The sequence below is a fragment of the Nycticebus coucang genome, chromosome 7 (assembly GCF_027406575.1).
Source record: "Nycticebus coucang isolate mNycCou1 chromosome 7, mNycCou1.pri, whole genome shotgun sequence".
Classification (NCBI taxonomy): Eukaryota; Metazoa; Chordata; class Mammalia; order Primates; family Lorisidae; genus Nycticebus; species Nycticebus coucang.
In genome coordinates this window covers 62,396,687-62,634,693 of record NC_069786.1, presented here as the reverse complement: position 1 = coordinate 62,634,693, position 238,007 = coordinate 62,396,687, and the positions used below count along the sequence as shown (strand labels likewise).

The following is a 238,007-nucleotide window of genomic DNA, read 5'->3' as shown; positions in this document are numbered from 1 at the left end:
GTTAGATGACACCTCAGAGTGGTCTTGATTTGCATTTCTCTGATGGTTAAAGATGATGAGCACTTTTTCATATGTTTGTTGGTCATCCATCTGTCATCTTCAGAGAAAGTCTCTTGCCCACTTATAAATGTGGTTGTTTGCTCTTGTTGATTGAGTTCTCTGTAGATTCCAGTTAGCCTTTGTCAGATTTGTAATACGCAAAAATCTTCTCCCATTCTGAAGACTGTCTATTTGCTTTGGTTGTGGTACCTTTAGCTGTGAAGAAGCTTTTAAGCTTGATCAAATCCCATTTATTTATTTTTGGTGTTTCTGCAATTGCCAGGGGAGTCTTTTTCGTAAAATCTTTTCCCAGACCAATATTTTCAAGCTTTTTCCTCACACTCTCTTCTAGAATTTTTATTGTTTTGTCTCTTAAATTTAAATCTTTTATCCCATGATAATTGATTTTTGTCAGTGTTAGAGATGTGGGTCCAGTTTCAGTCTTCTACATGTGGCTAACCAGTTCTCCCAGTACCATTTATTAAATAGAAATTCTTTTCCCCAGTGCATGCTTTTGTTAGGCTTATCAAAGTTCAAATGACAAAATGTGACTGGGTCATCTTTAGATTCTCTATTCTATTCCATAGATCTATGTCTCTCTCTTTTTTTTTTTTTTTTGCACCACTACCATGCTATTTGACCACTATAGATTTGTAACCTGAAGTTTGGTAACATGATGCCTCCAGATTTGTTTTTATTTCTAATAATTGTCTTAGTTATTTGAGTTTGAGTTTTTTTCTGGTTGCATATGAAACAAAGTACTATTTTTTCAAGTTCTTCTAAGTATGACATTGATGCTTTGATAGGGATTTAACTAAATGTGTAGATAGCTTTCAGTAGTATGGACATTTTAACAATGTTGATTCTTCCCAGCTGCAATCATGGTAGTATGTTCTCCTATTTGTTAATGTCTTCTGCTATTTCTTTTCTCAGTTTTCTCAGTTTCATAGAGATCTTTCACATTCTTTGTTAGATATATTCACAGGTATTTCATCTTCTTTGGAGCTACTGTAAAAGGTATAGTGTCTTTGATTTTATTCTCAACTCGACTGTCATTGGAATATATGGAGGCTACTGATTTGTGGACATTAATTTTGTATCTGGATGTGCTATATTCCTTGATCACTTCCAAGAGCTTTGTAGTTGAGTCCCTTTTTCAGGTAAAAGCTCGTGTTATTCGCAAAAAGTGAGAGTTTGACCTCCTCTGTCCCCATTTGAAGGCCCTTGATCTCCTTCTTTTGCCTGATAGCAATAGTAAGGACTTCCAGCACTGTGTTGAATAGCGGTGGCAACAGTGGGCATACTTGTCTAGTTCTATATCTGAGTGGAAATGTTACCAGTTTTACTCTAGTCTATCTGATATGGGCTTTGGGTTTGTTGGAGATGCCTCTATCACTTTAAACAATTTCCCACCTAAGCCTATTTTCTTGATTTTTCTTATCAAGGAAGGGTGTTGGATATTGTCAAAAGCCTTTTCTGCATCAATTGAGATAATCACATGGTCTTTGTTTTTATTTTATTTACATGGTAATTATAATTATGGATTTACATGTGTTGAACCAACTTTGCATCACTGAGATAAAAGCCATGATGATGGTGTGTAACTTTTTCAATATGTATTCTGCTTGCTAAGATCTTATTGAATATTTTTGAATTGATATTCATTAATGATATTAGTCTATAGTTTTCTCTCTTTGTTGGGTCCTTTTCTGTTTGGGGGATGATATTTGCTTCATAGAACATGTTAGGAGGATTTCTTACTTCTCTATGTTTCGGAATATATTATACAATATAGGAACTAGTTCTTTGAAAGTTTGGCAAAATTCTGGTGTGAAACCATCTGGTTCAGGGCTTTTCTTTTTTAGAAGATTTTGTGTAGTTGATGTTGTTTCATTTCTTGATATAGATATATTCAAAATTTCTAGCTCTTTCTAGTTTAGTTGAGGAAGGTGGCGTGCTTTCAGGTATTGGTCCATTTCCTCTACATTTTTATATTTCTGGGCATAGAGGTTTTGTAGTAATCATTGAGAATCTTTTGGAACTCTTTAGTATCTGGTGTTATTTCCCTTTTATTGTTTTTGATCGAAGTTATTAGAGATCTTATTTTTTTGCTTCTTTTTAGTCTAACCAAAGGTTTGTCAACTTTATTAATCTCTTCAAAGAACCAATATTTTGTTTTGTTCTACTGAGCTACCGAATGATTATTTTCAATTTCATGTAATTATTTTTCTGGGTTTGGGTTGGATTTTTCTTCATTTTCCAGTTACTTGAGATGGCTCATTAGGTTGTTGATTTGCTCTGTTTCCTTTTCTTGATGAAGGCATCTAATGCTATAAATTTCCCTCTTAGATTGCCTTTGCAGTATCCCACAGATTTTGATAGTTTGTGGCTTCATTATTGTTTTGTTCAAGAAATCAAATGGTTTCCTTCTAAGTTCATCTTTAACTCAGTTGTCACTCAGCTTAAGGTTATTTCGTTTCCAAGACTTTATTTGGGTATGAAGATTTTTATTGCTCTTGAGTTCAATCATGATGGTCTGAGAATATACAAGGAATAATTTCTATTCTTTTGAATTTGTTGAGGTAGACTTATGTTCTAAGTTATGTTTAATTTTGGAGGATGATTCACGGGCAGATGAAAAGAATGTGTATTCTGTTTTGTTAGGAAGAATTGTTCTGTAAATGTCTGTTAAACCCATTTGTTCTAGAGTCATGTTTATATCAATTATTTCTTTGTTTACTTTCCTCTTGGAAGTATTGAAAAGAAACCTTTGGAAGCTTTGTCCAGTACTGCCAAAGGGGTGTTAAAATTTCCAACTATTATAGTGCAGGAAAATATATTGTTCAGATATTTTTGGGTTTGTATTATAAATCAAGGAGCATTCAGGTAGCGTACGTAAATGTTAATTATTCAAATCTTTTCATTTTGTTTGCTTCCCTTGACAAGTAAATATGTAGTGTGCATCCTTATCTTCTATTATTATTGTTGGTTTAAATCCAATTTTATCTGCAAATAAGATTGCAAACCTTGCTTTTTTTTTTTTTTTTTTTCTGATTTCAATTTGCCTGGATATTGTTTTCCATCCCTTCACCCTAAGTCTTGTTTTATCCTTTGAGGTTAGGTGTGTTTTTCAAGACAACAGATTTCAGGCCTGAACTTTTCTGTCCAGTCAGCCAGTCTGTGCCTCTTTAGAGGAGAATTAAAGCCATTCATGTTTATTGAGAGAATTGATAGGCATGGTGAACTTTTGGTCACCTTTTTTTCAGAGGTCCAGAGTTTATTTTATGCCTTTCACCATTGTGGAAGCTAGGCTGGTCAAGAATGGATCTGAGTACTTCCTGTAGAACTGGTCTAGTTATGGCAAATTCCCTCATCAATTAGATGTCAGTAAAATTCTCCATCACAAATGAAACTCAGTTTATCGTGATACACCATGATGGGCTGAAAATTGTTTTGTTTAAGAGGTTTAAAGGACATTGACCATCCTCTTCTGGATTGAAAAATTTCACCTGAAAGATCTGTGGTCATCTTGATATTTTTCCCTTTGTAGGTAAGACTTTTTACACCTTGTTGCAAAATTTTCTTCTTCACATTAACTTTGGCAAAGTTAATTACAACGTGTCTAGGAGATGCTTTGTTTGGATTGAGTTGTGCTAGGGTTTTGAAACTATCTACTATCTGAATTTTTGTGTTTCAAACAATGCTTAGGAAATTCTCCACCATAGTGTCTTGTAATAGAGCATTAATGCCTTTAGAATTATCCTCTTCTCCTTCAGTAATCCCTGTAATTCAGATGTTTGATCTTTTGGAATGATCCCATAAATCTCTCAGGGGATAGTCTATTTTTATTTTCTTTTATTCTGACTCTTTGAATGCTTGAGATAGTTCAAAATTCTTATATTCAGTTTCTGAAATTCTTTTTACTCCCTGTTCAACTCTATTACTCAGTCTCTACCGTGTATTGAAGCTCCATGCATGCCTTTTTTAATTATTTAAGCTCTTCTAGCTCTTCTAAGCTTTTCTCATTATGTCCATATCCTTTGTGATTTTCTCATTTAATTCATTAATTTCTTGAGACAACTTTTGAACTATTTTTTAAAATTTTTATTTCCATCTTCTCCTCAATTCCAATCATCTTATTTGCTATTCATATTCCAAATTCTATTTCTCACATTTTACCAATTTTTCTGTGGATGGTATTTTATGTTGTATCTTCCTTATAATCTCTTGGGGGGAGCAGATCTGCTCTGATTTTTTGTGTTACCAGAGTTGTTCTGCTGGTTCTTCACCATGAGCATTTTCAACTTTTTAAAAAATATATTGATTATGATTTTTTTTTTAGCTCAAATGATAGGTTGTCCCTGAATAGCTATTGAAAGATGATCTAATTGAGGTCCCTGAGGAAACACCTGTACTAACCTATTTGGCGATTAAAACTGGCAGGGTAAGACTGGATCAGGAGGCCCCAGGAACTGGAGCTAACCAATCCTTCTCTAATCAGCTGGAGCTTGTGATTGTGGCTTTTCCCATACAGCCTCACAAAGGTCCTTTGAAGGCTACAACTAGAGACTCTGAGGGCCGGCTTATTGAGATAGCTCAATTTGGCTCTGTCTTGGTGTCAGCCTGCCCTCTACCCAATCCTAAGGAATTATATTTCACTAGAATCTCTGCTGAGCAAAGTTACAAACACCTGCAGCCCTGCCCCCACCGGCCATAGCTAGAGAAAGGGAATCTGCCAACAGACCTGCCGAATCTGCCCCTCACTGCTACAACTCCATCCACTGTTCAAACTGTTCAAACAAAGGCAAACAAGTGATGTCCCTACAGCACTGGGGAGCAGTGGCAAGAGAACAAGAATCCACAGACAGCTCTGGCTATGAGTTCCAGCCTAACTTGCTCAGGCAGCATGAGCAACACCCTCACAAATGAGTTCAGAGGGTCGCCAGGTGGTCCATGAACCAGAATTTGCAGGCAGTTCACCTGAAAGATCTGAGAGGATGGAGGTGTTTGTTTTCCAGTGGTAAAGTGTGTCAAGTGAGGTCACAGCTCTTCCTGCCATGTCAGAATTGCAGCACCATTGTTTCCACAGCAGCTCAGTAGCCCACATAATGCACCAGCTTCTCAATGAACTCACCAAGTTCATTCCACCAGGCAACCAAGATGGAGGAAAGGGTGAGCTATAGGCTCAGGGTTGTGGAAGAATATTTGTTCACTTTTTTTACAAGGGCCTGGTCTCAGAGGTGAAACCTCCTTGACGTAGGAGGGTTGGGACTCTGTGGCTGTCTCCTGTGGGGTGAGATGAGGGGACTTTTGTTCATTGGTCACTTCTGGAAAGCCCACCATGGCCCTCCTGGTTGGAAGAGGGGTCTCTCATCCCCTTAGAAACATGTGCCTCTGACTAGTAATTCCTTACCTCATCCCTGTTTTCTTTCTTCCTCTTTCTCGGTCTTGCACCTTGTTTCGGGGGGATGATGTGCACCTAGCTTTCTTCTCTCTGTGCTTAATTCCCCACCTTTGGCTTCTCAAAGTCCACTTCAGTCCAACTTCTCTCCCTCCAGATAGGAGCCACTGATAATAGCTGCTTCTAGGTGACCATCTTGCCTCTCTCTGACATTTGAAATTATTTTAAAGATAACAGTAACAGCTACCATTTATGGAGCAGACTATTACGTCCAGCATTGTGCTAAGTATTTATTATACATGAAGCAATAATCACTCTCAGTTTGTAGATGAAAATAACTGGTTTGAAGGTTTCATAAGGCACAGAACTTACAGGTGACAAGGCCAGTACTCCAAACCAGGACTAGTTTCAGAGCCTTAATTCTCATTCTCCCCCTGCCCCCATCCTGTACTTTCCTTCTGTCTTTCTCTCTATCTCCCTCCCTCTCCACTCCCCCCACTTGGTGGAAGAAATGTTAAAAGTGGGCAAATTCCCTGAAAGAGGGTACAGAACAAGGGATAAAACTATAGAAGTATTTTTTCAACATTTATTGAATGCCAGGTACCAGTGGTAAATTTAGAGCAGATTAGAGCCTATTTACATGCAAAGATAAGTCTGAAAAGAAAAAGCTCACTGACTACTGGGGGAAAACATAAACATGCAGCTGATTATAGTATATGGTAATTTTTATTTACCATATATTGTTATAAATTGTAAACTTGCATGAATTATACTATGTACACAGGAAAATATAATGTGTTCTCTGCTGGACATTAGAGACAAAGAAAGTAAAGTGGGACCCTGCAGGAAAAGGTGAATTTTATCAGTTACAAAAGTTAACTTTATTCAACACACGGGCAATTTTTAGGAGACTTTCATGGAGAATCCTGGACCAAAAATTCCAGCATATAGTTCTTCAGGCTAGAAGACAAAGAGAGATGAATTAAAGAGAAGATAAAATTTCCACTGCAGAGATTAGCTAGAAAATTTGAGCAGAATTACTCTGGATGCCCTTAATCTCTTCCCAGACATGTTTTACTTCTTCCTTTGGTTTTTGAAATCTTTTGTCCCTTTACCATTCCTTTCTATGAATTCTGGGTCTGCAGTCTCAGCTGTAACAGCCAATAAAGAACTTCAGTAAATGTCTTCACTTCCACAGGTGGGAATTTTCGACTTTATGTTGAGTGACCTAAACCATTCAGGGTCAGATACTTACTCATTGCTACTGGCTAAAAGGATTTTTTTATCACATCCAGTCCTGGGTTATATTAACCATTCAGGTGACACAGCACCGTTATATTCCTGAATTCTCATCTAGGCTACATAAAAGTCAACACCTTCAAATAATCCATAAATTCCTAATCCCATTCATATAAAATTCCATCACTATCTTCCCTTACTTTCTCCCTCCTTTCCATCATTCATAAAAAATCTATTAAGCACCTTCTATGTGGTAGGCAAAACAATTTAGAGATGAAGAAGATTGCCATTATCCTTAAAAGGGCTTTTCTGAGTGTGACAGGTAACATATCATATTGGAACTTTGTTTACTCAATTCTTATAATGAAGACCCTTATTAGGGAGTAATGGAAAGTTGTACTGAACTTCACAGAGAAGCTGGATCTTGAAATACGTTTTCTAGTTAATAAGATCTTGTTGGGGAGAGCATGATGAAGATGAGAGCAAGTTGAAGTAACAGCACAGATGGAAATATGAAAAGCAGAGTCCACAAATCCCACATCTCTCATATTGTATGTTTATGCAAAAAGCATCTAGAAAATGTCAATATGTGATAGAGTTGGATTCCAAGGTGTGTTTACCTTTTCTGAAGAAAAGATAGATGACAACTCAAAAGAGTGTTAAGGTTGGCCATTGCCGGAATCCCACAAAGGGGCAATGGACTCCTGAGTTCCCACTTTTAATTCTACTCTGTCTCATGTCTCTTTCTTTGCCGTCCTTTCTAACTTTATATTTCTTCACTCGCTGCCAGTTCCATAGGACTTAGGGTACTCTGCCCCTGGGGTGGGATCCCAACATTAAACATTTACAAAATCATAAATGATGCCTAATTATTATTTCTTCTTATTGTATGGTAGGATGAAATTCCCATTTGATCACTTGTATCTTTTTCAATTATTTATATAATTGCCAACTCTAACTTATCATTTAAAACTTAAGATCTTTGATTTAAAATAAATCAAGGTGTTTGCACTGGTAACTAACCAAATATACTAATACAGGGCAAAGTATGTTTAGTCCAGCAAATATTGGTCAGCCGTGAAAGACAACATATCTCCTGTCCAGCTGGATCCTTTTGATACTCAAGGAGATTCTCTCACTTCAGATGATCATCTTGATGACACTTGGATGACTGTGTTTGGGTTTCCTCAAGCATCTGCTTCCTATATATATATATATTACAATTTGCACAATATGGGAATATCTTAAAACATGTGATGTCTAACAGAATACTGGATGCATATTTGTTATCAATCTACACTGCAGGCCCAGAAAGCCTTAAGCAAAGATGGGAGGATTTTTGGAGAATCCATCATGATTGGTGTAAAACCCTGTATCAATAAACCTTAACACCACCAATTAAAACGTTAGTCACACCAACACAACCTGGAAGTACTCCTAGGATTTCTACCATGAGACATCTTGCTACAGCATACAAAGCTTCTACTAGTGATATCAGGTTATTTCTGACAGACAAACACCAAAAAAAAAATGAAAGTCTTGTATCCAGAGTAATGGAGTACATGCTTGGCTGGTAGTATAAGTATAGTAAGAGATGAGAACTCAACTACCAAGGAGGTGGTTGTGACACTAAAACAGAGTTTGCAGAATACTGCTGGTTTTGTTCATTTGGTTAGTTATATAACCACCCCTAGCAATATTGGGATTTCTATCTCACACTTCTTTTAGAAAGAAGCCTTTTTCTTTAATGATATAGCCTATCTGTAGCTTGCACTTTAAAAGATGCTTGAGTTACATTTTAAAGAAAACTAAAAATCCTGATAAATAGGATTTTGTGCTTTCTGTTTTAGTGCATGCTTAAGCATAAAAAACTCAGCATTGATTACTATAAATTAAATAATTGAATGTGTAGTGAGGCTTTGTAGTACTCATGAAAAGGTGGGGTGAATTTCATGAAGGGGAACGATAGCTGCTTCTACCAAGACATAAAGATTATAATTAGCATTTGAATTATGGTCTTTTAATTTAGGTAGTATTTAATATTTTAATTATCCTTGTTTGTATATGTCTTGTTGATTGTTATTTTTTAGTATTAGAAAACAAGAGCATTCTTTTTAAAAACCTACTAAAGTTCCTTGATAATAAACTTTTGTCAATTATATGTATTTTTAAAAAAGGGGGGGCTAACGTTGAGATGATTCCACAAGAACACTGAAAGTGAGTTCTCTCACATACCAAAACAAAACAAAACAACAAAACAAAAACAGATTACATGTTGGATTGCCTACATTGGCTATTAAACATTCTTTTTTTTATCATTATTGAGACATAATATGCACACTATAAAATTATCCTTATTATGGGTACAATTGGTTTTAGTATTTATTCGTTCTAAGTATTTTTTTTAATTTCATTTAAGGCTTCATCTTTGACCAATGGATTATTTAGAAGTGTATTGCTTAATTTCTCCATATTTAAGTTAAAACTGTTCAATCAATTGTTTTTAATAAATGCAAGCTTTACATGATAAAACTTGACTTATAATTAGGCAACCTCATGAAGAAGACTCTGAGCATGGTGCAAACGACCAATGGTTTTCAAAAATGTATTCCCCCCTTCTTTTTTGGTAATAGCATTCCTGATTTTTTAACTAGCCACATAACTTTCTGAAATAAATACTACATTTTACAACAATTTTTTTCAGTTAAGTCTGATCATATAACTAAATTCTATCCTTTTTAATTTCTTCCCACTGATTAGACATGATGAAGAGGTGAGTTGTCTGTTATGAACAAATAAGGGCAACAGTGAATGAACCAAAAGCAACAAGCTAGAAAAGCCTGGTTTAGACAATCATGGTGTAGCTGAAAATAATCAGAAAAAAAACATTTGTTCTTAAACTAAAGGCCATCAAGATGAATAAGAACTTTTGTGTGACACAAAGGTATTTCACAAATATCTTTTTAAAGTTTTCAGTTAAAGACCCAAATCCTTAAAAAAAAATCCATACCTTTGTAGCAGTATCACATTCTTTGGGACCAAATGTACCTTTTTTTTTTTTTAACAGCATTAATAGATAGCATACTGTCTAATAAATATCCCAGTATACATGCCTCTTTGGTAACCATGCAAGTATTATAGACAGTAGTTTTTAATTATACATCAGGTTCTGCCCTATGTGAAAGAGCTACTTTGGCTTGCTGAATAAATATTGCTTTATAATTACTGTATCCATCATGCATGATAGTTCTGGTCAAGAAAAGTGTTTGTTGGTGGAGGGAGGGTAATGGGTGGGGCCTCATCTACAGTGCATCTTAGAATGGGTACAGGCGAAACTTACTAAAGGCAAAATACAAATGCCTACATACAGTAACTAAGAAAATGCCATGAAGACCACATTGAACAGTTTGATGAGAATATTTCAGATTGTATATGAAACCAGCACATTGTACCCCTTGATTGCACTAATGTACACAGCTATGATTTAACAATAAAAATAAATAAATTAAAAAAAAAAGAAAAGTGTTTGTTTTCCCAACTGAGCGAAACTTCTTTAGATCAAGGTGAAACATTGATATATTTAGGACAAGCAAGTCTTCACAATAGTAACACCCATCTGATAAAGGGTATGTGCTGCTTATTTTTCTTTCACATCCTGGAAAGTAATGAAGATTGATCTCTAAGATGTCTGCTCTTCTCCTGAACTTTAAATTATTAAATGTATTGCTGTTGTCTCAGAGGGCTTTCTGCAGGGGTGGAGAAAACATTGTATCTTTCCATTGCACGAAGACTCCACTGCAGTGCAACCGGCACAAGGAGCCATGGTCTGATGGGGATCTTTGTTGTCAAAGCACTTGATGCGCACATGACAGGTTTCATGAATAATGTACAGTTATAAACAGGTGGCCCTATCAAGCTCTCCTCACTTAATGCTATTCCCAAGTACTCTCTGAGGGAAGTAATTGGATACCTTTATTAGCAATTGATCTATACCGGAAGAAAGTGTGATTAAAAGTCTTGCAAGGCATCGATTGCATGTGCATTAGCTTGCATTGACTTTCAGTATTTTTTACAGAAAACTCAACGTAAATTGGAGCAATAACCAGAACTGGAACACTAAACAAAAAAGCAAAACATTTTAAAGCATCAAGTGTGGAAATCCAGAATAATTCTTTGACTGCAGAGCATATGAGAAGCAAATGCAGCTTTTGTGAGGCTGCCTTATAGTTAGGTAAGTGCCTGTAAGGCAGTGCCATCACACCACTGACTGAACAGCTTGTGGGAGGTGAATCCACTCTAGTCCATTTTCTTAACACCAGTAATAAGAAGTGCTGTGTCAGGAGGCTCCAGGAGGCTTCTGGAATAGCTACAATACCTATTTTTTGTTTTAGGTGAATCAATGCAGTGGACCTTTTTTTCGCCAATCACAGTCTATGCATTCAACTCACAAGCTAACAGCCTTTATGCAGTCACCATAATTATCCAAGATTATCATTGTGATTGGCAAAATGTAATTGTTGATACTGTTGGGGGGATGGTGACTGGACCCCATGGTCAAATCATATACTACAGATATAAATCTCTTGACTTCTTACATAAATAAACAAGAAATGGAAATGTGGTATACTCTCTTAAGTTAACCAGGGGTCCTCAAACTGCGGCCCACGGGCCACATGTATTTGTTCCCATTTTGTTTTTTACTTCAAAATAAGATATGTTCAGTGTGCATAGGAATTTGTTCATAGTTTTTATTTTTAAACTATAGCCCTCCAACGGTCTGAGAGACAGTGAATTGGCTCCCTGTTCAAAAAGTTTGACCATAAATTATCACATAGTAAACATTTCTAGGCATTTATAAGACAGCATTATAATGTCTACATGTTTCATTTTATACTGTTTTCCTTCGTGAATATAATGTTATCAGTAAATCTTGTGTAATATCAACCATATGTAGTTAGGTTCTCTTTTCTTCTCTAAGATTAGAAGATGGTCCTTTACCTAAGTGTTTTGGAGATTCTATGTTGCGGATTGCCTATAGAAAATTTTATATATGCCATTACTCTGCTAAGGTTATGGTCTACATATACTATTTATTTCTGCTTATCTTTGTTGTTTTAATGCACTAAATGTTTAACAATTTTATTAACATTCTGTTGTTCTAATAATGCATTAAAATTAAATAATGTAGAAGAGAAAACAATGGAATTCTAAGAAGTCACTACCGTGAGGTTCCATCATTGAGAGAACGAGGTTTATTTGAGCTTATTTAAAAATAAAGTCAGTGTTGCCTATTTTCATTTAGGGCAGTTATTTCATTTAACTGTTGTAGGAATTGCTATCTTGCTGTCTTATCATAGACAGCTATGAAACTGGACAAAACGTATAAAACAAATTTTTTTTATTTCCTATTGTTCAATCTAAAATACTACTGAAGGAATCCCAAGACAGTTGAATTTAAGAATTCCCAACCTCTATTAAGGGCTACATTGGACTGATTTAAATACAGCAAGAATCAGAAATATTAAACTAATCTGAATATAATTTAAATGCCTGCCATATTTAAAGGTCACAATAAAATATAGCACTTTATAAAATTCACAATTTTCCATATACAATCAAAATCTTCAGGGTAGGGAAGAAGCAAATAATTTGACTCACCTAGAAGTAAAGAAGAAAAAAACAGATGCAGTTATGGTATAAATTAAGAAATAAGCACACTAAAGTATTATGCTAATTATTAGATAGAGTTTATCTATGAGAAAGACAAAGGAACAGATGAATATAATAAAAAGAGAAACTGAAAAAAAAATTAGACACCCACAAAAAAGTTCTAGCAGTAAAAACATCATCAGAAATGAAAAATAAACTGAATGGCTTTTAGACACTACAGAAGAGATTGATGAAGTTGAAGCTATAGAAATAAAAACTATCCACTTTAACACATCGAGAAAAAAAGCTTTAAAAAATGCCTGTGTGACCTGTGAGCCAATATTTAGCAATCTAACATATTTTCAGAATGAAGATAAATAACTTCTTTAAAAAAGCAAAAGATAACTGAATTTACCCCCAGTAGTGCTGTACTACAGGAAAGGTCAAAGGAATTTCTTCAGGTGAAAGTAAGAGATACCAGATTGAAGCATTGATATAAACAATGGAGTGAAGAACATTTCAAATTTTAAACATGTGGATAAATATAAAAGACATTTTTTCATTTTGAGTATCTTTAAAAAATTGACTGTATAATAAAAAAAATAAGGCCTATTGGTAATAATGTTTGTAATACATATGTAAATATATATGTTTAACAATAGCACAACAAAAAGTTGATAGATGATATGGAAAGAATGATTTACATATGTATACATGAAATGGCATAATATTTAGATTGTGATAAGTTAAAGTCACTTTTTTTGTAAATTCTAGAGTAATAGTTAAAAATATAAAACAAAGGGAAAGTCTATTAAGAAAAGGTATAATAAAAATCCTAAAAATCATAAATGATTTTTTTAATAATAATTAAACAAAAAGGACAGAATTGACAGGTACAAAACAAATGGTAAGATGGTAGATTAAAACTCAATATTAGGCAGTGTGAAAATAGCAATAATTACATTAAGTGTAAGTATAAATGTTATAAACACTTCACTTAAAAAACAAATATGTCAAGTAGAATTTTTAAAATACAAAATCCACTTTAAATATAAAGACACAGATTAACAGCACAAAAATGGGATAAAATAATTCTAAAAGTATATCAATATACTAGCAGAGCTTCAAAATACATAAAGCCAAATTGATAACAATCCACCTGGTTTCATGGACATTATACAGCACTCTACTAATAACAGGAAAATACAAATTTTTTAAGTACAAATGGATTATTAACAGAGACAAAACAAGCTGGGGTGTAAAATAAGTGTGAAATTTGAAAGAATCAAAATTATTCAGATATGTTCTCTGACTCCATCAAAATTAAACTAGATCCAGATAAATAAAAGGTATATGGATAATCCTCTATTTCTTTTTTAAAAAGCTGAAGCCATATCTAAACAACCAATGGATCAAAGAAGAAATCAGAAGGGAAGATGAAGTGAATATATCTTTATTTGCAGTCAGCAACAGTGTCAACATAAAATCCCTTGCACGTTTTCAGGGGAAAAAAACCTATTACACATAATAGACTTTAGTAAGGGACAAGATTAGTAAAGAAAATTAAAGTGTTTCCCTTTAATGAGTTAATTATTGAAAATTAATTTAGAAAACAATACCATGTACAAGAACATTAAGAATATGAAATCTTTAGAGATGCTAACTATAAGATCAGATAATTAGTTCATGAACTCATCCTACAAAGAGTACTACATATCTTACTGCTGAACATCACTCTGGTCACCTTTGAAGTGCATATCAATGGAACAGAAGTGCATGTATATATATATATATATATACACATAATATACTACATATATACATAATATACTATATATATACATAATATACTATATATATATGCATAATCTTGACCTGGTACATATATCAATGGAACAGATTTTTTTATATATACACATGCATAATCTTGACCTGGTACTATACTATCTTGATTTCTGTAGCCTTTTAGTTGCATATATATGATGCATATGTATGTGCATAATCTTGACCTGGTACATATATCAATCTAATACAATTAAGAAGAAAAAAATGCATGACTGTATGATTGATTGATTTTCCACAAATGTGCCAGAGCACTATAATGGAGAAAGAAAAAGCCTAGATGGCAAGTTACTATGCTGAATACTCTAGGTAATTGTAACACAGTATAAGTATTTGTGTATCTAAACATAGAAAAAGTAAAAGAACGCTTTCTTGTTGTTTAAAAATTTATGTACAACCTGAAGTTCCCCTTAATTCCCATCCAGTTCTACCTAACTACTCTAGTCAATGGGGTTTAGCTGTCTATATTTCTTTCACTTGTGTGTGTGTTTAACACAAATAGTGTCACCAAATATTTTACATGCTATTCTGTGCTTTGAAACTTGCTTTTATCATTCAGTAGTAGTAAGTCTGGGGCATCTTTCAATACCAACACGTAAAGATCTACCCCACTCTTTGAAACCTCTGACACATATCACCATAGCATAATCTACCATAGTTTATTTAACAAGCTCTATTGATGGATATTTAGATTGACTCCTTACAGTTTTTAAAATTGAATTATAATTCACAACCCACAAAATAGTATGGTATAAAAGGTAAATACATGGTCCTTTGTATAGAGCATTTATCATAATTGGAACCTGCAGGACTACAAATTGCTCTGGGTGAGTCAATGAGTAATTTTTTCAGTAAAAAAATAGGCTTGATTCATTGTAACTTTTTTATTTTATAAACTTTTAATTTTTTGACTTGTCATCTCTTTTGTAATAACACAACTTGAAATACAAAGGCACTGGATGTATATAGTGGCACAAAATATTTTCTTACTTTTTATCTTTGTTCTATAAACTTTTTTCTATTTTTATTTCTTTTTTTAACTGCTGAATATGTTTGTTAAAAACTAAGACACAAGAACACATGTTAATCGAGGTTACACAGAGTCAGGAACATCAATGTGTCTATCTTTCACCTCTACGTTTTGTCTCACTGAAAGCTCCTAATGTGCCTGAAACCGTCATCCCCTACAATAATGCTTTTGTTTTTCTAAAGCATTTCCTGAATGACCTGCCTGGGGCTGTATTATAGCTAACTTTGTTTTTAAAAGTAGAAGGAGTACACTATAAAATAATAATAGAATAAATAGTATAGTAAGTAAAAATCAGTAAAATGGTCGTTTAGCATCAAGTATTTTGTATTGTACGTGATCATACGTTTCCTACTTGTATAAACGGTCAGCACAGTGGCTTTGTTGATTCCAGCAAACAGGCAAGTAACACACTGTGCTGTAACATTATGACAACTATGACATCATTAGGAAATAGAACTTTTTCAGCTCTAATAATCTTTTTTCTTTTCTTTTCTTTTCTTTTTTTTTTTTTGTTTTTGAGATAGAGTCTCAAGCTGTCACCCTGGGTAGAGTGCTGTGGCATCACAGCTGACAGCAACCTCAAACTCTTGGGCTTAAGCGATCCTCTTGCCTCAGCCTCCCAAGTAGCTGGTACTATAGGTACCCACCACAGTGGCCAGCTATTTTTTGGTTATAGTCGTCAGTTGTTTGCCGGGCCCGGGCTGGATTCGAACCCACCAGCTGTGGTGTATGTGGCTGGCACCTTAGCCCTAGAGCTACAGGTGCCAAGCCAGCTCTAATAATCTCATGGGACTCCAGTAGTAGTGCAGTCTGTTGTTCACCAGAACAGCTTTGTGTGGTGAACCAGTATATGAGTTCACTTGATAAAGTCTCATAGATACCTTAAAGCTTATTAAAGTTTTTTATTCTTTTTTTTTTTCTGTTTTGATCTTCTAGGTGGATAATTTCAACTAATCTGTCTTCAAGTTCACTAAATCTTCTTTCTTCTTCCTTGATCAGGACCACTCTTAATACTCTTGAACCCCTTTAGTGAATTTTCCAGTTCATTTATCGTAATTTTAGCTTTGATATTTCTGTCTTTTTCAAATGCTTCCATCTCTTTGGAAACATTTAATTGTGTTCATGTCATCAAGCTCATTAATATTGTTTGAAGTTTTCTAAATCCTTGCTGTTTTTATTTAGAAACTATTTTTCAAAGAAGCTTGTTAACAGTTTTCTTTATATGAATGCATGACCTCTTCTTTTAATTCTGTTGCTTTTTATACCATCTATATTAATGTCACTTTGTTATGTCACATGTAACAGCTCATATACCCTATGTCTAGGAGGAGTGAGAGTTATAAGAAATACCTGTATAGTTCAATAATGGAACACCTTGGCGGAAAGGACATGGAGAGGGATTCAGCTCTCCTAACAAGCATGAGAGCTCGTGAGATGAAAGCAGTGGTGAATTGGCAGTCTCTACACCTGTGGTGTTGAGAGGCATGAGATCAGCCTTATGTTAGGCCGGAGAAGGCAGTCGGAAGCATGCGCATTCTATCAAGGACTCGCTTATTCGGACTCGGTCTCCTCTCCTGCCTGCTGAATGCCAGCACGGCATCTTTCTGTTGAATATCACCAAGCTCTGCTAAAGACTAAGATCTATCTATTCTAAGAAGACTGCTTTATTCTAAGATTCACTCTCTCTCTCTGTCTCTCTCTCCTGATGAAGTAGATAGCCCTCAGGCACCTCAGAGAAATTGTTCCTGAGCAAGGTAACCTAGAGGTCAGTGTCGGGAACCTAGTTAAGCCGGCCAAGACCTGGCCAGTCCTGGGTCCTGACATTTTTCTCTCAGTAGGTGAAAAGCTTTCCCTTTGCCTCTATTAGTGCTTTTATCATATATTCTGTATTATCTAATGTTAATATTGATTTATTCCTTTTTCATTAGCATTTATTTTCTATTTATTTTCAGTCTTACTCTATTTCTGTTTATGTGAAAAGAATACATAAATGGTACAGTCAGGCATCACTTAATAGCAGAAACACATTCTTAAACATGGATCCTTTTGCAGTGTCACTTGTGAAAACATCACAGAGTGAATTTACACAAATCTGGTGGGACAGCCTCCTACACAAGTAGGATATGTGACGTAGACTATTGCTCCTAGGCTACAAACCCAAATAGCACGTTCAGGTGCTGAATATTGCAGGTGATTCTAACACCTGGCTGTGATGTTGCAAGGAAATAGGAAGTTTTTAACTCCATTACGGACCCATGTCATTGGCAGATGGCATTCACTGAAATGTCTTTATGTGATGCATGACTTAAAATAAGGGCAATTTTTATGGACTGTTTTTGTTCTCAAAAGTTTTAGGGGGGATTTTATTCTTTTTTTTCAGCACTAAAATAGGATTTTTTAAATTAAATCATGCTGTGTACATTCATGCATTTATGGGGTACATTGTGCTGGTTTTATACACAATTTGAAATACAACAAACTGGTTAGCATAGCCTTCACTGCACTCTCTTAATTATTTTGTTAATTTGTTTATTTGTTTTTGCTATCTATTTTTTCTTTTGAGATAAATAAAACACTAATTTGTCATATATGCATATGTGTATGTACATATAATACTTCTAACATTTAAACCTTAACATTAAAAACTATGTGGGATTTACAGAAAACATGAGAAGGTAATATAAAATTCCTGAATATTTCATACCAAATTTCCCCAGTTATTAACGTTCACATTCATATCATACACTATTAACTAAAATCCATAGTTTTTTCCAGATTTATACAAAATTTTTATTTTGCTTTAACATTTCATGCAGGAAAAGTGATATCAACAAACCGGAAGTAAAATGTTTTAAAAAAATTCACACTGAACATTGTAGTACTGGAAGTAGGAAAGCATGTGTAAAAACCATTTGATGCATTATGCTATAGATTTCACTCCTGCTTTCACACTCTACCCAATGGTAATGAACAGCGATAGTTTATATCAGTGGTGGCTATTCACTAAGCCAGGCACTGTGCTAAGCACTTTCCTTGTATTACCTGCTATAACCCTAAGAAAACCCCATTGAATAGGTATCATTTTGAAGATTAATCTTAGTCTAGTATATAGTAGAGATGAAATTCATATCTATGTAATCAGACTCTATACTTAACTCTTCTAAATAAAAATATGTGAGATGTTTCCTTACTTGGTTTTCTAGAATTAGGAAAACTTATATTTGCATGGATATTAATTTGTATTCCATCTTGTTTTAGAATGGAGTTGAGGTGGTTTTCAAAAATATTTAGGTTGTAGATTGTATTTCTGGACCCAATTCTTCACTCTTCCCTGTACTGATGTCCTTTGTTATGTGATCTTATAGTTTCTCTCACTAAAGAGTAAGATAAGTTCATTTCTCTACCTTTAAATCTGAATTTGGTCATGCGACTTGCTTTTCCCAGTAGAAAGTGGCAAAAGGTTGTGCAACTGTCTGAACCTGAGCTATAGGAGATCTTACATGTTTCCACTTCTTTCTTGTGTCTGAAAACATGCCTAGGCCATCACGTTAGATGATGAGAAATCTCCTCAGTAGAACTGAGTTGTCCCAACTACCCCAGCTGAGGCTAGTCCAAATCATTCTTCGTTAGTCATAGCTACCCATTCTCCAGACAGGTGAGTAACCCTAGCCCAGCTCAAGAGAGCCATCTCCAACCCCCAGGAATTACTGATGGTAGTAATAAACACTGATTGTCATATAGCAATGACATTTTTTTTCTGCAGTTTTTGGTCAGGGCTGGGTTTGAACCCGCCACCTCCCGCATATGGGGCCGGCACCCTATTCCTTTAAGCCACAGATGCTGCCCTAGCAATGACGCTTTTGTGACTGTCTTATAAATTATTGTTATTATGGTCATATATAACCACAGAATATAGAATAAGTTTCAATGAGCAACATTTTCAGCCCTCACTCTTTATCAGACAATATTCTAGATGCCAAGTTACAGTGATAATCACAAAAGACAAATTGCCTGCTTTTTGCAGAGATTATAGAGGAACACAAAACTAATTTTTAAGCAATGTACCAGATACTTTCAGATAGCGAAAACTGCATGAAGAAAATAAAGCTAGATGGTGTTATAATCGATGGATTTAAAAATGGAAGATGTAAGCCATGAAGTGCATAGTCAAGGAAAAAAGACATTTTGCTAGGGTATTATTTTTGATTTGAGAAGGTGACATTTGAGCTGGTACTTGAATATGAAGAGAGAGGGAACCATGTTAGGATCTGAAAGCGTATCATTCTGCAAAGCTAAGTAAGTCTCTAGATTGGTATTGTGGATTGAATTGTGTCTTACAAAAGAATTATGTTCAAGTCATAATCCTTAGTACCTATACAGGTGACCTTATTTGGAACAACTCCTTACAAGTGTAATAAAGTTGGGAAAAGGTCATCACAAATTAGGGTGGGCCCTAATCCAATAACTGGTATCCTTATAAGAAGAGGGAAATTTGGATACAGCGATGTAGCCAGGGAGCACCAAGAATTGTTGGCAACTACAAAAAGATAAAGGAAAAGCATGGAGTATCTAGATTCTCTCCCAGTAGCTCCAGAAGGAACCAATCCTGTCAAAACTTTCATGTGAGATCTCTGTCCTCCAGAACTGTAAGAGGATACATTTCTGTCATTTTAAGGCAACCATTTTGTGATATTTGTTATGGCACCTTGAGAAATGAATCCAGTTTGAAACAGGTTTGGTGTGCTCTAAGACCTGAAAGAAGATCTATGCATAAAAAAGTGGAAGAGGTGTGGATGAGCCCCATTATTTAAAGAATTCACCTATGGTTTGATTTTAAATGTAAGGAAAGAAGGAAGTAAAGCTGAACGACAATAAGGAAAGACATAAAAACTGGTGAAGTGAAAGATGTGTTTGTTGGATTTAATCTTTCTACAATGCATGCATAGACCAAAATGTCACCTTGTATCTCATAAATATATACAATTATTATCACTTAATTAGAAACAAATCAGTAAATTGGAAAAAACATAAATAAGAATTAACATAGGCAGCTATCCATGCCATGGAGTCCCTTACACTTGTGAGAATTAACCTTTGCATTTTGCCCTGAATTATTTACCATCTTGAGCAAAGAAAGAAACTGATCAAAATGTGCATAAGACAACAACAAATGAGTTGTCAATCATTGACCAGATAAGGTCTGAGCTGCTTGACATGTCAAACTATTCCCTCCATGATTTCTGCTTATCATTTCAACTTCATTTTCATTCACGCCTTGCCTCATACACAATGGTTACCCAACAATTGTGATTATTTTAACGTGCCATTTTATTTCTCACTCCCATGTCTGCTCATGCTATTTGCTAGAAAATTTTGCCACCATTAGCTCCACAGTAACTGGTCTAATTGTTATTATTTAATATGCCAGTCATTTATTTAACAAATGAGCTTCTTCTCTTTACCAAGCATCATTTACCACTAGAGTATATTAATGAACTAAGAAGATAGCTTCCCTATTTTTCACAGAGCTTTGTTTTAGCTGACTAGACTAAAAAATAATTATGCAATTAACTACAATTGTGTCAAGTGTGATGAAAGGGAAATTCAAAGTGCTATGACAACCTATGCAGAAAGAACTTGACCTAGTCTTCAGAGAGTTGGCTTCAAACAGAAAAAAATGATGAAAAGGGTTAGCTAGACAAAGAATAGGGGCAGCCTTCCCTTCAGAGAAAATCTGCAGGGATTAAGTCCTTTGAAATGAAAAGGAATATTTCATGTTCAAACAACCTAAAGAAAACTGATTCTGTTTTTCTTGCTCCTTTCTTCCCTTTTTCTCTCCCTCCTTCCCTCCCCTTTGATTGTTGATTCTGGCTTCCAGTGAAAAAAGGTGTATAGTATTATGTTAAGCACACAGACTCTGGAGACATAGATGACTTTAAAATTCCAACTTCACCGCTTATTACCTATGTACAAAGTTATTTATTTAAGATAAGCCCCAGTATCTTATCTATTAAACAGGCATGTAAAAAGACCTAAATCAGAGATTGCAATATTATTAACTATTTCTCTATTATTTATGTATTCAACATTGAGCCTTATGTGTTTTATGTGCCAAGCTCAGTGTTAAGGTCTTTATATATAATAGATATGGTCTAATAAGGCAGATGTTCTTGTTTATATGATTAGAGAACTTGGGGCCAGGGTGTGTTAATAACTCTCATGATAATACAATCAACATGCTGCACCTGCCTCTGAAGCCTAGGCTTTGAAATACTGTAAGTATGTTCCAATTGTTTGTAAAGTTGTTTCTTCTTTTAAAAATGGAAGGATGGTCTTTAATACTTACCCTAATCATATTTGTCTAGATTTTTTTAAATTTACAAATTTTGAATGTAAAAGTAAGGAAGAAACAAAATAATATTGCATTGTTTTGCACCTTTTTGCTAGTCATATTTCAAAGGGAGATCACTAGAAAAGGTGCTGAGGAATGAACGTTACATAAATTAGTAAAGATTAAAGATGGCGGCTGAGTAACAGCTTCCCTGCAACTAGGAACAGCGAGTGTGGGGAGACAAGATTCCAGGCATCTCTGGCCGGTGGGATCTGCCTATAATCATCCCTTTGAGGATACAGGGAGCCAGCAAGGGACTTCTGGACCCCAAGAGGAGGACAAAAACAGTGGAAAACTGGCAAGTGGTTGTGTGTGTTTGATTGACCTAATCATGCCGGCAACCGAGGAGAGCAAGATGGTGGCCGAGTAACAGCTTCCTTGCATCTGGGCACCGTGAGTCTGGGGAGATTGGACTCCAGGCATCTCTGGCTGGTGGGATCTGCCTACCATCACCCCTGTGAGGATACAGAGAGTCAGCGAGAGACTTCTGGACCCCAAGAGGAGGACTAAAACAGTGGAAAACCGGCAAGTGGGCACGTGTGTTCAATCGGTCTAAACCCGCCCGCAACTGTAAGTTCAGTAGCAGTGAGACTGCAAACCGAAACGGCCTTACCTGTGAACTGTTTTGGTGTCTTTGGACTTGGCACTCAGTTGAACTGTCTTAGGGAGAGCCTGAGCAGGAATACAGAGAACTTTGTCTAGGGCCCCAGTCTGAGCCGCTGAGCCAGAAGGAGCTAATAGTGTTTGGCTGTGGGCCACAGGGAGCCATTGTGAGCGATCTGCCCCGGCACGCTCCGCCCTCAGGGTCGCAGAGTTAGAATCGGGTGGGAGCGGGTAACCCAGCGACCAAGTAGCCTAAGGGTGGGGTCTGACCTGCCTTGCAGCCCTAACCCTCGGGGGCAGAGTGAGACCAGTTTTGGCACACTGGGTAAGTGGATAGCCACTTCAGCAGTGATTCCAGCAACAAGCACTTTCCTGGGAAAGCTTCTGCTCAGCAAGTTTACAAGTTCAAAGTGCCTTTTAAGTGGGCTGAAGGGAGATTTAGTGTGTCTACCTGCTGGGGTTTGAGAAATCAGCAGCCTCCAGTCGTATCAGAACTGTGATTAACATCTCATACCCCAGAAGACTACATGTTGCCCAGACAATATTCAACAACATATACATACTGCTTTGTTTTTGGTTGTGTTTTGTTTTTTGTTTTTTTTTTGGTTTGGTTGTTTTTTGTTTATTTTGATGTTGTTGATGTTGTTTTGTTTTTTAATTTCAACCATTTACGTACAGATCTTTTTTCTTTCTCAATTTTTCAAGTTTAATTATAATTTCCCATTGCTGCCTTTTTTAATAACTAGAACTTCATTTTTGCTAGTGTTTCTACCACTATTATTTGGTTTTTCACACAATATTATCCTGTAAAGTATTCTGTTTGCTTGTTTTGGTTTGATTTATAGCATTTTTGTCTTTCCTCTCTACTTGGTGGAGGTGGGGTACTGTGTCTGATCAGGTTAGCAAAGAGCAGCTGACCTCAAGGGAACCACCCAACTGGGCATCCCCAGAAGGTGGTTTTTTTTTAAGGTTGTGTCAAAGTACCCTACCGTACACCTATATTGCTCTGTGTCCCTCTTTCTGTGCCTCTCTTATTTTTGTCAATATTCCTTTTACCCACCCCCTCTCCTTTCTCTATTTTTTTTTTTTTATTTTCACTGAGTCCTCCTTTCGTTCATCCCTTTCTTGCTGTTCAACCTTCTCACCCTTCTGGTCCTGTAACAAAAGGACTCATCTAACCCTTAGTCCACAGGCACGAGAACTTAAAGAGCAAGAGGAAGTGAATGGAAAATTAGGGCAAGGAAACAGATAAAAGAAATCACTCATGAGGAAGAATCAGCAGAAAACTCCAGGCAACATGAAGAACCAGTCCAGAACAACCCCGCCAAGGGACCATGAGGTAGCTACTGCAGTGGATTCCACCTATAAAGAAATGTTAGGAATGACAGAAAGGGAATTTAAAATACACATGATGAAAACAATGAAAGAAATAATGGAAACAATGAAGGAAACTGCTAATAAAGTGGAAAATAACCAAAAGGAAATCCAAAAACAGAATCAAATAAGAGATGAACAATATGAAGACTATAAAAAGGATATAGCAGAGTGAAGGAACTGAAACAGTCAATTAGGGAACTTAAAGATGCAATGGAAAGTATCAGCAACAGGTTAGACCATGCAGAAGAAAGAATTTTAGAGGTAGAAGACAAAGTTCTTGAGATAACTCAGATAGTAAAAGAGGCAGAAAAGAAGAGAGAGAAAGCAGAACGTTCACTGTCAGAATTATGGGACTTTATGAAGCGTTCCAACATATGAGTTATAGGAATTCCAGAAGGGGAAGAAGAATGCCCCAGAGGAATGGAAGCCATACTAGAGAATATTATAAAAGAAAATTTCCCAAATATCACCAAAGATTCTGACACACTGCTTTCAGAGGGCTATCGGACCCCAGGTCGCCTCAACTCTAACTGCGCTTCTCCAAGACACATTGTGATGAACCTGTCCAAAGTCAAGACAAAAGAAAAAATTCTGCAAGCTGCCAGGAGTAAGCGCCAGTTGACCTATAGGGGCAAATGCATCAGAGTGACCGCAGACTTCTCTAATGAAACTTTCCAAGCAAGAAGACAATGGTCATCTACCTTTAATCTACTTAAACAGAACAATTTCCAGCCCAGAATTCTGTACCCTGCTAAGCTAAGCTTCAAAATTGACAGAGAAAACAAATCATTTACGGATATACAAACATTGAGGAAATTCACCACAACAAGACCAGCTCTACAGGAAATACTTCAACCTGTTCTGCACATTGACCACCACAACGGATCAGCAGCAAAGTAAGAACTCAGAAATTAAAGGACAGAACCTAACCTCCACACTGATGCAAAAGATAAAACTAAGCAATGGACTCTCACAAAATAAGATGAATAGAATACTACCACACTTATCAATTATCTCAATAAATGTTAATGGCTTGAATTCCCCACTGAAGAGACATAGATTGGCTAACTGGATTAAAAAACAAAGCCATCCATTTGCTGTCTGCAAGAAACACACCTGGCTTCAAAAGACAAATTAAAGCTCCGAGTCAAGGGTTGGAAGACAATTTTTCAGGCAAATGGCATTCAGAAGAAAAGAGGAGTTGCAATCTTATTTTCAGATTCATGTGGATTTAAAGCAACTAAAGTCAAAAAAGACAAAGATGGTCACTTTATATTGGTCAAGGGAAAAATACATCAAGAAGATGTTTCAATTCTAAATATTTATGCACCCAATTTAAATGCTCCCAGATTCTTGAAACAGACATTACTCAGTCTGAGCAATATGATATCTGATAATACCATAATAACAGGGGACTTTAACACTCCTCTGACAGAGCTGGACAGATCCTCTAAACAGAAATTAAACAAAGATATCAGAGATTTAAATGAGACCCTAGAACAACTGTGCTTGATAGACGCATATAGAACACTCCGTCCCAAAGATAAAGAATATACATTCTTCTCATCACCCCATGGAACATTCTCCAAAATTGATCATATCCTGGGACACAAAACAAATATCAACAGAGTCAGAAGAATTGAAATTTTACCTTGTATCTTCTCAGACCATAAGGCAGTAAAGGTGGAACTCAACTCTAACAAAAAAGCTCGACCCCACACAAAGGCATGGAAATTAAACAATCTTCTGTTGAATAACAGATGGATGCAGGAAGAAATAAAACAGGAAATCATCAACTTCCTTGAGAATAACAACAATGAAGAATGAGATAGCAACAATGAGAATACCAAAACCTGTGGGATACTGCAAAAGCAGTTTTGAGAGGGAAATTCATCTCTTTAGATGCCTACATTTGAAAAACAGAAAGAGAGCGCATCAACAATCTCACAAGCCATTTTATGGAATTGGAAAAAGAAGAACAATCTAAGCCTAAAGTCAGTAGAAGAAAAGAAATATCCAAAATCAAATCAGAGATCAATGAAATTGAAAACAAAAGAATCATTCAGAAAATTAATGAAACAAGAAGTTGGTTTTTTGAAAAAATAAATAAAATAGATAAACCATTGCCCAGACTAACGAGAAATAGAAAAGTAAAATCTCTCGTAACCTCAATCAGAAATGATAAAGGGGAAATAACAACTGATCCCACAGAGATACAAGAGATCATCTCTGAATACTACCAGAAACTCTGCCCAGAAATTTGACAATGTGAAGGAAATGGATCAATACTTGGAATCACGCCCTCTCCCTAGACTCAGCCAGGAAGAAATAGAGGTCCTGAACAGACCAATTTCAAGCACTGAGATCAAAGAAACAATAAAAAATCTTCCAACCAAAAAATGCCCTGGTCCAGATGCCTTCACACCAGAATTCTATCAAACCTTTAAGGAAGAGCTTATTCCTGTACTGGAAAAATTATTCCAAAAAATTGAGGAAGAAGGAATCCTCCCCAACACTTTCTATGAAGCAAACATCAACCTGATACCAAAACCAGGAAAAGACCCAACCAAAAAGGAGAATTTCAGACCAATCTCACTCATGAATATAGATGCAAAAATTCTCAACAAAATCCTAGCCAATAGATTACAGCTTATCATCAAAAAAGTCATTCATCATGATCAAGTAGGCTTCATCCCAGGGATCCAAGGCTGGTTTAACATATGCAAGTCCATAAACATTATCCACCATATTAACAGAGGCAAAAATAAAGATCACATGATCCTCTCAATAGATGCAGAAAAAGCATTTGATAAAATCCAGCATCCTTTTCTAATTAGAACACTGAAGAGTATAGGCATAGGTGGCACATTTCTAAAACTGATTGAAGCTATCTATGACAAACCCACAGCCAATATTTTACTGAATGGAGTAAAACTGAAAGCTTTTCCTCTTAGAACTGGAACCAGACAAGGTTGTCCTCTGTCACCTTTACTATTCAACATAGTGCTGGAAGTTCTAGCCAATACAATTAGGCAAGACAAGGAAATAAAGGGAATCCAAATGGGAGCAGAGGGGGTCAAACTCTCCCTTTTTGCTGATGACATGATCCTATACTTAGAGAATCCCAAAGACTCAACCACAAGACTCCTAGAAGTCATCGAAAAATACAGCAATGTTTCAGGATATAAAATTAATGTCCACAAATCAGTTGCCTTTGTATACGCCAATAACAGTGAAGATGAGAAGCTAATTAAGGACACAACTCCCTTCACCATAGTTTCAAGGAAAATGAAATACCTAGGAATATACCTAACAAAGGTGGTGAAGGACTTCTATAAAGAAAATTATGAAATCCTCAAAAAGGAAATAGCAGAGGATATTAACAAATGGAAGAACATACCATGCTCTTGGATGGGAAGAATCAACATTGTTAAAATGTCTATACTTCCCAAAGCAATCTACCTATTCAATGCCATTCCTATGAAAATACCAACATCGTACTTTCAAGATTTGGAAAAATGATTCTGCGTTTTGTATGGAACCAGTAAAAACCCCGTATAGCTAAGGCAGTTCTTAGTAATAAAAATAAAGCTGGGGGAATCAGCATAGCAGACTTTAGTCTGTACTACAAAGCCATAGTGTTCAAGACAGCATGGTACTGGTACAAAAACAGAGACATAGACACGTGGAATCGAATTGAAAACCAAGAAATGAAACTAACATCTTACAACCACCTAATCTTCGATAAACCAAACAAAAGCATACCTTGGGGGAAAGACTCCCTATTCAATAAATGGTGTTGGGAGAACTGGATGTCTACATGTAAAAGACTGAAACTGGACCCACACCTTTCCCCACTCACAAAAATTGATTCAAGATGGATAAAGGACTTAAATTTAAGGCATGAAACAATAAAAATCCTCCAAGAAAGCATAGGAAAAACACTGGAAGAGATTGGCCTGGGGAAAGACTTCATGAAGAAGACTGCCATGGCAATTGCAACAACAACAAAAATAAACAAATGGGACTTCATTAAACTGAAAAGCTTCTGTACAGCTAAGGAGACAATAACCAAAGCAAATAGACAACCTACACAATGGGAAAGGATATTTGCATATTTTCAATCAGACAAAAGCTTGATAACTAGGATCTATAGAGAACTCAAATTAATCCACATGAAAAAAGCCAACAATCCCACATATCAATGGGCAAGAGACATGAATAGAACCTTCTCTAATGATGACAGACAAATGGCTAACAAACATATGAAAAAATGTTCATCATCTCTATATATTAGAGAAATGCAAATCAAAACAACCCTGAGATATCATCTAACCCCAGTGAGAATGGCCCACATCACAAAATCTCAAAACTGCAGATGCTGGCGTGGATGTGGAGAGAAGGGAACACTTTGACACTGCTGGTGGGACTGCAAACTAGTACAACCTTACTGGAAGGAAGTGTGGAGAAACCTCAAAGCACTCAAGCTAGACTTCCCATTTGATCCTGCAATCCCATTACTGGGCATCTACCCAGAAGGAAAAAAATCCTTTTATCATAAGGACACTTGTACTAGACTGTTTATTGCAGCTCAATTTACAATCGCCAAAATGTGGAAACAGCCTAAATGCCCACCAACCCAGGAATGGATTAACAAGCTATGGTATATGTATACCATGGAATACTATTCAGCTATTAAAAAAAACGGGGACTTTACATCCTTCGTATTAACCTGGATGGAAATGGAAGACCTTATTCTTAGTAAAGCATCACAAGAATGGAGAAGCATGAATCCTATGTACTCAATTTTGATATTTGGACAATTAATGATAATTAAGGTTATGGGGGGGAGCAGAAAGAGGGACGGAGGGAGGGGGTGGGGCCTTGGTGTGCGTCACACTTTATGGGGGCAAGACATGATTGCAAGAGGGACTTTACCTATCAATTGCAATCAGTGTAACTGGCTTATTGTACCCTCATTGAATCCCCAACAATAAATAAATAAATAAATAAATAAATAAATAAATAAATAAATAAATAAAATTTAAAAAATAAAAATAATAAATAAATAAATTAGTAAAAAGGGCATCACTATGTTTTTTGTTTTGGAGAACTGCAATATCCTTGCCAACCCAATTTTAATGATATAGATCATTTTCCAAATTTGTATACTATGGAAGCCTTCCAAAAATATGTGGAGTAGATTATTAAAAACTACAATGAGCCAGTGGCCATCTTCTGATGCCCATCCTCTTCCTTTTCTAGTCCCCATAGGGCTAATGCTTATGAAAATATCCATTAATGTGGGTCAGTGACCTAAGAGGTAAAGAAAAGTAGTTGTGTCAGGTGGGTCTTACATGGCATGTTTCTGAAGGTCCGGCTCAGATATATATATTTAAAGTTATCTATAAGTTAGAGGAGCATATGGATTGCTGAATCTTCCAGTAATTTCCCCTTTCCTTCAACATTGTTACTGAAGTATGGCATTTGATGATCGTTTCTCCAACAAGAACATGGAACACAAGTTATCACTACATATTAAGTCCTGGTATTTTGTGCTTTAAGTTGGGGTAGAAAGCTTATGGTAAAGAGTAAATATAAAGAGTAATAGGAACCCCAGACAAGATGTTTGTAATGCTAGTGAATGATTCATACCAGTCAAGGAGGAGTTTTTACCAGTTCTCAACTTCCGACTTCTCTGTGATGAAGACTAATACCTCCGGTCCACAGGTTCACTATAAACAGCCTTCCTGTTGACTTAGGGAGCTTTCCAATCTTCTTCCCACTGTTCCTAACAATTCTAATAATGAGCCAATTCATACCTAAGCCTCTAACACTTTCACTCTCATCCTTTCATTCAAAGTCAGAAATAATGCCAGATGCTTGAGGCTGGAGAATAATAAACTGTGGTATATGTATACCATGGAATACTATTCAGCCATTTAAAAAAGATAGAGACTTTACATCTTTTGTATTAACCTGGATGGAACTAAAACACATTCTTCTTAGCAAAGTACCACAAGAATGGAGAAGCAGGAATCCCATGTACTCAATTCTAATATGAAGCCAGTAGATCAGCTATTCTCAACCTGTGGGTCGTGACCCCCAGGAACTGTATTAAACGGTTGTGGCATTAGGAAGGTTGAGAACCACTGCAGTAGATGATCTAATATGAATTAGGGATTGGGGAGAGAAGAGGGGAGAGGAGGAGGGGGGCTTACAGTGTATGGCACACATCTTGGGGGCTGGACCCAATTGTAAGAGGGATTTTACCTAACAAATGCAAACAGTGTAACCTAATTCTTTGTACCCTCAATGAACCTGAAACAATAAAATAAAGTATGTTTTTTTCTACAATGATATTACATACAGCAATTCACTCCACTTTCCTCAACGTTACTATACAATACAAATTTGCTTCTAGTAGAAAGAAGTCTGAGAAAAAGATTCGTATGAAAGTTCACTGGGGAGTATTCTCCAGAAGTAGCTAAGAGGAAGCAAAGTTTGGCAGAATGTGAACTGCAATGCAGTTGTAAAAATATCCTCAGTGAACTATGGGACGTTCTAACCTGTATCCATGTAAAGGAATACAACCTTAATATCTTACACTAACAAGTTATTGGATGCGGGCTGCCTCTGGGGAGGGGTCACCCCCTTGAGTGAGGCTGCTACTCCAGTCAAGGACAATTCCTAGATAGGGTCACAGATATGAACCACCAGCAGCTCATACTCTCTCAGTAATGGAATGAATTTGTTGTCGTCATTGTTCCTTCAGGGGGCTTAGCCAATGCACACAGCTTCCTCTGTTTGTTACAAACTGTGATACATGGATCCTGGGATACACTGGGTGTTTGTTCTCTTCTCTTTGTGCAGCTATGAACTATGAATCCCTAAAGTGACAAGTGTATGTCATTTTGTAATATGAAAATTACGTATGATGTGATAATGAAAAACAGAATTGTTGTAACCTTTAAATGAGATGAAGATGGAACCAGAGCGGGTTGTGAGCAATGGATGTAATTCTATAGAAAGCCAAAGATGGTCATGAATGAATACTTGAAGTCTACATGACATGCTGGCCTGGATCAAGGAGCCTCCACAGTTGACTCTGAGAAAGAGCAAGCATTTATGCTCAGGACCTGTTTATTGTCAGTTAGAGCATGTCCCTGACTCAATTGCCTTGAAGAAAATGCAAGCACAAGCTAAGGTAGATCGGGAATGCATTCATAACTTCAAAATACTACAAGAACTTTTTAAGGGAATGGCTATTGAAAGAATAGTGAACAAATTAGTAAAAGAAAAGTTTCAGGACAATTTTGAATCCATCCAGTGATTCAAGACAAAGATATGCTTTGATGCAAACTGTGATGGAAACAACTTTGGACCTGTGTCTGTCAGACAAGGTCAAGAAACTGCAGTGGCTCCCTTCTTTGCTGTTCCATCTCTGAATAAATGGAAGAAACCTCTCAGCTTGCTCAGTGCAGCTCCACAGAGGCCCATTTCAACACTGAGAACTATTTCAGATCCTAAGGCTGCCCTGGGGTGGTGTCAAAAAATCTGGTGTGTGTAACATTAATGATGCAGCAGGAGGTCAATGTACTGAAACCTACCCTGAAAGACATGGAAGAAGAGAAAAATTTCTACTTGTTACTGAACCAAACTAGGGTCTTCTCACCCAGTGCAGCAAAGCCAGACACTGAAGCCAAGAGCTGCAGCAGGAGAAAGAGACGTTATTGTTGCATGTCGCCAAGCAAGGAATAATGATTAAGACCCAAATTCTTGGTTGTCTGGTCATTCTTCAGCCAAGAGCACAGCAAGAATGGAGAACATGCTGCCAACCTGACATCTTGCTGCCACTCTGTCTGGGTAAGCTGGGTCACCTTTTCCCATGAACATGTTCTTGCTTTGGATCTTCCCACCTCAGCCAGTGCTCCAGGGGGCACAGGTGTTTGCTTCAACTTTTCCATCCTCTCCATTTCTCAGACTGCACAGTTGAGTTCTCAGCTAAACCCATTTGTGATAAGGAGTTTGGGATGAATCACTTCCACTAGGGGAGAAGCCTTTCATTTGTTTCACTTCAGGGAAGAGAACTCTGCGCTAACTCTTGTGTTTCCAGGCTTCATAGAGTTTTGACAATGTACTTTTCTTTCTGATCTGATGGGACACTGAAGGTCTCTTTCCTTGTTAGGTTAAAAAATGTTTCATCCCCCTGAGCCAATAATGACTTATTGGCATTGAGTCATCTATTGCCAACTTTTATACCTGGTATTAAGGAGGGCAGGACTTACTAAGTGCCTACTTTGTAGGGTCATTTCAGGGCGAGAGGGTTTATACAGTATGGACCTGTGGGTACGTGAACTTCTCTGGGTTACCTTACTGCCTCACTTCTGTGTCTATCCCTACCAGATTTCTCCTACACTGGGCACAGTTAAATACCATTTATATCCCTGGTTTTATAAGGCCTTTCTCCTTTATCTTTAACCTGTTTCTATTGCTCTGTTCCAAGAAGTGCCTTCCTTATTGTGGTTGGCCACTCAATCACTGGTGCTGATACTTTTACAAAAGACCAGGTCATTATACCAACAGATGTTGTTGTGCTGGTGCTTTAAAAAATGAGAGGTTCATAAATTTTAGGGGTTATGCACAGCCCCTCTTCCTATGAATTGGAAAGGAGATGACTGGACTGATTTAGCCAAATAGGGTCATTACCTGGACACTCAACTCTATCAGAACTCCAACAGGTATAGGTTATTCCCTTTCCCTCCTTTGTTCCTTGGTCAGATGGCATAGGGACACCCAACTCTAACAGACTCCAGCTGGAAAAGTCTCTCCCCACCCTTTATTTATCTCTTTATGTTCTAGATGGGCACATGGAGAATTAAAAATCCCTCCTAACACCCCTCTGAGGTGCATTCCCTCAAACTCAGACAAGTTTGATCCAAATAGTCTGAAGAAAAAATGTTTAATCTTCTTCTGTGCAACCACTGGGCCATAGTACAAGGTGGATGGCAGAGGACAGTGGTGGCCACACAGGACTCTATATGATCCCACCATCTTACAATTGGAGCTATTTTTCAAAAGAGAAGGAAAATAGGCTAAAATACCATACATATAAGCTTTCTTTCATTCACAGGAAAATTCTTAGTGGTGCAAGGAGTATGTGGAGCCAAGTAAGAATATGATGTTAAGAGATCTTTCTTAGGTCCCCAGCTGCCCCATACCCAGAGAGGCCTGAAGGAGGCCCTACAAAGAGGTAAGTGGTACTGTCTCTACCTCCACCAGGCGGGAAGGTGGCAGCTCAGATTCTACCCTTTGTAGAAGAAGTGGGGGAGTCTGCACCAACCCTGGCCCATAAGTCCTTTGCTTTAGTAGAGTTAAAAACAAAAGAGGATCAGATCAATAGTGCTTACTCTGACAAGTATACAGAGATACTCCATTATTTCTGTCTAGCCCAAAACTTGACTTGAAAAGATATGCATGTTATTCTAAGTCAGATTTTTTTTTTTTTTTAGAGACAGAGTCTCACTTTACTGCCCTTGGTAGAGTGCCGTGGTGTCACACGCGGCTCACAGCAACCTCCAGCTCTTGGGCTTACGTGATTCTCTTGCCTCAGCCTCCCGAGCAGCTGGGACTACAGGCACCCGTCACAATGCCCGGCTATTTTTTGTTGCAGTTTGGCCGGGGCTGGGTTTGAACCCGCCACCCTCGGTATATGGGGCCGGCGCCCTACTCACTGAGCCACAGGCGCCACCCTCTAAGTCAGATTTTTAAATGATTTTGAAAAATCCAAATGTTAAAGGAGGCACAAAAACTTACCACCAGATTATACCTTTCAAATCCTAAACATCCAGTGGGTGAGACAGAAGTGCCTATGACTAACCCAGGGTGGGATGATAATTCCTCAGAAGAGAAGTGGGAGAGAGAACACTTTCTAGATGTGTCCAAGCTGGCCTCAAGGACACCAGTCAAAAGGCGGCCAATTATTCCAAGATCTCCACTATAACACTGGAGCCCAAGTAAAACCCCAGAACTCTCCTGGATCAGTTCTGAGATACAATAAAGAAACATACCATTCTTGATCTTAACTCCTATGAGGGATAAATATATTAAAAGATAAGTTCTTGACCCACGCAACACCATATATTAGGAAAAACTCCAATGTTTAGGACCCTACCACCTCCCTGAGCAACATGGTGGGTGCTGCCAATTCTGTTTTCTATAATAGAACTTCTGAGCTTGAAGTTCAAGCTCACAGTGGAGAAAGGAAGCCAGGCATGTCCAATTAACAGCAGCACTGGAGCCTACATTCAGACTAATAGTCAAAGTCCTCGCCAAAGGAAAGGATCTCTGATACTGCATCTGCCAAGAAGGACAATGGGCAAAAGATTTCCCCAACGAGGGTAAGCCACCAAGGCCCCTTGTCACCAGTGTCATGAAACAAGTCACCGGACCACACTCTTCTGTGGGATAATCCCAGGGGAGGAGTCGATCCTGAGACAGTATTATAAAACAACAATGAAGGCACCTGCTCTGTCAGCCTCTGGAAGCATAACCCTCCTGGTAGCAGGTCCCAGGGATGCTTACTTGGTGCCATCATTATCCAGTGAAGCTATGGAAAGGAAAAGTGAAACTCTTTTGGCCCCTGCAGATAAGGACCTCAGCACTGAAGGCAAATACTAGTGTACTCCCTTGGAAGATCTCCAGACCATTCAAGTGGACTCCTTCCACTGTGTCCACTTCAGATAAGTAGTACAAACTATATACTTATGAGTGAGACACCTTTTGTCCTGGCAAACAAACCACATATCCCCTAAGCCTCAACCAAACATGCTGAATATGCCTGTCCACTAAGACTCAGGGCTTCACCCAACCAATTGTATAGGAGACATGAGGAAATACTTAACTACTGAACAACATCCCACTGCCTTACATCCTTAGGGCACCTACATTAGCACTCAGATGGTTATAAAAATCCACAAGATCTGGCCTTTCCCTCAGCCTTCCCAAGCCGTACCCTCTGGGGCTATATACACTTACCTTAGTAATGTGGCCTGGGACACCTTTTCCATTTGTATTACTCATATTTACTGACAGAATGAAAACGTGTGAACTCTGCCTCCTTCTCAATGTGAATGTTTTGTCATCCCTCAACCACCCATGAAAAACACCAGTCAGGACCTTGACTTTTGTAAACTCACTTGCCAGGATCCTGACTATGCTTTTCCCAATCCAACATATTATATCTTGACTATATTTCCCTCTATTCTGCAACTCTTTGGACTGCCCTTTCTACCCTTGCAAGCCAGTTTTGCTGCAGATAGCAGGACATTAATTTTTCCTAGTGGACCCGGCTAGCAAAACATCCTGTCTTCCTCTTTGGCACACAACCAAAACAGCATTATACCTCAGCCAGAGGTGGGGCTCTTTAATCCTGGAAAAGATCAGTTCTTCATTTGCTCACTCCTCATTCAATCCCTTACTCAGAGCCAATTTAGCCACCCAAGGAGGTGAACAGCATGGCACCAAATTCCAGGGAGAAGGACCCCATGCCACCAGCAAGTTATCTCCTGTCCTGCTAGCCCAAATCCAATTTACCACGGAATTCCTCTGGAGGAGGGAATATATACTAGGTGTGCACATTCGACTTCTTTCTGAATACTAACACTTCCACTAGACTGTCTCAAGGCATTCCCAACTCAACATGTATAAAATTTTACTCATTATCTTCCACCATTACATCTGTTTCTCCTACAATACCAATCCTTTGTTGTGTGTTGGGGGGTGGAACACATTTCATTTTTGTTAATGAAATCCTCATGGCCATCTATTGTCACCCATGTTAAAATCTTTTGATTTATTGAATATAACTTTATCTACTCTTCTACCAGAATCCAATGAGTATTTATTTTCTCTCAATTCTATTAAAAAAAAACAAACCAAAAACTATCAATTTTGGCCATATTGCTCCATTATCACTGCACTAGTTTCTTTAGGTCTTTATTTTTTTTATAGTGTCATTATTCAAACTATCCTTGCCAGTGTTACCAGAGTAAAATATATTTTTATTTTGTAATGGGAATGAAGCTTCTAAAAATAAAATATGGTGACAATTTATATTTTTACATTTAAAATGTCTCCCTTCTTGATTAAATCCAAGCAATTCAGCATGGCATATTTAAGACCTTTTAACTGTTATGCCCCCATTCTTCTGGGCTTATTTTCCCTCCTTCTCCCAAGAGCTTCCTAAACTTCATCCATATAGAAACTGAAGTGACTTGAAGCTTTGTGAAGGGTCCTGTCCTTGCACACCATATTCTGCCTGCCTGGAATTCTTCCTCTTCCAACCCCATTCATCTGACCAATTCTTGAACAGCCTCCCAGGTCCTAACTCAAGTATCATTTGTTCTGAGAAGTCTTTGCTGGCAGCCAAACAAACAATTACAATAAAATGTGATACATACTTTGATAAGGGGAAGTTCAGGGCATAATGGAAACCTGGAGGAGGGGAATCTAATCCACACTTGGCAGGTCAAGAGGCTGTAGAGGATGTGATATCTACCACCTTCAGGATGACAGAAGTGGGTCAAGCATAGATGCTAGGACATAATGCTCCACCAGAGGCAAGTGCAACAGCAAAGACCTTGATGTTAGAGATCACAATGGATGTGTTAAGGAATTAGACCTTGATCCCGAGGATCATTCATTAAAGAGAGAGAATGATGGAGGCTGACAGAGCAGTATAGACTATTGCTATAGCCCAGAGGAAAGGTGGTACCACTCAAGCGAAAATAAGAATGATAGAAATAAACAAAATTAAGAGGCTTTGACATAAACTTTTCAAAAAAAATTAAAAAGAAAGAAAGAAGGAAAGCACAGAAAAAAGAAATAAGTGCACTCTATACTTCTTTCCTTTCTCTTTTACTTAGATCAAACAAATAGCCCCGACTTTCCTAGAGATCAATGAATCTCCAACACTTACCACCTACCTTTCTGCTTTTCCCAGCATGTCCTAGTATTCCTCTTATAATTGGGGGGGGGGGACAAAATTAATGTAAAGTTGACCTAGAAGCAGAAATGAAAAGTTCTGAACTAGCATTCTTTTTTTTTTTTTTGTAGAGACAGAGTCTCACTTTATGGCCCTCGGTAGAGTGCCGTGGCCTCACACAGCTCACAGCAACCTCCAACTCCTGGGCTCAAGCGATTCTCCTGCCTCAGCCTCCCGAGCAGCTGGGACTACAGGCGCCCGCCACAACGCCCGGCTATTTTTTGGTTGCAGTTCAGCCGGGGCCGGGTTTGAACCCGTCACCCTCGGCATATGGGGCCGGCGCCCCACCGACTGAGCCACAGGTGCTGCCCTGAACTAGCATTCTTTTTACTAATGTCTGCAATTCATTAAACAAGGCAGTGTCTATCCTCAGATGCCTTTACTTACCATTGTTTTTCATGTCCTTTCATCCTTTCCTTCAAGAGCATAAACTAGTGAATGTAGGAAAAGTGATAGGAGAAATCAGAGTAGAATTCAAGTGTGATATCTGTTTATAAGATTCTGAAGGACTATTCAAAGCTTTGCCACATTCAGGAGTAATTTCCTTTTCTAATCTTAAAAGACAACCAAGACCTGGAGAGCTGGTGAGCTGTCAGCACTCTTCTTCTGAGAGTGTGACTCTTCCATGTTCCTATCACCTACCTTCTTCTCTCAAAAATCTTCTGACAGCCCTTTTACTCTACAGGCATCTACTCTGTTGTTCTATATTCCTTGGTTCCCTGTCTAACAACTTCTCCCTAGTATCTCTATCTAACCCTATATTAAACTTCTACCAATCTATGTATTTGCAGTAATGGAAGAATAAAAATATCTTTATAAATCTAAAAAGGTTTACCTGAACCTTTATGTTTAAAAACTAATTTATGCATCATTCAAAATTAATTGTAGTTAAATATTCAGAATAATTTTTTTTCAAATTCCAATATTTATGTCCACTTCTACTCTGTATTTTCTCCTGTCTTAAATTAATATATATCTCCGAGGTACCATATTTTCTTTCTTTGTATTGTTTTGTTTAAAACCAGAAGAGAGTATGTTGTAAGGTTTTTAGATGATTTTGTAAAATATTCTACTGATTTTGAACACCAGATGGCAGTAAATGTGGCATTTGTCAAAAAATGAAGGCAGGAAGAAGAAACTGAATTTGAGCTTTATGTATGCAAAGAAATAGTATATTCAAAGTGTTATCGGGATGTCCTGTGCTAGAATTCATCCTGGGGGACCTCTTATGGAAAAATCATAATCCAATATAAAGATACACACGTAATAATATACACGTATAATCATATCTTTATATTGGATAAAAATAATATAACTTTATATTTAATTCTATGTCTTCTGTTTAATTAAGACTCTTCTGATCATTTCTCTTGTATCAAAAGACAGACTTAGCTATTTTGGCAACACCTTCAAAAAGGGGGCATCATGGAGAAAATCTGAATACATCTTACCCACAAAGAATGATTCTCCTGTAGAATCATTTTATGTAGGTAATAGGTTTTGATAAGAGTATATTTGATTTAACTTTGTTTTAGAAAATTGTACATATTTATAGAAACAAAAAACCCTAAAATGGTAAATAACAAAGGATCTTAACAATAATTTGTACAAATATTTCCATTTACAGAGGAGAAAACTGAAATGCTCAGAAATTAGGAACCATGTCCAGAGATGCGGTAATGATTCACAGGTCAGAAAATGGCCTCTGTACTCTCTCTACTATACGGCAATGCAATTTGATGTCTCTGACATATTTGATGTTAGTCAACAGTTTTATTTATGAATATATGGCCTACTGAGAAGTTTATCTTGTTTTTCTGCATACACCAAATTTTATTTTCAATTTATAAAAATAATGTAGCCTAGCCAGTATTTTCTAAATCCACATATTGTCTGTAGGAGCACAGTATAGCCTCTTCCTCATGGAGGTGGTGCAGCGTGGTGCTTGAGCACACAGGTCATGAGCCAAGGTGTTTAGGCTGACAACTTGGCACTTCCAAGTATGAGCTGTGTGGTCTTAGGCAAATTGTTTAACCTCTCATATTTTAGTTTTCTTACTTGAAAGAAGGAGCATGGATGATGACAAAATTATCTACTTCTAAGAGTTGATTGAATTTGTTAAATAAAGTTTTTTTTATTATTTTTATTTATTTTTGAAAGATCAGGTTACCAGACTTGGTTTTTATTTATTTTTTTCTTTGTTTCTTTTGAGACTGGATCTTACTCTGTCACTCCAGCTAGGGTGTAGTCATCATCATATCTCACTGCAACTTCACACTCCTGGGCTCAAGCACTTCTCATGCCTAAGCATCCTCAGCAGCTAGGACTACAGGGGCATGCCATCACATCTGGTTGATATTTCTATTTTTTGTACAGAAAATACAAAAATAGAAATAGATTTTTCTACTTTTTGTTTGTATTTTTTTCCTCAGGCTACTCTTGAAATCCTGGCCTCAAGCAAACTTCCAGCCTCTGCCTCCCAAAGTGCTAGGATTATAGATGTGAGACCACACCGGGCCTTAACAAAGTTGTTGATATAATGCTTGGTAAATATGAAAACTTCATGGCAGTTAGGCTGTTAAAGCAGGTTATACTTGAAATTTAGGATTTTAGAGACCAATAATTTTCTTTTTTTTTGGCCGGGGCTGGGTTTGAACCCACCACCTCTGGCATATGGGACTGGCGCCCTACTCCTTGAGCCACAGGTGCCGCCCGGGACCAATAATTTTCTATTTTGCACATACATACATATTTCTTTCTTTTTTTTTTTTTTTTGTAGAGACAGAGTCTCACTGTACTGCCCTCGGTAGAGTGCCGTGGCGTCACACGGCTCACAGCAACCTCTAACTCTTGGGCTTACGCGATTCTCTTGCCTCAGCCTCCCAAGCAGCTGGGACTACAGGCGCCCACCACAACGCCTGGCTATTTTTTGTTGCAGTTTGGCCGGGGCTGGGCTTGAACCCGCCACCCTCAGCATATGGGGCTGGCGCCCTACTCACTGAGCCACAGGCGCCACCCACATACATATTTCTTAAACACTATTCTGAGTATTGCTGTTACATACAGGGAATTTTCATTTCTAATATTGTTTTTTATATGTAGATGTTCCATTTTAGCTTTTTAAATATCTTCTATTTCTTTCCTCATCAGGTTCATATTTTCCTTTACTGTTTTGAGGATACGTAGCCTACTTATCTTACAGAATTTAATGTCCTTATTTGTTAATCCCATTATCTGCAGGTTGTAGCTTATATTTTTCTTCTTCTCAAGTCTGGTCATTTTATTTTTTATTGGATGCCAGTCAGTGTGAAATTTCTTTTGTTAGATTCTTTAAAAAGTGCTGGATTTTATCCTGGCTAACATTTGAGCAAATTGAAATCAGTTGGGTTCTTTTAAAGCTTGGTTTTAAGTTTTGTTGCGATAAATCTGGAATAACTTCAGTTAATCCAGACTAAAGTTATTCCTGACTAAGCCAAATATCTCATGTGTGTATGAAGTCTTTCCACTTTGGGGGGAATACAAATTATTTCTAGCCCTGTGTGAGGTCTAGGAATGCTTTAACCCAGTAGCCCCCAATCTTTTTGGCACTAAGGATGAGTTTCATGGAAGAAAAGTTTTCCAGAAATTGTGTGTGTTGGAGGATGGAGAGTACCAGATTCTCATAAAGAGCGTGCAAGGTACAGCCCAGATCCCCTATGTGTGCACTTGAGAGTAGTGTCTGAGCTCCTATGAGAATGTAATGTCACCCCTGATAGGACAGGTGGCGGGGCTTGGGTCTCCATGGGAAGTGGCTCTAAATACAGATGAAGCTTCACTTTCTCTCCCACCACTCAGCTGACCTCCTGCTGTGCGGTCTGGTTCCAAATAGGCCACAGATAAGTTCCAATCCTTGGCCTGCAGATTGCGGACTACAACTTTAACCTGCTGCTGAACCTTCCAGTCACAATGGGCCACATATATGACAGTGGTCCCTTAAACTGTACCTTTTCTATGTTTAGGTACACTGACACTTGCCATTGTGTTACAGTTGCCTATAGTATTTAGCGCAGAAATATGCTGTTCAGGTTTGTAGCCTGGGAGCAATAGACTATACCACATGGCCTCGGTATGCAGGAGGCTTCTTATTTAGGTTTGTGTAAGTTCACTCTGTGATGTTCACACACCCATAAAATTGCCCGAAGATGCCTATCTCACCGCATATCCTTGTGGTTAAGCAAAGCCTAAGTGCAGCTTTTTCTCTGGCTAAAGGCATTTTTGTTTTCGTTTTCACAGAATTGCAGATCAGTGTCCAGCAAGACCTTGAGGTCACTTTTCTGTACATCTCTAGTGTACTCTCTGTTCAGCTCCTTCTCTTTGGTGGTCTGTTCCACAAATGCTGGCTGCCTCAGCCTCTCAAACAGCCTCCTCCACTCAGGGAGGTTGCAGGATCTTCAGGCTCCCCCCATCTGAACTGCAGCCTGGAAACTTCATGGGGTAAACTGGCATGATCACAGGTTCATCTTATTCCCCTTCTCTGTCTTATATATCATATTTCCCAATAAACTAGTGTCTGTATTTTTCTTCTTTCTAATTGAAGATTTCTATAAGATGCGTGTGTCCATTACAGCAGTTTTGATCAAAAAGAACTCTACAGAAAGTCCATGATCAAAAAAAGCATTGTTATGGTGAAAGACCCAGCAGGGAACTCTCTGACCCTATGGGAAAATTCTTCATGAACAATTAAGTAATCAATATACTTAGTCAACATTTACTCTATGTAACACGAAATAAGTATTTCTTTTTCTTCATATGCGTTTACTGGCAAAAAAAATATAGACCATGTGAAATAAGATCAACAAAAACTCTGACTCTGACGCATGAAGAAAACTGGTTCTTTTTTTGATGTTTTTTTTGTGAATAATTTGTCCCTTTTATCGTTACAATCTCTACCTGCTAATCTTCATTGTATATGGCACCACATTTTAATTATAGTTCTATTTCCTTCTAATACTCCTTGAAACTCTACCTTGAAACCTCATTTTTAGCTATGTAGGCTTATTCTTTCATTTTCAAAACAGAATAATTTTTTTCTTAAGTTAGAATATTGCCATGTATCAAATATTAAAAAAGAAACATCTTTTTATAACCCTACTTAATTGGATAAACTCTGTCAAAGCTGCATTGTTTCATGTTATTGTTTTAATATTACTGTTTACTGTTTATTGTTTTAATATTACTATTTACTGTTCCTCCAGAAACTCCAATACTTTTAAAAATTGTAGTGGCAATTGTGGAAAAAGATAGAAGTATGATATACATATTATCATCAAGTGAAATAAAACAATTTTATTCCTGTTATGGTTATGATACATGATATTGGTTAATATGTATGCATAAATAGCTCTATAATTTTTCTACCCAAATTATAGAAAAGCACTTGTGCATATTCTCAGGAACTTATTATTGGCTTGTTCAACCAAATATCTCTCTGCCTGTCATAATTCAAATCTACTCTTTAACCTTCTTAAAGGCACAATCTACTAAGTCCACATGTTTGGTGAACTCTCAGGGTTGTGCAGTGTAATATTAAATAGGAGATTTAGGTAAGTCTTTTTCTGGGTTTAAAAAAAGACAAAAATTCCTACATACCAAAGGAGAGATCCAAACTTAGAAGCCATGGACTAAAAGGAACACCTTATAAAATGTTATGGAGACTAAGAATGGGACCTAAAGTAAATAGGTGGAGAATACATAAATAACGTGAGATGAAAGAAAATGGGGAAAATAATAAAAATATATGTTATCCTTTGCCAGTGAGCTCATATTCAAAATCCTACAAGGGATCTCTCAGACAGACAAAGAAGATTTCATTTTCGATTGCATTCTTTTTACAAGATTTTATTTTGAAGATCCCTAAAAAGACCCCAGGCATAACAAAAATAGAAGGTTCTTGTAAATGGTATACAGAGGGTGCCAAAAAATACACACACATTTTAAGAAAGGAAAAATTGTATTAAAATGTTAATACTCAATATAAACTGATAATGTGTTATCTTTTATGTTGCATTCTGTATCTCTTGTAATTGCAGAGGCCAAATGTGACTTCAGTATAACAATTTGAATACTCTTTTTGTATCTTAAAATGTGACATCCTCTGTATGTATCACAGAGAGATAATCTACACTTATGTGTACATTTACATCCATATCTCTGTACTGTCTTCTTTTTTTTTTTATTGTTGGGGATTCATTGAGGGTACAATAAGCCAGGTTACACTGATTGCAATTGTTAGGTAAAGTCCCTCTTGCAATCATGTCTTGCCCCCATAAAGTGTGACGCACACCAAGGCCCCACCCCCCTCCCTCCATCCCTCTTTCTGCTTCCCCCCCATAACCTTAATTGTCATTAATTGTCCTCATCAAAATTGAGTACATAGGATTCATGCTTCTCCATTCTTGTGATGCTTTACTAAGAATAATTGTCTGTACTGTCTTAATGGTGGAGAAGAGGGACATCAAATCCTGTAACTGCTACATGGGTGGGAAGTAATTTTCTGTCCTTTATTAAAAATTGCTACACATCATCTAGTCCACTATCGTATCCTATCCCAAATGTTTCCTGCATAGTGTTCTTTGTTCCAATGTCATATGGATTGTCCCTGATAGAAAGAAGATCAGATGTTATGATGTGAATAGTAGACTTAAATGTAAAATGCAAAACTGTAAAATTCCTAGAAGTAACATAGAAGAAAACCCAGATGACATTGGGCATGATGATGACATTTTAGATGGAACATCAAAAGTGCAATCATGAAATAAAGCATTGATATGCTGGACTTCCTTAAGATCAAAAACTTGTCTGGAAAATATAATGTCGTGAGAATGAGTAAACAAGCCCCAGCCTGAAAGAAGTACTCCCCAAAGATATATCTGATAAGGGCCTGTTATTCTAAATACACAAAGAACTCCTAAAACTTAACAATAAGAAATGACACAACCCAATTAAGAAATGGGCCAAAGATCTTTACAGACACATCATCACAGGAGATACACGGATTCCAAATAACCAAATGAAAATCTGTTACACATCGTTTGTCATCATGGAAATGCAAATTAAAACACCACCAATGATATCCACAATAGGTGTTAGATACAAGTACACTACACACCTATTAGAATAGCCAAAGTCCAGAGCAATGACAGTGCCAAATGCTGGCAAGGATGTATAGCAACAGGAACTCGCATTCATTGCTGTTGGAATGCAAAACGGTCCTGCGCTTTGGAAGACATACTCTTCTACAGAATCCAGTGGCTGTATTCCTTGGTGTTTACCAAAATGACTTGAAAGCCTTACTAATCTTTGCACATATATTTATAGCATCTTTATTCATAATTACCAAATCTTGGAAGCAACTGAGATGTCCATTAGTAGGTGAATGAATAAACTGTGGCATATCCAGACAATTGAATATTACTCAGCGGTGTAAAGAAATGTGCTATCAAGCCATGAAAAGACATGGAGTAAACTTAAATGCATGCTACTAAGTGAATGAAGGCAATTTGAAAAGGCTGCATACTCTATTATTTCAACTTTAGGACATTCTGAAAAAAGGTTAAATTGTAAGGATGGTACAAAGATCTGTGGTTGTCAGGAGTTAGGAATAGATGGAGAATAGAAGTCTTCAGTCATTATCCATTGGTCTAAACCCATAGAATGTACCACGCCATGAGCACACTCTAATGTGTACCCTGAGTGGTAATGATGGGTGGTAAGGATGCACCAACGCCGTTCATCTATTGGAAAAAAGCATCACTCTTTCAGGGAATGTTGACAACGTGTGCAGCAAGACAGTGTTTGGAAGATCCCTGTTCCTTCCTCACACTTTTTCTTCCTGTGCACCTAAAACTGTTCTAAGAAATAAAATAATGGGATATTGTTTGCATCTAATCAGAAAGACTATCATTCCTGTCACAGTTGAAGTCTTCTTCCTGTATCTCTAACCAATCAGGGAGAGAAGATGACATCCTCGCCAGGATACAGCGCTGAGAATTTTCCTCAGGAGACCTTCAAAGAGAGACCCGCGCTTACAATTCTTCCTGCTTACTTCTCAGCACCGTTTTCATGATAAAATGTGTGGAAGGAAATAGCACTATAGCCACAAATGCCCTTCACCCGTGTTTATTCTGGGAAGTGATGGGCCCCTTTGAAAGGCACTTTGCCCCATTGCCACCCTTTGTTTTCTTCCCCTGGTGGAAATGTCTTGTTTCTCTTTGAGAAAGATAATTCAGTCCTGTTTCCAGGGCTCTTCTTCCCAGCTGCTATAGGAAACACACACACACACACACACGAATTATAAAAAATTTCTTTTCACAGTCGCTCTTACCCAGCTCTGAAGTTCAGAACTCATATGACTGAGGTATCCAGATAATTTATTCCCAAGTCTGGGAAAAACCTCTCCCCCACGTTTCCCTCTCTATTCATTACAGCCTCTTGACTCCTCACAACACCTTCGAAAGAAAATGCATTCTCAAAAAGAAAATAAAAATGGCAGACTAGACTCAGGTCTCGAGCACCACTCTCAGTGGGCAAAGCCCCGGGGCAGAAACCAATTCCCAGTCTGAATCATCAGCGCCCAGGGCCAGGGAGGCGCGGGTCAGACCGGGCTGTCCGTCTCCCCACCACTCCCCGAGACCCAGGCCTTTGGCAATAGTCCCCACCTCCCCTGCTCTGAGGTTGTTCTCCCGCTCTCCACTAAGCCGCATCAAGTGGCTTCTCGGAAACGTTTGCAGATTCTGCTGAGCTGGAAGGGAGGAAGGGAACGACGCGGGCAGGGTGAGGTAAGGCGAGGGCGCTTTTGGCGGCTGGAGCTACATGCACAGAAGCTCGCGCCCCACCCGAAGGGTAGCTGTGGAGGCGAGGCCGTGCGACCCCCTTCTCTGCTTCTCTGGGGTAACTGTGAAGAGGCCACAGCGGCATCGCCACCATCCTGCCCGCAGCTCGGTCCCCGCCCTGCGCTGCCTGCAGGAGTAGAAGGAGGGAGCGAGGGGTGGGGACCCGGGCGCAGAGGGAGGAGGAGTGGAAGAAAAGCGGCGCAGCTGCCCGCGGGGAGGCGGGGCCGGTGCCTCCCTGGGCGCGCCCTGGAAGGAGGGACGCAGTCGCGGTGCCGGCCCTGGACAGCGTTCGGCTGCAGCCGTCTGCCTTCCAATTCCGCGGGCTCGGCCGCCTGCGGCTGGGCTAGCCTGGGTACTAGCGGCTGGTAGCGGCGGGCGTCAGCGGAGCAACAGGAGCCCAAAGAAAAAGAAGCAACAGCAGCGGAGAGAACGCCAACGCAGGGGAATAGAGGCCGGGCGTGAGGGAGAGTCCCTGCAACCCGCGCCCTCCGCTGGGGCCGCTTCGGCAGGTGCACGTGGTGGGCATGATCCTCCGGGAAGCTCGCAGGTAAATACCTTTTCTTTTGCTGCGTCGCTGTGGCGGGAAGGGAAGCCGCCAATCTTTGGCCAGAGCTCCACTCAACCGCCACACCCACCTGTGCCCATTTTCACATCCCTCGGTTTGGGGGAGCGACCCCCTACTAGGCCACCTGGAAAGTAGAGCGGAGAGATGGCAGGCGGGGTGGTCCCCGCTACTGGAGGAGGAGAAACTGTTAAGGCAAATCCTTGGCGAGGCTGCTCCTTTGCGGGTTTTGACCGTGGGTTTACTGCCAGGTAGCGCTACCTCATGGGTAATTGTCTTTTATTCATTTCCGTCGACACTAGCAGAGTTGTTAGATGGGCTTCAGTTTCAGTTCGCGTTCATTGTGCTCAGAAAGCGTGGGCTGTGTTTCTCATCTGCAGGACGCAGCGCGCATCACCGGCGCAGCTGGTGTCACCTGTGGGGAGACCCACGGAAGGGCGCGCAGAAGCGAGTAAGGGACAAAACGGCTTAACGCGGGTTTCTCCATGCAGTCTCCCCCCCCACCACCACTTTATAGTGAAATTCAGATAAGAGTCAGAATTATTTTAACTTTTTATCAACTTCAACTGAAACTATCATTTACTTTTAGAAAAAAAAAACTCCTATATTTTCGTTCTTTATACGAGTATCAAAGACAGAAGACAGAAGCAAGATTACCAAGCAAAAAACTTTAATGCCAATTTTTGTGATTATGTAAACATATTACTCATTATTTTAGTATTTTTCAAAAGTTGTAACGTTTGTAGTAAATTTTATCTCCTTTGAAGTTAAAAGCAATTTTCAGAGTTTAGGAGAGTTTTTTACAAAGCTCATTTCAATAAGATAAAGACCAAAGACCAAGTCAGTGTAAGGTTAAAGCCCAAGTGCCCATGATCCACGAATGGATTCATAAATTGTGGTATATGTACACCAAGGAATATTTTATGGTTTTTGGCCGGGGCTGGGTTTGAACCCTCCACCTCTGGCATATGGGACCGGCGCCCTACTCCCTGAGCCACAGGCACCGCCCCTGCACCCTGGAATATTATGCAGCCTTAAAGAAAGATGGAGACTTTACCTCTTTCATGTTTACATGGATGGAGCTGGAACATATTCTTCTTAGTAAAGTATCCCAAGAATGGAAGAAAAAGTATCCAATGTACTCAGCCCTACTATGAAACTAATTTTTGGCTTTCACATGAAAGCTATAACCCAGTTATAACCTAAAAATATGGGGAAGGGGGAGAGGGAGGGGAGGGAGGGAGGAGGATGGGGAAGGGAGGGTGATTGGTGGGATTACACCTATGGTGCATCTTACAAGGGTACATGTGAAACTTACTAAATGTAGACTATAAATGTCTTAACACAATAACTAAGAAAATGCCAGGAAGGCTGTGTTAACCAGTGTGATGAAAATGTGTCAAACGGTCTATAAAACCAGTGTATGGTGCCCCAGGATCACATACACAGCTATGATTTAATGATAAAAAAAGAACATAATATATATTCAGTTACTGTGTTTGATGTCAGTGTTGTGTTTTACAGAAAAACAATTAATGCTCTTTTCTATTTCTTCTTCCCTATAAACAGGAGAAAGGTTTTCCTTCCTCCCTCCCTCCCTCCCTTCCTTCCTCCTTTCCTTCCTCCCTTCATCCCTCCCTCCCTCTCTTTCTCTCTTTGTAATTTAACATACATTTTCACAACTTTTCCTTTAACATCAACAAAATCTGTTTATAGATAACCTACAAAATAAATCCAATAATTAAAATTTCCATGTTATTAAAAAGTCTTCCAAGTCTTCTCCCACTATTATTTTAAATATTTAAGCTGGAATTTACTTTCTTAGAATTTGTGGTAATTAAGATTTTCAAAAAGTGTTATTGATTACTTGAAAGGTAGTCTTATTTGACCCCTGTGTGTAGAATTATCAAAATTGTTAGACTAGGCTATTCACAACTAAATGTTGGACAAAATATGGTATTTGGTGTAATGGAGGATGTGCCCTCTATTTAGGTAAGTGATCGTAGCTTGGCTGAAGATAAGTTTTTAAATATTTTGTAGGTTTATATGATGGCATTTCTTTTTTTTTTTTTTTTTTATTGTTGGGGATTCATTGAGGGTACAATAAGCCAGGTTACACTGATTGCAATTGTTAGGTAAAGTCCCTCTTGCAATCATGTCTTGCCCCCATAAAGTGTGACACACACCAAGGCCCCACCCACCTCCCTCCTTCCTTCATGGGCACAGTGATGTAGTTTTACAGAGGCTGGGTATATGACATGTCATGATTTCTATGGTTCAGGGCTGAGCTGACAGGGTACACCATGCTTCCACAGAAGAAGGATGAGTCAGGTCTGGCTGTCTTCCAAAAGCATTCTGTGGCTGGTGCCTCCTTATGTCCCTTGGGGCCCACAGATCATCTTGGGAGTCCTCCTGTGGTAATGCTTCTGTGTTTTTGCTACCTGTTGCTGTACTGAATTTTAGCAGCAAAGAAACAGTAGGAAATTTGGAGGAGCAATCGGTGTGGTCCTATTCCCTTTATTTAATAAGACCAAGTCACTTTCTCTGTGGCAAAGAAAAAATAGAATTTTGCATTTTGCATGAATAATAGAAACTAATCTAATATCAAATTTCTGTTCCTATTAGATATGCAAAAGAGTGTGAAGTGCTTGAAAAAATTATATGTTATTTTTGATGACAAGTCATGTCCCTGGACTTAAGGAAATTTAAGTTTATTAATGTAAATGGATCATTCTAGATAATAGAGTGGTAATAATTTAGGGTTTTCCCTAGAACTCTTTCTTAAATTTTTTCCTCCAGTTTTTATTACCTGAATCAATAGGTCCACTTTCCATCAATTATTGAAGTCACCTTTGATTGCTTTTTTTTGCTCATGGCTCCATTTCATCCTTCCTCAGCCCATATTTAGATCTACCAATCTTATCTCCCAAATACATCTCTATTTCATCATAGTTCTGTCTCTTCTACGCTCTTTTCTATATCTATACTGTCACCAAATTAGTTCAGGTTATCATCATAATTTACCCGTAGTCCTGCCACAACCTTTAAAATTGGTTCCATAATTTGTTCCCCTATACAAAGCAATTTACTTCCATACAATGCAATATTACCATCTTTCCCCTTAAAAATATTCATACTCTTTACTTCCATAATTTGTTCCCCTATACAAAGCAATTCACTCTCCATACAATGCAATATTACCATCTTTCCCCTTAAAAATATTCATACTCTTTACTTCCATAATTTGTTCCCCTATACAAAGCAATTCACTCTCCATACAATGCAATATTACCATCTTTCCCCTTAAAAATATGCATTGGCTCACAAGTACATTTTTAAAAAAGGAACACACACATAAACAGTGAAACTGATTAGCAACAACAAATGCCTTCATTAGCATACAGTTCACGCTCTGAGATGTCCCTTGTTTCCATCCTCGCCCAAACCCATCTTCTCATTCCTGTGCTCCTGCAGGTCCTCTGTTAACTGGTACCCATGAAAGGGTATCAGGCTTTAAGGCCTTTTCAAATGTATTTCCTCTCACTCTTTGCATGGCCACTCCTTAAACTTTAAATCTCAGCTCAAAAGTCTCTATGTTTTAAAAATATCATTGTTAATTACCTTGTCCAAAGCACGTTGTCACCTGTTAATCTTGACCTTGATACCTCATTTGTTTCCTTCATAGAGCTTTTTGGCATGCAGGTTATTTTGTGGATTTGCATACTAAATGCTCTAAGAGCACCCAGACCCTGGCCTTACTGTTGACCCAGCTTCCAGAATAGTGCCTGTCTTAAAATGGGAGGGAGTTCATAAATATTTATGTAAATAATAAAGTTTAAAGATACCAATTTTTTCCATAACAGTTATCAACCCTAGGAATTTATGCATTTTTTATTCAATTTATTTTTTATTCATTGAACATCCAATATGTTTCTAACCTTCTGTGCTATGATGTTGAGGAGGTAAAATTAAAATATCATGAGATACATTTCCATTTTTTAGCAGTGTGGATGATAATGTATTCAAAGTTAAGTCATTTGTAATGCATTCTTAGAAAGGTAGTGACCATAACTGGATTATAATATATTTTAGGGAAAAATTAATTTGGATTGCATAAACTAATGTGATTTTAGCGTGGGTGACTCCTAATCTACAATAATCTACAATGATGACCTTATTAGGTTTAAATCTTTATCTTTTACCAAACATTCGAGGGTCTTTCAATAATGAATAAATTTAAAATGTTTTTAAGTAAATTAGACTCCTGAGTGAGCTTAGTAGACGGAAGTGAGGTTAGATGAAGCTAAGTGCCATAGAGAAGTTTTTCACATGGTCTAAGTTGACATTTTGCTTCAGGCACAAGAGGCAAATTATCTCAGGAGGAATAATCACTCACTAAAGAAGGCTCAGAGCATTACTGTGGGCTGATACATTATTATTGAGTGGGGATGAAACTTCGTGTTGGTTAATGATAGTGTCATATGTATAGTAGAATTTTACTACAAAAGCATATACACACATGTACTTCGCATGGCAGTAAGTCCCCCTTTACTTTTCAAGAAGAACTTGTAGATATTAGACAATTCATTTTATTATTACCATTTGGTTGAAAATTTAGCTAACAGTTCAGTAATCAGCTTTGATTAATGAATTTTTTTTTTTTTTTTTTTTTTTGTAGAGACAGAGTCTCACTTTATGGCCCTCGTTAGGGTGCCATGGCATCACACAACTCACAGCAACCTCCATCTCCGGGGCTTAAGCGATTCTCTTGCCTCAGCCTCCCGAGTAGCTGGGACTACAGGCACCCGCCATAACGCCCAGCTATTTTTTGGTTGAGTTCAGCCGGGGCCGGGTTTGAACCCGCCACCCTCGGTATATGGGGCCGGCGCCTTACCAACTGAGCCACAGGCGCCGCCCGATTAATGAAAATTTTTATCTAGCAAATTTGGCCAGATAATTTTTTTTTTTGGTAATTTGGCAATAACATTTCATCTTTAAGGACTAAATTATTTTATTGATTTTCCCAAGGGATTTTCTTAAATTTGCCATTGAGATACTGTGTTGGGGTTGTTGTGATGTACTGGAGTGTATTTGTGTGCATTCAATTTACACAGCAAAAATTAGTTAATTTATTCTTCATGGGGTTATTGTGACATCTTTCTTCAGAACAACATATAGTTAGCTTACCACTTGAAATGGCAAGGTCAAAAAAAAAGATTGTGTGAAATTATTTTTACCTGAAGAATTGTGAGAGAGCATTCAGAGAATGTGGGTAGAATACTTTTGTGGAATATGAGATAACAGTCTTGGTGTCTTGCCATCCTATAAGTGAAATTTCCTCATTAAGGTTTTATTTACTTTTTCCTCTCTGCATAGCTGAAAGGAAATGGCTATAGGCAAAAGGAAAGCCATCAGCTCTTGGCAGCTAAAGCTAGAATGAAGTTTGTAAAAATGAAACTCTTCTGGGTGATGAGAAAAATTGCCAGACCTTGATTCAGAGAGAAGGAAGAAGGGATGCCTGGAACAGTGCCAGTAAACATAACGTGCCACAGGCAAATTTGACTTCACATTACATACAGAACTGGATTATTCTGTATCACATTAGGACTACTGAGAAAACACGGGTTTTTTTTCTTCTTTATTTAAAATAAGTTATTGGTAAGTGAAAAAATATTGTTATTGCTTCTTTAGTACAGGAAACAGAATTCCTCTGAAATTTTTAACATGATATTACAGGAAGCCAGAATGCCCTATCTTATTCTTACAACCTACCACCCCTGCCTTACTTGTAATTTGTTTGCTGTTCATTTCATGATTTCCTTTTGTTGCATCAAGTGTTTGAGAGCCTGATGTTATTGATTATAATTTTTTTAATGTCTCCTTGGATTATTTACAAAGCTTACTGAATCATTTATCAAAATATAATATGACTCTAATTGCACCCATGATTGTTCACTTGGAAATTTAGAAGGAGTGAATATAACATTTACAGTGCGATTAACCTACCATTCTGTTTTCCTTTTCTTTTTTTCTTCTTCTTTTTCTCCTCCTCCTCCTTCTTCTCCTCTCTTATATCTTATCTTCTTCATGTTTGATACATACGCCATTAATGCACATTACACTCCGCTTGCAGTACAAAAGTAATATTGGTACAAATAATTGAAAAATTAGGTCTCTAAAAAAGATTTAATAAGATTAGATGGATGCATTTAAATGTAAGTGCAAAGACATTTCCATAGAGATTTTCAATGAAATCTTCTATGTGTTATATGTCACACTAGGCATCTTATTTTTGTTCTAAAAAATAGGTGTGATTTCATTGGATGTAGTATCTATCAGTGTTTACTAGTTGTTCATAAAGTATATATTTTAGAATCCAATGTAATTATTTTAAAAATATGTCATCTTCTTGAAGTTCTATAGACATACAAAAAAGAAGTAAACATACATATTTAAATTCACATAGACAAGTAAAACAGGGGAAATTAAGGAAATGTATGATAATAAGACGTCATTTAGTATATTGATTTAAAATCCATTAAGTGACTAATATTTTGAGTTCAATAGACAGTTCAAACTTTAGGGCTTAGAATATGGGTAATTTATTAACTATAAGTACATTTTTAATATAATAAATGTATGTTTTATGGATAAATTTATAGTCTCACTTTAAGCGATGATCCAGAATTAACATTCCTTCTAGGTAAATATCGTAGGACTAATCTTTATAAGCAATTTTTTCATGGAATAAAATATTACAAAGCTGAGGTGATGAGTCAGTTTCCTTCTTAACATAATATGCATTCTTATCACCCTTTTCAAACTTGGCTCTTGGTAATTCGTGTAGGGAGAAGGGAAGTAGCCTCCTCAAGGCTCCACTGAGAGCAAGGCTCTTACAGTCCCATGAGATTGTATGACATACTTTCAGGAATGGCTGTGCATAAAATACAAATTATAGCTCTACTACATTCCAGAATGCTTGAACAATATTTTTAAAAAGTATTGAAAACATAGAGAAGCATTTTTTAAATTAGTGTAGTGAAAAAAAAAGTTTTTCTTCTAGATATTTCTCTTATTCAGTATGTGGTCTCAGTCTAATATTAATTTCTCAAATGCCACTTCCCTGTCTATAAATTGATAGTGTCTACTTCTAAGGGTTGCTGTGAAATTTAAGATACAGGTGCATATATTTTTTTCAAAACACCTACATTAATGTTTCATACACAGTAAGTAGGTATTCAATTATGGTAGTTAGACATTTGGTAACCTAGCATATTATATCAAAAATGTATTCTGTTTTTATTTTTAATATAAAATATTTTGTATCTAAGTTGTTTTTGTTAGTTTTACTTTTAATCCTATTCCAATGGATACCAATAATGCAGTTTCCCCTATTTCACCTCCTATTATGCACCTCTAACTGGTCCCATTCCACTTTGATCTTTTTGATCATCTTGTTGGTAAAGTATTCAGTTTTCATCCATTGCCAAATAGTTCACATGAAGTATTTAAAAACTTCTCAGTAGGAAAATATGAGAGGTGTGTTAAAAAATTTGTTAAATATCCAGTTACATATTCCTTATCTTTTTGAACATAATGTATCAGAATTTGCCAGTAACTCAGCTCAGTGAAGGAGGTGACCTGACAGATGGCCTATTAGTAAATCCTACAACAACTAGTATCTTATTTTATAGGAAATTTTTTAGAAGCACATATTCTGAAATTTCTCACTTATGTATGACAGTCAAACTTACTCCAGTAATTCAATAACCAGAAATACAACTCTGGCTTTTTTTTTTTTTTTTTTGCAGTTTCTGGCTGGGGCTGGGTTTGAACCTGACACCTCCGGCATATGGGGCCAGCACCCTACTCTGTTGAGCCACAGGTGCCACCCAAAACTCTGGCTTTTTTTTAGTAAGCAGATACAATGTCTAAGCATGGAGGAAAATATTTGTGAATATGTCCATTCACTATTTCATTGGTGATACAATAATGAAAATCACAATCCTTAAAGCAAATTATCAAATAGGGTAATCACCTACTATGTTATTTCTTGCTTTCTTCACCCGTCTATAATTCTTCGTCATTTACAAATAATATCCGATTGTATTGCATGATATGGGCCAGACAGTATCAGGAAGATAGAAATAAACATAAAACGGTTTATCCTCCCATAAGTGAAAATATGGCTGGAAAATATGGCTAGAAATACATCATGCTAGTATTACAGATAATAACATTAATTTAACCATCTTATATATGGACGTCTAATTTATGGTGAGCAGTATGGTAGGGGATTTTCAAATGTACTCTTTGCATTTTCACCACCGCATTTGAGATGAGAACCCTATGGCTCTGAAGTTACTTAGCCTTTCCAAAGACTCATAATAATTACTTAACTTGAGTAGCATGTCCATTTCTTGGAAAGAAATTTCATATATCCCAAGAATATGCTTGCATATATCCCACAGAGATACAACTGATGGTTATGTTATCAGGTATTCTACAAAACCTTCTTAGGTCCTTAATAGTGCTAAAATAAAATTACATTTGCAATTAAACCTAGCAAACCAAGTAATTCCAATAGTAGAGAACAAAAAAAAAAAAAAAGAGCAAGATTGAAGATAGTCGAAATTTCACCTTGAATACTGATTCCTGAGAAGGAGGGCATTTGTGCTGAACCAAAATTGAGATGAAAGTTTGAAAAGAGTTTCTATACAATTTAAAACATTTTTGAAGTTATTTTAAAGATTAAGTTACTTCCCTTTCCTGGCCTAGGGATATCATTGTACTACTTTAACTTGACTTTGCCATAATTTGAATATTTTCTTTGTTTTATTATGAGAAAATCACAGTAGGGAAAAGGACTTTCCTAAGGTAGGAAAGAGTTGATCAAAGAGGAATGATGTTGTTAAAAGAGGGATATGTGAGCTACGTGTGGTCATGTGTACCTGTAATCCCAGTACTTGAGAGGCTGAGGCAGGAGGCTCACTTTAGCCTAGGAACTTGAGGCTGCAGTGAGTTATGATTGTGCCACAGAATTCTAGCCTGGATGACAGAGAAAGACCCTTTCTCCAAAAAAAAAAAAAAAAAGGTATGCGTATGAAATGTCTAGGGTGAAGTTCATTCTGAGGTGGGGAAGGTACAGGAAATCAAGTTACACAGTAAGACCCTGGGTGTTACGGGGTGGAGAAATAGGCAAGAAAAGTGATTGTTTGCAGGATAAGGAGAGAAAAATACAGTATTCTTCTGATACATTTGTATGTTCTGGAAAATAAAAATTTTAACATTCTTATTTAGAAAGTACAACTATTTATAGTACTACAAAATAATCTAGATAAACATGACCTAAATCATGGTATTGATTGTCACAAAGAATCAATTATTTACACATAAAATAAAAATTTTTTCTTTAACAATAATCGCAGAAGTTGACTCAAAGTTTATAAAACATTTTTGAAAAATTAATCTATTTTACATTATATTTATGATCATTTTTATATGCTAATGATTCTCTTTTAATATCTATTATCCACACAGACACTGTATGTTGTTTGGGATATAAAAACCATGGGAAATTGGACCCCTGAGTTGAATGATATATCTCAGTATTATGGTGATATGGGTTATTAGTTTATCCACTAAACTGATGGGTTTTATCAAAACCACAATGGATGTAATCTAACAGTTGTTAGGATGGCTATTAAAAAAAAAAAGAAAGAAAGACAAAGTAAGTATTGGTGAGAATGTGGAGAAATTGGAATTTGGTACACTGTTGGTTGAAAAATAAGGAAAATAGTATAGAGGTTCCTCAAAAGATTAGCAATAGAACTACCAGAATTAGCACATTATCCAGCAATCATGGTCTCAAAAAGAATATGGTCAGATAATTAAGTTCACGAACTTGCCATCTTGTGCTTACATTGGCAGCACTGTACAAACAACTCAGTAAGGTTTCATAACCTTGGTATATCACTGTTTCATGGTTGTGTTCCTATGGATGTGTGGTGGTGTCTTGCTGAATGGCATTCATTATTGTTCTGTGTTTTGTGTGCCATCGTGAGAATGTCAGAGCTTAGATTAGTGCAACAAACATTAAATTTCTTGTTAAACTTGGCAAAAGTGGAAATGAAATCAGGGACATGTTACTCTAAGCTTATGGAGATAATGCCATGAAGAAAATGGCAGTGTACAAATAGAATAAACATTTTTCTGAAGAGAGAGAAACTGTCATTGATGAAGAGAGGTCAGAAAGGCTAGTAACAAACAAAGTTGACCAAAACCTTACAAAAATTCATCAAATTGTATGTCAAAATCTGGCTGACTGTGAGAAGCATAGCAGATCAAGTAAACTTCAATAGGGAAAGAGGAAAATCTTAACTGAAAATCATGACCAACAACTCACAGCTCTTGCATACAAGGATGCGCCAGTGCATGTGGCACTGTTTGAGGGATTTTTAGCCAATAAACAAATAGGTGGATTGGAACACCCTCCCTGCTACTTGTCCTAGCTCAGGTGACTTTTTTTCTTTAGCAGAACATAAAGGAAATATTGATGGAAAGAAATTTTGGTGACATTCATTAAATGAAGGTTAATATCAGGACAGCTTTGATGGCCATTCCAGAAAAAGAGTTCCAAAATTGCTTTGAGGAATATATTAGGCTCTGGCATTAGTGCATAGGTTCACAAGGGGAGTACTTCAAAGGTGCCTATAGTGATATTCGGCAATGAGGTGTGCAGCAGTTTTTCTGGAATGAGTTCACAAACTTAATTGTCAGACCTTGTATGCACTTCCACGTTCGGTGAAGCATTACTCACAAATAGCCAAGATATGGAAACAAGACAGATGTCCATCAACAGATAAATGAATGAAGAAATGTGGCATGTACATACAGTAGAGTATTATTGGACCTTAAGAAAGAAACGCTATCATTTGTGACAGCCCAGATTGTCCTGAGAGACATTGTGCTAAGTGAAATCAGTCGTAAAAGGACAAATGCTGCATGATTCCAAGTATAGAGAGTCTGAGATCAGTGAACCTTACAGCAGCAAAAAATAGAATGGTGATTAGCAGGAGATGGGGGAGAGAGAACTGCAGAATTGTTCAAGTGGTATGAAGTTACAGGTACACAAGATAAGTAAGTTCTAGATATCTGCTGTACAACATAGTGTTGAGAGCCAATCACACAGTTCTGCGCACTGAAGAATTATTCAGAACGTAGATATCATGTGTCCTTAATAAAGCAAAAGGGACACAGGAAAAATTTTGGAGGTGGTAGATATGTTTATTAGCTTGATTGTGGTGCTGGTATATGCAAATGCACAAATTCAAAGATTTTTCTATGTTAAATATGTACAGTTTTCTTTTAATCGATTATATCTCAAGAAGACTGGAGTAAAAGAGTAAAGACGGTTGTTTGTTCCTAATGGCGCACCTGAATGGCACCTGTGTGTAGTCCTTGCTACATATGCTGAACAGATTTCACAGATTTATTGCACAACTATATGCTAAACTAAGCTATACCTTTATTTAAAAAGCACTCTTTTTCACTGAAATACGCTTTCTAAGAATGTAGGAGGAGTAAGTTACTGAGGACTTAGTAATTTATTCTAGCTTTTTGTCATTACTAGGTACTGATGAAACAGTCATATTTCTTATTTTGTATTTAGAAAGGAATAGCAGTTCTGATTCTTTCTGCCACAGTTTGGGTTCACCAATTACGAATGACAGTATTTAGCATTTTTGCACAAAAGAGCCAAATGTTTTAATACATACTCAAGTTGGCGTATTAAAAAAGTTTCTTAAAAGTAAGGGTTACCTATGGAAAAATTCCTTAAAAGGTGGACTACAGATAAGAAAAAAAAAAGAAGTTAAAGCTATAATTCCCAACTGATTTGTCTTGGGATGGTGATCAATCATTAAGTCATATCTGGTTGGCCTCCAAAATGTGTAGGTCAGGAGTTGGCATCCAAGTGGGTATTCGTGCTATTGAGGTTTGTGGGGAGGAAGGACCTGGCAGAGATCCCAAGGGCAGTGGTAAAGGGCCGCTGAGTGCCTCCAGGTCGGCTCCTAGAACTGTCGGTCTTTGTAAGTTTCCAGGAATTTAAAAGTAATTTCTTCTGTTGTTTCATCTTTTATTTCCTTTCTTCCTTCTTTCAGGAAGTATTTATTGAGTAGCTTCATAGGCAGTATTATAGACACTGGAGATATGGCAGTGTACAAAACATGGAGATTTAATGATAGTTTTGAGAGATTGATAATGAACAAATAAATATTTACCACTTCTCGTTATATTAAAAAATATGCTGTGAAGAAAATTGAAACAGGACAGATAGAATTGAGGGAAGGAGGTACTATTTAATAAGGATGGCCAGAGAAGCTTTTTTGGAGGTGATATCTGAGCTGAGATGTCAAAGAGCAAAGGCAATCAGGGAGCCAGCTAAACAACGAAACAATCATCCCAGTTGCAAAGAATAGCATTTGCAGAAGCCGAGACTTAACTTGATGTGTTTAAGGAGAAACATGAGAAAGCCCGGTGGCCAAAATTCCTAGAGCATGGTTGGAAGTAGTAGATGAGGGCTTGTTCTTAATTTTCTAAAGATTACTAACCTGGTCTAGAGGTCTGTAAGATGTACAGTGATCACTGTGGAACAAACTCTGGAAAGCAATCTGTGTTGTTTTTATCTGGGTTCCTTTCTGGACATGAGTAACCTACAACATATAATCAGAATAAATGTTTGAAAACCACCCATTTCTATGTACAAATAATCTTTGTGTTATTTCGAACTGAGAGTATCTTTAAATGTTTAAATTCTGGAAACTAAAGCAATGGTGAGAATCCAGTAACAATTTGCATATTTTGATTGACTTTTATGTCTATTATATAATTACTTCTCTTGAAATCGTGTACAACATAGATATGAAGGACTACTGCCTGGAAAAATAAATATGAAGGAGGCACACTTGCACCTTGTCAGACCTGGCTCCCTGCTAACTGCGGTGATTTTGGTATCCTACTGATGCTCTCTGCCTTACAGATCTCAGAAAATGCTTCGGATTAAAAAAATTATTTCAGTAAAATACACATAAAATAAAATTTTTAAGTGTACAATTCAGAGGCATTAATTACAGTTTTGTTGTTGCATACTATCACCACTATTCATCTTCAGAAAGTTTGCATCATTCCAAACTAAAACTAGGTACCCCTTAAACAGTACCCCTCTGCTCTTCTCTCCTCCTGTCGCTAATAACCAGTATTATATGAATCTGACTAGTCTAGGCACCTCATATAAGTGGCCTCATACAGCATTTGTCCTTTTGTATCTGGCTTATTTTGTTTAGCATAATATTTTCAAGGTTGATCCATGTTGTAGCATGTATCAGAATTGTGTTCCTTTTTAAGATCATATGATAAAATATTCCATTTTACATGTAAACTACGTTTTGTTCATCTGTTCATCCGCTGATGGGAACTTGGACTGTTTTCTTTTTTTGGCTATTTGGGCAGTGCTGCTGGGAGCGTTGTTATACATGCAGCTGTTTGAGTCCCTGCCTCCAGTTGTTTTGGGTGTACACCCAAAAGTGAAATTGCTAGATCATATGATAATTCCATTTATAATTTTTTGAGGAACAATCACAGTATTCCATGGAAGCTGCACTATTTTGCATTCCCTCCAGCAATGCACAAGGGACCTAATTTCTTTATACCCTCACCAACATTTACTTTTCTTTCTTTCTTTTTTTTTTTTTTTTTGATGATAGCCATTTTAGTGGGTGTGGTGTCTTATGGTCTTGACTTGAATTTCCCTAATAAGTAGTAATGTTGAGCATCTTTCCATATACTTATTGACCATTTATATATGTTCTATGGAGAGATGTCTATTCAAATCCTTTGCCCATTTTTTGACTCCGATTGTTTATTTTTGGTCCAGTTGTAGGAATTCTTTATATATTGTCCATATTAATCCCTCATCATATTTATGATTTGCAACGATTTTCTCCCATTATATACATTGTCTTTTCATTCTGTGATAGTGTACTTTGGTGCCAAGAGTTTTTAATATTGATGAAGTTCAAAATTTGTTGTTTATGCTTTTGGCCAAATCCAATGTCCTGAACCATTTTCTCTGTAATTTCTTCTTAAGAGTTTTATAGTTTTAATTCTTATGTTTAGGTCTGTGATCCACTGGTTAAAAAATTTCTATAGACATTGTATAATAGCTTCTAAAACAGGCTCCATCTTTTCCTCTCTCATCACTCCCAGAGGTCTAGTTTTCAGTCAAAACGTGCCTCACTCTGCACATTCTGTTTCAATAACCCACATTCATTTATTTCTTATATGTTAGGATTAAAACCTTTGAATTGTCGGAAGAATATACTAGCAATTTAGGGAAATTGCTGATAGGAAAAGAATATCAGTATTTATATTCTTATATTCTCTGTTGTGGTTCTTTCATTGTCTTTATCAGTCTCGTTACAGAAAGTATTTGGTTTTGATCCCTTCTTAATTGTCTAGGAAACCTGCTTCCCTGCCTAGCTAGGTAATACATTTAGGGACTCTTTATTTTCTAATGGTGGGGATTAGATATTATGAATAAGTCAAACAAGAATTCTATCTTACTGTAGTTATAATCCACATAGACCTTAGTACAATGCTTTGTACAGAGTGGGTACTCAATAGTCGAGTGAGTAATTAAATGGGTAATTGAGTGAAAAAGAAAAGCTATCTTGTTTCAAGTGCCAAGCAAACCAATGGTTGAGAATCTTTGATTAATTTCAATAAAGCAGGTTTAAAAATCTTCTATTTTTTTCCCTTTTTTCTTGGTAAAGACATTCATTTTTTCGTCATTTTTTAGAACTGTTTTCAGAAGAGTCCGCTGCTGAGAACTGAAGTTCAAAGGTTAGAATTAATAGCATAGATATTTGTTGTTCCATTAGACAGTCCTTGAGGAGGTTAGGTTCCCTTGGTAGTGCCTTTTCCCATTTGGGTAGCTACTAGCAAATGAAAAATGGAGACTATTTAAGGAAACTCAAGTTCACTGAGTAAGGTTCATGTTGTCATGAACTTACGACATTTTAACATTTGGATAAACAGCTCAATCTATAAATTATAACAGTAAAAGGATGTGAAGTCTGTAAATAAAAGCTAGGCATTTTTGTCATTGGATGGGTGTATCCTCTCTTTGCCAAATTACTTGCTTTATCTCAGAATCCATGTCTCTTGGTCAGATGTTTTCTGGAATATGAATTTGAGACAGGGTAGGAATTATTTTCTTCCATTTACTTGGTATTCTGTGGGTACTCTCTAGTCTGGAATTTTCTTCACAACTTTAAGCCTGTTTACATCTATAAGGTTCTGAAGATCCTTCTTCAAAATGGCAATGAGAAAAATATTATACATTTAATTTACACTTAAAAAAATAGCCATACCCTTCAGTTTATGAATTTTTTTCAAACAGCAACAACAAAAACAAAACATTTTAAACAATATTATATAGGTTTTGTCATGTTCCCAGGTTAAAGCTGAGGTTATCTTGCTATCATTATATCCTCCGGGTAAAATGAGGGAGTTGAGAAATATAAAACACAGGAAATTCCTCTGTCTATGATCAGATTGTTTTGCAAAAGCTTTGTTTGTAAGCTTATGCTATTTATTCCATAGTGCTTTTCCATCCCTACATAAATGTCCATTAAATAAACTATTTCTTTAGAACCATAAAACTGGATTTACACTACTCCTTCCTTTGCTGACACATATCCTGAAAGAAGGTCTACACCAAAAATCTCATGAGTCGCTATTACCACATTTTGACAATGTCTATAAATGTTTCAAGGAATCCTTTGGCATACATGCTCCTTAACTCACTTCTTTTAATATTGGGTTTTGAGACTATTGAATCATTTTTAGCCTATCAGGAAAATTTCATCAGCACCTGTCACTACGCTTTAATTTTATCTTCTTGAATACCTACCCTTCTCTTCATTTAGCATTAAGTTCTGGAGCATCTACTAATGAAGACAAACCCTCTGTCCCATCCTAGAGCACCTTCTGCTAAAAAAATAAAAAAAAAGCTTCCTAGACTCAGCATCTACCTTATTGTTAATTGTACTCAGTCCTAAAGAATCATTTCTACTGTCAAATAGTTAATCATTTATGCACTTGCCACATCCATTATTTTCTTACACTTTCAATTATTTTATTTTATTATCTTTACTTTGGCTCCTATCATATTCCAAGGTTTTTGTCTATTAAATCTTCAACACTCTTGGTATGTTCACATTTACCAAGCCTGATGGATTTAATAATTTGCACCACCATAAAAACAATCCACACACTCTGCATACACTATCTGGACTAATGAACCTTAAATTGACAGGGACCAACATGGCCGTGTGACATATTTGTGGTATTGTTTGGAGAAAGCAGTGTAGTCTTGATTTTGCAATGAGTATAGTTTTGTTTTTGTCTTTAACATTTCTGTGAAAAAAGTAATACATTACAAAATTAGTTATGTGATGTTTATTTATAAGAAAATTGATAAAACTCATTAATAATAATGGTTATAATGTGTTGTACACTTTAAGTATACCAGGAAATATGCTAAATGTTTAAAGGACAGTGTATTGCTTTTTCCTTTAAAATGACCTTTTAAAATAACCATTTAGCTTTATTTTGCAATGTAAAAGTCAGGCTTTAGAGAGAGGTCACTCTTAAGCCAGTAAGCAATAAAGATGGGCTTTGAACCTAGGTCTCTTTCAACAACTATGTTATGCTGACTTCTTATTTTATGGTAGATCTATATTTTAAATGAAAGCTATAAACATGTTAGGCAAATGAAATAAAAACAGGTAACGAGTATGCTCCCCTTAAGATTTTAGTAAGGTTTTACTTTTATTGACTAGTTTTGTATTTATTATTTAAAATTTGCAGTATATATAGGGAACAAGATGACAATCTTGCTGTTATCCTAGGCACTGTGGTAGGTACTTTACTTTCTATTATGCATGATTACCTTATAAACAGATTAATGCTTTCTCCATTTCATGTGTTTATACTTAATATCTTTTCAAAGGGAGTGCTCATATTCCCCAAATAGGCTCTTAACTTGGAAATCTTTCTCTTCTTTTTCAATTTGATTAAAACAAAAGACCCAATCTCTTTAGAATTGTGTGGAGGGAAATATTAGGTGGTATACAGGAGAATATTCTATAATGTTATTGTTGCTAAGAGAAAAATTAACAAATTTGAGATAGAACATTTTAAATCAATTCATTAAAATTCTAATAAAGATGCATGTACTAATTTTAATTTATGATTAATATTTAGTGATTGAAGATTGGTTTCCTACATGATACTTCCATTCTTCAGTATACAATTTAAGGACTCCGTGCCTGTGGCTCAAGCAGCTAAGGCGCCAGCCACATACACCTGAGCTGGCGGGTTCGAATTCAGCCCGGGCCCATCAAACAACAATGATGGCTGCAACCAAAAAATAGCCAGGCATTGTGGCGGGCGCCTGTAGTTCCAGGTACTTGGGAAGCGGAGGCAGGAGAATCGCTTGAGCCCAGGAGTTGGAGGTTGCTGTGAGGTGTGATGCCACAGCACTCTACTTAGAGCGACAGCTGGAGGCTCTGACTCAAAAAAAAAAGCAGTATACAATTTAAGGTCCTTGCTAATGCATCATTTTGTTTCTTGGTTTCAGTCAGGCTGCATTCTCCTATCATTGTAGGTTTATTTTTTAAATTTATTGCCATCATCAATTTACCATGGTGTTTTACTTTTATTATTTAGATTACATTTTATATGTTTTATGCTTTATTTCTGGTCTCATAGCAAATGAATGAATATACCAATCATGTAAATATTTGTTGAATAGACCAGTCTTTAAAAGGGTTATCATTAAGTCAGTATGGATTCCTCTATTATAAATTTTCTGTTATGCTATTAAAAAAATCTGATGCCCCAATTCATGTTATGATAGGAACACTTTCCAATGTTCTTACTTTTTTTTTTTTTTCTGTTTTACAGATTTAGAGTTTATTTTCTAGAGAGGTCACATATAGTTTGAAGATTGTACATGTTTCTTAAGAATATCCCATATAAGGAAGGCAGTAGAAAAGAGTATTGGTGATACAGTCTGGCTCATATGCATTTTTCTGCAAATTCTTTTTACTGTCTGTTACAACAATAAACATTATATTACACTACACTTGAATTTTAAAAAAAGATGATTTTGTAGATATTGATGGTGAGCTTATGCTAATTATTTGAAACTCCAGAATGAAACTTCTTTTCATTCTAATCAAGAAGGATGAGGCATATTGGGGGGAAACATGTGTTCTCTGATAATTAAAGATAACCATGTGAGCACCTGGCTAAATGAAGTTTGGATATGGTGAATACACGTTGTTCTTTCTACCCAACCCCCAAGTCTAATGACTTGGATGATCTTGTATTGTCTTGTCCACAGCAAAGACAGATGGATCAGGGAATTCTCCACCAGCTCTGCTTCTCTGAAACCACAAAGTCAGGAAATGTAATCAGAGTGCTCAGCTGAACCAGAGCAAGAGCTTTCCTAATGGGTAACTGTGACTTGAGAAATCACATCCATTAGATAAAGTGATTAAATATACATCAGTCCTTTGGCAAGAGAGCCATGAAGATATTGCAGTAGAACATTGCCACGTGGCCCATCTCTCCTGCTTGCAAAAGAAGCATGTTTTCACCTTTGACATGTATCAGCCCTAAATTCCTTAGCTCGATTGCAGGAAACCATTTTTTCACGATGAATTTTATGCAGTTCATGATATTCTGTGAACTATAAAGTAACTGTGAGGTTGGTAAACACTGTAAAGGAAATGTTTCTGGATTGCTCATCCCCTCACCCCGATGTATGTGTTTTGTTTTGCATTATTGTTCTTTGTATTGTAGGCACTTTATATCTTGAGTAATTTTCTTAAATTCTTTCCCTAGAATCCTTTGGGTACAAAAATTGGATTTTTTAATTTGGATATTTAATGTCTCGAATATCTACTTAGAAAATTTGTATATATTATATATGGCATATATATACATATAAATATATATATGTTGCATGCAAACTACTCTTAGCTTTCCAATAAGTTTTTTTTTGTTAAAATAGTGTGCTTTTTTGTTAAAATAGTGTGCTTTTTTTTAAAAGATTATTATGAGGGTACAAATGATTAGATTACATTGTTTGCATTTATTAGGTAAGGTCCCTGTTGTATCTGTGCCCCTCACCCAAGAAGTGTGCCATATACCCTTACACTGTGCTCATTAGGGGATAGCACACCAATCCCCTTCTACCCCTCTCCTCCCTCCCTCAACTTAAATTGAGTTTTTCTCTTGTGTGGGCATGTATTCGTTTGTCTGCTGGCTCTATAGTAGTTTTAAATACACTGGATATTTGTGTTTTAAAAATACTGTATTTGGTCATAAAGAAATATCACTATTCAAAGTCATTTTCTTTGTATTTATAAGTCTGGAAATTCCTGTTTCTTACTCTTGGTTATAACCACCTTTCAATTAGTAAAGGGTTTCCCTATAGTTACTATACATAGGGAAAATGAGAAATTATAGCTAAATATACCTTTATTTATAAAATATCCATTAGGAAATTAAAAAAAAATTTACAAAATATTTTCTACATGTTGGCTACCTCTTTGTAATATTCTGTAACATTTTGTAAATAAAGGTACATTTAGGTGCTGTTTCCCATTTCCCCTATGTATGGCAATTTTGGCCCAGTAATATGCTGTCTTTCATATAGCAATACACTTGCTGCTAACCCACTGAGATAATGCATGTGCTGGAATGTTCTTTTTAGCTGTGGATAACCTTTTTCTTTTTTCCTGGTGACCCTCAGCAAACAACTGCAGGATGACTGACAGAGACTGTGTTTACAATCGTGGAATCGTAGATGACCGAGTTGAAAGTACCCTTAGAATATGGATCTGTGTCCTTGCTTACAGAAAAATTCTTGAGAACTCAATTTCTTGTGTCTAGGATAATAGAAGTACAGTTTGAAAACAATAGAAAGTTATTTCCTTGTACATACTAATTCCTCTCCCCCAAATGAAAACTTCTCCCCATATTCTTAAATACCTAAAGTCAGCAGAGATGAAAGGATGGCCCAGTGAGCTCTGATTATTACGTTTTGTGTTCCTGAGGCATATATAGACATAGTTAGCTTTGTAAGACCAAGTGATGGGGATATTACAAACAAAGAGAAGTTTTTAGAAACAGAACGCCCAGACAAGAGTGAAAATAAAGTGCCTGGAAGGGTATCTTTACTAGATTTTTTTTTTTTTTTTGGATAATCTCTCTGGTTATATAAAAAGCTCAAATTACCTGTAACTAATAAATTCAGAAAAAATAGAATTTTCATACTACAAGGAATTTTACTGATGTTCTAGTAAAGAGCACTCACATGTAAATGTTCTTGATGCCCAGGGATACATTAATTATAGCACAGCAAATTATAGATAAGTCCATGAACAAAAAGAACACAGGTTTTTGACTGAAAAAATATAGCAGACCAAGCATGTTAATTTGAAATATAAGAATATATGAATATAACATGAATATATATATTCACATATATAGATATACATGGCAACTATAGGCTCTTAGAATACTGGCCCCATTGTCTACTTGGGGATTGTAGTAAAATAATTCCTAATTTAAAATTTAGTAGAGATACTCTCATTTGCAGAATTGACATTGTTTTAATTTTCTCTATTATAGTTACTTTAATGCTTCTAAGTTTCAGGATGCAGAGAAAGTACTGAGAATATTAGTAAAACATCTAATCCAATGCAGAAAGTGAAATAAATACAATGAGGTTATATAAAAAATACAAGAACAAAATGAACTTATTATATAATTTTGTGACTTCTTTTTTCTTTCATTGGAGCCTTATGTTTTGAAAACTTTTTCTCCTCTTCTGTTCTCTTCTTTCTTAAGACTAGGGAAGAGTGTACAGCCATGGAATGAACATCGATTGACTCCCCACTATGTGCCACATTAGGCTGAGTATCAGGAGTAGAAGGATAAGATGCTCACAGGTTGGGGGAAGATAGTTATGTCAAATCATGATGAGAGAAACTACTTTGGAGGTTTAAAGGTAGTGGTTGTGGATAAAAGAACTCTTGGGCTGGCTCTTGCAGAACAAATAAAAATGCCCCACTGGAGCGTAGCTTCCTATCCAGGCGATTGAGGATTTAGGATGGGTCCTTGTGTGACAATCCCATAAACCAGGGGGGGAGCCACTGATGATTTTTATTTTTATTTTTATTTTTTTTTAATTTTTTTATTAAATCATAACTGTATACAATGATATGATTATGGGGCATCATACACTCACTTCATAAACCATTTGACACATTTTTATCACAGTGGTTAACATAGCCTTTCCGGCGTTATCTCAGTTACTGTGCCAAAACATTTACATTCTACATTTACCAAGTTTCGCAAATACCCCTGTAAGATGCACCACAGGTGTGATCCCACCGATTCCCCTCCCTCACTGATGATTTTTAAACAGAGAAGTGACGTGATCAATTTTTAATTACTATTCTGACATCATCCTATGGATAAGAGAAAAAGAGATTGGAAACCTAGAGACTTGGAAACGTTATAGTACAGAGAAAAGAAAAGGAATGGGTTTAAGAATGATTTATAAAGTATGATCAATGGATGTTGTTGCTTAATCTATCTTGAGTCCCCAAGGAGTAAATATTTTTCATTTCTAGCACTGGCTACTAATTACTCGTGTCATTTAGATGAGCAAGTTAATATAAGAGTGCATGAAAAATTAGAGTTAGCTGATCTTGTAGGACATGTCTAGGCTGGAAAACATCTAATTTTCTTATTTTTAAAGTTGGAAGGCTTTCCATTCTTCATTTGTAGGAAACAGTCTATATGCTAATCGACAAACAATTACACATGTGCAAAAGTGATGTATTAGCTGATTTTCATTAGCTCATGAATTGATTTCTGCCTGCTATCCTTGTGTTTCTTCTTCACTGAGAGTCACAGATTGTCAGCTGAGAGGTGAGAAGGGTCCACCAGACTGCTGTAGGAAAAAGACTTAGTCCTTCTAAGCCATAACATGATTATGGTAAGTTGCCAATTCCTTATGAAGGTCCTAGACTTATCTGATTTAACCAGACATCATATATTTTACCTGGTGACCCTATCTTATCTTATTCTCAAATGTTCATCCTCTTCTGTGTCTTCGTGACCCTATCATATATGATCTAGATCAGAATGTTCCAGACCCCTTGAATTCTGAGGCATGAATACAAAATACCTGTGAAGAATGGGGTTGGGTAAGGATAGTCTATCAGTGAATTCCAGGTACTTTAGACACTGCTTCCTGGATTTATTTTCAGTGTTGTCATTTATCGATTACTTTACATAAAGCCTTAATGTGTGTATAACTCAGGAAGAATGATGGAATCTTACTAATAGTGCCGCAGGTGTGTTTGGAACATTAATTAGTTAATTACAAAACACTTAGTTGAGAGGCATTCTAAGTAGCACAGAACTCAAGGCTTTTTACCTCAATCAGGGGTCTACTTAAATAGCACTTTACTAAGCCAGGAGAAACAAACACAACTTGTACAGAAGGCATATCACCCACCAGGAACACCGAGCTCCCAGAATGATTGCCTGCATGAAAAAAGGTCCCCTGGGTGTCAAAGGCTTTCTAAGAGCAATGATTCATGAACTCCCTGGACTTAGGACAACGTTGTGAAATTATTTTCATCTTTATTCTAAAATAATTACTTATCATGGTTAGAGTATTTTGTATTTTCAGCCAGCAGTTGTAGATGTAAGTGGAAACCTCACAATACTGTAACAATAAAAAATCTCAGAAGAGAATAAGAAGTGTGAGTGGGGAAGGGGTTAGAAAGATGGAAAGAGAGTGGTGGACCAGGGCCTAAAGATCTTAGACAAACTTTGAATATTTCTCATGTTCTCCCTAAACATCATTCTTAGTTATTCAACATCACCATAATAAATGAAAACATTTTAAAAAGTAGAGCAAACAGATATTAGAAAATGGATGTGGAGATGTGAGCAGATACACGGATGGCTAAGTCCCACTCCCAATTTCTTAGTTTTATTTTTCATTTGAAATATCCACCTTTGTTTGAAAACTGCATATTTCTAGTGTGGGGCTCAAACTAGAGTTTGAGTTTGAATGATTGTCTCAAAACTACTGTGTAGATGTCTGTTTTTCTTATATTTTGCCTTTCTGATTTCTTCCACTCTTGGCTTTTAAACTTACTTTCACCTGTGGCTCAGTTGGTAAGGCGCCGGCCCCATATACGGAGGGTGGCGGGTTCAAGCCCGGCCCCCGCCAAACTGCAACCAAAAAATAGCCGGGCGTTGTGGCGGGCGCCTGTAGTCCCAGCTACTTGGGAGGCTGAGGCAAGAGAATCCCTTAAGCCCAGGAGTTGGAGGTTGCTGTGAGCTGTGTGAGGCCACGGCACTCTACCGAGGGCCATAAAGTGAGACTCTGTCTCTACAAAAAAAAAAAAAAAAATTAAACTTACTTTCAAAAATTATTTGCTGTAGTATGTACTTTTATGGATCTTTTCAACAAGCTGGATTCCCACTGGAACCCATGCTTCAGAGAGAACAATGATAGCATTCTGCACCTGTTCAATATTTAGTAAGTTTCTAATTCCTTTTGATGTCAAACAATCGCAGGTATTTCTGTAGTCCCTTAGGTCACTAACGTGCTTGCTTTTGTTGTCAGGGTAGCAGTTGAACCGTATCTTTCACAAACAAGCGATAATTTTTTTTCCAGCTTGAGCACAGCATCTCACATTCATTAGAAATGTCCCTGGAGGCCAACTTCTATGCCATTGACATAGCTCAAGCCTTATATACTATGCCATTGACATAGCTCAAGCCTTATATACTCTTAAAAATATATAATAATTTTCTATTGTAAAGTATTGAATTGTTTAAAAACTTTAAACATCTTACTTGGAGATAAATAAAAAGTGTTCGGCTTTTCCAGGACAAGACTGCAATGATGTATAAAAAAAGCCAAGTCATGACAGATTCATTTTATTTTGTGGAGGTGAGGAAGAAATAACTTCATGATAATACTATGATCTTTACTGTTAAATATTAGAACTAAGATTAATCCTAAATAAGGAGGAAATTTTCATGATGCCGAATTCAATTTTTATACCTGCTCACCAATTCCATGGCCTTTTGGAGAAATTGACTAAGGCAAGATAGAGGCAAAAATGGTAGGCCATCACTGACTTTCCGTTCCTTGTTTGTTTACTCTTTTTACAAAGTGGCAGAACAAATTACCTTCCACAGCAGCGCAGGTTAATCAAAAGGCCCAGAGGAGCAAGAAGATGAGACATTCATTATTGATATTTTAGTATAGTATCTTTCTCCATCTTGGTTTTTCAAGGAAGATGACTAAAGGTTCTTACACTGTAAACCTCAGTCAGTAGAACTAATGACGTAGAACTTTATTATGTGTTCCACAGTGGCTATTTTAAGTACAGAATACTCTCAAATTCAGGAAAGATGCTAGATCCAGTTGTTTTCCAGTAATGCTAGAAAACGTAAGGTATAATGGCCATGTTTAAATGGTCTTTTTTTTTTTCCTAATAGGAAGATAACTTCTATCATTAGATGATATTTTCATGGGATGAAAATAAAAAGATACAGGGTAGGCACTATTAGTTTTATGTGGGGAGGAGGTCGAAGTAGGGGATAACGTATTCATTTTGTATATGGCAACTTAACACCTCAGGAGTTTAGGCGCTCAGGGGTTACAGAAGGAGAAAGTATTTTAACCTTCAGCAGGGTCTGATAACAAATATACTGGTTTTTGTCTGTTTGTTTCATGCCCTTTTTGATTTGAAATAATTACATCGTGTTTCCAGTAAACTTACTTTATGTCAGCTGCAAATCCTCTTTTCCTTGGTTGGTTCCCTCTTTTCAAGAGCTGCCTTAACTCACAATGGTGAAGGTTTTCAGAAGAGGCAGCATTGAGTTAAAGGCTGCTTTTGGCCCCTCTCTAGTGGTGTCAAATGCACATCTCTTAAGTTTCCATGAATTGAAATGAGGATAATAACACATTCTTAGCATTGCTGGAAAAAATCCCCCTTCTTACACAGGACCTAATACAGAATAGCTGGTTTGCAAATACTAATTTTCTTTTATAGCACAACCAAATGCCCCCGACTCTAAGAAACCATATTCTGTCACGATGGCCCTTATAGCTTTACAAAAACTCCCTTATCATTGGCTAGTTTACCAAGGTGTGCCATAAGTCGGTACTAATTTTGTCATGAAATGTCTTAGAGATTTCCTAAGAAAAGAGATTCTAGGAAAGAACATTGAGTTCCACTAAATCAAGATCTACATTTTCCCATGTATAGCAGTGATTTTTGCTATTTTCCCACATGGTTGATTAGCTGAGGTCTCTATTTAGACCACTAGATGCCCATCTTACATACAGGCTGTGATATTTTAACTCCTGGAGTAATTGGGGTATATTCAAAATAAAATCAGCTCAAATCTAATTTATCAATTTCAAAGCTTCCATTTGGTGCCTTGAGAAAAAGCCGCTTGCAAAGATAACAAAGAACATGACTCAAACGCTTTCTGCCTTACCCTGCCCTTCACGTCAGCGCAGAGTATTTTATGTTTATTGACCTTCTCCTCCCACGTACTGTGGATTTTCTCATTTAATGTCACATCTGTGACATCAGTGTTGGAAATTTCCATCTCTTAGTTTGTTTTCTTGACTGTTTTCTTTCTTGTTTGCACAGAGGATTTTAGGCGACTTTCCAGAAAACACACACGGAAAGGATCACTAAATGGAGTTTCCAAATAAGCCAGGTACTTGTGGCAGAGAGGAAATTTCATTTTTCTTTTTACACAAGATCTAACACATACTGATGATTATTTTTACAGCTCATATAGATCTTAAAATGTATTCTTTGGCTTTTTTTTTTTTTTTATTTTGGGTAAGCCCAATGCTCTTCTAGGGTTAAATGACTATAATGCAATGTGACTAGAAGGATGTTTTTCTCAGCTGATGTAAAAAAAGTTACAAATCCTTAGTTTCTTAAAATGCCATCTCACCAAAGGCTTTACTTTGTGGTTTCTCATATTTCGCGTTTGATGTTAACTCCTTGGTGATAATTAATGGCATCTTTTTCATCAGTATAGTATTGTCAGCTGCAAATGAAATAACACACTAAAAAGCCTTATAAGGATAAAAAATATTAATAAAGTGAAAAATAAACCAAAACATGGTGTTAGTGATACTTCATTTATTCTAACAGGCCATGTGGTTCATACTTTCAGTACTAATCCTTTTCGGTTTGGAATATGATGCTTCAGGGGCCAAGACAAAGGGTTGGATCCCTAAAGGAACACTTAGCATCTCTTCACACAGAAAGATATGTTATACTTTCGGAGAATTCTCCTTGACTCCAGTTAGTTATCTCACATAAGTATAGAATTGGCTCTTGGCATTTTGAAATTTAATATATTTATTGAGTAGTTCTTGTGTTCAGTACCTGTATGCACTTTACATTATAATGTATCTACACAAAGTAGATAATTTATATGCACTATTTATTGTAATGAGCATGATAAGGTAATGAGGATGGTCATATTCACCACCTCCAATTTTAAATAAGTAAACTGAGGCTTATAGAAGCAAAGCCATGTCCTCACATACAACCAGAAAATAACACAACTGGAATTTAGACCAAGGTGTCTCTGCCTCATAATTCCTAGTGCTATGTTGTATTCCAAAAAAAAAAAAAAAAGTCTCTTTTGATTGATTTGAAATGTATAGGATAATTTTTTGGAAAAAAAGGCCATTTTTAAAAACTTTTTTCCTTTCCCAGAAAAGGCATCTGGCAAGTGTTTTTTGTCAATCAGAAACTTTTTATAAAATATTGACATATGTAAAGTCTCCTAAAAGCTTGGGGGTTTTATATGTGAAGGCTTTTCTTTTAAAATAAAGCATCTTTTAGAATTCTAAATGCATTGTCATAAATCCATTTTGTCCCATAATACTAGCAAAATACATAACAAAAAAGTTAAGTGTTATTTTTCTCACTTCGCCAAGAAAATTCATACCTACAATTATTTTATAGAAATAAGACTACTTTTCACCTGCATTACATTATTTAAGTAATTTTATGGGCTCTAGAAAGATGTTATGGAGATGACTTTCTAAGTTATCTAATGTTAAAAGAATGCTAGTTTTAACCTAATGCACCATTCTATATGCTAAAAGCATTTTTGCAGTATGAAGGTAGAAAGGGATAGGGCCACATCTGCCTAAGCTCTGCAGAGAAGGTTTAGTGATGAATGTATATGAAGGACATAATTTTTGCTCTCCAAAGTTGAATGTATACCCCAAAAAAAGAATTGTAAAAGAGCTTTCTTTCCTTGTCTTTAAAAGTTTCTATATTTTATGTTTTCTAAAGTATATAACATTTTATAGTTGCACAGGTAGATTTTTTATAAGTTAGCACATGTAAAATTCATGAATTGGGAGATACTCTATTGTTGTTATTATTATTATTACATTTATTTGGCTGCTAAGAATAAGTGATCAAAAATAACTGGAGATTCCGAGCATTAAGTAAAAATCTTCTCTGACTCTAATGGACCAATCTTTTAAGAAAAGAAAAAAAAGTGAACAACACTAGGCTTAAAGTGTTTGGGACTTTAAGGCTTTGAGACAATGAATGATAAGGATTGAAAACATGTTCCTATAATTATCAACTTACAGAAAGGAAGGAAAACTATTTCATTAATTGACCATTGGCATGTGGAAGGAGCCGTGACTCGTCTATGTTAGCAGAAAGTGACCAAACAGGCACATCTCTATACAGCGTCCATTGAATAGATTTATCCTACCATGAATTGAAGTCACTTGTGTCTTTTTTGCACATAATTTGAAATAAACCAATCATTTTAAATAATTGCGAAGTAAATACAGTGTCTTATTAGTATTACACAGTCTGTGCATATGTGTTCATATATGCTTGTGTACTTTCTTCTTTTCTTTATTTGTAGGACACCATAATTTCCTAAATGTAAGGTACAAGCATCATGACAAGACTTAGTAATTACGTTAACAAATATTTATGCCATGCACAGAGAAATATATGTCTGTGACATTTCCTATGGATTGACCACATTGTTTTGCAAGTATGCTTACAATACAGTATAAGAGACCAGAATACCCAAGTATTCTCAAAGTGAAGACCTAATCTTCCTCATAATTCCTGAATGAAATGACAGGTTAATGTTATTGATGCAATAATTATGGCTGAGCTTCCTTGAGACACAGGCTGTTAGTAAAAAAGCAATTAAGAAAATAATAAATGAAGCAGCAGTTCTCCTCCTTTTTCCCCTTCTTCTGTGTTACATCATAAGCAAAACTAATATAATAGCCACTAATTATAGGAAATCTTCCAGACTTTGTAATTGGATCTTTCATTTTTCCCACAGCAACTGTGAGATAAAAATTTATTCAAAGAGCAGGCCTAGTTCATTCCCAGGAACATTTATCAGTGTCTGTTGTGGAAATCTTAAAACAAAGGAACCCATGCATATATTTAGGCATATTGGCTAAACTGGTGCCTTTTAAAAAATCTCCAAGCCTATTGTTGCCAATTCTATCATCATCGACTATCAAAATGATTTTTATGCAATATGAATGGTAGTAGAAGTCACTGAACTCAACTTGACTTCTATTCGTAGCTTCAGTTTTTCCTTAAGTGTGATTTGGTGCCAAACACTAAACTTTGTAAATTACAATGTCACCATTTGTAAGAAAAATGAAAATAATCCTTGCATTTTATATTTCATAGCATTGCTATGTGTGAAACAGCTATGAAAATGATAAAATAGTGTACTTCAACATATCTTTATATATATACATGTTATTTTTGAATGTGAGATGTGTATTTTCTTGACAAATGTAATTCTATCATATTCATTAATAGTATAAACATAGTATTTTCTATGTTTCCCAGTCCAGTTTTTAATTTTTTCCTACAAAGGCAATACCAATTAAAAATTTAATTAAACAATTAAATGTTTCCAAAGGAAAGGGTTATTTAGAAAATACCTTGTTGTATCAATTTCTATGAAATCATACAAATAAATAAAGTCATACAATACAATGTAGAACAAGATGCAGCTGCCATATTCTTGACATACATTTATGCATCAAGAAATAAACTTGAAAGTGTGATTAGTGAACCAAATCTAAATAATTAGAAGGCAGATTAAAACAAAAATTAGAAAACCAACAATCAGTAATAGTTGAAAGAGGAAAGTAAAATTGAGTGAAAGTAGTGGTGGCATCAATCTGGGAACAATATTTGGTAAAAATGTGCAAATAATATATGAGGTCAGACACTTAAGTTTGCAAACACATCCCAGATAAAGTGCTGCATTCCTCTTTGCTGAATACTACCACCATCACCCTTTGAAGTACTTCCCGTGGCCATGTGCTGACCCTAGTGATATTCAGCAATAAAGTATGTGGCACTTTATCTGGGATGTGTTTGCAAACTTAATTGTCCAACCTTGTATATCAATGTTAAAATTGCATATCTTGGAAGAAAACTCATATCAAACATAGTCAATGTACGTTATAAATTATGCCTTAAATAAATAATTATAAATCACACAATTTTTCAGAGTACATTGTTCTCATGTTGTATTATTTGGGGATTTTTGTCTTTACTCATTTTCATTAGGAAGACTGGTTTCCCATTTGCTTTCTTTTTCTTTTCTTTCTTTTTTCCTAAACTGTAATGCTGTGTAAAATAAACCTAACCAGGTTCTTGTCATGCCTTACCTGATGCCGTCTTTCCAACAAGCCAGTCAAGTAACTTCTTGACCACTGAAATGGAATGCATATTTCCCGAGTATCTCAAAGGTTAAATCCCTTGTCCAAGTTCACAGAAGAGTGGGAAAGCCAATGTTTGGGCCTGTGATTTTCCAACTATAATTTAATGCCTCTCCAGACAATAGACTTAAATTTCAAAATGTAGTGTCAGAAGAAATGCTATACCCTGCATTAAGGCTACAATTATTTTATTTTCTACCATTTTATTAAATAGAAGTTTTTTAACTTAAAAATATAACTTATCTTAAGATGACTTTACATGACATTAATGCTCTTCTTGAAATGGTAAATTTGCAAGTAGTTAAAATAGGTTTTGAACAGACGCTGGTTGCATGCAATGGACAATGTTTTTGTTATTAATGAATTTGTTTACTTAAATTTAGAGAGACATCATGTAGTGGAATAAAAAGTATTTGATCTAAGAACCATCTCATTTACCTTCCTAACATTCATTACACTTAGGGTCAGGAACCTATACAAATATTAATATTAGGACATATTGACTCATTACGTGTTCACAAAATTCTAAGAAAATTCATTTCCTTACCAAGGCATTTGTTTTCTTCCCCTCACCTATTTTTGCGTATCTTTAAGTAATGTAAAATATAAATTAGAAATTCCCAAATTATGTTGTGTGTTGACAAATGGCTACCACATACAAAATGACTCTTTTCTGTGACACATTATGTATCAGATGGTTTGCAATTACTTGCCCGTGCCTTTAAGGAAGTTAAGAGCAACTTGCTTGTCATTTTAAATTTGATTTTTGAAGAGCAGTGTGCCAGAAATTTGGCTTAAGCAGATCAACAAAGCATGGTGTCTAGGTGTTCCTTATGGGCAGGTAGTCTTCAATTAAGTTTCTGAGGATTGTTTGATTTAATTACAAGAGTAAATTACCACATAAACTACTTACTGATTGAATTTCTAAACTCAAGTCTGCTGAATAATGCCAAATGAGTCATCAATAAAAAAAAAAAAAAACTTCAGTGATTCAGATGCCAAGACCTTTGTGACAGGTGCATACTCTAAGCCATACACTTCTGCATTTTGAAATTTTAAAAACACAGACATCCCTCTTCTAATGCTATCTTTTTTTGTATATAGGCTCGGGTAGCCAACAGACCTTCATTCTAATCCCAGCTCTGCTAAACACAGTTCTGTTATCTTGGGCAAAGTATCTAACTCTCTAGATGACACTTCAGTTCCCTTATTATGAACTGAAAGGTTTGATTTAGATTTCTTCTAAGTTCCAGCTATTCTACAGTAGTGTTGTAAACCAGACGAGTATGTTTTGGTGTGTAGATTTACTCATATATGCAAACAAATCTAGTGAGCAGACTAGGTTAGAGAACATCAGGGAGAATATTTAACACTAAGAATAAGTATTATTTGTGAAAATTTGTTTCAGATGTGTATAAATATGTATACTCAGCCACAGAGTAAACTATAATTTCCATTGTAGGTCATGATCAAAATATTGGGAAAAGAACTTCTGTAGACTTTTAATTAGTTTCCTCACACTGTATATAAGGGTTAGTTTCCAAGTGAAAACAATAAATCACATTTGTTCCCATTACAAAATTTTAGTTGACACAGCCTTAAAATGGCCATGCCCCAAAATGATAAACACCAAATTAAAGCTAACATAAACAGGTTGGGCACAGTGACTTGTGCCTGTAATCCTAGCACTGTGGGAGGCTGAGGAAGATGAATTCCCTGAGCTCAGGAGTCTAAGACCAGCCTGAGTAAGAGTGAGACTCCATCTCTAAAAATAGTTAAGAGTTGTGGTGGGCACCTGTAATCCCAGCTACACAGGAAGCTGAGGTAAGAGGATCACTTGAGCCCAAAAGTTTTACGTTGCTGTGAGTCATGACACCATGACACTCTACCCAGGGTGACATAATGAGACTCTGCCTCAAACACAACAACAACTACAACTACAACAAATCTAACATCAATAAAGATCTTTCATGTCTGAGAAAGATATAACTCAGGTTTATTTGATTTTCTACCTTAAAATGTAATAGAAAAGTAGAAATACGTTTAAGGCACTAAATAAATTTTGCTTTAAAAATTTGAGGTACATTTCTAAATATTTGATGGGTCCTGAAAATCAATTAATGGCTAAATTTCAATATTAGTTTTATTGCACCCTGTTCCTTTCAGAAGATGAGTCTGGTAATTACCATCTGAGATTCGTATATTAAATCAAGATGACTAGTAATTTCTAAGCCTCTGTAGATAATAATTAATGTAGTCTTCTTAATTTATTTGCATTTTCTTTTCATTTTTAGGCTATAAAATATATTTAAGTAGTATTGGTCTTCAAAAACAATTGACAAAAATTATTTGTTTTAATATGGATATATGAATACAGACCATTTGGACCAGTAACTATACAATATGGCTATTAGAGTCTTTTTAAAATACTACCTCTGGGTTGATGGGTTAATATGGGGTTCTCTTACAAGTAAAACTGATAATTTGCTGTGCTTTGACGTTCCTCCTGAATGCCACTGAACATAGGGTTGTGCTGTGCTTTTTTCTGATCTTTGGAAAGATAGTATGATGATATTGAAGTTGTTCATTTGGGAATTGTTTTTATAGCCTTCCACATACCATAAAGTCTGTTTTTTAAGAGAATCAATCTGTGTGGTAACATGGCAAGCTCATAGTAACATAATATTTTAAAAATTAGGAATGGGCGGTGCCTGTGGCTCAGTGAGCAGGGCGCCGGCCCCATATACCGAGGGTGGTGGGTTCAAACCCAGCCCCAGCCAAACTGCAACAAAAAAATAGCCGGGCGTTGTGGCAGGCGCCTGTAGTCCCAGCTACTTGGGAGGCTGAGGCAGGAGAATCACCTAAGCCCAGGAGTTGGAGGTTGCTGTGAGCTGTGTGGGCACTCTACCGAGGGCCATAAAGTGAGACTCTGTCTCTACAAAAAAAAAAAAAAAAATTAGGAATAATTGTGGAAAATGAAATAAATGTGATAAATATAAAAGGAGAAGGATGTAAAAGGTGTTTCCATTTTGTATATGTTGTTACTAAAAATAAGTTTATTCAGAGTTAACCAATTTAATATGAATCTTATTAATATCACTTAATTTGGTATTTATTCAATTTTACCTTAGAGTTGCTTGGAATTAAATTCAGCAGCTAGTCACTGAGACCTGAACACAGACACTTGGATGTTTTTGCCTAATGGAAGCCCTGTGTAGACTGGCAGATGGCTGCACAAAGGCTGCAGGAAGTCCCTGAGTACCCATGTCCTTGTCTGTTGCTCTGGCTTCCAGCTTGAAAGTCACTTTGTGGCCCGAGGTGATTGCTGTAGTCCTAATTTCCAAATTAGAGGCAACAAAAGGAGGGAAGACTCACTTTCTCTCTTTTCAGGTGTCTGTGAGGAAGTTCCAGATAATAGTTCCTACATTTCCATAATTAATGCTAGTTACACACCTACCTTGGGGGAAAATTGGGTACTGTAGTTTTTCAACTCAGCAGGTTACGAAGGATTCTATTGCCCATGATTGCATTAATGTACACAACTATGATTTAAAAAAAAAAAAAAGAAAAGAAAGAGAGTATGATTACAGAATGCATTCATTTCTTCTTTTGTTCTAGATAACAAGCCAATTTCAGGGATTCTTTGTTTGTTTGTTTTTTCCTTTTTTTTTTTTGGCCAAAAGCCAGTCCTTATTACCCAATAATACTGAAGGATTTATTAAATAATTATTTATAAATACTGTACTTTTTATTCAAAACAAGTTAAGTTCTGATAGTATCACAGATCCAAAAAATCAGAATGAGTTAAATAAAATTTGTGATCATCAAAATTCTACATTTTCAGGTGAGGTAACAGGCTCTAGGGTAAGCTAGGTGACCTCCTCAGGGTCTCATGGATGGTAAAAATCAGAGCCAGGATAAATGTTTTGGCACAGTAACTGAGATAACGCCGGAAAGGCTATGTTAACCACTGGGATAAAAATGTGTCAAATGGTTTATGAAGTGAGTGTATGATGCCCCATAATCATATCATTGTATACACTTATGATTTAATAAAAAAATTAAAAAAAAAAAAAAAAAAAAAAGAAAATCTTTATTAAACTTCTGAGCCCTAAATTAAAAAAAAAAAAAAAAAAAAAAAAATCAGAGCCAGGACATGAATGTAGGTTTCTTAAGGTTCACACACTACTCTTCCTACTACATGATGATGGTCTTAATTAACTAAGTGATGTTGTGTTTTGCACTTTGCTTCTGTGAAATGAGTGTTATAAATATTTTTACATCTATGTAAATCAGATCAAATAAGATAGTTTACATGAGGACACTTCCCATTTTAAGTTGTATTTATAGACATGAAAAGTCTTGTCGGAAATATGCTATTAGGTTGCATTATGGAAGTTCATTTATAAGGTATTTGTTCAGAATTCAGAATATATCCTGTGTAAGAAATATGTAGTGTTTCCACTACTGAACCACAGAAACTAATTTAAGCCTTAATATATGTGGGGTAGCACACAAATAACTCTAAAGAACATTCGGTTTCACTGATTTAGTAAGTATTTAATGGATATCAACATTATATTCCAGGCATTGCAAATTAAAGAGAGTCGGTTACTACCTTCCAGACATCTATGTTGCCAAGAGGACAAGCATTAAACAAATAAGAAAAAGTGTGATGAATACTTCCACAGAAAAGAACAGGGTCCTAAGAAAACAATTTAGCTAGAAGAAGAAGGTCAGACAATTAAATTCTCTAACTCATCCTTGAAAAAGTGCTATGTACCTCACTGTAGAATATCACTACAATCCCCTCCGAGGTTCTCCCCTTGGGAAGCAACACATGGAGGCCAGCACCTGCTCTAGTCTTCAAAGCAATTTTGGAACTCTTTTTCTGGAATATCCATCAGAGTTATCATAGTATGAGGCTTGACAATTAAGTTCGGGACCTCATCCTATAAAATGTACTACATACCTCCTTGCTGAGTATCACTATAGTCACAAGATAGCTAAGGGGATTACTTCAAAGGTGAACGTAGTGATATTCAGCAAGGAGGTATGTAACACTTTCTCTCCTTTTCAGTGTGTCTAAACTTAGCTCAAATAAGAAATTTAACAAGGAAATTTATGTAGAGAGGAGGAGCTAACAAATGGTGTAAATGTAGTGCTATTGTACACATGTGCACTAGACTAACATTTTTATTGAAAGAAATTCAGATGAAGGAGATAAAATAATTGCTGCAGAAGTTATCTTCCACCTTGTATATTGTTACCAAGCTTTATACTCACAGGACTGAATAAACTGCCACTGAGAGTGTTTTTTTATTTTTTATCTATTATTTATTTATTTGTTTTTTTTGTTGATTTTTTTTTGTGCGTGTGTGTGTGTGTGTGTGTGTAGAGACAGAGTCTCACTGTACCGCCCTTGGGTAGAGTGCCGCGGCGTCACATGGCTCACAGCAACCTGAGAGTGTTTTTTATGCAACATTATCAGTAAATTTTCAAATGCAGTATCTTTTTCAAATGCAGAATCTTCTGCAATAATAAAAAATGTAATATCTGTGCTTACTATTACGGAGATTATCACAGCTTAAATGAGTCATCTTTTCATGACATCAGCATAAATACAAATAATCATATTACAATTGAGAAAAAAATTTCCTTATTGGTGTGGTAATTTTTCATGGAAAACACTTGGTTACGAGTCTATTGTGAGTACATTCCTTCTGATAAGACTTCAGAAACCATAGAACATTTTTGCAGAGACTTTCTGATTGAGTTAGTGATTAGTCAGAAAACTTATACTTCTAGCCGGGCATTGTGGCGGGCACCTGTAGTCCCAGCCACTAGGGAAGCTGGAGCAAGAGAATTGCTTAAGCCCAAGAGTTTGAGGTTGCTGTGAGCTGTGACACATGGCACTCTACTGAGAGCAACATAATGAGACTCTGTCTCAAGAATAAAAAAAGAAAACATAATTTTTTTTTTTTTGACAATAGTACAAATACAAATTAATGAGTGTTTCAATGAAGATGCAGTGTTTCTTCAGAGTTAAAGCAAAGTTAAAGACTTTGCAGTTAAAGCTGAGTCTGGGAACAGTGTTGGTGCTTCAGCCATTTTCTACATTATCCTACTGAAACAGCATCTGATGTCCTTTATATTGACAATAAAATAATTGTCATAAAATTTTTCTCTTATATCAGCATTTACTCTGATCAAATTTAACTATTAAAGAATTTTTATACTTTTGTTTGCATTCAATATTTTTCAGTTCTGTCCCATTTTAAAAGTGATTGGCGCTCTTTAGCAAATGCATCTGAGACAATTTCCAGTTAATTTAAAGACCCGAAATCACACTATAATTCTGAAGAAGTCCCCTCAAATTTTTGCTGACTTTAAAAATAACACATTGAGTGAAGCCTACTACTTATTTCTTGTTCACACCTTCACATATCTCTTTAGCAACAGAATTATGCAATTTTAAAGAAGAGTGGAGATTATTTATGAGGTTCTCCCTTGCTTAAAAAGTGTTGTAGAAGATGTTAAAGAAAAAAATTCATAAGAAGTTTATTCCTTATCTTCCAAGACTGTTTTAAAAGGAACAATATGACTTAGGAAGGGGGGGGGATAAATCTATCTTGAATTATAATTATTATGGCATTTATAATTACTGTATATTGAAATGGATTTTATCTTTTATAGAGTTTTATTCTTTAATATTTATCATAGTAAATATTAAAGATCGGAACAAGTTGATTTATCATCTATCTCTCTCTATATATATATCTATAAGAGAGAGAGTGGATATGAACATAAACACATACAAGGTACAAGGGCTATCTGGATAGTATCCTGCCATCTACTATGAAAAATAGAGACATACATGACTGACTGAACTTTCCAGAAAGCCCTCATATGCATACACACATCTGTAATTTACTTTGGATTTAAGAAAAGCAAATTAATATCTGATTAACTAAGACTGGTCACATGGGTGCAATCAGACATATGGTATTGAATGTTTAAAATGAATAGACCTTAAATACTTGTAAGCAAAGGAAGACATTTTGCCTCAAGTAGTATCACTTTTAAATAGTTTCATCTTACCTTTAATGTAGGTGCCATCTAGTGGTAATGCATAGCATTCCCTGACCCAGCAAGATAACAGACAATTGGTGGTGCTTTTCTAACTTGTAATCAATGTTGTTTTAATGCTGTAGTTCAGAGAAGTTGTAATTCTGTAGTTCAGAGAATTCCCAAGTGATTTTGACCCAACTATGCCTATTTCCTAATTTGATAAATGAACTTCGAAGTAATGTGCTATGAAGAAATAAAATGAGTGCAAAAGGTAATGCACCAAATGGTAGATTATATTAAAAGAGTGGTTAAAATGAAGGGTATGACATTTTGTTTTACTTACCATCTAATTCCAGGTCTTACCCATACCTGACATAAGGTGGTTGTTCATACTCCATTGGTTCTCCAAGATAATAAAAATAAATAAAAGGAGAAAAATAAAAATGTCATTATTTTTAGAAGATATTGTCATAAATGCAGGAAACAGAATTTTAAAACTATTAGAAATGAGAATTAAATAATATGGCTGGATGTAAAGTCAAATGACTGTCAGTTACTAACTAGACTGTATATGTTTCTTTTAAATTGGACATATTAAACTAGCACCTCAAAAAAAAAAAAACCAGTATATGGAATTAATCTAATCAGGAATGCTGTAGAAAATTTTAAAACTCTAATAAAGAAAATAGAAGATTATCAAAATCATTAGAGAGCTAATACATGCTTTGATGGAAAGACATTATAAAGGTATGCATTTTTCATTAATCTATAAATTTTTAGGAAATTGATAAATGGTAGAATAAGTGGTTGTGTACAAATAGTCAAACATAAGTAAAGAAAATGGAGTGGATTACTTTCCATTTGCCCACTAAATCTTTGTGAGAATAGAGCTAAGGAAGGTTATATTAAGCAAAACTTTAAGATCATTAAAATAAGGCAAATTAGAGATATCTAGTCAATAAAGAAAAGATCCAATTGGAAAAGTAAATAGTGAAATGACAGACCAGAAGATATTTGCAATTCTGAAAGTGGTAAGGTATTAAAATCTAGGATACACAAGGAACAGCTGCTAATCAACCAATAAAAGACAGCAATCACAATACAAAAATGGAGAAATGATAAGAGGAAATAAGGAAAAACTCAGAAAGCTAACAGGAATCTAAAGAGTTGTTCAATATCATTATTGACTAGAGAAATTCAACCAATAAAGTATGTATTTTTTACCTCTTAGTCCGATAAATTTAGAAAACTGAAAAAATTTCAAGTATTGCTGGGGCTATGAAGATATAAGTAACTTCATGCACTCCAAGTGGAAGAAAAGTGCAGCCATCTGGAAGGAACATCGTACTACGTAGACCAGTTAATTGTGTATGTGCCCTAATATCAAGCAATTGTGTCCCCCAGTAAAGATTGCAAAGGAGTTCTTACACAGCTCCATAAAAAGGACACATGCAATGCTATTTATGATGGTGACAGAGGTGACTTTACTGAAAAGTAACAAAGCTGAAGGTCAGATAAGGCTTAGCTGTCTCTTCACGTGGTTATAGGTTATAGTATATGATTTACAAAAGTAAGGTATTTTAGCTATTACCATAATTTCCTTGCTGTCAAGTAGTAGTGAAGTGGCCATAGGCTTATTTGGTTGGCACCAAAGAGGAGTTGAGTTGTAGGTAGATGTAATCTGAGTGCAGTGGGATACACTGGTGTGGTTTTTCAGTCGCTTCTATGTACATTTATCATGGGGACGGTTATAAAAGCATTAATAAGTATGTGGAACACATGCCATGTTCATCTCTTACCTTTAATCTTTACAGAGAAAGTAAATTCCTCATCACTATCTGAAATTGCAGTTACTTAAGTATTGTTCAATAGTTACCTATGTTTTCTCTTGGCTGCATTTAATAAGTGAGGTGTTTTAAACACAAATGCCAACTTTGAGTTCTCTTTTATGTTCTGTATCATAAGGCTTTGAAAACTACACAAAATAAGTACAACAAAATTCTAAAACATATTTTTAAAGATTTCATTGAAAAACCCAAATATAAACAAGTTGTAAGATATTTACCCACAAACATGATAAAGGTCAAGTATGACATATGGCAGGTTAATAAGTACAATTTGGAAAGGTATGTAAGAATATTTTAAGTTAAAAATTAGATATCACTAACTATGTATATGTATGAAACTTTCTTTGTCATCTTTAACTTTTTGTGTTTAGGAAATGATAGAAAATTAGTGGAATATAAAATAAAATTTACAAAGATGAGCAATAAAAAAATCAATAGAAATTATGCTAACATTTAAAATATGGCATAATGATTTGTCTTACCTAAAGGAAAAGTAAGAAATGTATTTCCCTAGGAAGAAAAGGCACAGTTTCATAACAGCGTTAAGTTCTTTTGCATAATAATCTAGTTAACAGAGTGAATCATATAAACATAGTGAGGGAAAAAGATTCAAATTTATCGCTGATTTGTCATGAAAAAGCTAAATGTATTGTTAATTGCTAAGTCCTGGAAAAAGCCCAAGTGCCCATCGATACACAAATGGATTCATAAATTGTGGTATATGTACACCATGGAATATTATGCAGCCTTAAAGAAAGATGGAGACTTCACCTCGTTCATGTTCACATGGATGGAGCTGGAACATATTCTTCTTAGTAAAGTATAATGGAAGAAAAAGTATCCAATGTACTCTGCCCTACTATGAAACTAATTTATGGCTTTCATATGAAAGCTATAACCTAGTTATAACCTAAGAAAATGGGGAAGAGGGAGGGGAAGGAGAGGTGAGGATATGAAGGAAGGGTGGTTGGTGGGATTACACCTGCAGTGCATCTTACAAGGGTACATGTGAAACTTAGTAAATGTAGAATATAAATGTCTTAACACAATAACTAGGAGAATGCCGGAAAGGCTTTGTTAACCAGTGTGATGAAAGTATGTCTAATGGTCTATAAAACCAGTGTATGGTGCCCCATGATCGCATTAATGTACACAGCTATGATTTAATAATTTTAAAAAAAGCTAAATGTATTGTGATAGTATAAAACTTATCATGCATCACTCTATTGAGAACATTGATGACAAAGTGGTCTAGTGTTGTAAATTCAGAGTATTTGTTAGTCTGTGAACGAGAACATTGTACATGCTCTAGGATCTTACAAGTTATATATGAAAAGAATTTGATGTTTTTCTAAATTTGAGAGTAATACTAAAAATTTACATGGTATTATCAGTAATAAGCTGTGAAACTCAAACAGATTTACTCAACTATTAGCAATGACCACACACATACAATAATCAGTCATGCTAAAGTAAAGGCGGAATATTTCTGTTCCCTCCGCTAAAAATTGTTGCCATGTGAAGAGAGAACCAAAGAGGATGAAACCAAAAATGGAGGAAAGGTATTAAAATGGCAGGTTAGAGAGTAAATTGATAAATTTTGGAATTTGTCATATTTGTGGTTTTTAGAACAAGGGAAATTCATTTGATTTTTATTCTCACTTCTAATAAGTATTCCCTTTTGTGTCTAATTTTTTACCTTTTGTATCTAATTTGAATTTGTACCTTGCAGAATCTTCTCCCTTCAGACTCTGAGTTCAGCATCTGGGAAAGGCTTGCAGTCTGATATGATTCCCTCCCCAAAGCAAAAGTATTATAAGGCTCTTCTAGGATCTCAGGTCCTACATGGCAATTACTCCAAGGATGTCTCTAAAGCTTGCCATAATCGTCCCTGTTTACGCCTGCTGTCTTGGTGTTCTATGTGGTGTAGTATTTTATTCTTGACAAAAATCCTGGTGTGGAACATAAATGCTATGGCATCCTGTGAAAGATGGAATCAAATTGTAATGAAAGTGTAACCTTGACAGCTAGGGTAGAGCTGTCTGTTTCCTTCCCCAAAGATCTTATCAGGGATTCCTGCCAACAAAATGAGAAACTAATGAGATACCCATAGATTACAATTCAGGAAGCCAATGGGAATGAACGCCAACTGGCTGAATTATTATTCTCCCACCCCCACATTCTACAGAGTAGTCTTTTAGCATCTCCCAATTTTTAATGAATGACTTTTCTATGACTAAACTGCACCTTCTGTTGTCTTTGAATATTTCATCTTTATCTTTTTTGTTATGAACAACATAGAATTCTTATAATCTTGATACTCAGTACTTCCTTTGGTGCCAAAATGTAGAGCCGAACATCCAGATTCATCTGGAAGTTTCAGTTCTCTTGAAAAGAGCTTCTACTCACAGCATAAGGATCATATTGCGAAATAACTGCTTCTCTCAACTCTCCTGATGAGGTCGTTCTTTCCCTTGTATCATGGGATTTTATATGTTGTGACTAGTTGTGAAGAGACTGTCACTGCACATAGGAGAAGATTTTATAATTCCATGGTGACTAAAGGAGCTTTTATGTTTATAAGCCACGGTTAAGCATATCCTTGACATCCAGTGTGGTGCTGTCTGCTGTCTTGCCTGGATGATGTTATCAAGGGTCCAGATGTTAGTAAAATGAGAATTTTTTAGTCAAATAGGTTTTTCTCATTTCTATGTTACCTCACATAGAGAAACCGAAGAGAGCCTTAACCACACCATTGTACCTTAACCACACCATTAAGATGAATGTGAAATAAAGCCTTAATTTGTTAAATATTTAGTATGCTTACCACTATCTAGTGGATTACACTGTACTATAAAAGAAAGCACAGAAAACCCCTAACAGATGTATTTTTTAGCCTACTGGGTCGTGATGCCTTCCTCAAGCATACTTAGGCCTCAGACACTGTGACTCCAGTCTAGTTCTATGTTTTTAAGTTGTGAGCTCATTCCTGACCTAAGAGGATGCATTTATAGAAAATTATCCACCTAAACATAATGACTTCAAAAATCGATCTGCACTACTAACACATCTCCTCCTGATCAGAGCATGCTATTTTGTAGTGCATTAATTATAATTTCAATGTATTAATTATAACCCATTTTAGTTAAAAGTAGTTCAAATTTATAGGCCTATTAACTTAAGTGTATTACAGATAATGGCAAACTGATTTGATAAATTTAAAGTCACTTATACAGTCTTACCTTTATATGATATCAGTGTAATTCAGTATGTATAATTTCTTTTTTTTTAATAGACTTCTAACTTGACACTGATTTATGGAAAAATTGTGCAGATATTCAGGAGAGTTCCGATATAACTTGCACCCAATGTTCCCTCTAATAACAATTTGTATTAGTATATTTGTCACAAGTAATGAAACTACATAATACATTATTACTGTTAACCAATGCCCTCCTCTATTTGGATTTCCTTAGATTTTTCCTAATTTCCTTTTTCTCTTTCAAGAGACCATTCAAGATGCCACATTACATTGAAACACCATGTTTCCATATGCTGTGGCAGTTTCTCAAGCTTTCCTCATTTTTTAATAATTTCGACAATTTGGTCAGTTATGTTGAGGAATGTGCCTGAATTGGTGACTGTTTGATGTTTTTCTCATGATTGGGTTAGGATTATGAATTTTGAGGAGGAAATCACATAAGTAAGATACTATTTTCATCACATAATATCAATGGTACGTATTATCACTGCGAGTTATCACTGTGGATGTTAACTATGATTTATTTTAAGATACTTTTTAAACGCTCACATTCTGATTCCATGGTACCTGGAGGATGCTTTAAAAGAATGATATGCCAGGCAAAGTTTTATCCGTAGGGAAAAACAGAACTGTTTCCAGAGAAGCGACATTTTTCAAAGCAATTTTTCATTTGGCCAAAGTGAGATAAAAAAACCTCTTTTATTTCTCTTTACATTTGTTCATTGTCTTAAATCATTTAGACATGACCCAATTTAATTCAGATTTTGGCAGATCTTCAAAGTGGTTTATTGGATCAATTTTAATGTTATATAAATAGAACTTAGGTTACCTACAGGTTAAGAAGCTGAGTGATGGAATGCAAAACAGAATTATTATAGTTTTCAGAATATAACTATTCTCCTGTTCTTCAGAATTAAAAAAAAATGCTTCTTTTTTTTAGTCCCTCTAATCATAATTAAAATACAAGAAATTCCAACATTACTTGTTTCCTATAAGAAATATCAAAAGTTGTCAAATGAAACCTATTGTTTAAAGAAATTTTATGAGAAATGTTTTTAAGAGAATACTGATTCTCCATGTAAATGTAGATCTCATATATAAGAAAAAGTATGCTGATAATAATCATTACAAAAGCACAACATATTACAAAATTATATGGACATAATATGCATATATCCTACCTGAATTATTCTGACACTACTAAATCATCTGGAAACAGCAATTTAGAGTTCCAATATTTGGTTACCTGCCTTGTGACCCAGAAGATAATCCCAGTCACTGACACTTAAGGCAAGGGACATTTTTTTCCCTTTTTAGTCGCTAGGTAAGAGCTAGTGTTGGGGTTCACTTCAGTGGTTTTAAATAATGCACAACTTTTACTGCAAGCATCTAGGGGATCCCATCCTGTTGGCTTTCCCTATGTAAGAAGTTTCATAGAATCCTGACAACTCAAGAAAGTCCCCCTAAACAGTTTTCAGTGGCTGCTCTAGATATCTGACTCCAAAAACATAGTAATGTAGTTGGACAGCAGCGTATTCAGGGGTATACCAGGCGCCCACAGTCTCTGAAAGTCTGGAGAGACTGTGATATTTTTTTCTTGAAGGAAGGGATCTTTCTTGTACTCTGTTCAGAGACACCTTTAATGATACTTAAATGCTTCTTAGAAGGTGAGCCAAGTGTTGAAACTCATTCACTTTAGATTCTTTTCAAGATAATTTTTGAACCACACAACTTTGTCTAGTTAAAAAATATATTTTCACCAAAAAAAGTATATATTTTCACCAGTTCCTATAAAGTTCAAAACAACAAAGTTAAAATAATGGGTATTTTCTTAGCAAAGGAAATTCATCAACAATGAAAGCCTGTGAATAATCAACATTCATCCTAGAGATACTTTTGTAGTGTCTAACATTACATTTTACAAAGTAAGTAACTAGAATGTCCAAGGTCACTTAACTAGTACAAGGTGAATCCAGTATTCAAATCCCAGGCTTTCTAGCTCCAGAAGTTGCCTTTTTTTTTTTTTTTTTTTTGAGATAGAATCTCAATTTGTGCCCCTGTGTAGAGTGCTGTGACATCATAGCTTATAGCAACCTCAAACTCTTGGTCTCAAACAGTTCCCTTGCCTCAGCCTCCCAAGTAGCTGGGACTATAGGCATGCACCCACAACATCCAGCTACTTTTTTCTTAGAGATGGGGGTCTCACTCTTTTTTTTTTTGTGGTTTTTGGCTGGGGCTGGGTTTGAACCCGCCACCTCCGGCATATGGGACCGGCGCCCTACTCCTTGAGCCACAGGCGCCTCCCAGGGGGTCTCACTCTTGCTCAGGCTGGTCTCAAACTCCTGAGCTCAGGCTATCCACCCGCCTTGACCTCCCAAAGTGCTGGGATTACAGGCATGAGCCACCACGCCCAGCCCTTAGAAGTTGCTTTTTTCTTTTTCGAGACAGAGTCTCACTATGTCGCTCTCGGTAGAGTGCTATGGCCTCACAGCTCACAGCATCCTCAAAGTCTTGGGCTTAAGTGATTCTCTTGCCTCAGCCTCCCTGTTAGCTGGGACTACAGGCACCTGCTGCAGTGCCCAGCTATTTTTTGTTGCAGTTGTCATTGTTGTTTAGCTGGCCTGGGCCAAGCTCAAACCCGCCAGCCTCAGTGCATGTGGCTGGCGCCATAACCACTGTGCTACAGGTGCTGAGCATAGAAGTTTCTTTTTTTATCACTACTTTAAATCTCTATTTATTAATAGTATACTTGGCTGTGAAGCATTTTGTGTTAGCCTAATACATTCCTATATCCTATAAATTGAAATACTTCAAGTTTAATATAATTAAAAATTAACCAAAGCAAGGAACTATGGAAACATGCATGATAAAATCAACTAAAAGTAAGGAATTGAAATGGAAGCACTAAACAAGTTTATATTCTTACAGGCTCTGACATCCATGATGTCACACAAAATCACACAAGAATGAACGCTGCTCAGTAAGGCACCACACATTGGCAGGAACACAGCTGTGTGACGTTGATATACCAAGGTTATGAAACCTTACTGAGTTGTTTGTATAGGGCTGCCAAAGTAAGCACATGGTGGCAAGTTTGTGAACTTAAGTGTCAGAGCTCATATACTGAACCTTTAGAGAAAGGCAAGGTAGTGGGTTTTGGGTAGTTTTCATTTTATCAAACTTCTTTCCTATTCCTACGACAATTTCCATATTTCATAGTTCAATTTTCAATCCATTTATATAACAGTTTTACTGAAGTATAATTTACATATCATAAAACTCACTATTTTAAAGTATGCAATTTAAAGTGTAAAAGTGGTTCTCAGTATAGTCACAAAACTTTGCAAACATCATCATTACCTAATTTTAGAACTTTTTTTGTTGTTGTTGGGGATTAATTGAGGGTACAATAAACCAGGTTTACACTGATTGCATTTGTTAGGCAAAGTCCCTCTTGCAATCGTGTCTTGCCCCCAAAAGGTGTGGCACACACCAAGGCCCCACCTCCTCCCTCCTTCCCTCTCTCTCCTCTTCCTTTCCCCAACCCTCCCTCCTTCTTTCTCTCTCTGCTCTCCCACAGCTTATTAATCCATTCCTGGGTTGGTGGGCATTTAGGCTGTTTCCACATTTTGGCGATTGTAAATTGAGCTGCAATAAACAGTCTAGTACAAGTGTCCTTATGATAAAAGGATTTTTTTCCTTCTGGGTAGATGCCCAGCAATGGGATTGCAGGATCAAATGGCAGGTCTAGCTTGAGTGCTTTGAGGTTTCTCCATACTTCCTTCCAGAAAGGTTGTACTAGTTTGCAGTCCCACCAGCAGTGTAAAAGTGTTCCCTTCTCTCCACATCCACGCCAGCATCTGCAGTTTTGAGATTTTGTGATGTGGGCCATTCTTGCTGGGGTTAGATGGTATCTCAGGGTGGTTTTGATTTGCATTTCTCTAACAGATAGAGATAATGAACATTTTTTTCATATGTTTGTTAGCCATTCATCTGTCTTCTTTAGAGAAGGTTCTATTCATATCTCTTGCCCATTGATAAATGGGATTGTTGGCTTTTTCACATGGATTAATTTGAGTTCTCTGTAGATCCCAGTTATCAAGCTTTTGTCTGATTCAAAATATGCAAATATCCTTTCCCATTGTGTAGGTTGTCTATTTGGTTTGGTTGTTGTCCTTCCTTAGCTGTACAGAAGCTTTTCAGTTTAATGAAGTCCCATTTGTTTATTTTTGTTGTTGTTGCAATTGCCATGGCAGTCTTCTTCATGAAGTCTTTCCCCAGGCCAATATCTTCCAGTGTTTTTCCTATGCTTTCTTTGAGGATTTTTATTGTTTCATGTCTTAAATGTAAGTCCTTTATCCATCTTGAATCAATTTTTGTGAGTGGAGAAAGGTGTGGGTCCAGTTTCAGTCTTCTACATGTGGATATCCAGTTCTCCCAACACCATTTATTGAATAGGGATTCTTTCCCCCAAGGTATGTTCTTGTTTGGTTTATCAAAGATTAGGTGGCTGTAAGATGTTAGTTTCATTTTCTGGTTTTCTGTTCGATTCCAAGTGTCTATGTCTCTATTTTTGTGCCAGTAGCATGCTGTCTTGACCGCTATGGTTTTGTAGTACAGACTAAAATCTGGTATGCTGATGCTCCCAGCTTTATTTTTATTACTGAGAACTGCCTTAGCTATATGGGTTTTTTTTCTGGTTCCATACAAAATGCAGAATCATTTTTTACAAATCTTTTTTTTTGTGTGTGTGTGTGTGGGGTTCCAGGGTAAAAATCTGTGATCATGAATTTATTGTGATGTCTCTTTATTTTGACCTGGAACAATTTTTTTTTCCTTTCTTTTTTTTTATTGTTAAATCATAGCTGTGTACATTAGTGCAATCGCCTGTACCCATTCTAAGATGCACCATAGATGTGGCCCCACCCATTACCCTCCCTCCACCCTAACCTCCCCCCTCCCTTCCCCTTCTTTGGCCCTTTCCCCATAGTCTTGTGCTATAGTTGGGTTATAGTCTTCATGTGAAAGCTATAATTTAGCTTCATAGTAGGGCTGAGTACATTGGATACTTTTTCTTCCGTTCCTGAGATACTTTGCTAACAAGAGTATGTTCCAGCTCCATCCATGTAAACATGAAAGAGGTAAAGTCTCCATTTTTCTTTAAGGCTGCATAATATTCCATGATATACATGTACCACAATTTGCTAGTCCATTCGTGGGTCGATGGGCACTTGGGCTTCTTCCATGACTTAGCAATTATGAATTGGGCTGCAATAAACATTCTGGTACAGATGTCTTTGTTGTATTGTGACTTTTGGTCTTCTGGGTATAGACCTAGTAAAGGAATTATAGGATCGAATGGCAGGTCTATTTTTAGGTCTCTAAGTGTTCTCCAAACGTACTTCCAGAAGGAACGTATTAGTGGGCATTCCCACCAGCAGTGTAGAAGTGTGCCCTTTCCTCCACATCCACGCCAACATTTCTGGTTTTGGGATTTTGTTACGTGGGCTATTCTTACTGGGGTTAGGTGATATTTCAGAGTAGTTTTGATTTGCATTTCTCTGATGATTAAGGATGATGAGCTTTTTTTCATGTGTTTGTAGATCTTGCGTCGGTCTTCTTTAGAGAAGTTTCTCTTCAAGTCCCTTGCCCACCCTGAGACGGGGTCACGTGTTCTTTTCTTGTTAATACGTTTGAGTTCTCTGTGGATTCTGGTTATTAGACCTTTATCGGAGGTATAACCTGCAAATATTTTCTCCCATTCTGAGGGCTGAATGCTTGCTTTACTCACTATGTTCTTGGCTGTGCAGAAGCTTTTTAGTTTGATCAGGCCCCAGTAGTGTATTATTGATACTGCTTCAATTGCCTGGGGAGTCCTCCTCATAAAATATTCACCCAGGCCGATTCCTTCAAGAGTTTTCCCTGCACTTTCTTCAAGTATTTTTATATTGTCATGTCTTAAGTTTAAATCTTTTATCCAGTGAGAGTCTATCTTAGTTAATGGTGAAAGATGTGGGTCCAGTTTCAATCTTCTACAGGTTGCCAGCACCATTTGTTAAATAGGGAATCTTTTCCCCACTGAATGTTTTTAATTGGCTTGTCAAAGATCAAATAACGGTAAGTAGGTGGATCCATCTCTTGGTTCTCTATTCTGTTCCAGACATCTACTTCTCTGCTTTTGTGCCAGTACCATGCTTTTTGATCACTATGGATTTATAGTACAGTCTCAGGTCTGGTATCATGATTCCTCCTGCTTTGTTTTTATTGCTCAGTAATGTTTTGGCTATTTGAGGTTTTTTCTGATTCCATATAAAATGAAGTATTATTTTTTCAAGATCTTTAAAGGATGACAATGGAGCTTTGCATTAATTTTGCATATAATTTTAATGGAATTGCATTGGGTAGTATATATTGCTTTGGGTAGTATGGACATTTTAACAATGTTGATTCTTCCCAGCCAAGAGCATGGTATGTTTTTCCATCTGTTAACATCTTCGGCTATTTCTTTTCTTAGAGTTTCATAGTTCTCTTTGTAGAGATTTTTCACGTCCTTTGGTAGGTATACTCCCAAATATTTCATCTTCTTTGGCACTACTGTGAATGGAATAGAGTCCTTGACTGTTTGTTCGGCTTGGTTATTGTTGATATATATAAAGGCTACAGATTTATGGGTGTTGATTTTGTAGCCTGAGACATTGCTATGTTCCTTGGTCACTTCTAAAAGTTTTGTAGTAGAATCCCTAGTGTTTTCCAGATATACGATCATATCATCTGCGAAGAGTGAAAGTTTGATCTCTTCTGACCCTATGTGGATACCCTTGATCTCCTTTTCTTCCCTAATTGCAATGGCTAAAACTTCCATTACAATGTTAAAGAGCAATGGAGACAATGGGCAACCTTGCCTGGCTCCTGATCTAAGTGGAAATGATTTCAATTTAACTCCATTCAATACGATATTGTCTGTGGGTTTGCTGTAGATGGCCTCTATTAGTTTAAGAAATGTCCCTTCTACACCAATTTTCTTAAGTGCTCTTATCATGAAGGGATGCTGGATGTTATCAAAAGCTTTTTCTGCATCAATTGAAAGAATCATATGGTCTTTATTTTTAAGTTTGTTTATGTGTTGAATTACATTTATAGATTTACGTATATTGAACCAGCCTTGAGACCCTGGGATAAATCCGACTTGGTCATGGTGTATAATTTTTTTGATGTGTTGTTGGATTCTGTTTGTTAAGATCTTATTGAGTATTTTAGCATCTATATTCATTAGTGATATTGGTCTATAATTTTCTTTTCTTGTTGGGTCTTTCCCTGGTTTGGGGATCAAGGTGATGTTTGCTTCGTAGAATGTGCTGGGGAATATTCCTTCTTTTTCTATATTTTGGAAGAGGTTTAGTAGTATAGGTACTAGTTCTTCTTTAAATGTTTGGTAGAATTCTGACATAAAGCCATCTGGTCCTGGGCTTTTCTTTTTAGAGAGATTTTGTATAGTTGATGCTATTTCAGAACTTGATATAGGCCTGTTCAACATTTCCACTTCGTTTTGGCTAAGTCTTGGTAGGTGGCGTGCTGCCAGGTATTGGTCGATTTCTTTCAGATTTTCATATCTGTGAGAGTAAAGTTTCTTGTAGTATTCATTAAGGATTTTTTCAGTTTCCGAGGGATCTGTTGTTATTTCATGATTACCATTTCTGATTGATGAAATTAGAGATTTTACTCTTTTTTTCCTGGTAAGGTTGGCCAAAGGTTTATTTATTTTATTGATCTTTTCAAAGAACCAGCTTTTGGATTTATTGATCTGTTGTATAATTCTTTTGTTTTCAATTTCATTTAGCTCTGCTCTGATTTTGGTTATTTCTTTTCTTCTTCTGAGTTTGGGGTTGGAGTGTTCTTCCTTCTCCAGTTGCTTTAGATGTCCCATTAAGTTATTAACTTCCTCTCTTTCCATTTTCTTGAGGAAGGCTTGCAGTGCTATAAATTTCCCTCTTAGGACTGCCTTTGCAGTATCCCAGAGGTTCTGGTAATTCATGCCTTGATTGTTGTTTAGTTCCAAAAATTTGGTGATTTCCTTCTTAATGTCGTCTATAATCCATCTATCCTTCAGCATAAGGTTGTTTAGCTTCCATGTTCTTGTATGGGTATGCAGGTTCCTGTTGTTATTGAGTTCAACTTTTATTCCATGATGGTCTGAGAAGATGCAAGGAATAATTTCTATTTTTTTAAATTTGCTGAGGTTACATTTGTGGCTAGGATGTGGTTGATTTTGGAGTATGTTGCATGGGCTGATGAGAAAAATGTGTATTTAGTTTTGTTGGGATGAAATGTTCTGTAGATGTCCGTTAAGTCCAGATGTTGAATGGTTGAGTTTAAATCTAAAATTTCTTTGCTTAGCTTCTTTTTGGAGGATCTATCCAGGACTGCTAAAGGGGTGTTAAAATCTCCAACTACTATGGAAGTGGAGGAAATTGAGTTGCTCATGTCTGTTAGAGTTTCTCTTATAAATTGAGGTGCGTTGTGGATGGGTGCATAAATATTAATAATAGAGATCTCATCATATTGAGTATTACCTTTAACAAATATGAAGTGTCCATCCTTATCCTTAATTATTTTGGTTGGTTTAAAGCCTATAGCGTCTGCGAACAGGATTGCAACGCCTGCTTTTTTCTGGTTTCCATTTGCCTGGAATATATATGACCATCCCTTCACCTTGAGTCTATATTTGTCTTTTAATGTAAAATGCAATTCTTGTACACAGCAGATATCTGGCTTGAGTTTTTGTATCCAGTCAGCCAGCCTGTGCCTCTATAGAGGACAGTTTAAACCATTCACATTAATTGAGAGTACTGATAATCCTTTGGAGAATCCAGTGGACATTTTTAATCCTTTTGTGACTGTGGAAGTTGGAATTTGATCCCAATTTTCTGGGTGAGTTTACTTTTGTGGTGGAGGATTACGCTGGTCTTTATGGGGGATAAGTCTGAGAATATCCTGAAGAGCTGGTTTAGTTATCGCAAATTTCTTCAACATGTGAATGTCATTGAAGTATTTAATTTCTCCGTCATAAATGAAGCTCACTTTAGCTCGGTACAGGATCCTGGGTTGAAAGTTATTTTGTTTTAAGAGATTAAAAGTCAATGACCATCCTCTTCTAGCTTGAAAGGTTTCAGCAGAGAGATCTGCCCTTATTCTGATATTCTTCCCCTTGTAGGTAATGGTTTTCTTTCATCTGGCAGCTTTCAGAATTTTCTTCTTCACATTAACTTTAGTGAAATTGATTATGATGTGTCTGGGGGATGTCTTATTTGGGTTGAGTTGTGCTGGATTTCTGAAACTGTCTGCTATCTGAATTTCGGAATCTCTTGGCATGTCTGGAAAGTTCTCCTTCATAATCTCATGGAGAAGAGACTCTGTGCCTTGTGAAGCCACTTCGTCACTTTCGGGGATCCCTATAAGACGAATATTGGTTTTCTTCAAATTATCCAAGAGCTCTCTGAGAGAGTGGTCTGTTTTTGCTCTCCATTTCTCTTCTTCTTTGAGGGTTTGGGAGCGTTCGAAAGCTTTGTCTTCAATGTCAGAAATCCTTTCTTCTGCTTGCTCCATTCTGTTACTGAGGGATTCTACTGTGTTTCTCAGATCTTTGAGGGATGCAACTTCTTGTCTCAATGTGTTGAAATCTTTGGTCATTTGGTCTTTGAATCCATTGAATTCTTGAGATAACTTTTGGAATTCTAATTTGATCTTGTTTGCTATCCAGATCCTGAATTCAATTTCTGACATCTCAGCTATTTGTTTGTGCATGGGGTCTTGTGCTGTTTCTGCCCCATTGATCCTTGGGGGAGTTGATCTACTCTGATTATTCATATTGCCAGAGTTTTTCTGTTGATTTTGCCTCATGATTGTTTTTCACCATTGCCTCTGGCCGTCCTCAGAGTTGGGCAGGTGTCTATCCAAGATTAGACCCCAGCGGGATCACTCTATTGTTGCTGGATCTTTGTAGGGAGTGACCCTGTGTAGTTCCTCTGGAGCTGCTGTAGGTAGGGAGTTCTGGTTGTGGAAGCAGCTCCAGTTTGTGACACATCCGGATCCAGCAACAGGGCTGGGGGTGGTGCGCATGGTTCTGTGAGTGCCAGGTGCCCAGTGACTTTGGCACAGAGAGCCCAAAGCTCCAGCAGTCTCTGGCCAGGAGAAGAGCTCTGCGCAGAGGCAGGGAGGGCTCCAAAGGTCACACAGCTACCAGAGTCCCTGTCCAGATGAATGGGCTAGCGTGGAAGCTGGGAGGACACAGGAGGCAGGATGCAGGGTTGGTGGCTCCCACAGTTCCTGGTCAGGGAATGTGGAGGCCTGGTGGGTGCGGGTCACCAGTCAGGGATCTCTGCACAGCTCTTATGGAGGTCTGGGCAGCGCCAAGCCCAGGAGTTTGAGGTTGCTATGAGCTGTGACGTCACGGCACTCTACCCAGGGCAACAGCCCAAGGCTCCAGTGTGCCAAAACCGTCTCACTCTGCCCCTAAGGATTAAGGCTGTAAGGCAGCTCACTCCCCGCCTTTAGGCTGCTCAGTCAGTTGGTTACTTTGAGCCGCCCAATTTTTGCTCTGAGACCCTGAGGGCAGAGCTTGCCGGGGCAGTTCTTTCACAATGGCTTCCTGCGCCCAGCTCAGTGGCTCAGCCCAAAGTTCTCCATACTCCTGCTCAAGCTCTCCCCAAGGCAAATCAACTGAGTGCCAAGTCCAAGAACACCAAAACAGTTCACAGGTAAGGCCTTTCCGGTTTGCAGTCTCACTGCTGCTTGTACTTACTGTTGCTGGCGTGATTAGGTCGATCGAACACACGCAACCACATGCCAGTTTTCCACTGTTTTTGTCCACCTTTTCGGGTCCAGAAGTCCCTTGCTGGCTCCCTGTGTCCTCAAAGGGATGATTATAGGCAGATCCCACTGGCCAGAGATGCCTGGAGTCTTGTTGTATTTTTTCCAAATCTTGAAAGTACGATGTTGGTATTTTAATAGGGATGGCATTGAATAGGTAGATTGATTTGGGAAGTATAGACATTTTAACAATGTGGATTCTTCCCAGCCATGAGTATGGCATGTTTTTCCATTTGTTAATATCCTCTGCTATTTCCTTTCTGAGGATTTCATAATTTTCTTTATAGAGGTCCTTCACCTCTTTTGTTAGGTATATTCCTAGGTATTTCATTTTCTTTGAAACTATGTTGAAGGGAGTTGTGACATTAATTAGCTTTTCATCTTGACTGTTATTGGCGTATACAAAAGGTACTGACTTGTGGACATTGATTTTATATCCTGAGACATTACTGGTATTTTTTGATGACTTCCAGGAGTCTTGTGGTTGAGTCTTTGGGATTCTCTAAGTATAAGATCATGTCGTCAGCAAAGAGGGAGAATTTGACATCCTCTGCTCCCATTTGGATTCCCTTTATTTTCTTGTCTTGCCTAATTGTATTGGCTAGAACTTCCAGCACTATGTTGAATAGTAAAGGTGACAGAGGACAACCTTGTCTGGTTCCAGTTCTAAGAGGAAAAGCTTTCAGTTTTACTCCATTCAATAAAATATTAGCTGTGGATTTGTCATAGAGAGCTTCAATCAGAAATGTGCCACCTGTGCCTATACTCTTCAGTGCTCTAGTTAGAAAAGGATGCTGGATTTTATTGAATGCTTTTTCTGCATCTATTGAGGGGATCATATGGTCTTTATTTTTGCCTTTGTTAATATGATGGATAACGTTTATGGACTTGCATATGTTAAACCAGCCTTGCATCCCTGGGATGAAACCTACTTGATCATGCTGTATGACTTTTTTGATGAAAAGCTATAATCTATTGGCTAGGATTTTATTGAGAATTTTTGCATCTATATTCATGAGTGAAATTGGACCAAAATTCTCCTTTTTAGTTGGGTCTTTTCCTGGTTTTGGTATCAGGGTGACGATTGCCTCATAGGAAGTGTTGGGGAAGATTCCTTTCTCCTCAATTTTTTGGAATAATTTCTGCAGTACAGGGATAAGCTCTTCCTTGAAGGTTTGATAGAATTCTGATGTGACGCCATCTGTACCAGGGCATTTTTTGTTGGAAGCTTTTTTATTGTTTCTTTAATCTCAGTGCTTGAAATTGGTCTGTTCAGGAGCTCTATTTCTTTCTGGCTAAGTCTAGGGAGAGGGTGTGGTTCCAAATATTTATCCATTTCCTTTACATTGTCAAATTTTGGGCATAGATTTTCTGGTAGTATTCAGAGATAATCCCTTGTATCTCTGTGGGATCAGTTATTATTTCCCCTTTATCATTTCTGATTGAGGTTACTAGAGATTTACTTTTCTATTTCTTGTTAGTCTGGCCAAAGGTTTATCTATTTTATTTATTTTTTCAAAAAACCAACTCCTTGTTTCATTAATTTTCTGAATGATTCTTTTGTTTTCAATTTCATGGATCTCTGATTTGATTTTGGATATTTCTTTTCTTCTACTGGGTTTAGGCTTAGATTGTTCTTTTTTTTCCAATTCCATAAGATTGCTTGTGAATTTGTTGATGTGCTCTCTTTCTGTTTTTCGAATGTAGGCATCTAAACTGATAAATTTTCCACTCAAAACTGCTTTTGCAGTATCTCACAGGTTTTGGTAGCTTGTGTCTTCATTGTTGTTATGCTTAAGGAAGTTAATGATTTCCTCTTTTATTTCATCCTGCACCCAACTGTCTTTTAACAGAAGGTTGTTTAAGTTCGATGCCTTTGTATGGGGTTGAACGGTTTTGTTAGAGTTGAGTTCCACCTTTAATCCCTTATGGGCTAAGAAGATACAAGGTAAAATTTCAATTCTTTTGATTCTCTTGAGGTTTGTTTTGTGGCCTAGGATATGAACAATTTTTGAGAATGTTCCATGGGGTGATGAGAAGAATGTACATTCTTTATCTTTGGGATGGAGTGTTCTATATGCGTTTATCAAACATAGTTGTTCTAGGGTCTCATTTAAATATCTTATATCTTTGTTTAATTTCTGTTTAGAGGATCTGTCTAACTCTGTAACAAGAGTGTGAAAGTCCCCTGTTATTATGGTATTTTCGGATATCATATTGCTCAGTGTGAGTAAGTCTGTTTCAAGAATCTGGGAGCATTTAAATTGGGTGCAGAAATATTTAGAATTGAAATGTCTTCTTGTTGTATTTTTCCCTTGAGCAATATAAAGTGACCATCTTTGTCTTTTTTGACCTTAATTGCTTTAAATCCACATGTATCTGAAAGTAAGATTGCAACTCCTCTTTTCTTCTGAATTCCATTTGCCTGAAAAATTGTCTTCCAACCCTTGACTCACAGTTTTAATTTGTCTTTTGAAGCCAGATGTGTTTCCTGCAGATAGCAAATGGATGGCTTGTGTTTTTTAATCCAGTCAGCCAATGTATGCCTCTAAGTGGGGAATTCAAGCCATTAACATTTATTGAGATAATTGGTAAGTGTGGTAGTATTCTATTCATCTTATTTTGTGAAAGTCCATTGCTTAGTTTTGTCTTTTGCATCAGTGTGGAGGTTAGCTTCTGTCCTTTAATTTCTGAGTTCTTACTTTGCTGCTGATCCATTGTGATAGTCAGTGTGTAGAACAGGTTGAAGTATTTCCTGTAGAGCTCGTCTTGTTGTGGTGAATTCCCTCAATGTTTGTATATCAGTAAATGATTTGATTTCTCCATCAATTTTAAAGCTTAGGTTAGCAGGATATAGGATTCTGGGCTGGAAATTCTTCTGTTTAAGTAGATTAAATATAGATGACCATTGTCTTCTTGCTTGGAAAGTTTCATTAGTGAAGTCTGTGGTCACTCTGATGGATTTGCCCCTGTAGGTCAACTGGTGCTTACTCCTGGCAGCTTGAAGAATCTTTTCTTTTGTCTTGACTTTGGGCAGGTTCATCACATTGTTTCTTGGAGAAGCTCAGTCAGAGTTGAGGTGACCTGGAGTCCGATATTCCTCTGAAAGGAGTGTATCAGAATCTTTGGTGATATTTGGGAAATTTTCATTTATAATATTCTCTAGTATGGTTTCCTTTCCCCTGGGGCATTCTTTTTCCCCTTCTGGGGTTCCTATAACTCGTATGTTGGAACGCTTCATATAGTCCCATAATTCTGTCAGTGAACATTCTGCTTTCTCTCTATTCTTTTCTGCCTCTTTAACTATCTGAGTTATCTCAAGAACTTTGTCCTCTACCTACGAAATTCTTTCTTTTGTTTGGTCTAACCTGTTGCTGATACACTCTATTGCATCTTTAAGTTCCCTAATTGACTTCTTCACGTTCTTCAGCTCTGCTATGTCCTTTCTATATTCTTCATATCATTCATCTTTTATTTGATTCTGTTTTTGGATTTCCTTTTGGTTATTTTCCACTTTATTAGCAGTTTCCTTCATTGTTTCCATCATTTCTTTCATTGTTTTCAACATGTGTATTCTAAATTCCCTTTCTGTCATTCCTAACATTTCTGTATAGGTGGAATCCTCTGCAGTAGCTACCTCATGGTCCCTTGGCGGGGTTGTTCTGGACTGGTTCTTCATGTTGCCAGGAGTTTTCTACTGATTCTTCCTCATGAGTGATTTCTTTTATCTATTTCCTTGCCCTAATTTTCCTTTTACTTCCTCTTGTTCTTTAAGTTGCTGTGCCTGTGGACTAGGGTTTTGATGAGTCCTTTTGGACCAGAAGGATGAGAAGGTTGAAGAGCAAGAAGGGATAAAAGAAAAAATGAGAAAGAAAGAAAGAAAGGAAAAAAGAGAAAAGAGAGGGGGTGGGTAAAAGGGAATATGAAAGAAGAGAGGCACAGAAAGAGGGAGACAGAGCAATATAGGTGTACAGTAGGGTACTTTGACACAATCTTAAAAAACCCCAACCTCAAAAACAAAACAACAAAAAAAAAAACTCTGGGGGTGCTGAGTTGGGTGGTACCCTTGAGGTCAGCAGCTCTTTGCTAGCCTTATTTGACACAGTACCCCACCTCCACCAAGTAGAGAGGAAAGACAAAAATGCTATAAATCAAACCAAAACAAGCAAACAGAAAATGTTATGGGATGAAATTGGGGGAAAAACCAAATAATATGGGTAGAAACACTAGCAAAAATTAAGCTCTAATTATTGAAAAAGGCAGCATTTGGAAATTATATTCAATCTAGAAAAATGGAGAAAGAATGAAAAAAAGAAAAGAAAAATCTATAGGGAAATGGTTGAAATTAAAAAACAAGCAGCAACAATAACAACAACAACAACAACAACAACAAAAAAAGCAGTATATATATCTTGTTGAATAATGTCTGGGCAACAGGTGATCTTCTGGGGTATCAGATGTTAATAACAATGCTGATATGACTGGAGGCCTCCTCTGATTTCTCAAACCCTGCATGGTGGAGACCCTAATTCTCTCTTCAGCCCTCTTAAAAGGCACTTTAAACTTCTAAACTTGGCCAAGCAGAAGCTTTCCCAGGAAAGTGCTTGTTGCTGGGATCACTGCTGAAGTGGCTATCCACTTGCCAGTGTGCCAAAACCGGTCTCACTCTGCCCCTGAGGGTTAAGGCTGTAAGGAGGCTTAGTCCCCGCCTTTAGGCTGCTCAGTCACTAGATTACTAGCTTCCACCCGATCCTTGCTCTGTGACCCTGAGGGCAGAACTTGCCAGGGCAGTTCTCTCACAATGGCTCCCCGAGGCCCATAGCCGAACACTATTAGCTCCATCCGGCTCAGCAGCTCAGTCTGGGGCCCTAGACTCAATGCCCAAAGTTCTCCGCACTCCTACCCACGCTCTCCCATGGCAGTTCAACTGAGTGCCAAGTCCAAAAACACCAAAATAGCTCACAGGTTAGGCCTTTCCAGTTTGTAGTCTCAACTGCTGCTCTACTTACAGCTGTGGGCGGGATTAGACCCAACAAACACACGCAACCACTTGCCAGTTTTCCACTGCTTTTGTCCTCCTCTTGGGGTCCAGAAGTCTCTCATTGACTCCCTGTTTCCTCAAAGGAATGATTATGGACAGATCCCACCCGCCAGAGATGCCTGGATTCTTGTCTCCCCAGACTCACCGTGCCCAGTTGCAAGGAAGCTGTTAGTTGGCTGCCATCTTACTCGGATCACCTCAATTTTGTAACATTTTAATCACCCCCAAAAGAAACTTTGTATCTGAGTGGCACCTGTGGCTCACTGGGTAGGGCGCGTGCCCGAAATACCGAGGGTGGTGGGTTCAAACCCAGCCCCAGCCGAACTGCAACAAAAAAATAGCAAGGGGTTCTGGTGGGCATCTGTAGTCCCAGTTACTCAGGAGGCTGAGGCAAGAGAATTGCCTAAGCCCAGGACTTAGATGTTGCTGTGAGCTGTGTGATGCCACGACACTCTACGGAAGGCCACAAAATGAGACTCTGTCTCTCCAAAAAAAAAAAGAAGAAACTTCGTATCTACTGACCAGTAACTAACCACATATCTGTTAACACTCACTTGCTATTACCTTCACCACTAGCCTCCAACAAACAATAATCCATTTTTTATCTGTGGGGATTTGCCTATTCTGTGCATTTTATAATATGGCATCATATGTGTTGTATGTCCTTTTGTGTCTGTCTTCTTACTTTGGGTTTTCATTGTATTTGTATTTTGTTTGTTTTTATTGACAAATATTTCACTATATGGATAGGCTGCATTTTGTTTATCTATTTATCAGCTGACAGACATTTAGATGGTTTTCACTTTTTGGCTATTATGAATAATGCAAATGTGAACATTCATTTACAACCTTTTTGTGTGGAGCTATGTTTTAAAATCTGGTAAATGTATAGCTACTAATGGAATTACTGAGTTATAATTTATTCATTATCTTTGAGAATCATCCTATTTTTGAATGTGCTTATGTAATGTCCCTTATTTTGTGTTGCATTCTTTAAAAAAAAAATTATCTTAACTTTAGTTACCATCAAACAAACAGCATAACTCATTTTATTGTGCTTCACAGATACTGCATTTTTTTTTTACAAACTAAAGGTTTGCAGCAATCATTAAGCAAGTCCTTTGGCTCAATTTTTTTCAACAGTGTGTGCTCACTTTGTGTATCTGTGTGATGTGTTGGTAATTCTCACCATATTTCAAAATTCATTATTATTGTGATTCATTATTATTATATCTATTCCAATGGTCTGTGATCAGTGATCTTTCATGTTACTATTATCATTGTTTTGTTTTTATTTTTTTGAGACAGTCTCACTATGTTACCCTTGGTAGAGTGCTGTGGTGTCACAGCTCACAGCAACCTCTAATTTTTGGGCTTAAGCAATTCTCTTGCCTCAGCCTCCCAAGTAGCTGGGACTACAGGTGCCCACCACAATGCTGGCTTTTTTTGTTGTTGTTATTGCAGTTGTCATTGTTGTTTAGCTGGCCTGGGCCAGGTTTGAACCTGCCACCCTAGTGTATGTGGCTAGCGCCGTAACCACTGTGCTATGGGCGCTGAGCCTATCTATTCTCATTGTTTTGTGGTGCCATGGACCCATACCTATATACGATGCTAACTAAATTGATAAATGTTGTATATGTTCTGACTGCTCCAGCAACTGGCTGTTTCTCCATTTCTGTCCTCTCCTCAGGCCTCCCCATTCCCTATTAAAATTAGACCAATTAATAATCTTCAGTTGCTATAAATCTTAAGTAAGTTATATATCTCTCATTTTAAATCAAAAGCTATAAATGGTAAGTTTAGTAAAAGAGACATGTCAAAAGATGAGCACCAAGCAATTCTAACCCAATTCTAAGTTCAAAGGAAAAATTCTTGAAGGAAATTAAAATTACTAATCTAGTAAACACATGAATGACAAAAAAGAGCCTTATTGCTGACATGGAGATAGCTTTAGTGTTCTTGATAGAAGATTAAACTAGCCACATCATTGCCTTAAGCCAAAATCTAACAAAGCAATAGCCCTGACTCTTTTCAATGCTCTGAAGGCTGAGAGATATGGGGGAGTTGCAGAAGAAAAGTCTGAAGCTAGCAAAAGTTGGTTCATGAGGTTTTAAGGTAAGACAATATCTCCACAACAGAAACAATACAAGGTGAAGCAGCAAGTGCTGGTGTAGAAGCTGCAGCGAGTTTTCAGGAAGATGTGATTAAGTTGCTGATGAAGGTGGGTACGCTAAACAACAGATTTTCAGTGTAGTCAACACAGCCTTCTATTGAAAGAAGATGCTATCTAGGACTTCCGCAGGTAAAGAGAAGTCAATGCCTAGCTTCAAAGCTTCTAAGGACAGGTGGATTACTCTTGTTAGGGAGTAATATAGCTGGTTACTAAGTTGGAATCAGTGCTCATTTACCACTCTGAAAACCCTAGGGCCCTAAAGAGTATTCCAAATCTATTCTGCCTATGCTCTATAAATGAAATAGAGTCTAGTAACAGCACATCTGTTTATAGCATGGTTTACGTAATATTTTAGGCCCACTTTTGAAAACTACTGCTCTTTGGCAAAACAACTGGTCACTCAAGAGCTGTAAGGGAGAGGTACAAGGAAATTAATGTGGTTTTCATGCCTGATAGCACAATTTACCTTTTCCAGTTCATAGATAAAGTAGAAATTTTGACATTTAAGTCTTATTATTTAAGAAATATGCTCTGTAAGGCTATAGTTTTGTTAGGTAATGTTATTCCTCTGATAGGTCTAGACACTGTAAATTGAAAGCTTCTGAAAAGCATTCATCATTCTAGATGTTATTACAAGCATTTGTGAGTCATGGGAGGAAGTAAAAATATCAACTTCAAAAGAAATTTGGAAGAGGTTGATTCCAGCCATTATGGACATCTTTGAGGGGTTCAAGATTTCAGCAGATGTGGTAGAGATAGCGAGAACTAGAATTAAAAGTGGAGTCTGAAGATGTTACCAAATTGCTGCAATCTCATGATAAAACTTGAACAAATGAAAAGTTGTTTCTTAGGATTCCTGAGATGGAATCTATTCCTGGCAGAGAGGCTGTAAACACTGTGAAATGACAGCACAGCATCTTGCCATGTTGCCCAGGCTGGTCTCCAACGCCGGAGTCCAGTGATCCTCCTACAGTAACCTCCTGAGTAGCTCGGCCACATGCCACCATACCTGGCCTATGAGGACTTATAAAAGAAGAGTGGAGTGGAATGGCACCAAAGGTAGATGCAGATGAAAAGTAAAAGGGATACTGGATTTTTTTCCTGACTGAATTCTTGGTCTTGGGATTTGAAGAATGAATTCACGGACCACAGGCAAGCAGAAGTGATAGAGTGATAGTTTATTAGAAGACAGGAAAGCTTTCTTTAAGCCTTAACTGAAAGGCCCCTGTTGGTTCCTTCTTTATTTGTGCTGAAGCACTTTCTCCACCCAGTCCCTGGGGGAAGTCCCTCCCCTGGGAGTCCCCTGCCTGGAAACAGCCAGGGACCAATGGCGGCCTAAAGGACTCCCTCTCCCCTCCTCCTTGCCCATTTCCCAGTCCCTGCTTAAAGCCTTCTAAATACTATCATTAGGAACTTGGAAAAATTTCTTAATGAAGTCGTTTTTAAAATTTTAAAACTCCAAGTATTAAGTTCAGATTTTTTAATATAAAAATGATTAGAGGCTTTCAAAGTCCTATCCATTGCCTGATACATAGTAGTCATGTAAAAAAAGGATAAAATTCTCTGAATGTATCACCTCTTTTAGTTAAAATGAAAAATCTTTGTTGCTGCTGTTGGTGTTCATTGTGACTCCCCTAACAGGCAAACATTTAAGTATTTATTTCTTTGTTTCTACCCAGGCCTCTTATGTAAGGAGCTGACGGGGAAATAAAATATACAGGATGAAAAGATGGCAATGTTGCCTCCCCCAGGACCTCAGAGTTTTGTCCACTTCACCAAACAGTCTCTTGACCTCATTGAACAACGCATTGCTGAAGGAAAAACAAAGGAACCCAAAGAAGAAAAGAAAGACAGTGAAGAAGAAGGTCCAAAGCCAAGCAGTGACTTGGAGGCTGGCAAACAGCTGCCCTTCATCTATGGAGAAATTCCCCCCGGCATGGTGTCCGAGCCCCTGCAGGACCTGGATCCATACTATGCAGACAAAAAAGTGAGTTTATTCAGAGTTCATGGGGCGGGGTGGGGTGGGGTGGGGTATTGGCTTCCTTCTGTACAAACGCTGTTTTAAGGTGAGATTAGTGCAATCTGGTGAATAACCACATCATGATTAGAATGTTAAATACATATATAGGATATTCAGAATATGTACTTTTTCTTATTTTTCATTAAAACCGGTTCTGATTTTGGCGTACTACTTTTGTTTTTTAAAGTATCTTCACGCAGTGTTCACTATAATGTTCTGCTGTTCTGCACATACCACACTGATCTCCCAAATCAAATTATTCATATTCATACCTATTTTTCCTGCTTATAATTAATGCATATGCAAATGTGCATCCAAATTTTCTTGAAATTATTTTACTACATATGAAAATTGCTAATTTGAATTTCAAATTACCAAGCTACTTCTTTTTTTGTTTTCCATTAAGGTAACTTAATCTTGCTAAGGCAAGGTAATAATGTTGTGGTTTTTGTGTTAGCTCACGTGACCTGTGGTTCAGGAAGTCTCCCTGACAATTCTGACCGACAAGTGACCCCATCCGCCCTTTACTCTCATTATCCCCCATTTATATGTCATCTCTGTGTGATACCTGTCAATGTTGCCTTGATTAGAGTTACTGTGTTCTTATCATTTTCTAGGAAGGCATAAAAACTTATGCCTTATTGATGCTTACTCCTTTTATTGCTTTTTATGACACAGTTGCTGACTATGCAACTGTAGAAAGAATGTATAGATGAATTTCAAAAAGCATAGTATCCTAAGATTTAAGAAAAAGAATCATGCCCAGGACGAGGTACTAATTGCTAAATTAATTTTTAATGTAGACGTGAATTTTGTGTTAAATTGTATTTGAACATAACTGTTAGGAGTGAAAAGGAACAGAAAGTAAAAGAACACCTGAAAACAATAGACTCCAGCCTGTGTTCTTGAGAGAACACTGCTCCATGGAAGCAAAAACCCAGGTTCATGACTTTACCTCTCTAATTCAGTGAAAATGTTTATTCCAGAAGCCCACTTAAAAACTTATATGAAACTCAGATTAAACAGAACAACAACAAAAAGACTAAGTCAGTGCCTTGTAGATCACACAAGTAATTTGCCTGCCAACTGCAGAAAAAGAAAGGGCTGTGAACTTGGCCTTTCTGATTTCTAAGCCAATGCCTCAGGTTGTTTTAATATTTTGTGGTTGTTGCTGTTTGTTTGTTTGTTTTTATCTGTTTATTTATTTAAGACAGAGTCCGATTCTTTTGCCCCTGGCTAGAGCACTATGGCATCCTAGACCACGGCAACCTCAAACTCTTGGGCTCAAGACATCCTCTTGTCTCAGCCCCCCAAGTAGCTGGGACTACAGGCACCAGACACAACAGCTGGCTAGTTTTTCAATTTTTTTTTTTTTTTTTTTTTTGTGCTAGAGTTGGGGTCTCACTGTTTCTCAGGTTGCTCTTGAACTGATTCTTCTGCTTTGGCCTACCAGAGTTCTAGGATTACAGGCGTGAGCCACCATGCTCGGCCTGTTTTTCTCTCATAATTAAATACTGAAGCCATGGAGAAGGCCACCTTGATTTATATTATTTTTTAAAAAATTACCATGGTTAGTAGAAAATCCTTTAATTTATGTCCATTTATGTTATTTATTATTAGTGTTAAAACTAAAATATGAAAATTGAAGCAGGTGCTTTTTCCAACTCTGACATTCCTTGAACTTATGAAAATATTTTTTGAAATATACTCATATTTTGGAACATTTGCAGCCAACCATGAAAATTGCCAGCAATTATTAAAATTTTCAAGGTGTTCTAGTAAAAATCAGGTATAAATAATCTCTATTTGGTTTGCTTAAAATATAGTAATGGAAGTGGAGGAGTTGTATTTTAAAGTAATCCCAATAGCCAGTTATTGTTCCTGTTGAAGGGATAGGAAAAAAAGAAGACAGTATTTTGAAACCTCTCCATGTTTATGAATAGCTCAATTCTTAGTTTACTAAGGAGAAATGGACTTGCAATTCATTGCTGAGGGAATGCTGATAGCTGCATCAGTGCCATTGGGACCACATTGTTGGAGTCTGCTGGGTGTCTAATGCCACACTACCATGTGGAAAGGTAAACTGCTGATATTGATGTGATAAGTTGAATTTTTGGATTCTCAGTTTCATACCGTGCTCTTTTTCTTCCTGCAGACTTTCATAGTATTGAACAAAGGGAAAGCAATCTTCCGTTTCAATGCCACCCCTGCTTTGTACATGCTGTCTCCTTTCAGTCCTCTAAGAAGAATATCTATTAAGATTCTAGTGCACTCATATCCTTTTCACAATGATTACTTCCCATGGTAATTTAAAGTGTAGTTTATGCTATTTTATTCAAATAAAGATTTTAGTCCTTTGCACCCTGGAAGACTCTGGTTTTAGTTTATCAATTTTAATATACGTTGGGGTAAGGCTCAGAGAAGATGGGAAGAATGGCAATGTTGGGATTTTAGGAAATATTACTTTTATTACTCTTGTGCAAAGAGACAAAAAGGCAGTGCATACCTTCATTTAGAATTATCTTCTCAAATTACGTTGTCAGTATTTCAATAACCAATATCCAAGCTCCCCTGTGGCCTCATCTCCTAATCCTTGACTCAAAGCTACCTTATTCAGCATGTTGATCATGTGCACCATTCTGACAAACTGCATATTTATGACAATGAATAATCCTCCAGATTGGACCAAAAATGTAGAGTAAGTGGGGCTAAGTAGATTTTAATATAGTTTAAGTATTATCATTCTCATCCTTTCCTTTCCTGCCAGGAAGTTGCTGCATCTATTAAAATCGTGATGTTTATCTCCCCTTGTTATGTAGCTGCTTTTCTTTCATTTCCTTTTTTCCCTACTATATGGTATTATCCCACTAGCAGTAAATTAGAATAATCAGATGCTCAGTGTTTCTTAGAAGAACGAATTCTTCAGCTGCCCTGCCCTGTTCTTATGCTCTTACTCTTAGTTGTATTTTTGATAGGAACAATGTAGGAATTTTCTTTTCTTTTTTTTTGTTTTTGTTGAGACAGAGTCCCACCCTATGCCCTGAGCTGAGTGCAATGGCATCACAGCTCTCTGCAACCTCAGACTGGAGCTGTGGACATCCTGCTACCTCAGCCTCTGAGCCGCTGGGATTACAGGTGCTCATTGCGGCACCTAGCTGGGTTTTTCTTTTCTTTCTTTCTTTCTTTCTTTTTTTTTTTTGTGAGTTGTGGGTCTCACTCTCACTCAGGCAAGCCTCCAACTCTTGAACTCAAGCAATTCTCCCTCCTCCCACAGTGCTGGGATTACAGGCGTGAGCAACAACACCCGGCCAATGTAGGGATTTTCAAGGCAGATCAAATACCTGTGTCCTTGGTTATTTCCAGTACCTCTACTTTCTAGGAGTATATTTGATATGTTTATTTTAATATTTTCTGGAACAACCTGTATTGTCAGTCATTCTAATCGTTAGGTTGGATCTGTAAACTAACAGCTGCCCTCTAATGGATGCATTCTAATCGGAGAAAATAAATTATACAAGTTTATGTGGTGCCTTTTTCTTTTTACACCCCCAAGTCTCAGTGAATTCTTATGTTTAGGTACACCTTTACTGGAATATATACTTTTGAATCACTTGTAAAAATCCTTGCAAGAGGCTTTTGTATAGGGGAATTCACTTTCCTTCGTGATCCGTGGAACTGGCTGGATTTCATCGTCATTGTTTTTGCGTAAGTACTTTCACTTTTTGAAATAGCGAACTCATGATAATTTCAGACAGAACAGTATTCCAGTAAGCATAAATCTTTCAGATCTGGTCTATCTCACATGCAATCCTTGTATTTGATAGAAAATGAAAGATATATGAAAGCTGATATGAAATATTTGATAGGCGAATGTTAAATTTCTCAAAAAGACTGTTTCCCACTTAAAGGTATATGACATTATGAAGATTGATCATCTTCTTCCACACTCAGCACCTGGTTGGACAGTGTATGCAGTCACAATTAAGTACACACTTCTTCCAAGTTTTTATGTAAAAACTAATAAAACCTATAAGAATTGCCAAAAAAAAAAAAACCTTTAGGCTTTTAATTATATATGATTATATGTACAGCGATCTTTTATCAACCATCACTATCAAGGAAGGGCTAAGTGTATTAAAATAGAAAAGTAAATATTTTTACAAGAGCTGTCACTGCTTACTAAACCTAACGTCAATGCATTGTATATGCATTATATGTGTATCCATGGTTGTTTTTGAGGAAAAGTGGTGTATTAATGTATAATTTTAATTTAGTCATCATTATCACTCTTTCCTAAAGTGTATTTGTCAGAAACATTTATTTTTAATCTCAAGTGTAGATATTATATTGTTCCCTTATCATTTTGAATTATAAAAGTAATACATGTTTATTGGAGCCACTTAGACAATACAGAAGGATTTTAACCATTTTAGTCTCTGATTGCATTACCCCTGCCCACCCCTTTGTCCACCAGGATCCCTCCTTTCAAGGTCACACATGATGCCATGGTTCCGTTTGCTATTTGCTGACAAGAACACGTTGTTCAGAAAGGTTACCACTTCTCATGGGTCTCCTTTATCTACTGAGACGATTCACATATGTAGTATCATAAAATTCACCCTTTAGAGTATGTGAGTCAGTGTTTTTTGGTACATTCACAAAGTTATACAACCATCACCACTATGTAATTAGAGAACATTTTAATCCCCCCAGAAAGAAGCCCCATGCCCTTTAGCAGTCACTTCTAGTGCCCCCTTCATCCAGCTCCTTGGAAGTCACTCATCTACATTTTATCTCTATGAATTTTCCTATTTTTGACTTTAAATATGAGTGGAATCATATAATCTGTAGACTTTTGTGTCTGATTTCTTTCATTTAGCATGCTGTTTTCATTATTTCATAGGAAATTAAAAAATCTCTATTAGCATAATATTAAGGGTCTAATAAATGAAGCTTTCAATTGTTCATCTAGGTATTTAAGTGTAAGAAATCACATTAGTATTTATGTTTGCATCAAATGAGTCAAATCAAGGCAAATGAAATTAGTTATGACAGAAAAAAAGACTTACAGAACTATACATTAAAAAAAGAAATTCCAAATGTAGAAAATACGTTGACTGAAGGCTCAGGTAAGTATCATAGACTCTATCTAAATTCTGAACAACTCTGATTTAATTCTACAGGTATTTAACAGAATTTGTAAACCTAGGCAATGTTTCAGCTCTTCGAACTTTCAGAGTCTTGAGAGCTTTGAAAACTATTTCTGTAATCCCAGGTAAGAAGTAATTGGTGTGCAGCATTAGGCCACTCGTAACTGCAGCTGTCTGGGAGTTGTTCTTTGTTTGTGTGTGTGTGTGTTGTCACCGTGTTTGTGTATAAACTCCCTTATTACAGATATGTGACAGAGTTTGTGGACCTGGGCAATGTCTCAGCGTTGAGAACATTCAGAGTTCTCCGAGCATTGAAAACAATTTCAGTCATTCCAGGTGAGAGTGGAGTTAAACACCAGGGCTGACTTTGATCTTTTGGAGGAAAGGTTAAAAAAATAAACAAATAAAAAAAAAAGAAAAACAAACCTTTCTCTTCTGTAGTTTGAATCACATATGATCTCTTCCTTTTTTTTCACAATCATTATCAAAAGTCAGCCTTTGAGTTTAATCAATTGCATGGAACTTGGAGGATGAAAATGACCACCTGGCTCACATCTCCACTTGAAATTTTCCTCCTAAGAATTCATTTTACATTTGCTTAACCAGGAAGGGAAATTTCAATTCATTTTGATCGCTTTCCATATAGTTAAGAAAGAGATAGATGTCAGCATGGGAGTATGGCATGACACATTGCTTTATATTTTTCTCAACAAACCATTTCTTTATTGAAAATCAGTTTGTTACAAGTCGTCACTATTTGCTGCCATCTGTTTTGATGCCATTATAGAGAGGTGGTTTGTTTGACAAGCTTTTATAGAATTAGAACTTATAAAAATTATTTTTACAAGTAGTTTGAGAAACCAAATCATTCTTTTTGAAAACTTGAGTATTGTTTAAGAATATTTGACCATTTTTAATCATTTGCTGTAATACATAGAGACAAAGTATATATAAAATAGCAAGTCCATCCTTTTAAGCTAGTAAGCTTTTTTTTAAAATTGTGGTCATTGATTTGATATAATGCATGCATTAACACACAAGCTTGTGTTTTGTGTTTGTTTCTCATTGAGAGGGTTTGTGTCATTATGAATGCCCTTCCTCCCCACCCCTACCCGGTTTTCAGGCCTGAAGACCATTGTGGGGGCCCTGATCCAGTCTGTGAAGAAGCTCTCTGATGTGATGATCCTGACTGTGTTCTGTCTGAGCGTGTTTGCATTGATAGGACTCCAGCTGTTCATGGGCAACCTGAAGCATAAATGTTTTCGGGATACAACTGAAGATAATGAAACTTTAGAAAGTATACTGAATACCGTTGAGGATGAAGAAGAATTTAGAAGTAAGAATGTCCCTGACCCTGCGGTTGTTAATAGGTGGAGATAATGCTGAATACATTGCTCTCTTTTAACAAGGAGAAGTTGCTTTCATTTTAATTATTTCAAAGTTATTCAAATACAGAGAAAGTTGCTATAGTGTGAATTTGGATCATGTTGTATATAATTTTCATAAATCTTCCTGGCTCTAAGTTTTCTAGCAGTATTGGCAAAAGGGAACATGGGACAGTTCCATAAGTCACAATTTCTTTTTTTTGTTTGAGACAGAGTCTCACTATTTCACCCTCGATAGAGTGCTATAGCGTCACAGCTCATAGCAGCCTCAAACTCTTGGGCTTAAGCTAGTCTCTTGCCTCAGCCTCACAAGTAGCTGGACTACAGGTGCCCGCCACAACACCTGGTTATTTTTTGGTTGTAGTTGTCATTGTTGTTTGACAGACCTGGGCTGGGTTCGAACCCGCCAGATCCAGTGTATATGACTGGCATCCTAGCCACTGAGCTACAGGCACCAAGCCCACAATTTCTATAAGATAAAAAAGAATAAACTTGCTCTAGAGAAATACATTTAGCTAAAAATTAATAATATTAATCATTACCTTAAACTATATGATAAATTATGTATTTTATATATTATAGTTTTATTATATATGTATACTTATATTTAATATATTTATTATATGAAACAATAATTATATTTTTACATTTATTATGTTATCATATAACATTTTATAGTTATGTTAATCATAAGATAATGATAATATTAATTATCAAATGTTAAAATGGCATCTGTCTCTCGATAGTATGATAGTATTTCTAAACATTTTTCCAAAGCGAAAGTTTATTCAGCTTTGTCTGCACTCTCCTTGTAATAACCAATTATGAGTTGAACAATTCCTGTTGCCTTTCCTAAATATGAGCTGACGGCATTGCATCAAAGATTAATTCACTAACCTTATTTCTGCCTAAGGGCCTTGGCTCTTGTTCTTTTCCCAGCCCAAATATCTCTTCACCAGGCTATTCGCATGACTGCTTCTTTGTCACATATAGGTCCCACTTCAAATGTCATATCCTTTGGAAGGACTTCCCAGCCCGGAACTATATCTTATCTTCTTGTCTAAATTTATTTTCTTTAAAGCGGTTATCACTATTGAAAATGCCTCGTGAATTTATTTATTCACTTAGGTCCTTCTTTACCTCCAACCTCTACCCTTACCTAAACATAAAGGAAGTTGCACAAAACAAGTGATCTAATATATTATATGTGTGCTCATGTTCACTGGCCCATGAGCAGTTACAGATGAATATTTAGGGAGAATATATAAAAATATGATAAATACTTCGATTCCCATTGTGTGGACAAGGCATGAATGCGTGTATACATGTCTATATCAGTTAATTTTCTTCTTTGTTATTCTTGAAGTTTACCCTCTGCAATGTTAATCTTGTTCAAATTCTTCTTAAACAGAATATTTTTATTACTTGGAGGGATCCAAAGATGCTCTCCTTTGTGGTTTCAGCGCAGATTCAGGGTATGTAATAATTGTTTGTTTTTAGTCTAAAAGCTGAAAAAGAAGTAAAACATTCTCAATAAGTTTGGTGATCAGAATTTTTGATTCTGTATTGTTTTTATATACAGTCATATTATTATTTGACTCCTTCTGTCCCACAGCAAATCCAGACTTTAAAATGTTCATAGTTAATGCATGCTCTTGAAAGCAAAACTTTGAGGTAGTGCTTAAGTTACTATAAAACAAGTCATGTAAATCTTAAAAAGGTAGAAAAATTCCTTCCAGAACATCCCACCAAAATTTGCTTGGATACTTTCTGGCCTGCCCTTTTTTCTGGGAAGAAGAGTAACAAAATCATTTCTTTTTTCATTCCCATTGTTACTCATAGAAACTGAGTACAGTGTTTGGCCACTGTAAACGGAAGGGTCTCATGGACTTGGGAGAAGAAATTCTGACAACCTCAGACCCAAGCAGATGTCCATCTTGCTGTTTCTCTCCTACACCAACTTCATTTTGCAACAGGGCATTTGGTCTTGATTGGCTCATTTTCCAGACGTCTCTTCACTGGGTTCTGGGTACACTGGAAACATAGATGTGAACAAGATGAGGCTGCAGCTTCCCCATGAACCTCAGAACACTCTATTGATGTAATGGCATCATGAGAACCAATCTATCAGTTTTAGAAAGAAAAGAATCTTAAAGCTACATATTTTTGTGAACCAATGAAATTGCTGTATTTTGAATATTCTTTATTAAAATTCATTATAAGAATAATACTGGGAGAAACAGTTTTGGTAGAGGCCTACATCTAAATTGTTACAGCTTCAAAACGTTTTATAAAACATCCAGTGAAAGTTTTCAGGTTGTGATGATAATGATGGTCACAGTGAAAATGATGCCAATAGCAGTTGTCATTTATTAGATGCTTTCTATGTGTGGAAAGTAGGCTTATTTTAACAAATTATGTTATTTAAACTTAATGCAAATCTCCTTTGGAGATAAGTGTCATTATCCTTTTTTCACAGAAAGACAGAACTGTGCTTTGGAAAATTCAAGGAATTTGACAAAGTTGATTACCAACTAGTTAATAGTAGGGCAGTGTCCAGACCCAGTTCTTCCTGACTCGATCATGTATTCATAATCATTATTCAATGCCATTGCCCTATATAAGAAACCTCAGGTTTATAACTTCCGGTAGGGGTTTTTAGCTTGTGTTTTGAACCTGTTCTAATCTGTAATGTTCTTTTTCACATGTAGTCAGTGTCCGGAGGGGTATACCTGTGTGAAAGCTGGACGAAACCCCGATTATGGCTATACGAGTTTTGACACTTTCAGCTGGGCCTTCTTAGCCTTGTTTCGGCTAATGACCCAGGATTACTGGGAAAACCTTTACCAACAGGTGAGTGCCAAGGAGAACATGCATTGCAGTTTTGAATGGCACAAAGATCTGATGTATGCTGTTTGTCAGCCTCATAACAGGAGGATGTTTATTCAGTCGAGAATGGAGGAAATTCTATTGTAACTTTACAAATATTTATTCCCAGCACTATTAAGTCGGGACATTCTTGAATAATAAATATTTTTCTTATCCTTTCTGGACACATTTAATCTCTAGATCTTTCCCATTTATCAACATGTCATCTCGCCAGGCCCTAGGTAAACAGAAAATGTAATGTAATGTTCTGTGAAGCCACTCCTGCACAGCCACTGCTTTCCACGCGCCTCTGCTGGCCTCACATGCTCATCATGTTTTACTTTGCAAATTCTATTTACAGATGAAGACTCAATTCACTTCTTTAAATTTTCCTTTCCCAAGTCACTGCTTCCTCCTCTGGACTGCCATGGCCCTTTGTAGATTCTTCAGTTTATAGTATCAATCTCTTATACTGTAATTGTGACTTTGTGGGGCCGTCTCCTCTAACTTAAAATTGAACCTCTCAAGGCAGTATAGTCTGTTTAGGCATTTAGGTTTATATTCTCATAATCCATTCCAAAAGAAAGGAGACTAAAATGTCTGTATTATATATAATCATGAACTGCTTTTCTTGGAAATGCCACAGATTCTTCTTTTGTCCTGTTTTATACTTAGTTATTTTCTGGGAATATTATAAATGAAAATAAAGAAAGATGAACTTCCCAGGAAAAAAGGAATGCAAATGATTTTTTTTTAAATACACAGGAGGAGGTCGCCTTTACTCAAAATTAAGGAAATGCAAATCAAAACAATAGGGACATATAATTTTTTTATTCCTATGAGAAGGACAAATATTAAGAATATTTTTAAAAAATAGATTAAAAGGGAGACAGTGTCAACTCAGGTACGGGGAGCAGGTTTTCTCCCATATTGCTGATAACCACTGGAAAGGGTAACACAGAAATTTCTGTGAAAATTAAAATGTATATAGCTGTTGATCTAAGAAATCTACTACTAGGAAAGGAATTTATTTACAAGAAGAAATCAGTACCAGTAATAACTGATATAAAAGGCAATTGAGTAGCTAGACATCAGAGGTAGGAGAGAGAGGATATTTATTTTTCATTTAATATCTTTACTATTTTGAATTAATTTAATATGTAATGTGTGATAAAATATATTGCATTTTTAAATTAATAAAAATGTTAAAAAAGAAATACCTATGGGATGAATAGATAAAACCATTCAGTAAGTCTTTCTGCCTAGGGTTAACATTCAATGCTATCACTAATACTTTGTGTTAAAGGAAAAAATGATAGAATTTTAATAGCAAAAGGGACCAGAGATATTACTTGTTTGTAAAATTTGAAAGTGCGCAAAGGAGCAAGCTTTATCAGTAGTTTTCATACCGCAGGAAAAAATGTAAGATTTTTATATTATTATAGTCAATAACCAAGGATCATACCAGCTTCAGTACAGGTTTATTAGATTGCTATTATCTTCTGTACTGAAAATACATTTAACACTGATTGTTTTCCATGAAGATGTAATTTTATTCTTTTACATTTTTGAATAACATGAGATTATACAAGATGGTCACATTGATCTATGAGTAATAACCCAGTCAGGTTGTGAACTAATTTGCTAAAAACATTTCCATTTTTCTCCAGACACTGCGTGCTGCTGGCAAAACCTACATGATCTTCTTTGTTGTGGTGATTTTCCTGGGCTCCTTTTATCTAATAAACTTGATCCTGGCTGTGGTTGCCATGGCGTATGAAGAACAAAATCAAGCAAACATTGAAGAAGCTAAACAGAAAGAGTTAGAATTTCAGCAGATGTTAGACTTACTTAAAAAAGAGCAAGAAGAAGCAGAGGTATTATTATTGGGTTTAAAATTCTTCCTCAAAGTAGAGATGCAGAGGCTAACCACAGAGGCCCTGTGGTCGATGATCGGCTTTCCTTGGTCAATTTCCCTTAAAGGATTTTTGTATATAAACTGCATCCTCTTTCTATGTGGGTGAAGGATCTAGTTCTGGACTGAGGTATGGACACCATCCCCATAATCGGCTGCATGACGGGTGTTCTAAGGCTGTTCTTCCCCATCCTGTTACCCACAATGCTTCAGTTTCTATGGTGTCATGCAAAGTCCTACAATATATGATGCATTTCCCTGGGGTACCAATTGTGTACTGTGGTTTCAGGGAAATTATATTAATGTCAAGTTAATAGAAACTCTATGGGGGTAGAAAGCAAAATAGAAGGATTTTTAGAGATAAAACATGAAATATTAATAAATCTATGGGTGTAGTCAATGTGGGCTAAGTTACAGATTCCTGAAAATTTCTCCTTAATTCCCTCTCCAAAGAGGTAATTCTATGGAAAAGCTTGTAAGGCTTGTACTGAGAGAAATGTAATTTCAAATGTACTGCAAGAGTCTTAAAACTTGTTTAATGGTTTGGCCTCATTAAATCTCTAGGAAGAGTTAGTTAAATGTCTTTAAGGACCTAGTTAAATTTGATGCACAGATGTTCAATATGGCTTTTTAATAATTATAAAACCCAGACAATATTTAGATTTTGAAATATTAGAAAAGATTTAAGATACTTATGATGTTTTTGTATCTTAGAGTATTATTCAGCCATAAAATTATGTATTTTAAGAAAATTGTGTCGTGAGAAAAAAGCTGTTAAAGTAATGACAGGTTAAATACAATCACAATTTAAAAATTATACATATACTATATATAAAATGACTAGGGGTTGGCACCTGTAGCACAGTGGTTACGGTGCCAGCCACATACACTGAAGGTGGCTGGTTCAAACCTGGCCCAGGCCAGCTAAACAATAGCTGAACAACTGCAACAAAAAAATAGTTGGGTGTTGTGGTGGGCGCCTGTAGTCCCAGCTACTTGGGAGGCTGAGGCAAGATAATTGCTTAAGCCCAAGAGTTTGAGGTTGGTGTGAGCTGTGACACCACAGCATTCTACTGAGGGTGACATAGTGAGACTCTGTTTCAAAAAAAAAAAAAAAAGACTAGAAGAAATGTTAACACCAATTATTACTGGAATGTAAGATTGTGAGGATTTTTTTTCCTACTTTTTCATTTATTTCCCAATTTTTATTTCATCTTTACATCTTTATTTCCCAATTTTTAAGCAAATATTTTAATTTTTTTAATTTCGAAATATTAGGGGGTACAAAAAGTAACTTCTGGTAAACAAATAGTACTACATTATCCCAGGTACTGCCTATAGAATCCCTGGAAGTCTCTTTCAGCTAATAATCACTGACCTCACCATTTTCATGAAATATTATTGTTTTTAATAATATTTTTACTTTTTAAACAACTCAATCTTTATTAAACTATACAGTGTTTGATTCTGTTGCTAATGTTGAGTTAATTATGTGATAAATAAATTTTTTTTACATGGCTTATAAGAGTTTTAAGTTCTAAAATTACCTACTAAAACTTTAACATAGAATATTTAAATTTTCCTTACGGAAAACACATTAATAACACACGATAATTTAACTCCGATGCATAATGAAGCTTTGTTACGGAGTATGAGAAGAAGCAAATATGTGCTTTGCAAGCTTTGGGGTCATAGTATAAAGGTAACTATCATTTCATGTACAAAGTCTATACACAGTGTAATTACATTGATGGGAGAAAAGTGGCCTGTCATAAAGTTTCTGAATTTGAAAGTGATTCATTTATGTGTAACATTTGGCCCAACAGGCAATAGCAGCAGCAGCAGCTGAATATACAAGTATTGGGAGAAGCAGAATTAGGGGCCTTTCCGAGAGTTCTTCTGAAACATCCAAACTGAGCTCTAAAAGTGCTAAAGAAAGAAGAAACAGACGAAAGAAAAAGAATCAAAAGAAGCTCTCCAGTGGGGAAGAAAAGGGAGATGATGAGAAATTGTCCAAATCGGAATCAGAGGAGAACGTTAGGAGAAAAAGTGTCCACCTTGGTGTTGAAGGGTATAGACAAGCACGTGAAAAGAGATTGTCTACCCCTAACCAGGTACCACAAAAACTGCCAAGGTGGGGCGGCGCCTATGGCTCAGTGAGTAGGAAGCCGGCCCCATATACTGAGGGTGGTGGGTTCAAACCCAGCCCCGGCTGAACTGCAACCAAAAAATAGCCAGGTGTTGTGTCAGGCGCTTGTAGTCCCAGCTGCTTGGGAGGCTGAGGCAGGAGAGTCACGGAAGCCCAAGAGCTGGAGGTTGCTGTGAGTCCTGTGACATCATGGCACCCTACTGAAGGCAGTAAAGTGAGACTCTGTCTCTACGAAACAAACAAACAAACAAAAAAAAAACTGCCAAGGTGTATTACCAGAGGCAGGATGAGGGAGCAAAATGTTTTATTCTGGGATAAGGGATCTCAGAAGAAGATAGTGAGTGACTCCATTGGTATGTTTTCAGAAAAACATACCTACTCCTGGGCATGTATTGGAAGATGTATGTAGGTTCCCATTTAAGTTTGATCACTTTTGAAGGAGCTTATGGTTTCAGACTTGTATATTCTTCAATGTTTTCAGAAACAAAGAATTCCTGATAATCATAGAAATAAATTGTTCATACTATAATTGACTTTTATAGTTGTATTTAGCCTTTAGTTGTTTTTTTTTTTATTTCAAAATATTAAGAAGGGACTAATGTTTGAGGTTACATGGGTCTCTGTTGTAGTGCTTACATCCCAGCTAAGGGGTGCCGTTCACCCAGAGAGTGTTTGCACTACCTTCAGGTATGGTTTGCACTACCTTCAGGTAGTGTTTGCACTACCTTCAGGTATGGCTTATCCCTCATGTCCCCCCTCCCCTCTGCTTGATTTTCCACTGAGTTTTACTTCCCTCCGTGCACATCAGTGAGTTCCAGTTTAATAGTGAGTACATGTGGTTTTTGTTTTTCCATTCGTGAGTGCCTTGGTTTAGAAGAATGGTCTCCAGGTCCAACCATATAGTTTTTCCTGCCTTATTGATTAGAAATGAATCTCCTCTTCTTTTTCACCACTGCAGGTCATGGAATCACCAGAATATTAGTTACCGAATTTGGGACGTTGTAGAAACCTTTGAAATAACTCCACCCCCAACCATGTGGGCCACTAGCCCATTGTGTAGTAATTCCTCTCGTGTGAAATTTCTCTCTCCCTATTTTTCTTTTTCCATCAAAACCTTCATATATCAGGCCTCCAAACCTACAGTTCCATATAAACTCCCATGGTGAACCATTGATTCCATTCTCCTTAGCACTTTCCTGTTTTTCATCACACAAGCCCACAAATAATTTTTCTAAAATAAAAATCTAGTCATTCCTCACTCCAGATTAAAAAACAAAAACCGAAATTTCTGTTGAATAACCACTGACCACAGAAGGAGCGCTTCTTATCCTGCTGCAGGCTGAATTCAGCCTCCGCTCTCCACCTTCCCTGCTCATGGACCCTGGTGCCCACCCGCTCGCCGCCTCGTACCCGGCTGCCTTCGGGGCCAGTACACGTGGTTTTCTCCCAGCATTTTTGTTTCCTGTCATGGTGCCACCCACTCTTCCCCCTCAGCTCAGGTGTCGCCATCCCCCAAGTTTTCCTGCTGTCACCTGCATGTCCTCTGTTCTGCTCTTCAGGGCTCCACTCAGAGTTACTGTCTTTCTCAACTTTTCCTTCTTTTAAAATGTCCAGCTTCTGCTACTTAAGTCTGCAAGAGTCCATCTGATATACACAGAAATAAAAGGTAGTGTCCCTGCTTTAGAAGATTCCACTATTTGGATGGTGACAGAACACATATCATATCAATAAAAAGAAATATGACAGGAGCAGCACAAGCCGCTTTTAAGGCAAAGAAGTTTTCACACTCGTTTTCCATCGTTAGCAATGCTGCCCGTTCTGTCCTTCACGTGATGAAACTGAATGAGACGCTTCCAAAGAATTGGCATTCAGTTTGGATCACAGAAACAGTTTATCCTAAACACGAGTCACATAAATGTGACTTTTTCTTCCTCTTTGGTCATGTGTGCATTCTTTTCCAAGTTCTAATATTTTATAATTTTATAAACTCACTGGTATTAAAATGTCATTGGCGCCGCCCAAAACGTCATTTTTTAAAATGCCTTAAATGAGCTCTCAGTCAGGTGAGATTGCCATCAACGTGAAGCACGCAAGCATACAGCAAGGTCTTCTGCCTTAAGAAAGTTTCAATTTCTGACAGAAATGTAGAGATTGATTTAGGAAATTTGAAATAACAGATATCAATACTAATTTGCTTGAAAAGTGATACATTCTGCACAGAAAAATAAACTGGCCGTTCCCTGTCAGAACAGTGGAGAGCTGCACACAATAGTTTCCTTGGTGCTGAGAGGATGAATTCTTCAAATCATTCCACCCTTTATTTGGAAGAACTTGTATTCTTGCTGAATTGCTTTGCTTTTAAATATGTTTCTTTTAATTCAATACGATGGCACCTGCCCTGAAGCCAGCAGTCAGTGGTAGCTTTGTGAAGTGCCCTTGGATGGGGAGGTGCTTACACAACACATGTCATCTTTTATTTTCTCTGTAGTCACCCCTCAGCATTCGTGGCTCCTTGTTTTCTGCAAGACGAAGCAGCCGAACAAGTCTTTTCAGTTTCAAGGGTCGAGGAAAAGATCTAGGATCTGAGACTGAATTCGCTGACGACGAGCACAGCATCTTTGGAGACAATGAGAGCAGAAGGGGCTCACTGTTTGTGCCCCACAGAGCCCCGGAGCGGCGCAGCAGTAACATCAGCCAAGCCAGTAGGTCCCCCCCACTGCTGCCGGTGAACGGGAAGAAGCACAGTGCTGTGGACTGCAATGGTGTGGTCTCCCTGGTTGATGGACCCTCAGCCCTCATGCTCCCCAATGGACAGCTCCTGCCAGAGGTGATAATAGATAAGGCAACTTCTGATGACAGCGTAAGGACATTTTACGTAGCTTAGGCATGGCTGGGCCCTGTATCTGCATCAGTCAGTCTCTCTGCTGGAGGGACCTTCTTTCTGGTCCTGTGAATGGCTCTGCATATGGCAATATATATATATATTTTTTTTTTTTTTGTAGAAACACACTTTTAACTCATTCACTTAATCCTTATACTAGATGTCGTAGGCAACTAATTCAAAGATATTTACAATCCCATTTTTGAAAAAAAGCACTTTATTGATTTTATAATCAAAGATTAGAGACTAACATAGATTATATATGTATATGTGCACAGAAAATACATTTATATTGCTAATTGTAGTTAATAGTAGGTCCCATTTCAATGAAGAAATTTATTTGCCACATACTGCTATCTTTTTCAAGTCTTAACTTAATATTGCCTTATCACAAGGGATCTTAATTGAGTGGTTACCAATAACAGTAGCAAACATGTGTTTAGTATTTACAGAAACCTTATGAGGTGACATATTATCCCTTTTCTTTACAAATGGGGAAATTGAGGCACAGGGAAATAAAGTAAGCAGACCAAGTTCACAAAGCTAATAAAGATAGCTTTGAACTTTAAATAGAAGCTCTCTGTCTTGGACCTTATGTTCTTTTGTATTTTTTTTGTTATTGAATCATAATTGTGTACATTAAGGGAGGAGCTTATGTTCTTAACCACCATGCTATGCTATCGCTCCCATATGCAGTAAGCTTCTTGGAAGTAATTTAGAATGTCTTTAGTTCTTTTACATAAATGCAACATAACTATTTTCACTACAAAATCTTTTGTTTGGAGTCCATGAATCCAAGCAAAATATCCGGAATGCATGCATCAATACAAACAAACAAAAACAAAGCAAAGCAAATGCGTCCAAGTAATAATTACAGTTCAGGAGTGGTTAAGTTAAGGTGTCTTGTTCAGCTTGAAAGTGGGATCTTTCTGGTTACTGGGGTCTCCAGGATACCTCTCTAGCCTACTCACTATGGTACACTGCATTTCTTAAGATCAGCAAGGATTTGACTAACCCAACAAGCTTTGACAATATGCTATACATTCACATGTTCATATTTTCACACACTGTAGTGTTTGAAGTGAGAATAAAGTTCCATCAAAGACAGGACCACATGTGTTTCAGTTTGAAAAGATGCATGTGCTTTTAGGTGACATGTGACCTCTGTGTTTGCATGTGTGGTCCCCAACCCCTGGGCTGCAGACCAATACTGGTTTATGGCATGTTTGGAACTGGGTCAGGAGGTGAGTGGCGGTCACGTGAGCAAAGCTTCATCTATATTTGCTGTCATTGTTCCCACACCACCTGAGGTCCACCCCTATCAGAGAAGCAACAGCATTAGATTCTAGTAGGAGCATGAACCCTACTGTGAACTGCGCATGCGAGGGATCTAGCTTGCATATTCTTTATGAGAATCTAATGCCTGCTGCTCTGAAGTGGAAATGTAATGTGCTTGAATCATCCCAAACCCTGCTCCCCCTCCAGGGTCTGTGGAAAAATTGTCTTCCTTGAAACTGAGCCCTGGTACCAAAAAAGTTGGCAACCAATGCTTGCATGATACAGCTTAAGCCTATCTGTCAAGGTATTTGTTTTCCAATGAGCATGTTGAGTTTCTATGGCATTGGAATTTTATTGTGTTTTGTTTTTCAATGATGTATATAATCTATGAAGTATTATATAATACATATCAGATTTGGAGATTATTTCATATTTTTTAATGAAGTACTTTCATTTAAAAATATATATATATTGATATATATATAAAAATATATATATATTTTTTTACCACAGAAAGGTCAACACTGCAATAAATCCTAAAACTAGAAAACTAGAAGAATGAGTGGATATTTTTAACATTGCAACAAATATAAAAATGTGGCATAATACACAGTATAGATGAAAACACTGCATAACAAATAACATAATCTCTACACCTGAAACATGTCTACATGGAAAAGAATTTGTGTCATCAAGCCAAAGAACTTGTTTAATCAAGCAAATTCTTGTTTGAATTGGGGGGAGAACATCTCTGCCTCTGGAATGTCAGTAGATTAGAGACCCTGTAAGAAGTCACCTGCAGCTGTGTGTGTGTGTGTGTGTGTGTGTGTTTTCACAGATGCATATATATTATATATATATGTATGTCTGTACACACACATATATAGATACATGCACATATTTATGCCTGTATGTCTATGTTTTGATATGTTAATACATACACATATGACTATAACTATACAACTTTACAACTTTAAAAGTATTTGTGTTTGTAAAACATACACATGTACCACATACGCCACACAAGCAGACAAATAGATACTAGATGTCGAGTTGCATAGTTGTTTATATATGTGTGTGTGTGTGTGTGTGTGTGTATTGCTGGCCTGCACTGAACCAGTGTAGTGTTTTAAATTTTAATTAGTTGCCAAGTTTTAAAAATAATACATTTTTACATAACAATAAATATAACCAGTATGCTTGAGCTCAGACTTTGCATGGCAGCAATTTTTAGAGCTGAACAGATAGGGATCAACTCTTTCACATGGAGCTTGCATTCACCATTTTACTATAGATTCCATCAGTCTTAATTGTTCTTTTCAGACTGAGTTGTTTATCTTCACACACTCAGCTCAGTTCATGGGGTCTTCCTTGACAGTAAGAAATAGTCATCATAGGAGCCTTCATTAATGTTACATCAACAAAGGGTAACTGTAGCAATTTATCAGAGAATGCTGAGGTTCTATCCTGTTACATACACAGAACTCCAGCAATCTGTTTAGCAGTTTTCCTGTAGGACTCTTACTTGGTAAGACTGTTATGAATAAATCTGAACAGCCCTAAAGATGAAGAGATGATAATAGCGATATAACAAAAGTAGCCAGCTTCCTTTTATTTCCTAAATATGAACTCCTTTAATCTTCATAACAAAAATATGAACCAAGTGCCCTTATTACCCCTTTTTATGATGATGCAACTGAGACAAAGATTTAAGAAGCTCTCCTATGATAAGCAGCCAGTAATAGCAGAGCCATAATTTAAATCCAGCAATATAGTCTCTACTTTTAATTACTATAGCTACTGAAGCAGGGTTTTATTTTATACCTATAATTTATTAGAATTTTATTTCTAAGACTTAAATTAATCATCTTTATTTTTTCAGGGCGCAACCAATCAAATCCATAAAAAAAGACGCCCCAGTTCTTATCTCCTTTCAGAGGAGATGCTGAATGACCCCTGTCTCAGGCAAAGAGCAATGAGTCGGGCAAGCATATTAACAAACACTGTGGAAGGTATGTAATAATGTGCTCCTCACCACACAGATTCTTAAATAAAATTAATATACATTTTGATCAGCTGTAAATAAGTACGTAACAATTTTAGGAAGAATTCAAAGAATATAAAAGCACTTCAAGTGACAATAAAAGTGGATACTGTGTGGCGCCTGTGGCTCAGTGAGCAGGGCGCCGGCCCCATATGCCGAGGGTGGCGGGTTCAAACCCAGCCCCGGCCAAACTGCAACAAAAAAATAGCCGGGCGTTGTGGCGGGCACCTGTAGTCCCAGCTACTCGGGACGCTGAGGCAGGAGAATCGCTTAAGCCCAAGAGCTGCAGGTTGCTGTGAGCCGTGTGACGCCACGGCACTCTACTGAGGGCAGTAAAGTGAGACTCTGTCTCTACAAAAAAAAAAAAAAGAAAAGTGGATACTGATATAATCATTTTTGTGTGCTTAAGAAATGAATTATTTGTGATCAAAAACAGGCATTGGTGATAATACCTTTCAAAGATAAATACCTTAATAGTAATTTATGGCTAAAACTAGGTTAACCCAGAGCTGTATGATTTTTTCAGTATATAATCTTGGAAACTCTCTAGTCTCTCTTAATTTCTCTCTTCTCATAAGCAAAGCGAGTCAAAGCATAATAACTTTTAAAAATGTCCTGACTTCTACCCTCCCCCCAATAACATGCCCCAGGTCTTACCTTGTCCGTGGGCTAACACCTCACCTCACACCCATCACAGGTTCAACCAAATTTGTACCCACCTCCTACGTTTATGGTGAAAAGTAAATGGACAAATGGTGTGAAGTATCTGTTTCATGAATCTCTCTGTAAATTATTTCTAGTATCTTGGTTCTGGAATTTTTTTACCTGTGAACTAGCGAGAGCTATTTTGGGATATAATTGTCTTACTGTTGTTATAGGATTAAAGACGCAGGGGGTAAGTGTGTGTATTGGTGGAAAATACACATTTCTCTATTAAGGAGGTGTCCGTTGTATTTGCCGTCACGTGGTAGATGTTTATTTCTCTGAGGGAAACCCACATATCTGCTCTTCATCAGGGATTTCACTGCCTTTTCCTATAGGCTTGATCTAGGCAACAAACATGTAATACAAGAATTTTCCTCAATATGCTATACTTTATATTCCTCAATATGCTAACCAGAACAGTACCGTTACATTTCCAAAGTCTAAATCACAAATCACGTTTGAATATTAGAGTGGTGCATTGCTGGTTGGTATCTGGTTAGTAATAAACTATACAAATGGTTGGTTCATGTTCTCTGTTGCTTTTTCCTACCAGAACTTGAAGAGTCCCGACAGAAATGTCCACCGTGGTGGTACAGATTTGCACACACATTCTTAATCTGGAATTGCTCTCCATATTGGATAAAATTCAAAAAGTTTATCCATTTTATTGTAATGGATCCTTTTGTAGATCTTGCAATTACTATTTGCATAGTTTTAAACACACTGTTTATGGCTATGGAGCACCACCCAATGACAAATGAATTCAAAAATGTACTAGCTGTGGGAAATTTGGTGAGTCTTTTATTGGGTTTATTGCTCATAGATTCTCTTTTTAGTTGTCAACATGGTCATTTCCTTCTTTTTTTTTTTTTAAGTTAGATGGATTTACAGCCTGGTAGTTATGCATATCCAGGTTTTACCATATGAATCAATGTGTTATATATACTGGTTATGTGTAATACTTTGAAATACTTTTGCAGGAGTGTTGAGGTCTATACACAACAACACTATTTCCATAAAGAGTCATCATCTTGTAAGTTGACAATATTTGTTCGTTTGTTTTTTCTGCCAATATATCTCTTGGGAGCAACATGTTGCAAATGTGGTACTCTTTTTTTTTTTCTTAAACGTGGTACTTTCTTACATTAAACTTTAGCTTCTTTATAAGTACACATCTACATATTTTCAGAAAAACTATGGGTTCATTGTTTTGATATAATAATGATGAAGTGTCTGAGACCTGGATTTGAATTCTGATTCTTCCTTATTATATGACCTTGGATAAATATTTTAAACTCTATATTCTGTAATTTTATCATTTATAAATTGTCATTACAAAATGATAATTATTCATAATATAATGACAAAGAATATATTATTTATCATATTACTGGAGGATTATACACTTTCCACTTAACTTGCTAGACTGGCATGTAGTAACTATTTAACAATGAAAGCCGGGTGGCGCCTGTGGCTCAGTGAGCAGGGCGCCGGCTCCATATACTGAGGGTGGCGGGTTCAAACCCGGCCCCGGCCAAACTGCAACCAAAAAATAGCCAGGCATTGTGGCAGGTGCCTGTAGTCCCAGCTACTCGGGAGGCTGAGGCAGGAGAATCACCTAGGCCCAGGAGTTGGAGGTTGCTGTGAGCTGTGTGACGCCATGGCACTCTACTGAGGGCCATAAAGTGAGACTCTGTCTCTACAGAAAAAAAAAAAAAACAATGAAAGCGATCATCAGCATCCTTGTCACACTTTCAATGAATGAACATAAGCCTTAAGTATAACAATTTTAAGAAACCAAATGTTGAAGTGAATATTGAAGATAAAAGGGCAGGCAAAAAGGTGGTCTGTAGACTCTGGAAAATATTGGATCCAATTAGGAAAATTGATGGCAGAGTGATCTCTTGAATGTGAACCACGGGTCACACGCTAGCTTAATGTCTCACAGCAAACAGTAAGTGACAGATTTTGATAATGTGTGTGAAACAGGCAATTGTTCTATATTAGGGCAAAAGAATTTCAATTTCTGACTCTTTACGAATTGTGAATAACTCAGTGTCTTTGTCTAAATGTCTATATAAGGTAATTTTATTTTTGCTGTGATCCCAAAACAATTGATCTTTGAAGCCCAAGAGTTGAGTTTTTTCCTGAGTCTGTCTTCTCTCCTAAATTGCCTACAAATACTCTCAGTCAAATGTTTGTACCCTCTTAGTTAACATTCTTCTTTCTTTCTATTTGTCATTAGAAAAAGGCAGAACCATCTAGTTTTTAATTGTTATTAGAGGTCCGGATTATGCAATTCAGTACTTTCTCGCTAAGTTAACTGCATCCTTGTGACTCAGAAATGATTCAGTGTGTCTCTTATCTATTACCACACTCCCAAGTACAGGTGCTCTGCACATCATCTTGATGTTGCATTACTTTAAAATTGTCTCATGGGGGAGACCTAACCGTTTCCCTTTAAATCTTGTTTGGTTATTTTGCTAAGACCTTTACATTCCACATTTACTACGATTCACATATACCCTTGTAAGATGCACCGCAGGTGTAATCCCATTAGTCCCCCTCCCTCCACCAAAATAACTAAGAAAATGCCAGGAAGGCTATGTTAACTAGTGTGATGAAAATGTGTCAAACGGTCTATGAACCAAGTGTTTCGTGCCCCATGATCATACTAATGTACACAGTTACGATTTAATTAAAAAAAAAAAAGGAAAAAAAAAACAAAACAAAAAATAAAACAAAAAAAAATAAATAAACTTAGAAAAAAAAATAAATAAATCTTGTTTGGTCAGATTCTTTGAGTCAGTGTGTACCCAAATGATTCATAGACAAGTATTTCACCACTGTCTTTTTAAGTAAGTCCTTTGAAACCAGTATCATGAATTAATGATGTTTTGCAATGTACTTTTGTGTCAAAGCTTCCAAAGTATTACTTTAGTTGCCACTCTGTCAATTAGATCCTTTTTTTTCCTTTTCTACTGATAAATCTTTAAAGAATGAGTCAACATGCTCTTTATTACTCTAAGAGTAGTCTGGTCAGAAAAAAAGATCGGCTCAAAATTTTAGTATCAATGTTTTCTTTTTATTTTCTTCCAAAACAACTGGGTGACTGACATAAATTTTTGTAAAGTGTGAGTGTGTTAATTGTCAAAGGTAGTACTGTCCTGAAATTTTAATATGCTCCTCTAAAGTGCTATCTAAAAATGAGGAGAGCTGATGAGACCATCAGAGCTCCTTAACCTGTCAATGCTTGTATGGAAGCCATGGGGATAATGATATGTAGTCTGTAGGATTAAATGATATAAGAATATCCATTCATAGTGTATCCAGCACATTATCTGGAATACAGTAGGTGCTGAACAAATAGTCATTATTATTATGTTGCTTCCATACCCCCGAATAATAATAGAACAATCTGTATTTCTCACTTAGGTCTTTACTGGAATTTTTGCAGCTGAAATGGTTTTAAAACTAATTGCCATGGATCCATATGAGTATTTCCAAGTAGGCTGGAATATTTTTGACAGCCTTATTGTGACTTTAAGTTTAGTGGAGCTTTTTCTATCAGATGTGGAAGGATTGTCTGTTCTGCGATCATTCAGACTGGTAAATATAAGCCAAACTTACTGTTATGTTCTACAGTTGAGGGATGTTTCTTCGCCTTTGCATTTTTTTTTTTTTTTGGCCAGGGCTGGGTTTGAACCCGCCACCTCTGGCATATGGGACCGGCGCCCTACTCCTTGAGTCACAGGCGCCGCCCACCTTTGCATTTTTATTTGAAACTTTTTGGAGGTTAAATGAGAAGGCAAGATTAATAATAAAATAAAGTTATTAACAAATTCACTTAAAGAGCTAAAACCATATCCATATTTTTATTTTACAATCTTGAAGATGTGTTCAATTCTAATTTAACTATATGTAATATAATAAAAGTATTTTCTTTACCCTGTAGAGCAATAATTTATTACACAGTAAGAAATTTATGGTTTACAGAATTCAGTCATGATATGTTCATAACTTCATGGATTTGGTAATTAAAGAGAAAATCATTATTCCTCAAAACAATCGTTGTCCAATATAAAAAATATATAAAACTTTGAAAGCATTTTTTCTAATATGCTGGTTGTATCACATGAAATAATTTATAAAAGGATTATAAAATAGAATTAGGATAAATTATCTATTCTACAAGAAATTATATCTAAAACCACCATAAGAAGCTTATATAGCATCCCTGAACTAAAGTCACACACTTTCTTTATATGAAGCATTCTAATTACATTGTGGTAAGTGTGACAGAGTAACAGGAACATTGAAAATGGATGAAAATGAAAAATGGACATAGTTGATGTTAGCCAGGTAATAATAATTTTAGCCACTCAATATTATAAGACTTAAAGTCTGCTTTAAATTTGAAAAAAAATCAAGATCGGAAACACTAAACATTTTTCATAATGATTAACATTAACATTTGTATTTGCTTTTAGCTCCGAGTCTTCAAGTTGGCGAAATCTTGGCCAACACTGAACATGCTGATAAAGATCATTGGTAACTCAGTGGGGGCTCTGGGAAACCTCACGCTGGTGTTGGCCATCATCGTCTTCATTTTTGCCGTGGTCGGCATGCAGCTCTTTGGTAAGAGCTACAAAGAATGTGTCTGCAAAATCTCCAGTGACTGTGAGCTCCCGCGCTGGCACATGAACGACTTCTTCCACTCCTTCCTGATTGTGTTCCGCGTGCTGTGTGGAGAGTGGATAGAGACCATGTGGGACTGCATGGAGGTCGCTGGCCAAGCCATGTGCCTGATTGTTTACATGATGGTCATGGTCATTGGAAACCTAGTGGTATGTAACAAGTTGTTCACATATTTAAAATTCTCTGTGGAAATTATTTCATGATAACATAATTTGTTATTTTTGTAATTAATTAGATCTAAAATTATTACTTGTAACAGAACACTGATAATGTTAATAAAAGGAAGAATAGAACGGAAAACAAAATATTGTTTTTATTTTTCTGGCCAGATAACCTAAATTTATATTTTTCAAAATCATCCCCAAGTAATGATAGTGCAAAGATTTCTACTTCATTCTGTCATTTTTATAGTAATGAAATGTGAATTGAATCTATAGTTTTCATGTCTCTCAAAGCTATAATAGTAAATAACAGATGATTAAGTTAACTAAGAAAAATGTGGTTATAACAGACCAGGATCATGAAAAGACTGGTCCTAACATTTTATAGTTCCATATAAGACTAGCGTCTATAGCAAGAATCAGCAAAATAAGGCTCACTGGCTAAATCCAGACCAGTGCCTGTTTTTGTATGGCCCTGTGAGCTAAGAATGATTTTTAAATTTTTAAATGGTTAAAAAATCAAAAGAAGAATAATGGTTTCACAACACATGACCACTGTATGAAATTTCAATGTCCATAAGTAAAGTTTTACTGGAACATGAGAGTAACTCACACTTACTCTGTGGCTGCCTTTACACCACAAAGGCAGAGCTGGGTAGCTGCTAGAGACCCCATGTCTCACCAAGCCTACAATGTTTGTTATCTGGCCCTAATAGTGGATTTTTGGCTTGTACTTCTTGTCTGTTTCTTTATTCCTTACACTGGTTGGTGAAAACTTTCAACTTAACAAGCAAGAGAAAATTGGGATAAGATGCTCTTCCATGAGACACCTTGGTTTTTTCAAATAGGCCATGTCGACGTGTCTCAGTTGGTTACCTTGCCGTCCAGCCTCTCATCAGGTATCCCCAAAGCGGGAGTAACCTTTGCAGCCATGTGCTAAGTACCTTCACTCTCTACTGGCTTGAAAAGAAATTACCAATATTTGGTTGTGTTTGTAGCTCCCACAGAAAAAGAGGACTCAATGGTCGGGACAGAAGCACATTCATCGAATCATATGCTAAATAGCACAGTGCCAGGCGCGTCCAGAATGAACTATGCAATACGACTGCTAGACTTTTTCTGCAGAAAACTACACAAATCATGAATTATAATTCTATAAATCTTGGTCATCCTCAAGTTATAGTAATAAATAAATTTTCTAATTTTATAGGGGATTACAAATTCCATCTGATAAGGAAAGTTATACACATTCTTTTGGGTGCTTTGGTGTTTAAATTTTGTATTGGTAAACTCCTATAAGAATATGTGCTCATGTCTGTCTCATTACATAATTTTTGCCTTCAAATAGTGAAATGATGAAAGATATGAGTTACAAAACCCTGCACGTCAAAGCCAGTGATTGCAAGTGATTTAAATGTTTGGTACCTACTTGGGCAGATGCAAAGGGAGGGTAATTTCCTGGGCTCTTGTGAAATTATCTATTAAATATTTTCAGTAGCATCTCTGTGAAAAGAAATGCATTTAGATATTATTTAGGTAGGAAGGTAGTGTTTAAATATTATTTAGATAGAAAGAGAAAAATATGATCTATGATCTCATCTCTCTTTTTAAGATGCCCATAGTATATCAGGATAGATAAAAGTGGTGCTCAAAAATTATGGGACAGGAAGAAATAATAATGATTAGCAGTAAGGTCAAAACAAAATATGTATGACACTTCAAAAAGAAAAAGAGAAATTCTAAATTGAGAATCAAGGAGAGCTTTTGAAGTAGGTCTTAGAAAAGTACATAATGTAATAATTGTGGTAGAAGGAAGGAGGGCATTTGCTGGGATCTCACCCAATGTGCACAATGCCAAGGTATGTTTCAAAAAAACTGAGAGTAAATTTTAAATGTCTTACCACAAAAAATAAGTAACTAAGGTGATAGTGATGTTAATCAGTTTGATTTACGCATTCCACATTATATATCAAATCATCACATTGTATCCCATAAATGTACACACTTACGATTTTAATTAAAAATTAATAAAAACATTTAAAAATAATACTTGGGCATGGACACTGGTAAGAGAGTGAGGATTTCCTTAAATAGTGTTCTACTTGTTCATTACAAGTAACAAATCGTAATATTTTAGGTGAATAGTAATTTTTTAGGTGAATGTTAAGTTGAATAGTAATATTTTTAGGTTCATCAAAGGGAATTTGATTGAGGGACTCCAGGTGTAGAAATTGAATTGACAAGTGACAGTGATGGGGGGATGTTCTCTGGCTCCACATGGTGACTCTTTGACTCTGCTGCCCATGGTTTTCTTGGTCCAGCCTATGGAGAGATTGGTGAGGTGTCTTCCCCTTCACCTGTCTCAAGTGTCCTTATCTGCATGTGAAAAGATGCAGGGAGGCACCCTGCTAGTTTGTATTATGGCCTGTATTTCAAAAAGCCTGCTTATATTATTTTTTATCTTTCCTATTTCCCTATTTCTCTACATCCCATTCCTTTCCTGTCATAGGTCCTGAACTTATTTCTGGCTTTATTATTGAGCTCATTTAGTTCAGACAATCTTACAGCAATTGAAGAAGACCCTGATGCTAACAACCTCCAGATTGCAGTGAACAGAATTCAAAAGGGAATAAATTATATGAAACAAACTTTACGCGAATTTGTTCTAAAAGCATTTTCAAAAAAACCAAAGATTTCCAGGGAGATGAGACAAGGAGAAGATTTAAATACTAAGAAACAAAACTATATTTCTAACCATACACTTGCTGAAATGAGCAAAGATCACAATTTCCACAAGGAAAAAGATAAAATCGGTGGATTTGGAAGCAGCGTGGATAAATACCTGATGGAAGAAAATGCTTGTCAATCATTTATTCATAATCCCAGCCTCACAGTAACAGTGCCAATTGCACTTGGGGAATCTGACTTGGAAAATATGAATACTGAGGAACTTAGCAGTGATTCAGAGAGTGAATACAGCAAAGAGGTAAGATTGTTAATACACATTGTGTTTAATATTATTAATTTTTAAGAAATCAAATTTAAATTAATTAGTAAGAATCAAAATTTTAGGTTTCTGTTAACAGTTCTTTCTGACACTGTGTATACTGATGAATAGTTTTTTTGTGTGTGACTCTATACAATAACTCTCTGAAGGTTCGTCTTGTAAAGTTTTTTTACTTATTCCTAACAGGTGATTTAAACTTACTTAGCTGTAATTGAAAGCTCTAGCTATCTCTGAGTCTTCCGATCTTTCATCCCATGTTTCCGGTGTAAAGTCAAACATACTCTGCCTCTTCAGTGTCTGTTGAATCCATTTCTCCTTTTCATCACCTGGACCTTTGCACCCACCACTTCTTATCTAAACCATCTCAAGTGAAGTGTCAACTAGTGCCTCTGCCTCTATTTGTCACCTACTCTAGTCTATCTAATGATTTATTTTGCTCCACTTTAATCCTAATCATGCCATTTCTGTGATGTATCCATAGGCCACAAAGTCTCTTGAGCTGTGTACTGCAGATAGAGCCATAACATCATGGCCCACATAGCTTTGTCTGGCTGAAGTTTCTCCTGGAGCTTACCAGGAGATTCTTTACCTGTGCACAACCAATTTCCGTGTAGGCCATAAACACTGTCTACATGCATGACTTTGCTTGGGGTTTCCTTCTCCAGTCAAAATTCCACATGAATTCCATAAGACGGAGCCCTCAAATTCTTCATCTGTGAATTTATCAGTACCTAAATTATAATTGGGCAAGGGTAGAATGAATTAACCCATGTAAAATATTTAGAGCAATACTCAAAGTTTTCAAAATGTCATTCCCTAGTTTCTCCCAAATAATATAATCTCTGCTCAGTTTGAGCCCTACACAATTTTATACCTCTTCCTGGATTTGTTACTTAGTCATATATTTTAATATTTTAAGAAATTGTGGCATGTATCAAATGGTACCATAAGCTTATTGGGAACAGAAACTTCATCAAAGGTCTTTTGTATCCTCTCCCTGACATACCCATATATTTCTAGTGAGTCAATGTATGATTGAACTTTATTTGTATTAATATGAAATGGTAACCATAAGTGAGTATGATCACAGATTACTTTAGGGCATCACTTTAAAATTTTAATATATCTTTTTTAAAAAAGAACATTTTTTCTTCAGATCATGTTAGAAAGTATTTGGCAGATATTTATCAAATCTCTTCTATCTGTTTAAACCTATTAAAACCTATACTGCATCGATTTGTAGTGGATGTGGAAAAAAGATTATGTAGAATTATCATGACAAATACATGTCATACATATATGTTTAGATGTATGCAATATGCCGTGTATATGGTAAATGCTCTATATTTACTTATTGAGTGAATAAAGAAGTATGTCTATTTCTAACTAGTCAAAGAAAGTCTTTCCAAGATGGAAAAGGAGGGAATAAAAGACAATCATTCCTCAGTATCCAGGAGGCTCAGTTCCAGGATTCTGGACAAATACCAGAGTCTCTTGTATAAAAGGGCATAGTGTTTATAAGTAACGTACAGATATCTTATATACTTTAAATCATCTCTACATTACCTTTCATACCTAATACAATACATAAATAGTTGTTATACTATGCTTCGATGTGTATTATTTATATTGTTGCATTTTTACTTCTTATTTTTCTTTTCCCAAATATTTTTGATCCACAGTTAGTTGAATTCATGCATGAGGAACCCACAGATAATGAGGATCAACTCTGCTTTTATTTGTATATTTTAAAATCTTTTATTTGGAAGGAGAAATATTTCCCAAATTTAAAATGTATACTCATGCTAGCTTAAAGTTAGAAAATCAAATTCCACATGCACCTTTTCAGAAACAGGAATCTGGATTTAGTCTTATTGAAAAGAAAACTAAATTACCCATTTTTCTGCTAACTAAGGTCAGAATTATAAACTTTAATCACCTAGAAGATGGATGATTGCTCTCTGAATAAGTGTAGGATTCTAGTTGTTAAAAGAATTCAGAAGGTGAGCACAGTCAACCAAAGACTTCTGGAGTTACTTCTTAACATTTGGGAGGAATTATTTTTAAATTGCTAATTTTTCCTTTGTTTACAGCCAGTGGATGACTTTACATAGATCTCCTTAGCTCCTGACAAAATCCTTATCTTGGTATGGTTGAATTACAACATTTTAAAGGGAACCTTATAGAACTTTCCTTTTAGCAATCCCTTTTCTGAGAAAGTAGGTACAGTAAAAGTGACTTTATTTACAGTTACAAGGCTAGTTCAAGGAGTCTTATGTCAAGAGTTCTAATCTTGTGATTCATAGCTCAGTGGAACTTGTAAATCTGTTCTCCTGTATTTGTCCATTTGGGGAAAAAAACACATTGCTATTGGATTTAATACTTCCTACAGAGCCATAGTTATGAAGAATTATATACTCTGTGGGATGTAGAAGAGGATGGTGATATCATAGTGGCCAGCTGTCTTTTATATTATTTGTAAAGTATTTTGTAACCAAAACAGACTTTAAGTCATGGCCACTACCTTGGGGTATGATTAAAAGTACAGCTTGTGAAGATGGAATATTTTCCTCAGATCCTAGTTTTAATACTTGCTAGTTCTATGACCTCAAGCACTTAACAAAAATCTTTTTTCATCTTTTAAGAACTGGAATAAGACAAGTATGCTCACTTTTACTTTTGCCTCTTATTCAACACAGTATTAGAAGTCCTAGGTAGAGCAATTAGTCAAGAGAAAGAAAATAAAAGCATCTAAATAGAGAAAGAAGTCAAATTTTCTCTCTTCACTGATGTTATATAATGGTCTTATAACTAGAAAACCCTAAAGACTACACACACACACACACACACACACACACACACCTACCTCTTAGATTTGATAAGTGAATTTAGTAGAGTTTTAGGACACAGAATCAATATACAAAAATCAGTAGCCATTCTCTACGCCAGTAATGATCAAACTGAGAACAAAATCAAGAAGACAGTTCCATTTACAGTAGCTATAAAATTAAATAAACAAATAAAATATCTAGGAATATAATTAACCAAGGAGGTAAAATATCTATATAAGGAAAACTATAAACCACTGATAAAAGAAATCATAGGTCACACAAAAAATGTAAAACATCCCATTCCCATAGACTGAAGACTCAATATTGTTAAAATAACCATACTACCTGAAGTAATCTATAGATTCAATGCAATTTCGGTCAAAATGCCAATGCTATTTTTCACAGAATAACAAAAAATATGTATAAAATTCATATAGAACTAAAAAAGAGCTCAAATAGCCAAAGCAGCAAAAGAGCAAAGCTGGAAGCACCATACTACCTAACCTCAAGTTATACTGAAGGCTGCAGTAACCAAGACTGCATAGTATTAAAAAGTAGACACACAGATTCATGGAACAGATAGAGAATCCAGAAAGAAAGCCACCTGTCCACAGCCAGGCAAAAACACATACTGGACAGAGACACCCTTTCAAATAGATGGTGCTCAGAAAATTAGATTGCCACGTGCTGATGAATGAAACGGAATCCCTGTATTTCACAATATCCAAGAACGGACTCAAAATGGATTAAATTTAACAAGTGAAACTATAAAAATACCAGGAAAAAGCCTCTGGACGTCTGGCTAGGCAACAAATTTGTGTCTAAAACCTCAAAAGCAAAAGCAACAAAATTAAAAATTGAGAAATGGGACTTAATTAAACTAAAATGTTTCTGTATAGCAAAATAAATAATCAACATATTGAAGAGACAGCTGGAGAAAGAGAAAAAATATTTGCAAACTAGGCATCTAACAGAGGACTAGAATGTAGAATTTACAAAGAGCTCAAATAAGATAATAACAACAAACAGAACCCCATTAGAAAGTGGATGAAGGACAACAACAGGCACATTTCAAAAGAAGATGTACAAATGTCCGAGAAGCATATGAAAAAATGTTCAGCATTACTAACCCTCAGAGAAATGCAAATTAAAACCACAAAGAGACACCATCTTATAACCGTCAAAATGGCTGTTATTAAAAAGTCAAAAAAATGACAAATGTTGGCAAAGATGTGGATAAAAGCTAAGACGTATACATGGTTGGTGGGAATATAAATTAATATAACCTCTACAGAACAGTGTAGATATTTCTTAAAGAACTAAAAATAGAAATACCGTTCAATCCAGCAATTCTACACTGGGTTGCTTTCCTAAGGAAAAAAATCATTACCACAGTCACACCAAAAATACACTTGCACCCATTTGTTTGTCACAGCGTTATTCACAATAGCAAAAAGAAGGAATAAACCTAAGGGTCCATCAGTGAAGGACTAGATAAAGAAAACATAGTACCTATATACAATGGAATACTGTTCAGACATAAAAATGAATGAGATTGTGTCTTTTGCAGTAAACATGGATGGAACTTGTGGGCATTATCCTACGTGAAGCTACTCAGACATAGAAAGTCAAATGCTGCATGCTCTCATTCGTAGGCAGGAGCTACATAATGTGTACGAATGGACATGGAGTATGGAGACCCAGCATTGTTGGATGGGGGAGGGACTGAGGGGTAAGAAATTACTTAATGGGTACAACGTACATTATTCAGGTGTCAGTTACACTAAAGCACAGACTTTCCACTATACATGGACTTTCCACAATATATACAGACTTTCTACAATGTATCCATGTAGCAAAATTACACTTATACTTGTTAAGTTGGTATGTTTTAAAAGAAAAAAAAAACAACTTTTTTTCAAATTTGTGTATAACAGAATTGTAGTGAAGATTTCATGATTCAAGTAAATTATTAGACAAATGCCTATTGAAAAGTAAGTGCTCAATCAACAGTGACTATATAGATATGGAATTGAGTAGACACACACATTGAAAGTGGCTTTTTGCTACAGATGGAATTTGAAAGAGGTGGCATGTTGAAGATCAGAGTTCACTAATTTTATTGTGTGAAAGACATACTTAGAGATCGCATTACAAATGCCTGTACTGCCTCCAAACTTTCTCTACCTGAATTTAGATGAAGCCTCGGTACTATTGGGGTCCCGCCCTACAGACAGGGTCCACTAGGAGCTGTGTAACTGGCAACCACCGACTGAAGAAATACAAAGTTAGAAACAATGAAAAAGAAAGAGACGAGAGGCACAGAATAGAATTTTCAACGGTGGGAACTCAGGGAACCACCACCTGTTTGTGGGGTTCGGTTGATTGCCCCAAGTGTCTGTTCCACTGAGATTTATTGAAGGCTGTTTGCCCAGAGGGTAAGTTGAGGGAGGCAACAAAGATATCAGCGGTTTCTCTGACTGAGCATATCAGCTCTTATTGTTACTATAATCATTAACATTAAGGGTCTGAGCAGCTTTAAGAAATTCGGAACCTGAGCCTTGTGTGGGGGCAGCCTCCTATTTGAGGTCACACACACAGTTTCCTAGAGAATGGTTAAACTCCAGTAGTTCCCTGTGGAGTAAAACACCCCTAACATCAGTCTCCTTTGAAGAAGTGGCGGGAGAGAGGCATTTTCCTCTCATCACCACCACAGAGGGGCTTCCTCTGGGATAAGGGATATAAGCCCTCCTGTCCATATTTAGGGCTTCGAGCTGTTCCCTTAATCTTTGCCCCAGCCAAATGCAAATTTCCACAATGGGTATCTGCTTCATCAGTTTACTGGGCAGGAAATGCCCTAGTTACTGTATCTTTCCAGGCCTTGCCATAGCCTCTTCTATGGCCATTATTCCTCAGAGTGTTCATAGACCCAGCAGGGGTGTTAGTGAGCTATATCCCTAATAGGCCAGAGTTCTAGGAAAAATAGGAAACTTGCTCAGATAAGAATTTTAACAGTGGCTGGCTTAAAGGAAAACTAGCTGACTTTTCTTTGTTTTGACTCACTCAGCTTACTTTATAATTTTTTCCCTTTTTCTGGGGGTATTTTCCCTTGCCAAGAAGGGGTCTTCAGTCCCTATGGTGCCTGCAAGTAACATTATTGACAATGACTGCCATAAACAGCAATACACCAACAAATTGGAAAACTTAATGGAAGTGGACAAATTCCTGGATATATACAACTTGCCAAGACTGCATCATGAAGAAATAGAAAATCTGAAGAGAACAATGAGTAACAAGATTGACTCTGTACTATTGAATCAGTACTATTATAATAACAAAATGTCTCCTGTCAGAGAAAACCCCAGGACCAGATGGCTTTACTGTTGACTTATACCAAACATTTAAAGGAGAACTGATACCAGTTCTTTTCAAATTGTTCCCAAAAATTAAAAAAGAGAAAGTTCTTATTCCACACAACCAAAATTACCCTAATACCAAAATCAGGCAAGAATACAAGAAAAAAAAGAGAAGGTACAGGCTAATATTCCTGACATATGTAGATGTAAAATTCCTGAACAAAATACCAGCAAACCAAATTCAACTGCACATCAAAAGGATTATTCACCCACCACCCTCAGGTAGGATTCATCGAGGGATGCAAGGATGATTTCACATATGTCATTCAAAAACGTGATACATCACATCACCAGAATAAAGAACAAAAAATATACAAGGCCCAACAACTAAATTCACAAACTTGTCCCAGAAAAAGTGCTAACACACTTCATTGTTGAATATCATGACCTTCAAAGGACTCTCTTTGGGAAGCTATGCACTGATACAGCATCTACTCACCCTTTAAAGCAATTTGGAACTCTTTTTCTGGAATGGCCATCAGAGTTGTTGTCATATTACCCTTGATGTCCCGAATGTCGTCAAAACGTCTTCCTTTCATTATTTCCTTTATCTTCAGGTAAAGAAAAGTCTCTGTTGGCCAGATAAAGTGGGTAGGGAAGGTGTTCCAGTACAGTTATTTGTTTACTGGGTAAAAACTCCCTCACAGACAGTATTCATGAGTGCAAGCAATCTACCTGTCTCAGACTCCCAGAGTGCTAGGATTATAGGTATGAACCACCATGCCCCGCCTCCACTTTCGTTTTAACTACATCATAAAAAAATAGAACTGAAGTTCTAACCAGAATAATCAGGCAAGAAAAAGAAACAAAGGACATTTAATTTAGAAAGTAGAAAGTCCTATGATCTCTGTTTTCAGATAACATTTTTTTATCCATAGAAAACCCCAAAGTTGCCACCAAAAAATTATTACACCTAATGAAGGAATATAGTAAAGTTTCAAGATACAAAATCAGCATATAAATGTCAGTAGTATTTCTCTATTCCAATATGCCAATGTTCTGAAAATAAAGTTAGAAAATCAATCCCATTTACAATAGCTTTCAAAAAAAAATCTAAGAATAAATTCAACTAAGGAGACAAAAAGTCTTTACAATAAACACTATAAAACATTAATGAAAAAGAGCAGCACCTGTGGCTCAGTGAGTAGGACACCAGCCCCATATACTGAGGGTGGCAGGTTCAAACCCGGCCCCCGCCAAACAGCAACAACAACAACAACAAAAATAGCCGGGCACTGTGGCTGGCGCTTGTAGTCCCAGCTATTCTGGAGGCTGAGGCAAGAGAATTGCCTAAGCCCAGGAGTTGGTGTGACACCACAACACCCTACTTAAGGCAATAAAGTGAGACTCTGTCTCTACAAAAACAAACAAGCAAAAAAAAAATATATTAATGAAGAAATTGAATAAACACACAAAAAATGAAATGATGCTATGTTCATAGGCTGGGAAAATAATATTGTCAAAATGTCCATGGTAATCAAATGATTTACAGATTTATTCCAATCCCCATTAAAATAGTAGTGATCTTCTTCACTGAAAAAGAAAAAACATACCTAAAATTTATAGAACCATAAAAGACCCTGTATTGTCAAAGCAATCTTTGATAAATCTTTATTCAGGGGCTGAGGATAATTTTTGAGCAAAAAGAGTAAAGCAGATAACACACTATCTGACATCAAAACATTCTATCAGTAGAAACCTTAAACAGTGGAACAGCATGGAGACCCCTGATAAATCCATGCATCTATTGATTATTGACAAAGGTACCAAGCAAATGATGGGGAAAGTACAATCTTTTCAATAAATGGTGTTGGGGAAATTGGATGGCCACAAGTGGAAGAATTAAATTAGACCTTTCCCTCTTTCTACATACACAGTAAACTGAAATGGATTAAAGACGTAAATACAAGGCCTGAAACTACAAAACTACTAAAATAAAACATAGGGGGAAGGCTGTGTGACATTAGTCTGGGCAAGGAGTTTTTGGATAAGACCTTCAGAGCACATCAACAAAAGCAAATAGAGAGAAATGGAATTTTATTCAACTTAAAAGCTTCTACCCAGCAAAAAAATAAAACAAACAAAAAACAGAGTAAAGAGACAGCCTACAGAATGGAAGAATATGTTTGCTAACTATGCATTTTATAAGGGTTAACATCTAAAATGTACCACATACTCATCTAAAGAACTCAAACTACCCAACAACAAAAACAACTCGAAAATTAGCAAAAGACCTGAATAGACCTTTCTCCAAAGAAAACACACAAACGGCCAATAAATATACTAAAAATGTGTACCTGATCCAGCAGACCTACTATTAGGTATATATCCAAAGGAAAAGAAATCAATACGTCAAAGAGACCTGCGTCCCTGTATTATAGCACTATTCACAGTCGCCAGGATACGGAATAAACCAAAAGGTTTCCCACAGATGAATGGATAAGGACAATCCAGTGTATATACACAATGGAACACCATTCAGTCATAAAAAAGAACGAAGTCCTCTTGTTTGTGGCAACTCGGAAGACCCTGGAGGTTAAGTGAAATAATTCAGGCACAGAAAAACAAATACCATATCTCACTAGTATGTGGAATCTAAACAGTTGTCCCCATACAAATAGAGTTGACTAGTGGTTACCAGAAGATGGGGAATCTTGGGTGAGAGGGGCACGGGAGGAGATTGGTGAGTAGGTACAAGCTACAGAACATCGGAAGAATAAGTTCTGGTGTTTTATTGCATAGCAGGAAGACTAGAGTTAACGATCATGTTGCATATTTCAAAATAACTAGAAGAGAGGTTTGTGCAGGTTCTTACCACAAAGAAATGACACCTGTTTAAGGTGATGGATTTGCTATTTAGCCTGATTGTATTATTACACAATGTATCATGTGCCACATATACCAAACAAATATGAATAGTTAGTATGTGTAAGTTATGATTTTTATTAATTGAGCCTACCTTCAGGTTTCTGAGGTATTAGTTTCTTTATTCAGGGGCCAAGGATATATTTCCCCTTTTGTTGCTTTAAGGGCCGGTGTTTTGCACAAAGGGAAAGAACATCATTGAACTTGACCTCTCTCCCGTCTTTTCCCCGCCCTCCAAAACACATTCTCTTGGCTGGCCTTCCTCCTGTTTTCTCAGTATAGTTTATGGAGGATTTTCAATTCTCTGCTAGTGTCAGCTCTCAAATAAGTATCTTTCCTCATCCTGGCAGACACAGAAAAATCTACAGTCAGAAATCAAGTGAAAATATTTTATAGTAAAATCTCTTACCAGGAAATGACCAAAAAGATAAGTTCAGACAAAATGTTTAGTCAAATATCTTAAACAGTTGTGAGAAGACAATTGACAATAGAATATCAGCATTCCTCTGAAGATACAATTTTTGTCAGAATCAAGAAAGACCTGCTGTCATCATAAGTGTACTGTGAGAATGTGACTCCTGTCACTGCTTCTCAGAATACAGCACAGAACTGATGGCTCTTCTCAGAGCCAGTCTCCTCCTGGGGTGCAATGCAGCCTTCTAACAATGTTGCAAACATTAGCAACACACTACACAGCTTTGCACCATTGGCAGTGAAGTGCTTCCTCATGAGCCTGAAATGAAGCATGAATTGTATCCATTCATTCAGTAAATGTTTATTGTTGCCTGCTACGCTCTAGGCGCTCCGCTAAGGGTTTTTGAGAAGAAAACATCTTTCTTTCATAGCTGCTGTGATTTCATTTTCCTTTCTATGTTAAAATAGAAAGACTCGGGTTCTGGATATATGAGCTTATTATAAACTGTTCAAGGAAGTGTTCGTCTCCTAGGGTCCTCATAACAAAGTCTAAAAAATTTGGTGGCACTAAACAACAGAAATTTGTTCTCTGACCGTTCCAGAGGCTAGAAGTCTGAACTCAAGGCTTCAGCAGGGCTGTGCTCTCTGAAATTTCTAGATAGGACCCTTGCTTGCTTCTTTCTAGATTGGGTGGTTTCTGGCAATCGTTGTAGCTACAATTCTCCAGTCTCTAGCCCTGTTTCCTTCTTTTCTTCTTATAAAAACACCAGTTGTATTAGATTAGGACCCGTCCTCATCTTAATTATATCTTCAAAGATTCTCTTTCAAACGTGCCAAGGTTAGGACTTTGAAGTGTTTTTGAGAGGAATACAATTCAACCCATAACAAAGGGTTTTGGCTTAGAAGACTGTATAGATGTTGATGCTATTAACAATATACAGGAGGAGGAGGAAATTTAGGAGGTAGGAGATAAAGAGTTCAATTCAGGTCTCTTGATTTTGAGCTACTTGCAGGACATGCAAGTGAAGTTGAACAGTAGGTACGTAGAAACATAGGGCTTAAGGAAGGAAGAGCAGTCAGAGTTGTAGACATGTGGGAGTTTTGTAGGGCAACTCATGATAGTAATGGAACTAAGGAGGGAATCAGTTCTTTACGAAACTAAGCCTGAAGGAGAAATCTGTGCATCCGAGATTTACTGGGGAGAGTTCTCAGGCACGATATCTAACAAGTGTGAAAAAGGCAGGGATGCAAAACGATTGGGCAGACTGGGAAGCCGAACTGCTTCAGTTGACACAGAGACCTCGGCTGATCCCATAGGATCTCTGGTGTTGAGATGACTCTTTGGTGTAGTCTCAAACTGATGCAAGGAGGGCAGGCCTTTGTGCCCCCCACCATTCTGTCATTAGATGCAGGTTCTCTCTCTACTCTTCCAGGGGACAGGGTGTAGTCTTGGAGGAGGAACCTCCCTTCTACCCCAACAGTTCCCAGAGAAAGACTCAGCTGTGAGTCTTAACCAAGCCAGTAATTCTAGCAGTTGGAAGAATGAATGGCTTGCTTAAAGTGGGATGTGGGCCGGGACCTATAGCATCTTCTACACCACCGAGCTATGAACAGTAAGAGGACAATCTCTCAACTATAATGCTTGAGAGGTGGATAGAAAAGAAGAAAGTAAACATACACACACACACACACACACACACACACACACGGGCATGCACACATGTGGATAAAAGGTATACAATAGCCCCGTGGAGACATATAATTTTCCTCTTTGTAACAGCCCAGAAAATCAACTGAGATTTTGCAAATGACTAAGATCCTAAAAGATTAAAAAAAGGTGCTGTTAGTCTGGGGTATATTTAAATTTGGACTCTAAACTTTAACCACTATACTACATGCCACACAAAGGCAAGAGACTATATAGGAATATAATTATATTGTTATACACATATCTTTGGAATGGTGTAATTCAGCATCAAATTTTCTATGATAGTGGTATTGCACCTTTACCGATTCTTTGAGATTCTAATATTCCACTTCTAATTGTGCTTGTAATCCTCCTTAATGCTGATTTATTAGGCTACAGTGTACTTTGTGAATCAGTCTTTTTTTTTTTTTTTGTAGAGACAGAGTCTCACTGTACCGCCCTCTGGTAGAGTGTCATGGTGTCACACGGCTCACAGCAACCTCTAACTCTTGGGCTTACGCGATTCTCTTGCCTCAGCCTCCCGAGTAGCTGGGACTACAGGCGCCCGCCACAACGCCCGGCTATTTTTTTGTTGCAGTTTGGCCAGGGCTGGGTTTGAACCCACCACCATGGGCATATGGGGCCGGCGCCCTACTCACTGAGCCACAGGCGCTGCCTGTGAATCAGTCTTAATCTTTATATTTTTGACTATTGAAATTTGCTTCCTTAGACTTATCTTATTTCCTCCTTTATTGAACTGATTATGTATTCCTAGAATATATTTCGTTCTCAGGACTACATAACTCTTCCCTTTTCATCTATTCAATATTATTTGTGTATTTTACATATTATATTATAGTGTTTGATATGCATATGTGTGTCTGTATGGTGTGTTATAGTAATAGGTCTCTACTATTTAATGAAAATTATTGATAAATATGACAAACTCCGTTGGACCAAATTGAGTTTCTGGAGATTACTATGTGACACGGTCTCCTGTGAAAACCTTGCTGAGGTAACTGTTAGGTTCTTAATGATAGATACTAAGGCTTATCTCTCTGGCCTGTTGATGAAACTGCTGGGCGACTTGGAAACATTACTAACATCCAGATTATTCCTTTTATAGCATTTTCTTTGTTATGACCTGTGTTATTACAGAAACGCATTAAATTAATTTGCACTATTTCTTCTCCACAACCCCACTTAGCTTTCTTTTAGGATTTGTATCCTGTCAGGATAGTGTGTTAATTAGAATTGAATTATTATTACATCATCATTCACATGAAAACTATATTAAGGGCCAAAGAGTTCACCTACTGCCACTGTACACCTGTGAGACCCTAATGATTTAGTAAATCTCTTTTATTTAAGAGCAATCTCTGCATATACAACTTTTTGGCATTATGTTAATATTTTGGGCCATGTATATACCAGGCTTCTGTTTAGCTGCCTACAATGGAAGCCTATCTATATTGGCATAACTGGAGAGAGCATTCTATTTCCGTATTCTAGACGGTCTGGAAATCAGCAGTCTCTGTGGCCTCCGTGTTCTAGGCTCCATCTGTTGTCTGCTCTGCCAATCTTCACATGCGCCTTTATTCTTCCTTATAGTTCCACCTATAACGTTACAACCAATTTCCAGGCAGTAAAGAGAAAGAAATGAAAAAAGGCAGAGGTGGTGCCTATCACTCTTGCCTAAGGAAACCCAGGAATTCTTAGCAGACTCGGGTTTATGTCTCACTGGCAAAAACAATGTGTGACACAGTCACCCTGATGACAAGGTGGCCTGACTAAGGCAAGACATTGTCTGAGCGTATTGCCACCCCAAATAAAATCTGTATTCTGTTAGTAATGTGCACTGGAAGATTTCCAAAGGATCTGACACATTCAGATTCAGAGGCTAGACATTATTTGTGAAAGTGTATGTCCATTATAATGTTAAAGTTTGAAAAATATAAAATTATTAAGAAATAAAATATTTTTTATCTTCAAAAAGTGGTCATTTCATGTGGTTCAACATAAGATAAAGGCAAAAGGAAAATGTAAAACATGAACTTTATTTTCCCTATATTATTTCACTTACTTAATTGCATAAATACTAGCTTAGTGAGTACAATTATTTTTCTCATTTCTTATATTTTTGTATCGTATAGAACTCACTGAATTTTCCATGACTATGTTCCCACATTATGATAGACCTAGAATTTTTCTCTCCAAGATGACACGTATGAAGTATTTTTGGCCCTCTCTAAATATTAGGTTCCCAAAAGCCACACTAAAAACTTTGTGCACTTCAAAAGTAAGTAGTCAGCAATTGCTGACACCAACAAATTTACAATCTAATAGATGCATCTGGATGAATACACAGTTATACACAGAGCAGAGCAAAGCACATTCCATAATGGACGGTAAACCCGTCCATTAAGTGTGCCTTTGCGTAAGGGACATACATCAGGCTGAAGGCACAGGCAAGGAAATGGAACTTGAGCAGACCCTACAATATGGAGGTTATTTCACTGGGAGGATTTGGCGTAGAAGGAAATCTCAAGCAGAAGAACAGGATTGATGTTCACCTGATTCACTCGTCCATCCACCATTCATCTATTTGTTATTCAGTTTTGAAAGTCATCATCTTCGGACAGACTTAAATGCGCTTACTTACTATGAAATGCATTCAATTCATTTTATTGATTTGATAAAAAGTTGTCTTAATATTTTTAGTTATCAAGGTTAAATATTTTATGTCCTTTTAGTATAAGGTAGTTTTAATTACATTAACAGGTCTCTCGCTCACTTTTGTCTTTTTTTCCTGAAAGAGGCAGTTACTACTTTTACCAACAGAGCAGTTTAGATTTTTGCTTATTATTGAACTATGGAAAATATAGGAATCTTTTCTAGATACCTGCTTTACTTGGCAAGATTAAAAATTAGTTACAGTTATGCCTATGGATGAAGCAAATATTTGGTCCTATCTTTCATGCATAGATTTTTAAAAAGCATTCTTCTGTGGGATTTTACTTAGACTATTTCTTTGTTGAAGTTTGTTTCTAAACTATTTGAAAAATATTTCTATCTTCTTTGGATTTATTCATGTTGCTAAAAATAGTGAAATATTAGTCTGACATCAAAAGCTTCTGATGCTTTATAGTTTGATAAATTTGGAAATATCACTTTCCTGCAAAGCTGTTTCAAATGTCAAAATAATTAAATATGATAATCAAAAGGAAATCAAGAAATGCTAATGTTGGAATATGTTTTTGTAAACTACACATCCTTACTCCCACTCCAAACTGAGAATTACTTATTTTTAAATGTTGATCGATAGCAAAAGAAAGTGACTATAAACAAAAATAAGTTAGGGTATCCTTTAAAATAATTAAAGAGTGGAACTGGAATGTTTCTAACACAAAATGATAAATGCCTGGAGATCATGGATACCCCAGTTATCTTTATTTGATTAATACATGTATGCTCGTACCAAACATCACACGTACCCCATAAATGTGTACGATTGTCATCTACCTATAAAAAAAAGTTGCGTATATTAAAGAGCAAACATAATACCAGATTGCATTAACATATTGTAGTAGTGTCTTAAAATTTATCTCCTAATAACAGAATTATGTCACTGATTGACTGTTTTTATGACTGTGTTGAACGATATTTAATGTTATTACTGTATTTCAAATATATTGGTTAAAATGGAGCAAGTAGCATCGATTTTCAAATATATAATTTCTACTTACAGGTATGTGACTTTAAGCATTTTAAATCACAGTTGACTAAACTGTTTCATCATGCTGCATTCCTGAACCTCAGTACCTAACCTTCTTACTTCTCACAGGGGTAAAATCAGACTGGATCAATCAAGGATGCAGCTCTGTGCTTTTAACCAGGCAGAGACATATGTGACCACTTTTACTCAGGTTACCTAAAAAAAAATCATACATATATGATATTTTTTTTTCAGTGTCTTGCATGCTGTTCAGCTACAAAATCTTCCTGCCTGCCCCATTGCAAGAAAGTAGAAACATATAGTTATTTCATAGGTGAATTGACATCGCAGCATGTCACCAGGGCACTTCCATTATTTTCTGTGACTCTCTCGATGATTTCCTTGATATATATTTCATGTCCTTAGGTGATTTAAAGTGCATGATCTATAGATTTTTATTGAATGGATTATAAAAGTAAAATACAGAATGTAACAAAAGCCATTGAAGCAACATTTAATTTGAAAACCTTTATCAAGTTCTCTTCCTAATTTAATCTATCTAAATAGAGATGTAGATCACATTAAATTGTCACATTTAAATTCAGTAGATTAAAATGATGTTAAAAATTCAGAGGAGTAGAAATATTTCAGGCATACATATAAAATTCAGAGTAGGAAAAATCATCGTAGTTCTAGCCTTGTGTTTGCAGATAAGGAAGTTGCAACTCACGATTAAGCTGCAATCTTAGTACATATCTAGAAAGACAGAAGCAGGAAAAAGCATCTAGCTTCTAGTCTAAATTTTGAGTACATTTTGAAATGATTTTAAACATAGTGATTACTAGGATGTTATTTTTTTCAGTCAATCCAGTAATTAGTATTTGATTTTCTCATATAGAAAATGCATTGATTAAAAGTTAATGGATCTTGCTTAAGAATGAGTAAATGATAAGTGCTTAAAATGTTTCATTCCAGGAGCAATATTATTCACTGATGAAAATGAGTTTTCTGGTCATAAAAATAACAATGGAAATGTCTAGAAACTAGGAGGTTTAAACCAAGCATATTATAAACACAAAATCTGTCAATAAATTATAAAACTTTTTTTGCTAAAGTATGAAACAGATTAGTATGGATTACTTTATCAAATATGTCTAAAGCATAAGAAAGAAAAACGTATTGCTCAGATACATATATATATACACATATATATACTTTCTAATTTTAGTATACCAGTTGAATGAACTCTAATAGTTTCCTGGTGGGAAAAATCTGTGTTAATAATAATCTTTCACTTTTTATAATCCAATTCATGTTTTGAATTTCTCTGTCATTGTGGAGATGTTTGTATTATTGTTATCCATTGTGCAATGACAAAAGCAAAACTTTATTCTGAAATTGACACACTCTAGAGATATTAATGCTAACCATTCAAATGAAAAACAAAACAAAAACGTTGTTATAGTGTTCCAGTTTACTAGACATTAATTTTAAAATGCCCTAAAGTAAGAGACATATTTTTTCTATTTTTAACTTGGTGGTGAATTAGAGTCAATACTCTCATAGTAAATTATTTTAATTTCAGAAAGAGGTAAATTTCTTTCATCTAAATTTCTTTCATCTAAAACCTAAAGATAATGTGTGTATACATACACATATATTTATATATAATAGTATCTGTAGAGGTATTTGTAAAATACCTATTTTTTTAGAAAACCATATCCAGAAAAATATATCATGCATATATGTAAGTATTGAATTATAAATTATTGTATTTTTACTGAACCGTTATTAGAAAAAATGAGGTACTATTAATGAATGATTATTCTCCTGGTAAAATAAAAACTGAAGTTTTCAGTTATGAAGAATGAAGTGAAATATGGCACATTCATAGATGCTAGCTACATAAAGATTAGGAGAGAAATATTTAATCAATGTAGAATTTCTATTTTACATTGTATTTTCAATATTAGAAATCTACAGTTTTCCAAAACTGATAATTATTTCCTCCACTGACATTTCTCTTTCCTCCTTTTGAATAGCATTAAGGGATAACAAAAATGATTAAAATATACAGGCTGTTGGACTTTATTTGTCCTTCTTTCCTTTTTACTTATAAATGATATATAAGAAGCTAGAGTCTCAGAATCTACTCTTTTACCTCACATTTTGCTTTCAAGTTTGTTTATGTTCCAATCTTTGTTACTTGTTGCAATATTTTAGAAAGCCTCAGTAGTAGTATTGTTTAAATGCTTGTTTCTAAAGTTTTAAAAACATTTCTGATTTGACCCTTTGCATTATATCTTCTGAAATAAACATTTATTCTCTGCAAATAGCATAGAGGTTCTGTGATAGGAGACAGAGCCCTTGAATACCCACGGTTACCTTACATTCCAAGGCCTTGTGAGTATATGTCCCTTTCCTTTTTATTAGAAAGGTACTCTAACATGATACTGTAAGATCCAGCTGATAATCTGTAGCCAATCCAGTCTTTTTATGCAGCTGAAAGTTGTTGCATGGCCTTCCATGGCTGCTTATGCCTGTAATACTAGCACTCTGGGAGGCCAAGGTGGGTGGGTTGATTGAGCTCAGGAGTTGGAGACCAGCCTGAGCAAGAGAGAGATCCTATCTCTAATAAAAATAGAAAAGCTAACTGGGTGTTGTGGTGGACATCTAGTCTCAGCTACTCTGGAGGCTGTGGCAAGAGGATGGCTTGAGCCCAAAAGTTTGAGGTTGTCATGAGCTATAACTCCAGGGCACTCTACCCAAGGGCAACAGAAAAAGTTGTTTCAAAGGAAAAAAAGTTGTTGCTTTCGTATGTTTGTTTTTATATTCAAGATCTTATCATTTAGTCATGTGAGTTGTCACATTATTCAATAGAATGATCCCTAAGTAGAAAATTCTGGTAAAAATAACAACTCTGAGTGAAATCATTGGCTTTATTCTTTATTTTGAATTTTACTGATTCTATGTGAGATTTGACCTCATCATTACTCCAACAGAATACTATATACCATGTCAAGCCTGTGACTGAACTGTTAAGTGTATTTTCTGCTGAGCAAGAAGACGTTTTCTCAGGAATCTGTACACAGGGTTTCTCTGGTAGAAATAAACAAAGAACATTATGAATTGAAAAAAATTGTTTTCTTGCCCCTTATTTTAAAAATGGCCAGAGTTTTAGTTGCCCATAATGTTAATATGAGCCAAGATTTTATTGCAGCTAGTAAATAAATTGACAATTTTCTGCTAAATGAGTGGAAGAAACATGAAAATCCAGATAACAGAGAGGAAAGTACCATTGGTCAAGAATTTCTGGATTTTTGTTTTGTTTCTTAATGCGAGGCATAATCTATGAAAAAAGAATATTGAGAAATTTTAGGATTAGAAACAGATTGCAGGGACCTTGCAAGGCCCCCAAAGCTAGATCATTTAAAGAAACTAAGCATTATTAAGCTCAAGATGAAATACACAAATGTTAATATCATAGGTAATCTCTCATTTTAAAAGGTTATAAGAAGATAGTATTTGCACTTCTCCAAAGGGAGAAAAAAAGCCTAACAGTTGTAAGAGAGAAGGAAGTTTGTTTTGGCTCTATGTTGGAATGAATATTTAAAATTTGGAAAACAATGGACTCTTGTAGCTGTGTGTGGAATTTTTTTCTAAAGGTCTTCTGTTCATTTAGTCTGAACTTTACTGTTTTATTTCTTCATGGTTCATGAACATTATAGATATTGATTGTAAAATTGGGCTGTTAAATCAAAAGATAGCTGACTTTGACTTGAACCTTATTTAAAAAATCTGTTTTGCATACTGGCATATAATAGAATCTAGTTAGTTTATCACTTCTGTTTTCCATATATTTTCTTTTTTTCCAACCATGTTTTCCTTTTGATTTACTTCTTCAAACTTGCTGTTTTTTTTGTATGTCTTTGTTTTGGTGCTCAAATGAAATAACTATTCTAGGTCTACTACTCAAAAACAAGTCTTTTTTTTTTTTTTTTTTTTTGGTGTTTTGTAAAAGAAATACAATAGACATTAAATGTAACATCTTTGGGATGTTTTCAGCATCCACCATCATCTCTGAGTAAGGTTTTTGTTGAGTTCTGTTTTTTTTTTCTTTTGCAGTTTTTGGCCGGGGCTGGGTTTGAACCCTCCACCTCCGGCATATGGGGCTGGTGCCCTACTCCTTTGAGCAGCAGGTGCCACCCTGAGTTCTGTGTTCTTTACAGTGATGGTCTATCTTTGACAGTAGATTCTCAAGTCATTACATAATCCTACTTCACACCTCTTGGCACACTAAGCCGCCAACAAGTATTAACCACCATCCATATTAGTGTGAAATTAGCCTTATAATCTTAGGAAAGTCAGTACTCGCTTTGTAAATGACCACATCAGGGTATTTTTAATATAATACATGTATTTAACAGAGTCTCTGCTTTCACATTCAATACTGAGGAAAATATATCTTCAATGCAATTGAAAGGAGATCCATGAAGAATAATGAAGCTTTTAATTTGTTCATATTTTCAATAATTTCTTAAATAACTACATAACTTTACAGTCATTGAGGATTGTTTTAGAACTACAATGTTTTGTGAATACACATTGAAGAATATGGAAAGATATGCCGAACACACACACACACACACACACACACACACACACACAATCTAGTGGCGACCTCAAGGGAATAGAATCAAGGAGACAGAGTAGGGGACTTTATTCTGCACAATTTATTACACATTTTAAAAATTTGAGTCAAGTACATTGGTTTCATATAAATAGAAGACAAAAGTTTAGAAGGTACTTATAGTCAACAATAAAACATTATTCAGTATGAAGGCAGGAATGCTTATTATGGAGCACTTCCTATTCCTAATACTGGTGAGTCTGCTGTCTTTTTCTTAGGCTTACATTATTTATATGTATTGCACCAAAGGTAAAGTTATCTTTGTTGACAACCAAATAAATGACAGAAAAAGAAGTACATTTCACTTTTTATTGTAAATCAAATCCATTTGAAAATTACAGAATTGCCTATTTATAATATAAAAGGTGAATGTTTTCATACCAAATTATTTTATTCCAATTGCATTTATATTTGTACTCATTCTTACATTTCCAAAATACAAGAAAAACTTAACAAAGGATTGAGTTTATAGAAATGAAAATATTCAAAAAATTTGTCACATAAAATGATGTATATGATTGGCATGGACTTCTTTGCATAGTAAAGAAAGTAAGACAAAATGCAGTAGTTAAATCTAGTAAGACTTCTCTGAGAATTAAATAAATTTCACATCAAAAGAGAACTTTTATTATAGATATTAGCCTTTCTATTTAGAGGCATTTTTTAGGACTCTGTTAAATACACGTACACTGTAGCAAGTAATTGATTTCAAAGGCCAAATTGATTAGAACTGACCTGTGTTGCTAGGGCATATATACAAATATTTAATTTGATATGCAGTTCTGAAGTAGTTATTGCTTCAATCCTTAATGCATTTCTAAGAAAACATTGAATTTTCCAAAATCTATTAGCCACAATAATTTGGCTGGTGGTAAAATTAATTGCAGTTAATATTAAACATTTTGATAATTTCTATTCCAGTCAGCAAGAATATTGAATAACTTTATGATATAAAATCTGAGCCAAATTGAAGTTAGTTAAAAAAAAATTGCCATAAAATCTACATATGAAAAAAAGTTTCAATGGCAAGATACACACTAAATAAAAACACCTGAATTTTTATTTGCTCATCTAACTTGACTTAAGTCTTTGTTAATACTCTTTTAAGGCTCAGCAAGAGACTAAGGCACTAGCCACATACACCAGAGCTGGCCGGTTCAAATCCAGCCCAGGCCTGCCAAACAACAATGACAACTACAACCAAAATCAGCTGGGCGTTGTGGCAGGTGCCTGTAGTCCCAGCTACTTGGGAGGCTGAGGCAAGAGAATCGCTTACGCCAGGAGTTAGTGGTTGCTGTGAGCTGTGATGTCACAACACTCTACCCAGGGCAATAGCTTTAGGCTCTGTCTCAAAAAAACAAACAAACAGGGCGGCGCCTGTGGCTCAGTTGGCAAGGCGCCAGCCCCATATACCCAGGGTGGCAGGTTCAAACCCGGCCCCGGCCAAACTGCAACCAAAAAATAGCCGGGCGTTGTGGCTGGCGCCTGTAGTCCCAGCTACTCGGGAGGCTGAGGCAAGAGGATCGCTTAAGCCCCAGGAGTTGGAGGTTGCTGTGAGCTGTGTGAGGCCATGGCACTCTACCGAGGGCCATAAAGTGAGACTCTGTCTCTACAAAACAAACAAATGAAAAAAAAAAAAAACACCTCTTTTAAACAGTAAGATAACAAGCAGTGGTGTTCAAAATATTTTCATTAATTTAGTCTAAATCAGAATTTTGCAAGTACAAATCATTTTATTTAAAAGTTGTTACAGCTGAGAAAAACTATTTCTTATTTTTAATATTCTGTCTATTAGCAGGGAAGTGCTTTGTGTTCTCTTTTCAGCAATTATTCCCACTCCTTTGCCTCAAAGACTTGGCCCATGAATCTTTTTTTAGGGTTAAAAGGCTTGGTTCTCTTTTCACAAAATCATAGGTCCTTATCTTTCAGTTCTCTGGTGATAAGTTCACTTGCAGCTGAGAGGTCCAGAATTGAACCCATGAAAAATTGTAAACTTTTAAATATGGCATTTAACATTTTTCTGGTAAATTACACAATAAAAACATATTAATAATTAAATTTTCCCCAAGAATGTTCTCTAAATTACGTTTTAGAACCTTAAACTCTATAAAATGTTTAGTCATAATTAATTCCTGTTTCATTGTTTTATTTTAAAGTAATTTAGATAATTTTAATGAGTTGAATTAAATAACCTGTTTTAAGTGAAATGTCATACTGATTTTGCTCATAACATACTATTATCAAACTCCTCTACCTGGTAGGAATAATGCCTCTATGACAACTACGGTTATGAACATTTATTCACTTTAATAGTGTTCATAGTTCTTTCCTCCAGTTATAAAAAACACTTTGCTTCTGTCATTCCTTATGTACAATAATTTATCAATGCCATTTTTACTGATGTCGTATACTGTGTGATACATGTAACAATAGCACTGACAATTTAATGTGGTACCTGAAAAAGAATACTTCTAGCTTCCAAGTCAGTCTCTAAAAATTAGTTAGATTGGGCCTGTGATATTAATGCAAGTTAATAGATTGAAGAATAATTTAACTGAAATAAATTTAACTGTATTTTTTCATTCTAGTGTTTGCATTTGCTTGCAACTATCTGAAAAACTAAAGTTGCAGTTTTAAGAGAAGCATGTGTTGTAAAAACTAGTAGTTTTCAATGTCCATACATCTTTTAGCAAATGAGAATTAAAAATCAATTCTTCCATTGATGTATTGTTCCACTCCCTATAAAATAATATTAGGAAAATTTGACAGCGTTTTGCTACAATTGCTGTATGTATATTCTCTGTGTATGTGTGTATGTGTAATTATTATTTTTAATCATAAATTTCTGGGTGGGAAAACTTGTGTTATGATCAGCCGTATGATCATAATGACAATGAATTCATGACTCCCATGTGTAAGTCTGCCGTCTTCAACGTCATTGAATCTTTGTTTCAGAGTTTGCATGTGGTGCTCACATTAGTAGCTACTCTCTTGACATTATAAATAATACTTTATGACATTTTATACTATATGCTAATTTTTTGTCTAAAATGGGTGGTGATGGTATACTCATTGGCATTTTGTTTCCAATACAGTATTTGATGTTTTTGGTTCTGATCAAAGATCTTCTATCTATATCATCCTGCTACATATCCTTAAATTTGAGGATGTTAGGAAAATATGTTTGGATTGTATATTATACTAATCTATTTTTTATTCTTAACTATCAATGAGTTTTCTTGTCCACGGTTAGATCTGAACTTTCAACTACCAGGCAATGGCAATTTTTTATGTGTATAATATTACCAGTAGGGTCTTGGTTATCCTAAAATAGTGTCACTGTTCATACATTTTATATTAAACACAAAAAACAATAACACATTGCTAGTACTTTGAAAAAATTATAAGTAATGCAATGTAATCAAACATTACATTATGCTTATTTTGTCTAAACAATCATTAGCATCATAAAAATAATAAAATTTGTATTTCACAGGATGATGTAGACAGAAAGATCAAGTATAGATGCACCATAAAGCTACTTGACCTCAATGTGTGTTTATACATTTTTATGGCCATCATACAGTTAATCCCTTTTCATAATACTTGCATGACTCTAATGATTAAGGCTTAAATGCAGGATTTGAATGAACTCTAAAAGAACTCTTTGGTGGGGTGGGGCATTCCTTTTTAGAGATTGAACCCATGGAGTTCTTCTGAGTGCAGCACAGTTGATAATCCTCTGCCAGGAGAAGAAGAAGCAGAGGCTGAACATGTGAATTCAGATGAGCCAGAGGCCTGTTTTACAGAGGGTAAGACAAAAATATAGCAAACTAATAAATTTATTAGTTTGGGGTTTGTTTTAACATCTCGTACTTCCTGGGGGCTGTTTACTAAAAAGTCAGAAACACCATTCTCTGCTGATGTGGTTGTGGTTCAGTGACAACTCTGGGTAAGTCCCTAGTGCTCTCTACGTTTCAGTGTCCACATGTGGGATACTCTTACAGTAATTCCAATGATAGCTCCTGATACTGTAAATCACTAACTGGTTTTTTCTTTAGAGCAGCAGTTCTCAAACTGTGGGTCGCAACCCCTTTGGGGGTCAAAAGACCCTTCCTCAGGGGTTGCCCAATACATCCTGGTTATCAGATATTTATATTACAATTTATAACAGTAGCAAAGTTATAGCTATGAAGTAGCAACGAAAATAATTTTATGGTTGGGGGGTCACCACAACATGAGGAACTGTATTAAAGGGTTGCGGCATTAGGAAGGTTGAGAACCATTGTTTTAGAGCTTTAATTCATATTTCCAGTTTCATGAAACCATTAGAATATGAGTCAGTGAAATATATTGTATCGTTTTTTTCATTAAAAATTAAAACTACTCACTAACTTCCAGTAAACTATGTGAAACACTGTTAACCAAAATGTGTCTCAAATTCTTCCTTCATTTGGTTTCAGAGGCTGCCTCATACTTTTGTTTTTCTTTTATATATCTGAGCGTTCTGATGTGATTTTTGTATTTCCTTTAATGACTATGTCCCTGCACATGCTATAATGATGCCTCCCCGTATTTCTTTTTTATAGAGACAGGGTCTTACTCTGTCACCCAGGCTGAGTGCAGTGATACAGTCTTAGCTAACTATAACTTTAAACTCTTGTACTCAAGTGATCTTCCTGCCTCTGCCTCTCAAGTAGCTAAAACCACGGGTGTAGACCACCGCATCAGCCTAATTAAAAAATAAAAAAATTAGTGATGAGGTCTTACTGTGTTGTCAAGACTGGTCTTGAACTCCTGGCCTCAAGGGAAGCTCCCAGATGTTTCATCCACACCTAGAGCTTGAACAACCATTTCTGTGCTATTAACTCTTGAAATCAATGTCTTAACTCTTGATCTCACTCTTGAGTTCCAGATCTATCTACAACTCCCCATTGGTCATCTCCATTTATTGTCTTAAAACATCTCAAGCTTAATAAGTTTAAAACAAGCTTTAGTGTTTTCTCTTCCACATTTCTTCAACTTCCTCCAGGCTTTATCTCATTGAGTAACATTATGAGCTTTCTTGCCCCTCAAGCTAAAAATTTTGAGATAGGCCAAAACTCTTCCTTTCTACTCACAAGTTCATCAGAAATCATTGATAGGGTCCAAGCCCTCTCCAAAATTCTGTTTTACGCTAAAATTTGAAGATTCTTGCTCTATAAAATAAAGTCCAGTTCTTGACTTGGCCTTTAAAGCTCATTACATTTGGCCTCAGGCTCTTGGTTTCTAAGAGCACCTCCTTCTGTTCCTTTTCACTTTCTGCCATACTGAACATCTTACTTCTCGCAGAATATTTCAGGGATTTTATTCAAAGTAGTAACTTTGATCTTGATATAGGAAAGGATGCAGTGTTGGCTGAATAAGTATGGTAGCATCTAAGTAAAAATAAAAACCTAGGGTATGGTTGTAATATAATACCATAATAGCACAAGTTTTGGAGCCTGATAAACATGAATTCTAATTGACCTACTACTAACTCTCTATGAGATCTTGAGCATGTCTTTAAGTCTTATATTTCAACTGTAAAATGGGGATACCAACAATATCCATGTCATGGGGATATTGAGAGGATTGAATAAGATAACACTTATAAATTAATCAGCACAGTGCCTTGTCTGTCTTCTTCTACTTTCCTTGTTTCTTCAAGGACTTTATTAACAGTCCTACATAGAAGGTATGCCATTATAGATGCGAAAGACTTACTGTCTCATCATGGGCTTAACCTCAGCCCTCAGCATTCTTTTTATTTTTTATAGAAATCCTTGCCTTACTTTATTTTCCATTATTTTCTCAACCAATCACACAGTAAGCAGATGACCAGCAAATAAAGATATCCATGAGTTACAATGAGCATGTGAATTTTCTTTAAATATACACAAAGTATCATTTTATGTGAGAAATGAAAGAGTATGACACTAAGTTGGTATAAATTTTGTGCTTGTTGAAATTAGTGTCATAAGCAAAGCACATAGACTTTCCCTTAGAAGTATTTATGTTACAGGCATCTAAAAATTTCATCAATATCAAGTTGCTTCTAAGTTTATCAAAAACATGTAGACTTAAATTTGTACAGTTACTTCCAGTATTTTCTCTATTTGTTTCACGTACAACCATGACTTAAAATTCTAGGATAACTAGGCAGAAGCTGGGCTTACAACAAATCAGAGCAGAAAAGAATCTACAGACAGTATGCTATCATACTAAGACAGAACTTTACAAAGTATTTTTTAATCCTATAAAACATCAATGAAAATACTTTTAAAATTACTTTGAGATTCTATGACTTCTTGATTGAGGCTAGTGTAGTTGAGATATTATAGAAACACATTTCAAATGGACTTTGGCCTGGAATACTGAAGCTTTACTGAAAGAATATACACAGAAGAACCTCTGTAGGTAGACAGACAACTGTAACAAAGTGTAACAGTCTGGTCATCATACAGAGGTGTGCAACCTAAGGAACTAGGCCTACAGTACTGATATGTACATGTGGTGCATGTCTGGTCTATGAAAATTAGGTCAGCTTAAGGAGGTGGTCAATGTAGGCAGGTGGTCAACTGTGGAGGTTCTACTATATGTATGAGTCACATCACTTTGACATGCTCCAGTGGAAACTTTATACAATCTCTGGACCTGCTGAGAGGCTCAGCCTGATAAATTCAGCAGGATAGACAACTTGCTCACCCTTTTAATCATTTATTTACTTAATCATTCTTTTATCCAATAAACAAATAATTATTAAACATTTACATACCAGGTCCAGTTCTGCACACTGGAGGGAGCAAGAGGTATGAAGAAAACGATGGCCTTTACTCTAGTAAACAAGTACATATACAGTAGGTCAGATAAGTAAAAATTGATACAGAAAAAAAGAAAAGGAAAGGAAATACCAAGAGTGAGGGAAGGAACCTACTGTTGTCAGGGTCCCTCCCCAGAGCAGTGGCTGCTGAGACCTGTAGAAACTGGCGGTGATCCACTGAAGAAATATAAAGTTAGGAAGGTAAAGAAAGACAAGAGACATAGAGTAGAATTAAAAGTGGGGGCTCAGAGGCCCATTGCCCATTGTGGGGTTCCAGCAATGGTCCAGAGTGTTTGTCCACACTGATTTTATTGAAGTCTATTTGCCCGCAGGGTCAGATGAGGGAGGGAACAAGGACATCAGCAGTTTCTCAGATTGATCATATCAGCTCCTATTGTTGTTATTATTATTAACCTTAAGGGTGGCCTTCAGAAATCCAAAATCTGAGCCTTGTCTTGGGAGAGACTCTTCCTTGAGGTCACACACGGATTTCTAGGGAGGTGTTAAGTTCTGCTAGTTCTCTGTGGAGTAAAACTCCACTGGGGGTAGTCTCCTCTGAGGGATCAGTGGGAGGGAGACATTTTCCTCCCCTCACCACCACAGAGGATTTTCCTCTGTGATAAGGGATATAAGCTCTTCTGCCCATATCTCAGAGCTCAAGCTACTCCCTTGGTCTCTGCCCCAGGCAAATGCAAATCTCCACAATGGGTATCTGCTTTGCCTATTTAATGGGCAGGAAATGCCCTAGAAGATGATCTTTTCTAGGACTTGCCATAATCTCTTCTATGGCCATTTTTCTCAGAGTGCTCACAGACCCAGCAGGGTGTTTGTAGCTTAGCTATATCTCCAACAGTCTTGAATTTCAGAAAAAGCAAGAAGCTTGCTGGCAATGGCTAACTTAAATGTAAACTAGCTGACTTTTCTTTGTTCTGACTCACTCAGCTTACTTTTTAGTTTTCTTCTTTTACTGGACATGCTTTCCTTTGCCAAGAATGGGGTGTTCAGTTCCCATTCTCCCAGCAACTGTCATATAAGTATAGTGGTCAGAGAAAGCCTTTCTATAAAGGGAACATTTGTTCAGCAACCTGAAGAAAATTGAAGTAAGCTGTGTAAATATATGAAGGAAGAATCTTTAAGTCAAGGTACTGGAGGCACATGCCCTGGGGGATATGACCTGAGGATTTGAGAATAAAGAGGAGGCCAGTGTGGATAGAGGGTATTGAGAGAGAAAAAGTGTTAAACTTTGGGTTCAGATATGTACTAAAGCCTACATGGTAAGAGCTTTGAAGAACATTATTAGGATCTGATTTTTAAGTCTCACAACATGGGATTTAAAAGAGTGGATGTATGGATAGCAGTGGCAGAAACAAGATTTCCTGGAGGTTCTTGCAGAAATCTAGGCTAACGGCCTTGGGAACTTAGACCAGTGTGGTAGATAGTGTGATGGTGAAAGCATGAGATTCTGAGTGTACTGTGAAGTTAGAACTGAAGGGATTTGCCAGTAGATTGGATTTGGAGTGCTCAGAAACTGCAAATACATAGTTTCCACATGAGAACTTTGAGAAGCAGGGGCTTGTCAGAATGGAAAACCAAACATACGTTCACATAACACTGGAAATGACTCCCACAAATTCATAATTGGTCTACAAGAGCTGAATTAGAACCAAATCTGAATTTGACCTCAGAGATTCTTCTTATCTGAAAGGTAGCAGAAAAATCAACGGAAGTGTGAACGAGGGAGTTAAATCAGAGTACTGTGCTTTCACTGAAGATGAAGGCTAAAATGATTTTGTCATTCATTGTCTGATGTACATTGATCCCTCCTAACTTCCTAAAGTGTTTTCTTGATTGCATCTTATTTGTCTTATTCCTCCTTTCTCCTCCATCTTACGTCATGTCTTTCCTTAGTTTTATTTCTATTGTTCTGTAATTCAAGGCTTCAGACTTACATTCCTTAGATCCTGCATTTTTTTGGTTATCCTTAATTCTATATGCCTTGACAACATGTATAATTATGAACATGACATGACTGTTTGATTCTACCTGGTTGTATGTTTTACTACTTTTAGATTATGTGATTAGTAAATTATATAATCTGGATTAAAATTAGAGAAGGATAACCTGTTTTCCTTAAAATAATATATTTTCTGTTAATCTGGTAGGAGAAGTCAACTCATCTTCCCTTCAAAACTCAGATCAGCAACTTCAAATAAAATAGCTAATAACTAATTCTAACTCTAATAATATGTAACTAACTCCTTTGTGCCTTTTATTTATTTATTGAAATAAAATGTGAACAAAAGATTTGTTTTTTTATTATATATTCCATATATTGGATTGTTTCTCCCAGAATGCTATTGTTCAATTGTACTGGGCTTTTGTATTTGTTGACAACCTGTGATTGCAATTGATGAATAACTTTCCTTACACCTTGATTTCTCTTTTACTGCAGCCTATTGGTTGTCTGGGCATGTCTCTTATCATTCCTACTCTGTCTCCTTTTCCTTCAAGGTTTTCTTTTCTTCTACCTGTCCCAGTGGTATGCAGACATTTTTAAGAAATAGTGAGAAAAATCTTGTTTTCCTAATCAATTTTTTCATTACTTATACTCATTGTGCTGTCATATCTTTATTAATGGATAACTGAAGAGGTCAATGGATTTCTTTTTTTCTTTTTTTTTTTTTGAGAGCATTGATTAAACATGATGAAACTCAGTATAGACTTTATGTAATGCATCATGAGACAAATTAATGAAACCACCCCAAAGAAACAGCATTTACCCATGGGGGCCCATTAAAATGTGTGAGAGGTTCTCTATTATGTTTACATTTAATTAACAGTCCTTTTAAAGAGAAGGTGTGAGAACGTTGCTACCCAGCCAGGTTGGAAATCTCCTGGGATATGCCTTGCACAAAAGCCTGAAAGGTAGTCGAACACTTCTGTCTCAAAACAAGAGAAACTCTCCGTGAGGTGTGATAAACTAGAAAGGCAATACTTGTGAACCCACACCTCAGATAAAAAGTTAACTTACTTTTCTAATTGGAATGCATAGCATTTTTTCTTTCCTCAATCTAAGAAAAATGTTTCTCTTTAATTTAAGACTGATGAAAACAAAACAAAAAAAAAGACTGATGAAAACAAATGCCAGAGCATAAAATCATCTTAACCAAAGGAATAATATTCTAATTCAGTAGTTTATACCTCAGGTAGATAGTTCTGTTCTGCATGTGACCTTTGTTTTCAAGTTTGAGATACATTCTAAAGCCTCAACCATTAATTTAATATAAAAAATGATTTTCTATCTGAGAATTTTCCACTCTCTCTGGTACCTTTTTTGCCCTGAAAAACATTAAGTCAGAGTTAATTTTGACCCTATCCTTTTACTCTACTTATACATCATTTCACCAAATGGTCTCTCTGAAGTAAATGCATTTGAGATATAAGGTAACTATTTCAAGTACAACGATGGTAAATCTTTCAGGTCTGAGATCATGTAAACTATAATTAATATAGGAGAAATAAAGCCTTTTGGATATTTTTTTATTCACCCTGAATATTTTTTCATGTTCATTCAGTTTTAGAATCTGCAGAGATCTGACCTTCGAATTATGACTAAGTGCTTAGAAGATTACAGAATTCTTTTGTCAGGCAGAGCGGGGAGGGATTAGGTCTTCAGAGTCAGCTGTACACAACATATTAACCTAGGTAGAGGAGGCACTGTGAGGAGGAGAATGGGCACTTCAGACAGTTTCAGCCTTTTGGGAACCTAGAACCTTCTGTATGGAAAGGACAGGGACATAAAAATTATGCATGATAGAAAAAGCACTAGAGGCTCGGTGCCCATAGCTCAGTGCTTAGGGCACCAGCACATACGCTGGGGCCAGCAGGTCCGAACCCACAGGAGCCTGCTAAACAACAATGACAATTACAACAAAAAATAGCTGGGTGCTGTGGCAGGCACTTATAGGTCCAGCTACTTGAGAGGCTGAGGGAAGAGAATCACTTAAACCCAAGAATTTGAGGTTGCTGTAAGCTGTGACGTCATGGTACTGTAGCAAGGGTGACATAGTGAGACTCTGTCAGAAAGAAAGAAAGAAGGAAGGAAGGGAAAGGGAAAGGGAAGGGAAGGGAAAAGAAAAAAGAAAAAAACATAAAAAGAAAAAGGACTGGAGATTTGGGGTGTCATACATAGCTTACTATCTTTCTATGGAACTGGAAATTAAAGTGGTAAGAAACACATCATATCAACTCTATCAATGCATCATCTAGTAAGTGTAGTTCATCAAGAGGACTCTAGTTTTGTTATTTCAGGACATACAGGTTATGATTATCTGAAGTCTTTACTCAAAGATGTCAATACTTTTTAATTAAATATATTGCTTTATAGAAAAGGAAATTAATCTTCTCAAAGTGCCTAAAATGCAAACTTCTGAAGCAGATATCAAAAAGTGCTGCCCATTCTTGTCCTCCCGCCTCCTCTCGTCATCTAAAACGATGTTTTTTATCTAAAATGTTATGATGGTTGCTAATTGAAGTTACATTTTTTTAATTCTTCCTTTTCTTCAAAGTAATTCTGGCTATTTATTTTTTAGTCAACTTTATTTTACTATGTCAGTTTTTCCCCTCATTATCTTCCTGGGCCTTTTGCGTTCCTGACTGTGTTCACTACTCCTGGTGAAACTGTCCTTACACCTTGATTTCTCTTTTACTGCAGCCTGTTAGTTCTCTGGGCAGGTCTCTTATTGTTCCGACTCTGTCTGCTTTTCCTTCAAGGTTCTCTGTTCTTCCATCTGTCCCATCTGCACCTGGTGTGCAGGTGAAGGTTTATCAGCTGGTCCTCCAAAGAAAGTATGAATACCTATATTCACTTATTATAAATTTTACTGATATTAAGGATGCATGGCACATAATTTACAAATGATAATTTATAAAATGTTTTATTATATATTCCATATATTGGATTGTTTCTCCCAGAATGCTGTTGTTCAATTTTACTGGGCTTTTGTATTTGTTGACAATCTATGATTGTAATTGATGAACAAGTATAGCATTTACACGAAGGTTGTCTGGTATTTTTATTTATGTTAATTAATGAAATGTAAGGTAATGAAGAAACTTCCCTCTTTATTATGGTGTGTCAGAACTTCCCTTCTTTATGAGTGATGGTAACAGTTCTTTGCTAAATTAGAGGTTGAGTTTAAATAATGAAAGGATTTTCTTAAATTTTCTGTTAGTTATAGTGTAATGGCTCCAATACATTTTTACTCTTTATCTGTTTCATTAGTTTTTCTCCTATCCCTTTCTTAGGTCTTTAGAAAGTCAAGGAATCCTGACGTATAGCATTTGAAGAATTTTATAGTGTAAAGGTTTCCACCATGACTGGTATCAAAGTACTCATATGGCTTTGCTAAACAAACACTTTATGGGGGCAAGACATGATTGCAAGAGGGACTTTACCTAACAATTGCAATCAGTGTAACTGGCTTATTGTACCCTCAATGAATCCCCAACAATAAAAAAAAAAAAAAAGAAAAGAAAAAAAAAAAGAGATGCACAGTAGCCCAAAAGTAAACCATACCAGCCACTCAGATAGAATAAGCATAAATTTCCTCAAAAACATATATTATAGTAAAATATAGTGAAATCATGAGAAAGTGATACTTTTCAGTGTTTATTCCTTTTTCTTTTCTTTTTTTTTTTTTTTTATTAAATCGTAGCTGTGTACATTAATGCAATCATGGGGCACCATGCACTGGTTTTATAGACCGTTTGACACATTTTCATCACACTGGTTAACATAGCCTTCCTGGAATTTTCCTCGTTATTGTGTTAAGACATTTATAGTCTACATTTACTAAGTTTCACATGCACCCTTGTAAGATGAACTGTAAGTGTAATCCCACCAATTACCCTCCCTCTGCACATCCATCCCCATATTCTTAGGTTATAACTGGTTACAGCTTTCATATGAAAGCCATAAATTAGTTTCATAGTAGGGCTGAGTACATTGGATACTTTTTCTTCCATTCTTGAGATACTTTACTAAGAAGAATATGTTCCAGCTCCATCCATGTAAACATGAAAGAGGTAAAGTCTCCATCTTTCTTTAAGGCTACATAATATTCCATGGTGTACATATACCAAGGTTTATTAATCCATTTGCGGATCAATGGGCACTTGGGCTTTTTCCATGACTTAGCAATTATGAATTGGGCTGCAATAAACAATCTGGTACAAATATCGTTGTTATAATGTGATGTTTGGTCTTCTGGGTATATACCTAGTAGAAGAATTATAGGATTGAATGGCAGATCTATTTTTAGATCTCTAAGTGTTCTCCAAACATCTTTCCAACAGGAATGTATTAATATGGATTCCCACTAGCAGTGTAGAAGAGTTCCCTTTTCTCCACATCCACGCCAACATCCCTGGTCCTGGGATTTTGTGATATGGGCTAATCTTACTGGACTTAGATGATATCTCAAAGTATCTTTAATTTGCATTTCTCTGATGATTAAGGATGATGAGCATTTTTTCATACATCTGTAGGCCGTGCACCTGTCTTCTTCAGAGAAGTTTCTCTTCAAGTCCCCTGCCCAGCCTGTGATGGGATCACTTGTTCTTTGCTTGCTTATACGTTTGAGTTCTCTGTGGATTCCGGTTATTAAACCTTTGTCAGAGACATAACCTGCAAATATCTTCTCCCATTCTGAGGGCTGTCTGCTTGCTTTACTTACTGTGTTCTTGGCTTTGCAGAAGATTTTTAGTTTGATCAGGTCCCAGTAGTGTATTTTTGAAGCTGCTTCAATTGCCCAGGGGGTCCTCCACATAAAATACTCACCTACACCTATTTCTTCAAGAGTTTTCCCTGCACTCTCTTCTAGTATTTTTACAGTTTCATGTCTTAAGTTTACATTTTTAATCCAGTGAGAGTCTATCTTAGTTAATGGTGAAAGGTGTGGGTCCAGTTTCAGTCTTCTACAGGTTGCCAGCCAGTTCACCCAGCACCATTTGTTAAATAGGGAATTTTTCCCCACAGAATGTTTTTAATTGTCTTGTCAAAGATCAAATAACGGTAAGTAGCTGGGTTAATCTCTTGGTTCTCTATTCTGTTCCATAAATCTACCTCTCTGTTTTTGTGCCAGTACCATGCTGTTTGGATCAGTATTGATTTATAGTATAGTCTGAGGTCTGGTAGCATGATTCCTCCTGTTTTGTTTTTATTTCTGAGTAATGTTTTGGCTATTTGAGGTTTTTTCTGATTCCATATAAAATGAAGTATTATTTTTTCAAGATCTTTAAAGTATGACAGTGGAGCTTGAATAGGGATTGCATTAAAATTGTATATTGCTTTGGGTAGTATGGATATTTTAACAATGTTGATTCTTCCCAGCCATGAGCATGGTATGTTTTTTTGTTTGTTAACATTTTCAGCTATTTCTTTTCTTAGAGTTTCATAGTTCTCTTTATAGAGATCTTTCACGTCCTTTGTTAGATAAACTCCCAAATATTTCATCTTCGTTGGCACTACTGTCAATGGAATAGAGTCTTTAACTGTTTTTTTCAGCTTGACTATTGTTGGTACATATAAAGGCTACAGATTTATGAATGTTGATTTTGTAACCTGAGACGCTGCTGTATTCCTTGATCACTTCTAAGAGTTTTGTAGTAGAATACCTGGTGTTTTCCAGATATACAATCTTCTCATCTGTGAACAGCGAAAGTTTGATCTCTTCTGACCCTATATGGATACCCTTGATCTCCTTTTCTTCCCTAATTCTGATGGCTAAAACTTCCATTACAATGTTAAAGAGCAGTGGAGACAATGGGCAACCTTGTCTGGTTCCTGATCTGAGTGGAAATGATTTCAATTTAAGTCCATTCAATACAATATTGGCTGTGGGTTTGCTGTAGACGGCCTCTATCAGTTTAAGAAATGTCCCTTCTATACCAATTTTCTTAAGTGTTCTGATCATGAAGGGATGCTGGATGTTATCAAAAGCTTTTTCTGCGTCAATTGAGAGATCATATGGTCTTTGGTTTTTAAACTGTTTATGTGCTGAAGTATAATTATAGATTTACGTATATTGAACCAGCCTTGAGACCCTGGGATAAAACCGACTTGGTCATGATGTATAATTTCTTTGATGTGTTGCTGAATTCTGTTTGTTAGGATCTTGTTGAATATTTTAGCATCTATATCCATTAGTGATATTGGTCTATAATTTTCTTTTCTTGTTGGGTCTCTTCCTGGTTTGGGGATCAGGGTCATGTTTGCATCATAGAACATGTTGGGTAGTCTTCCTTCTTTTTTTATAGTTTGGAACAGGTTGAGTAATATAGGTACGAGTTCGTCTTTAAAGGTTTGGTAGAATTCTGACATGAAGCCATCTGGTCCCAGGCTTTTCTTTTTGAGGAGATTTCGTATGGTTGATGCTATTTCAGAACTTATTGGCCTGTTCAACATTTGTACTTGATTCTGGCTAAGTCTTGGAAGGTGATGTGCTTCCAAGTATTGGTCAATTTCCTTCAGATTTTCATATTTCTGAGAATAAAGTTTCTTGTAATATTCATTAAGGATTTTGTGAATTTCCAAGGAGTCTGTTGTTATTTCATCTTTGTCGTTTCTGATTGATGAGATTAGAGATTTTACTCTTTTTTTCCTGCTTAAGTTAGCCAAAGGTTTAACTATTTTATTGACCTTTTCAAAAAACGAACTTTTTTTTATTGATCTGTTGTTAAATTCTTTTGTTTTCAATTTCATTTAATTCTGCTCTAATTTTGGTTGTTTCTTTTCTTCTACTGGGTTTGGGGTTGGAATGTTTTTCCTTTTCCAGTTGCTTGAAATGTCCCATTAAGTTGTTAACTTCCTCTCTTTCCGTTCTCTTGGGGAAGGCTTGCAGTGCTATGAATTTCCCACCTAGGACTGCCTTTGCAATATCCCAGAGGTTCTAATTATTTGTGTCTTCATTGTCGATTTGTTCCAAAATTTTGGCAATTTCCTTCTTAATCTCATCTCTGACCCAGCTATCATTCAGCATAAGGTTATTTAACTTCCATGTTTTTGTATGAGCATGCAGATTCCTGTTGTTACTGAGTTCATCTTTTTTCCATGGTGGTCAGAGAAGATGCAAGGAATAATTTCTATTCCTTTAAATTTACTGAGGTTAGATTTGTGACCTAAGATGTGATCAATTTTGGAGTATGTTGCTTGGGCTGATGAGAAGTATGTGCATTCAGTTTTGTTGGGATGAAATGTTCTGTAGATGTCTGCTAAATCCAAATGTTGGATGGTTAGGTTTAAATCTAAAATTTCTTTGCTCAGCTTCTTATTGGAGGATCAATCCAATATTGCCAAAGGAGTGTTGAAATCTCCAACTATTATGGAGCTAGAGGAAATCAAGTTGCTCATGTCTGTTAGAGTTTCTCTTATAAATTGAGGTGCATTCTGGTTGGGTGCATAGATATTAATAATTGAAATCTCATCATATTGAGTATTACCCTTAACAAATATGAAGTGACCATTCTTATCCTTCCTTACTTTTGTTGGTTTAAAGCCTAGTGTATCTGCAAATAAAATGCAACACCTGCTTTTTTCTGATTACCATTTGCCTGAAATATGGATGACATCCTTTCATTGTGAGTCTATATTTTCTTTTAAGGTAAGATGTGACTCTTGTATGCAGCAAATATCAGGCCTGAGTTTTTGTATCCAGTCAGCTAACCTGTGCCTCTTTAGAGGACAGTTTAAGCTGTTTATATTAATGGAGAATATAGATAAGTGTGGTAAAATTTTGGGTATCGAGTTTTTCGAAAGTCCAGTGGACATTTTTAATCCTTTCGCCACTGTTGGAGGAAATTGGAGTTTTATCAAAAGTTTCTGAGTGAGTTTACTTTTGTGGTAGAGGATTGGGATGGTCATTATGGAGGATAGGTCTGAGAATATTCTCAAGAGCTGGTTTGGTTAAGGCAAATCTCTTCAACATATGAATGTCATTAAAGTATTTAATTTCTCCATCATAAATGAAACTCAGTTTAGCTGGATACAGGATCTGGGGTTGAAAGTTATTTTTCTTTAGAAGATTAAAAGTCAATGACCACCCTCTTCTGGCTTGAAAAGTTTCAGCAGAGAGATCTGCAGTCATCCTAATATTCTTCATTTTGTAGGTAATGGATTTCTTACATCTGGCTGCTTTCAGAATTTTCTCCTTCATGTTAACTTTAGTTATGTTAATTATAATGTGACTGGGGGATGTCTTATTGGGATTGAGTTGTGGTGGGGTTCTGAAACTGTCTGCTATCTGAATTTCAGGATCTCTTGGCATGGCTGGGAAATTCTCTTTCATAATTTCATGGGGAAGGGCCTCTGTGCCTAGCGAGGCTATTTCATCACTTTCAGGGATTCCAATATGGCGGATATTAGCCTTCTTTGAATTTTCCCAGAGCTCTCTGAGAGAATGATCTCTTTTTGCTCTACATTTCTCTTCCTCTTTGAGAGTTTGGGAGCATTCAAAAGCTTTGTCTTCAATGTCAGAAATTCTTCCTTTTGCTTGCTCCACTCGGTTACTGAGGGATTCTATTGTATTTTTCACATCTTTGAGGGCTACAAATTCTTGCTTCAGTGTGTCAAAATCTTTGGTGGTTTTGTCTTTAAATTCGTTGAATTCTTCAGACAACATTTGAATTTCTCCTCAAATTTCTAATTCTGACTTTTGAATTGCTCCTCGAATTTCTAATTACAAATTTTTCTCCATTCTATTAATCTTGTTTACAATCCAAATTCTGAATTCGATTTCTGACATCTCAGCCAGCTGTTTATGAATGGGATCTTTAGTTACATCAGCCATATCTTTCCTTGGAGGGGTTGATCTATTCTGGTTATTCATGTTACCAGAGTTTTTCTGCTGATTCCATCCCATAATTATTTTACACCGTTTGACTTTTCCCCTGGAGCTTTATTGAGGACCCGTACAGTGCTACAGCCTGAGAAACTGGGAACATGTTTGGTGTGGTGGGGCTAAGTGGCTCTGTCTTGTTTTCAGTTGGTCTCTGTCCGACCCTAGTGAAACAGTTACTCTGGGTTGAAGTCTCAGCTGTGGAGAAATACCAGCAATTAAGTCACCCCTCCCCCCACAGGTAACAATTGGAAGAGGAAAATCAAACCTTCCTACAAGCACACACCCACACCACTTGTATAGTCCTCCAGCGATTGGCTCAGTTCAAAAGGTCCAAATCAATTGTCTCAGTCAGCACCTGTCTCAGGTGGGAGAGTTTAAAAGGTCTCTGGCATCTATCTCACAGGGGTCTGCTGACAACTCAAATATGACTTGCTCCAGTGCTTCGTGAAGTCAGTAGGACCCACCCAGCAAATAGATTATTCTGGGAAGGTTGATGCCTCCTTCCCCACCTTGCACCTCTGTCACACTCAGTCACTGATAGCCCCCAGGGCTGTGACCCAGTTGCCTCCAATGAGCAGATACTCCAGGGGTTTGCACCTGCCTGAATCACAAGGAAATCTATGTCTCCTCAGCCAGGTCGCTGCTCTCTGCCTCTATCCAGCAGGAGGAGGCGAGACCTGACACCTCGGGCACTTGATGGAGGCTGGGGGTTGTTCACTCAGTTCCAGCCCTGCCCCTGATTGATGTTACTGATAGAACAGAACAACTTTGTGGGAATTTGTCTCTGTCCCTGCTAAATTCCCGTGCAGAAGAGAAGCTGTTTTGAGTTCCAGAACCTGTGCCTCAGGCCCTGTCTTTGCTGCTGTATGGTCTCAGCTATTTTTATTTGCAGCAGGGTTACCTGTCAGATCCAGCCTCTGGCTGCCCTCCTTTGTTTAAGTTGATGGTCTCCTGGGGGCTGGGTGCATCTTAGAGTCAGTAAAGGGGTCTTCTGGGTCAACTCTGCCCTGGGAATCTCCCAGCTCTGCACATGCATTTTTCTAGTCCCCACACTCCACCCAGGCCGGTACCACCTCAGGCAAATCCTTTACTCACGGGACCTGCATTTCCATCCCAGATCTGTTCCATGGTTGCCATCTGAGAAGATGCCTGGCCTGCTCTGGTTGCCCAAGGAGATGGGAATGTGACTTAGGAATATCCGGGTGTGAGCCCTATTGTTGCCAAAAATGGCTGCTGCTCTGTGCCTCAGGGCACCACCTCTCTGGTGTGGTTCCCTATCAGCAGACCATCCTCTTCTCACTCCTGTGCTGCAGAATCAGCACTGACCAGCTGCAGTCCAGGCCCTGTCCACACCCCTTGAGAAATCACCCAAGAATCTGGACTCCTGGAGGGTAGGCCTCCAGACCTCAGAGTGAGAGTGGAGGGGAGTGCTGGGAGCTCAGAGCCACAGGTAGAGAATATATACAGTTTTATAGTTTTATGCCTGGCAGGAGAGCACCATGGCACCCTAGTAGGGGAGGTAGGTCCAGTTTTTTAGAGGGTCTCTCCCATGGAGTATAGTGGGAGAATCTTTGAACTCTGCTCATTTGTTTGTGGGGCACTCCGAGCCATTCTCATGGAGGAGGGGACTCCCGTTCGCTTGGTGATGGACTTTGTACCTTTTGTTTGGGGTCGCAGCTCGCCTCAGTGGGGTTGATGTGCATTCTTCAACCTTCTCTATTCATGTAGCTCTAATCCACCAGGTTACTTGCTAAATTTCTGTCCTTTAATTCTCCTTCTGGACGGGAGCCTCTGTGGAAAGCTGGCTTCAGTCAGCCATCTTGTCTCCACCCCCATTATTACCTTTTCTTAAAGGAAGTTATTGAAGTCTAAGTTTATATAATCTAATTTTTAATAATTGCTGCGTTTAACAACAGAGTAGCAAAAATTCCTGGCAATTTAAAAATGAGTGATCATGAAAAGTTAGGGCTTGATTTCAGCACACTACTGAATTCTCTCTTTTAATATTGTTGTTACAGAATGTTCCAAATTTTGCCCTTTTTCTCTCCTCACCATAAGTATTCTATTAGTGTAACTTCAAAACTTTCATGATTATTACATATTCCTTTCTAGCCAGACATTTTCCCTGAGCTTCTGATTCACACTTCCAATAATCTATAAATATCTGTGTTTAAAAGTTTCATAACTGTCAAACTTGTCACCTTCCAGTCAGCTCATGCCCCTATGGTCGTCATTCCACTGCTGACATCTACTCAGTCATCATGAGCTCTTCTCTTTCTCTTATATCCATATCCATCAGTTACCAAATCCTGCTGATTTTATCTACCAAATATTTCTTGAATCTGTTAGTGCTCTTGTTTCTAACCAGAGTTGCTCTAATCTATCCCTCTAGACAAGGACACTGGACCAGAACCTAAATGGTTTTCTTGCTCTGAGTCTTTCTTCACCCCCAGCCATCTTTCTTCTCCCCACCACCCTCTTTCTTCTCCTTTTCCAACTTATCCTTCATGCATTGTTAGAGACATCTATTTAAATTTCAGTCTGCCTGAAATCATTCCCTGCTTACAACCGTTCACTTACTTCTCCACCTCTATAGCATTCTTTTTCCATTTTTATATCTCATGGTACACTTGAACCTATAGTTAACCTTTCATGGCACACATAAATTAGGTTGATTCCCGCCCCCACCCCCCCAAAAAAAATAAAGTATAAAAAAAGCATACACTGACTGTGCTTTGAAATTCTTTTGAAAATAATTTAATTAATTATCTTCAATTTTTCATGGCACACCTAAGATCCTCTTACTGTACTCCAGTCTGTCATGGCACACCAGTTGAAAATCACTGCTCTGTAGGCTATAGACCAAACTCCCAAAGGTGGGGGCGAATGTTTTTCGTCATCTGACCAATTTCTCTGTCTCCATTCTCACCCCTGCCTCTCAATTACATTTTGCTTTCCTCACAATTCTAAACTGGTTGCAGTTCCTAGGCATAACAATTTTTGCCTTCCTCTTATCCTTGAATTTTAGCCAAAATTTTTTTTTTGGTTGTTTTGTTCTGTTTTGTTCTGAAATGTTGATTCAATTCTGACTCACCTCTTCCAGGATGCCTCTTCTAACCTCTCCTTTTCAATAAATGAGCCAGGTTAGATGAACTTCTTCCCTGAAATGAACCCTGCTGTCTGGCTTTTGTTGTCTGTGGCTCATCTGGTTATAGTTATTTATTTCTGTGTCTAGTACCTAACCAAAACCAAAAATAAATTATCTGAGGAGAAGAAGTTACGTATAGAACTAAATACATAGAAGATATTTCATAAAGTTTTGGTGGACACATGAATGAATGAATAACTATAAATCTAAATCGACACTTAAATTTTTTTTTAATTTTTATAGCAGTATTTCTGCACGTTTAGTTCCAAAGGCATAAAGTTGTGTTTTAAGTTAGAATACTTGAAACAGTTTAATTTGAATTTTATAATGAAGATGAATTTCTTCTGAATTTTATTTCAAGACCTTCCACTAATTTCCTTGATATTAAGGTCTTGATTTAAGGGTATTTTTCAAAGTTTTTTTTTTTTTTACGGAGGAGTGGGAACATCTCAAATTACAGAATAGACCCGCACCCAGGAAAATTCACTTGTCAGATAAGAAGGCCCTGAAATTCATTTCACTTTCATATTTTTGTTCATTTATCCATTCATTCATTGATACAGCAAATAAAAGTGGTTTGAATAATGTGGAGGATTTATGAGAACTCAGAGAATTATAGAAGACAAGAGTACGTTTTAACATAAAAATAACTGAGAAGTAATAAAAAACATCACACAGAGTTAGAAGATAAGAAGAGGTAGCATCCAAATTGAATCTGTCTGAAATGGTAGGAATAGGTATTAGAAATGATTTGGTTGAGGGAATATCCCATAGATAGCTTTGTGTTAAAATAATGTATTAAGCATTTTATTTATTCTGAATGTCAAGACTTTACATCTATGTCCTGACAGGTTGTGTACGGAGGTTCTCCTGCTGCCAAGTTAACACAGAGTCGGGAAAAGGAAAAATCTGGTGGAATATCAGGAAAACCTGCTACCGGATAGTTGAACACAGTTGGTTTGAAAGCTTTATTGTTCTCATGATCCTGCTCAGTAGTGGTGCTCTGGTAAGTGATCTGACACATAAGTCAAGAAATTGATTGAGACAATTTTCTTGATCAGTGAGCAATGTGTTTTACTTAGGATTAATCTTTATGATTAGTACCAAGGACAGAAATTCAGTTGCACTCAGTAAATATTTACTGAGCCCTCCTGTATGTCAGTCATTATCCTCGCTGCTCTGAATGCAAAGGATGGATAAAATTCAGAATTTTATCATGGATAAAATTCAAAGAGCTAAGAAAGCAATGAGGAAGAAAGAGATAAAAAAAAAATGACTACAGAATTGGGATGTGTTTGTAAAGGAGAACAACTGTCTGCCTGCAATTTCAGAGAGGGAGATGATACTTTGTAAGGTCTGCAATTAGGAACTTCCCAGCCAGACAAGGCAGACTGAGAGGAACAAGTGTACAATGGTAAGATGTATAAAACAGCCCCAGATATTCAGGAAATAAAAGCTGCTGAACTGATAATGAGTGTTGTGGGGGGAAGAACAAGTACAGGAGGCTAGAGATATTGTGAGAAAGAGAAGCGGTGTCAGCTTATGAAGCATCTTGCATATTATTATAAGAGAAAACAGACTGTAGTTTGAGCATGAGAATGGGACAAATTTCTCATTCCTATACATGTACAAGAAACTTCTAGTACAGTTGAAGGGAATCTAAGAGAGTTGCAAGCTCCCTGAACCTTTTCTTGATTGTCTTTTTTGGGGCTGACAATAAAAATGATGAGCCATTAGGACCCATTAGAAGCCCAGATCCACCTAGGTATGCCACAGAAGTTCCATCATAATAAAAACAGAATACTCAGGAATTTTAGTCTTCATAGATCAGGGATTTGATTATACTGTACCTATAATTAATAGGTTAACCTGTTAAATGGTTTAGTGGATTCCGGCAGAAGATACGAGGTACCTGGATCAGACATAAAGGACTTTATTACTCATGGCATAGAAAACAACATAAGATTCAACATGTGTGTGTTGATTCCTCTTTTCCCCAGGGCTCCTGGGGGGTCATAATATAGGCCTAGATGAATGCTAATTGATGTCACAGCTGAGAAACACTGAGCTTCGGGAACGTGGCCTTTTATACCAAGCAGCAAACAGTCCTGCTGTTTGTCCCTGAGAGACACTACTCTCATTCTTCAGGGTCGCTGGCTGCATGCACAGACCTGAGAAATGGGCTGGATGAAGTGCAGGCAGGGCCTTGCATTCTTGGCACACCCTGTAAGAAGCTTCAGGGACTCTTGGGTCCCACCATGGATGGCCTCTCCTAATAAGTTTCATCTCTCAAAAACAGAAAATGGACTATTTTTCTAAAAAAAAAAAAAAATTCTATTTACCTGGTGTCAACCACGCAGGATTCTTGATGGTGTCTACAGTATCTTGTAATGCTAAAAACTGAGGAACTTTATTCCCTGTGCAGTTCCCTGAGGAACTTTATTCCCTGTCACATATGTGACAAAGAATTTCAGAGAGAAAACTACAAAATATTAAAGTTTAGAGTAAACCCTTGCTTCACATGTCCAAGAAAGAGAATGATATTTTTTTTGGGGGGTGGGGGTGGTGATCATTCTCAAAACTGGATTTCAAATGAATTGTATGAAGAAGAAAAGGGAAACACATTCTAAGAAGTCGGTATTTTTATTTAGGAGGTTTGCCAATTAAACCAGATTTTAAAAATACCTGTCTACAGACAAAATAAAAAATGTTATCTCTCATATAATATGTTTTTATCTATTTTGAAATCTTTATTTAGATTTTTTCATTTGATCGTTAACCCTGTATTTTGCCAATGAAGAAGGTATATGTAAAGTTGTAAAGTTGCTTTATGTCCCAAAGATGGTAAATGACAGGGCAAAAATGTCATTGAAGTCCTGTGAAGTCTAAGTCACTACATGCTTTCACAGCATTGTGTCTGTTACACCGCATAGAAGTGAATGAGTGGGACCTGAAATGTGAAGCCTATGCCCCAAATAAGGAGGCGCTCACACAGTGAAGTCCTCACCTTCTCGCCCCCAGTCAGCTCACAGGACTCTCACAGCCCAGCCCTGAGTCAGGGGTGAGGTATATTCAAGCAGAGCATTTAGTTCTTATCACCAACTCCTAATTCTTCTCTAATTCTGCACCCTAGTTCTAGGAATAGGCTTCTTTCTCCTTGTGTTAAGCCCTTTTCTTGTATTTCAAGGACTGAGTCATCACCCAAGTTTTTGTTTAGGTCGCTTGCTGGATTCCTCCAGAACCTGGAGAATCCTGAAAGCTAGAAGCCACCCCCTACACTTCAACTCTCCGATGTTTAAAACCTCTGCCATCTGCTCACACCTTCTTTTGCATCTTAGAAAATCCATTCATTCTCCCTGTTCCAACTTCTCTTCTTCATTATTGACAACAACAATTAAGGATAATTTTTATAGTATTTATAGCTCAACTTGGAATGAGAAGAATGAGGGTGTCACAAGCCAATGACTATGGACAGATAATTTAGGCCTAATAAGACCAGCAGTTATTTTAAGTATCCTAGTGAACTCAAGTCTATTCAGATTATTTGCCAAGGAAATTACGAGTAGGACCATAATACTATTGTCTGTCACTAAAATTTCTTGGAACGTGTAAGTATCATGTTTATGGGTTGAATATATTGGTGATTTGTAGAGCTGAAGCTTTGAATGATAAAATATGGTGCAGAATTCAAAGCAAAAATATCTTCTGTTTAGCTACTGAACTCACTACCTTTTTGACATAGTGCTAGTCCCATCCTAGGATAAAAACTATCTCCTAGGTATGTAAGAACTGTAGGAAAAACTCCAAATCTTACTGGTGGGTATGAAGGAGAGTGTAGGATGAGAAAATATTATAACAGGGGCTTACTCAGGGAGCATGTCTTAAATTATGAGGACTTAGCCCATCTGGATGGGGAATACCAGGGAGTCAGATGAAGGTGGAAATCCCTGTAGGTATAAGATATTAAGCTTTTTTTGGAGGATTATAAGTTACTTCATTATTTTGTACTCTTTCTCTTGACCTCTGGTGACCAGCAGCATCCTGGTGAAAGGGCTAGAATTCTGCATTATACAGTAGCTGTAGACCGGAAGAAAGTCAGCTGACCCACGGGAGTATTATATTTCAGTGGTCTTAGCACTAGAATTATATTTCCTGTTTCTGTTATTTATTCCTAAGTTTTAAGTTGTACATGATTGAAGCTTGGATATTATTTCTACAGGCTTTTGAAGATATATATATAGAAAGGAAAAAGACCATTAAGATTATCCTGGAATATGCTGACAAGTTATTCACTTATATCTTCATTCTGGAATTGCTTCTAAAATGGGTAGCATATGGTTACAAAACGTATTTCACCAATGCCTGGTGTTGGCTGGATTTCTTAATTGTTGATGTAAGTATTTTTGATTATATTATTAAAGAGAGTTTATTTTTACTAAGTGTTCTAAAAACCTTTCACCAATATTATATGTTATCATAATTTTGGTTTTGTGCTTTTAGATTAAAGCAGCGGTTCTCAACCTGTGGGTCTTGACCCACAGGAACTGTAGCAAAGGGCCATCGCATTAGGAAGGTTGAGAACCACTGGGCTAAAGATATGTGTTTTTAGAAATATTAATACAACTAGTGGAAATATATTTGCAAGAAATATTAGAAATCTTTCAACAAATGTAAATACTTTTGTATACCATTCTAACATTTATAATTGACTTTGTTGTTGTTGTTGTTGTTACTGTTGAGTTTTGCTATGCTGCCCTGGCTGGTCTCAAACTCCAGAGCTGAAGTGATCCTCTTGCCTTAGAATCCCAAAGCTGTGGTATTATAGGCATGAGCCACCACACCCAGCCTTGTAATTGACTTTTGCCTATATTTTCTGCAATCAGAGAAGATGTGATTTTTTAAAAGTATGTGATTTGAGAATCATTTCTGTTAGGAATAAGAAATGATTAAAAACTAGGGAATGGAAGGTAGGAAAAGTAAGGGACAGAGACACAGATTAAAGAGATGGCATACTGATTATTCACAGTGTAAAATTAGAAGATAAAGAGGATGAGAGGTATATCAAGTTATCTGACATGTGACCTAAAATTTATGTAAAAATGGTAGAGCTAAAGCTAACTAAATTTATATTTGGGGAGGGAGAGACACAGAATGTTTAGACACTTATCACAAGCACAATGATAAGGAAAACCAAAATGAGACAAAACTCTTATCTCTATTTCAAAAAAATGACATATCCTTATCATGGCAGTGGAGAAGAGAAGTAAGCACTAATAATTGCACGTAATAAATTCAGAGTAATGTTCAATACTTGGACGGGGGAAAATACATAAAAATATTTTAATTTATGCATTATTTTTATTGAAACAAAAATATTGTTATAGGCTTTTTTTGAATGAATAAATATAAGGGTATGTATGATTATGTTGCATCATTTGTATTTATTAGGTAAAATCCAAGTTTTACTTGAGGCTTTATTGAGGTAGTCCAGAAACATTCAACCAAGTGTGTGTATCATCAGATTCTTCAGAAAAGATAAATTAATAGTGCAGCATTCAGGAATAAGAAAAATGCAAGTAAAAATGACTGTACGTAGCAAAATCTGACTGTAAAATTTAGCCAACACTAATCATATTTACTCAACAGTTCAACTTCTCAAATAATGTTTAAAACTCAGTAAATTTTTTTTAATAGCACAATACATTAAATATCAAAAGTAAAAACATTTTTGCATTCTACGTACATCATATACTTTGTCAAAGTATAGCTATATCCTGTACCTCCTGGGTTCTCTTGGCTTCCTCTATGAGAACACTAAGTTTTGATAACTTATATTAATGATCTTATATTGTTTAACTGCTTTTGCCTCACCTTTTATATATTAAATTATCTCATTACTGCTTAGAAAAATAAAAATGGTAAGATGGACGCTTTTGTAATGTAATAGCTTTAAAGAAAGGCTAGGCAATATAAAAAGAAATAATAGAAGGAATGGGTAATTTTTCTCTCAAACTTTGAATATGAGTGGGTCTTTTAAAAGTTTAAGATATTCGGGCGGCGCCTGTGGCTCAGTGAGTAGGGCGCCGGCCCCATATGCCGAGGGTGGCGGGTTCAAACCCAGCCCCCGCCAAACTGCAACAAAAAAATAGCCGGGCATTGTGGCGGGCGCCTGTAGTCCCAGCTGCTCGGAGGCTGAGGCAAGAGAATCGCGTAAGCCCAAGAGTTAGAGGTTGCTGTGAGCCGTGTGATGCCACGGCACTCTACCCAAGGGCGGTACAGTGAGACTCTGTCTCTACAAAAAAAAAAAAAAAAAAGTTTAAAATATTCAAAAACCTTTAAAATATTTTCACAAACATACTATTTTCATTACGCATTATAATAAACAGAAGTTTATAAGAAGAACTGATGTTTTACTAATAAGTTAAGAGAGGTGGCTATTTAATAGAAGAAATTATTTTGTTTTGTGTCTGAACTGGGGATTCTCAAGGGATGTAATATGAAAATTTATATATATATGGGTATGTCATATGTAGAATTCAGGGAAGTATATCATTTCCATTTGAAATATTATTTAATATTTTTGAAACAAACCAATGTAGTGCAGAACATGGAGAGTAAACCTCCAGGCTACAACATTCTTGCTTGTAGAAATGCAAATCTAGGGATGCAGATTTAGAAAAGGGACTAAAATCTTGAGGGTTTTTCCTGGCAAAATAGAGAAATTTAACTAGAGCAGTAGTTCTCAAAGTATGACCCCTGCCCCCCAAACATTGGCACATATAAGAGAGTCCTCTTTAGGCATATCAAAATCTCAGGACCGGCCTCTAAGACTTACTGAATCAGAAATTTGAGGGTTGAGACCCTGCGTACTGTTTGTAACAAGTCTTCTGGGTGACTTTGATGCATATTCGGAAAACAGACCTGAAGGTAGATGGACTCATCCATTTTCTGCAGCTTCTTGATTATATGAAATATAATGGAGCATTACTCATCAGTATGGTCACATATTTGTATAGCTGCATGTGTAAGCATACAAAGATTCATGTACTACATATATTGTGTCAGTTACTAAATATACTGTAGTTTTCTCAATAATATGTATCTATTACATTCAATATCATAAAACTCTCTTAATAGTGGTTTAGATAACAGGTCTACCTCTATTTTAGGGGATACCTAAATTATAACAAACAGGTCTTAGTCTATTTTATGTTTAACTTAGTGTTTTTCAACCTTTTTTATCCCACAGCACTCTTGAAACTATAGTTAACTTCCATGCCACACTTAAATCATATTAATTTAAAAAAGAGTAAAAAAAAACAAACAAAAAAAAAAAACAATATACTTACTGTGCTTTGAACGTCTTTCAAAAATAATTTAATTAATGATATTTAAAATTTTTTGCAGCACAATTAAGATCATCTCATGGCACACTGGTGTGCCAGAGCTCACCAGTTGAAAATCACTACACTGAAAACTTGATGCTGGGTTTTTTATAGAGAAAAGAAATTAATGTCCTAGAAATCTAGAGGCTGGGAAGTCCAAGGTGAAGGGGCCATGTCTGATGAGCCTTCTTGCTAGCAGGGACTTTCTGCAAAGTTCCAAAGCAGCATAGGGAATCACATGACAAAGAGAGACACTGAGAGCCAAGCTGGCTTTCATAATAGATCCCTCTCGTGATAACTAATTTAATCTCACGATGACGCATTGATTCCTTAATCCAGTACATGTGTGGATTAACACACTTATCAGGGCCAAGTCTTCAGGTCTCTCCACTTTGTAACAGTTACATCAAGGATTAAGTTTCAATATAAATTTCGTAGGAGACAAACATTCAAACCACCACAATATATTTTGGGCAGCGCCTGTGGCTCAGTGAGTAGGGCGCCGGCCCCATATGCCGAGGGTGGTGGGTTCAAACCCAGCCCCGGCCAAACTGCAACAAAAAAATAGCTGGAAAAAAAAAAATAGCTGGGCATTGTGGCGGGCGAATGTAGTCCCAGCTGCTCGGGAGGCTGAGGCAAGAGAATCGCGTAAGCCCAAGAGTTAGAGGTTGCTGCGAGCCATGTGAAGTCATGGCACTCTACCCGAGGGCAGTACAGTGAGACTCTGTCTCTACAAAAGTAATAATAATAATAATAATAATAAAATTAAAAAAAAAACAAAGTTTGGGGTTTTTTTCAGATTGAAGAGGGAATATTTATTTTTTAGTGTACTTAAGTGGAAAATAATGGATATAAATGTCTGGATCAATTTAAGAGGGGTATGAGGAGTAATGAGTTCTAAAGAGGCTCGGCACCCATAGCACAGTGGTTACAACGCCAGCCACATACACCGAGGCTGGCAGGTTCAAACCCAAGCTGAGCCAGCTAAACAACAAAGACAACTGCAACAAAAAATAGCTGGGCATTGCGGCAAGTGCCTGTAGTCCTGGCTACCTGAGAGGCTGAGGCAAGAGAATTGCTTAAGCCCAAGAGTTTGAGATGGCTGTAAGCTGTGATGCTGCAGCACTGTACCGAGGGTAATATAGTGAGACTCTGTCTCAAAAAGAAAAAAAGAAAGAGGGGCGGTGCCTGTGGCTCAAAGGAGTAGGGCACCAGCCCCATATGCCAGAAGTGGTGGGTTCAAACCCAGCCCTGGCCAAAAAAACACAAAGAAAGAAAGAAAGAGAAATTAGAAGGAAAAAGTAACACCATAACCCCTCCTGCATCATAAATCAGTTTATCTCTGATAGCAGCAGCAATGAACTTGTGAGCAATGATTGTTCCTACTCCTTGGATTGTCAAAATCAGGTAGTTGACTCTTAAGTGTTCTAATCCTTCCCTATTCTTAGTCACTGCCTTATTTGTAATGCACAACCACATTCCACATATTGTTCTTAGACTTTTTCTCTTGCTACATAAAGTATAAAATAAATGAATATTTTACGTGGAACTAATTCAGAGAGTTAATTCACTTACAGATCCATATCTAAGGTCATTGACAAGCTCATTGCTGTGTTACTAAAATGTGTATTGATTGTATTTCTATCCATGTTCTTTATTCTGAGATAATTTATGATAAGAATACAAATTTCTTTTGGACACTGGTTGCAATAATTGTGGCTGGTTTGTCTAACACAATGAAGTTCTTAATATATCTATATCGATAGTGAAGCCAGTGAAATAATTTGCCTTTGTTTTTTCTTCAGTATAATTGAAATTTTTCTCCCACGAATTATTACTAGGTAGATCTTTAGTACCAATACTGAAAAACCACAGGACAGAAGAAATCTTGCAGGAAATTTGTTCCACCTCAAAATCATGAGTCTTCAGAATGTTTTTGAATAAGAAAATTTGTATTAGGACTGAGATTTAGTTAAAATGCTGCCATACTTTTATGACACTTTCAGAATCACACACTTCATTTTGCCCTGAGTTTTATTTAAATTAAAAATTTGAACATTGATTAATTATACATATTTTTTATTTTATAAACAATCAGATAACCATTGGTTAAAAAGTGTGAAAGCATACATTTGATTTCTATTCAGATAAAATAAATAATGTACTTTCCTTCAGTTACTTCTTCTTATCATGGTTAACCTTTAAAACTAATTTTCTTACAAGAATATCCATCTTACTTTGTTTTGAATCAATGACTAGATACTTCATTCATAAAATCTTATCGTTCATAGAGCTCCACCTAGTGAGTTTAAAAATTGAATTTTTCTCCTTATGCTTTATCATTTCATTGTCAGAATTAATGTAAGTGCCATTTTCTTTTACAGGTTTCTTTGGTTACTTTAGTTGCAAATGCTCTTGGCTACTCGGATCTTGGCCCCATTAAATCCCTTCGGACCCTTAGAGCTCTAAGACCTCTGAGAGCCTTATCTAGGTTTGAAGGGATGAGGGTAAGAAATACTAAATTTCCCAATACGATGTTCTTATTTTTTAAATGGGTATATATAGAAATTATGGACTATTTATATTTACATGCATGGGTATCCACATTCACACCTAAACATGGGGTGTTTACATATGCAGTTATATATCATATATATGCTTACACACACACATAGATATATACACATAGCATTTCAATACATATTGTTTAACAAAGGATCAAATGCAGCAATTCTTCAAATACAGTAATTCAAATACAGTAACAAAATCAAATACAGTAATTCTTCCTTTATCTATTATTGTGAGGTGATAGAATGGCCCAAATCCATCACTTTTCCCTTTTTAAGTAGAAATCTTTCCTATGCTATGAAATTCAAGTGAAGAAAATACTAGTAGTCCTGACATCATCTCATACATTACTTTATCAAGGACGTGCCTGTATCAGGTGCTCAAATAATATGCATTTAAGGAATGCTCTGGATAGAAAGCAGCAGACAAGACAGGAAAGTGAGGTAGCATGAGCCACCACATTTAATTTCATCCTTCAAATAAGGTTTCAAAGTTAGTTGAAATTACATCCAAATTACATGCATATAATTATTAATTTAAGAAAACCAAAATTGTGAGAGTTTACTTAATTTGTGCTAGGCTGTAAAAGTACCTGAAAAGACGGTCATTTAGCAGAGATAAGCAAGATAAAATAATGATTACCATCAACCTAACTTTAAGGGTTGTATTAAACCACCAACTTCATAAAACACGTGGAGGACACCATCTTATTTTCTGTGATTAGTCCATATCCTCCTGTCTTTATACTCTTCTCAATTTTCTTCTCCAGATTTGCCTTCTTTCTCACACCTCTGTTGTTCTCTTTTCCCAGAAGGCTTCTACCTGCCCTACCCCAATTCTAACTCATCAATGTGGGAAACGGATACCTACCTATCCTTTAAGGTTCAATTTAAATTTGACTTGTCTGTTTACAGCAGACATATTTGGGCATTATTCCTCTATATTCAGATATATAAAACCTTCATTATACTATATTTTATTTATTTGTTGACCTAAATGCATCCTGTCTACCTTATAGTTTCTGAGCAATTTAACATGGGAATTAGTCTAGTTTATTGATGCTTTGAATGTGGTCTACTGACCAGTTACCAGCATCAACTGAGAACTTGCTAAAATTAGTGTAAATTCCTGGACCCTCTCCAAACCCACTGTGTCATAAATTCTGGAATGGAGATAATTTAAGGTTTTAACCAGACTCAAGTAGGAAGTAAAGATCTTTTAGCCAAGCAGATTTTACTGTTATCCCTGCTAAACTAATTATTACTGTAATCTCTTCTACTTAATGTATTTCACATAAAAGGGTTCCCAAGATTATAAGAGTGAGTATGATTATACAAAAAAATTCAGAAACAACATTCAAATAAGTATAAATTTCCATTTTGTGCAAAACGATGGTATTGGAATTGATGTTAACTTAATTTTTTTGAGCATTAGTTGAATGTTACAATCTATTCAGAATTTATGATTGAGTCCTGGCTTAAACACACAGTATATTATATTTTCATGAACAAAAAGTATGATATTCCTTGCAGAGCCACTTGCTTCAGTAATTAAGCAAGTTCATTATTTTACCCTGTTTGTTTTTTGTTCTTTATCTGTAATAAATTTTAATTGTATGCAGTAGAATGTTTTAATATATTCTGAGGGGAAAACATGTCTATTTAACTTTATTTGTTAACCATACAAAAGGAGATACTTCTTCATATTACAGGGTGCTTTTGGAGAATAACTAAAATAATGCATCTGAGGCATATTGTTATTAGCTTGGTTTGAATCCTGAGGCTCTTGAGATCACTACTTCCCAATTGGCTTCTTCTCAGAGCAATATGTACTTATCTCACTTTCAGACCCATCCTTCCATTGTCACTCACATTTTAAATACCAACTATGTGCTGGCTATTGTGCTATAAAATCACAGAGAACAATGGACCTAACTCTCCCAAGAGTGAGTAGAGCCAATTGTCACAGGAGAGGCAGACAGGGAAATAGTAATTATTCTATGATACCTGCTATGCAATGGCAATCACACAATACTAAAGGGATAGTTAGGAGGGAGGACATATGGGGAAGTCTGAGAAAGCTTCACAAGATGACATGCCAGACATTTCATGACCTAAATAGTGAGCCTCAAATCACAGGCAGGTAGGCATTCCAAGCAATGATGCGAGGGTAGAGAGACACAAAGTAGAGTGTGCAAAGTGTATTTGGTCAAGAACGAGAAGGGTCCGAGTACTAGGTGAGGCATCATGGGAGGGTAGCAGGAAATGAAGATGAAAAACGTAGGATTCAACAAGAGCCGGCCACCTTGAACTTCATTTTCTTTTCCCGTTCTGTCTAACTTTTGAGGGGCTCACATATCCTGTAAGGAGCTGATGTCATAAAAATAATTTCTCTAGAAAAAGATCCCAGCCATAATGCTTTTCATATAATTTCATGCCCCCAGGAAACATCTACAGACCTTGGACCCAGAGTAATAACTATCTCCCAGGACCAGGTGTCAGTAAACCACACCCATGGGCAAGTTTCCTACTTTTGTCCATGTAAAGGAAGTTTTATTGGAACAAATAGGTCATACCTATTTGTTTATGTATAATCTCTGTCACAATAGAGGAATTGAATAGTTACATAGAGCTATAACTTTAAAAGCAAAATATATTTCAGAAAATGTTTGCAAAACCCTATGCTAGACCATCTCATAAGTAGTCATAAATCTCTAATGTCTCCCTATTTCAAAGTGTATTGAGAGCCTGTTAAATATATTTCAGAAGAGAGGAATCACAGTTACATCCCTAATAAAATAATCTTAACGTGTTTTTACTCAAATGGGCACTAGAGCCAAAGTATAAGAAGACAGGTGGATTTCGAAGGATGGGTAATTAAGGAAGTCCGGAGAGTGTTCAATGCTACAGTAGTTGCCGTAGAGGAAAATTGAAGTGGTGAGGGGCATTCGTGATCCATAGCAGTAGAAATGCTGAAAAGTGGAATTGAAGAAAATATTAAAAAAAAGTTCTGCCTACTTTTTGTTTTTACTGAAGCTGACACTGTATTTGCCCAAGGACTTGCACACATATAAACCATTTTTAGAGTTAGAACAATAAATTCCAAAAGATTGCTCTTATTCTGTAGAGCCAGCCAAATATAAGGGGTTCCAACCATTGAAAGACTACAGTCTTAATGCCACCTAATGTACACCAGTGGTTTCTTTACCTGGGGACATCTTTAATGCTGGTAATTCTAGAATCATGAACATGTAAATGTATATATCATTTTTATCATTTGTATTTATACATTTCTTTCTTTTCCAGAGTGTGCAGATTTTACCCCTTCACCTTACCACTATCAGGTTTTTGGTTTATCATTTTTATTTACTTTTTCACTTATTTAAGTTATCCTGTAATTATAGTTATTTTGTCTTATATTTTGCTAATAGTTTTACTGGGTGTTAATCATGTCATTTGTTCACCTGGTGATCACAGGGCTCATGTCTCATTTTGTCTTGCTTGGCACACTGCTGAGCATATAGTAGGCATTCAATAAATGTATGTCAGTTGGTTAATTTGAAGTCTTAATTGTTTAACAGTGTCTTTTCTAATGATACCTGCATGTGTTTCTTTCATGTTGCCTAGTCAATGTTTTTTACTAATCCTAATTATTCTTTTATTTCCTCTGGATACAAGGTGGTTGTGAATGCACTCATAGGAGCAATTCCTTCCATCATGAATGTGCTACTTGTGTGTCTTATATTCTGGCTAATATTTAGCATCATGGGGGTAAATCTGTTTGCTGGCAAGTTCTACGAATGTGTTAACACCACAAATGGGTCACGGTTTCCTGCAACTCAAGTTAAAAATCGCTCCGAGTGTTTTGCTCTTATGAATGTTAGTGAAAATGTGAGATGGAAAAACTTGAAAGTGAACTTTGACAATGTCGGACTCGGTTACCTATCTCTGCTTCAAGTTGTAAGTGACACCTTTCTTGAATGCTTCCTATTTTAATTCTACCTTTAATGCTTCCTCGGTAAAGGATATGTCATTCTTTAAATGATTTGTTAATTAGCGTTTAAATGTAAAGTACTTTATGACTTTGAAAACAGAGTTGGTCTTTCCTAGATGGAACTATGCCTACCTGAATAAAGAAACAAGGGTTCTGTTGCATTCAAGAGTTATTACTTCATAATTGACTTTTTGTTGTCATTTGGACTCCTATTTTGCACCCTCTAAATATTACTTCAAAAATGAGTAGTTGGTTTGGCATCCGTAGCACAGTGGTTACGGCGCCAGCCACATACACTGAGGCTGGCTGGTTTGAAACTGTCCTGAGCCTGCTAAACAATTACAACTGCAACAAAAACCAGCCAGTCATTGTGATGGGTGCCTGTAGTCCCAGCTACTTGGGAGGCTGCGGCAAGAGAATCACTTAAGCCCAAGAGTTTGAGGTTGCTGTAGGCTGGGACGCCATAGTGGTTTACCAAGGGCAAAATAATGGGCCTCTGTCCCCACCACCACCACCAAAAAATGAGTAATCACTTTTGGACTTCCTGCTTTATGCACTGTGGAGAAATGAAAGGGATGTCCAGCTGTCACAGAGAATCCTTAAGAAACAGAGAAAAAAAATTCTGTCCACCTTTGGAAAAATAAAAGTTCAAGTGAAAATGTGACAATTTGGAAATATTAGGACTAAGATTTAGAATGTGACTTGGGAATGTGTCCTTTAAAAAACATAGTATCTGTGCAGTGAATTGACATTTTAAAACAAAGAAAAAATCTTACTAATTTGCTATTAATATATATATGATAACATTAAACAGATAAAAGTATGGTGAAGGCTATTTTAGAGTATGAGCTTCACATTCAGATTCTGTAAATGTTATATTTACAGGCAACGTTTAAGGGATGGATGGACATTATGTATGCAGCAGTTGATTCTGTTAACGTGAGTATTGATAGTCATTCACTAAACTTTACAATTTATAAGATCCTTAGTTTACTTCAGCAATTTTCTTGGAACCCTTGGTATCTACACAAACAATTAAGGACTTCCACTTGGTAGGAGCCTAGTGGTTACGAGTGCAGCTGTTGGAGACACAGCCTGACTCAAATTCTGATTCTACCACATTGTCCAGGCTCTGCAGCTGACTTTGAGCAAATTTCTTCACCTGAGACTTTGTTTATTAATCCATAAAGAGATAATTCACCATCTCCTAGTGTCGTTATGAGAATTCAAAAAGAAAATTCAAGTTGAGCACTCAGCACAAGCAAGCAACACCAAGTGCTCAGTAAACATTCATTTATTAAAACAAAAATGAAATAATTTTTATAAATACTTCTACTATTTTTACATTTTGAAGCACCTTAAAAGGCTTTATGTGAAATAAATTCCATGCTAAGAAACTTTAAAGATTAATAGCTAGTTCATATTTTCACATTAATAGCCAGTTCATATTTTCACAAAATCTAGTAAAGACATTTGAAATCAAATGAAAATAAATAGCAAAATGTATATAAATACTATATGATCTCTTTTACAGTTTTTTTTCTTTTGCAAATAAAAACACACTTCATGTTATTTACTTACTAAATTGTCCTTCCCATCTGAAAACAAGTACTATATTTGGTTATGCCCTTTCTAGGCATTTTAAGATTATATTTAAATAATATAGCAAACATTTAATAAATACTTATTTAATGTTGCATAAAATTTTCAGAATGATTGTCTTAAGTCTCAGCAGTGCTTATCTTTTGAAATACCTAGTTCACCTAGAATAGCACTGTTTGGATTACCTTGTCAAATCATGTGAAAAAGAAAATGATTAATGTTACTATCAACATACTTCTAATGTTTGTTAATTTTATAGGTCAATGAGCAGCCTAAATATGAATACAGCCTCTACATGTATATTTATTTTGTCATCTTTATCATTTTTGGGTCATTCTTCACTTTGAATTTGTTCATTGGTGTCATCATAGATAATTTCAACCAACAGAAAAAGAAGATAAGTATTTCAAGTATTTTTATCATAATGAAAAGAAATAAAGGAAATTTAGTTTGGTATCAATTAGTAATTACTTCTCTTAGAACTTCAATTATCTTTGAAATAATTGGCCAGTATACAATTACACCGATATGCATAATTTCATTCTGTTTTGCATGGAAAATGACTTCCTAAATCATAACTGTGTTTAAGCAATATATCAACTATCATTTTTTCCAAAGTTAGCTTTTAACATATTGAATAAATAGGAAAAATTAATATACTTATTATTAATTCAAAACACATTTCATAAGTAGTTATTTTGTTCTGTGCCATGGTTCTGGGTGTTATACATTGGGCTGTGCTTAGTGGTGGGAATAATATAAGATATGGTTCCTTAGCTCAAGAATAAATAATGCAGTTAATGAAAATTAAAAATTATTGAATGCTGTAATTCAGGTACTTTCTTTAGATTTTTATTCTATTTGTCTTCTCATAAACTGTATTATAGTTGCTATACTAGATCATTATAAACTTGAAGACTTAAAACAATAGAAATTTATTCTCTCACATTTCTGGTGGCAAGAACTTCAAAATCAAAATGTTAGAAAGGGTGTATTCTCTTTGACGCTCCTAGGAAAGAATCCTTTCTTTAATCTTCCACCTTCTGGCATAGCAGGTATTCCTTGATTTATGGCAGCATAAGTCCGGTCTCTCTTTCCATAATTACATACTATTCTCTCTCTCCTTTACTAATAAGGGCACCAGTCACCTGGCATTAAAGATGAGTAGGGCTACACTTTAAAGTGTACCTTAATTACATCTGCAATGACACTACTCCCAAATAAAGTCACATTTTGGAGTACTAAGAGTTTTATCTCTTAGGAGGACACAATTCAATACATATAATCTATCACAAGAGGTGTTATTATGTACTATCGCTTATAAATGAAGAGGTTAGCACAAAGAGGTTAAATGATTTACCCAAGGTGATACATATAGTAAGTGATAGGGTTAGGCCGTAGCATATCACATGTGTCTTGTGTACTTAGTCTATTACTTTAGACTGGTACTGTGCTTATTCTCTCATACTATGAGATAGTGAGAAGTGCTACAAGACAAATTAACAACAAAAATTATACATGGGCAGGAATGGGGAAAATAGATGCAGCCATAGAAAGATATATGACAATATGTAACTTGGGATATGTACTAAGAAAACATGCAGCAACTAAGAAGCATAAAGGATGTATCACCTACAAAGACAGGTAAAGAATTGTGTAAGCATATGCACAGCGCTGATAAAAGAAATGACAATTCAGGAGTAGCAATCTGTCCAATTCTGAAGAAATTTAAGATTTGAAGAAGTGGTCAAAGATGAGATTTTGATATGCTTGAGAGCAGATATGAAAAGCTGTGTAATATAATTTTCAGAGGAGCTAATGTGTCACTGAAGTATAATGAACACAGAAAAACATGTAAGCAGAGCATTGATGTTTATTGAGACTCTACGGTTGCACGTACTTCACATATGCAATCTTAGTCAAGTTTTACAACAAGTTCTGAAGATAAGAGTATTCCCGTTTAACCTCTCAGAGAGGTTATATTTTCTAGCATGTGGCCTGACAGCTAGAAAGTAGTTTCATTTCAATCAAATCCCAGAATTTTTTCCACAGACTATGGAATTGAGCTTTAATAAAAATTAGTCTGGCAGTGAAGCACAGAAGGATTGGGGAGAGACCAAAGACTATTTCAGATCTTGCTTTACCGGCCACCTAGACCACACTTGCAGTCTTCGACTCCATCCTTTGTGGCAATAGAGAATAAGGAATATGTATATTCAGTTAAGATATTTTAAAAAGGTAGAATCTATAGCATTGTTTGTGATTATAGTATTGTAATTGAATAGAGTCTATTTCTAGGCTTCATATCAATTAAATGATATACTTTAGCTGTGGTACCAACCACATGAAAAAAGACCTTTGGAGGATAAGGTCCACTAGAATTACAAAAGAGAATGACTTCAGATACTGCTTCGCATCTAAGAAGACAGATAATACATGCACGAAAATATCATGAGTGTGCATGATCAAATGTTCAAAACTGTTACTTGTGCTTATATTTCCAAGTTAAGATGTTTATTTTTCAAAGATTTTTTGAATCCCTTATTCCATTCTTAAATTTCATATCTGAGAATCAAACTTAGCTAACATCTATTCATGCCTTTAGGCAAAGAAATCTTGAATATTTAATAATCATAAAAATATTACGAAGAGTATCCTAATTTTTAATTTAATTCATTGTTTTCAACTTTAGTCATTTTATGTTTGTATGTAATATATAAGCACATGACGATGATTCCTCAGCTTTCCCTGCATTGGATAAATTAAAGACATCCTGGAAAGATCAGTGCAATCATGAAAAGAACAGCCATAACCATAGTGATGTTAATCTCCTTCTTCATCTATCTTATTCTTATAAAAACATTTCCACTGCAAAAAGTAAGACAGGATGGGTGTTGAGAAAGAGTTACTGATTTGGAAGCATTGACAACCATCAACCAGTATTCCCTATCATCCTTTCAGTATATCATCTTGCACTCTAAGCATAGCTTTTATTTCCTGGCCTTTTCTGAATAATATTGTATTTCTTCACTTTTGTATGAAAAGATAGGAACAACACTTTAATTAGTTGACACCTGTGATGTAGGAGTAGGTACTAGATGATTTCTGTATTTGAATTTATCTAATCTATGGAACAAACAAATGAAAGCAGTAGCCTCTTTTTGGTCTTTTCCATTTTTATATTTGTGGTAAGGATGCTTAACATGAGATCTATCCTCTTAACAAAATTTTTAAGTATACCATACAGTATTGTTAAATAGCGGCACAATTTAGTACAACAGATCTCTAGAACTTACTCATTTTGTGTAATCAAATAGCAAGCTTCCATCTGCCCCTCCAAATCCTCTGGCAAACACTATTCTGTTTCTATGAGTTTGACTATTGTAGATAGTTCATATAATTGGAATTATGCAGCATTTGTTCTTCTGTGACTTTGCTTAGTATGATGTCCACCAGGTTTATCCAAGTTTTTGCATATGGCAGAATTTCCATTTAAAATAGTTTTACATTGTAAATTGTACAGAAACTTTATGGAGATATATATATATATACACTCATATATGTATACACACAAAAATACCATTTAAATCTCTCTTTTGTGTATGTATTTTCTTTATCCACTCATTCATCAAATGGACAACACTTAGGTTGTTTCCATATCTTGACTACAGTGAATAGTGTTATAGTGATCATGGGATGGCAGATACCTCTTTGGGTTCCTCAATTATTTGGGATATGTACTCAGAACTATGTTTCAGTTTTTTGAGGAGACTCCATACTATTTTCCATAATAGCTACATCATTATATACTCCCACAAAACAGTGTACAGGAGTTCTAATTTCTCCATATCCTTCAGTACATATTATCTTATGTTTTGTATTGGGTGTTTTTTAAAATAATATCCATCCTATCAGGTGTAAGATGATATCTCATTACAGTTTTTATTTGCATTTCTCTGATTATGTGATATTGGGCATCTTTTCATATGTCTGTTAGCCATTTGTATCTCTTTTTTAAAGAGATATCTATTCAAGTCCTTTTTCCACTATTTGATTTGAATTATTGGTTGTTATTGTGTTGTTGTTGTTGTTGATTTGTGTTTCTGCTGGTGGACTTTGGGATGCTTTTTCTGCATCTACTGTGATTATCATGTGATTTATATATTTCATTCAGTAAACATGGTGCATTCTATTACTTGATTTACATACATTGAACCATCTTTGCATCCTAAGGATAAATCTTACTTAGGCATGGTATATTTTCCTTTTAGTGTGCTAACATTGAGGTTGCTAACATTTTCATGAGGATTTTTGCATCCACATTTATCAGGGTAATTGGCTTATACCATTTTTACTCTTTTTTTATTAATTTATTCTCAATTGAATAAAAATTGTGCCTATTTATTGGGTAAAATATGATACTTTGATCTATGTATAGAATGAATAAATCAAGCTAATTAACATATTTATAACCTCCCCAACTTAGTTTTTTGTTGTAAGGATCTTACAAATCTTTTTCCTTGAGATGATTGGCAAAACAACAAAAGCCCCTGTGGGTGTGAGACTACCCTGGGTGGCAGCAACAAGCAGAAAGACTTGCTGAGGACTGGTGGCTCAGCACATCTCATTGTCTAGGCTCTTGGTAAAATTCATTCAAGGCTTTAGGATCACAGACAAATTATTCAAGATGAAACTCATTATTTTACAAAACAATTTGAACTTTTGTTAGTATTCCTGCATTTAATTCGTGGCCCAAGACACCACCTATTCTTCCAATGTGCAACAGATAAAAAAGGTTGGCTATTCCTTCTATGCTGTGTTGTATAAAAGTGTTTTTAAAATGTATTAAGGGAGTAGAGCAATATGCAGACCAGAAACATCTCCTTATTAGCCATTTCCAGTAAGGCAGGGGAAAGAAAACTACAACCACCTCTGGTGGGAGAACCCACTGAAGGATATCACCCCTGGATGAACAGTGAAGCAGTGGTAGACTACAGAAGCCAGTGAAGAAGTTTGGAGCTGAGGAAAACCAGCACAGAAGGAGAGTGCTTGGGAATGGGTAGGGACTGGGTGGCCAGTCCACCAGGAGAACTGGGGATAGGAAAGAGCTGTTCTTCAGTTTTTTGATTTTGGGCTAAATGTGCTCACTGGAGTGACTATGGGAGGCTTAAATGAGGCCAGTGTCCAGTGGCTGAGATTCAGCATTGGGTCAAGTGGATCTCCCATCAATTTGGCTGTTAACTGAGTGTTGCCATTGTGGAAAAGATGTGGGAGAAACAGTCCACAGGATCATGGTGCACAGCTGGTTCTGGTGCACCCACTGAGCTCAGGGATGGACATTTGGGGTGAGCTGAGCAGCCCTGGGAATTGTCAGATCCTTTTACTCTTTCTTTCTTTTTCTCTCCATTGTTTCCTCTTTTGGTAGAGATTTTACCACTTTCTTTATCTTTCCATTTAAATTTCTCATGCAATAGCTAAGGTATCCCTCTTTTTTCTTTACCTTATATAATTTTATTTTTAATTTTCTTTATTTTTTTTCTTTTCTCTGAGTGCTGGAGGGGTTATGGCATTGGTCTGGCTGGGAGGTCACAGCATTGGTCTGGTTCAAGGTCAAGAGCTCATTGTCTAGGGCAGCGGTTCTTGACTTGTGGGTCACGACCTCTTTGGGGGTCGAATGACCCTTTCACAGGGGTCACCTAAGGCCATCCTGCACGTCAGATATTTACATTACAATTCATAACAGTAGCAAAATTACAGTTATGAAGTAGCAATGAAAATAATTTTATGGTTGGGGATCATGAGGAACTGTATTAAGGGGTCATGGCATTAGAAAGGTTGAGAACCATCGGTCTAGGTTGTCCTTCTAGCTTTAGCCTTTGGAAAGATAGTATTGGTGGTCCCCACTGTGACATACCACTAAATTTTAATTTTTAACTTTTTTTTTTTCCACTTTTCATGTTGGGTGGAAGTGGGCTCTTGTTTTTGCCCAGTCAGGTAAGAAGGTCCTGACTTAGCAGGACCCACACAACCCATCTCCACAAACTCCTAGAGTTCCTGATGTGGCCATAGCACCTCACCAAACAACTTCATTTCTCCTGTCCCTCTCTTTGCTCTTTTCACCCCTCTTCCTCCTCCTCCTCCTCCTCCCTGCTCCTCCTCCTCCCTCCTCCTCCTCCCTCCTCCTCCTCCTCCTCCTCCTCCTCCTCCTCCTTCTTCTTCTTCTTCTTCTTCTTCTTCTTCTTCTTCTTCTTCTTCTTCTTCTTCTTCTTCTTCTTCTCCTCCTTCTCCTTCTCCTTCTCCTTCTCCTTCTCCTTCTCCTTCTCCTTCTCCTTCTCCTTCTCCTTCTCCTCCTCCTCCTCCTTCTTCTTCTTTTTCCTTTTTCTCTTCTATCTCACTTCTCACTCTTTACCCTTCTCATCCTTTTGGCCTAATATCAAAAGGCCACTTTATTACCTAAGATCTTGGACAAGGTAATTGAAAGTAAAGGAGGTGGTGAGAAGGAAAAAGTAGAGAAAGGAAATGAACAAGAAGAAAACACACACAAGGATGAACAAGCAGAAAAATTCTGGCAAAATAAGAAAACAAAACAGAGCAATCCCCTGAAGGGACTATGAGGCAGCTACTGCAGAGGATTCCACCTATAATGAATTAATAGAAATAACAGAAAGAAAATTTAAAATATGAATGGCAAAGGCAATAAAAAATAAATGAGAAAGTGGAAAAACAAAATGAAAAAATAAATAAAAGATATGAAGAATATAGAAAGGATATGGCGGACCTTAAGGAATTGAAGGAGTCAATTATGCTAACTGACAGTTGGATCAAAGAAGAGATTCAAAAGGAAATTGTCAAATTCCTCCAACATAACAACAATGAAGTAATAAGCTACCAAAACCTTTGGGATACTACAAAAGCAGTCCTAAGAGCAATATTTATTGCATTAGAGGACTACATCCAAAAAACAGAAAGAGAACACATCAACCAACTAACGAATCATCTTAAGGAAATGGAAAAGGAAGAACAACCTACTCTGAGAACTAGCAGAAGAAAATGAATAACCAAAATTCAATCAGAAACAAACGAAATTGAAAACAAAGGAATCATTCAGAAAATTAATGAAACAAAAAGGCCAGTTAAACTAGAAATAGGAAAGTAAAATTTTTAATAATTTCAATCACAAGTGAAAAAGGGAAAATCACAACAGATTTCACAAGCTGTTGGAGAACCAGCTCCATACTTCACAGTGGTTCTTTCCCAGGGTTTGACAGAGACAGGAGAATGAAGGAATACGCAAAGACAGATACAGATTTAAAGTTTTAAGAACAGCATGGGCTGAGGGATCTTTGCTCCTTATTGTGAGGCTTCAACAAAGACCACGACTCCAGGCTAGCTGTATATTTATTTCATTGTAGGGGCAGGTCAAAATTTTAAGTCATAATTTTTACTGAGCTTGCATTCCCCAATTAAACTATTTTTTAATCTAGTTATATTAATTGGACTGATTTACCTTTTACTACTATTGCTCTAAGTTATTTATTATCTAAATACAAACAGAACATGGGATGACAGTGAACACAGTCTAGGAGCAGGATGTCAGAGAAGACCACAATTAGGCCACACACACAAATAACGGAAGTGACAATTAACACTCAAGAAGTCTTGTGCTCAGACAGACTGATGCTTCTGATCATATCAAGGTGACAGAAAGGAGGTTTTTTTTTCTCCTTATCTAGTCTGGAGCAACTCTTGCTGTCTTTACCAAGGTTTAAAGATTCTGCATTCCCTAACTCCCCCAAAGCACTCACTCTCCCTGAGAGGCAGCTCAGCCCAGGCAAGCTTGCTTGTTCAGTGACCTTTCTAATGGAATTGTGCTGGGGGAGGGGTGAAGTTTCAGCAAGATAGCCTCTAGAGTCTTAAAGGAGCTAGTACTCCAACAGTGCATTTTGCACCAGGCTTTGGGTTTCTCTGATCCACTTCTCTTCTGTCTCTGTTCTCTTTTGCCCATCATCAACTATAATTTTCTTAATTCAATTCCTAACCTACTTATTACTAATAATTGAATATTGGTTTTAAGCTTATTAAATCATTATTACTAGCAATGAAAGCACATCAAGATATGACTCTTCCTTCAAGTACCCATATGTATATCTGCAACAGAGATACAAGAGATTATCGCTGACTACTACTTGAAATCCTATGACCAGAAATTTGACAGTGTGGAGGAAATGGACTAATACTTGGAATCACACCTTCTCCCTAGACTTAAGCAAGAAGAAATAGATCTTTTGAACAGGTGAATATCAAGCACTGAGGTCAAAGAAACAATAAAATATCTTCCAATTAAAAAAAGCCTTGGAACAGATGGCTTCGCACCATAATTCTATCAAACCTTTAAAGAAGACCTTGTACCTATATTGAAGAAACTTTTCCAAAACACTGAGAAGGAGAAACATTTTCCAGCACATTCTATGAAGAAACATCACCCTGATACTAAAGCCAGGAAAATACCCAACTAAAAAGAAGAACTACAGACAAATTTTACTAATGAATATAGATGCAAAAATACTCAATAAAATCTCAGCCAACAGATTACAGCTACACATTAAAAAAAACTTACACATTATGATCAAGTTGGCTTCATCCTAGGGATGAAAGCCTGGTTTAACATATGCAAATCCATAAATGTTATTCACTATATCAATAGAAGCAAAAACAAAGATCATATAATAGATTCAGAAAAAACATTTGATAAAATTCAGCATCCTTTTCTGACAGGAATACTTAAGAAAATAGGCATAGGTGTCACATTTCTTAAACTGATAGAAGCCATCTATGACAAATCCACAGCTAATATCATACTGAGTCAAGAAAAACTGAAAGCTTTTCCACTAGAACTGGAACCAGACAAGGATGTCTTCTATCACCACTACTATTCAACATACTTCTGGAAGTTCTAGCCAATCCAATCAGACAAGAGAAAGGTATAAAGGGCATGACAGTGAAGGCAGAGGTGGTCAAACTCTTGCTCTCTGCCAATTATATGATCTTTTACTTAGAGAACTCCAGAGATTCAACCACAAGACTCCTGGAAACTATCAGAAAATACAATAACATCTTGGGGTAGAAAATCAATGCCCACAAATCAGTAGCCTTTGTATATGCCAACAGCCAAGATGAGAAGCTAGTCAAAGACCCAATTCCTTTCTGAAATACCTAAATAAAACCTAATAAAAGATTGCATTAATGTACACAGCTATGATTTAATTAAAAAAAAAACTAACAAAACAGGTTAAGGAACTCTACAAACAGAATTATGAAACCTTAAAAAAAGAAATAGCAGAAGACATTAACAAATAAGAGCATGTCATGCTCTTCACTGGGAAGAATCAATACCATTAATATGTTTATATTTCCCAAAGCAATCTACAGATTCAATGCAGCCCCCATTAAAATACCAACATCATACTTTGAAGAACTGAAAAAAGTAATTGTTCATTTTGTATGGAACCAAAAAAAAAAAAAAAAAGAATGCCGTGTAGCCCAGGCAATTCTTAAAAATAAAAACAAAGCCAGAGGCGTCACTTTACCAGACTTTAGGCTATATAACAAGTCCACAGTGAGAGACATACATATTGGAACAGAATAGAAAACCAAGTCACTTGTCATCTTATCTTTGATAAACCAAACAAAAGCATATACTGGAGTAAATACCTATTCAATAAATGGTGCTGGGAGAACTGTTTGACCACATGTAAAAGATGGATACTGGACCCCAACTTTTACCCCTTCAAAAATTGATTCAGGATGGATCAAAGTTTTAAATCTAAGGCATGAAACAATAAAATTCCCAGAAGAAAGTGTGGAGAGAACTCTTGAGGATGTTGGCCTGGGGAAAGATTTTATGAAGAAGCTCTCAGTTACAATTGCAACAACAAAAACAAATGGGACTTAATGAGACTGAAAAGCTTCTACACAGCTCAGGATACAATATTCAAAGCAAATAGACAGCCTTCAAAATGGGAAAAAATATTTCTATGGTATGAATTGACAAATGTTTGATAACTCAGAGCTACGGAGGATTCAAATTAATCAAGAAAAAATTAATAAACAGTTCTATCTATCACTGGACAAGAGATATGAATAGACCCTTTTCTGAGGAAGACAAACAACAAACATGAAAAAAATGCTCATCATTCCTAATCATTAGAGAAATGCAAATCAAAACCATCCTGAGATATCACCTAACCCCAGTAAGATTAACCCAGATCACAAAGTCCCAAAGTTGCAGATGCTGGCATGGATGTGGAGAGAGCTAAACAATTTTCCACGGTTTGTGGAACTGCAAACTAATACAGCCTCTTTGGAAAGAATTATGGAGAATCCTTAATCCTTAAAGGACTCAAATTAGACCTCCCATTTGATCTTGCAATCCCAATAAAGGCATCTACACAGAAGAAAAAAAAAATCATTTTATCATAAATATATTTATACTAGATTATTTATCGCAGCTCCATTTACAATCACTAACATGGAAACAAGCTAAATGCCCATCAACTCAAGAATGGATTAACAAGCTGTGGTATATGTGTACCATGAAATACTATTCAGCCATAAAAAGATGGTGACTTTACATCTTTTTTATTAACATGGAGGCAGCTGAAACACATTCTTCTTAGTAAAGTATTATAAGAATGGAAAAGCAAATATACAATGTACTCAATGTTAATATAGTCATTAGATGGTCTAATTCCCAGCCACAGAGGAGAAAAACTCAATTCAAGTTTGGGAGAGAGAGAATGAGGGAGGTGGGGAGAGGATGAGGGTAGCTTGGGGTGCTTCCACTTAATGGGCACAATGTAGGAGTGTATGGCACAACTTTTAGGGGCCAGGACACAACTATAAGAGGGACTCTACCTAACAAATTCAAATGGTGTGACCTGGTTATACCCTCACATTATCCTGAAAAAAAAAAATTCTGTTCTTTTAGAAACTTAAAAATATATATTTTTTCCTTGAATTTTTACTGTTTCGACATAATTTCAAACCTATAGGAAAGTTGTAAGCACTCTAAAACCATTCTTGCATATGGTTCACATTCACATTTAGTGTTTGACTATTATTTCCTGGATTTTGGCCTTTTCTATAGAGAACTGATCCTTGTATATGTAGATGTTCACTTGGTGTATCCGAAGGAGAAAGGATCATCAGGAGTCTCCTTTTCCACCATGTTGCTAATGTCTTTCCTTATGAAAGTTGTAATTTTTTTTCTTGTGTTGTCTTTGTCTGACTTTGGTATCAGGGTAATCTTGGCCTCAGACAATGACTTTGGAAGTATTCTCTCCTTTTCAAACTTTTATGAGACTTTAAGAAGGATTAGTGTGGATTCTTCTTTAAATTTCTTTTTTAGAATTCTCCAGTGAAGCCATCTGGTCCTGAATATTTCATTGCAGGAGTGTTTCTTAGTCATTTTTCCCCCCACTGGGTCAGTGTCCTTATTTATTATTGATCTGCTTAGATTTTCTATCTTTTCATGATTGAATCATGTTGGCTGTATGCTTTTGAAATTTACACATTTGTTGTTCAACTTCCAGGTGTATAATTGTTTGTAATAGTCATTTTGTTATTTTTAATTACTGTAGCATCAATTGTATTAGATCATCAAATTTGAAATGCTCAATTTTGAATCAGAAGTTTAATTAATTTATTTTTTTAGAGAGAGTCTCACTTTGTTGTCCTTGGTAGAGTGCTGTGGCATCACAGCTTAAAGCAACCTCCAGCTCTTGGACTTAAGTGATTCTCTTGCCTCAGCTTCCTGAGTAGCTGGGACTACAGGCACCCTTCACAATAACTAGCTATTTTTTTGTTGCAGTTTGGCTGGGGCTGGGTTCAAACCTGCCACCTTCAGTATATGGGGCAGGCGCCCTACTCACTGAACCACAGGCACTGCCCAAAAGAAGTTTCTTATATCTGAAATGAGAAGTAGTGTAATTAATCAAAGTATGCACCTGAACTGTTGATACAATTTTGCCATCTTTGCAGTTGCTTGTATATGCCAAAGGTGAAGCCTGGAGAGCAAGCGCTAATGAAATTGCAAAAGAGAGTTTCCATAGCTTGTTGAGAATTGAATATTTCTTTACTTGCATGAAGTGGTCCAAAGTATGACAATAATTAGTGCAAGGTCTGATGAGTACAGTAGATGACAGAGAGTTTCAAAGTTCCACTTCCGTAGTTTGAGCAGCATTGTTTGTGCAAAAGCATTGTCTTGCAAGAGGACTGTCCTGTCTCCATTAACCAATTTTGGCTGCTTTATCACAAACATCCTCATCATGTCATCCATTTGGTTGCAGTACACATCTGCTATAATCAATTGACTAGGTTTCATGATGTTGTTGTGAATAATAACTGCTGGACCACGAAACAGACACCATTAGCTTTTTATGATGAATGTTCAGTTTTAGACTGTGTTTTGGCACTTCATCTTTATCTAACCACTGTAATAATGCTTCCAATTGTCAAAAAGAATCTATTTTCATCACACAAAACAATGTGGTATAGAAGTGGTTTGTGACAGCAAGGAAAGACAAGCTTCAAGATGATTTTTCTTCTGATTCTTGTTTAATTCATGCAGAACCCATCTATTCAGCTTCTTCACCTTGTTGACTTGTTTCAAATGGTCCAATATTGTTGGAATAGTAATGTCAAAACTTATATGCAGGTTGAGATGGATTTGCTTCCATTACAGCTGTCAGCTCATCATTATCCACCGTGGTCTCAGGTTGCCCACATGGCTCATTTCCAGGATTAAAACTACCAGAAAGAAACATCTCAAATGATCAACATACTGTGTATTCATTAGCCACATCCTTCCCCAAAGCCTTGTTGATATTTTGAGCTGTCTGCACTACATTGATTTCACGATGGAACTTACATTAAAAAAATCACTGATTTTTCCTGGCTTATTGTACCCTCAATGAATCCCCAACAATAAAAAAAAAAAAAAAAAATCACTGATTTTTAACTTATCCATGGTTTCACAAAAGTTGCTCTAAAAATAATCAAAGAAAAAAATATATGTTTGAAAAAATGAGAATGTACATTCACAATAAAAAAGAAAGAAAGAGAGTGGTGCCTGTGGCTCAAAGGAGTAGGGTGCCGGCTCCATATTCCGGAGGTGGTGGGTTCAAACCCAGCCCGAAACTGGAAAGAGAGAGAGAGTGAGAGAGAGAAGTGTCAACATGAAATGTCAGCGATATCAACTATTAAACTTAGTACGTAAGGAAATTGGACATTTCTTAATAACCTTATAATGTCTTATATTTTATTTCTGACTTTACCTGCTTTCTTTTTTTTCTTAATGTAAATAAGGATTTGTCTATTTTCTATTTCCAAAAACCAACTCTTGCTGGACACAGTGGCTCACGCCTGTAATCCTAGCACCCTGGGAGGCCAAGGCGGGTGGATTGCTTGAACTCAGGAGTTCAAGACCAGCCTGAGCAAAAATGAGACCCCATCTCTACCAAAAAGAGAAAAACTGGTCATGTATCATGGCAGGTGCCTATACTCTAAGCTACTTGGGAAGCTGAGGCAAGAGGTCTGCTTGAGTCCATGAGTTTGAGATTGCTGTGAGCTATGATGCTATGGTACTCTAGCCTGGGCAACAGAGTAAGACTCTGTCTCCAAAAAGAGAGAGAGAAAAGAAAAGAGAGAAGGAAGGAAGGAAGGAAGGAAGGGAGGAAGGGAGGGATGGAGGGAGGGAGGGAGGGAGGGAAGGAAGACAGCTTTTAGTTTTTTTGACTTTTCTATTGTTTTTCATCTTCTGTTTAATAATTTACCTCTAATATTTGTTATTTCCTTCTTTCTGCTACCTTTGAGTCTAGTTTATTCTTTTTCTCAGTGCTAAAGATCTAAATATAGTTTGCTTATATGTGATTATCTTTCCTTTTGTGTGTGTGTGTGTGTGTGTGTGGTTTGGTCCCCTATAATTTCTATATAGTTTTTTGTTTTTTTATTTATTTATTTATTTATTTATTATTATTTCTTTTGTAGAGACAGAGTCTCACTTTATGGCCCTCGGTAGAGTGCCATGGCATCACACAGCTCACAGCAACCTCCAACTCCTGGGCTTAAGCGATTCTCTTGCTTCAGCCTCCCGAGTAGCTGGGACTACAGGCACCTGCCACAATGCCCAGCTGTTTTTTTTTTTTTTTTTGGTTGCAGTTCAGCCGGGGCTGGGTTTGAACCTGCCACCCTCGGTATATGGGGCCAGTGCCTTACCGACTGAGCCACAGGCGCCGCCCAGTTTTTTGTTTTTTTAATTGGGGATTCATTGAGGGTGCAAGATGTGTCACACACTGAGACCCCACCCCCCACCTTCTTTCTCTCTCTCTCTGTTCTCCCTTTTCCCCATGCCCATCGTGTCATTAATTGTCATTAATTGTCCTCAAATCAATATTGAATACATAGGATTCATGCTTCTCCATTCTTGTGGTGCTTTACTAAGAATAGTGTGTTCCACTTCCATTCAGGTTAATACAAATGCTGTGAAGTATCCTCTCTTCAACATAAACAATTTATCATTATAAACTTCCTTCCTTAAGAACATTAAGAAGTTTCTGTTGCATTGTATATTTTGATAATTTGTGTTTTCTTTTTGTGTGTATAAATGTATTTTCTAATTTACTTTTTTTTTTTTTTAGATAGTCTCACTTTGTTGCCCTCAGTAGAATGCTGTGGCATCATAGTTCACGGCAACCTCAAAGTCTTTTGCTCTAGAGATCCTCTTGCCTCAGCCTCCTGAGTAGTTGGGAGTACAGGGTCCCACCACAATACCTGCCTATTTTAAAGAATGGGATCTACCTTTTACTCAGGCTGGTCTGAAACTCCTGAGCTCAAGAAAGCTCAGGGCCTCGGCCTCCCAGAGTGCTAGGATTACAGGCATGAAGCCACAGCACCTGGCCTCTAATTTCCTTTTTAATTTCTTTTTTGATCCATTGCTTGTTCAAGAATATGTTGTTTAATTTCTACATATATTGAATTTCGCTTTCCCTTCTACTATTGATTTAGTTTCACTATGGTCAGAAGAGATACCTGGTATGATTTAAAACTTCTTAAGTTTGTTAAGACTAATTCTGTGACCTGACATGAAATCTCTCCTGGATAATATTCTGTGTGCACTTGGAAAGAATACATATTCTGCTGCTTTGGGTGGAATGTTCTACATATATCTGTGAGGTCCATTTGATCTGTAGTGTGACTTAAATCCACTCTTTCCAGATTGATTTTCTGTCTGGGAGTTCTGTCCATTATTAAACATGGCTTATTGAACTATCCTGCTATTATTGTATTGCTGTCTATTTTTCCCTTCAGATATGTCAATATTAATTCATATTTTTATGTGTTCTGATGTGGGGGTCACATATAGTTATTATTTGTTTCTTGATGAATTAACATTTTTATCATTACATGATGACCTCTCTTCTCTCTTACAATAGTATTTGACTTCAAGTCTACTTTGTCTAATGTAAGCACATTTAGCTGTCTGTCTCTGTGAGCTCAGTGTCTGCAGATTCAGCTGGATGTGGATTGAAAATACAGTAACGCTAGAATGTGAATCATGTGGCTTGGAGGGCTGTATTTTCTATGTGAATCACGTGGCTTGGAGGGCTGTATTTACTATCCGCATGTTCCACAGGGCTGATGGTGGGACTTGAGCATCCATGAACTTTAGCATCCATGGGGGGTCCTGGAATGAATCCCCCAAGGATACTAAGGGATGTCTGTATAGCCACTCTACTCTTGTTTGGTTACCATTAGCACAGAATATATTTTTTATCCATTCATTTTAAAACTCAGTGTTTCCTTAAATCCAGAGTGAGTCTTTGGCAGCATATGGTTAAATCTTTTTTTTTTTTTTTTTTTTTTGTAGAGACAGAGTTTCACTTTATCACCCTCGGTAGAGTGCCATGGCGTCACACAGCTCACAGCAACCTCAAACTCCTGGGCCTAGGCGATTCTCCTGCCTCAGCCTCCCGAGTAGCTGGGACTACAGGCGCCCGCCACAATGCCCAGCTATTTTTTTTTTGTTGCAGTTTGGCCGGGGCCAGGTTTGAACCCGCCACCCTCGGTATATGGGGCCGGCACCCTGCTCACTGAGCCACAGGTGCCGCCTGGTTAAATCTTGTTTATCCAAATCTAGTCAGGAACTCTGTCATTTGATTAGGAACTTTAATCCATTCCCATTTAAAGCAATTCACAATAGGCAAGTACTTACTTTTGGCATTTTGTTAAATTACATTTATCTATCTTTTTCTGTTTCCTTTTTTTTTTATTAAATCATAGCTGTGTACATTAATGCAATTGTGGGGTATAATGTGCTGGTCTTATATACAATTTGAAATATCTTCATCAAACAGGTTAACCTACCCTTCATGGCATTTTTTTTTCTTTCTTTTTTTTTTTTTATTAAATCATAGCTGTGTACATTAATGCGATCATGGGATACAATGTGCTGGTTTTATATATCATTTTGAAATGTTTTCATCAAACTGGTTACCATGGCCTTCACGGCATTTTCTTAGTTATTGTGTTAAGACATTTATATTCTACACCTAGCAAATTTCACATGTACCCTTGTAAAATGCACCGTAGGTGTGGCCCCACCAATTACTCTCCCTCCACCCATTTTCCCCCCTCCCTTGCCCTCCCTCTTCCCTTTCCCCTTCTTCTTGGGCTATAATTGGGTTATAGCTTTCATAAGAAAGCTATAAATTGATTTCATAGTAAGACTGACTACATTGGATACTTTTTCTTCCATTCTTGAGATACTTTGCTAAAAGAATATGTTCCAGCTTTATCCATGTAAACATGAAAGAGGTAAAGTCTCCATCTTTCTTTAAGGCTGCATAATATTCCATGGTGTACATATACCACAATTTATTAACCATTCATGGGTCGATGGGCACTTGGGCTTCTTCCATGACTTAGCAATTATGAATTGGGTTGCAATAAACATTCTGGTACATGTATCTTTGTTATAATGTGATTTTTGATCTTCTGGATATATATCAGGTAGAGGAATTGTAGGATCGAATGGCAGGTCTATTTTTAGATCTCTAAGTGTTCTCCAAACATCTTTTCAAAAGAAATGCATTAGTTTGCATTCCCACAAGCAATGTAGAAGTGTTCCCTTTTCTCCACATCCATGCCAATATCTCTGGTTTTGGGATTTTGTGATGTGGGCTAATCTTACTGGAGTTAGGTGATATCTCAAAGTAGTTTCTTGGTTATTGTGTTAAGACATTTGTATTCTACATTTAGTAAATTTCACTTGTACCCTTGTAAGATGCACTGTGTAACTTTGTCTATCTTTTCATTTATTACTGTCTTCCTTTGTGAGTTAATGACATTTTTATTGATTACCCTCTCTTTTTCTTTTGTGTTTTTTCTATAAGTATTTTCTTTGTGGTTACCATGAGGTAATCTCAAGTGTCTTATGGTTTACTTTAAGATGATAATAACTTTAATCATATTAAAAAAAATTCTACACTTTTAATACTCCCTTACACTATTCAGTATTAGTGTTACAATTTTCATCTTTTTACAGTGTGTATCTATTAACAATTTTTGGTAGTGATAGGTATTCCTAATACTTTTTAAACTATATTAGAATTAAAGTGACTTATATACCACCATTAAAGTCGTACAGTATTCTGTGTTTATCTATATATTTATGCTTTATAAATGAGATGTATACACTCAAGTACTCTTGTGGGGTGGTTTAGCATCCTTTTGTTTCAACTTCAAGAAATACCGTTATCATTTCTTGTAATACTAGGCTAGTGAACTCTCTCATCATTTGTTTACCTAGGCAATCTTTCTTTTTTGTTCATTTTGAGGGACAATTTTTCTGGTTACCACTGGTTGGGGCTAGGGACCAGCCAGATCTCTAGCCCCAGCTTATCTAGGTTCCTGAGGCACACCACTTTGCTATCTAGCTCAGGAAGAATTGCTCTTAGGTGCCTGAGAACTATTTGCTTTAGCTGAAGGGAGAAAGAGAGAGATAAACAGTCTTTGAGGGAAAGAAGCAGTCTTAGAAGAATAAGTCTTAGCAGTCTTTAGCAGAGAGATGCGTGCAGGCACTCTGCAGGCAGGAGAAGCAACAGAGTGAGTAGGTTCTTGAAAGAATGTATGTAAGCCCCCCACTGATTTTTCCATCAGCCTAACATGGACACAATCCTGTGGCTCTTAAGACCACAGGTATAGAGACTGCCAATCACTAATGCTCTCGTCTCATGAGCTCTCATGTTGGTTGGGAGAGCCAAATCCCTCCTCATGCCCGTTTCATCAAGATGTTTTTTATGATTATGATTACTTAGGGTCCTGAGGTTCTAGCTTGCTACTCCTTTCCATGTGCTAGATAGGCTGCTACAAGTTTTCCCATATACAGTATTCTTGGCTGACAAGTTTTTTTTTTCTTCCTGCATTTTGAACATACTATTTCACTCCCTTTGGCTTTCAAAGTTACTACTGATAAATCTGCTCTTAATTTTATGAGGTCCCTTTTGTATGAAATAAATCACTTTTTCTTGCTGTTTTCAAAGTTTTCTTTCTTTTTTTCACTATATCAATCACATTATTTTTTTATTGTTAAATCATAGCTGTGTACTTTAGTGCAATCAAGGGATACAATGTGCTGGTTTCATATACAAGCTGAAATATTCTCATCAAACTGTTCAATGTAGCCTTCATGGCATTTTCTTAGTTATTATATGTAGACATTTGTATTCTGTATTTAGTAAGTTTCGCCTGTACCCATTCTAAGATGCACCATAGGTATGGCCCCACCCATTACCCTCCTTCCACACTAACCCCCCCCTTCCCCTTCCTTGGCCCTTTCCCCATATTCTTGTGCTATAGTTGGGTTATAACCTTCATGTGAAAGCTATAATTTAGCTTCATAGTAGGGCTGAGTACATTGGATACTTTTTTCTTCCATTCCTGAGATACTTTGCTAAGAAGAATATGTTCCAGCTCCATCCATGTAAACATGAAAGAGGTAAAGTCTCCATCTTTCTTTAAGGCTGCATAATATTCCATGATATACATGTACCACAATTTGCTAGACCATTCGTGGGTCGATGGGCACTTGGGCTTCTTCCATGACTTAGCAATTATGAATTGGGCTGCAATAAACATTCTGGTACAGATGTCTTTGTTATATTGTGATTTTTGGTCTTTTGGGTATAAACCTAGTAAAGGAATTATAGGATCGAATGGCAGGTCTATTTTTAGGTTCCTAAGTATTCTCCAAAAATCCTTCCAGAAGGAACATATTAGTGTGTATTCCCACCAGCAGTGTAGAAGTGTGCCCTTCTCTTCACATCCACGCCAACATCTCTGGTTTTGGGATTTTATTATGTGGACTACTCTTACTGGGGTTAGGTGATATCTCAAAGTAGTTTTGATTTGCATTTCTCTGATGATTAAGGATGATGAGCTTTTTTTCATGTGTTTGTAGATCGTGCGTCTGTCTTCTTTAGAGAAGTTTCTCTTCAAGTCCCTTGCCCACCCTGAGATGAGATCACGTGTTCATTTCTTGCTAATACATTTGAGTTCTCTGTGGATTCTGGTTATTAAACCTTTATCAGAGGTATAACCTGCAAATATTTTCTCCCATTCTGAGGGCTGTCTGCTTGCTTACTTACTATGTTCTTGGCTGTGCAGAAGCTTTTTAGTTTGATCAGGTCCCAGTAATGTATTTTTGATACTGCTTCAATTGCCTGGGGAGTTCTCCTCATAAAATATTCACCCAGGCCAATTCCTTCAAGAGTTTTCCCTGCACTTTCTTCAAGTATTTTTATATTTTCATGTCTTAAGTTTAAATCTTTTATCCAGTGAAAGTCTATCTTAGTTAATGGTGAAAGGTGTCAGTCCAGTTTCAATCTTCTACAGGTTGCCAGCCAGTTCACCCAGCACCATTTGTTAAATAGGGAATCTTTTCCCCACTGAATGTTTTTAATTGGCTTGTCAAAGATCAAATAAGGTAAGTAGCTGGATTCCTCTCTTGGTTCTCTATTCTGTTCCAGACATCTACTTCTCTTTTTTTTTGCCAGTACCATGCTGTTTTGATCACTATCGATTTATAGTACAGTCTCAGGTCTGGTAGCATGATTCCTCCTGCTTTGTTTTTATTTCTGAGTAATGTTTTGGCTATTCGAGGTTTTTTCTGATTCCATATAAAATGAAGTATTATTTTTTCAAGATATTCAAAATATGACAATGGAGCTTTAATAGGAATTGCATTAAAATTATATATTGCTTTGGGTAGTATAGACATTTTAACAATGTTGATTCTTCCCAGCCATGAGCATGGTACGTTTTTCCATTTGTTAACATCTTCAGCTATTTCTTTTCTTAAAGTTTATAGTTCTCTTTGTAGAGATCTTTCACATCCTTTGTAAGGTCTACTCCCAAATATTTCATCTTCTTGGCACTACTGTGAAAGGAATAGAGTCCTTGACTGTTTTTTTCGACTTGGTTATTGTTGATATATATAAAGGCTACAGATTTATGGGTGTTGATTTTGTAGCCCGAGACATTGCTGTATTCCTTGATCACTTCTAAAAGTTTTGTAGCAGAATCCCTAGTATTTTCCAGATATACAATCACATCATCTGTGAAGAGTGAAAGTTTGATCTCTTCTGACCCTATGTGGATACCTTTGATCGCCTTTTCCTCCCTAATTGCAATGGCTAAACCTTGCATTACAATGTTAAAGAGTAATGGAGACAATGGGCAACCTTGCCTGGTTCCTGATCTGAGTGGAAATTATTTCAATTTAACTCCATTCAATACAATATTGGCTGTGGGTTTGCTGTAGATGGCCTCTATTAGTTTAAGAATTATCACTTCTACACCAATTTTCTTAAGTGTTCTGATCATGAAGGGATGCTGGATATTATCAAAAGCTTTTTCTGTGTCAGTTGAGAGAATCATATGGTCTTTATTTTTTAGTTTGTTTATGTGCTGAATTAAATTTATAGATTTACGTATATTGAACCAGCCTTGAGACCCTGGGATAAATCCCATTTGGTCATGGTGTATAATTTTTTTGATGTGTTGTTGGATTCTGTTTGTTAGGATCTTATTGAATATTTTTGCATCAATATTCATTAGTGATATTGGTCTATAATTTTCTTTTCTTTTGGGTCTTTCCCTGGTTTGGAGATCAAGGTGATGTTTGCTTCGTAGAATGTATTGGGTACTATTCCTTCTTTTTCTGTATTTTGGAAGAGGTTTAGTAATATAGGTACTAGTTCTTCTTTAAAGGTTTGGTAGAATTCTGACATAAAGCCATCTGGTCCTGGGCTTTTCTTTTTAGGGAGATTTTGTTAGTTGATGCTATTTCAGAACTTGATATAGGCCTGTTCAACATTTCCACTTCATTCTGGCTAAGTCTTGGTAGGTGGCATACTTCCAGGTATTGGTCGATTTCTTTCAGATTTTCATATTTCTGAGAGTAGAGTTTCTTGTAGTTTTCATTAAGGATTTTTTGAATTTCTGAGGGGTCTGTTGTTATTTTATTGTTACCATTTCTGATTGATGAAATTAGGGATTTTACTCTTTTTTTCCTTGTTAGGTTGGCCAAAGGTTTATCTATTTTATTGATCTTTTCAAAAAACCAACTTTTGGATTTATTGATCTGTTGTATAATTCTTTTGTTTTCAATTTCATTTAATTGTGCTCTGATTTTGGTTATTTCTTTTCTTCTGCTGGGTTTTGGGTTGGTATGTTCTTCCTTCTCCAGTTGCTTGAAATGTGCTATTAAGTTATTAACTTCCTCTCTTGCCATTTTCTTCAGGAAGGCTTGCAGTGCTATAAATTTCCCTCTTAGGACTGCCTTTGCCGTATCCCAGAGGTTCTGATAATTCATGTCTTGATTGTTGTTTTTTTTCCAAAAATTTGGTGATTTCCTTCTTAATCTCGTCTATAACCCATCTATCCTTCAGCATAAGGTTGTTTAGTTTCCATGTTTTTGTATGGGTATGCAGATTTCTGTTGTTAATGAGTTCAACTTTTATTCCATGATGGTCTGAGAAGATGTAAGGAATAATTTCAATTTTTATAAATTTTCTAAGGTTAGATTTGTGGCCTAGGATGTGGTCGATTTTGGAGTATGTTCTGTGGGCTGATGAGAAAAATGTGTATTCAGTTTTGTTGGGATGATTTGTTCTGTAGATATCTGTTAAGTCCAGATGTTGAATGGTTGAGTTTAAATCTAAAATTTCTTTGCTTAGCTTCTTTTTGGAGGATCTATCCAGCACTGCTAAAGGGGTGTTAAAATCTCCAACTACTATGGAACTGGAGGAAATCAAGTTGGTCATGTCTGTTAGAGTTTCTCTTATAAATTGAGGTGCATTCTGGTTGAGTGCATAAATATTAATAATTGAAATCTCATCATATTGAGTATTACCTTTAACAAGTATGAAGTTTCCATCCTTATCCTTCCTTATGTTGGTTGGTTTAAAGCCTATTGCATCCACAAATAGGATTGAACACCTGCTTTTTTTCTGCTTTCCATTTGCCTGGAGTATAGGTAACCATCCCTTCACCTTGAGTCTATATTTGTCTTTTAATGTAAGATGAGATTCTTGTATGCAGCAGATATCTGGCTTAGTTTTTGTATCCAGTCAGCCAACCTGTCTTTCATTTTTGACAATCTGATTTATAATGTGTCTGGTATAGTCTCCTTTGATCTTTCCTATCTTGTGCTGTGGGATATTGTGCTGTGTCTGCCCCATTGATCCTTGGAGGAGTTGATCTACTCTGATTATTCATATTGCCAGAGTTTTTCTGTTGATTTTGCCTCATGATTGTTTTTCACCATTGCCTCTGGCGGTCCTCAGACTTGAGGAGGTGTCTCTCCAAGATTAGACCCCAGCGGGATCACTCTATTGTTGCTGGATCTTTGTAGGGAGTGACCCTGTGTAGTTCCTCTGAGGCTGCCCACACCAGGGATTTCTGGTTGTATAAGCAGTCCCGGAGTGTGACACACTGGATCCAACAACAGGGTGAGGGGTGGTGCACACGGTTCTGGGAGTGCCTGGTGCCCAGTGACTGTGGCACAGAGAACCGAAGGCTCCAGCAGTCTCTGGCCAGGAGAAGGGCTCAGTGCACAGGCAGGGAGGGCTCCAGAGGGCATGCAGCTACCAGAGTCCCTGGTCCAATGAGCAGGCCCGTGTGGAGGCAGGGAAGGTACAGAAGGCAGGACACAGGTTTGCGCGGCTCCCGCAGTTCCTGGTCAGGGCACGCAGAGGCCCATTGGGCGCGGGTCGCAGTCGGGGGTCCCAGTGTAGCTCTTACCGAGGTCCGAGTGGGCGCTGATTGCGGTCACGGTGCAGTTCTTATGGAGGTCTGGGTGGCGCAGCTCTTACAGAGGTCCGGGCGGGTGCCGGTCGCAGTCGCAGCTGTCTTTCATTTTTGACAATCTGATTTATAGTGTGTCTGGTGTAGTCTCCTTTGATCTGTCCTATTTAGGATTCTTTGAGCTTTGTGAATTTGGATGTAGATTTGTCTTCCCAAATACAGGAAACTTTTAGTCATTATTTCTTTAAGTAAGTTTTCTACCCTTTTCTCTCTTCCTCTGGAGAATTTTATAAAGTATATATTGTTTTGCTTGGTGATGTCACATAAGTCTCTCAATCTTTCTTGATTCTTTTTCATTATGTTTTTCCTCTTGGTCTTCTGACTTATTAATTTCATGTGATCTGTGTTTGAGTTCATTGACTCTTCTGTTTGATCAAGTGTACTGTTGAATCCATCTAGTGGATTTTTTCGTTGTGTTATTATATTTTTCAGTTACAGATTTTCTACTTGGTTCTTTTTTGTAGTTTCTGTCTTTTTGTTGATATTCCCATTTTGTTTAGTTGTCCATCTGTGCTTTCTGGTTATCACTGGTAACCCACTGTTCTTGATTAAAATAATCCTTTAATTCGTTTTTAGGCAATTCACAGCTCTTGGTTTTCTTTGGGTCAATTACTGGAGATTTATGTTTTCCTTAGATTTTGTCATGTTTCCCAATTCTTCGTGTTCCTTACAGCTTTGCATGAGTATCTGTGCATTTAAAGAAATAGGCACCTGTCCCAGTCTTTACTGACTATCTTTGACAGATAAAGACCTCTGCTAGTCAGCCTGGCTAGATATTCTGAGAGCCTCTCAAACTGCAATCTACCTGACCCTCTTCCTTTTCCTTAGCTGTACTATGTGTTTAAATTATGCTGATTCCATTGGTGCTCCAAATGCAGAAAGAGATATACTGGCCCCTGGTACAATACATTAAAAAGTAGAAACATTGGAGAGTCCTTCGTCCTCTCTTGAAAGTGATATCTTTGTATAAGTGTATAACCATGCACCTATAGAGTACAGGTAAATTGTTTCAAACCAAGTAACAGGTTACTGGCAGTTAGGGTTCAGAGGTCTGTTTCACTTCAAAGCCATATTATTTCCTCAATAAAATGATGCCCCTTAATTGTTTTTAACTTCAACACTTTGATCCCAGCTTATGGCTCTCACAACTACTCTTTCTAAATAACTAATCCCACTTTGGCAGTTGTATTTTCATAGCTGTATTTTCATTTTGAATAAGTTCATGTGGTAATTGGAATTTAATAGTTAATTAAACATACTGAAAATTAAAACATAAGTTATTAGTGATTTCAAGGTATAAAGGAATATAGTAACACAAATTCCTGTACAGATATGAGCAACTACAAGTAAATTCTGAATGTAACAACAACACTTTTCAATAACTATAACCTTTTTAGGAAGGTTAATAACAATAATAATAATAGTAACTAAAATTTGTTGAGGATTTGCCCTATATAAAATATTATGTTAAGTGTTTTGCTGGCGTTATTTCAAATGATCCTCTCAGAAACAAATGTGGTATTTACTCTTATAAGGATGAGATGATTTTACTTAATGATTTAAGAAACTTGACAAAGGACAGCAGAGATAGAATTTGAACAAAGATGATGTAACAGTCTTAACTACTATAAAACAGCAGCATTGACATATGAGACAGGGTAACATAGTAAACGACCAGCCTGAGTTATACAATACCTTCTTCCACCTAGCATTTAAAAGGGTACATTTTGGAAAAAGGCTTTTAAAAGCTATAGTAAACAAAAAATCACAAAAGTTTTTTATTGGAGCATTTTATAATCGCCTCTTAGTTTTATCCCACAAGTGCAGCCTTAAGCAAATTTGTGGCCTTTCTGGTCTTTGAATTTGGCCTTTTGACTGAATCCAAATTTTACATAACAAATCCTTTCATTTAAAAGGGTGAGGCAGAGAAAGAAGAAGCTTTTCTTGACTCCTTTGGTGCTTAAACAAGAACAAGTTTGCAACTAGAAGGCTGCAGCTTCCCACTCCTGGGTGACTGAGAAAGTTTATATTATAGAGCAATATAAAATATATAAATATAAATTTATAAATATAAAACTTTTAATTCTGTAAAAGTTACAGGTAATTTTAAAAAATGAGCATAGCTTAAATGAGTAACCAAATCTTTTAGCATCCCTTTGTGAGATTTAGGCATTTCCAGTGTGGAAAAGATTTTAAAAATCTCATATAGATATTAGATTTTTGCTATTGAATCTTAAAAGTTGTATTTCCTTTTACGTAATCAGTTGGAAATTCCTTCAGTTCAAGACTAATGATTGATAATTTCCAAAGTACCCAGAACTCTATCATGCATATTTTTGACAACCAATAAAATATTAATGTGAAAATTCTTTTATTTAAAATTAAGATGGTGGTCAAAGCGTTTCTTGAAATACATATGTATAGAAATGTGTGCTATGTATTTATTTTATATCCATTTTTTTTCTGTTAAAGGAATGATGGTATATTAAAATGAATATAATTTAATACTATTTCGGCTATTGATTTTAGCCTCTGCTCTTTATAACATTCTTAAATATTAATCAAATCATTAAAGAAGATACTTACTATTTTTAATTTTTATAACCCTTTCTAAATTTATTTTTATTTAACCGTAAAATGCATGCTAAGAAAAATGGTAGATAAAATAAAATAATATTACATAATGTAAAGCAATACTGTTTAGCACACAAAAGAATGAAGCCTATTCTTATTATATATAATACATATATTTTATATGAACATAACATATGTTTGGAAAGTCATTTTTCTATATCATCTATTAATACCCAAATTTTATTTATACCTATCATTAATGTAAAAAAATATATTTTATTTCTATATTACTATATTATAATCTGTCTTAATGATGTGAAAAAAGATCTATACAATAATTCCGGTTTTAACTAGATTTATTTTTTATTGATTTACCTTGGAGGTCAAGACATCTTTATGACAGAAGAACAGAAGAAATACTATAATGCAATGAAAAAGTTGGGGTCCAAGAAACCACAAAAGCCAATTCCTCGGCCAGGGGTAAAGTAAAAATTATCTTCAGTGTGGAAATTTTCATGTTATTTTTTATTAATTTGTAGTGAACATCTTTTAATTTGTGGATTCTACTTGAAAAATTTATTCTACATTCCTTATTATTCTTGTTTCTTTGTAGAACAAATTCCAAGGATGTATATTTGATATAGTAACAACTCAAGCTTTTGATATCACTATCATGGTTCTTATCTGCCTCAATATGGTAACCATGATGGTTGAAAAGGAGGATCAAGGTGAAGAAATGACTAATGTTTTATACTGGATAAATGTGGTTTTTATCATCCTTTTCACTGGAGAATGTGTGCTCAAACTGATCTCCCTTAGACACTACTACTTCACTGTAGGATGGAATATTTTTGATTTTGTGGTTGTGATTCTCTCTTTTGTTGGTAAGATCATTTATTATTCATATTTTATTTTGAATAAAACTAAACTCCACTGGTTGCTAAGAGAGGTTTCCAAATTCTTGAACATAAATTTGCTTTTGAGTAAAATGGATGAGTTAAGGAACAGTAAAAACGTTGGAAGGACATTATACTTGTTGATGTTTATTGTCCAATATTACCCTTCACAAAGCTAGCTATCATGTTTATATAATGTAAATGTTTCTTGGAAGACCAGTGCAGAATCTGAAATCACTTCAGGTCCTTTGACTATGATAATGGTAATTTCAATAGCCAGAATATATGTGACTGTGTGAAAATTTGTCCAAAATTTAATGGGAAGTTAGGGTCTCAGGAAATGCCAGTTGTGTTTCAATGGTTTAATATTTGGCATGTCTATAAAATGGCAATCATTTCTCAACCAATCACAGTCATGATTTTATACTTCCTCCCCTTCCATTATTATAGCTGCTTTTCTATTTTCTAATTTTTTCATTATCTTTACATATCTTACCCAGTAGTTTAAGATCATTTTTATTTTTAAAAGTATAAATAGTAAATGGGGAGAGATTTTGGAGATCATTTAATATGAACCTGCAGATGATCAAACTGGTTTAAAAAGGTTAAAAATTACATAATCTAGAAACACAACATTGAGTGCCACATAACAAAAGATGACGCATTTAAAATCAACATTTAAAAAAAGAATATTATTACCAGAGGTATTGCTAAATTTAAGATATAAGAAAACTAATTAAAATTTAGGAAGGAATTTCACACTATTAACAATAATCCATTTCCATTAAGTTAAAAGAAGAAAAGAGTGTCTTTCTATCACTTCTATTTTTAAAAGTATTGGCTGATGAATGTAGATTTAACAAACAAAGAAGTACATTTTAAACACTGGAGAACGTTATCTTTTTTCTTTTCTTTTTTGAGACGGAGTCTTACTTTGTCACTCTCAGTAGAGTGTCATGTTGTCACAGCCCACAGCAACCTCAAACTCCTGGGCTTAAGCGATTTTCTTTCCTCAGTTTCCCATGTAGCTGGGACTACAGGCACCCACCACAACGCCCAGCTATTTCTTGGTTGCAGTTGTCATTGTTGTTTTAGCCGGTCTCGGACCAGGCTTGAACCCGCCAGTTCAGTGTATGCGGCCAGCACCCTACTCACGGAGCTACTGCTGCCGAGCGGAGAATGTTATCTTTCTTTTCATCATATAATGGGATTCTTTAAAATGAAAGAGAAACAACTAAAAAGAGATTTAATTACAGTTCAGAAGTTAGAAACTTTAAAGTACATATAATTAATAATTATGCATGGACAAAAAGGTAGAAAATGCATTTGAAGAAAATTCTCTTTTATAATTATTATAAAATGAATGTTTATGTAGCAGAGTGATAAATCGATAATATAACTCTAAATGATTCTAAAATTCATCTGGAAGAAAAATTAGGGTGATGAGTGATGACTTATGTTGCTAGATATTAAGACTATTACAATATTGATGCTAAATAAAAATGTTTAAAAATAAAAGCTCAATTGATTTAAATTAGGATAAAATTCACTACATAAAAAAAAAAATGAAGAATTTTATCTAACAGTTAAGGCCAAGAAAAGGACAATAATTTCAATAGAAAATCGTTGTTTTTTTTTTAAATTTAGTTAAAAAGTAGCAAACACCCTGATAGCAAAATGAGCAAGACCCTACAAGGCCAAAAACACAGAGAAATTTTAAAACCTCCAATAAGGATACAGACTATCTAGTAAACAAGGAAGAAATGTGGATTTTTTTTCCAAAATATGCAAAGAAATCACAAAGGTAGATTTTCTCAAAAGGTCATAAATATTTTCTGATAAAAATTGTAAAGAAGAGTGGTAACAGCCAGTACTAGTTAGTCCTCACTTAGGCTATAAGCACGTTCACATACTGCTATGAGGAACGTTAATTAGTATAGACTTTCTGAAAATAGCTTCAGCAATATGTAAAAAATTTAAATATACTGTTTGATTCAACTTACATTAATATATTATCAATAAAATAGTTATTCAACTAGGAAAAATATACCTATTTAGATATTCATTTCAGCCTAAAACGAAACAGAATAAATGCCATTCTTCAATATGTAGTTATTTTGACAGAACATTATAAAAGTATAAGAAATTATTTCATTTCATTTGTATGAAAACATCTCCCTGACTATGAAGTGATTATAACAGGTTGCAAAGAAAACTGACATGATTGCATTTGTGTGTCTGCCTGTGTGCGTGTGTATCTGTGTTTGTGTGCATGTGCTTACAGATAAAAGATGTCTAGAGTGATCTTCAACAAAAACTGATAACAATTATAGTTGGTGACATTTTGGGTGATTTATATTTCCTTTTTAGCATTATACTGTGTTGCTTAAGTATTCTCCATGAGTAGGTATTATCCTTATAATTATATATACACATATGAAGTGTGAAGTAAATCAAAAAGATTCATGAACTTCGTAAAGAGGGGAAAATGTCACAATGGTAATTCTAATCATTTCCCTTTAGAATTGCTTGATCTTTTGTGAAGAAACTGCATTCAATATAACAGTCTCGAATTTGTAAGAAATAAGATAACAGATAAAATGTTTAGAGTCATGATTTTCTGTAGCATGGATATTTAAATATTTCATTTTTATTTCTTCCCCCCTCATATAGGTATGTTTCTTGCCGAGATGATAAAAAAATACTTTGTGTCCCCCACCCTGTTCCGTGTGATCCGTCTTGCCAGGATTGGCCGCATCCTGCGTCTGATCAAAGGAGCAAAGGGGATCCGCACCCTGCTCTTTGCTTTGATGATGTCCCTCCCTGCGCTGTTCAACATCGGCCTCCTGCTCTTCCTGGTCATGTTCATCTACGCCATCTTTGGAATGTCCAACTTCGCCTATGTTAAGAAGGAAGCTGGAATTAATGACATGTTCAATTTTGAGACCTTTGGCAACAGCATGATCTGTCTTTTCCAAATTACCACCTCTGCTGGCTGGGATGGATTGCTAGCACCTATTCTCAACAGCGAGCCACCCGACTGTGACCCCAAAAAGGTTCATCCTGGAAGCTCAGTTGAAGGAGACTGTGGGAACCCATCTGTGGGGATTTTCTATTTTGTCAGTTACATCATCATATCTTTTCTAGTTGTGGTGAACATGTACATCGCGGTCATCCTGGAGAACTTCAGTGTCGCTACTGAAGAAAGTACTGAGCCTTTGAGTGAGGATGACTTTGAGATGTTCTATGAGGTTTGGGAGAAGTTCGATCCTGATGCGACCCAGTTCATAGAATATAGCAAACTGTCTGACTTTGCAGCTGCCCTGGATCCTCCTCTTCTCATAGCAAAACCAAACAAAGTCCAGCTCATTGCCATGGATCTGCCCATGGTCAGTGGCGACCGGATCCACTGTCTTGACATCTTATTTGCTTTCACAAAGCGTGTTTTGGGTGAAGGTGGAGAAATGGATTCTCTTCGTTCACAGATGGAAGAAAGGTTCATGTCTGCAAATCCTTCTAAAGTGTCCTATGAACCTATCACAACTACACTAAAGCGAAAACAAGAGGATGTGTCTGCTATTGTCATTCAGCGTGCTTACAGACGTTACTGCTTACAGAAAAATGTCAAAAATATATCAAGCATATACATAAAAGATGGAGACAGAGATGATGAGTTTCCCAATAAAGAAGATATGGTGTTAGATAATGTTAATAAGAACTCAAGTCTAGAAAACACGGATGCAACTCCTTCCACCATCTCCCCTCCTTCCTATGATAGTGTAACAAAGCCAGACAAAGAGAAATATGAAAAAGACAGAACAGAAAAGGAAGACAAAGGAAAAGATAGCAAGGAAAGAAAAAAGTAGATTTTCATTTTTAACATATTGTTTACACTTTGTGAAAGTGATTTATTTGTGTTAAGACTCTTGAAGAGGTCTATGCCAAAACCTTTTTTATCAAGATCTTCTCAAAGGCAGTGCAGTCACTATAGCTCACATACTCTAAGATAGATGGGCAGCTTTAGCAGATGGCTATTTTTGCATTGACAATTCTATAAGAATTTTAAGAGTAACTCTATAGGGATTGTTGATTATAGCAAACAAAGGTGATTTAACTTTTCTGTTTTTAATAGAAGATCATGTAGAAAATTTATACATTGCACTTGTCATCTTTATTCACTAGATTATAATTATTCCTGTTCATCATGTAAATACAAAAATCCAGACATACACACACACACCACAAATACAAAAATATATATTATTTGGAAATCAAAAGTATTTTGCCTTGGCTTTGGCTTTGCAATGAAATGCTTGATAGAAAAATGAACATCAGTAATGAATGTTTAGTTAAAATATGTTGTTATTAGGAAGCATGACTTTTCTATTCATGTAGAGAGGTTATTCTATATTTTGAGGTGCTTAAATTCATTCTACATTGCACCAGAACCCATTTATATGTGCCTATAAAAATGCCATGGGATTAAAATCATGTATGCTGTTCATTTCAACAAATACTTTTCATTCATCTTGACCCACATACCAACCAGGATATTTATTGTTTTATAGTCTTTTTGTATATCCCTCTTTGATCAGACAATATCCACAAACCTGAGAAATCATTCTAAGTACATATAAATTCCACAAAAGAAAAAAATGAAGATAATTAAGAAGAATCAATTGACAAAGCTCTATTTACTATTATTTATATAACCTAACCCGGACTGTGCCACCCCAAAATGCTGATAATGGCCTAACTCTTAATCTCTTTCATCACAACTCCTACTTTCTCATGCAGTATTGTTTAGTCATCATATAGTATAGCTGTAAGCAAAGTTGATGTTTTTCTTCAATGAAATTCTTGCTGATATGCAGTTAGTGGTTTGGCCATGGTACATGTATGAGCAGGTGACTTGGGCACAGTATTTACCGCATCATCTGAGTACCATCCTAACTGTGTTTGTCAAAAGTTCAAGTCATAATATACAGCAGGTTTTCGACATATATTTATGTTTAATAGGATGAAAGAACATTGAAATAGGGATTGTTGCCAATTTGCTTTCTTGCCACTAATTTACTTTCCTAAATTATGGAAATAATCCTTTTGGATCTCTTTTCTTTCATCTATAAAACGAGGATGTCACTTTCTCCCATAATTCTGTGATTTGAAGTAAAGTTTGCATTACTCAGTAAAGTAGCCTGGGCTTATAATTTATCAAGCACGTATCCATTGTTTATTAGCTACTGTCATTTTACCAAGGATTGCATGTCTATTTTTTTTTTAAGAAAAGTTTCACTAATAATAATTTGAAAAGAAGCGGCCCCAATACATTTTTCATGAGTTTACTCAGGACTATGACATTTTTCTTCTACATGCACGGGCAAAACTGAGCTGGACAAGTAGAAAGTAGTGTTATTTGAAAGATTCTGTGAGAGTTTTTGAAATAAATGTATAAAATATATTTCACCATTTTTTTACATTGAAAAGTTTTATTAGTGCTTGAAGCACACATTTTTTGCTGTTCTGGCTAGCTGAAAAGAAAGAAAATTTATACACACCTATAGAAATATGGGCAGAGAACAAAACAAGTATAGGATGTTTTTAAATGTGGTATATTTTGCATCATTCATATAAGAGATTCTTACCTCTAGATATTTGTCATAAGGTATGTGCAAAATGAAGTCTAGGTCCAAAGAGTCTTTATGCCGCTGTTTAATGATTTACCGTAGGTTTTTTGAACCAGTTTTTATTTAAATGAAAGGTACCATGCAGTGTTTTCCTAAACTGTGTAAACATTGCATAACATCCTGCTAAGCCTGTTAAAAACAGATTTTGACAATGTCATTAGCAACCCATACAATATACTACATTTGTAAGATTTTTAACACAAAGGGAATTAAGCAATTGATATAACCTTAAATTTGAAATTAATCTATCCTCATTACTCTAAATCCATATAAATATAACTGTATTGTGAATATTTATATAACACAGTATGAAAAAATGTTTCGTGGGCAGCTTTATGTGTGATTTACTATTAGTGTTTTTACATTGCCTGGTTTTTACGTAAAATAAAAAATACTGACAAATGGTTCCTCAACAGAATTTCTCTTAGCATTTAAAAACTTACAAAGTTTTTCTTATTTCATGCTGAATCTATTTCATGCTAACCAATAATTTTTTTAAAATTAAAACATGGTCAGGTTTTATATATGTGCGGGAGGGTATATGTATATGTGTGTGTGTATATTTGTTCAGGAATATCTAATTGTGACTTCTTATCGATAAAAACAATATTTGAAACTTAGAGCTTATTAAGTAAAAATGAAGTAAAATTAGACTTTTCATGTAGATTACTATTTGAAGTGATTATGAAATATTACCCCTCAGAAGACACTGTCATACTAATGTTAAAATTATGTAATTACCAAATTTACTACACCTAATTATACAGAAATGTGATTATGCTACAAAATTTAAATTAGAATAAGAAGGAAAATAACAGATTTGAACATGAATCCATACGCTATTTGGATGAAAATGGGAGAATCTCATTTTAGCTTTTTGACTGTTACCTACTTTGCAAACAACTTAAGTTAATTATAGGATGTTTCCTAATGCTGATTGTTGAAAGTCTCAACTTGATATGCTTAGCACGATTTTATAGAGTTTTGAAAGCTTTATTAAAAAGAGTGAAAATAAAATGCATATGTAAATAAAGCAATTTTAGATAGGAATTTTAGAGAAATGTCAATGAAAATAATGAAAAGGGGGCCATGTACCATTGGGATGACCAAGTAATTGGACTGGGTTTAGGACCTATGTACAGAGTCTGCCAATTTTTTTTATTATCTTTGATATACTATGTTATATTCTTGATGAAAACAGTCAAACTTTGCTTCATAAAAATAAATGGTCATGGATATAATAATGCTGTTTACATAGACTTCTTCATAAATTTCATAGTTCTATGAATGCTTAAAATGTTTCAGTTTGTTATAAATTATATTATAGTAAACTTGAGAGTTACACATTGTAATAGAACCTGAAAATAAAAGTCACAAAAATCATGTTTGCATGTATTTTCTGTTTAAGTGAGAAAATATTATGGTGGTAAATTCAGTGCATATCTGAGTAAGTTGCAGCAACTGTTAGATATTTTTGGATTGAAAGATAGCTTCAAATAGCCTCCATAAAAAGTGTTTCTAGATAAGAAAAGTAAAGATTAAAAAATCTAGAGATTCAAAGCAATTGTTTGAAATTCACAACAGAGATTAGGCAAAAGGAGAAAATTGAGACAAAAAGTGAAAATACACACACTATTTAGCCGCAAAACTATGAATACTTGTTCATATGTAATAGCACTGAGAGATGGTATGGCATAAATAATGACCATGAGGTTGGGTTCTAGAATCAGAACTATTTTTAGAGCCCAATTAAGACATGAACTTCAGCTTCCTCGTCTGTAAAATGAGAAGAGTATTGCTTCACAATATGGTAGTAAGGATAGAATAAGACAATCCACATGAAGAAATTAAAACAATGCTTGACAACACAAGGTCAAGAATTTAGGCTAGATGTAGTAGTAGTATAGCATTCAATTCTCTACTAAAAATCTAAGAATCCAGGGTGCCTCTGTATTATACACAAGCTCAATTCATTCTTTATCCAATGTCAAATAATGAAGATATCTCATATGGCAAAGTATAAATATAGTGCCCCAAAGAGTTGTATGCATCCCATTGGATGGTAGTAAACATTTAGTGATATGGAGTATATGCTAAAATATTTAAAATTCAGCATTTTTTGAAATTTATAAATTTAAACAATGTGCTAAAATCAGGAAATACATGCATATTTATAAACATTTATCTTATTTCAGGAAAAAAATTAGAGGTGGTTTTTCCTATGTTTAGCTAAATAATTAATATGAACCTCTATTTTAATTGTGATCATCTAGTCCTGTTGATGGTATTTTAATGAGATACACTAAAAATAATCACTGATGTGTTAAGTCATTATATGAGCCCGGTGTGTTACTATAATGGTATCATAAAAGGCACAAAATATTCCTAGGGACCGCTGTACTGGGAGTTGTGATAGTTGATCTGAAAAATAAAATTATGATTTTAAAGTACTGAATGATACTTTAACATATTAAAACATTATTAAACATTTTAAAACATAAACATATTAAACATATTAAAACATATTATGTTAACATATTTCAACATAACTGACTGACATACACATAAGTTTTCTATAACAAAAAAGCTAAATTCTTCTGTAAAATAGATAACACTATATTATAACCCAAGTAAAATTAACTTCAGGGTACATGTTAATCTCTCTCAAGGGAGGGACAAATTGCTATTAGCGGGAGCCCAGGGACCTTTGCTGCAATAACACTTGATGCACTCAGGAAATAAAACATGAATAATTGATAGTTACAAACAAGCAACAGAACAAACAGGCTACACTTAGCTTGACTCCTCATTATTCTGAGAGTCATAACCTACATTAACAATTGATTTGTCTAAGAAAAAAGCTCATTTTATGAGAATTATGAGGCATCTCTAGTGTCTATATTATGTGTTTTAGCTTGAATCTGATATAACATTTTATAAACAATTGAAACAATAGATAAAACAATGGAAAATAAGTATATAGAAAAGATTCAGAGTCTGTTAACAATTTTGAAAACCTAGTAGCATTAAGCAAAATTATTCTTGCTCGAGTTATAATATTTGCTTGCATGTCCTAGCTTTGGTTTTATTCCTAAAATACAAAAAGTTTTTCAAATCAATTCAATCATATTATTTATTTATTCATTCATTCATTTATTTTCAGAGACAGAGTCTTGCTCTATCACTCTGGGGAGAGTGGTATAGCATCATAGCTCACAGCAACCCTATTGCCTCAGCCTCCCAAGTAGCTGGGACTACAGGTGCCTGCCGCTGCGAGTTTTTCTGTTCTTCTTAGAGGTAGGGTCTTGCTCTTGCTCAGGCTGGTATCAAACTCCTGAGCTTAAGTGATCCACCCACTTTGGCGTCACAAAGTGCTAGGATTATAGACATTAGCCACCATGCCCAGCCGATCATCATATTTTTATGAAAATATAATTATTCCTTACAATAATATCATGATTCATTTCCATGATCAATGATATATGAAATTAGAAATTATGAGAAAATATATATCTGGCAAATATTATGCTTTTCCCATTAAATTATAATTATTTCCAAATACTTAAAAGTTATCCTGTATTTCCCTGTTCTGTTTTAGAGAAAAACATTCTTACTCATGATCGGCCCTTTAGCTGTTAAAGAATCTCACAATTTATTCTCTATTTTTAAATAACAAAAAATCTGGTCGTCTCTATTCTCTCCATTGAAAACACACTAATACTTCTCCTGCAATCAGGCTACTCTGAGAACTGGGAAATTGAAATGAGAAAGAGCTACAACTTTCTCATGGAGGAAAGGATAAATCAACTTGGATATACAAATTTCTTCTCAAAGAACCAAAAAAAAAAGGAGGCGTGGAGGCAAGAGACACGTCCCCACACAAAAGAAACAGATAACTGTATCCAGGCTCCTCTCTCACAAAAATTGTAAAATAATACATTTGCGTTGCATTAAGCTGCTAAATTTTTAATACTTTATTACAGTAAAATGTATTTCAAAATATTTTATGTGAAACATAAAATATGTTTCCATGTCAAATAAATTTAAGGAAGGGTAAATATGTATGTACTTCACGCTTAGAGTAATATAACTCACGTTAGCATAATCACACGCTGGCAGTAACAGCAGCCAGAGTATTAGTCTTGTGTTGGTTCCTATCTTAGCTGAGACTTGACACTAGGTGGCCTGAACAACAGATTTTTCTAACAAATCAAGAAATTGGGAAGTCCATCATCAAAGTGCCAGCTAATTCGGTTCCCCGTAAGGAGTCTTTTCCTGGTTTGCAGAGGAGGGATGCATTCTCGCTGTGTCCTCGCATGGAAGAAAAGGCAAGCTCTAGTCTCTCTTCTTCTTCCTGTGAGGATATTAATTCCATGATGGGACAGTAGCTACCCCCACAGAGACAGACTCTGAGCTCTCCCTATTTGTGGTTTCCAATCTGTGGATTCAACCAACCACTAAGCGAAAATAAGATCTGTGGGGGGAAATCCCACAAATATCCATTAAGAAAACCTGTGCATGCTCAATACCATGTTGAATGCATGCAAATGAAGTGATGTGTAGGCATTTTGAAGTACATGGGAAGATGTGTGTACTTTATATGCAAACACCTGTACCACCTCATTTTATATAGGAGACTTGAGCATCTGCAAATTTTGGTATCCTCAGAGTGTTCTAGAACAAATCCCCCAGAGAGTCCTAAGGTACAACTGTGTACCATGTTACATAAACTACATTTTCCTTCACAGTGACTGATGTCACCCACCCAAGTGTCCATGCCAGTAACTCTCTTCTGCACATCCATTCGCCAAGGTCTACTCATCCTAGTCTACAACTTCTCTTATACTTTCTACTACCAACCCTTAATTCAATCCCTCACCACCCCTAACCTCTTTTGAAAGCAGTGTAATGACCTCTTTATTCCACCTTCCTAAATCCATTCTTGACTTACTTCCAAATTTATACTCAGGACAGCAACCAAAGTGGATTTTATGAGATTGTACCATTTCCCTGCTTGAAAATCTGTACCATTTTCCTGCTTTAAACCCTGTGATATTTGTCCATTGTTATGATCAATCCTAAAATACTTATCAAGAATTTCTCACTATGAGAGAAAAAGCTCTCACTATGTCTGCACACAAGATCTACAAGGGCCTACGAGATCTACACCCTATCCACTTCCCTTGCCCCTTTCTCCATCTTACTCTGTATGCTTCAGCTTCAGTTCTTTCCCTTCAGTTTGCAGTCTTCAAAACAAAAATACAGAGTATGCTTAAATAGTTCATTCTGTCCTGAGAGAGACTATACACATCTTTCATGTGATAAGCTGAGTGTGTGTATGGAATGGATTTTCCACTGGTTATGAAATACAATGAATATAGACAATTGGCACATTTGACAGCTCGGTGCCTGTAGCACAGTGGTTACAGCGCTGGCCACATACACCAAGGCTGGCGGGTTCAAACTCAGCCTTGGCCAGCTAAACAACAATGACAACTGCAACAAAAAAATAGCTAGGCATTGTGGCAGGTGTCTGTAGTCCCAGCTACTTGGGAGGCTGAGACAAGAGAATCACTTAAGCCCAAGAGTTGGGGGTTGCTATGAGCTGTGATGATACAGCACTCTACAGAGGGCAACATAGTGAGACTCTGTCTGAAAGAAAGAAAGAGAAAGAAAGAAAGTTGGCATATTAGAAAGAACCAATTTAGCAGCCACTTTTCTTCAAAATTTTAATAATAAGTAGAGAAAACCCAGATAATATTGAGTATGAAATTAAAAAACTGAAAAGTAAAAACTTCAGTGTATATTCTACATTAGAATGAGTCATTTATTCCTCTAAGATCTGAATTTCTGAATATTGGGAATCTTGATACATAGGCTGAACAATTCTCTCTTGTAGGTGGCTGCCCTGAGTGTTGTAGAGTATTTGGCAGAATCTTTGATATCCAACCACTATTTGGAGTTATCTCGTAACACCCTCAACATCTCAGCTCAATTTAGTACATGAGACCTTAGTAGAATAAGTCTGATAAAGTTCTGATAAGAGACTTTGCAAGAATGTCCATTAACTGAGGTGAGGTATTACCTCATTGTGATTTTAATTTGCAATCATTTCACAATGATTAGTGACCCTGAACTTTTTTCATCGGCCATTTGTATATCTTCTTTTGAAAATTTTCTCTTCTTGCCTTTTGCCCAATTTTTAATGAGGTTGATTTTCTTACTGATTCGTTTGAATTCCTTCCAGATTCTAAATATTAGCCCTTTATGAGATGTACAGTTTGTGAATATTTTTCCAATTCTTGTTTTGTTGTTTATTTACTAAGTGATTGTTTCTTTTTCTGTGCAGAAATATTTTAGTTTAATTAAGTCCCACCTAATTGTTTTTCTTGCATTTGCTTTTGAAGTCTCATCAGGATTTCTTTGTTTAAGCCAATATTCAGAAGAGTTTTTCCTAAGTTTTCTAGAATTTGTATGGTGTCAGATCTTACATTTAAGTCTTGAATTCATCTTAATTTTTATAAATGGTGAGATAGGGATCAATTTTCATTCCACAGCATATGCTATCCAATTTTCTCAACAGCATTTTTTGAATACAGCATCTTTTCCCTGGTTTTCTTTTTTATTCCTGCTTTGTCAAAGATCAGTTGGTCATAGGTATTTTCCTTTATTTCTGGGTTATCTATTCTGTTCTAACAATCTATGTGTCTACATTAGTACCATTTTGACATTAGTACCATACTGTTTCAATTAATGTCACCTTGTAATATAATTTGAAGTCAGGTAATATCATGCCTGGAGATTTGTTCTTTTTGCTTAGGGATATTTGGCTATTCAGGTTTTTTTTTTTTTTTATATGAATTTCAGGATTATTTTTTCAAATTCTCTGAAAAAATGACCTTGATGATTTAATAGGGATTGCATTGAATCTGTATATTTCTTTGGGAGTATGGTCATTTTAACAATATTGATTCTTCCAATTCATGAGCAAGGGATACGTCTCCCTATTTGTTTGTGTCATCTGTGATTTCTTTTATCAGAGTTTGGTAGTTCTCTTTGTGGAGATCTTTCACTTCACTTTATTTTTGAAGCTATTTTAAATGGGATTGATTTGATTCTCAGATTGGCAGTTACTGTTATATAGCACTGCTACTGATTTGTATACATAGATTTTGTAATCTGAGTCTTTATTAAATTAATTTATGAAATCTAGGAGTCTTTTGGAGCAGTCAAAGATGGGGGAGGGAGAGGTAGAAACCAGCTTCCTAGCCTAGATAAACAGACATCCTATTTCCCCTCCTTCCCTGGGACTCATGACTCTCCCATAAGCTCTAGCACTCTTCCCTTAGTATTCCACCTATGTTATGCTTCTTTTTTACCTGAAACTTTTTCTTCTTTCTGGGACAATATGGCAACCACTGTCTCTAGTCTGCCATCTTGCCTCACTCTTCCAGGATGACATATTACATTGCTGGAAAAAAGAGAGTGTTGGCCAAGAATTCTATATTCATAAAATTAACCTTTAAAAATGAAGGATAAATTAAGACATTCTCAAATAAACAAAAACTCTAAGAATTAGTTGCTAGCATGTCTGGCCTATAAGTAATACTATAGTGTGTCTAAAAGCTGAAATTAAAAAACACTAGACAGTAACTTAAATCCCACACAAAGAAACGAAGAGTACTGATAAAAGTAACACAATAGGTAACTAGTAACACAAAAGAGAACATAAATGCGATTTTTCTTAGAACTCCTCTTTTTTTCCTACATGGTTCAAAAGACCTCTGCAGAAACTAATGGTTTTACATCCATGTTGATAAGTATATAATGTATGAAGATGTAATTTGTATGACATAATAGCACAAAGGAGTGAGAAGAGATAGGAAAAGCTGTAGGAGCAAAGATTTTATGCACTATTGAAATCAAATCAGTGTTACTCAAAAGTATATTGGTATAAGTTAAATATTAATTGTAATCTCCAGGGCAACCACTAAGAAAATAATTCAAAAAATGTTGTAAAATAAATGGCAAAGAGATTAAAATAGTACAGTAGAAATTATTTATTGAACACAAAGAAAGTTGGAGAAATAGAGAGGAAAAAGCTATAAAGACAATAAATAGTAAAATGACAAACATAAATGCCAACTTAGTGCATTATGATGTCAGTCTTTTCTTCATTTCCTTAATTATTTATTAGAGAAATGCAAATTAAAGTAGCAATGGAATATTACTGCACCAATACCAGAATAACTAAATTTTAAAAAGCCTGGAAATAACAAATTTTTTCTATGATATAGAACAAAAGAAACTCTCATATATTACTAGTAAGAATATGTATTTGTACAACTACTTTGAAAATATATCAGTGTTAATCCTAAACATACATATAAGTGTATCTATACACATGTGTGTTTGTGTCTATATATATGATGTTTATTAACTATAAATTCTATGCCTGGACATACATACACAGAGAAATGAGTTTTGTATCCATCAAAAACATGTGCATGAATGTTGACAGACGCTGTATTCATAATGGTCTCAAATTGGCAATAAGTCATATCTCCATCAACACTGGAGAGGTTAAGGACTGTAATACAGGTGTGCAACATAGTAACATGTAGCGATAAGAAAGGACAATATACTGATACAAGCAAAAATATGGAGAACCTCATAAACATAATGATGAGCAAAAGAAGCTATAGATTAAAGATCACATATTGTTTAAATTCATTTATAGGGCGGCGCCTGTGGCTCAGTGAGTAGGGCGCCGGCCCCATATACCGAGAGTGGCGGGTTCAAACCCGGCCCTGGCCAAACTGCAACCAAAAAATAACCGGGCGTTGTGGCGGGCGCCTGTAGTCCCAGCTACTCGGGAGGCTGAGGCAAGAGAATCGCTTAAGCCCAGGAGTTGGAGGTTGCTGTGAGCTGTGTGAGGCCACGGCACTCTACCCGAGGGCCATAAAGTGAGACTCTGTCTCTACAAAAAAAATAAAATAAAAAATAAATAAAATAAATTCATTTATAAAGCTTAATAACAGGTAAGATATATTTATGCTATTAAGTCAGAAGAGTAGTAACCTTTGGGGTATTACTGACATAGAGGGGCATAAGGAAGAATTCTTAGGTATTGGAAATGTTTTATATATTAATCTGGGTAGTGTTTACCTGGGGGTACAAATATGTATACTTGAACTATACAATTTTCTCATTCTACTATATACATTTTTCTCACTCTGTTGCCCTGGGTAGAGTGCTGTGGCATCAGTGAGGCTCACAGCAACTCTCTTGGGCTCAGGCAATCCTCCTGCCTCAGCCTCCCCCGTACCTAGAACTACAGGTACCCACCACAATGACCAGCTAGTTTTTCTATTTTTTTTAGTAGAGATGGTGTCTTGCTCTTGCTCAGGATAATCACAAACTCCTGAGCTCAACCAATCCACCCTCCTGGGTCAGCCTCTCAAAGTGCTAGAATTACAGGTATAAGCCACATTGCTGGCCTCTACTATATACTCTTTATACACCATTAAAGTAATATACAACAACAAACAACAAACCTCTAGGGTCCTGAGATCATCCACATCCCCGAGGGAGCTAGAGCTGTAATGTCATCTTACCTCTCCTGATTGTCTTTTGCTTGTGGTTCTTGATAATTTTCTGCTTCTAAGTTCAGCCTTGCATTCAAAAGGTATTTATTAAATTTTACTCAACAGATGTTTTATATCAGGGTGCTTTTCAGGATACTCAGTCATCTAATTGTTGGTCACTAAATGATTTCCTGTCTGGTAATCTCCTGTATTTGCATGAGAATCATAATAACTAAGATCATAGTAATAAAACTTGGGCTACCAAAATAATTTTTTTCCTTCTTTTCTAAAACCTCCCAAAGCAAAGCAGAGATGGCGAATAAATATTCAAGAGGATTCATTAAGGCTGAGTCCTATGTTTGTAAATTTAGATAATTTTTCATTCTTTTATATAAAAGTAATTTATTTTCCTACAGCACTGTAATTGCATTTTACTAATAACACAAAACTATCTGGGAACTGAAGTGTACCATAAATGAATTAATCACTTATCTTTGGAGGAATGGTTTGAAGTAAAGAACACAATATGAACAGCTTTGTTTTTCCAAAGTGCAGTAAGTCTGAAGGTTTTCCTTTTTTTTTTTTAATTAAATCATAGCTGTGTAAATTTATGCAATCATGGGGCACCATATACTGGTTTTATATAAAATTTGACATATTTTCATCACACTGGTTAACATAGCCTTCTGGCATTTTCTTAGTTATTGTATTAAGACATTTATATTCTACATTTAGTAAGTTTCACATGTACCCTTGTAAGATGCACCGCAGGTGTAATCCCACCAATTACTCTTCCTCCACCCTCCCCTCCTTTTCCCCTTTCCTCATATTCTTAGGTTATAACTGGGTTATAGCTTTTATATGAAAGCTATAAATTAGTTTCATAGTAGGGCTGAGTACATTGGATACTTTTTCTTCCATTCTTGAGATATTTTGATATGTTCCAGCTCCATCCATGTAAATATGAAAGAGGTAAAGTCTCCATCTTTCTTTAAGGCTGCATAATATTCCATGGTATACATATACCACAATTTATTAATCCATTCATGGGTTGATGGGCACTTGGGCTTCTTCCATCATTTAGCAATTATGAATTGGGCTGCAATAAATATTCTGGTACAAATATCTTTGTTATAATGTGATTTTTGGTCTTCTGGATATATACCTAGTAGAGGAATTATAGGATAAAATGGCAGGTCTATTTTTAGATCTCTAAGTCTCATTCCTTTTACAAACTATCTCAGACTAGAAATTAGCTGATGGACATAGTCTCTACCCTTTTCTTTTAAAAGAAAATCTCAGCACATTCTTCTTTCTTTTTCTTACTTACATATACATCTAATTCATCAACTAGTATTATGGGGCCAACTTAGAAAATTTATGTACAAACCACTATAATATTTTGCCTAGACAATTGTAGCCACTTTTATTCCCAGCAATCTGTTTTCCACAGAGTAAAAATAGTAATCCTTTTAAACTCTAATGTAGATCAAGTCCCTTTGCCCATTATCACAATTCTTCTTAAGATTCTTCAGAATTCCCTATAACACTTGATGGGAAAGGCAGGCTTCTTAGCCTTCTAAAGGGCCTTTCCTTAACTGTGCTACTTCCTGTCAGGCCACCCTCTTCTGAAATGCATGGTTTTTCAGCTCTTCTGACCTGCTTTTTGTTCTTAGACCCAGTAAGTCTTTCTTGCCTCAGGGCCTTTCTCTTGCCCTTCTTTACCTGAAATGTGCCTCCTGAATTGCCTTTAGAACACAGCTGCATCTTTTTTAGGTTTCAAATCAAAGATTCCTCCTTATAGAGGCCTTCTCTGCTTAAAGTAACCGCCCTACCCTAGTCACTCTCTACCAAACTGTTTTATTTTCATCTACTATTTACTATTATCTAAAATTATTACAATTTGATACATGTTCATTAGTCTCCTCTTCAATGAGAAATATACCCTATGAACACAGACCTTATTTTAGTTATCTTCATCCCCACATGGCCTGATTTCCAAAAGATGCTCTAGAAATATTAGTTAAATGGAGTTTTTTCTGAGCCCTGAACTCGGGCAGTTTGGCTTAAAAGGAAAACCTCTGATGGACTAATCTCATAGTCCAGTAATACCCCACAGTTTTATTGTCACCTTTTCCATGAGTTTTTGTGATTTAATAGAGAAATCCTGGCATATGTAAGTAGTGGGAGAGGGAGCTCAGAGAAGGGATTTCCTGAAGCCTTTTCATTCATATGTGAATCACTTTCTGGGAATGTGCTTTGTTAATTTTGTTTGCTTCATAAGACAAAAGTAAATTACCTTCTACAATCAGCCCATTAGCAGATAAGCACAAAAGGAATGCCTACCAGGGGTAAACAGGTAGATATTTAGTAAGGTCTTGTTTAAACGTGCCTTCTGTCAATTTCGGTGGTGGAAATACTCACACCATGGCCAATTTCAAGCACAGGGCTGGAAGGGGCCTGTTCACCACCACCCAGCTGGCTGCTGACATCTACCAGGTACAAAGAATAATGTGAATCACATTATGTTTAGTTTCTCCTATCCTAGCACAACTCTGTAAAACCTGTTAGTCCCATGTGAGAGATAAAACAACAACAACACCTTTGGTGCCTTGCTCAAGGTTACACATGAAATCAGTGAAATTAGAATTCAAATCCAGATATCTTGGACTTCAGAGACCATATCTTTTATTTGTTTCAGGGAGTAGTAAGCCAAAAATCCATCAAAAAATTGGAAAGCAATAAACGAAAAGAGCATTGTTAAGTGTCAGGCTGCTTAAGGTCAGGGCTATTTTCTGAACATGCTGAATGTCTCACAGATGATGCAAACTTTGTTTCTAAGTGGAGTATATAATTAGGTAGAATGAAAATCCCAAAAGCAGAAGGTTAATCAGAGTTCCATGCACCAACTAAATCTTGGAAATCCTTTCTCCTCTTTCTTTTCTTCTTTGCTAGCTCCTTTTTCTGACACCCTCCCTGAAATGTGAACATACTAGACATCGAAGGGAGCAGACCCTGAAAGAAAAAGAGACCCAGGCGGCACCTGTGGCTCAGTCGATAAGGTGCCGGCCCCATATACGGAGGGTGGGGGGTTCAAACCCGGCCCCGGCCAAACTGCAACCAAAAAATAGCCGGGCGTTGTGGCGGGCGCCTGTAGTCCCAGCTACTCGGGAGGCTGAGGAAGAGAATCGCTTAAGCCCAGGAGTTGGAGGTTGCTGTGAGCTGTGTGAGGCCACGGCACTCTACCGA

The 238,007-nt window shown here is 36.3% G+C and overlaps 1 protein-coding gene and 1 pseudogene across 1 annotated transcript; both read left to right on the top strand.

Annotated features, from left to right (window-relative positions):
* The first annotated feature begins 7,721 nt into the window (after nt 1-7,721).
* Nucleotides 7,722-8,256, top strand: LOC128590693 (nucleoporin NUP35-like; annotated as a pseudogene).
* Nucleotides 8,257-98,468: 90,212 nt separating this feature from the next.
* Nucleotides 98,469-226,545, top strand: SCN9A (sodium voltage-gated channel alpha subunit 9). The gene is made up of 27 exons (XM_053597667.1): nt 98,469-98,950; nt 107,956-108,263; nt 110,452-110,570; nt 110,905-110,994; nt 111,873-112,001; nt 113,691-113,782; nt 114,570-114,782; nt 116,243-116,306; nt 117,543-117,684; nt 119,370-119,576; nt 121,441-121,728; nt 124,252-124,623; nt 127,805-127,934; nt 129,225-129,463; nt 132,107-132,280; nt 133,162-133,518; nt 136,040-136,516; nt 159,850-159,967; nt 177,894-178,048; nt 181,262-181,435; nt 186,812-186,934; nt 190,673-190,954; nt 191,874-191,927; nt 192,850-192,987; nt 218,964-219,068; nt 219,202-219,472; nt 222,158-226,545. The coding sequence occupies exons 2-27, from the start codon at nt 108,006-108,008 to the stop codon at nt 223,348-223,350; spliced, it is 5,964 nt and encodes a 1,987-aa protein (XP_053453642.1). The 5' UTR covers nt 98,469-98,950; nt 107,956-108,005; the 3' UTR covers nt 223,351-226,545.
* The last annotated feature ends 11,462 nt before the right edge of the window (nt 226,546-238,007 follow it).

What these genes read in the sequence shown, in the direction of transcription:
- SCN9A (XM_053597667.1), top strand. Translation starts at nt 108,006, where the DNA reads ATGGCAATGTTGCCTCCCCCAGGACCTCAGAGTTTTGTCCACTTCACC. An exon ending in ATTAACAAACACTGTGGAAG is followed by an intron (nt 127,935 to 129,224) that starts GTATGTAATAAT and finishes TTTTCCTACCAG; the next exon opens with AACTTGAAGAGTCCCGACAG. An exon ending in TGGATTTCTTAATTGTTGAT is followed by an intron (nt 181,436 to 186,811) that starts GTAAGTATTTTT and finishes TTTCTTTTACAG; the next exon opens with GTTTCTTTGGTTACTTTAGT.